We start from the raw sequence: 233,140 nt of genomic DNA on the forward strand, positions 1-233,140 counted from the left end.
TAACAGCTTTGACAGTTCCTGAAATGTGAACTTTCTGGTAGTAGTAGTAGGGATCACTAGGGGCTCACTAGGTTGGCCTCACTGGGCAATGACTCTGCTACTACACTATATCCACAGGGCTTTCCACTTTTGTTTGGACGGTCTCACTAAGATGCCTGAGTGGCCCTGGAGTTATGATCCCCCTGCCTCAGCCTCTCCAGGAACTGGGATCACAGGTCTACACCTCTAGACTCTGGATGTATCCTTGTTAAATTCAAAGGGGAAAACATTTTTTTTAAAATGGGCTTCCAACAATGTACATTCCTCAACTTCTCCCTTGTCTCTGAGATTCGCTATTGAGAAATCACCATTTCAAAATGTAGCAAGGAATGAGGTATCTTGCTTGAGGGAGCCATTATGGAGCTAGCAAGAAACCTGGCACTAGGAAAATTCTCAGGAATCCATAAGAATGACCCCAGCTAAGACCCTAAGCAATAGAGGGGAGTGCCTGAACTGGCCTTCCCCTGTAATCAGATTGATGATTACCTTAATTGTCATCCTAGAACCTTCATCCAGCAACTGATGGAAGCAGATGCAGAGATCCACAGCTAAGCACTGGGCCGAGCTTCCAGAGACCAAGAGCTCACTGACTCTGGACTGGTAGCAGTGGAGGTGGGTGGGATAGGACCAAACTAGGCCCACTGACAGTTATATGGCTGGGGCAGTCTGTGGGGCCACTGGCAATGGGACCAGGATTTATCCCCAGCGCTTGAACTGGCATTTTAGAGCCTATTCTTTTTGGAAGGATACCTTACTCAGCCTAGATATAGAGCGGAGGGCCTTGGTCCTGCCTCAAAGCGATGTGTCAGACTTTGTTTACTCCCCTTGGGAAGCCTTACTCTTTCTGAGGAGTAAATGGGCTGGGACGGTGAGAAAAGTAGGGGAAGCGGGAGAAGGGGAGGGAGTAGGAACCAAGATAAGTGTGTAAAATGAGAAAAGATTCTCTCTCTTTTTTTTAGAAAAAACAATTTTAATAAAAATAAAAATAATTAAAAAAAAAAAAAGATGGACTCACTATGCAGTCCTGCCTGTCTCTGCCTCCTGAGTGCTGCGTTTAAAGGTGTACAGAACAGGCTTGATACCTGTTTCATGGAGCTTTCGGGGACAAAATTTCCAACTCACAATGCATGACAACTAGACAAGCCACACATTGCTTAGTAACGGGGTCACAACCTGAGATGCATCCTCCAGAGATGTTTGTGTGGACTATGCGCAAAACCGGATACCTTCTGCTACACCCCCAGATGCTACAACAGACCGCTGCTCTGTTCACACTCCTGTCACTGTGCTGATCCTGAGAGCAACTGTTAAGACAGTAGCCAGCCATGTGGCTAAGCACGGAAAAGGCACAGGGAGGACACCACAGTGTGAGAACTTCTCAGTCCTGGGCCAGGGAGGGGCTCCATCAGTAAGGTCCTTGCTGTCTAAGCACAGAGACCCAGGCTTGATTCCCCAAATCCACATGAAAAGCTGCACACAGTGGCAATGTGTTTGGAACTTCATAGCTGCGTAGGCAGAAACAGGTGGATCTAAGGGGCTCACCAGCCACCAACTTGGTGAGTTCCAGGCCAGTGAGAGAAGTCTCAAAACAAAACAAAACAAAAAAACAAAAACAAAAACAAAAAAAACCAAGGCTCCAAAGCTACAGAGAAACCCTGTCTCGAAAAACCAAAAAAAAAAAAAAAAAAAACCAGATTACTCCTAAGGAATGACACCCAAGATGCATCTGGTCACACATTTTTAGTCCATTTATAATCTTACAGGACCTTCCCTCGTGACCCATCTTTGACAGAAATATCCATATGCGGTTGTGAAATGGCCATTTCCCACACGTTGAAATGGTTCCTTCCAGAAGGTGCAGGGCCTCCCATAAAGCTCTCACAGGAGCGGGTGGTGACAGTTCACTGGGTAAAGACACTTGCTGCCAAACCTGAGTGTGATCCTCAGGACCCACATGTTACAAGGAGAGGTGCCCCTTGTTTGTCCCGGCCGCCAGGCTAGCTTACGCCTGAAATAACCACACAGAAACTATATTCATTAAAACACTGCTAGCCCCATTAGCTCTAGTTTCTTACTGGCTAATTCTTACATCTTAATTTAACCCATTTCTATTAATCTGTGTATTGCCACGTGACTGTGGCTTACCAGCAAGATTCTAACCGGTGTCCGTCTCAAGCAGAAGATCCATGGCTTCTCCCACTCTGCCCTTCTTCCCAGCATTCAGTTCTGTCTACTCCGCCTACCTAAGTTCTGCCCTATCAGGCCCAAAGTAGTTTCTTTATTCATTAACCAATGAAAGTAACACATGAACAGAAGAAACTCCTACACCACCCACATAGTGACAGTACCCCCACAAGTTGTCCCCTGGCTTCCAAACAGGTGCTGTGGCATGCACTTAGCCAACCAAATAAACACATTTAACTTTTAAAAAGATTATTTTTAAAAACTAAAAGAACCTTTCAGGACTCAGTTAAGTTCAAGAACCAAGAATCCTAAGTCCCTCTTGCCAAGGTGGCATACGCGGAAAGCAATTGCTGGGGAAGACATTCTTTGGTGGAACTGCCAATGAGCTGTGCAGGAAGTTCCAGCAATGCAGCTTGGGGCCATTTACCCACACTGGGGCAGACTCTAAGGTGGTACAGGTGCCTTGGAGCTACTCAGGCATCTGGAAGTAATCCCAATGAAGTCATTACCCCAGCAGCTGTCATTGTCCTTGTGGTCTGTGCCCTATCTAGGATGAATTAATTGCTCATCTCCTCAGGCCACCCAAAAGTGGTACCCAACTGTATAACCACACAATAGCCATCTAGTGGTCCAATGACATCTCTGGATTTAGGGCTGGACAAGTGGCTATGTGGCTCCTACACTCATCATGGAAACTAGCAAGACAGGCAAGTCACAGTGGCGGGCAAGGGAGTTCCAGGTCATGGAGGCAATGGAGGCAATGGAGGCAAAGGAGCAGGAGCATTCTGGGAGAGGTAGTTATGTTCCTAAAGTGTTCAGAAAACTCCTTCGGGGTTGTAGATCGCTCTGTGACTAAGAGCACTCATTGCTCTATGAGAATGGAGTTCAGATCCAGCACCCATGTCAGGCAGCCCACAAATACTGCAACTCCAGCTTCAAGAGATCTGACACCCTCGTCTGGCCCCTGTAGGCATATACATACAAACATGAACAATACAAATATAAAAAACAAATCTTGGGCTGGGTGTGATTGCACACTAATCACAGTACTTGAGAGGGAAATGCAGGTACATCTCTGTGAAGTCAGCCTGGTCCACACAGCATGTTCCAGGCCGGCAAGGGCTAAACATGAGACCTGTGTGACACTCTGTCTCAAATAAACAAATCCTGGCCCCGTCTCATCACTAGCCAGTTAGAGGGTTCTATTGTCCTGACATTCCAACCTCCAGAAGCAAGGAGGAGCAAGGTGAAAACAGCCTCTGAACACTCCAGCATGACTTAGGAAGGGGTTTTCCTGTCCCCTGGTGTATATAAGCTCCACTGTCAGGACTCTGTCCCAGAGAACCTCCAGGTAGCACTGGACTGAGCTGGGACACTCTCCATTGCTATAGAGGAGAGAACATGGGCAGGCAGGAAACGCCCCAAAAGACCCAGTCTCAAAAGGTCCTTGTCATGGAAATGACCCTGTATGTACCAGGTGGCATGTCTGAAGGTTACCAAGTTTTACCCAGCTGGAATCTTATGTGTAGGAGTCAGAGAACCTTGGTCACAAAGAAATATGCCCTCTGAACACAGCACTGGAGATATCCACCCAGGTTTGAGTATGGAGCCCCTTAGTGTGACCAAGTGGACATGGAAGGATGGCTCCTCTAGGAATAAGACAGGATGAGTTCAAAAGGGGAGACTGAACAGGTGCCACCTGTTCTGGTGGACGTCCATCCCAAGACCCCTACCCAACCCCTCTCCAAACTCTCACATCTCAGAAAGCCCGCCAAATGATAATCCCTCTCCCAGAGATGCTCAAGACCACTCCCTCAGGGTATTGAAACCACCCCCCCTCCCCCGAAAACAGACGTGTGGTTTTCTGGTCTTCCTTTCCTGTCTCTTCTCTGGGGGGCTGGAAAATCATCCGGGAGCGTTTTATCCTTAAACCTGGGATTTTCCTAACTCAGTTTGCGTTGGTTTGATTATAGGCAGAGAGGCTTATCGGGTGCAGAAACTCCTGACCACCTTTAGCAGTAACGAAGGTTTGAAAGAGGACAAGGTAGGAGAGAGCTGGAAAGAAGGGAGACTCTTGGACAAGGGCCTGTCAACAGCACAACTGCTCCATTCCCGAGCCAAAACACAGGTCTTGTGTCGTACGTGCTTCAGGGAAATGCCCAAGCTCTGAAGGAGATGCAAGAAAGGAAAAGAAAGCCAGCGTGCTGGACATCACAACTGTAAACATCTGAATTCCAGGGAACATCACTAAGACAGTACAAGGGGGCTGGAGAGATGGCTCAGCAGTTAAGAGCACACCCTGCTCTTCATGCACGTGGGTACCAGATGTCAGATCCACTAAAGCTGGAATTACAAGTGGTTGTGAGCCACTCAATATGGCTGCTGGGGAATGGATTCAGGTCCTTTGAAAGAGCAGCAAGTGCTCTTAATCACTGAGCCATCTCTCCAGTCCCTTAAAAAAAATATTTTAAAGACAGTAAAAAACAGCTCACTGAATAGGAGGAAAGTTTTCTAAGTAATTTATTTGACAGAGAAACTTATCTAGAATGCATAACAAATTCGTAAAACTTCATAATGAAAAGACAGACAACCCAATGGGCGAAGGCTTACGTCTCTTAGGTAGATACACAGCAAACACAAGAAAGATGCTCCATTTTAGCCGTCAGGGATGGCAACTAAAGGCCAAATGAGACACACTTCTTCCTCACTAGGACAGCTAAGTTAGAGGGCAGACAGTGCTGGCAAGAATGTGTAACAACCCAGCCCTCACCTGCTGCCAGCGGGAGTAGAAAACGGTACAGCTCTATTAGAAAACAGTTTGGCGAGTCCTCAAAGGGTTTAATACAATTATCCTATGACCTGGAAAACAGACTCTGAGGTATATGACAGAGAATTAAAAAAAAAAAAACACGTCCACACAAAACTTGCACACAAATTTTATAACAGCTATACTCATAATTGCTTAAAAAAAAAAAGCTGTAACAAACTAGACGGGACACTCACTGCACACCATGAAATCTTACAATGAAAAGCATCAAGTCAGGTACACGTGAGGTACAATAGGAATTTGTGTTTACAAAAGCACTGAAAGAAAACATGTCCGTTGATGTTGAGTTAAATATTTCTAAAGGAGTCTAGATCACTGAAATTTCCCTATTTAAAAAGAACTAAAGTGAAAATAAAAAGCTCGTTGTAACAGTGATTTCAGAAAAAGCTTCTCACACATAAACTAGATGCCCCACACCACGGGCATACCCTTTCACACCTACTTGGATCCCAAAGTGCCTAAACATCTGCCACAAGGTAATGGTTTGCCAATGCTGTTCCTGCATCCAGCCTGGCCTGCACTAGTGTTTCTTCTGAGGCCCCACTTGTTGGATAAGCAGTGTATATGACCTATTTATAGCCAATTAGTGGGTGAGCGGCATGGTTTAAAACATCAGGCTTATGTAATGCTGGGTTCAGGCTGAAACTGGGATGCCAGGTCCTAGGTCAGTAACGTGTCCCTGACTGTGACAGTACACCCGGGAAGACATGTCTCTTTACAACACCACTTGGGACTTAGTGATTGGCAATCAGATTCCATCTATAGTCAAGACTGAGAAAGAAAATGCAGAGGTACACAAAGGAGAAGTCGGGGTGAAACCTGGCAGAGAGCAGAGCAAGAACAAGTGGACTGAAGCCAATGAGGAGAAGGGCAGATAGGGCCAGCACTCTCCGGATCCCAGGGTCAGGCTGCAGACACAGCATCCCCCAGGCCCCTTCTCAGAACTTCCTCCGTGATTTTCAAGACTACTGCTAATTCACAGATATGGAAACTGAGGCCCAGAGAGAGGGCAAAAACAGTTCTCCCTCTCTCTCACGTGTTCTAGAAACCTTGGGCAATTTCAGGGGAAACTTTCAAAGCATGACTCAGGGTCAATTCCATGCCAACCAGAAGCTCCGCCTGAGACTGAGGAGCAGAGCTCGGGCTCCTGGCCCATCCAGTATCAACTGCCTTCTCACTGCATTCTGGTACTTTGGCCTCTATGTCACTGACTAGAAACTGGCCAATCCTTAACCACTGCCAACAGCCTTACAGCTGCCTCTGCTGTGACCTCTGCTAACTGAGCTGCACTCCAGAGTATCCCACACCCTACGGTTCCCACAGAGCAGGCCAGGACTTTCCTGTCCTAACCATCGAGTCGGTGTTGGACAAACAGGGGAACTCCTGGGCCTCACACCAACTGCCAAAAGCCACGCTGTCCAGTTAGGCTGGCCAACGCCTAGCTTGTCCTACTGGGGTAGGACAGCCTGGGTGAAGGCTTTGCCCACTCTTCTCTACCAATCCTAGGGTGTGTGTGTGTGGCCTGACAAGGCTTTCCTCCTGGGAAATGTGACAAACTGACTCAACAAGAGGCATCTCTGACAGGCAGCCTAATCGTCTCTAAAAATGGTCACCCTGATTTAAAATGCCCATTCTACAAGAAAACATTTTACCAGCAAAGGAGTCGGGAAAACCTACATCCCAAAGGTGCCATGACTCTAAGTAGTGCCTAGGCTCACCAAGCTCTCCTGGATGACTCTTAACTTTGGAGCAGGACAGGGACCAAAAACAAAGACAGAGGCATAGAAGGACATGGAGTTACAGAAAAGACAAACAGAATACAGGACGCTGCATGAGTGTCAATAGTGGGCTACCAGAAGATGTTGGGACAAATGAGGCCCCCAGTCCAGTGTCCAGCAGACTCCAGCAGCTCAGATGTCCAGCTCTTCCTTGATGGACACACGCAGATGGCAGATGCGCAGAGGCTCTGGGGGACCATCACCCCGAGAAGACCCCAGGTAGAAGTAGGGCCTCACTTCCCCAAAGTGGGCATGGAAGGTGTACAGGTGGCAGTGGCGCTCAGAGTCATAGAAGGACAGCTCACCCTCCTCACACTCCAGCTCCACACGCAGCCGGCGTGGCATGGCTTGGACAAGAGGGGCTGTGGCTGTGTCTGAAGTCATGCAGTGGTCTCCATCCACACCCTGCGTGCGGCAGAGGTACCAGAAGCCAGAACGGGTGTCATGGTAGCAGCTGTGTGAGTGGCCTTCGCCGCCCACATCAGCCTGCGCCTGCACATGCGTCTGCACCCTCAGCACACCCACCCGCCAGCTCGGCAGGCCACCCACATCCACCTCCCAGGAGTGGGAGCCCTTCGAGAACACTTGAGAGCCCAGCAAGCAGGGCGCTGAGGAGAAGCGCTCTGGATTCTCCACCTGCACGCGGTAGCCATGGTTGATGACACTCGTGAGGTCATCAGCCACTTTGAGCCAGCCCGCAGCTGTATTGGGATCCAAGCTGAAGGGCACTGGAGAGAGAGAGAGAAAGGGAAAGTCAGCAGACTGGACACCCTTTTTCTGCCCCCAATACATGCATGGAACTGTCCTGCGCTGCTCGGGTGGCAGAAGTCAAACTTAACACTTATCTTTTGGGGTGGGGGTAAAGTCCCAAGCCCCAGTATCTCAGGATGTAATCATATTTGGGAATTGGTTAGAGATAGAGACACAGTGAAAGAAATGTTATATGACCAACCAAGGCAGAAGCACGTTTGTCAGTCACAAGCCAATGACACCCAAGCAATGCCAGCAAGTAGCAGAATCTAAGGGCCTTCCCACAGAACTGAGGGCCATGTTTTTGCCCATTTCTTATCAATAAGCTTTTAGCCTCCCAAGCTGTGGGAATAGACTGGTCATTTAAGCCAATTTGTGGTCCTCTGTCATAGCAGCCACAGAAGACTAACCCAGCACATGACTAGGAAGTACGAAGGTTCACATGCTCCCAGGACACCTAAGAGATTCAAGTCACATTCCCCTAGGCCACTGCCATTTCTAGGCGTGAAACCAGGGCACACTGGTCAGAGTGACCTTGGGGGAGGTGACCTAGAGTTGGGTCTTCCATCTTGAATGTTAGAGTTATGAATATAGAAAGGCGTGTTACCCTCTCTGAAGTGCAGCAGAGCAGGGAGGACCAGGGGCCTTGGGCATGCCTGGAAGGGGCTACAAGGGGAAAAGCTGAGAAGCTTGGCTGTCTCTGTAGCATGGGATGGTCTCCATTGGCCTGGAGCACCTCGCTGCATCCTTACCAGATTCAACAGACCCAAGCATCTTCTTCCAGACACGGTACTGCAGGGACTCCAGATACTTGCAGGCATCCATCAGCAAGCCAGGCTGGAGAGGAGCTGGCTCCACGGTGCAAAAGAGTCTGGAAAAGGAAGGCTGGGCATTGGCTGGGGCTGGGCAGGCATGCCTGACTGAGTCTACTACAAACAACAGGACTGCTTCCCTTGCCTCTTACCTAAGCTTTGTGGCCATCTGTCCCAAGACAAACCTGGATTGAGCAAGAAGCCCACCGGGCTGCCACAGCCCTTTAGGATTCAGCAGGAAGGCTCCATCCTGAACAACTGGGAGACATAGTGGGAGGGTCTCAACCTAGCTGCCATCCTCATAGGTAGAAATCACACTTGAGTCACCAGCTCATGAGAGGGCCAAGCTGGAAGGGCCTTAACAGTACTTTAATCCAAAAGAGTCACAGTGCTGACTAGCCTTTGCTGAGCGCCTGCAGAGACTGGGAACTCATTAGAGCTTAGAGCACTCACTCCCATCTTCAGATAGGACATCTCTCTCCCTTAGCCATCCTGGAGAGCCCAATGAGCATCCGCCCACAACAACGCAATGCCAAGGCTGTCGGAGGAAGGAAGCCAGCCAAAAACCAGGCCTGCTGATAACTGAGAAACACGAGTCATGTGCCTGGTTCTGTAAATCCCTGGAGACTAGTGAACCTCTATGTTCCAAAACAACTCTCTGCCTTCATGGCAACCAGCACTGGAATGCTTTAAAGAGCTCCCCTTGGCCGGCCTCTACCCCTCCCTCTGGATCCCACCCAGCTGGGCACGACAGCTGCCTGGCCACTGGAGAGAGTAACCCCGGCTTTCTGTCTGCCCACCCCCTCCCCTCCATCAGGCTTGATAACTTACCGGCGTTTTCGGCCCTTGTGTTTCTGGGGGGGAAAAGACAGAGACAGAGTAAGAAAGTGCAGGGAATTTCTGAAAAAGAGTGGCCAGGCACCCCACTCATGGGCGAGCAGACCTGGTGTCACTCAGATGTCACACACCCGATGTGGATCTCATCTCAGATTCAATGTTGCCCCTTCCAAGTCCCAGGCGCCATGGTGAGGACACAGCAGAGGGAAAACCAGGGCCACACTTAGAGCTGACCCTAAAATTCACCACGAGTTTTAGGAAATGTAGAACAGCAACCCTGAGAAACAACCAAGGTAGAGGAGGACTCCTACTCCCCAAGTTCAAACTTGCTACAGGAGCCATTGTGATGGAAGTGGTGAGTCTAACGGGGACAGGACCACAGTCTAGATAAGGGAAGCTTCGCGCTTAGAGCTTCTGCAGGGGACCCGGCTCAGCTGACAGACTGTCTTTTAGCCAATGGTGAGGGTACAGTGGAAAAGCGGCACAGTAACAGGAGGAGGCCATGCCTCTGCCATGTAGCAGATTAAAAAAACAATTAAAATAAGTCTAAGATTTAAATACAGAGCTAAGACTGAGAAAAGACTTAGACCGGAGCATAGAAGGACCGCTCACAGCCAAACAGTGAAAAGACAACCTGACAGGAACTGCACAGCGGGGCATGGTGGCACACACCTGAGTCCAACCACTCAGGAGGAAGAAGCAGATGGATCTCAAGTCTGAGGCCAGCCTGGTTTACAGGGTGAGTTTCAGAACAGTCAGGACTACATAGAGAAACTCTGCACCTCTCCCTACCCACCCCCACAAAAAAAAAAAAAAAAAAAAAAAAAAAAAGGAAAAGAGAAAAGAAAAAGAGAAAGAAAACTGTATAGAGAAATTAAATAGATATCTTATAGAAGAGCTACCAATGATCCAGAGGCACCTGACATGAATGAAAAGATACCCACTGTCATCAGCCACCTGGAGAATGCCCACCGGAAGCACAGTGAGACGGCACCCCACTCATAAGAAGGCTAGTGGCTAAGAGGTATAGAATCTTGACTCTCGTACTCGGCAGATAGGAGCAGAAAACACGGCTGCTTTGGAAAACTGCCTAGCAGCCCTTTCATGGGCAAAGCAGAATTATCAGATAACCCAGAAATCTGCTCTTGGGTACACAACCAGAAGTAAATACATGTCCACACAAAAACAGCACGTACATGTTTGGAGTCCCACTCTCCATAAAAGCAAAAGAAATAACTTAAATATGGATCAGTGGATGAATAACAAAATTATTTTATGAATTACATTATATTATGAATAGTGTAAAGCACAACATACAAGGGAAATTTATTCATCAGAAGGAAAAGGAAGGAAAAGGGTAACACAGCTTTTGGAAACCAAGTGATGTTTTCTTTCCCAGGAGCATTCTGGGTACAGGACAACCTGTTCAAGACTTCAATGTGAGGCCACTGTCTGAACATGGAAATACTCTTGTCCCTTCTCACACCACTGCAAGACTCTCCAGAGAGACCTCACTATGCCTGAAGCACAGAGACCACCTTGCCCCCGGAACTGATTTATTATAAAGTAGCTTTCAAGCCACAGAAACTTTTCTGCAAGGAAGGACAAAAATCAATAAAAGGATGAAAGAAAATGAAAAAAAAAAAATTGAAACAGGGTTTCTCTGTGTATCTTTAGAGCCTGTCCTGGAACCCCCTCTGTAGATCAGGTTGGTCTTGAATTCACAGAGATCTGCCTGCCTCTGCCTTCCGAGTGCTGGGATTTAAGGTATGCACCACCACCATCCAGCGAAAAGGAAGAACAGAATTCCTTTTCTGTGTCTGTGTGCAGGTTCAGGTCCTCACACACATGTGCCTCAGTTAAGAGCACCTGTCCTGCACAGAGCCTAGGCTTTGCAGCCACCAATTCCCAGGGAGGGAAGGAGGTTGGGGAAGAAGGAGAGAGAGAAAGGGGAGATGAGAGAGAAAATTAGTTACTAAGTTAAAAAATCGGGGCCAACTAAACGGCTCAGCAGGTTATGGTTGCTGTCTGGGACCCACAGTAAAAGGCTGACTACCATAAGCTGCTCTAACTTCCACACAGGCCCTTTGCAATGCATACCCACTGTGGTAGTTTGAATAAAAATGTGCCCCGTAGACTCATTGGTAGTGGCATTATTGGGGGGTGTGGCCTTACTGGGCTTTGAGGTTTCAATAGCTCAAGCCAGACCCAGGGGCTCACTTCCTCTCTTCCCACTGCTTGGTGATCCAGATGTAGAATTCTCAGCTACTTCTCCAGCACCACGTCTGCTGCCACGCTTCCTGCCACGATGACAATGGACTAGACTTCTAAACTGTAAGCCAGCCCCAATTAAATGTTCTCCTTTATAAGAATTGTCATGGTCATGGTGTCTCTTCACAGCTATAGAAACCCTAAGACACCTACCTACAACAAATAAAAATGTAATTATTTTTTTTTAAATTTTAAATTATTGCACAATTTAAAAAGACTATTTCATCTGGGATGGGGAAAGAGAAACGTTAGGAGGAAATGATGGCGGGGGTAGGAGGAGAATTCAAAGCTGAAAAGCCACTGCTCTGGCGCAAGCCACACCAATGAGGTCCTGGCAGCCCCACAGGAAGCCCCTGAGTGGACTGGGGGTCTTTAGCTGCTGGCCCCGCCCCTGCTCCCACCCTCAGATGCGATCCTGAGCATCTCACCATGAGGAAGGTCATGTCATCCTCCTTCATCTCCATCTGCAGGCGCTCAATCTCACGAGCCAGTGCCTCGGTCTGTTCTGCCAGCTGTTTCATCTTCTCCTCAGCCAGCAGGTGCTTCTTTCTGCTCTCTTCCTTCATGGCATCCAAAGTGGCCTGTTCCTCCACCCTCAGGAAATCTCGGAGCTTGTCAAACTCATCCCGGATGCGGCCTTCCAGCCAAGTTGTCTGCACCTGCACCAGAGCAGGAAGAAGCCCACAAGGTCAGGAGTCAGGTTTGGGTTGCCCCTAGCTGGTGACTACTTTCAGCAAAGCAACTCAAAAGGTTCTAGATGTGACATGAGGAACCCCTAAAGATGAAGATCAGGGCACCTCTATAGGTCCAGATGGTTTGGTATAGTTGTGGCAAGTATTTTATTATTGTTGTTGTATATATATATATATATATATATATATATATATATATATATATATATATATATATATATATATTTGTTTTTCAAGACAGGATTTCTCTGTGTAGCAGTCCTGGCTGAGCTGGAACAACTCACTCTGTAGGTAGACCAGGCTGGCCTTGAACTCATAGAGATCTGCCTGCCTCTGCCTCCCAAGTGCTGGGATTAAAGGTGTTCACCACCACCACATAGCTGCAAGTATTTATTTTAATGACACCCACATTCCAAGCCACAACCACAAAAGCAGTGAGGACAAACTATGCAGATCCTCAGAGGAAAAGCAAAGAAATACTTCTCTGTGCAAGAAGAAAATCACCACTTAGCACATGAAACTCCGAAGGCCCACAGAGAGAATATGATTGAGTGTGTAAACATAACTTTCTGGTTTTGAGGCTCACTGCATAGACCAGGAGGCTATCCTTGAACTTACCGACATCCACCTGACTGCCTCCTCAGTGCTGGGACTAAAAATTTCATCTGAGAAACTGCCTGGATGAGATGGCTTTGTGGGCACAGCTGTGGGGGACTCTGGGTTGTTAATAATGTAGGAGGACCGAGGTGATTATGAAAAGTACACTCGCTAAGCAGGTAGTCCTGAAGTCTGTAAGAAAGCTAGCCCTAAGCTGGTCTGTTAGCCAGCAAGCAAACAGCATCCTCCATGGTTCCTGCTGTACTTCTTGGATGTGGCACAAGTTCTTTAGTCAGAGGTAATGTTCTACAGGATAGGCTTGCCCAGATCCTTGCTCTGATGTCCTTTAACGATAGACTGGGACCTACAGACTGGAACAAACTCTTTCCTTCCATAAGCTGTTTGTGGTCATGGTGTTTGTCATGCAACAAAACCCCGAGCTAGAACATGCAGTAAATCAGTAACTATATGAAATTCATATATATAATGCCAGGGTGATTATCAGAAAAATAATTCAAACCACATGCTCTAGCTACATCAGGCTGTCCTCTAATGCAGGGACTCACACTGCGGCTCTGAGATGATAATGACGAAATGAAAATAACAGAAATCCAGTTCACTGAAGATATGGCACGCTAGGAAAATTATGTGCAGCATATACGATCAACACAATCCACCCTCATTTCCTAGAAACAATAAATAACTGGAAAGGGGCTTTAATCCCAGCACTTGGGAGGCAGAGGCAGGCTGATCTCTGTGAGTTCAAGGCCAGCCAGAACTACAAAGCATGACCCTGCCTCAAAAAGACCAATACCTAAACACCTGGAAAAGCCGCAACAAGTCCCACTTTTGGACTGGACTTCCAGTTCAGGTCACCCAGGGCTCTGACATCCTGTGATGGCTGTGCTTGGTTCAGGATGCTCAGGGCCCTAACATCCCGTGATGGCTGTGCTTAGTTGTCAACTTGACTGCAGCTGGAATTATCTGGAATCCAGAAATGGGGGGCACGTTCCGTTTCTCTAGAGAACCCTGACTAATACACGTGATGACAAGTTGATTTCCAAAGACTCAAGTCAGCTTGTTGGTTTGTGAGCCATCATGAAAGGCTTCTCTCCATTGCTGCTTCCATGCATCGTTCTGAATGCTTAAAGAGAAACTACACGAGACTGACTGTTCCTATTTGGTAGGGCGAAGGGACTTCCTGGACACTCAGGGTTGGGCTGGTTCTACTACACAGCCTGCTCCCGCAGTCCCTGTCCTGCCAGCTCGCAACCTGTTTCTAATGGTCTGTCTAGCTCTAGCCTGTCACCTATGTAGTCTTCCTGACTCTCTGGACCCTCCAGTACCTGTGCAACCCAAGGCCAAGGCCTCACTGTGCCTTGCTGTGCATTTACGCCAGCCAAAAGCTTATGCTGAGAACATTCTGATACTAGAAATAATGAACGTGCTTGTAGCATTCCTTACATTCTGACGGGAGCAGATAAAAAGCAAAATAGAAAGGTAAATTGCAGGTTAAGCGTCCAGGGAGACATGCAGTAGAGTAACGAGGTACGGCGATCTTGGGAACTGTGTTCAAGGAGCACCTCCCAGAAGGAATATGCAAAGTGAGACTTTATAGTGTGCAGGCCTGGTCAAACTGGGACCAGTAAAGGAACAGACGGCCACCAGGTGGGCAAATATAGGGCAAGAAAGTCTTGAAGCTACTAGAATCAGGGCAAGGGGCCACCAGTGGGCAGTGTGAGCACAAGCAATGCCACGGCTGACATGGTTTACCAAATGCTCGCTCAGGTGCCTGGACACTGACTGCAGGGGAGTTGAGGCAGGTGGGAAGGCCAGGTGAGTTACAGCTGTGGGGTGGGGAGTTTGACAGCCACAGATCATTCTGGAAGGAGAACTGGAAGGTATCGTATGCTCTCTAAGGAGCCCTAGGTCACCACTGGTTTGACCATGAGCTGGGGATGTGTGACACCACAGGTCACGATGCAGATGATGAAGGTGTCTTCTGAATGCATTCCTGTGGCTGCTGGCCTGACCATGCCCTTCTTCAGTGTCAGAGGGGCCCCACTGGCACCCAAGGGCATGGCCAAAGCCAGGGACTCATCTTCCTGCCCCTCTCACTTCTCCCAAACTTCCCACCTGCCCCAGCACTTACCTCATTGTGTTTGGCGATGGCCTCATAGGTACGCCTCAGGGACCAAAAGGCCTTGGCTTTCTCTCGAAGCACGTGCTCCATGTTCTTACACTTGGCCTAATGTGGGGAACACAGAGAGACAAGGTAGCACTACAAGTCAGGCCGGGGAACTAACACAGCTGGAAATCACACTGTGGAGTCCAACCATAAGCCAAGGAAACCAGTCTGCTCCAAATGCTGGAAGCAAGCTGGAAGCAAGCTGGAAGCTGGGTACAGCCCTAACTCTGAAATGCATGTTTCCTTGATCCTCTAACCCAGCAATGGAGATGACACCTGATACAGGTGGGAAGCAAGGTTCAGGGGTTCCGGAGCTTAACCTCGGCCCAGTTGGTCACAGTACAGTAAACATGAGCTTATGGCTGCTCCTAGAATCCCAGAGCTATTGGGATACCGTCAAGATGGCTTGGCGACTGGCTCATTCTGGAATTCCCCAGACTGGACTTGTCGACAGCCATTCTGAACAGGGCAGACAATATAAATGGTTCCAGTCACTTCTCAAGAGGCAAAACATTCCAATGAGATCTCACCTAAATATGCCTCCATACCCACCTTCTCCTTTAATGGTGCTGGGACCGCAGGAAATACCTTCAGCAGCAAACTTAAGCACTTTTCTCTTAGTTTCATTTTCTGAGACAAGGTCTTACGCCAGAGCACACGTGGGCTCACTATGTAGCCAAGCGATGAAATCATACAAGTGATCACACCCAAATAGTTCTTTGTACTTAAAAAGTGTTTAGGGCTGGAGAGATGGCTAAGCGCATTGGCTGCTCTTCCAGAGACCCAGAGTTCAATTCCCAGCAACCACATGGTGACTCACAACCACCTATAATGAGATCTGGTGCCTTCTTCTGGCGTGTAGGTGTACATGCAGGCAAAATACTATATATAATAAATCTTTTAAAAATTTAAATAAAAACCTTAGTATTTTTCTTTTGGTGGTTCAGACGTATTACGTGGCATGTGAGTGACCGACCACATGCTCTTGAAGGCTGGAGGGGATGCAAGGTAGGTGTCCCACTCAACCACTCCCCACTATAATCTATCATTTCTCTTCAGCTCATGTTTGGGTGGCCGTGTTTGTGAGACTTTATGGGTGTCGTTCCTGACAAACCCTGTAGGGCCCAGGTCTACCTCTGTTTCTGGGGTGCATTTTGAGGACAGTTTCTGGTCAGCTAACTAAGCATCCTGTTTGTTCCTGTGGTCCCTCTGCCCAGCCTGGTGATTAGCAGTAGGGCATTGTTGACTCCAACATTGGTATGGTAATTTCCCACCTGCCTGGGCGGAAATCCTTGTGCAGCAGTGAGGTATGGTAATTTCCCACCTGCCTGAGTGGAAATCCTTGTGCAGCAGCGAGGTATATAAGGATTTCCCCAAAATTAAATAAACGGCATTCGGCTGACCTCCTTTCGAATGACCCAGGTCTCTTTTTTTTTCACTCTCCAGGCCCTTGCCCGACTCTCGTACAGTACAGTGGTGCGCGAACTGTACCGAGGGGGTAACACAGAATCGGGTATTACAAAACCCAGGAGACAGTCTCACAGCAAACTCCCTGACCATCTATCTGGCTCTTCCTCAATGTCCCAAGCCTTGGCCCCCCATAATCTTGAGATATCTGTGAGCCACCAATGTAGGTACTGGGAATGAGAATCCAGATACTATGCAAGGGCAGCCAGTGAACTGGAGTTAGAGACTGCATCTGCCCAGCAGCAGTAATAAAAAAAAAAAAAAAAAAACCAACGCACACGCCCTTTATTATATCTGAATGGATCTGCTTGGCAGCAGTAACAAAAACACCAACACACATGGCCTTCATTACTTCTACAGAGCTGTGGGCCACAAACTTAACAGAACAACCAGAGGGAAGAATTCTCCCTTTTGCTCAGTTTCTGAAGTGTCGGTTCAGTCAATCACGGGGGTGGAGGGGTGGGGGAGGAGAGGAGCAGAGGTGGCTAAGAAGCAGAGAAAGGGATACAAGATATAGCCCCAAGGACACCCCCAGACAAACTGCCTTCCTCCACGTAGGCCCCACCTCCTAACTTACCACCTACCAATGAGGCCACTCACTGACCGGGTCAGGGTCTCACTCTCGGAGCACCTTCAGACCCTCAAGGAATTGGGCTTTACTGTCACTGTCAAGATTAACCATCACACAGCGTCAGGGTTTCTGTGGACATCAAACTTTGTCGATACCTAAGGGATCTAGCACAGAGTAAGTCAGTTCTCAAAGATTAGTGCCGCTGGATATCAGCACTAATGCTACTCTGGGGATGCCAGAGGGTACCCCAGGAGGGCTGTGCTTACTCTAGCAGCCCCCACTCTTACCTTGGGGTGGGTCTTCCTATGCTGCTTGCTCCCTCAACCCACACCCATATCCAACCACACAGAACCATACTCATCTACCAACTGCCTCGCCCGCTCCTCTGAAATGTCAACTTCCAGAAGCAGTGTTCTAGTTTGCTTTTTGTTGCCATGACGACCAAAAAAAAAAGTTTATTCTGGTTTATACTTCCGTGTTACACTTCATCACCAGAAGATGTCAGGGCAGGAAATCAAGCATGAACTAATAGAGAAATTGTGGAAATCAGGGAGGTATGCTGCTCTCTCAGTCACTCTCGGGCTCGTGTTGTTCAGTTAGTTTTCTTATACCACCCAGGATCACAGTGTACCACACCAATCACCACCTAGACAGTCTTTCAGTTGGCTGATCCCTTGGGGGCAATCCCTCAATTGAAATTCCCTCAGATGGCCCTAGGCTGTGTCAAGCTGCAATGAACTAGGGCAGAGAGGCTGCCTAAACTGCCCTCAGTATGTTTATTTTACAAACGAATAAATGAATGGGCCATAGAGCATCTGAGCATGCAGCGGGCCCTCTCCTGAATCTTTCAGACTAGCCCACTCCCAGCTCTTAGACTCGTGCTGAGCACCCACTGGAGGGCACCACACCACCATTCTGAAGGGTAACACTTGGGTCTTCTGGCTTCACCTGGAGTCAATGCTTTCTCTCTTCTAGAACCTTCCACATGCTGTAGCATCTGCTTACAAATAGCTCCCATGGCCTCCTTCACCTGGTTATAGCCTCTACATCCTTCAGATATTTGTGATTACCTCCCTGAGAGTAGGAATTATGAACTTTGATCTCCTCAGTGTCTCTGAGACCTCCCAGAACAAGAACAAAAGCTGTCTCCAAGCCTATGTGTTGGGAGCAGTGAACCCCCAGATTCTGAATTTCTTGTAAACAGCTTGTTTTCCCCTGATCTGAGTGCCTACAGCTTCTCTGAGCACCAGACCCTCAGGAGTTCCTGATGGCAGGAGAATGGTTTCTGGTGCTTTTGGCTGGGGCGTGGCTATCCCTATATAAGCTGCCCCTGGACACAATAAAGGGGGCATTCTTGGGGTATTTTGGTATCAAGGATGACCTGGGTCTCTGTCTCTCTCTCTGTCTGTGTGTTTCAATCTCCAGCCCCTTGCCCGGTTCACGAACTGTATGGTGGTGCATAGAGCAGAGACAGGCGTAGTGTGCAATACCTATGTTCCCTGCCCCCTAGTTCACTGGTCTTCAGTTGAGGCTTGGTCCCCCACCCCCATTCTGGAGACACCACCCATGCTAATCTGTACATCTGCCAGCCTTGGGGAATTCAAATCAGGACCCAAACCTACGGACTGCCCACTTAGGCTATGCCAAATAGGGATCTAGCATTTCTGCAGGTGGAAGTGGGAACAAGAATGGACGACCGCAGAGCAAATGCGACGACTGGAGCAACATGCGTGATGGCATTTCACCTGCCCCCTCCACTCTGTACGGAACTGCAACCATGCTGATTCTCACAGAGTGTGGGAAGGATGTCGGAAAATCAGACATGGGCTCTTGCGGTGCCTCTGCTTCTCTACGCTGGGCTTCCTAGCAGTTAGCCTCAGCCCTCCCAACTGTGGGTCTGACCCATGTTATTAGTAGCTGATGAAACAAATTTAGCTGTTTGAGTCCATCAGTAGCTTTAAAAAATATAAAAGTTACAAGACACTGCCAGAGTAAAATGCACATTTCAGACCCCCCCCCCTTCTTTTTTCGAGACAGGGTTTCTCTGTAGTTTTGGAGCCTGTACTAGCTCTTGTAGAACAGGCTGGTCTCGAACTCACAGAGATCCACCTGCCTCTGCCTCCCAAATGCTGGGATTAAAGGCCCTTTTTAAAAGTCAGTTGATAAGCCAGTATGAGTGCTTTGGAAAGCAATGGAGCATTTCTAAGAGATTAGGCCAAAGGTTTTTGAAAATGTTTGACTTTGTTTACTTTAAAAAAAAAAAAAAACTTTTTTTCTGTTTTGGAACAAAGATTTCTCTCTGGGCCTTGAGTCACAGGCCTGTAATCTCAGCCACTTAGAAGGCTGAGGCTAGCAGAGAGCAAGTTCAAGGCCAGCCTGGCTAATTTAAGAGCTTGGCTCAAAATCAGAACCAGGCTGAGGATGCAGCTGTGTGGTAGAGTACTTGCCCGGAATGTATGAAGCCTGGGCTTGAACACTGAAGCACTGACACCCACCCTTCCCCACATTAGTTTTGCTGTGTCAGCTGCTCTTGGTTTAATTATAGCCACTGGGACTCCTGAAATGCAGCAGGCCAGCGCCACAGGCCTGTCCTAAGGCTCTGAAACCCGGGGGCGGGGTGGGGAAAAGGGGGCACGCTAGTCTCGGGAAATCTCAAGGCCTCAGAATCCGAGCTAGGGCCTGACCTCCTTCTAAACTGAACGTGACAAGCCCGAAAGTCTGAGGGCGGTGCCACTGCGGCACTGTTCAGAGGGGCCTGGACGGCGGACACGAAGGTGGTTGGGCCTGGGGGAGGGAGAGGGGCAGTCCCGGGGTCCCCAAGAGTGGGTGGCGCGTTGCTCACCCGAAAGTCCTGTGCAGTGTCCTTGATGGGCTGCACGCGATGCTCCTGGTGCCGGACGTCAGCCTGGCAAGCGCAGCACAGCAGCTCCTTGTCCTCCAGACAGAAGAGAGTAAGAGGAGCGCGGTGCGCGCGGCAGAGGCGCGGGGATCGGCGACCTGGCCAGCGCGCTCCCTCGGCCTCCTCCCGCAGTAGGGTCTCCACCAGGTTGTTGAGCGTGTGGTTGGTGCGCAGCTCCCCGGGAGCCGCTCGTTCCTTGCATACCGGGCACGAGGGAGTCGTCTGCACCTCCCAGCAGCCGCTCACACACCGGCGGCAAAAGTTATGGCCGCAGCGCAGCGTCACCGCATCGCGGAACGGGTCGTAGCATACAGCACACAGAAGCTCCTCTTTAAAGGAGAGCGAAGGTCCCGGGGACACAGAGGGGCCCGGCTCCATCGCAAGAGCAGCAGCCGCCGTGGTCACCACCAACGCCGCCTTCTGGACCAGCCTGTGGGCGTGGTCCCAGCTCGACAAGCGGAGAGCGATCGCGACTCCAACCTATGGCGAATGCGCGTTAAGGGAGCTGGCCCGCCCACTTCCGGTCTGTGCGGGGTCTCCCGGAAGAGGTGTGGCTCCTGGTCCCTTGTCCTCGCTCCCACCCGGGCCATCCACGTAGGTACACGGCTAAGGATCTTGGTTCCCAACCGCAGTGCGAGACCTACGTTGTGAAATGGAAACAAAGTAAAGCCGAGGGCCGCCATCCTTACTTAATTCCCAAAGTCTCAGACTCCCAAGATAGGTGGAAGTGAACGTTCGTGTTTTACCTCCTTAGGTCCTCGAACCCGGGTCCAAAGCAATGACTGGGTCTTGTAGCACTGAGAATGGTTTCTCAAAACCATCACATAGGTCGTTCACTGACTTTGGTCCGACTTAACGCAGTCTCGGGGTAGCCCTAAGACCTGACAAGTTGCGATTTTTGGCTTGTGGTTGGATAAATGAGTTCGGTTTGTAAAATTGTGGTCTCCGTGAAAAGGGCGCGTGAGAGGAATAAATACAGGAGCATGCTCCTGGCTTCCAACCTCCATTAAAGGTAGGATGAGAAAATCGTGGTGAACACGCTTGCAGTCTCAGTACTTGAGAAGCCTGAAGCAGGAGGATCAGGAGCCCGAGGCCAGTCTGGGTTACACAGGGGCTTTTTTTTAAAATCCACGCTGGATTCTTGCCAAGAATGACTGCTGAATGTTCCCTAACTGCCGGTTCCTGCGTCGCTGTGATTATTTGGTAGCCTTCCGCTATGGAATATCTTTCGCGGGGTGGGCCGCCATGAAAGGTGACTGCTGTGTGTAAACTGAGTCTCCGCACGTCTTGAGAACAGAGACCCACTGACTTTTTCTGACAGTCTTTTAAAGTGCGTTTCTAAACATTTTGAATAGCTGTGAGACATAGAAACGACGTAATTCCAGATGAAGGTCTCAAGGTTTCTCTCCTGTGGCGCATGCGTGTCACACAGGAAACGGGCCCGGTGAGGAACACTGATAGTGTTGTCTCTGCTAGTGATTATGGTTCTAGGGTCAGTGGCATGCAGGTAGGGTGAAATGTCAGATCGTTTACAGCCCCAACTCATATCTTTCCACATTCTGCAATAGTCCTAACCTCTTGGGATCGACACCATCAATTCGTACTGTCTTCTGAGGGTGTATGGTGTGAACCCATAATGTTCTGTAGTCAGTCACCCAGGAGGTAATTTCAGTTTGTTCCTGTCCTGTCCTGTTTCAGGGCTGGGCTGGAACCCGGGGACTTAGGCAAATGCACTTCACCAGGGCCTACATTCTCCAGTGCATGATTTACAAAAACAAGATCTCACTTTCTATGGAATTTGTAATCCTCCCACCTTAACCTCTTGAATGCTAAGACTATTTTGTTTCCCAGGGATGGACTGACATCCTTCCTTCCTTCCTTTCATCCCTAAAGACAGATTTTTATTTTCTTACGGCCTATGATGGATTTATAGATAAATGTAATGGAAATATTTTTTTCATCTTAATAATAACTTCAAACATTTTAAAAAAAACCTTTTATTTTATTTTACGGTATTGGTGTTTTGCTTTCTGTATATCTGTGCAGCACCTGTGTACCTTGAGCCCAGAAGAGGGCATCAGATCCCCTGGAACTAGCGTTACAGATGGTTGTGAGCTGTCCTGCAGGTGCTGGGAATCAAACTCAGGCCATCTGGAAGAAAAGCCAGTGTTCTTAACCAGTAAGCAATCTCCTCAGCCCCCAAAACATTAGCTGGGAACCAAAGGTAGTGGCCTCTCATTAGCCTAGGTGAGACTTTAACCCACAACCCCTGGTTTAGGAAACCAGTGCCTGAACCATTAGGCCCCTGGGGCAGAACCTCATTATCTTCCATCATGTTCTCTCACCTATGAGTGCCAGCTGTGTGGACTGTTTGTACTGCTCTGTGAATTTGTTCTCACCTAATTTTCTTAGTTTTGTGGTCTGTTCCCCACTCTGATTCTGAGGAGATCCACAAAACAGAGAATAGAGAGTTAAAACCTGGAACTCAGGATGTAGGCCTGAATTTGCTGTAGACAGGCTGGCCTGAACTAACAAATACCCACCAGTCTCTACCTCCCAAGAGCTGGGATTAAAAGCATGCCCCTCTACATCAAGCTAACACAGGTGACTCACTACAACACAGCACATTAGTGAGCATGAAGCCCATGAGGTGTGCAGTCCTTTGGAAACTACAAAGTGCCTGGTCTGAGCTGTGCAGTGAGCTGGGGTGCAGACTGGAGCACACTTTCCTGCTTCCCTGCCTTCCTTTTTCTCCACTATATTAAGAAAGACTGAAGTACTGCCAGGCAGTGGTGACACATGCCTTTAATCCCAGCACCCAGGAGGCAGAGGCAGAGGCAGGCAGAGGTCTGTGAGTTAGAGGCCAGCCTGGCCCACAGAGTGAGTTCCAGGATAGGTTCCAAAGCTACACAGAGAGATTCTGTCTCAAACAAAAACAAAAAGAACAAAAAAAAAAAAGAAAAAAGAAATATGGAACTGATTGTTTCAAGTTCCTACCAGGCCAAATACTCTGGAATTGTTTTATTTTTTGCATAATTTCAGGAAGAGACTCATTCGTATTTATCGAGAGATCAAGAAAAATAAGTCTTGCTAACTATTAGCCAATCTGGCACCAATTCTGACCATTGCTTTTGTTAGATAGGGTGCTATCCAGAGGCACTGAATGGCAAGTCCTCCATTCTAGCTAAGCTACAGACGTAGTTCCCTGTTTCTGTCTTCTCCCAGCACACACACAAAGCCAGGCTCTGCAGATTTCCAAACTCCTTTGCATCATGTAAAGCATATATATTTTTAAAAATGCTGTACTAGATCAACAATTACTAGGAGCTGAGACAAGAGCCAGTATTTGGGTCTGTTTCCTGTTCCTATTGCTAGAACCACAGACAAGATGGTTTCCAGAGAACAGAGGTTCTGGAGTCCGGGAAGTCCAAGAGTGGGGTGCCAGCCTTCCTGCTGTGTCACTATTAGAGAACATTGCACAGCCAGACAGGCAGCTGTGCCAGCTCAGATCTCTCTTCCCTTTATAAAGCCACTGGTGCTGATAAGGGAGCTTGTGCTGGTTAATTGTGGTCAACTTGACACAAGCTGGAGTCATTTGGAAAGAGGGAACCTGAATAGAGAAAGTATCTCCCTGTGATTGTCCTGTGGGCAAGTCTGTGGGGGCATTTTCTTAATTAATAATTGATGTGGGAGGGTCTAGTTCACTGTGGGCTGTGCCACCTAGGATAGACAGGTGGTCAAGGATTGTATAAGAAAACATTTTGAGCAAGCCATGAGGAGCAAACTGGTAAGCAGTGCTCCCCCATGGTGTCTGCTTCAGTTCCTGCCTGGAGTTTTCCTGCCTTGGCTTCCCTCAACAGAGAGTGACCCAGGATATGTAAGCCAAATGAATACTTTCCTCACCAAGCTGCTTTTGGTCATTTTGTTTATTACAGGAATAGAAAATAAACAAGGACGGGTTCCACCCTCATGACCTCATCCTAAGAACCTCCTAAAAAGCCTCTTTTCAAATAGCAACATGAATGTAGGGATTGACTTCCCAAGGCATGAACTTCTGCTGAAACCCTAGCAAGAAGGAATGCAGCGAACAAGAAATAAAGGCAAGGACTGCTCTACTGCATAAAAACAGCAGGACTTAACTATGCACTGTTTACAAGAAATCCCCTTTACAAACAGCCCTTTAAGTAGCACAAGTAAGAGAGAAAAGGCTAGTGCTAATTGCTGCTGTGGTTCTGTCCCTATCAGGACAGAGAGTATTACCGCAGAAGAAGGTGAGTTCAGCAGGAGAGTCGCTGATAGCATCTTCAGAGACAGGCAGCCAGGGCTGCAGATCCAGAAGAGCTTGCTCATTAGTTGCCAGGCAACCTGTATGGCATGCACAGTGACCTGAAGCTCTCAGTGAAGACTCCATGGCTTAGACCTCTAAAGTCTAGAGTCTGGAAAAGAAGATGAAGGGTACTTAGTTGTTCTGGGTAATGCAGGGATGTTGCCCCTAGCAAATAATGTGCGCTGCAAGTGACCAGGGATGTGTCAAGGGTAGCAAGCCATCTGCCTCTGGGTCGGGACCCCAGACATCTTTGATTCAGCCTGTTATGTGTACCACTTATGATCTTTTAAACTATAGACACATGTAAGGCCCCGAGATTAGCTATTAACTAGGCCTCATACTATCTTTCTGGTCTCCCCTGGGACTTCAGAGAGTGGTTGTACCAGTGCCATTCTTCTTGCCCAGAGAGAAATCAATAATGAGAAAGGGCCCAAGAACATGCCAAGAAACCCTTTCTTAAAACCCTCCAGCAGACTTCTTCAAAGTTTATCGGTCCATGGGGCATGGTAGTATCACACCTTTAATCTTAGCAGGAGGCAGAGATAGGCAGATCTCTGTGAGTTCGAGGCTAGCCAGGTCTGTATAACGGGACCTGGTTTCAAAAACAAACAAAAAAACACTTACTGGTCTATCATGGAACTGAGCCAATCAGAACTGCCTCGAGCCACACGGTAGGGAATTGTCATCCAGATACATTTCAGCCTGTTTTTTTCTACCAAAGAGGGGCAGTTCACCACTGGGCAGTTAAGTATAGATTCGGGACAACTGTCACCACTTACAAACTTAGAGATTTCACATGAAAATTTAGATTCCTATCTCTGTCTTTTGCATTAAAAATTGTGATGGTAGTATAATGTACACAGTGGAAAGTGCATTGATGGTTCTTGAGGGTACACCTGGACAGTGTTTAGCATTTTTCGTTGCTATGCAAGCACTGTGCAGAGCCCATTACCCACAGAGCTTTTCATCCACACATTAACCAAGTCCCTGCATTCTGCTCCCTGAAAACCACCTCTGTACTTTTGTCTCTGTGTACTCGGCCACTCCAGATACCTTTTGCCAGTGGATGGATGCACACTGGGTTTGTCTTTTTTGTGGCTAGCCCTTTTATAGCTAGCATGAAACATCACACACACACACACACACACACACACACAGATGGTGTTGACAAAGTGGGGCACCAGGAAGAGGAGCCCCAAGGACACCAAGTTTATCCCTGCATATAACATTCCTTGCATGTATGAACTGCATTCTGTTTATTCTCAATCTCTCTCTCTCTCTCTCTCCTCACTCTCTCTCTCTCTCTCTCTCTCTCTCTCTCTCTCTCTCTCTCTCTCTCTCTCTCTCTCTCCCTCTCTCTCTCTCTCTCTTTCATTTTTGAGACAGGGTTTCTGTAGCTTTGAAGCCTATCCTGGAACTCACTCTGTAGACCAGGATGGCCTTGCATCCATCCACCTGTCTCTGCCTCCTGAGTGCTGGGATTAGGAATGTGCACCACCACCTGCTCAGCCTGTTTATCCTCTTGTCCATCACTGGAAGCTATGCTGCCCCTACTTCCTGGCTGCTCCTATTAATGAATGCTACCGTAACTATGAATGTAGAGACCCCTTCGAGATACTTCTGCATTCCTTTGAGGATATGCTATATACATTGCCCCTTATATTTCTGAGTGGTCACCATGCTGGCATGGTGTCTCTTCCCAGCAATAAAAACCCAGACTAAGACAAGGACCTACAATAACCTTGACCTTGATGAGGAGCTGCGTGGGCAGACAAGCATGCACAGTGCAAAGTGCACATGTGTGTTCAGAACCAAGGTTGCAATGAAGCCATGTGATGGAACACACACGAGTCTACTAGAAACATGCCTGATTCTTCACATGTTTAAGCTGCGGTTTGGGTCACATTATTACTGCCACATTTTTCATGACCCCCGTATTTTATTAAACAACATTATGTGGAGTCATGACACACAGTTTAAGAAGCTGAGAACTACACATCCCAATGGCTTCAAATCCCACGCCGGAGTTTATCGCCCGTTCAGCGCTGCCGTAAGCTCCAGTCCCAATGTGTTAGGTCAGGGGTGGAAATGATGAAACTGAGAAAAAGATGAATAAGGAAAGTGTCAGGAAGACTAAAGGCTCTTGACCGTGCCCTTGTGGAGTCTGCTATCTAAAGGGGACACAGGGATGCCAGAAACGTATGCATGAGGGTAAGGGCTAAAGGGAGAACAGAGAGGGCTGTTTAGTGAGAACCACCGCCACCTGCTTCCAGCTGGGGGTGACGGCACCAACTGCTCTGTTCTGAAGACCAGAGAGACGTCCAGAGGACATCTGTGGGCAAGAAACTGCATCTGTGCCATCCTTGAAAGACAATGATCAGAATAACAAAGGACAGAGACTGTTCTGAAAAGAGGAAGAGCATCCGAAATCACAAGAGCTCAAAAGCACAGAGGAGCAAAAAGCTGCAGAGAAAACCATCCCAGGTCCCTAGCATAGGTACCACCTAAGCTAGACGGCACTGGGGAACAGGGTTGGCAATCCCAGTCACAGGACCCACCCTGCAGTTCTCACAGCTTTCAGTCCACTGGGGGATTTGTCTTGAGTGTGACACTCACGACAGGCTAGCATTACACCGGAAATCCCTTCGGTCACACTCCCTACCTCTGAGAGCAAAGCCGGGGCCATCTTGAAGGGGAGTCTTTTGTTGAAGACTGCATGTGTGAAAATGAGGAACAGTCACGAGTCGTCGACCCTGGGGATACCTGTGTCTGAGTGATCAGTGGCTGTGTGAAACAGCTGTGGGTGGGGGAGAGCCCGACATGGGCTGAGAAGTCCCGGTGGCAGGTAACTGCCAGCTGGGACGGGCACGGCGACTGGTGGCTCTGTAGTGAGAAGCCACAGTACCTGAAGACGGTGATAGAGACAGACAGATGTAACTCGTGGTCAGTAGGTAGCTCAGCCTCTAAGTCGCCTCTCTTCTGGGTTTGCTGTAGAACTCAGGATGCCAAAGCACTGGTCCACAGGCAAACCTGATTGCTGCATCCTCCTCCCTCCTGTGAGATGTTTAGCGTGGATCCTGCTCAACAGGTGCTAAGCCTGGGCCTCCAGTGCAGGTCTGGCTGCTGTGTGCTTCTTCCACTCCCCATCAAACTCCAGGACCCTTCCTGGATTGTCTGTTAGCCGCCTCAGTGGGATACAAACTGGGGACTCCGGAGCAAGATGGAGTTTGCAGAATCCACAAAACTCAGCTTGTCCAGGAACACTTTCTGATACGTGTCTATACAAACATATAACTGGTGTAGCATGTTTTTCTGTTCATGTGCTGCTTTCATTGGTTAAATGAATAAAGAAACTGCTTTGGGCCTGATAGGGCAGAACTTAGGTAGATGGAGAAGACAGAACTGAATGCTGGGAAGAAGGGCAGAGTGGGAGACACCATGGATCTTCTGCCTGAGATGGACGCTGGTTAGAAACTTGCCGGTAAGCCACAGTCATGTGGTGATACACAGATTAATAGAAATGGGCTAAATTAAGATGTAAGAATTAGCCAATAAGAGGCTAGAAATAATGGGCCAAGCAGTAATTTAATTAATACAATTTCTGTGTGGTTATTTTAGGTGTAAGCTAGCCGGGCGGCCGGGACAAACAAAAGACCTCTCCTTGCAACATATAACTCTCACCTCAAATGGAAGAAAAGTTAGTTTCTTTTGGAGCCAAATATAAGTGGCCACAGCCCAGGAACACAGATACAAATTGGTTCGAATTTATCATAGAAACAGTTTTATGAAGTTTTCATAGCCACAGAACAATAAAAAGTCATAACACTTTTCAAATTTGTTGGTGACAGCATCAGGTATATGGGTTAAAACACAGCTTGGAATTCCCAACTATCAGCCTCATGCACTACCTGACTGCTTGGCCTTTTGCTTGGTGGGCGCTAGCAGGCAGTTAAGTGAAAATATTTAACCCCTCCACAGTGGCTAAAGCGCTACCAGTCAACTAACTGTGCAGGAAGGAGGCTCAGTGTAAGGTGTCTTTCTCTCTAGGAACTTCATGTATGCCTAGAAGGGAAGCTCCTAACCTGAAGCGACAGGCAGATCCTTGGCAAGGGGCTTTGGTGTGAGCTAGGCTCAGCACCACCCTGGACAGCAGAAAAGACATGAGACCCCAATTGAGCTAACTATCCCTTCCACCCCACAGACACCAGTTTCAAAGGACTCAAAAGGAAGACATTCTAATGCTCTGTTACTGTTTTAAAAAATTCTTTCTTTTCCTCATTTTTTCTCTTTACTGAGTAGACATTTAGAATCTTTTATTTTTAACATTTGATGTTAGTTTACCTCCTTGTGTTGACCTATTTTTGTTTGCATAATTTTATTATTGTGAATTCACTTATTGTTATGGTTTGTGGCGGCCTGGGTGATGTTGGCAGGTCCCACTGCAGGTGGGAGAGACCGCAGTGGGTGGGAGACAGACAGGTCATGCAGAGAGGGCTTGGTTGGGTGTAGTTTTATTTAGTGGGTATGAGAGGGTATGGCAGGTTAAGGGGTAGAAATAAAGACAGAGGGAGGGGGGGGGGAAGGGAGAGATTGGAAGTAGGCAGAGCTTGTCTCTTACAGGGACAGGGTACCCAGGTGACAGAACAGGCCAACATAATTATAATTATAACACTTATTTCTTGTGCTTTTCACTCCCTCTTGTTAACTTGATTCTTCTTACTCCCTGCTCTTGGCCTCTTACTTTCCTATTTCTTTCTTATTTTTACGGTTACCTTCATTTTTATTTTATCTGTCTGTCTGTCTGTCTGTCTGTCTGTCTGTCTGTCTGTCTATCATCTATTTTGTTTTTCAAGATAGGGTTTCTCTCGGTAGCCTTAGTTGTCCTGCAACTTGCTCTAGTCCAGGTTGGCCTCAAATTCAGAGATCTGCGTGCCTCTGCCTCCTTAGTGCTGGGATTAAAGGCGTGTGCCACCATCATCTGACTTAGATTATTTTGCCACTTTATTTTCTAATGTTATTGGTGATGCAGCAGTTGGTACCAATCAATTTCAATCATATTTCTCTACCTGGGTGGGGCTGACGTTATTGCTTTTACAGTATTGTTTTCTCCCCTATAAGTGTCTAAGTGGTCTGGCAGATTGAGTCCTCAGTGGAAGATTGCTTACTAAAAAGACCTTCAAAAGAAAACAAGCCAGGAGGTGGTGGTGAATGCCTCTAATCCCACACACAAGAGACAGACACAGGCAGACGTGGGTTAGTCTAATCTACAAAGCAAGTTCCAGGACAGTTAGGACTGGAAACCCTGTCTTGAAAAGTCAAAAATAAAAAACCAAAAAAAGAGGAAAAAGAAGAAAAGAAAGAAAGAAAGAAAGAAAGAAAGAAAGAAAGAAAGAAAGAAAGAAAGAAAACCCCCAAATACACCAAACCCCAAACTGGAAGAGATTCATTCCAACTGATGCACAAATCATAACACAAAACATAAATAGCATGTAAATTAATGCAATAAACTCTGTCAAAAAAAATCACAGATCCTTAGTGACCGTGTCTAAAGATACTGAGATAATTTTAAAATGTGAAAAGGATTCCAATGTCTGATTATAAGAGACTGGAAAGGTGGCTCAGACCTGCCTATAACTCTAGCTGCAGGGGACCTGATGCCCTCCAGAAACATTGCTCTCACTTGTACATATACCTACACGCAGGCACATACAGATACATATAACTTTCTAAAAAAATTAAAGCTTTTTAAAAAGTCTAATTATAAAACAATCGACGCTTTCAAAGAAGATACAGACGAAAAGAGAACAAAGTAAACTTGTCAGTTCGGGTCTTGGATAAGAAAGTCAACAACACGGATAAAACCAAAACACTTGAAACATGTTGGAAATTTAAAAACTTCAATAAATCAAATTTAAACTGAACTGGAAATCATCAGCATACAAGATCAAATTTAAAGGAAAGCTTCTCAGGGATTGAAGACACAGTCAAGAACGTATTATTATCAAGTATCAGCAAGGAAAAAATGCAAGCATGAACTCAAGAACTCTGGGACATGATCAAATGTGCAACACCATAGGGATTGAAGGAGTCGTAAACTGAAAGCATAGAATATTTGTTTCATAGAAGTTTACATTGAAGTCTAGGGAGACAGATGGACATCCAGGCAAAAGAGGCATTTAGGACCCCAAAGACACATGACTGAAAAGGAAGTCCCCCCCACACACTGTGGATAAGATGCTGACCCTAAAGAGCAAAGAAACAATATCACAAGCTGCTAGAGAAGATTGAAAAGGCAAGTTCATCAAAATATCTAACCTCTTGACAGAAACCTATGGAATGATCTATTCCAAGACCTAAAAGTAAACAACTGTCAACAAAAACATTATATGCGGAAAGGTGAGCTTTAAAAATTGATCTCCCAAGCTAAGCATAAAGTGAAGTAGTTTGTAACCACAGAGCCAACTTTTCAGAAGACAGTTGGAGGATTCCTACTCTCAGAGGAAAAAGAAAGAATTGTGAACACAAGAGCTCACCAAGGAGTAAGCTCTGTGGGAGGAAGAGATAAGCAAATGAGAACTAGGAAAGAATCAACCATTCAGCAAACTGGCAAGGACCTAAAGGAGTAGTGGAGAGGAAAAAAAGAAGAAGAAACAATATTTGAACCAACTAAGAAAACTGTCGATAAAATTATAGGAATATGAAAAATCCCTCTTACTAATAATCCTAATATAAATGTCTTAACTCTTCAATCAAAGGATGCAGACTAGCTGAGTGTGCGAAAACCAAGATCCAACCATTTGCTATCTGCAAGAAACACACCTGACTGTCAGAGACAAAAACAGAATAGAAAACTATATACCAAGTGAGTAGAAGCCAAAACCAAGCAGGAGTGGATATATTCATATTCCACATAGTTTATTTTAAATTAAAATTAGACATATGAAGAAGGTTGCTCCATCTTAACAAACAGAACAGTCCATCAAGAAAATATAAACTAAGGTATACTTAATTTCATAAACACTACTAACCATAAAATAACATGTTGGTCCATATGCAATAACAGTGGATGGTTTCAATTGCCCACTCTTATCAAGTGATAGGTCTTCCAAACAAAAGATCTTAACAAAGAAACTTCAGAGTTACTCTGTTTTGTAGGTCAAGTCGCCTTCACAGACTTCTCTGGAAAATTCCATGTAATACACATTCCCCTCAGTATTCCATGGAGTTTCCCTTCATATAGATCACATTTTTATGCCATAAAACCAGTTAATAAGAAAAAAAATCTGATCATAAAGGCATATAAAGAAAATCAGGGGCCAGGAGAGATGGCTCAGTGGTTAAGAACACTGGCTGGTCTTCCAGAGGTCCTGAGTTCAATTCCCAGCACCCACATGGTGTTCACAACCACCAATAATAGGATCTGATTCCCTCTTCTGGCCTGCAGACATACATGCAGAGCACTCATACAAAAAAATATAAATAAATAAATTAATAAAGAAAATCGATATAAAAACTACAGGAACTGTGTAAAGGCGTGAAGCATGAATGATGCCTTCTTGGGGTGGCTCATTGAAGGAATCAGAGAGAAAGTTAAACAGCTCCCAGAATCAAATGAAACAAGACCGTTTGAACGGAAATTTTTCAGTGCAGCAAAGGCAGTTCCAAGGTGAGAGTTTATAGCTCTGAGAGTATAAACTTAAAAGAAAATCTGAGAGTCTAGGGAGATTGCTCAGCAGTTAAGAGCACATACCTACTCTGGCAGAGAATCCAAGTTCGGTTCCCATCACCTATGGCAGGTAGCTTGCAACCCACCTGAAACTCCAACTCTAGGGGAATCCTTCTCCTCTAGCTTCCTGGGAAGTCTGTACTCATGTACACAAACCACATATACATAACTAAAAATAATAAAAATTAATCTTAAAAACTGTAAGGAATACAAGTAAACAATAATTAATAACAACAAGCTGAACTCCAAATTAGTAGATGAAAAGAATGATAAAGACAGACAGAAAATTAATGAAATGGTATTAAAAGAATAATGCAAAAGCCAGGTGGTGGTGGTGCATGCCTTTAATCCGAGTACTCGGAGGCAGGCAGATCTCTGTGAGTTCAAGGCCAGTCTGGTCTACAAAGTGAATTCCAGGACAGCCATATCTATTATACAGAGAAATCCTGTCTCAAAAGCAAACAAACAAACAAAAAGAATAAGACAAAGTATGAACGAAGCAAAGAGTTGTTTCTTTGAAGAGATAATATCAGTGAAACCTTAGCAAACCCAACAAAATTAGTAAAATTAGGCATGGCAAGGGGGCATTATTGGAGACAATATTGAAAATCTAGATGATCATGATAGCACACTTTGAAAAACTATTCCAGAAAAGTAGAAAATAGAGAAGAAATGGGTAAATTTGTAGACACATGATGTCTACCGAAATTAAATGAGGAGCCTATTAAACAATATACTATATATATTATATAACTCTATGTAATATATATAGCTATAGCAAGTAATAACATTGAGGCACTAAGAAAAGAATCTCTTGTATTAGTTACTTTTATTGACACTATGACTAAATACCTGCGAAGAAGCAACTTGGTGAGCATTTAGTTTGTGTTATAATTTGGGGGACATTAATGCATGTCAGAGAAGCCCAGTTGGTTGGGGTGTGAGGTGACTATGAATGCAGCCAGTTGGGACTCAGAGAGAGATGAACGCTGGTTCTCAACAGGCTTTCTCCTTTTCCCCTTTGTATTTAGTCTGGGCCCCAAGGATGGTGCCACCCACGTTTAGGGTAGGTTTTCCTTACTCGGTGTTTCAGTTACTGATCTATTGCTATGAAGAGATCCCCATAACCAAGGTAATTTATGGAAAAAACATTTAATTTGGAGCTTTGCTTATAGATTCAGAGGGTTAGATCATGATCATCATGGCAGCAGGCAGACAGGCAGGACACTGGAGCAGTAGCTGGGAGCTATATTCTGATCTGTAGACCACAGTGGGGTGGGATGGGATGGGGGAGGGGGAGGCAAGAATTAGGCCTAGACCACTCTCAGTGACACACATCCCCCAACAAGGCCACAACCCCTAATCCTTCCCAAACAGTTCCACTAACTGGCAACTAAGCATTCAAATATACAAACCTTTGGGGGTGAATCTCATTCAAACCACCACACCCAGTGAAACCTCTCTGGAATGCTGTCACAAGCATGCCAATAGGTGCATCCAATCCAGTCATGTTAACACGGAAGATGAACCATCACAGCTCTCAGTGAAGAAAAGCCATAAGCCAGGGCTGGTCACTTACACTTGTTTCAGCATGGGGAGGGCTGAGGCAGGGGGATGACCTTTAAAAAAAGACTGATTTATTTAATTATGTATGCAGTATTCTACCTGCATATATCTCTCAGGCCAGAAGAGGGCATCATATCTCATTATAGATGGTAGTGAGCCACTGTAAGTTTGCTGGGAATTGAACTCCAGGACCTCTGGAAGAACAACCAGTGCTCTTAACCTCTGAGCTATCTCTCCAGCCCCCATGGGGTATCACTTTGAGTCCAAGGCCTTGGCTATATAGTAAGGTCCAGGTTAGCCAGGGCTTTAGAATGAGGCATGTAAAAAAAAAAAAAAAGAAAAAAGAAAAGAAAAGAAAAGAAAAGAAAAAGAAAGAAAAAAAGAAAAAAAAGGAGGGAGAGGAAAAGGAGTTATTGTTCTTGGGGGAGGAGAAGCAGGAAGAAAAGGAAAGAAAAGAAAGGCCAGGCAGACTCACTGTTCAAATTCTACCAGACCTTTAATGAAGAAACAACACAATGTCCTTCAAACTATTGCGTAAGACAGAAGGGGAAAGAATTCTGCCAAACTCAGTGCATAAATGCAGAGTTACCCTGATAGCAAAACTGAAAACCCATGCAAACCGAGGGCAAGAAAATGACAGACCAGGTGCCTTCCTGAAGAACACAGATGCAAACGTTCTCAATAGGATGTTTGCAAACTGAATTCAACAACACATGAAAGATCATGCAGAATGATCGAGTTGGTTTCATTCCATAGCTTCAAGGATGGTTTGATATATGCAAATCAAATAAATGGAACACAGCACATCAATAGACTCAGCGGCAAAAGTCATCGGATTCAGAAAAGCCTTTCAACCCTCCTTTCACGATAAACGTCTTCCAGAAATAATTAAAGGAACACGCTTTAACATACTTCAATTCAGTGAAAGCTACATATGATAAACATACAATCAGTATTATACCAAATTGAAAAATTTTAAAGATTTCCTCTACTATCAGGAATGAAACAAGGTATCGTCTCCCCACACTTATTAACACAGAACACAGTGCTTGAATTGCTTATTTAGAGCAATAAGGCAAGAAAAAGAAATACAGAGGATACAAATAGGAAAGGGAAAGTTATTCCTATTTGCAAATGTTCTGATCCTAAAGTTGTAAGGCTCTAAAGAAAACTTAGATCTAGCTGGGCATGCCTAGCTAAAGTGCATGCCTTTAATCCCAGCACTCAGGAGGCAGAGGCAGGTAGACCTCTGTGAGTCAAGGCCAGCCTGGTCTATAGAGTGAATTCCAGGACAGGCTCCAAAGCTACACAGAGAAACCCTGTCTCAAAAAAAAAAAAAAAAAAAAAAAAACCAAAGCAAACAAACAGACAAAAACAAACAAATAAATAAAACCCAAAACAAAACCAAACAAACTTAGACCTGAGAAGTGCTTCCAGCAAAATAGGAAGAGACAAAATTAGCATACAAAATGCAGTAGCATTTTAAAATACCAATAACAAATTCATCCAGAAAACAATTAGAAAGAACTCATTTATGACAGTTTCAAAATTAAATATCTAAGAGCCAAGTGTAGTGACTTTACTGCCTTTAATTTCAGCAGTGGGGAAGCAGGGGCATATGAACCTGTGAGTTAGAGGCCAGACTGGTCTACATAAGGAGTTTCAGGAAGTCAGGGTTACATAGAGAGACCCTGTGTCAAAAACAAGACAAACAAAAACCTATGAATAAACTTAACCAAGGAAGTGAAAGTCTCTACAATAAAAACTTTAAGACACTGATGAAAGAAACTAGAGAAGGCACTTGGTGGTGCAAAGACTTCTCAAGCTCATGACAGACAGAAATAGTGTGAAAATGGTTACAGTACCCAAAGCTATGCACAGATTAACTGCAATTCCCATCCACATCTCAATGACATTCCTTACAGAACTAGAATAAAGTCACCCTGAAATTCATATGGGAGCACAAAACATTCTGAAGAGCAATAAAAATCTTTAGGGGGGGGGGAAGCAGCGCTGAAGTTATCAAAATACCCGCTCTTTAATGGTTTTACAGTCAGAGCAATAAAAGCCACATAGTACTAGCCCGAAACAGATGCATGGACCAATGGGAAAGAACAGAGCACCTGATTTTTGACAAAGTTGTCAAAAGCATACACTAAAGACAAGCCTCTTAAATGGTGCTGGGAAACTTGAATTCCCACATGTAGAATGAAGCTAGATCCTATCTATGCCCCCCACCCTCCAAAAGACCTGGAACTTTGAAAGTTCTAGGGAAAACCACAGGTAAAGCACTTTGAGACATGATCACAGCAAGGACCCTAAGAACACAGGAAAAAAAAAACCCAAGAACTGACACATGGGAAAACATGACATGAAGAGGCTTCAGCACAGCAAAGGACACAGTCACTGGAGTGAAGCAACACCTACAGTGTGTGTGTGTGTGTGTGTGTGTATGTATGCATGCACGCATGCCAACTACACACCAGACAGAAGATTAGTATCCTGCATATATAAAGAGCTGCAAAATTAAAGCACTACAAAACTAAGCTGTCTGATCAATAAATGGACATGAGAGAAGTAGTTCTCAGAAGAAAAATATATAAAACAGCCACCAATTACTGGAAAAGGTGTTCAACATCCTTACCTATCAGGGAGATGCCAACTAAAACTGCCTTCAGATTCCACCTCACCCCAGTCAGAATGGCTACCAACAAAGGGAAAAGGGGTAGCAAATGCTGGGGAGTGGGTGCCAGAGTGACACAGTACTCATGTCAGGGCTAGCTGGTTAACTTGGCCACTGCAGATAAAGCATGGAGATTCCACCAAACACTACAGGAGATCCTCTCTGTCAGGCAGCCACATCTCTTGAGCAAATACCTGAAAGAATGCGAGTGAGACACCACAGAGACACTTGTTTGGCTGGGCTCTATTCACAGTAGCTAAGGTGTAAAGTCCATCTGGATGTCCATCAACAGATGTGTGAGTAAATACAATGTGGTACACACACACACACACACATGAGCACACACAAATGCACACATGAATGCACACACACACAAATGCACATGTACAGACACACAAACGCGCACACACACAAACCCACACCATCTCTCACAAATGCACACGTACACGTGTGCACATAAATGCACACAAACACACACGCACCGCAGAGTTTTATTCAGCCACAAAGAATAACAAAACATGTTATTTTTTTTTCTGGAAAATAAATGAAATTTGACACCACCATGATAAGCAAAATCAGCCAGATGCAGAAAAACATGAAATGTCTTCTTTTATATGCAGAACCTAGATTTAAAAAAAAAATTTATGAACTGAGCCTAGTGGTGCTGGCCTGTTATTCTTCCTGCTTGGTCAGAGCAAGTAGTAAGACTGTCTAGAGCTTCCGTTCTCAACCTATGGGTCCCTACCCCTGCGGAGTTAAACCACCCTTTCACAGGGATCTCAGACCATTGGAAAACACAAATACTTACATTACAATTCATAACAGTAGAAAAATTGAAGTAGCAATGAAACTAATTTTATGGTTGGGATCACCACAACGTGAGGAGCTATAGTAAGTTGGGGTCGCAGCATGAGGAAGGTTGAGAACTGCTCCTCCAGAGGGAGGGTGAACACCAGCACAGCAGTCAATGAAGAACACAGTAACAGCAAAGTACCTGATTTGCATGTATGAAATGCTATAATGAAAGATGTATTTTTAAATAATATATTTAATTTTATTTTATGTGCATTCGTGTAAGGCTATCAGATCCCCTAGAACCTGAGTTACAGACGGTTGTGAGGTGCCATGTGGGTTCTGGAGAGCATCCAGTGCTCTTACCCGCTGAACTATCTCTCCAGCTCCAAAACATGTATTTTTCAGAATGAAAAAAAAAAAAAAACTGCTCAGAGAATATGCCAGCACAGAACACAGCCTGTGAGCACAGAAACTGAGAGGGGCAGGGTGGAGATACAGCTGTAGTTCATGTGTGTGCCCACTAAGGGGCAGCACACACAAACTCAGCTTTTCTCCAACAGCCAGCCTCTCTGCCCTTCCCTCAGGTAGATCTTCCCTCCACACCGCAAGACTGTGTCACCCACCCGTTCCCAAACGTAAGACTTCAAAAAGCCACCTCCTGTTGACACCCTAAGCCACCCTGCCACTAACACCCTCAGAGAGTTTCTTTGCCACGTGGTCATTTACCCCAGACACTGTTCCCATGTCTTCACTGCTCCCCCACTTTACCCCTCTGCTTGTCCTTTCTCTCCAAGCTCTAGCTGAAGAATCCCACCTGGCCCCCTCTGACACCTCACCGCCATCAGCACCACCTCCATGCCTGCATGTGAGCACAGGGATGATTGACAGATAAAGGGGTTCAGGATGATGGAGAGGGTCCAGCTAGCCCAGCAGATGGTAGAAGGGTCTATTGTGCTTTCACGGTTGAAGGTGGGGTGACTCCAGCTTCAAATTGGGGTTTCTAGTCGACATGGCTTATACAACTAAAATCTACATTTTGTTACATCTTAAGAAACACGAACTTTAGTTGATTATATTATTATTGTTGGTGGCGGTGGCGGCGGTGGTGGTGGTGGTGGCTTTTCAAGACAGGGTTTCTCAGTGTAGCCCTGGCTGTCCTGGAATTCACTCTGTAGACCAGGCTGCCCTCGATCTCAGAGATCTGCATGCCTCTGCCTCCTGAGTGCTGAATTTATTAATTCAATTAATTCTGTTTTCTCTCGAGAAACCGTCACCACCACTCTGGCAGGTGAGCGTTGATAGCTCTTAGTGTCCCCCATTTGCTGAATTTAGAGGTGGGGTGGGGTGAGGGAGTGTCGTGGAGATAGTGGCTTAGGTAACCTTGCAGCTGATGTCACACAGTCTCAGGATTGCTACTGTCAGAGACCGACTAGACCCCGAACCCTACAAGGCACAGGATAAAGATGTCCGCAGGGGGTCATTTGCTATTCCACTCACTCCTGAGGAAATGAGAGTCTTTCCAGGGTTAGGGAAGGAATGTCCCAAAGTGTCTTTGATCTGCCTCAAGTCCCGCTACCTTAATGGCTGAGTAAAGAGGTGACCAGCCTCTTCAGAGCAGCAGTGTTACTGGTGTAGGAAGAGAGCCCCAGAAGACAACTGTGGGGTTTCTCTCTCGTTTTCTGGTCTTGTTTTGTTTGTTTGAGACATAATCTCTTGCAGCCTAGCCTCACCTTGAACTCACCCCATAGCCAAGAACAACCTAGAACTTCTTGTCCTCCTGAGTGGAGAGATTAAGCCTCCAGATGGTTGGACTTAAGATAGTCACCACTACACTTAGTCTTAGGCCCGTTGGTTCTGGGGCTGGAACCCACTTCGATGTGTGGGGACACTGGGCTACAGCTGCTGAGAACCTGAGCCAGGTCTAATGACCAAAGGCTGCAGAGAGGAGTAGGTGGAAGAAGCCAGGGGAGGTAGGAGCTGGGGTGAGGGGAGTGGTCAACCAATTGCTAGAAGCTGGATAAACCTGAGGACCCCTCGTGGGGCCCTAAGGCAATGGCCCTGGTCCCCGGGTCAGTTGGGTAGCTCCGGGAATTGCAGGCGGCGTCTATTTCAGAGTTTATGGTAAGAGGCTGGAGCCTGCACACACACACAGACAGCACACCCCACCCTTTAAGGAAGTAGGGAGGAGAGCAGCAGGGGTGTGGTTAACGACCGAGAGGAGGAGGGGGGAAAACAACCTGTCAGCCTCTTACTCAGCCTCAGCGGGCCGAGCCGCGAGTCCTACCTGTGGCGGTCGCACTCACCTGGCCCAGCCCGGAGCCCTGGCCGGAGTCCGCGCCTCGCCCGCGGTGAGTCCTGTACGTCGCTACATAGCGCCGGGGTCGGGGACCCGTCAATCGTTCGACTTAGGTGGAAAGCTGGAGGGGGGGGGGGCTACAGTTCCGGTCCTTCGGGAAACCTGGACGCGGCTGGGAATTCCTGGAAAGGGGGCCAAAGACCCAGAAAGTCGGAGCCGCTGAGCAGGTGCTCACGCTGAGCTTACCGCCCCGAGCTGGGGGAGAAGGGATCTATTTTTGGACTTCTTCTGAGACTAAAGGGTGTTTCCCCCGTTTTGTCCTGTTAGCTTATTCAGACAGGGGAGGCTGGGGCCACGGTTTGAAGAAGGCTTATGCTTCTAAAGGTTGGGTTTGGGAGCCCCAGATCCAACCCGGGGCTTCAGAATCCAACTTCAGCTCCAGCGCAGCCCTCTGCCCAGACACTGCGCGCTTTTCTCCCCAGTGCCCTTCGGAACCCTGTGGCCACATTCCCACCCCTATCCCCAACCTCTGGGACGTTTTTCCTGGGTTATCCAGAGGGACCATGTCAACGTGTGTGTGTGTGTGTGTGTGTGTGTGTGTGTGTGTGTGTGTGTGTCAAAGTTCCAAAGTTCACACTGGCCGCAAGGGCTCATTTTGAAGCTGCTTTCCCCATGCTACTCAAGGGTTAAGTTCTGGGCTGCTGTTCCTGCTGCCAGGCTGTGCGTGGGCAAAGCTTTGGGTGGGTGAACAGTGAGCATATGGGTGATGTTCTGAGGCCCACCAAGCCCTGCCACCTGCCCTCACCCTCAGCCATATGACACCAGCATCTTCCATCATCCCCAAACTGGAAGCAAGATTTAACTGGGCTCTTTGAAGGAACCAAGCCTGGATCTGGAGGGCAGAGAGGTGGCATTAACAAGAGGGAGAAGAACCTTATGGAGGCTCTGGAGCCAGACAGGAGCCCGCTGAGACAATGCGCATGGCTTAGAAAGGGTAGGGGTGCCAGGCAGCCCCTGTGTGCTCAGGTTGACAAGCCCTTGCCTTTCACAACTGCTGTGTGTGTGTGTGGGGGGGGGGCAGCGGTGCAAGAGGGATGCAGAGAAGGAAAAAAAAAAGTGACTCACGGCACTTGGGAGGAAGGCAGGAGTCGCATTCATAAGAAAGACCTAACTTTGGCAGGACAGTCTGCCTACCTTCACTCACTTACGAGCTTCCCACCCGCATCCAGGTGCAGCTGTCAGGTGAGGGGAGACTTGGAGCAGCCTGTCATGGCTCCAGTTGGCTAGGACAGAGGCAGGAGAGGCGGGGCTGCAGTGGGAAGAGGCAGAGTTCCACCAATACAGAGCCAGAGGGTGGGCAGGGCTGGTCAGGGACAGATTCTGAATCTTTGGGGCAGAACCCACTGTGAGAACTGAAGATCAATAGGGATTAACGAAGCAAGGGGCAGAAAGGAAGCCAGAGCCCGAGAAGTACAAACCCAAGGCTAAGGGCAGCAAGAGACAACGGGAAACTGAAAGCAGCCAAGTAGCTGAGCGTGTTGGGAGCCTAGAGTGCAAGGGGGAGGGGGAACTGCAACCGTAAGTAGAGGATGCTCTCCCTCCCTCCCCCAAGTCCTGGGAAGGCGTACTCAGGCTGCCATGGCAACTCCTCTGGGAGCAAAGCTTGGAACCTGGAGCTGCTTGAAACTTCCCAGCGTGCTTCCCTCCGAGACGGAGGTGCCAGATTTAGCAAATGAAAACAAGGGGCATTCAAATTTGAATTTTAAATGAGCAAATTTGTTGAAGATTTTGTTCTCGGTGTTAAGTACGTTTCATACAGTATTTGGGAGATACCTAACACTCAGACATTACTCACAGTTTATCTCAAACTTAATTGGACGTCCTGAGTCTGTCTGGGAAGTGGAGGTTGGTGCTCTACCGAGCAGTCTAGGCTGAGAACTAACTCAGTGCTCAGAGAAAAGGCTCAGGGCATGTTTCTTTTGTGACAAATCATGATAGACCCAGTTGGAGGCTCCTTCCGTGATTGGTCATGATATTACTATTGAGAAAAGAAAATCAGCACCTTGCTCCGTTTATTCATCTGCAGAGCTAAATGTGTGTGTGTGTGTGTGTGTGTGTGTGTGTAAACTGTGAAAGCAGTAGGTTACTTGGCAGTACCTTAGAAAGAAATTGGACCAATGGTTCTAGGAACAGACCTGGGTCAAGCTGCTGGATTCTCCCGGCTTCAGCGCCTGCCTGTCTGGGATTTAGGGTAGGATCCTTGATACAATGTGGAAATCTGCACTTGAATGCTCTGCAAAAGTACTACATATTAATTTTAAATAACGCATTCACAGACAGTGACCAAAACAGCACCCACAAACGGCTTGGGGGTGTGTCTATTTCTGTTTGCGTTTATAGAATGCCTAGAGGTCTCAGGGAAAATGTGTGGTAGGGTTGGTTCCTGCTTCTAGTGGAAAAAGTTAGCCTCTGGACAGGGGCGGAGATGAGGAGTGGAGGGTGGACACAAAGTTATTTCCTCCGGGTTCCTTGCCCATTCACTAGCTGGTTCCAAAGACAGATGAGACCAACAGCACTCCTTCTGGAGACTGGCAGGTGGGAAGAGAAGAGCTGTTCAAGAGAAATCTGAATGGATGAAAGGAGGAGCTGTGAGAAACGCCCAGCGCAGCCCCACGCCCACAAATGCACCATAAAATCAGATCTTCGTTATTCTTCAGTTTATAATAGGTTCCTTATTAGAAAGCTCAAGCTGGGGCTAGAAGAAGGAAGGGCGCCCTGTGAAATGGGTCCCTACTTCAGTGAGAACATTCCTAAGGAGTTAGAGACCTCCCAAAAGGAAAGAGTTGGGGAGAGTTGAGAATTTGGAGAGAGAGAGAGAGAGAGAGAGAGAGAGAGAGAGAGAGAGAGAGAGAGAGAGAGAGAGAGAGGAGAGAAAGAGAATGGAAAGTATGTTTCCCTTGTGGACTGATCAGTTATAAATGGTCCTCCTCTCCAGTGGTGAATCTCTCTGTCCCCCAGTCCAGCCCATTTTGTCCCCAGTCCCTCAGTGTGCCACTTGAGACAGAGATAATTAGAGATATTCTGTAGTATGCTGTGCAGAAAAGTCCTGCAGAAAAGGCAAGCATGGCTCTGACTTAGCTTAGTTCCCTGAATCTAGCTATTCAAGCCGTTCAGGCTTTCAAGGGAAATTAGCATTTCACACACAGAGAATATGGATACTGATATGGGGTGCAGACCACACAGATCTATCAGAAGTCATTGTCTCCCCGTAATTCTAACGAGGATGGATATAATTCATCCTATAGTTGGTGAGTCCAACTCGGAGGTGTTCAGAGCTCTTGTGTGCAACATGCCAGCCTCACCCGTGCTCCAGGGATCGAAATCCCCCTCACAGACCCTGGAGAGAAGTCTGGCACTTTGCTCTGTGCAGAGGTGACAATAGTTCCAGGTGGCCAAATACTGCTAGGGCTAGCACAGCTGCTAGAGAGGAGAGGGGGAAGGGGCAGAGGCTCCTCTGGGGTGGATCCTGTTTAGTGGAGTCCTCAGTCTCTAGTTTTCTCATGGCCCAGGATCTACTCAACTCAGACTACCTGACCTCCCAGGGGAATGGGAGCATAAAGCCAAGAGTCAATGAGAACAGAGAGGGTACAGGTGAGATGGTTTGGTAGCTCAAGCAAGGTTTAAAAAATATATAGTTATGTGATTCTCATATATTCCATGCCAGTCCCAAAGCAAAGGAAGAAGAGCAGGCCCTGGTAACCCTAACAGGCAATTTCTATCAAGCAGTTGAATGGCCAGGAGTTCAGACTTATAATGACTCTAACTGGACCTTCTCTGGGACCTCGGGAAAGTCATTCTGCTGTGGCTTCCTATCTGTAAGATGGGGGTAATAGCAGGCCTTTTGAGAGTGAGGTGAGGTGCTCTATGTTAGCCAGGACACAGACAAAATAGAAATGGTAGTGGCTATCACCCATAGCAGGGTAGGAGAGCCCCTACTTCCACCTCTGTGCTGGGTTGCCCTGTGAGTGCCAGAGCGCTGGTAGTCTGGTGGAGGAGTCAGGCCTTCAGAGCACTAGGGATATAGACATGCACCAAGAAGTATGGGCTATTGTTTCAATATTAGCATCCCATGGGAGCTGCTCATGTACCAACTTAATAACCTCTGTTGTGCATAAAACATAATAGACATAGTAGATACTCAGAATTGCAAATTCTCCCATGTCTTGATACTTATGAGCTGCCCCGAGCCTATGGGATAGCACTTGTTTTTATTATTTTGCTTGACTGTGTAGTATACATGTTTGCAGCCAGGGGTGGGGGGACAGTGGGTGCTGTGCAAACACAGGTGTGTCCATGGTTTAGGCCAGAGGTCAGCCTCAGGCATCCTTCCCCTGAATGCCATCTTGATTTTTCCAGAGGGGTCTGTCTTCATTTCTTTTCCTATTGCTGTGAACCAATACTCTGACAAAAGCAGCTTAGAGGAGAAAGTCCAGTCAGTCATGCAGGGTCATCAAGGCAGCAGGAGCTTGAAGCAGTTGGTCACTTCAACTGAGGATGATTAGATCCACAATCCATAAATGGTGCCACCCACAGTGGGTGTGTCTTCACGCCTCAATTAATGCAACCAATCAAAACACTCCTCCACAGGTGATCCCAGATTCCAGATTCTGTCAAGCTGGCAATGAATACTAGCTCCCACAGGGTCTCACCCTTAGCTTGCTGATTCTGCTTGGTCAGTGGCTGGCCAGCAAGCCCCAGGGATATGCCTGCTTAAGCACCTTCTCAGCTGAGCCATCTCTCCTGCCTGCTTTTATTTTGTTTAAGGTTTTTGGAATAGCTACGCAGCCCAGCTTGGCTTCAAACCTTGCTCTCCCGTCCCCAACTTTCCCAGTGCTGAGATCTCAGAAATGTACTGCCATGCCCAGAAATTTCTTTCTTCTTCTTCTTCTTCTTCTTCTTCTTCTTCTTCTTCTTCTTCTTCTTCTTCTTCTTCTTCTTCTTCTCCTTCTTCTTCTTTTTTTCTTCTGGTGCTGGGGAGGGAATTCGGGGTCTCACAAATGGCAGGCAGCCACCTTCTACCAGCGTTGCACCTCAGCTTTTCTTCTTTCCTGTTCCTGAGATCACGAACAGCCTTCTGACACAGAAGAACGTTCCCCCAAGTGCCAACTCAGAGGTGCCAGAGGCAAAAACTCAACAGTTCTTACTGTAGCTACTCCACTCCCAATCCAGCGTGCTCTGAGTACATCCAGGCTGAATTAGCTCTTGGGCCAGGAAAGATGATGTCCACCGATACCATCAGGCTCTGGAGCCCGAAGGCCCATTTAATCAGCCAGGCAAGCAGCACATGGTGGCTATTCTTTCTAGGCCTTCTCATTTAGCTGCAAAACTCTGAACTGTGTGAGGGGGTGGTGGGGGAAGGGACAGTCTTTTGAGTCACTCTGCTGTTTCTCAAGGTATAATTGTTACTCACGATGACAGTTTGATTAGGAGAGCAGACTCCAGGCTGCACATTTTGATGCATGTCTACCTAGATGCAATGGGCAGACTGATACAGCGTGGAGGTTGGTTTTTGAGACACAGACCCTTCAGATAGACTTCGTAGGTCTTACTGGTGGGCACCTCTCTGCGCTCTGGGTCTCTCCAGGTTTTCCTTTTGCCCAGTGCTAATGCGGCCAGGACTCTTACAAATTCTCTATCAAAGTGATTAAGGCCAAGAGAACCAGGGCCAAGCCCCAGGAAGGTCGGGTACCACCATAGCTCACTTGATATTTTCTCCCTCCCCACTCCCCTGACGTCTTAGCTACAGTTCACTAACACCCCCCCCCCCCCACACACACACACACTTGCCCTCTCTTTCCTTTTGTGCTCTAAAATCCACCCACAAAAATCTGAGAAGGCCACTCCGAAAAGACAGGGGTCCCACAGGAAACCACCCAGTCCAGACTGACACATGGGTGGTCTTAACTCTTGTCTCAGAAAGTAGTCAAAGTGGTTTGCTTCTCTCACGAATGCTGAGGGTAGCTTTCCCTTTGCCTGTGTGTCTGAGATCACACACACACACACACACACACACACACACACACACACACACACACACACACACACACATCCTACACCTCCCTACCCCCAAATCCCCTGACCTCCCGGCCCTGGCGGGTCCGTCTCTCTTTTACCCATGGGGCTCAGCGGTTCCTTTCAGGGCAGCTGGGAGTTTGAATCTGACCCCTCGGCCAGTTTCCTTTCTGCAGCTGAGGTCCTGGCGACTTGAAGCAGGCACATTGTGTCCTGATTTCTAAAGTAGCTTTGCCCTCTTTCTACCGGCTCCGGCACCCAAGACTCTTTGTTCCTCAGCGGCAGCCTGCGGCGAGGGCGCATTCCCAGTCAGTCTTCTCAGGTCACCTCCACACCTTTCTACTCAGGGAATTGTCCCTCCCCGCAGGCTCCCCCAGCAGCTCAACATCCGGCGCAGGCCTTTCTACTCACCGCACAGGTGCTGACTGGCTTCTGACTTTCAGTGCCATCAGCTGAGGTAGTTGTGAGAGGGTGTAAACCCTGATTCTCAATTCTATCTTAGGGTAGCCGAGCCTCTGCCTAGTCAGCTCTTCAGTGAACCAAAGACCTGGTCTCGGGAGCCTGAGCCCCTGGAGTCTTCCATGACTGGCTGTACAGTTTTGAGAGTCTTTCTCCACTGTTTTTCTTATTTGAGAAAGAAGTGGTATCATGTGTGTGACAGAATTCTTGGGAGAAATGCTTGACGCCTGTCACCATGTCCCTTAAAATATCACAGGCACCACGCCAGGGAAGAAAGATGATTTGGGGTCAGAAAGATTGTGGATCTGAGTCTTAACTCGTTTCCTATCTGCACGGGCTTTACTGAGCCTCGGTTTCTCCGTTTGAATTCCGTCCCCACATTTGTTGAATGTTTCTCTGCTCCTCAGCCCTCTGCACATTGGGGTATCCGTCCTGCTCCTCCAATCCGAAGACTCCTATCTACCTCAGCAAATTCACAGTCTGTCAGGGCAGAGGCCACCACGTGGGGAGACATGTCTGTAAGAGAAGATGGGAACTTTGGGCGCTGTGGAAAAGGCATGGCGTGCATAAGACTAGAGGAGAGGGTCGTTACTTCTGGCTGGGACGTGCCATAGAGCTTCCCAGGAAGGTGGTTATTGGGAAACGCTCTGAAGGGCAGACAAGGATTCATCTGTGGGAACTTGGCATCTCGGCTGTGTCCAAAGAAAAGCGTAAATAGAAGCCTGGAGGTGGGTGGAAAGGTGGGGTTTGGGTGAGTCACTCCGGGTGGAGCCAAGGGTAGCACACAAAAAAAAAAACCAACAAGAGTCAATACAGGTAATGAGTGAGATAAGGCCTGGCCGTGGAAGCTGCAGACTGTGGACGTGGTTGAGAGAATTTAGGGGACTTTATTGGGAAGGCTGCAGCTGGGAGCTGTTGGGTAAAGGGGATGTGATCAGATTGGGAAGCCGGCTACAGAGTAGATGGCCTGAGCTTGCACAAGGAGTAGACTTTTAACAGTCCAGACCTTAAGAGTCAGAACAAAACTATGGGGTGCAGGGTGGTCTCAGGGGGTGGGAGGGGCATCCAGGAGAGTATCCAGGCATCGATTTTCTCCGTGCTACAGTTGGTTCTTTGGTGAATCTGAAAGCAGCAATGAAGGCTTCTGGGAGCCTTTGCGTGCGTAGGCTGTATAGGCTACTCTTTTTGATCCTTTTTTGGGTTTGTTTCTGTTGCTGATAGAATCTCTCTCTCTCTCTCTCTCTCTCTCTCTCTCTCTCTCTCTCTCTCTCTCTCCTAACAGTAGTCTGTGATCCCCTTTGGAAACCTGGGCTCCCCCCATCATAGCCTCCAGGTTTCTTGGCTGCCGTAATCTGCAGAGTTTATTTTTAGGGTCAATTCTTCCAAGGCAGAGAAGTGATTTTCCTTGCTAGGTCCTTCATACATCCACAGATTCCGTAGTCATGAGACTTCATGCCCCCATCTCTCCTTCCCTGCACTCTCATGCCTGTCTGAACCTGGCTACACAGACTAGCTCTTCCTCATTCCTAGCCCTAGGAGCCGTAACCACTGGTTGTGACACAGAAGACATTATCAAGCCTCTTGAATTCTTCAAGGCCAGGGTGCTTTCATTCAAGGCAAAGATTTCCCAAAGCCTAAAGAAGAGTCATGGGTCAAGAGGAGGAGCCCCCAAATTCCTTTACAAATCCACTCTTGAGTCTCCCAAATGCTCTAGACTGTGCCTTATTGACCATCTTCTTCATCTTTGCTCTGAGCTTGTCTGGGCCCGAATGAGGAAAGCCATAAAATGGGAATTGATGTTGCCTTAGTGAAGAATTAAAAGTACACAAGAGAGATCCACAAGACAGGGGTTGGCAGGGATCCCAGGGAACAGCAGAGATAGATCATCGGTGTACATACAGTCGCTTGGACTTCACCCTCACAGTGGGTATAAGCCTATCTCTTGTGCTCGTGGACTCTGAGCTTCTGGCTCCTGTGGTCCTTAGAGGTGAGGACACCTTGTATACATTAACTGTTTATTTGCAGTGTAATCTGTCATCCCTTAGTGGGGACTTGACTATATAGAAAGGTGCTGTTCTGTACTTTTGAGCTGAACACTCAGCCCCTAAGCTATGTCTACACCTAGAGATGCCTGAAGGATTGGAGAGCCTTGCCCTGGGTTGGAGAGCTTGGGTCAGTGGTATGCATAGTTGGAGGCTATTCACACAAACTCCCAGAAAGGTGTGTAATTTTCACCTCTGAATTCACACATATGCTTAGAGAAAGACCGTTCATGGTTTTACTTGATTCTTCAAGGAACATTGCACTAAAAAGATTAAGACACTGGCTTAGTGGGCAAGAGTACTTGCTGTACAAGCAAGTGGATCTGAGTTGGAGCCTCTGGTACCCACAGAAAAAGCTGGCCATGGCTGAAGGTGCTTGTATGTAACTACAGTTCTGTGGTTGGGGTAGAGAGAGGTGATCATAGAGTTTGATGGCTAGCCAATCTAGTGGAAATGGAACCGTCTGGTTCAGTGAGATCCTGTATGAAAAAGTAAGATAGAGAGCAATTGAGGAGGACCTGTGAGGCCTTCGTCCAGCCTCCCCATGGACCCCATACATAGATATGCAAGCACCGCACACACAGACCATGTACCATACGTGAACACACATGCAGCCACCAAATAATTTTTAATTAAGATCAAGACATATTCTTACTAGGTATTATTGTCAGTTTTACAGAATTCTCATAAACGTGACCTCATGGTTGAGCTCTTGTTTAATTAAATGGGAGGCCCCAGGGAGCACACAGTACACTGTTCCAAGAGGCACTGCTGCATTCCAAGGACACAACACGGCACTAATATATGAATATATGGTGGGCATTCATGCACGGGCTGTGTGCACATATGCACCTGAGAAATTTATGATCCCAGTGAAGAAGACCTTTTTAGTGAAGCTAGTTTGAATATATCAGATTTTAGGATGATAGTTATTATATTATTTTAGTGACACATTTTATATCACATAGTATATGAAATATAACTAACTTAAAAATGCAGCTTTCCCCCAACTCTTTCATCGATCCAATCAGTAGGGCCTCCTTTCATCAGCTGTGGCCTGTAATGGTCACCATCCCACTGGCTAGGGGAGGTAGCTACTCTTTATTACATCACAATTTTTTTTACAATAATGACTTTTTGAGCTATATCTTAAATATCAAAAATGTACCCTTTTATTTTATCTTTAAAAATTATTTTATGTATCTGTTTTTTTAAGATTTATTTTAATTTTATGTACACTGGTGCCTCACCTGCATGTGTGTCTATTTAAGGGTATCAATTCCCTGGAACTGGAGTTACAGACAGCTGTGAACTGACATGTGGGTGCTAGGAATTGAATCTGGGTCCTCTGGAAGATCAGCCAGTGCTCTTAACTGCTGAGCCATCTCTCCAGCCCCGCTGGTGCACTTTTAAACCTGTAGTTCACAATGGGTTTCTAAAATTTTATATTCACGCATCTGTGTAGACGCCGCCACTGCCAATCACAGATGTTTTTGTTATTCTAGAAGGAAACCCTGGACCATGAGCCGTCATTTTCCAACATTTCCCTGGCATTGCTAGTATGCTTTCTACTTGTGTGGACTTTGTCTTCCAGACAGAATGCAAGTGGAGTCATAGCCTCTGTGATTTGCTTCCTTCTTCTAGCAAAATGTTCTGAAGGTCTGTGCCTGTTTTCATATCTCTAGCTCTTTGTTCTGTTTTCACTGATGTGTAACCTTCTATTGTATGGATATATCACATTAAATACCACATTAAAACGGTGTTTGAGAACTCCATACATAGGTCCACTGTAGTTACATCATTTCTGTCCATACCTCTAACCTCTCCTACTCCTCCGGAGTACCCCCAAACCCCTTCTATAGTGTGTGTCCATACACACACACACACACACACACACACACACACAGTCCAGTTAGTGTTTCTTCTATTTACATGTGTGTAGAGCTGATCTCAGGGCTTGAGTATCAATCAGGTCTAGCAGCTATTGACTGACTTTAGTTCTTTAGTTAGGAGTGGAGTCTTGTGACCTCCTCCCCCTTTATGTTGGTATGTTAACTGGTGCAGTCTTGTGCGGACAGTCATATTGTGTCTATGAGACACTATCTCACAGCAATCCTCCTGGTTCTCCGGCTCTTGCAGTGCCTTTGGCCCCTCTTCCATAATGCTCCCTGAGTCGTGGGTATAGATTCTGTCTTATGGACGTCCCATTTGGGTCTGAGCACTCCACTGTCATTTTTTCTCTGCACTCTGCCCAGCTGTGGTTCTCTGTAAAGTCCTCAAACGAAACTGGAAAAAGAAGCTCCATTAACAAAGGGGCGAGAGCTGCATTATCTACGAATATAAGGAGAAGCATTTAAAAGGCAGTTGAATACTATATCAGTCTGGTAAAGTGGTATTAGCAGGCTCTCATCTGCGGTCTATGACCTCTCAAGCCATGGACTCTTAATTCTGTTTACATCACCAGGTCTGAGTTCCTGCCCATTGAGTGGGACTTACTGCCAACCAGACGGCTGTTGTCTAACCCCAAGACAGTAGTACTACAACTACACAGTTGGATCGTGTCGGGCTACATATTATTGCAACAGTCAGTGAACCCCCGAATCCTAGATTGCTTTGGTTGTCAGTTGTTTTCTTGATCTTAGCTATGAACTATCAAAGTAGTTTTAATTTGAGTCTCCATAATTGCTAAGGATGTTGAATATTTTAAAAGATATTTTAGAGTTATTTTTAATTTCTTCTCTTGAGAACTCTCTGTTCAAATACGTGGTGGTTTGTTTAAGAGCCCCTCCCCCATAGGCTCATATTTGAACGCTCAGTCATCAGAGAATGACACCATTTGAAAGGATTAGAAGGATTGGGAGCTAAGGTCTTGTTGGAGGAAGTGTGATACTGGAAGTATCAAAAGCCCACACCAGACTCAGTTTCTCTCTCTCTCTCTCTCTCTCTCTCTCTCTCTCTCTCTCTCTCTCTCTCTCTCTCTCTCCCTCCCTCCCTCCTTCCCTCCCTCCCTCCCTCCTTCCCTCCCTCCCTCCCTCCTTCCCTCCCTCCCTTCCTCCCTCTTGCCTGTGGGTTAGGGAGTAAGCTCTCAGCCACTGTTCCAGCATCTGCCTGCTTCCATGCTCCCCACCATGATGGTGATGGAGTCACCCTCTGAAACTGTAAACCAGACCTCAATTAAATGCTTTATAAACTGCCTTGGTCATAGTTTTGTCATAGCAAAAGAACAGCAATTAAAACAGTTTGTCTATGTTCTTGTCTGTACTTGTTACTGTTTGTAATTTTGACTTTAACCATCTTGGTGGGGATGGAGTATCTTATTGCTAATTTCAATTTGATTTCTTTGATGACTAATGATATTGTGTACCTTTTCACATCCTGTGGACACGCAAGATGTTTCCTTTAAAGAAATAGCTATTTAAATCCTCTGAAAGGCACATCTAGGAGTCTACAGTGTAACCATCCAATTCATTGCTCTTTGAAGGACTTCCTAAAGCACTGAGTTTCTGAAACCGTGCCTATAATAAAAAATTACTGTTCAATCATTGATTGGAAAAGAAAGCAGTTCTGTTAAGTGACCTTTATAAGCATGCCCAGCTAGCAAAGCCACGCAGGTGGCTTCAGACTCATCTCTTTCCCAGTTGACTTTTACTTGAAATATGATAATTTGGAGAGACATTCATGACTTGAAAGATACGGAAAGGGTTGGATATTAAATTTTTCTTTTCTGATTTGGTTTGGGGGAGGAGAAATCTCACTTAGAGTCATGCAGATGTGATATTGAAAATGGATCAGTGAACGGCAGGATGTGTGGATGATGGAGAGAGGATGGTGGGTGGAGGAAAAACAGGTAGATGGATGGATGATGGATGAGTGGATGGATGATGGATGGATGGATGGATGGATGATGGATGGATGGATGGATGGATGGATGATGGACGTCTAGGTGGAGGGGTGGATGAATGATGCGTGGCTAGATGGATGGGAAGAAGGACGGTGTATCAGTGGATTAATGAATGAATAAACCAGAGAAGGAATGCAACCTAGTGACCCAGTCAATCAAGCAGCCAGAGCGGTCTTTCCAACTTCACTTCGCATCGTCTCCTCCCACTCAGAAAAGTGGCGCTGCTTTCAGTTTACACTCCACAGAGCTATATAAAAACAGGTTTTGATTACAAATTTGAAATGGGATACTATATTTCCTGTTGCTTGGGATATCTTTTCCACATTCTCTGAAAAGAGGAAGTAGTCTTGCTTGCTTGGTCCGTAGATGTGACTGAGACACTCCGGATTCTATGTCACCACCCAGGCCCTTCAGGGACAGGACACGGAACAGGGGCTTCCTATCCTTCATCAATGTTCAGGACCCTGTCCCTGCCCTCCCTATCAGTGTGAAGACTTGCGGGTCACTGTCACTCTCAAGGACCTCTCCCTTCTCTGGTGTCCAGTTGGGACAGGCTACCCAGAGACCACAAGCCCGATGACTCATCACCAGCTTCCACAGACAGAAAACACACATGGGTTAGTGACCGAAGCCCTGGTGTCTGGTCCCAGTGTAGGCCAAGGAAAGAGGAAACGTGTCAGACAAGAGGGTAAGAAAGGAAGCTGTGGCCAGTTACATGAAGAAGTGGCAGACGTGTCCCAAAAACTGCAGAGGTGACTTTGAAAGCCTCAGACCCTGGAGAGGGAAAGGTAGCAGGTACTCTGTGGCTAGACCTTCATGGTAACAACATGAAGGGTGGGTGCCTGGAAGATTCACTCAAGTCGTTGTACAGTGGCGACTGGGTTCTGAGAGCAAGATTTAGTAGAGAGCTTTATGAATGGGGCTAGGGTTTCTTTTCTCTTCTCCCCTCCTGCCCTCCTGTTCCTTCCCCTCCTCTATCTTTTATTTCCCCTTTTTCTTTCCCATCCTCTGCTCTTCCCTTCCCATCCTTTCCCTTTTCTCAAGACACAGTGTCATACAGCTCAGGCTGACTCTCACTCCCTCTGAAGCCAAGAATGACCATGCACTTCTGATCTTCCAGCCTCTACCTCCTGATTGCTGGGATCACAGCCATAAGCCACAACACCCAGCTTATGTAACATTAGGGATCAGTTCCAGACCAAGGCTTACATGCTAAGCACTCTACCAACTGAGCCCAAGTCCCAATCCTGACTCCTTCCTGCGTTGATGGTGATCAGTGGCTTTAGGATAAGGGGTCACATATGTACCACTCAGAAAAGGCTCCAGATCCATCCCATAGGCTCTTAGTAGTCACTGTGTGTGTATGTGGGTGACTGTGTTTACTGTGTGCGGGGGTGGGGGTGGGGGTGGGGGATGGGTGATGTACTTATTGTGGCCAGGAGCTGTGAGAACACTGTGGATATAGAGGTGAACAGGAAACTACCCTCCAGACAAGGACAGCTTCAATGCACACCACATAAGTTGTCAGAGACTGGTACAAATGTCACTGGGTCTCTAAGGCCAGAGTACCAATGCTACTAAGGGGAGGCTACAAAAACTTCACAGGTGACGTAGCTCAAGGATAGGGTTTCAAGAGTGGTTGGGATCAAGCCAACAGATCGGTGAGATACTTCCCACGCAGAAGACACGGAAGACACGGAAGACTGGCTGGTATGGGGAAATGAACAGCTCAAGGAATCAAAATTTAGCACAACTGTGGTATGAGCAATGCAAACAGGGTGCATGCAGAGCGGTCCTCTATCATGGCAGCTTGGCATTCGGCATTTTTCTCATGCAACCAGAAGTCACTGAAAGTGTAGGAGCAGGATGTTCAGCCACATGGATTTTCAGGCTGGGAACAGACTCAGCATTTTGTTTTGGAGAGAAGGATTCTGATCCCAGGCCAGAACTCTAGTGCCAAGCTCAGAAAGGCTCTAGCTGCAAGATTTGCAGACAGGTATTCTGGGTGTGGTCGAGGGCTATGAGCCAGGCTGTGGCACCGCTGATGTACATCAGGGCACTGTGGAAGCCCCCCAGGGACACAGACCTCAGTGCCTGCTGTCTTTGGGCATCTACCATGTCACAGCTATCCATACTGCTGGCTGCCAGGGAAGCTGGTGTCGTGGAGTGGTCCCCCAAGGGCTGTTCTACAGGAGCCCATTTCCTGCTTTCTTTCTCAGTGCTGGTATAGGCTGTGGGAGATTGGGGCAGAGGCAACAGAGGACTTGGCCAGGCGAGCAAGAACTAACCTGTCTCTAGCGGAGGTGCAGAGGATGAAGACGGGTTATTCACCAGGAATGGGGAACTCACGAAGAGCATTGCCTATGTGAAATGCATGGGTGGGCAGACAGATGTGTGCGTTTGCCCTACAGTTGGAACAGGATCCCCAGAGTGTCTGGGGGTACGCAGAATGAGAGGACTCTGGCATAGGGAATGGTCTGGGTACCGACAGACGCTCATGTCCCTCCTTCTCCCAGAGGCCTCTCCCAGAGCACGTGGCTGCTCCACTCCGCTTTGCCTGGCCCATGTTTTCTAGAGACAAAATTATTTTTCACAAGTACACGCTTTGCTAAATGAAGCGGTGGGAAGGCCGAGGTCTTGTTTTGTGTCCTCTGTCTCCCAATCCTAATCCAGCAAATGTCAGGATTTGTAGTTCTTAGTCAGTGGGGTGGGGGAGCATTTGGTCAGACACAGGGGGGCTTTAGAAGCTCTGCAGGGAAGATCAAGTACAGAGATGATCTATGACCCCTCTGGGAATGATGGGCAGCAGAGGGACTCGGATTAAAACAAGACACACGGAACCTCGATGGCTGCTGTTATAGGTCAGCCCACAGAAGGCTCCCCGGCCCAGGGTTATGACTGCTCCAGTGGAGAATATAAGCCCAAGGAAAGATTGTGTGAGGACGCAGGGAAGCTGGTGGCTGCGATGGTCACCTCACTGGCTACATAGCGACCTTAGAGCCTCCAGCATAGCATGGAGTCATGCTTCCTAAGGTCTCACTCCAAATTTCTCAGACTCACTGAGGCTTGGATTCCTGGCCCCAGAGCCATGGCTTTTACACTTGTCCTGGATGCAGCTTGAGTACCACACTTCTGGCAGCTTTGCAGGTCGAACAGGAACAGCGTTTTGAAAGATTCTGGAGTGAGGGGCTGCAGAACAGTCCCCCATACAGTCCATTTAGGGGTTGTGCTTCTTCGGGGTGTATCTTAGAAACCCCTTACCCGAAACTTGGTGAACATTCCTGCATCTGTCCACCCAGGCAACAGTTGCTTCCTTTTTCTTGGTTTTGCTTTGGTTTGTTCTCAGTGCTTCCTCTACCCAAAATGGTTCCTACGAACCCTGCTTGAAACAACAACACCATGCTATCAAGATGACCCGCTATCGGCTCAGGGTACTCTGACTTCAAGGCTAGTTTGGCCAGCTTTGCCCTTGATCCACAACACTGTCTTTCTCTGGACCATGATGCCTGACTCCCCACCTGTCTCCCCAAAGCATCCATCTCTGCTGTTCGTTGCGCAGGCCTCTCCTCTGCTTTACAGTCTCCTTCATTGCATGTACATCTTCCTCAATGAGCTCATGAATCCAGAGGAAGCCTTGGTGCCTGTGTCCTGCTTGATGAGTTACAAGGAACCTGTGGCTGGTGTCTGCTGTAGTACTGGAAGGGACAAGAAAGAAACTAAGACCAATCTGAGTCATCCCCACAATCTCGAGCAGCCCATGATGAGATCTATCTACAAAGGCCTGGGCAATGGGGGAAAGGGGACAGCTGCTGGACCCACTGGAAGCTGAGCTGACTTGGAACTAGAGTCAGTGGGTTCCTCAGCCTTTAAAATAGTTAGATTTACCAATCTCACCCAGGGAATTGCCACTCCCACGGCTATATCAGGAATGTTTTTTTTTCAGGCCAAAAAAAAAAAAGTGCTGCCTTTGGCAACTAAACCTGTGTCAGGAATTTTATCTCTGATCAATCCCTCTTGGTTAATTTTTAATTTGGGGGGGGGCTGATCTATTCCAGATTTTTCTTTCTATGGTGTTGAGCCTCCCCTCATGCTCTGCAGCTCTCCCCCCATTTTGGGGGGGGCTTCCTATTGGAGCTCCCTCCTCCAACACTGTCTGAGTCTTGTTCTTTGCCTTGGTCCACGCTAACAAAACCCCTGGTGTCTCTTAGGATTGTGCTACCTCCATGACCACTGGATAAATCTCAGAAGCTCAGAAGGTTCCAGACTTGTCTCTGTGAAGTTCTTCCCTTCGCTGCTTATTTATATCTGTCTGGTGACGACAGTGTCCCTCCAGACACTCCAGAATCTACCTTACCAGTACCCAGCTAAACTTCTTGCCTCACACCACTGGTGACTACTCTTCAGTCTTCTATAAGTCATTCACAATTACCATGCACACTCATTTCCAGAAAATGCTTGGAGAAAGAAGCCCCCCTCCCCCACAAGCCCAGGTCTTTGCTCTGTTCCTTTTCAAGACAGTGGTGGGCATGCCCACCCATTTCCCTGCCCCGGACACCATGATCCTGAGGGACCCAAGGTTTTGTTAGCAAGGGCCAAGACTCAGACAGGACTGGGGGAAAGAGCTCCAGTAGGGAGTTGCTGGGGAGCTGCAGGGTTGAAGCTGATGTTCTCCAATGTCCCCCACCCTAGGGGGAGCCTTGGTCTGCACACAGGCAATTCTCCATTTTTGGAGACACAGGTCACAAGAATGAACACTGAGGCCTCCCTTTCTACGTGTGCTCTCTCTGCTTCCCGCTACAAACAAATCCTCCAGCTCAGTCTTCCAACACACTGCACTATGCCCAACACTGACAGCCAGTGTTCTCCTTGCTAGGCCATCGCAAAGATTTAAAGAAGATAGATCTGTATTATTTAATGCACTCTGCATGGTGCATCGTATGTCGTAGATAATCGGTCTGTTTAGTTCTTCTGTGTATCAGGGAAACATTTATAGAAGACACAAGTGTGTGGAGCTGAAGGGACAGCTGAGCCCCATCCCTGGGCAATCAATCTGGCTGCACTCAGCCCAAATCCCAGCTCTGCAACTCAGGGCCTCAGCATGGTCTCTGGCAATTTGAGACTTACTTTACCTCCCCCTCCTCCTCCTTCTTCTCCTCTTCCTCTTTCTCCTTCTCCTTTTCCTACTTCCTCTTCCTCCTCCTCCTTCTTCTTCAAGATTTATTCATTTATTATGTATACAGTGTTCTGCCTGCAGGCCAGAAGAGGGCATCAGATCTTATTACAGATGGTTGTGAGCCTCCATGTGCTTGCTGGGAATCAAACTCAGGACCTCTGAAACCTCTGAAACCTCCGAGCCATCTCTCCAGCTCTTTCCTGTGCTTCTTACCATCTCTACATGGTTGCTTCTTCTTGGTTACATCACTTCATGACACATCAGAGAACTTGGTCCCTCAAGGACCTCAAGATGTCACAGACTACAGGAAACAATGAGGATTTTGCATTTTGCGTGGACACATGGAGGGAGAAAGGAAAGGGAAGGTTACAGGATGTAGTAGTCACCACCTCTCTGCTCTCCTCCCCTCCTCCTTCTTCTGGTTCCTTGCCCAGGTTCTCTGAGCCTCATCTTCTAACTGCAGTCACCAAATGAGACAGTTTCCATCCTGTCAGTTTTCTTCCTGGAAGGACTTCTGTTTCCATCCCCTTTTCATAATTGACACGTGTCTAAATAAAGATATCAGAGTTTTGAGACAGAGCAGCCAGTGTTGAAATCTTGGTGAGCTCGAAGCAAGCATTGGCTCAACAGAGGGAAGCCATACGCCCAGGGCAGAGCTGGTATGGTTGTACTCAAGCAGAGCAGGACTCATTAGGTCCCACATTAAGCAAAACAATCCCTGTCCCCAAAAGCAAACTGAGCCAGGGGTGGAGTGCGGGTGGGTTTTGTGGCTTGTGAAGAGGTGGATATTTGAGTTTCATTGGCTGCAAGCCTGGCATTCTGATGATGGCACTAGGTGACTTGTCTGTCTAGGATTGCTCAACTGACTTTCTCATCAACCGAAGAGACAGGTGAAGACAGTTAGTTTCTGTTATGGACAGGTGATTCCTGGCCTGGAAAAGGAAGGAAACCTTCAACAGATCTGAAACTTTTCAGGGAGAGGTGAGGCAGGGAGGCGCTTACATGATGCCCTGCCACAGAGAAGGCCAAGAAGCCAAGGCCCTGACAGTCACTTGAGGAATGCAGGAAGCAGGACATGCCACAGGTTACAAGAGACACCGTGGTCTCCAAAGTCTTATTCGTGTCTTGTTCCTTGACCAGGGAGCTGGGTTTTCATCCCAAATGGTCTTCATTGCCTCTTCCTCCTTCTCCTCCTGTTGGTAGCCTCATCAGCTTGCTACCACCCATCCTCAGGAAGACCTCCTAGACCTCCTCTCGCCTGGGTCAGATAAGTGTCCTGGGCCAACTCAAGAGGCCACACTGCCTGTGTTAGGGCTGTCCCCATGGAGCAAGGATTTTAGGTGAGAATAGGGTGGACTGGCCTCAACTCTTGAGTGCAAACTCTGTCTTTACAGAGAACAATTTCCTCAACCTCAGCAACTGTTGGGATTGTCTCTTCCCAATGACACTGTCCATTATTGGATATCTCTTGTTGCTGGAGGGTTCGTCCCCATTCTGTGCTGAATTCTCAGACACCTGGCATAGAACTGCCATGAAGCATACAGTGGCTCTTAGTGACAGGGGACCTCCCCTCCCAAAGGTTTTCTAATCTAAGTGTAACACAGTCACTTCCTTTCCTCCTTTCATAAAGGGAGTCTTCAAACGCATGGCCTCTCTTACTCTCTGTGTTGGAGAAATGATTCTGTCATTGCCTTGAAAGTCATGGCCAGCCGGAAACAAAACACTGTATGTGTGACATCACCTTCCTCCCCGAAGACAGGGCCTTTACTTGCCTGGAACTCACTCTGTAGACCAGGCTGGCCTTGAACTCAGAGATCTGCCTCCCAAGCTCCGGTAGGCACCATACACAGAATCTTTTGCCAAGGCCACCCCAACAAAGCAAAACCAGCAGAGCCCGCTTCCCACTTCACCTTCCACGTCTTCCTCAGCATGCAGCACTCCAGCATGCACAGCTCCTAGAACTTGTGCACCATCTCAGTGCCGTCGCCTAGTAACAATATGCTTAGCAACCAGTAAAGGAAGTGTGATCACACCTCCCAGCATTGTACATGGTGCACTGCAGACAATACAAACAGCTCCTGATTTCTCTCTGCGCGGCTACAGGAAGGTAACTTTCAGAGATGGCTAGCATTCCGCTCTTGAGATAGTGTTCATCATCCAGGGGCCTAAATTGGCTGCTGTTTGGCTTTTTACTTGGCATTGGGTAATATCTTTGTGGGGGCGGCTGGGTAGGTGGTTCTTGAAGGGCCGGATCTCTCTGCTTGCACTTGTTCTCAGGATGCCTGTGATGCAGGCAGGGCAGCTTGCAGAATCCTCTCTGCTCCCACGCAGCCCTCCCTGCACCAAGCCTGCATCACCTGCCCCCAACCACTGTGCTCCCCACATCCTCTTTGATTTGGAGGTTATTCTCCACACCTACTTGTCAGCCATTGCTCTCCCTGTGTTTAGGGTTTCTTTCAGAAATTCCTGTGCTGTTAAACACAGTCTCACTTCCCCATGATCTGAGATGTTCTCTCTCTCTCTCTCTCTCTCTCTCTCTCTCTCTCTCTCTCTCTCTCTCTCTCTCTCCCTCTCTCTCTCTCCTTCCATTTATATGTCTCCCAACCTTCAACCTCAAAACCAGATATCACACAAGATAGGCACAGGTGTGAAAGCTATTTGTACAGGCTCAGACTCTGGCTGGCCGTATTGTTTCCTAATACATGACCCTCAGGAGCCCCAGTGAACTCATAACAGTCCAGTTTTTAATCAGGACACCAAGAGACTATCTCTTTGCTCCAGCATCTGGTTGGAGTCTCAGGGCTCAGGGTCTTGCAGTAGCCACAGAGCCTAACTAGGCTGTACTGCGTGGTACCTGGGAGAGCAGGTTCAGCTCTCGACAGCTCTGCATTCCTTTCCTTTGCTTTGGAAACGGACCCTCCAGTGCAGGACTCATCCTGTTCACAGAAAAGCTGCTTGCAATGCTCAAAGACGATAAATGCACCGATGTCCTTTTTACATGCCAAGCCTCTTTGCAGATTTTTAAGAGAAGGATTTTCGTGGACAAATCTGGTCCTGTGTTTGCTGTGAGATGGAAGGAGATTCTGAGATATCTAAGGCTGCAACAGAGACAAGACAGTCACCCAGTCTCAATAGACCTCGTCTGGATCATCAAATTCTTCCAAGATGCTTTATCTCAAAGCTGTAAGAATAAATTACAGCAGCACTTACATCCTTTATTCCCTGGGGCCCCGTGATTCAGGTGGCCAGGTGACACCTAGTTCAAACTTTAATCTAAGGACGTTTCATAGGCCTCTCTTCATTCTGGCTTGGGAACAAAATAAACAAATGAGTCAGAGCATGGCCACGGTCTCGTAGAGGTGCTGAGGGAGCAGCCCCTGAGGTAAGCATTTGGGGTTTGTGTCACCGGTCCTTCCATGGCAATTTTGTGTTGAGTAGTAGCTGAGTGAAAGGTGATTTTGCAAATGGAGGCTTCTGGGAGCAAGAGGCGTTAAAGCACACTGACTGCATAGGTGTTTAGAGTAGGCCGGATAGAATTTGGGTGGTATTGAATCTTGAAGCTTGGGAGTCTGGCCAACAATGCACAGACATTCCAGAGGCCTGAGCACTTTCCCCCAACACTTACCTTAGGCAATTGGAAGATTTTTACCACAGAAGATCCCAGCAGGTAAGGGGGGAAATGCAGCAAGCATGCAAGGCTCTGTCTTTCACTGAATGGTACTTTTCGAAACCCTAAGACAGAGACCTGCATCTTCACGGAGGGACTTTGCCAGCCCTCACCTCTTGGTCCTGTAATCCCATCAGAGAAGTAAGCAGGGCTTCTTACTAAAATTCCTGCTCTTTGGTAAACAAACAGAAAACCAAAAACCTCTTAGTCCCTAGAGGTTAGATACAGCACAGAGGTCCCCCATTGACCATGTTAGAGCTAGCTCTTAGCACATATAGGTATTTGGTGAGGAACTGTAGGGAAGCAGATTTAGCAACCCTCTGCCCAGATAGCTAAAATAGTAAGTCATAACCAAAGGCAAAGTTAAGTCAGGAGAGACCCTAGTAACTGCCCAATCTACCAACCATTCACAGCTTAGGAAATAGTCTCAAGATGTAGGTGGAGGTTAATTGCGATTATTATTTTTTAAACTTTTTTTTTAACACTGAAAATAAAAACACCCCAGCAATACAACAGGAAAACATTTGGTCAAGGCTCTGCTATCACATGGAGACAGAATCTGCCTAGATCCCCCAAATCTGTTGACTACCACACCTCTTCTTATCCCAGTGAGACTCCAGGCAAGGTTGGAAATGGATCATCCTTTACAATCCCAGCATAGTCTTTGCCACTTCAGACATTAAATTGCCAACACTTCAAGAGCCACGGGATCATTTCAGACACATTATCTTCTGAATAAAACATAGGCAGAGCCTATGGGGAAAATGTTAATCATAAAATATCAGTAGTAAGCCGATCTCTCAAAACACACCTGCTGCAATGGGGTTAAAAACCACCCGCCCAGGACTGATGTGAAAGTAGAGCCTGTGTTTGGTTTCTGTAAGCCACATCCCACGTAGCAGGCAGGGAAACAGTGCTAATGGGGTGGGTAAAAGCAATTTGAATGCCATCCCCCGCACAGGCTCCTGTCTACAGCTTTTGTTCCCAGTGTCTCTTCAATAAACATGACTCAGTCTGATATTCGGGTTCCACTTCCTCTGGGCATGGAGCTAACTCTGTGGAGCCTATCCTGGGTGACTCAGGGCCCCCTGGGCAGGGCTGCCTGCCTCTTCTTTGGCCAGCCAGCCTAGCTCCCTTCTGCCACAGGATCTCTGCACTTCTTGGCTTCTCCAGTTTTCTATATGTTCCCTGAAGAACTAGGGTGGCCTCTTTCCCTACCCCATTGTGGATAGATCTTGGTGAGAAGCCAAAGTGCTTTTTACACCCACCCACTCCTCTGCATGAGGCATGGAAGGCCAAGTGAGGGTCACAATGGATTCCTATGAGAAACAAAAACAAATACTGAAGGGCTGGAGAAGATGGCTCAGCAGTTAAAAGCACTGACTGCTCTTCCAGAGGACCCAGGTTTGATTTCTAGTGCTTACACACACAGCAACTCAGAATCATCTGAAACTTCAGTTTCAGAGGATCTAATGTCTTTTTCTGGACTCCATAGATACCAGACAGTGGTGCACATATAAGCATGCAGGCATAAAACTCATACACATAAAATAGTAATAGTAATAATAATAATAATAATAGCCCAGGAGGTGGTTCCCCTTGCCTTTAACCCCAGCACTCGGGAGGCAGAGGCAGGCAGATCTCTGTGAGTTCAAGGCCAGCCTGGTCTACAGAGTTAGTTCCGGGACAGCTAGGGCTGTTACACAGAGAAACCCTGTCTTGAAAAACAAAACAAAACAAAACAAACAAACAAACAAAAAAGATAAAACAATATAAAGAACCCCCCCAAAACCAAGAGAAGCCTTCTAGTCTCTCTCTTCTCTTCTAAATGCCCAACAAGCCAAGCAAGTACTTCATTTGGGGGAGTCGTGGGATAGTGAGAGGTCCCACACGTATGAACCTGTGTTTTGCCATGAGTCAACCAGAGATTGGGGGAGACAGATCCGTGAGCAAAGCGATTGCCTTGCGAACATGAGGACCTGAGTTCAATTCTAAGTATCTATGTAAAGAAATCTGGGCTTGGTGGTGTGTACTTGCAATCTAAGCCCTGGGGAGATGGAGATGGGTGAATCCTTGGAGTTCTCAAGTTTCAAGCTACTGAGAAATCCTGTCTAAAAACAAATAAACAAAACAAAAAACAGGCAGATGGGGCCTAGGGAACAATACCTAAACTTATCCTCTCACTTCCACATACATGCGCGCGCGCACACACACACACACACACACACACACACACACACACACCAGCCATAACAGCAGCTTTTCTCTATCTGGCTGCACAATTTACTAAACCCACATGGGATGGCTATTGTAACAAGAACAGTAGTATTCTCTGCAAGAATAATTAAAGGCGATGAATGCAGAAGTGTGGGGTCTTCTCCCCAGGCCAGCTGAGGGCATAGTCACCCCCAGGATGGATGTAGAAGTGTGGGGGCTTCTCTCCAGGCCAGCTGAGGGCATAGTCACCCCCAGGATGGATGTAGAAGTGTGGGGGCTTCTCCCTAGGCCAGCTGAGGGTATAGTCACCCCCAAGATGGATGTAGAAGTATGGGGGCTTCTCCCTAGGCCAGCTGAGGGTATAGTCACCCCCAGGATGTAGAGAAGTGGAGAAACACATGTTCACAAGACTGCCTGCTAGCCTGGCCTCAGAATTAAAGAAGCTATAACTAAAAATATTTATTTAGCCAATTAAACATGTTTGCTATGTTATTTAAAAGGATTTATTTAGCATTTACTATGAGGGAGCACTGGAAATTGATAGAACAAGTGTTTCTTTGGTAGGGCCTATGATAGGTTGAATAAGATGCCTCCCATAGTCTTGGGCATTGGAACGTTTGTTTCCTAGTTGGTGATGCTGTTTGGGAGGTTTAGAAGGTGTGGTCTTAGTGAAGAAAGATGTCACTAGAGATGGGCTTTGAGAATTTAAAGACACAAGCCACTTCTAGCTTGAGGTCTCCACTTCGTGCTTGGGGTTCAAGATGTGAGCCCTCAGTTTCCTGCTCTTAATACCATGCCTTCACTTTGCATCGCGGACTCTATCCCTATGGAACTGTAAGCCCAAATAAACTCTTCTCTAAGTTGAGTACAGGGCTATTAGTGTTGGAGGCTGTGTGTCATGCGAGACTTTAGATCAAGGCAATTTGACAGAAGGGAGTGACTGTGGCAAACTGTGCCGAGCTCTTGACTTTGAGGGGAGGTACACCCTCTGTATGAGAACAGCCCTATTTTCCAGGGCATCTCAAGGGCAGTACTTGTAGCCTGACAGTCCTGGACATCACTTTCATTTAATTTTCTGTAGTGAAGAGCACAGGGGCTCTCTGTTCCATCCCACCTGGCTAGCTTAACTCCTGAAATAACCACACAGAAATTGTATTAATTAAATTACTGCTTGGCCCATAAGCTCTAGCCTCTTATTGGCTAACTCTCACATCTTGATTTAACCCATTTCTAGTAATCTGTACATCACCACGAGGCCTTGGCTTACTGAGAAAGATTCTAACCTACGGCCATCTCAGGCCGGAGATTCATGGTGTCTGCCACTCTGCCCTTCTTCCCAGAATTCTGTTCTGTCTTCCCCGCCTACCTGAGATCCACCCTATCAACTAGGCCAAGGCAGTTTCTTTAGTAACCAATGAAAAGTAAGTAACACAAATACAGAAGGACCTCCTACAATTTGCTCTCATGAGGTAGGAAGAGCTTGGCTTCCTAATCATTCCCTCACAGACTGGCCTGTGTGTATGGGCACACAGATCCCCAGCACTTTTATCCTCACATGTGCTCCCTCTCACGTGTTCATATATCCTTTGTGGGTACCTTGATCTTCTTGATCTCCTGAGTAATAGCAGATCAGTACTTGACCAGTTACAACACATTCTCAGGGTGGTACGAAGAGGTTCTGTGAAAAGGCAGGGTTTCCCACAGTTGAACTGCTGGGTGAACTTCTCAGCTGTGTGATTCACTGCTCAGCTGCTGGAAGGTGTTTATCCAGGGAGCGCAAGTGTGATCATTCTTTCTGGTCTCTTAGACCTGGCTGTGGGTGGTTGTGATTGTTAATGTTGATGCTCAGCTTGATTGAACTGAGAGTCACCTAGGAGATTAGTAAAGCATACCTCTGGGGATGTCTCTGAGCACATTTTCAAAAACATTACATCATGATGACTCTGACCTAACCAAAGGTTCAAATCCAATGATGGATTCAAAAATTTGAATAGAAATTGGTAAGACTATAAAAAGCAGGACCTCATTGGAGGCAGTGGATTGCTAGACATTTGCTTTTGAGGCAATATTGTGACCCCGACTTCTTCTGCTTCTTCCCTTCTGCTTCCTGGATACTATGGAGTGGGACACTTTCCTTCACTATGCCTTTTCTTCCAGAAGTTTCTTTTTTCCTTGCCATGGTTGTAAAAGTAATGGAACGAGATGGCCACAGACTCATTGCTCTGAGGCCATGAGCCAAAATAAGTCCTCCTTCTATGAACTGCTTCCTTGGGTATTTTTGAAATGTTGACCAAAAACGGCTAAAAGCAATGGAAAATAACGTAGCAAGAAAAGGCCTACTATGGACGAAGAAAGACTAAAGGCACTGCATGGCCACTTATTGTCAGATTACCTCTTAGTTACAGCTTTACAGACAACAGAAACCCAAAAAGCGGTTTTCTGGTCCCTGTACTCAAGGTGTAGAGAAGACCCAAGAAAAGGCTGCGTTAAAAGAAGATAAGAACAAGGGCCTCAAACATGGCCACACATACCTCTGTGTCTGCCCTTCTGCCTGTCTCTCATCCTGGGGCTCTTGAAAACATTGGCTTTATTCTTTCAAAACAATGTCTGCTGTGGCGACAACCCTGCCACACATATAAGACAATTCCTTTCCTTAAGCTCAAGTTTCAAAAGCGTTAGGTTTGGCTGGGATCAGGTGCCCACTTCTGAATGATCCCCATAGTCTGGAGGCGGGAGGAGGATGTTGGTTCCATTTAGTCTGGAGGCGGGAGGAGGAGGTTGGTTCCATTTAGTTAATATGTTCCATCCTGGGGGCAGAGTGGGATAAGGAAGCTGAAGAGATGGTCTCCCACAACGGGCAGCCTCCACTTCAGGTATGAAGGGTGTGCAAGAAGGGGAATTCCCACTAAGAAAGTGAGAGACATCCTCCCACCCTCTGAAGGGGTAGGAAGAAGCATGGCAGGTGAGCCCCTTGCAATAGTTTGCAAGCCCTGGTGGGTTGGGTAGTGGTTTAAGATTAGTAGCTACACATCTCTGTGACCGTGGCAAGGACTATCAAATGTGGGAAGTTATAGTATTGAAAGTGCCTGGAAATCGGTCATGTTATGAAATTGCTGACGACTAAAACCTTGCAGAAAGAACCAGGTAGAAGGTCGAGAGGTAGCCACCAGCAAGTCTTTCGTACAGGGCTCTGCAGCCCAGCACCCTTCTGGGCTGTCTCCCAGCAGCTGCTCTAGGAAAAAGGCAGGAGAGTTTGCCTTCCCAGCTGCAGAGGCCTGCTGCCGTGTTGTCCAGAGCAACGAGTGCCTTTGCTCATTGTTCTCTCTTCCTGGGCTTGAACCCAGGGGTCAGCATAAGTGAGGAGCCTGTCACAGAACCAATCCTGGTTTTCAAAGATGATATTTATATCACACAACTTATGTCCGAAATTGAAGAGCCACCTACCTTGTCCTCCAGCCTTTGTGTAGACGATGTTTTTAGATGGCTATTTTTGGGGGTCTGCCTTTTGACTCTCCCAACTGTGCTTTGTTCTTGTTCAAAGAGTCTTCACGCTTTAACCCTCTTCTGGTTGGTATAGGATAATGGCTTCCCAAAGATCTCCACACCTTAGACTCAGAATTTCGGGGGGAGTTTTATACACAGCAAAGGAAGCGGAGCAAGAGGGGCTAAGTTGAGGATTTTAAGGAGATGAGCGTTCTGGACAGGATATGTGGGTTTCCTTACAAAGGGAAATCAGGACTGATGGTTCCAGGAAGAGAAGGCAATGTCATGGAGAGATAGAGATGAAAAGACAGCAGCAGGGATGGGGTCAGGGGACCGTGCACAGAAGTATGCTGAGTCTCTAAAATCTTGAAAAGGAAAACATTCTTCCCCAGTCTGGCTAACATCTTTGTTTTAGGACTTCCAACTCCAAGGTCTATAAGATAAACACCTGCTGTTCTAAGTTACTGAATTTCATGGTAATATCTTATAGCATCAGTAGGAAACATCTGTCCGTCTTTCTGGAACACAAGTTGGCAGTATGGATCAGGAAATATAAAAGAATTCTAATGCCTTCTCACTGAGTCATTCAATTTGTATATCACTTATATATCAAGCTGTTTGTGTTATTGTGTGTGACACAAAATGTTGGGACTACCAACCTGGGGGCTGTGGGCGTTCTTCCTTACTGCAGCACAGTTTGAGACTATGTTCCTTAGGCTGATGGCCCGTCCCCTGGAGGATGTTTCTCTGAGCAGTGTGTTGTCATGGCACGTGGGGATGCATAATTGTATTAGAAAGTGGCTATGATGGCAGGACACATCTACTGATTCAGCAGAGGCTTACTGATCATGCCATATACCAGGCCAGAGGTGGGGATCAGAGTTAAGGATTTTTGTGGGATTATAGGAAGGTACACATGGTTGATTACAGGTATGGTAAGATTTCTTAGAAATATTGACCTTCCACTTGAATTTTGGAGGCGCAATAGGAGCAGAGGGTAGCTGCTGAGCTAAGTTAAAGAAGGCATTCCTTTCCCCATCTGCACACGAGTCAATAGCAGATGCAGTCCCTACTTGCCTCCTGATAACTCAAGGTTCCGGACCCTGGAGCAAATCAACCACCCCTGAATTACAGCTAATAGAGGGAAAAAAATAGACAAACCAAATATCCTCCAGTGGGTCACTGGTATATCCATACAAAGAAATACTACCTGGTCATAAAAACGTTTGAATCGTGAATGTACATCATAACTGAGGTGAATCTCAGCAGCATTGTAGGGAGTATAAAAAAGGTCAGTTTCCTCAGCCAGGCAGTTGTGGCGCGCGCCTTTAATCCCAGCACTCGGGAGGCAGAGGCAGGCGGATCTCTGTGAGTTCGAGGCCAGACTGGTCTACAAGAGCTAGTTCCAGGACAGGCCCCAAAGCTACAGAGAAACGCTGTCTCGAAAAAAAACAAAAAAACAAACAAACAAAAAAGGTCAGTTTCAAAAGTTGCATGCTGGATGGGTCCATTGATACAAATTTCTTTAAAAGACAATTCCAGCCAGGCCTTGGATGCCGAGACAGTGGGATGATCCAGCACAGAAGGTCAGCCTAGTATGCATAGAACCTAGCCAGCTTTAACAGTCATATTTACCCAGACTAGAGTCATCTAAGAAGAGAATCTCAACTGAAGTATTGCCAAGATGAGACTGGCTATGGGCAGACATGTCTGTAGGGGATTGTCTTAATTACTAATTGAAGCTGGAGGGCCTGGGCCCCTGGGGGTAGCCATTCCCTGGACAGGTGGTCCTCACTTGTAGAAGACCACTAGCTAAACGTGAGCCTGTGCAAACCACCAAGCACCATCCTCCATGGCTCCTGCTGTCTTTCCACAGTCGTGCAGTGAACTCCCTGGTTCAGGATGACGCTGTGTGGAATAAAGGAGAGGCCTGGCTCCGGGTTCCTGCCTCGAGTTCCTGAACTGTAACCTAGAAGCATAAATCCAATAAATCCTTCCCTAAGCTGCTTTTGGTCAGGATGTTTATCTCTCGTAGCAACAGAGGTGATACTAGGACATACGGTAAGACCCCGTCTCAAGAACCGAACCTAACAGGAAAACCTTGCGCAGATGCAAAACAAGTTTAAGGCTCTAGAGATGAAGAGGTTCATCATGTGATTGTGACTTTAAAAGGGCCACCTCCCACAGGGAAGTCCATTCACACTTGGTAGAAGAGTTGTCATTGTGAGAATGTACATGTAAGATGATAAACACAGGACCACACACATATGTGTAAATGAGCAAATTTGAATTGCACATGGTGAAAACAGGGGCTGGGGAGACGGCTCAGCCGAGAAAGTGCCTGCCACCTAAGTATGAGGACCCGAGTTTGAGTCCTCAGAATCCACGTAAGAAGCCAGGCACAGCACCATACACAGGCAGTGACAGGAGGATCCTTGGGTCTGGCTGGCCAGCCAGTCGAGGTGAATCAGTGAGCTTCAAGTTCAATAGGAGCCCTGCCTAAAAAAATAAATGGAGAGCAAAAGAGACAGACGGCTTACATCCATTTCCAACCTCAACACACTCCTCATGCACACGCATGTGCGTGCGCGCGCACACACACACACACACACACACACACACACACACACGCAGTGGAAATGGAGTAAAGACTAGTTTAGTCCCGGTATTACACCAGTGCCAGTTTTCCGGCTTTGCTAATGTACAGGGAGATGTCATAGGGAAAGAGGAAAGATTGGTCATGAGTAACAGGACTCTGCTAACTGTCCATCTTCCTGTGATCTGTAACCATTTCAAAAGAAAAAGAGAAAAGAAAAGCTACAGGCTAAAAATTTCTCCAACGCTTCTTTTGCTCCTAAAAATATTTTTAAACCCCGACTGTATACAGGTCCGTTTGAGTACCTCGTGGTCCTTCTGTGGCTTCCAGATGTTTGCTCGTGGCCACATGGGACAGGGAGGTGATACTAGCATCTGGCAGCAGAGGGGAGTGGAAGCTCACTTCCCCTGACTTCACAGTGTGTTGGACTACCTCATGCCCGCCCACCCCAACACCTACACCTGGGGTATCATTCTCGACTAAGGGAACAAGGAGATTGGATGTGCTTTGAGACATTGTTGATGCTGCCATGTGGTGTGAATCTAGCTTTCTGCCTTACAAACTCTTGACCAGTGAAGGAACACAGCTAGGAAACAGGCTAGAGAGAGACTCACTGGAGGGGACATCTGGGCAAGGAGATGGATGGCTAAGATTGAACAGGCGTTTGGTGTAGACAGAGTTTTATGTATTGAACGAGGAATCCCAGGTGAGATTACATCAGCTGTTCTGAATTATGACTGCAACACTCTAGCGTCATGTGACTTCCGAAAAGCTACTCAGTGTCTTTGGGGCTTGGTTTCCTTTCTGTATGTTAGTAGCGCTCATAGCAACCAGGCTGAGTAATTTCTTTCGATATTTGCTGCTTGTTCTGTATTTCAACTCTATGTCTGTGTGTGTATACGTTTATGATCATAACTTCTCAATCGGATTTCCTGCTTTAACATCACAGTTCCTCCGCACAGCCTCCGAGGAGCCCAAGAGATGGTTCCGCTAGGGTTTATAATGGTGCTTTCAACAGCACACGTCCCTTTGTCTCTGTTAGTTCAGGGCATCCTTTCTCTCAGGACACTTGAGTTCCACCAAGGTGGCTCAGGGATCAGGGTGCAGCTCGAGGTAGAGGGTTTAGCTGGCTGATCGCGGCACAGTTCTATGGTGCTCAGGCCAAATGAAGCTGTGGAGGGGAAAAATAGAAATTCTTTTAATATTTCTGCTAGTGTTTTCTTTGTATTTTTTGCATGTGTATGTGCATGTGTGCATGCATGCTCAATTGTGAACCTAGAGGGGTTTGAACTCTGGCCCTTAAATGTGAGTTTAAGAGTTTTCAAGCCTGAGCCATATTCTTGACCCACATTTTAATATATTTAGTGCATATTTATTTATTTATTTATTTATTGAATGTATGAGTGCTTTGCCTGTATATATGTATGTACACCAAATGCATACATGATGCTACAAAGTTTAGAAGAGGGAATCTGATCCCCTGGAACTGGAGTTACAGATGGTAGCAAACCAGCATGCCAGTGCTGGGAACTGAACCCAGGTCCTCTGGAAGAGCAACTAGTGCTCTTAACCTCAGAGCCATCTGCCCCGGCCTGATTTAGCATATTCCTATTATGTCATTGTATATGGATGTTAGTCATACTTGGTTCTTGCTTTCTTCACACCATGATCTTTCATTGAATCCATTGTGTCTGCTGGAGCTCTAATGTCTCAATGGTCTCTGTAACTTTGACCATGTATTTGAATTAAGCTCGGCATTTGTTAGCATGACAGTTTGTTCCTCAAAGCAGAAGGTGTCTATGACAAGCTGTCCCTAAACCATCATCAACTAGAGTTTCAGTGAGACGTTCCTTCACATATCTTTACGCCCCTACTTAGCCATTAGGACTATTGTCTTGAGCCTCATGTACGTCCTGTACGTCCCTCTCTGTGTAAATAGTTACAGATACACTGTTATTGTGCAGTTTGAAAGATTGACTCCTGGCCTTGCACAATTGGTGAAAACTCTACTGTTGAGTCCCTCAGCTCCTCTTCTTCCTTCTCTTCTTTTTTTTGAGACAGGGTCTCACTGTGTAGCCCTGACTGTGCTGGAACTCACTGTTTTAGACCAGACTGGCCTTGAGCTCACAGAGATCCAACTGCCTCTGCCTCCCAAGTATTGGGATTAAAGATGTGAGCCCAGGACCAGCATCCTAGTTGGCTGTTTATATCTCAAGGTTGGCTCTTGCCCGTGTGGATTATAATTGCAAACCAAGCCCAGGTATAGTTTTTGTTGCGTATGTGTTTTGATTGTGGAATCACCTTATGGTGTTTTGAGCCTCCCCCCCCCCCCCGCCCTGACATTTCTTTATACTTTAGTTATTTGGATTAGAATTTCTTCTGCAAGGCTTTGGGCTTCCAGTTTTCTTTCTTTTCATAGTTGGGTCCTAGCCAGAGGTCAGGTTTCCCTACTTCAGTGGGCTAGTGAGCAGTGTTGTTGGGCTGGATCTCCAGGCTAACACAGCTCTCTAGTCTCGGAATCTAAAGTCAGATGACGTCACTCTGTTTCAACACTGGTCACCGGTCCTGCTCCATGTAGCTTCACCTGTTTCCCTGTGACCGCGGCAGCCTTAGTGCTCACTCACTGCTCTGAATTTGAGTCCTTTGGTTCCTGATAGCTGGGAGTTTCCACTTTCTACTTGGGCGTGATGGAGACTTCTGGTTTCGTTTTACCCAGCATTTCGCGCTGTTGGGGAAAGGAGCATGACCTATGTACACATCAAGTCCCTTCCCTAGAGCCACCGAAAATCCCACGCGCCTACTTTTGTGTGTGAGCAAATGCTCACTTTTGTTAACTCAGGCAGCAGTTGCCAGTGAATCCACTCCATCAGGGGCTTCCTATCCTCCCAGCTCTTCATACACAGCAGGGCACTCACACCAGTATCTATCCCTCTAGGGCAGCTGTCCTCAACCTTCCTAGTGCTGTGACCCTTTAATGCAGTTCCTCATGTTGTGGTGACCCCCAACCACAAAATAATTTCATTGCTGCTTCATAACTGTAATTTCACTACGATTATGAATGGCAGTGTACATATCTGATACGCAGGGCATCTGATATGTGATCCTCCAAGATTGAGAACTGCTCCTCTAAGGACTACACATGAATTCACCGGCAAGGCTATGAAGGAAGGCAATGGATGTTCTCAGGAAAGCCCAGCTCTGTCAGAGGCCTATAGGACCCAACTCAACGTCTCTCCATTAGGCAGCAGGACCTGAGGTGGCGAAAGGCAGGAATTCCCTAGCACAATGCTCCAAACTGCCCTCAACTCTCCAGTGACGCCCTATATACTGAGAGGGGGGTGGGGAGGAGGAGGAAGAGAGGAGAGGAGAAAGATGGGGAAGAGAATAGAAGAAGAGAAAGAAGAAAGGGAGGAGGAGGAGTCTCCACACAACACTGCTCCTGATGTATTTGGATGAACGAAATGAAGTGTGAGGAACTAAAAGTACCTTTCTCCTGCCCTTTGGTCTAGATTTGGGGATTTTTTTCCCCCTCCCACCAGGATGGCAGCCAGGAAGAAGGGCTTTCAGTTATTCTCTAAACAAAATATATTAGACCTAGCCAGGTTGGGTGGCCCACATCTGTAATCCCAGCACTCAGAGGCTGGGGTCAGACAATGAGGAGTTCAAGATCGTCTTCAGCTACATAATGTAGCTGAGTTGGAAGCCAGCCTGCGCTCCATAAGATTCTGCCTCTCACAAAACTAAAAACAACAATAAAGATCCCATTGGTTCAGTGATAGAGATCCTAGAACTGGGCGGAGACATAGCTCTAGCTCTCCTTCTGATGTGTGTGCACGTGCATGTGCACACGTGTGCCCACGTTCACACACACATACACACACACACACACGCACACAGTCATCTATAATCTTGGTCATCTAAACACCCCCCTTTGGAACTTTTCTCATCCTTAAATCTATTTCGCCATTGCCTCAGCTCAGTATGTGAAGAGCATGCAATCTTCATGCTCTGAAGGGACAGCCAGGGTTTCTGCAGTGATGGGATTGGACAACTGGAGTTTCACTTGAGACTTCTTTTTGTTGATGTACATGGCTGCTAAATACCCAGCAGGCTGGTATGAATACAGGTCTCACCTTCATCCTCTGATGACTCTGAGAACCTATTTGTCACTCTGAAGGCAGGGCTAAGTTGAAGTCAGAGCCTCTGTCTGCACCTCCTGAGTCTACCTCTTCCCCCTGAGCTAACCTGCTCCTTCTCCACTTCCTGGATGTGACTCACAGGTAGCTCCTGTCAGCGGAGCAGGTGTGTGTCATTTCCTCGCTCTGAGAAGACCCAATGTTGTACTGTTTCCCACCCTCCACTAGTCTTACCCTTATAGGGCTTGGATGGTTGCCACAGACATCCTTCCAGGGATGCATAAACTATTGGCGGGCGGGCTTTTTCGTCCTCACTGGGAAGTTTGGGGGAAGCGGGAGCCAAGGTCAGGCCGCTCATCTTTTCCCCTCACTCTGCCATGCCCATCCCTCTTCCCTTTAGCAAACCAACCCCCTACTTATACCAGTCTCCTCGAACCAGTTCCCACCCTCATCAGGCTCCCAGTGTCCCCCTTACAGTAGCCTGGCCTTCACCTGAGAAGGGAGCCCAATCCCCCCATCATTACTGACTTCCTGTCGACAGACCTTCCCAGGATGAGAAGGTGTTGATGTTCTCCCCAGGAGAGGTCCAGAACCACTTGGTGAAAGGGAAATTGAGCTAGTGCTGCCCTGTCACTGTTCTGGGACATTGTCTTTTAAAAGTCTTTGTGACAAAGACAACTGTATGGCCAGAGTAGGCTGAGAATGCCCCCATGAAACCGGCTCCCCAGTGGGTCAGGTTCCTGTTCTGCTCAGGTGGAAAACTGGAAAAAGCCTGACTTCACTAGTCAAGCGAGGCCTCCTTAGGGCAAGGTGTAGGGGAGGGCCAGTTCACCCTGTCAGGCCATGGCACTCCTGTGGTCTTGGGTCTGGTGCTGAAGGAGCCTCCTGAGTCAACCGCAAAGGCTCTTGGGTGTTGTAGTTGAAGGAAAAGGCCCTGCAGACACCATATTGTGAGATTCCCTTGAAGGAATTGACCCATTTAGGTAGAGGGCAGCTGAAGGAGCCATAAACTGTTCTTCAACCACGAAAGGAGCCAATAGGTGGCGGTGAAATGGGTTTTGCTCCACATGCATCCCTTAAGGCAAACATAAGAAATGATAGAAAATTTATTTGGGGTGTCTCTTTTCCCTTTCCTTCCTCTCTTCTCTTCTCTTCTCTTCTCTTCTCTTCTCTTCTCTTCTCTTCTCTTCTCTTCTCTTCTCTTCTTTCCTTTCTCCCCCTCTTTACTCCCTCCCTCCCTCCCTCCCTTCTCTCTCTCTCTCTCTCTCTCTCTCTCTCTCTCTCTCTCTCTCTCTCCTCCTTTCTTTGCGGGGTGCTTATTTGTGTTTGTTTTTTTTAAGATTTTATTTATTTATTAATGTATACAACATTCTGCCTCCATGTATGCCTGCAAGCCAGAAGAGGGCACCAGATCTCATTACAGATGGTTGTGAGCCACCATGTGGTTGCTGGGAATTGAACTCAGGTCCTCTGGAAGAACAGTCAATGCTCTTAACCACTGAGCTATCTCTCCAGCCCTTTATTTGTGTTTGTATGTATGAATGTGAACATGTATGCACAAGTGTGTGGGGACCAGATAGAGGAAGCCTTCTTCAATTGCTCTCCTCCTTATCCTTTGAGACAGCATCTCTCACGAACCCAGGGCTTACCAACTCAGCTAGCTGGACGGGCCAGTGAGCTCAGGGGATCCTCCCATTGCCTTCTCATACCACTGACATTACAGGCACATGGTGCCAAGTCCAGTTTTTACATGGGTGCTGGAGGGCTGGACTCAGGTCCTTGAAAAGCAGGTACTGTACCCCCTGAGTCGACTCTTTAGATCTGCACTTGAGCTTTCTGAGGAAGCTTTTCTCATTCTTCGAGCAATGGGACAGACAACAAAGATGTAGAGGTAAGGAGTGTCTTATCTCTAAAAGAGTTCAAACAGAGGGTGAGCTGGGCTGGGCTGGGTCGTTGTTCCAGTGACCTGCACAGCTCTTTTCTGAGAGCCTCTGTGACTTGGATTGGAGTCGATCCTGGTCTCTTTCATCTCTGCTTGCTTCTGTAGCCAATCCCCTCTCTGCCTATCATAGACCTTCTCCTTTGAGTGATATAGACCCTGTTATATCCCTGGGCCTGCATCTGGTAGGGGGGAATGTGATGCCTTGGCTGAAGCCCCAGAAGTGTCTGCCCTGGACTGAGTGGATTCAGGTACTCCATGTCGTGTGTGTGTGTGTGTGTGTGTGTGTGTGTGTGTGTGTATTCTCATGGGTCATTTCACCACCCCCAGATCTGTGGGTTACAATTGCTCTCTCTAGAGCTACAGAAGAGGAAGTGAGGAAACAGTTAGGTCCCTGCAGGGCGGATTAGAGATCCTGGCGATTTGCCTCCAGCATGCTTGTGCATGTAGAGCATCCATTGATTGCATGTCTGCATTCTTCCAAAAGGGCTCTGGGCCTTCATACATTCTCCGCCCCACATACATCCAACTTGGCTTTGCATTCTCACTACAAACCTGCAACATCTGTATCATGTTTGTGCCATGGGGGAGGAAGTTGAGAACCAGGACAGTTGGCAGTGCCCTTGTGACATAGCCAAGAAGGGGTAGTGAGAGCTTGCTCCAAGGTCTTTCTGTCCATGCTGTGAGATGCCACCAAAAGATAAAACAAGATGCAGAGGATGGTCTCAGGAATAGATAGAGTCATGCAGTATGACACTCCTGGGTGAATGATGACCTACTCCTTGTATCCCAGGTCCGATGCTAAATACAACTTCAGAAAAGGGGTGTTCTGTTTTTTCTTAGCTTGCAAAAAGCCTGCAGGCTAGGGCTGAGGAGATCATTCTACTAGTAAAGTCCTACTGTGCAAACATGAGAACCTAGCCGGGCGGCGGTGGTGCATGCCTTTAATCCCAGCACTCGGGAGGCAGAGGCAGGCGGATCTCTGTGAGTTCGAGACCAGCCTGATCTACAAGAGCCAGTTCCAGGACAGGCTCCAAAGCTACAGAGAAACTCTGTCTCAAAAAACCAAACCAAACCAAACCAAAACAAAACATAAGAACCTGGATTTGGTCCCCAGAACCCAAATAAAAGAGCAGGGCTTGGTCAGTGTGCTTGCATTCCCAGCACTGGGGAGATGGAGACAGATGGATCCCCATGGTTTGCTGTCCAGCCAGCCCAGCCTACTTGGAGCGCTGCAGGCCAATGAGACACTCTATCTCCAAAACCAAATAAATGTGGATGGCTCCTGAGAATCAACACTTAAGGTTGACCTCTGGCCTCCACGCACGTGTTCAACACACGTGTAAGCACACTCACAACACCTAGGCACACACAAGAGCTTGTAGCCAGAAAAGGGGACATAACAGGTTTATAGTAAACAAAAAGCACCACAAAAGTAGAGAGAGCTCATTTTATTGGGGGCATAAAAAAAAGTTGCACGGCCAAAATGGCAACTGGGGTGGCTGTGCGCAAAAGGGATTTGTGTCGACAGAGATGCAGGGTATGAGCTGGTGAGATTGCACTCTGTGCTAGAGGGGTCAAGCAGAGAGTTATCATGAACTCTCCGGCTGTTGCAAAACAAGCCTTAGTGACTTTCTCTTTCTCTACTCTCCCACGATGGTCCCACGCCCAGGCAGATTCCAGCCCAGACTCGATGAAGGGCTTCACGATTCCTCCCATTGGCTGGTGTAGACAGCATCAGCTCTCCCTCCAGTTGGCTCTGGATCCTATGGATTCCGCCTTGGGATAACTCTCTTCGCCCACACCTTCTTTATCTTTAGTATTACCCGTACCCTGGGTAAAATTATTCTCACTAACATCAGTGAACAGGCTACCAAATAGTTGCCCTCAGGGTCTGTTCCTACAAATCTAACTATCCCCTGGCTAGCTCTGGGCACAGCCACCTTTGTAAACCTTGGGGCTTCCTTTGCACCTTGTCACAAACCCCAGACTTTTTCCTGTTGCTTCACTTCTCAGCTACCTCCTCCTCTCCACAAACCTTAAAGCCCCAGCCCAAGCCCCACCCTTCCCGTGAGACAAGATTAACTCTGCTGCTTGCATTGCTCATGTATCATGTTTGCACCTCTCTTGCATAAAGCACGCTGTGCCCTGTGGCATTATTTAGTGTGCATGTTCCTCTCTCTAAGTTCCTGATTCCTCCCCGGACTGTAATGTTTGTATCTTCTCTCTTGTTCTCCTACTGCGTGGGAACTTGGCTGTCTGTTAAGTTTATGGCAACCGCAATCCTAGCAGTAAACAGCTGAGAAAAGACTGGAGACAGGGAGACCCATAACATGTAGTTTAACCTTGATATCTTTTCTGTAGGATTTTATCCTTCCTTCCTTCCTTCCTTCCTTCCTTCCTTCCTTCCTTCCTTCCTTTCTCCCTCCCTCTTTCCCTCCCTCCCTCTCTCTTTTTTTTTCAGAATAACAACGACCTATCCAAGCCCTGCTCCTTTCCTAACAACATAAATTGGTCATATATTTTGCCTGGGTGAGGATGTGGAATAGCAGATAAGAAAAGAAAATCCAACTCTGCCATTTCTTAGGTCTGAGGTACTGAGTTACTTTAATCTCCCAGTGCCCCACTTTCTCCATATGCACCATGGCAGAAGAATAATAGTAGCAGGGTCTTCATTTTGTTTTGAGAGTTAAAAAGTAACATGTATGGCTGAAACATTAAAAGTATCTAGTAGATGCTCATTATCCAACTCCTGCAAGTTCTCCCTTCTAGAAGTCAAAATGTACACATCCAGGAAGGCTCCAGATAACCCTGATAATGAAGACTTTTTTTTCAGAACTTGTTAGTAATTTACCTTCCGGCCACATCTGAGGTCCTCAGCGGATGGAGATAGGAGATAACAAGGGACATCACACTAGCAGTTCCAAGGCAGAATCCAGACACTAAGGATCATGGGACCATCCACACTGAGACCTGAGAGGACTTTAGTCTGTCCTGGCTTGGCTGTCTTCTTCCCCAGTCATGCCACGATCCACCTCAGCTTCATGTTAAATGGGTCAGAAACTCCACTTCCTGTGATTGACAGGAAGCCAGAAACCCAAAGAAATGAACCATGGGTCTTTGTTCTTGAGTAGCACAGGTCACAGCCTAGAAGATGTCAGGGCTTCCATCCTAGGCCAGACACAAGAACTAGTTCAATTTTCTGAGAACAGACCCAAGGCTCAGCACCTCTACCTCCTTAGTGTCTTTGTCCCCCAGGAGGAGGGTAAGGCTTAACTGTCCAGGTCCTGAGTTTTGAGTTGACCCAGTTTGTCTCCTATGTACACAGCAGAATCTGAGCATGCTGGTCTTGCTGTGATGGCCCTGACTTTGCCTAACTAATTTGATGAGGTCTTTCCAATAGCCAGATCTTTGCTCCAAATTCTACCTGTCCCGCATGGCCTTGGGAGCACCAAGAGATGGTCAGACTCCCTGGGGCAGACCACACCCTCTTCCCTGCAACCTTGGAAGGAGGTAGGAGGCGCAGCTACATTGGATAGGAGGAGGAAATGGCAGCCAATGTCCAGAAGTGTCCCCTTCTCTGGTGTTTCTGCCCCTCGCAAAGGGCAGTTCTGAGCTGGGATCCTGCAGAAGCCTCCTCTCTCATTAGAGGCGTTTTTCAGCATGTCTATTTTGGAGCTACAGCTGGGTGCTTCTCAGAATAAATAGAGCTGTGATATGGGCTAAAAGAAGAAAGAAATCCTACTGTCTTTTTAGATTCCCGCACTCCCCAGTGCTTTCCAATCTTCCATTCTCCAAAGCCTTTCCCTGAGACCCCTACCTCTACCGACACCTCTTGCCTCGGGACTCTCGTATAAGCACAGGCAATGCTGTGTATCCTGTTCTGGTCAAGCTCTGTGCTGGGCGCAGGGGTCCTACAAGTTTCAAACTGCACAGATTTAATGTTGAGAGATAATGTCAAGAGTTCATATGAAGGTTGACTATCCCTTATCTAAAATGTTTGGAACCAGAAAGGCCTTAGAATTTCGCAATATTTTGGACTTGGGAATATTTACACAATGAGATATCGTGAAGGCAGGCCCTATGTCAAGTCTAAACATTATTTATGTCTCATGCACAACTCATACACATAGCCTCCAGGTGGTTTCATACCATATTGTAGGGTGCCTGAGTTCCAGAGGAGTCAGAAGTGGAATTTCCTATCTGTGTGTCATTTGTCTGAAGACATGACACACAGCATCTCTATCCATAGAGCATTGCAGGCTTTGGCTTTTCAGACTGGGGATACTCGGCATGTGTTAAGGACTTTCGCAACAAAGGGTACAAGTGCTGGTCTAGCTTCTTCCTGATGACATGAATGTCACAGCTAAGCTGACATCCCTGGGGATTGTTGTGTTCTGGCTCTCGGGTCTTCTAACCATCAGAGTTTCTCTGCCCTTACATTGTGTTTATCCCCAAACCACGTTGTATTGAAACCCCTGGGAAGGTATCTAGTGCTGGAGGGAACAGAAGGATAAATCTGATTTGTTCGAACAAAGCAGATTATGTCATCCAGTAAGGGATTGAGATGGCCCCCACAGTAAGGCACCTAGAAGACATGATCACTGAAGGACAAATAGGCAGAATGGTGTGTGGCCTCATTTGAGGCCAAGCCATCAGGGACCCCCTTGTGTGCCTCCCACTCATGTGGTAAGTGGGTTTGATGGTGCCCGGGAATCATGTAAGCCTCTGGATCAACTTTGACTGCAAGCCCTTGCTTCCTCTTCTCTGGCTGAGATGTGCAGACTTGCACTCAACCCTGATGAGCCTCTGGGTCAGCTTTACTGTAAGCCCTTGCTTCCTCCTTTTCTCTCTCCTACTGAGACGTGCACCAATGCAACCACCCCTTGCCCCTTCGCTGCTGCCTGACCTTGCAACTCAGCCCATAGGGTCCTTAGGAGATGGGTAGAGTGCAATCAGGTGATAATCCCGAGAGATGGAGACACCACCTCAAAGCCTTCCTGCCCAAGGCCGGGAGCAGTCGTCCTCACCTGCTCTGTGATCTCACATCTCATCCTGGGGGTCAGAACCACATAGCTCTTCTGCTGCCTGGAAGCATCTCTGAGAGGTGTTAGGGTGATGAGATGCCTGTGCTGAGTCTCCTCTCTTGGCTTGGTCACAGTCATGAAGACGGACCCATCCTTGGTTATGGTCCCAAATTAGTCAATAGAAGCCTCTGTGGGCAGCGGAGTAGCACAGCTGTCAGTATGGAGGAAGGCAGGGATTACTGAGCTCTGAATGGCATTATTGGTTCTCCCCACTTGTTGAAAGATTATAGGTGTGAATGCCAAGATCACACCTGGGAGGCAGGCCTGACATATTGCGGGCATATTGCGAGGGTTGGGAGGGTGGGTTTTGAACTCAGCTGGACTTGGGAGTATATCTCATTTCTCCTGTCTTAGCCCTGTGACTTTGGACTGGTTCTTTAGTGTCTCTTAAAGTCCATTTCTCTATAAGGGAGTGTGAACTCTATCAAAAAAAAATCTCATCTTTTTATTGTTTTTATTGTGCTATACATTTTTTCTCTGCTCTCCTTCCTTCCTCCCCTTTTCCCTTCTACCCTGACTCATGACCCCTGTGCTCCCAATTTACTCAGGAGATCTTGTCCTTTTCTCCTTCCTATTTAAATCCATGTATGTCTCTCTTAGGGTCTTTTTTGATGTCTAGGTTCTTTGAGGTTGTGGATTGTAGGCTATTTATTCTTTTCTTATGTCTAAAATCCACTTATGAATGAGTACATATTATATTTGTCTTTCTGGGTCTGAGTTACCTTACTCAGTATGGTTTTTTTTTTTTCTAGATGCATCCATTTGCCTGCAAATTTCAAGTTGTCATTATTTTTTTTACTGCTGAGTAACACTCCATTGTGTAAATGTACCACACATTTTCTTTATCCATTCTTTGATCAAGGGGCATCTAGGTTGTTTCCAGGTTCTGGCTTTTATGAACAATGCTGCTATGAACATAGCTGAGCACATGTCCTTGTGGTATGATTGAGCTTCCTTTGGGTATATACCCAAAAGTGGTATTGCTGGATCTTGAGACGGACGACATGCAAATTTGTGAAATTCTCATTCCTTAATTCAACACAACATTTAGTGAGCTTCCTCTGTACCAAGCTTGCGAAAGTCTGGTAAGATACCCTGTTCTGAGGTTGCCTGTGCATTCTGCTAAGATCAGAGATGGGATGTTGTATGGTTTCTACAAGAAAGTTTGCTTGTGTTGCTTAACACCACAGAAAATACTTGACGGTGGTGGCTGCTACAGTCAGCATTAGAAACACAACACGAATGAACTATGGCTTTAGAAAACATGCTTTCATCCGGCAAATCATTCCACTCCTCTTTCAAAGCTGTAGCTGCATTTCGGTTTTGTGGGGATGATATTAGTTGGGGTTTCCTGGGGGAAGAGACCGACAGGAGGTGTTGAAAGAGATTTATTATGAAGAGTTGGATCACACAATTACAGAGGCTGCTACAACCCCAGCTCTGTAGCCAGTATGCTGGATACCCAGGAGGGCTGGTGGGTAAACTCCAGTCTGAAAATGCCAGACTTAAAACTGAGGGAGAACCCTCACTTTAGCTTGGCTTGAAAGACAGGAAAATCCAGAGTTGCATTTTGGTTGGGTGATTTCCTCGGGGAGAATGCTCTTTTACTCTGGAAAGACTTGCTCTTTTGTTCCCTTCGGGTCTTTAGCTTCTTTCACGAGCCCACCTACTTTGAAGAGAGCTATCTTTTTTATGCACTTTGCTATTCAAATGCCAATGCCATCAAGAATGTACTGATAGATCCACTTAGATTAACTAGATGGCTGATACTTCATGGTTGATTTGCTCAAGGGGAAAAGAAAAAAAAAGACCATCTTGAGGAACAGTGGTCAGGGAAGTAGTAGCTGAGACTGTAGGACAGCTGGAGACCTCTGGGCAAAGCTGGACAGTAATCGGGTCCTGAAGGAGAGGAGACCCCACCCATGGTTCAGACAAAAGCTCTTCACTTCTGATTTAGAACTTGGTCTAATACAAACGGCAATCCTTTTTTTCTTTTTCTTGTCTTTCTGTGATTGGTTTAGTTAGTTTAATATGATTATTTACAATTGTATCTGTTTCCTGCAAATGATATAACTTCATTCTTTTTTGTTTTGTTTTGTTTTCATTGAGCTATATGTTTCTCCGCTTCCCTCCCTTCCCCCTCTCCCCACCCCTTCTACCCAGAAGTGACCCAAGAGCCCAGCTTTACTCCCACTTTGTAAAAAGGGGTCCTGAACCCAATGAATTGAGCCACTTTTATCAAAGTCCCATGGTTGGTCTAGGTGTGCAGTTCATTTGCTCGAGTGCTTACCCAGTAAAAGAAGGTCTGACTTCAATCGCCAGCACCATGTAAACAGGACATTGTGGTCCATACCTGTAATTCCAGAACCTGAGAGCCTGAGACAACTCACTTCAAGATGTGAGAATCTCAACTATAGGCCCTAAATGGTATCTGACAGGATTCTTTGCCTTCCCATTGATGGAGGATAGGGTTTTTGTTAATACATTTCAGATATTTTTAATCTGTTCCTCAGGATATTAGGTCTCACACAGAGGTGGGGTCTGACTCTTTGTGGGGCTCTAAAGCTAGCCAAAGAGATTTGTCATCAACTCTGCCACTGAAACATTCTGAAGGCTCCCCAGTGGTTGATGTTCTAATCAGCTTTTGCAGACGCGGCTGCTTTTCAGGAATTCTCATTCAGAAGTCCAAGGCCATCCTTTGCTACACAATATATTAGAGGCTAGCCTGGTCTACGTAAGACCCTGTCTTAAAAACAAATGAGCAAGCAAACAAACAAAACCAAAACAAAATTGAAAATGTGGTTACTTGTGAGCAGAACTAGAACTCAAGGCTTTCCCCATATTCCTTGCAGTTGGGTAAAGCTGGAGGGAGCAAACCCCCTGCCTCTGTCTGTAAGAACCTTGAACATTAAAAGCATGAGCTCAGAAATGCTCCCAGCAGCGGCAGCACAGACTGTTCTCTGGGACAGCAGGACGGTGGCAGCCTTAGCGGGATCCCTGCCAGGCCTCCCAGTTCTAAGCTTAGCCAAGAACCTAAGATGTCAGAGCCAGGATGCAGGTTGGAATGAGGAAAGGGAACCAACTGGCGAGTGACTGCTGTCCCTTCTCTGGCATCGGCTCTACTGACTGTCACCCAGTCATGCTCAAATAGCCAAGTCATTTGTTCCTATTAAAGATCCTGTAATGAGGCCAGCAAGAGTGGGGAGGTCTCAGAAACAGAGACCAGATCAAGACCTCTAGAGAGAAAGAATTCAGAGATGAAGCAAAGGAAGGAAACCGGAGAGGGTTCATTATAGACAGAAATATAAAGCTCAAATGGGAGGTGGGCTTCCCCAGAGAGCTGTAAACTCCAGGTTTCTGGACAGAGTCTGATATGAAAACTTTAATGGAAGAAGGGCTATTCATAGGAGGGAAGAAATATTCATGAGGAGGTGGTAGGCATGTGTAAAGGCAAAGGTAGGGAATTCCAAGAAAGGGTTGGGGATGTTCCCTGAATAGAGAGAGTCTCTTCCCACTTTGTGTCCTTCTATGGGAGTTTTTGGATGTGTCATGACATCAGGTGCATGATGGGAGCAGTGGATTCTGCAAGATGAAACAGCCAGTCCATGACCATTCCAGCTGGCTTTGGGTGGTCTTGTGTCTTTATTGTTTGAGAGGTCACATGATGTCCTGTGTGAAACAATGCTGAGGTCCTGCCAACCTCTAAGTACTTTGAATTGATCTTTTTTCCCCTGGTCTCTCTGTCTCTCTCTTTCTCCACACGTGCACGCGCGCGCGCGCCTGCATGCGCGCACGCACACAGACACACACATACATGTTTATAACATGCTTCAAAACCCTTTGCTCCGATTGGAAGGTGAAGGGTAGGTCACCTAGTGTTTTTAATGATGTTTCCCAAGGATCACACATGTTCTAGAGGGCAGCAGATTATATGATCTCTGAGACCCCTTCTAGTGCTGAATTCTATCGTGTTCTGACTTAGTCAGGTCTGGTCCAAGTGGGTAAACTGTCATCACTGCTCCGCAGAGTCTGAGAAGGGCAGGGGCAGATAACAAAATGAACGTTTGAAGTCATTAGGTGTTCAAGAGTGGAGGGCTGAAAGCCAGGACCCATGCAGGTATCTCATCTCCTGGAGCTGTGCTCTTTCTTCTGCCCCACAGGCTCTTCCCTCAGCAGGCCCTCCTTCCTCCTCACACCACGTGATCTAAAGTCATCCTTTCCTTACCTGGCACACAGCTATGCAACGAGACACTTGACAAGTGATGGCAATGTTGACAGCTAAGAACAGAACCCGAGAGTGGGAGGGGCGTCTGCTCAGCTAGTGCTGTGGAGGGGAAGGGATTTGGGGTTACCACCTTAGCTGAAGGATGAGCATGGAACAGAGTTCAGAATGTGATCAATATCTTATGGGAGCCAATGAATGAGCTGTGAGGCCACGGGGAAAGTTGTATGGCAACCAGAGTCCAGTGTGCTCCAAAATTCTAAGTACCCAAGACCCAAACCAGAGAGCAGTGACCTGCTGGCCGGGTTCACACCCAGCAAATGTGGGCTGGACCACTGACTTGGCCTTCCTGGGGTAGCTTTCAAAGTTCCTGGTTATCATACCTGGCTCTGATAGACCTTGCTCATTTTGAGAACTACAGAGTCTTGGAGATGGGAGGTAAATGTATGTGAATAGGAGGTGACCTTGGTATGGAAAGCTTTACGAATAGCCCAGACCTTCCCTGCAATGCTGTGCTAGAGCCATAGACCACTGACTGCAAAGCCAGAGTGAGGCTCATGGCTGGACTTCTGGAGGGAGAGCTAGAATCTGAAGGCAGATGTAGAAAAACTTCAACATGTAAGGAAGAACCATTGATACTAAAAATGGTCCAGCAGTGGACTGGGTGGGTTGTAGGTTTTCTTAACAACATAGAGACCTTATCAAGAAAATGTTTGTGGAATTGCTCCAGGGAAGGATCTGTTGTCATGACCGTGACCAATACTCCATATCAGAGACATCTGCTTGATACTTTCAGAGAAAGAGATCAGGGCTGAGACAAATGAAGAAATGGGGAGTGTATTTCACTACAGAGATAGCATGTGTTCCAGGGGTGCATGGGGCCTGCCTCCCAAGAAAGCAGAATACCCTGGGATTGTGAAGAAATCTTATAGGCAGCTTTAATGGCAGGAGGATTGCTAATGGATAATAAATGAAATATAAATATTAGTCTAGCTATTCTTCACAACAGTTTTGCGTTCGGTTTTGTTTTCTAATAACTGGCATCTCAGCCTGGGTCTTTGGAAGTTGTTTAATGTCTTTGTCCTCGGATTTACTGTCTTCTGAAAACTAACGGAGGAAGTGAAAATCCAGCTGGGATTCTCCACAGCAATCCTTCCCTGACCGTGGAGTTTGCCCAGTTGGTTGTTTCCCCCCTAACTGACGTCCCCGGTATCTGTCATCCTTTTCTGGAATAGGACCCATGACGGCATGCCCTCCTGTAAAAGGTCTTCCCGCCCCTCTGTCTTTTTCTCTCCTCTCACTTTCTACCCCCTCTGCTGTCACATTTCCCTTCCCATAAAGGACTCTCCCAGGGGCCATGATTTTAACTCCCAGGGTTCATTTGGGAAAGCCTCTGGCCTCGACAAGGGAACTTACCCTTGGATTTCATCAAGTTGGAACCACCTCACTGGGGATTCTTGAACCTCTGCAAATGGCTTAGAAAGGAGTGGTGCCTTCAGTTCTTTGAGGAACTTGACTTTAACTACTGTGAAATTCATGCCTGAGAGGTTGTTGGGAAATCATTCTTCTTAGCTAATCTTCTGGGGTTTTATATGAAACATGAGCAAGGGCCAGAGATGCGTCGTCCTACATAAGTGATCTTGGTCACTTTCTGGATGTCAACTGCAGTTGCAGTGTGTGTGCCTGCGTGTGTGTGTGTGTGTGTGTGTGTGTGTGTGTGTGTGTGTGCATGTGTGTGTGTGTGCACTAGCAAGCTCTCAGCCATCAAGGGAGAACTAGAACACAGTCCCTTTAGAGACCCTGAGCTCCTGGCTAGGGTCAGAACCTCACACTAGCTCCCACGTGTCACCCCTCCTCCTATATACACACCTTGTGTGCCAGAGGAGGTGGCCCACACCAGTCCCCTGAGCCCTCTGCTATGTTCTCGTCCTTTCCTGCCTCATGTCTGCGGTGAGCTGTAGAGAAGTGAGTTGCTTTTCTTTTTCTAACTTCCTGTACTCTTCAGAAACCTTAATGAAGAAGAGCTGAAGGCCCCTGTAGGCTAACACAGCCTGCTGTGGGAAGCTGGAGTCACGGTTTTTACAGGTAAAACCCAGGATTGTGACTTTTTCCCCTAACATGGCTGAACAGGGAATGCGAAGACTTGAGAGGGGGCTGGAAGTAGGGTGCCAGACCTTCATTATTTTCCTGTTTGGGTCAGTGTGTCTCAAGAGGTGGCCAAGGCAATCCCAGAGAAGTATCCACTGCTGAAACAATCCAACACAGAACAGGAAAACCGCTGTTCCAAATAACTGAGTTCATTCCTCTGTTTCTACTGTTTACACCCTCGTTGTAAACATGGAAATGTATTTGTACCACAGCTATGCATAACTTTGAGACCTTGTATTAGTTTAACTGAGTATGCCTATATTGTTGCTTGCTGGTTCCTTTTTAGATGGAGAAGAGTTGAGTCGGAATGAGGCTCTGTGTGCTGGTGGGAGGGAGGCACAATCATCATCATCGGTTTTTGTACCATTTTATCGTTTACTGTTTGGAGCATCTAAGGAAAAAAAGGGGGGGAAAGCAGGGCAGAGAAAGGAGCGAGGAGAGACCAGCCGGAATAAAAGAGAGAGAAGCAGGAGAGGCGGGGGGAGGAGGGAGGAAGGGCGGGAGAGGGAAAGAGAGAGGGAAGGACGGGAAGGAAGGAAGGGAGGGTAGGGAGGAGGAGGAGGGAGTGATGCGTAGAGGGGAAACGAGAGATGGACGGAAGGGACGGGAGGGATTTAGGGGGGCGTTTCCGGTGCGTATGTAGTGTTGGATTGCGTGAGGTAGGATTAATGCCTTCCTCATCCTTCTTTCCTTCCTTCCTTCCATCCTTCCTTCCTTCCTTCCCTCCTTCCTTCTTTCTATTTTCAGATAAATTACTGATCTCTCTCTCCACAACCATTCACAGGGTCTTGCTGCTCAAACTGTGGCCCCCAAGGGACTGGGAAGTAGATTCTTTTTGCCCTCCCCTGGCTACCTGGATCCCCACCTGGATGGTCCTAAGCCTGGCTCTAGGACCATATGACCATTTTCTTTCATGGCTCCTTTGCTACCTTCCATGCTGTGAAGGTTTCCAGTTGGACTTTCATGGCCTTTGACTTGAGTTTCTAAGCAGGAATGAGAATTCTGGCAGCGTTAGAGCAGAAGCCAGGAAGCTGCTCTAGAAGAGTTCTCGCAGGAAGGGGAAGGATGGGCTGCATCTGCACACGGGCCCTCCCTGCTTTGAATTCTCATAGCTGGAGTTTTAGAAGGCCAAATTTCCCCCAAATTTTCTGAGCTCTGAATAACTGAAACTACCTGTTTCTTTTCTTAGTACCCATTTCCCAATAGAAGGCTTGAGTAACAGGACACTAAAATAGAAAGCTACAAGGGCACTGGGAAATGAGGCCCTGAGATACCCAGGGAGGTCAGCGTTTATGAGTTGTAACCCACTGGGACTGCCACAGCTCAGCTGTAATCAATACCACACTGGCAAGGGGAGGTCTATGGCCTGGGAACTGGGGGTTCTGGGACCCCACTGATTGGCACACCATTTAGTCTCCTAAATTCAATTCTCACCAGGGAGACAAGGGCCATAACTGTGGCTCCTTACCCTTCCTGGGAAGGTGTTAGAATCACCTAGGGTGTCAAGGACTAGGAAACAGGTAGATGCTGGACCGAGGGGACAAAGTTTCATTAGTACAGAGTGAATAAATTCCAGAGATCTCACAAGCTGTGACTAGTCTTGCATCTTATACTTGATAGCTGCTGGGTGTGTATTTCACCTGCCACCCCTCACGCCTAAATGGTAACCATGTAAAAAAATGAATATGTCAGTTAGTTCAGCCATAATAAAAAAATAAGCAAAATGAATCAAAGCTGTGCACTGTGGCACATGCCTTCAGTTCCAGCTAGTCAAGGCGTAGACAGGGAGGAGGACCACTTATACCTAAGAGTTTGAGGTCTGCTGAGACACCTGTCTTAAAGACAGCAACTCTGTCTTAAAGCAATTGTCTTTGACAATCCCTAGACTATTACTGAAAAATACAGGGGGCTGCGCCCCACTGCCACAGGTCTTCTCTAAGGAGTGCAGGGTGAAGGCATGAGAGAGGTGTCCTCGTGGTACCTGTGTGCACAGGGACAGGGTGAAGAACAAGGACCCAGACATTAGTGGAGGGTACGGTACTGATCTAATGGGAACCGAGCTCACCATTAGAATACAGAGCCCCAGAAGACACTACCCAGAGTCTGGGAGTGGATCCTCCTCACTGAAAAATCAGACTCTGGCTCATTGCCATCTTTGCAGGATCTGGTGGCAAAGAAACAGGGTCCAGGCCCAGTCCAACTGCGCTGAAATCCTGGCCGTTTCTCCATCTGCATGAGATCCTTGGATAGTTAATTGTTCAGCTCCATGCATGAGATTGGTGGTGGTAGTGTGTGTGTGTGTGTGTGTGTGTGTGTGTGTGTGTGTGCGCGCGCGCGCGCGCGCGCATGCACATGTTGGGGGTGTTCCAGGGGAAGGTGGTAACAGTACTATAGGATTTTATTAGGATATAATGGGCCAGTCTTCTGGATGCACTGCTTGCCTGTGGGGGAGTACACTGAGAAGATTCTGTTAGCCATGGTGTTTTCAAAAATAACTCTTTCGGGAAGCACAGAGGCGTGGAAGGAGGGGATGGGTGTGTGCTCAACATCTCAGGGCTGGAGGGAAGAGAAGGCACAGGAGAGCAAAGCACTCCTGAGGCCTGACCAGACACTGATCTTCCAGGACAGTGTTTAGAGTTCAGTATGACATTCCATGGTTCCGGGTCTCTCTTACCAGGCTGCATCCATTGCCTGTCTACACTGTTTACCCCAAGCTTCAGTCTGGCTCAAATCCAGAGATGCTGTTTGCTGCCTAGCTGGGCTCTGTGCTAAGGAGACTGGCCTCTCTGTGCGGTCTGTGTGGAGAGTGCAGGAAGTCAGACTGTAAGGAAAGGGGCTCGAGGTAGAGGCACAGCTTTATGCATGTGGGACAGACGGTACATAGCTTTAAATACATCAATCCAATATAGCAGCCAGAGAGCTTAAAATCGTGTAGCGGCAAGGGCTTCTAAATGTGGGTGTGTTTATATGTAGTTACAAATCAGTATGCAAATTCCATTCTCTGTGGCTTAACATTTTTATATACATCCTTCCATGTACTACTACTCTTGTATTTTTAACATGCTTCATCTCTATGGTATTGATACTGCCGAGATTTCCTTCTGAGCCTTTTGTTCTGATTCTCACCATGTCCCTGTGGTAAGGAGCAAGCAACGAACATCCTCGTACAAACGGATCCACTTCCCTCACCTTAAACCCAGGGGCTGTCCTGGTTAGCTTTGTCAACCAGACACAACCTAGAATGATCTGGGAAGCAGCCCTCATTTGAGGACTAGCCTCGATTGGATTGGCCTGGGACTTGTCTGTGTGTGTGTGTGTGGGGGGGGGTTGTTTTAATGGTTAATTGATGTAGGAGGGGCCAGCACACTGTGGGCAGCACCATTCCCTAGGCAGGTGGTCCTAAGCGTTATAAGAAAGCTAGCTGGGTATGAGCCTACCTACCAGCCAGCAAGCAGCATCCCCCAGGGTGCCTGCCACACTTCTCAGGCAGTGAAGTTAGTTCCTTGGTTGGAGGTAATGCTGTGTGGAGCAGCAAGCTCCGCCTTCAAATGCCTGCCTTAACTTTCCACAATGACGGGCCGTGACCTGGAAAGTGTAAGGCGAATAGACCCCTCTGCCCCTGAAGTCAGTGTTTTGGTCAGTATTCTTATCACAGATACAGAAATGAAACTAGAACATGGGGTATGTTGCCCAAACCAGGTAAACAGGTGTGAGTTGTTTAAGTATTCAAAAAGCTTTTTCACCAGAAAGACAGTTCTGGGTAACTCTCCAACCCAACAACACGAGTTCCTTCCTCCCTCCCTCCCTCCCTCCCTCCCTTCCTCCCTCCCTCCCTCCTTCCCTCTCCTCCTTAGTTCCTTCCTCTCTGTAGCAGCAGGCAGCTTGTTTGACCTGGCCACTTAGCCCCAAAATAATCACACAGAAACTGTATTAATTAAATCACTGCTTGGCCCATTAACTCTAGCTTCTTATTGGCTAACTCTTACATATTAATTTAACCCATTTCTATTCATCTGTGTATCGCCATGTGGCTGTGACTTACCGGCTAAAGTTTCAGTGGCATGTCTGACTCTGGCGAGGCTCCATGGCTTCTGTCTGACTCCACCTCCTTTCTCCCAGCATTCCGTTTAGTTTTCCCCACCTACCTCTGTTCCCCTATAGCTCTGCTATAGGCCCAAAGTAGTTCCTTTATTAACCAATGATATTCACAGCATACAGAGGGGAATTCCACATCCCCCCCTTTTCTCCCCCCCCCCCCCATCACTTTTTTTTCCTACAGGTCTCGTGTCTCCTTTTGAGGAGCTTGTAGTTGGTTTCTTAATGTTATTTCCATTCGTGTTTTTAACCACAAGGGTTCTCTATCTATTTTTAATTTCCTAGGTCTTTTCGCACACAGATGCCATCCTGTTTGCTTGATGGGCATCTAGATTGCTGTTTTTATTCCACTCACATTGGAACGAAGGCTGATTGCTGTAGCGTACAGATGGGGACATCATGCTGTTTGATGGTCTTGGTGTCTGTTTATTTGATTCAGAGCTTTGGTGGAGACAGGCAGGTGGGAGCTTGTTCAAGAGGATGTTTTTGTTGTTTTTAAGGTGGTAAGGGATGGGGAGGGCAGTATCCGTGCTGAAAGTCTTGTGTTTATACTTTCCATTCTTATTTTTTTTCTTTAAGTACTTGGATTCTCTTTTTATTACCATGTTTTGTTCATTAAATCCTCACATAAGACTCCTTAAGTAAAATTCTTTGTGTTCCTCTTATTGCACACCTCACTCTGCTGGAAGCCTGCGCTCCTTTCAGGGATACATAATTAGCAAGAGATGAACTTATGGGGAGGATTTTTTTAAGCAACATTCTAGGAGTCATGTCAGAAAAGCAATGTGCAACTGAGCTACTCTTTGACACACAGACCCAGTTCAGAGGCGCGGACCCTAGAGTGGCGTCTAGGCTGTGTACGGACTATGTGTGCTGGGTTCAGAAGGGAAAATGAGTTCTCATCTAGCTTCTGCCTCGTAAGAAAGGGGACTCTAAGGTGGCTGGCCTCAATCAGTTTTCCTTATCCTCAAAGTGACAGAGACATCTGCCTTGGGAGACCTTCGCAAAAACAGTGAGATTGCAGACATCAGAAAAGGGAACCGTGTGCAGCCTAGGAGGCACCTCATCTAAGTATCTATCAACCAAAGAGGGAAAATATTTGAAAAAAATATGCCATTTGTTCTGAATATTTAGTTTCATTTTCTAACGTAATAGGATAAAATAAGCATTGTGTATTGATTGAGTGTATTAATTGCCTTGTATTAAGTATAGTCACCTAGAGAGGATTCAACATCTACAGGGAGATACGTATAGGTTAAGTACAGGGGTGCCATGCCATTTATAGGAGGGGTAAGAACATCCTTAGATATTGACATCTGCAATGTCTTAGAATGAGTTCCTTGAGGACCTTGAGGAATGCCTGCATGCAAAGATAAATATCCTCCCCTTCCCTCCTCCCGCCACTGTTTTAAATCTTGGCTGAAGGATTGGTTCATCTTTTACATGCAGTCCTATAACCACTTGAAATCGACACTACATCTTCGTGACTCTTCTCTCCTGAGCCTCAGGGATCTAGACCTTTGTCCCCTGTTTCAGAGGCCCTCTCACTCTAGAACACAGCCTTGTGGCCCTGAGTGGATAAGAACCCAGCTATAGCCACATAGGTACAAAGCCCGGGTACAGTGCGGGGACTTTTAGAGGTTTTCTACTTTAGTGCAACTGTGCACTAACTTCTGATAGACACATTACTGGGACGGCCAGTGATTTACCCCACAGTGAGTTTTAGCTTGCATTTCTAATCCACGGAGCTGCTAAGGCCAGTCTTCCCTATGCCACGAGGGGAAGACTTTACTTATTTAACTGTTTATGCAGGTTATTTCTATGTAGCCTAGGCTAGCCTCAACTTGATAATCCTCTTGCATCTGTTCTTGAGTTTATTATAGCTGTGTGCTACTATGCCCAGCTTAATTAATTAATTTATTTTTTAATCAGTAAGAAGGGTTTATCCTATTTCACAGGTTAAACTTGCCTTGTCCTGCAAGTCTGTGGGGAATTTGAGAGTCCTTTTGTGTGTGTGCTTGTGAGTGTACAGGTGTGTGTGTGCATGTGTGTGCGTGCTCACACACCTGTGTACACACCTAGGAAGGTGGGGTCTGAGATGGAAACTTGTCCACCTCAGGTGTGTTGTTTTCTGAGTATTGTCTACCTTGTGTTTTGAGACAGAATCTCTCATTGGTTGGAACTCACCAACTAGGCCAGAATATCTGGTTTGTCTATCTCTACCTTCTTAGCAATGGGATCACAGACCAAACACAGCTGGATTGTGCTTTGTTGTTGTTGTTGTTGTTTCTAACACAGGCTCTGGGCATCAAACTCTGATCCTCATGCACGCAAGGCAAGTACTGTATTGACTGATTTACCCTGCTCCTCCACCCCGCAAGAATCCTTTTTGGTGTGTCATTAAATTCATCTCTCTCAATCTCAACTCGATGCTTCTCCTTTGATAGCCATAAGCTCTCTATGTGGAGTTACAGCTAGAACAATAGTCTACCCCCACCAGATTCTTGTGGGCATTTGGTCAACAAGAGCACACACACACACACACACACACACACACACACACACATACACACACACACACACACACACCATTATCATCTGGCCTTCTCATTAACCTCTCAAGAAGATGGGGTGAGAACTCACTCAGTCAAATGCCCAAATAAAGCCCTGGTTGCTTACAGCTCCAGGCTTTTCTACCCAAGAACTTATTTATTTATTTATTTATTTATTTATTTATTTATTTATTCCACCTGTTTGAAAGTGGAGCAGTCAGGGAAGAGTTAAGTCTGGGCCAGAAGACGACAGAGAGTGTGGTTTCTGAACCGCCTTCCAGTGCAGAGAGCAGCAAGCTCCTCTGAGGGTCTGTGGCTTGGCCCCGTGTTTCCATGCACCTGGCATTTGTCTCTCCTGCAGTGCTGCGCAGAGAAACCACTGTGTGATCGAGGCTGGGTGTCAAAGGTCAGAGGTGGGCTGGCAGCCAGGAACCCTGAAAACTGTCTTCCTCGCCCCAACTCTTATACTCTGCAGACAGGGGAAGGTTGGACTGTACTCTCATGAGCCAGCGGCACCGATTTCTCCCCAGTTCTGCTTTCAAAGGGATCATACCAGTAGTTGAGATTGGCCATGAAGGAAATGGTCACACCAGAGAAATTGGCACATGCTGTGAAACAAAGCATCCCCGTGCCCAGCCAGCACCTCAGCGCTCAGCCAGGCTTTACCCTAACTGCTCCTGTTGCCTCTGAGGTCATTCTATGAGGGAAGGAGCCCACACCCCCCGGCCCACAGAGGAGGCTCTCTGCTGGACCCTGGACTAGACACAAACCACACCCAAACACCTGTTTTCCCAGAGAGATCCTTTATTAGGTGGGGAAGAGAAGTTCAAGTGGCTGCTTTCTGACTCAGCAGAAAACAGCAGCAGATGACTTTGCAGGGTCATTCCCCTCCCCCCCCACCCCCGAGGGTTTCTCTGTAGCTTTTGGAGCCTGTCCTGGAACTAGCTCGTGTAGACCAGTCTTGGCTCGAACTCACAGAGATCTGCCTGCCTCTGCCTCCCGAGTGCTGGGATTAAAGGCATGAGCCGCCACCACCCGGCCGCAGATGTAATTTTTAAGAGGAAAAGAAGGGTGGGGGTCTGTGTGAGAACGGGCTAGGGTGTGGTGGTAAAGGAGCTGGGGGGTGAGGGAGAAGGGGAAGGGGGAAGGGGCATTTTCCCCGGGGGACAAAGGACTGCCTCTGGGTAGAGAGGAGACGGACATGAACTTATGAAAATGGCAATTTATGAAGGTAAAGGGGGAAACCCTGTGTTAGAATGAGGTGTTTAATTTTAAGTGGGCATGTTAATTAGGTGAGCCAAAGGGGGCTTCTGATTGCTGGACCTTGATAGTCAGCCTCAGGAGGAAGAAGAGGCTAAATACTGGAATAGACCTTAGTGACTAGCTTTAGGAATGTAATCTAATGCTTTTTAGCATGGGAGGGGAAAAGGAGGAAGGGCAAGGCCTGCCACAACCTAATGCCCTAGTGGGCTACTGTCCCTTCAGTGAGTGACCCTACTACCAGGCATGTGCTTATTAAAAATAAAGCCCTCCCCCACCATATGAAGTTCAAATTCTTTAATAACATGTTGTCATCTCCTGGGCTTGTTTCTCAGTGACCCTTCTTCCACTCTTATCCCCAGTCCAGTGCGTCATTTTGTTTCCTTATCTTCTGGGTCATACTTTCCAGACTCCCAAAGTCCAGTGGGCAGGTCCTGCTCAGGCTTTGTGCAGCAGAACACTTAGGGATGCTTTGGGGTCCGTATCATGCTGTGACAGGCATGTGTGTGCGTGTGTCTATATATGTGTGTGTATCTGTATCTCTCTGTGTGGGTCTGTGTGTGTATGTCTGTGTGTATGTCTCTGTGTGTGTCTGTGTGTATGTGTATCTGTGTGTATACATCTGTGTCTGTGTGTCTAAGTATGTGTCTATATCTCTGTGTGTGTGTCTGTGTGTGTATCTGTGTGTAAGTCTGTGTCTGTCTGTGTGTATACGTCTGTGTCTGTGTGTGTCTGTGTGTCTATGTGTGTGTGTCTGTATCTCTGTGTGTGCGTCTTTGTGTGTGTATGTCTGTGTCTGTGTGTATCACACATGCTAAATTTTCTCTTTTCTTTTCTGCTTGTCTCCATATTATCAAGTCCTAGTAAGGCTCCAGAGATACAGAAAAGTGGAGAGAAGGAGGGGGAAGAGGGAGAGGAGAGGAGGGAAGAAGAGGAAAGAAAAGATGGTTAAAAAAAAGAAGAGTCGAAGGAGGGAAGGAGAGTAGGAAGGAGGAATGCCAGCCAAATAAGTAGATTGTGATTCTCAAAATTCATTATCCTTATAGCTATTATTATTGTGGTGTTTGTATGTTTCTGAGCATGTGTGTGCAGCTGCATGTGTTCATGTGGGAACACCCATGTAGAAGCCAGAGGCCAACCTCAACCTCAGATGCCATTCTACGGGGCCCTTGGTTTTTCTGAGGAAGGGTCTCTCACTGAACCTGGAGCTTGCTGACCAGGTTAGGCTGTGAGCCCCAGGGTCTTCCTATTTCTGCCTTCCCGGTGCTGGGATTTTAACTGTGTGTCCGGTATTGTATGTGGGTGTCCGGGATTGAGCTCAGATCCTCATGCTTGTGCCGCAAGCACCAATTGGGCTCGCTCCAGTCCCTGCATGGCACAGCTCGTGCTTTTCCCGCCTCTCTCTGGGTGCTGCAATCACGGCTGTGAGCGCTAGGGATTGTGGGAAGCAGCGGAACCCAGAGGTCAAACGGGAAGGAGATGAACCTGGTCAGCAACAAGAACCAAGCATTGAGCTAATGGGGAGACCAGAGGTTCCCTTATCAGGAAAGTAAGGTGCTGTCTCCACTGCTCTCCCTGCCCTCCAGAGAGCCAGCCCAAGCCAGCTGACCTGTAGGGGGGGCAGGTGCTGGTAATAGAAGACTCCAAGTGGGTAATGGGTGTGGGGGTGGGGAGTTGAAAATGTGGTAGAGCCTCAAATGCTTTTTGAATTGCCCTGAATTATAGCTGCTAGTAATCACAGCTTTCTTGGTTCATTCCCTGAAAAGAAGGGAAGAGATTAACCAAATGACAGACCAGGGGTCCTGGGGCTGTAGAACGCTGGCCCCGCAGGAACCCGGGGTCTGAAAGGACCAAAGTTAGTGTGTACAGCATGGAGCCCATCGGGCCCAGCCGTGCCCAGGAGCTCAAGAATGGCTCCCCAAGACTGCGAGGTCACTGCAATTAGTTAAAGTGCCTGTGCCCAGCAGGCCCCAAGATAGGAAAGGCCTGCCTTCCCCATTTTGTTGATGTGGAAACGGCCAGGGGAAGTGACTCAGAGACAGAGTGGAAACAAAGTGTCTCTCGTGACATTCTGACTTCTGCTGGTCTGAGTGGCTGGCGCTTGGACTGTCTCCCGTGGGGTTTCCTTCCATGGAACATGCTTCTTCTGTGTTCTCAGGTCAGGCAGGGGAACTTGTGTGGGCAGAGCCGGAACTGGGGGTTGGGGAGGCTTTCCAGGTAGGCAGATGGGCAGAAGAAGGCAAAGATGGTTATGAAGGCAGTCTTTGCGCTGCAGAAACTGAGAGAGCTGTGGAGGCCACATCATTTACCACTGATCTGAGTTTTGAAAACCTGGCCTTGCTCCTTGCTGTTAAACTAGGTTTCCAGTTCTTTCTTTGGCTAATTCCCAGGGAGAGAAGGAAAGGGAGGGAGGGAGGAAGGGAGGGAGGGAGGGAGGGAGAGAGAGAGAGAGAGAGAGAGAGAGAGAGAGAGAGAGAGAGAGAGAGAGAGAGAGATACAGACAGACAGAGAGAATACGTGCCAAGGACTGTATTGCAATGCTCTGATTCTTCTGTAGATAGAAAACATTAACTTCATGTCCCAGTAGAGGAAACAGGGGAGCTAGAAACATCACCTGGTTCAGATAGTATAACTGTAAGCTGCAGAGATCTCAGACCAAAATTACCAAAACATTACTGCTGGCTTTTCATAAATGAATGACCACTATAAATTACAGAGGAGAATGTGTAATGTGAGAATTAGAGGCTATTTTAAAAATTGATTACATTACACACCGGGAGTGGTAGCCGATTCCTGTGACCCCTAAACTCAGAATGCTAAGCAGGAGACTGTGCAGGTTTAAGGCTAGACTGGGCCATGTATAAGTTCCAGGACATGTCTCAAACAAACAAAGAAACAAACAAAAACATGGTGATACATACCCCTACTCCCGGCTCTCTTAGAGAGGTGGGGCGAGGAGGATCAAGAGTCTGAGGTTGGAAGCTCTGTGATGGAGTTGGGGTCCCCAGCATCCTTGAGAAAAACTGAGCAAGGCTGTATGGGTCTGTGATCACAGCATTGCAGGGGCAGAGACAAGTGTCCCAAGAGCTCACTAGACAGCTAACCTGTTTGACAATGTCCACCAGGCAGAGAGCTTTCCTTCCCTGTGATGTGTGTCCCTGGATCCCTAAACCTTCCCTGGGCTGGGAACACAGAGCTTGGTACTATGGCTAAGTCATCTAAAAGGAATTTAAATCCCACTTCAGTCCCGCCTCCTCTGGGCAGGTAGCTGGCTTGCCATTTGGGAAGAACATAATTGAGTTTCTTCCAGAAGATTATCAGGAACTTGGAGACTGAATAGCCCCTGGAGTACCCTTTGAAAGTTTGGACCACAAAGTCCTTATGGCCAATCAAAATGTTTCCTGTTTTAATCTGGGCCCATTTCCTTGTGTTTGTTTTTCTTTGCCTGTGGTCTGGGCAGTTCTGGGGCCTGGGAGGTGTGCTGAAGCTTAGGGCGGCTCAGAGCCAGGATTTCACTGGTGCCATGGTACAGACATGCCTTAGACAGCACTTGGAGGGCCGGGGACAGACCAGGACACAGGGTGGAGTGGTCACCAGGGCTGGGAGAGCCAAGAGGTCTGGAGAAAGGGGTGGGACTTTGGTCCAGAAGCTGAGGGTCAGAGGACTTTGCCATCATTGAAAGCCAGAAACAGGCTAAGGCTACAGACGAGAAATTGGAGCCATCAGGAGGCTCAGCAAGTTTCATCGCCCGCAAAGGGAGCCTCTGGTGGGATGGTCTCATCTTGTGCTGACTTGGAATTCAGTGATACACACTGGTAGCTTGAAATCAGCCATGGTGGGAATAGTTACACCATGGGGGGCGGGTAGATGGAAGATGAAAACTTTCTCCTGTAGAAAGCTACAGTGGGAATGAACTAAATACAGAAATGCAGTAGTCACACAAGAGTTTGGAATGTCCCTATTATCGGCAAGGGACGGCGACGGGGCAGCTTCGTTTTGTGTCCAGTTGCTAACAATGAACTTTCGCCACTTCTCTTCCTTCATCTTCTTGGGTCTTTTAGGAGGGACACAGGGTATTATTGTCTCCATGTTGGAGCTGGAGAAAAGTTAAGCTGTTTCAGAGGATCTTGGAAATTGGGGCAGGGACACAGGCAGAGCGAGCAGGAGAAACTGGAGAATCAAGGGTGAATCTCAGACCATGAGGACTGGCTTCCCTAAATTATACCTTCCAGTCACTCTGCTTCAGAAGAGTAATTCATTGGGTGATTCATTGCAGTTTGCTGTCTGCTGAGGGGAGTCCTGGCTACAGTCGTGTGTTAAGAGAGATATGGGCACCACCTTGTGGGTTGGGGGTCTTTTGACTCAAATCCTATGTTTTCCTTCTCGGTTCTTCTAGGACCAGTAGAAACAATGTCTCACAGGGGGCTCAGGATTGTTTCTGGGTTGACAAATGCTGGTTGGCACATTTGTGTTTATAGAGTGTCTGTCACCCTTGTAGTAGTACTGCCTCTGTGAGTGTGTGTGTGCACATGTGTGTGTATGTGTGTGATGTTAGGGACTGAATCCAGATCCTTGAACATGCTGGACAAGAACTCCAGCCCTCAAGTTCACTTCTTAACAGGCCTGAATTCTTGACCACCATTTTAAACCTTCTCAGATATATTTCCCCACCTGTCAAATGAGCATCTTTGTTCCTGCCCATCTGTCAGGATTGGTAGGGAAAGTGTGTGTGTGTGTGTGTGTGTGTGTGTGTGTGTGTGAAGATTTTTCTAGAATCCATAGCCATTCTGGCAGTCCCTACTGCAAATGTATTTTCTCAGGGACAAAATGCAGAACTGAGAGACCCACAGGAGCCTAAAGGTAAAAGCAGATTGTGGGTGACCAGAATGACTTTGCTAAAATATTTCTGTCAGAGCTCTGTGGGCCACAAGCCTGCTGGGCCAGGGGAAGCTGCTAAAGATCAGATAGCCACATCCTCTGGGCTTACAGGCAATGTATGACTTGTCAGCTGGTGTGGGTACTGGTCGGTAAGAGGTAAACTATTCATATTTGGTCATGGTCAGGATGGGGGACAAGATGTTCACTGAGCTAGACACTGTTTGGTCAAGTTGGGAGATGGGTGTGGTTCTCAGGTTCATCATGCTGCGGTTTCCCATTGGTATACATATATATATATGATTTTTAAGAGTAGTTTTAGGCTTACAGCTAAATTGCAGGAAGTGTAGAGATTCCCATAATGCCGCCCATTGCCACATGCACAGCTTCTTCCATTACCAGCATCTCACACCAAGGTGGGATGGTCGTTCCGGCCGGTGAAGATCTGCTGGTGCCGCTGCGGCCTTCTCTGCAGTTTAAGTTTCAGTGGGGTATCTAGGGCGGCCCTTCTGAAGCTGTGGCCCTTTGGATGAGGATGCTAGTTAGATTGAAAAGACACCCCGTGGGATACCAAAGACTCGGACATGCCCTGCTCTCTTCATGATGAGTACATGGGGTTGTCTGTTGTGTGCCAGGTTTCCTGTTGGTCTCGCGAGGATCCAGCCGCTGGCCTTCACTGTTAGCACTAGGATTTCTGTTTCTATTGGCTCATGCTCCTCTAACGAAACAGGCTGGCTTCCAAACAAAAAGCATTTGGGGGCTAAAATGCAAGGTTGAGGTGCCGGCATGGTCAGGTTTGGGTGAGGCCCTCTTCCTGGGTACACATGGTTGACCTCTTGCTGTGGCAAAAAGAGGGTGATAAAGCTCCCTCGGGTTCCTTTTGAGAGAACCCTAATCCTACTCACTGGGGCTCGACAGCCCAACATTCCTACCTCCTCATAGCAGCGTCTTGGGGGTTAGAATTTGAGCATATGAACATAAAAGTTGTTGCAAGCATTCAGTGCCCTGCAGGGAAGGTCAGGTCCCTGGGGTCAAGTGTCATAGGTCACTCCACTTCCCCGCTCAGATGCTTGTCTTAGAATCTTCCTTGTGACAAATTCCTTGAACAAATTATAACGTACAAATAGATGTCTGTCAGACCTAACAGATCCTGAAGCCGGCAGGCCCATGCTACTTGCTGAATTCTATGCAGTTACTTCTTTGTGTTCCCAACTAGGACTATGCTGTTTAGGGACAAAGCATGTTCCTCTTCTCAGTCCTAAAGCAGCGTTGCCACCATCCCTTCTGGATCCCCTCAGGCCTTCCCTCTTTGGTATTCTCACTCACCTCCAGCCGCCAGCTCTGCATCATTGCCGAAAGGCTTTCTGACCTCTCCCTTGTGCAGAACTGACTGGAAATGCCGGGGACACTGAGCCTAAGAAGTGGGAATAGATGCTCCCAGATACCCCTCTTTCCGAGTGAGATATGTTCCATCCGGGACCCTCCAGTTCCGAGCAGGTTGAAACTGGGCTTCCTCAAAGGCACCCTCAGTGCCCAGCTCTCTCTTTGTCTGTCCTCCCTTCCGAGTTATGCGCTCATACTCCCAGGGGTGCTTCCTGCAGAAACCCCTCAACTAACTTCTGGATTCCTTCTAGATCAAGGAGAGTTCAGATGGATTGTTACTGCAGAGCAGGGTCCAGAATGCATAGATAAAAAGGGGTGTGCAAATATAGATCGACTTCTAGAACATAGACACAAGTTCTCCTCTCTGTCAGTATTGTCCCAAGCTGTAGCTGCCCTTGTGAGTGCTGAGCCTTCTGCTCCCCGTTTCTGCCTGCCCTGACCTAAGAGGCATGTCTTGTTTCTTCCCACATCCTATGACACCTCCTTTGTCCCTTCCTAAATGAATCTCCTTTTTTGTTGTTGTTGTGTGTGTGAATGTTATATGTACACTCTTGTGGGGGTCTGTACACATCTACATGTCGGGTGTGTGTGTGAGTGTGTATGTGTGTGTGTGTGTGCTCGCGCGCGCAAGTAGAGGTCAGAGGTAAACTTTGAATGTCTTCCTCATTCACTCTCCATCTTATTCCTGGAGACAAGATCTTCTGTTCGAGAGCTCATGGTTCAACTAGAATGGCCAGCAAGCTCCAGGGCCCTGCCTGCTTCTCTCCCTCTGCCCCCAGTGCTGGGGTTATGGGAGCACACCACCAGGCCTGGCTTTTATGAGGGTGCTGGGACTCTTAACTCAGACGCTCGTATTTGTGCAGCAACCATTTGATTGACTGAGCCACTTTCCCAACCTCTTATTTTGTTTTAAAGGTGTATTTCCTTAGGGTTAATGACTGCTCAACTCTTTCTTGGTATCATGCTCAATATAAATAAATAAATATAAATAAATAAATAAATAAATAACCATAGGCCATGTTTTGCTTCTAATACACTTGATTCTGTATTTGTAATACTGCCAGCTCTATCGTGCGTCCCCTACCCCCACCCCGCCCCATTCCTGGTCTACGGTGTTCCCCCTAAAACCACACTCATGTGAGAAGGCACACCTTTTGTCTCTATGTCTCAGTACTAGGGCCTAGCTCATTCAGGAACAAGCTGGATGGTTTTTGTTTTGAGACAAGGCTCTGTAGCCCAGGCTGGCCTCACATTTATGGCAATCTCTCTTCCTCGGCTTCCCAAGTGCTGAAATGACAGGTGGGAGCCATTGTGCCCAACTTCAGAGTGATTGTTTTAGAAAAATTTTGGAAATTAAGAACACCAAGTCCTCATCACAGACACACTCAATGCCAGCACTGGGGACAGAGCTTGGAAGTATGCAGGGGACCCCTGGATGAGCCTCAGCAAATGTCGCCAATGCAGTTACAACTTTCCTCCTTTGCTTTAAAATCTTACTGATGTCACTTTGTTTGTGTGTGTGTGTTTGTGTGTGTGTGTGTGTAGTCACGCCCATGTGCATATGCAGGCTCACATGTCACAGTACGACTGCTTTCTGAAGTAAGTTCTCTCATGCCGCCTTGTGGGATTGAGGATGGAGCATGTGGCATGGCTTCTGATCAGCAGAGTAAGTCCTTGATAGTTCCGTGGCCTGCAGAGGGTAGGGTAAGCGCAGCAGAGATTTGGGGTGAATTACTGTTTAGAAGGATTCTTACAGTTGACAAGGATTCATAGTTTACTTCTGTGTCAAGCCAAGCTGTTGTCAGTACTGGCTGCATCATGCTAGCCCCATCTGTCATGCAAAACAACTTTCCACACTAAATAGTGGGGAGTGGGGGCTTCCCCCCTTGCTGGACCTTCCTGTGATGAGTTCCTATGAGATCCAAGCATCCTACATGAAAATCCTGGCTTGTATTAAGGTTGTTGGCAGACCAGGCAGCTAATGGCCTGGTCGTGATCTGGGCACTCTGCTGTCTTCTTTGTTCAGTCTCTTGGGACCACCTAGTCCCAAGTTCTGTTTCTTCTCAGATTTTCCTCCCCGTTCCTGTTCCCCTCCTCCCATTCGTCAGTGTCTCCCTCCCTATCTTTTCTGCTGTGCTGTGTCATGCTGCAGCCGCCTTCTCTGACAGCTGCCGCATGTGCTAAGTGTAGGCCTCTTGCCTGGCAGCCAGTGTCAGAGGAGAACAGGGCGGGAGACAGGTCCCCTAGAAGACAGAGCCTCGAGTCTGGGTTTTATACCTGGATATTTGGCAACTGACTCCTCCACCCCACAGCCTACCCAGTTGAGGCAGCTGGGGGCCTTTTCAGGGAATTTTCGGGACCAAGAGAACAGGCTGTTGCCTCAGTCACGGAGCTTAGGGGTGTGCCAGCCTGGGAGACGAGGCCTGTGGCTTTCAGGAGTTCACTCTGGCGCTGTCTCTGTTGTCTCTGCAGGACTGCAATGTGCCGGCCCTAGCTGCTGCCTGAGAGGATGTCCGGGGTGTCTGAGCCCCTGAGTCGAGTAAAAGTGGGCACTTTACGCCGGCCCGAGGGCCCCCCGGAGCCCATGGTGGTGGTCCCAGTGGATGTGGAGAAGGAAGACGTGCGCATCCTCAAGGTCTGTTTCTACAGCAACAGCTTCAATCCAGGGAAGAACTTCAAGCTGGTCAAATGTACAGTGCAGACGGAGATCCAGGTAAGTGTGGAGGATGCGCTTTCCTGAGCTGGTCTGGCCCTCCTACATCCCGGGCAGGGAAGCAGCCCTTCTTGAGCCCAGCAGGCTCTTCCAGCACTCTCTCGGCAGGGGCAGGTTGGCATCAGGAGAGATGTTTTCAGCTTGCTGTGCCAGCCTCCTCCAGCTGTACACCCTCCACTTTTCTAGGCAGGATCACAATGTACTGGTTTTAACCTGCATTTATTGAACACTTAACTGTACGAGTCCAGGTTGTCGGCCTCTCAACATACGTGATATGGAATTCTCCCATGAGTGGACACAATGAGAACACACTGATCCTCTTCCAGAACAGTCCTTCATCATAATGAGAAGGGAGGAGAAATTGGTCCTTGGAAGATTCCCTCAGAGGGCTCACAATTTGAAACAAAGGAACTTGGGAACTTTGGGGAGGTCTCCCTGGGTCCAAGGGAACTAAATTGGCTCTGTGTCATCAGCTCTTCTAAAGTCTCACAAGTCAGTCTCCATGAACTTCACTCATGGCTCCTTTCAATAGTGCTGTGGCGGTCCTGGCTGCTGGGGTCACTGTGCTGTCTCTCACAGAGCATGCCACACTTCACACACCAGAGTGGAATGTATTGATGAGCATTCCATCCCTTCCAGTGAGCACCCTTGCTGGGGTTCTGTGGACTCCTGTGTCCTGTGGCTGATCTGAGTTTCTGATGAGAAAGTGTGAGCTCGTATGATAGGAAGCCCTGCCCACCATACAGGAGGGACTTTTCCTCCCTCCTTGGCTGACACTAGAGTCTCACTTGGGGGTACCATTTCTGTACATAGCTGTTGCCAGCCACTGCTAGCTCAACTCATCTATTTATCATCCAAAAGTTAATATGATTTCCAAGGGGAGGAAATGGTGGATGATGGCAAGAAGGCTGTCTCAGTGAATAAGCAGGCTTCACATGCAGCATGAGATATGCTTAGAGATGGCCAAAGGAAAGGTGGCCACAGAAATGGGAGTGTAGAACACTCACCCGGGCAATCTGGAGGTGGGCTGGAGCTAGGGAATAGCATAGAGTTGCTGTTGGTTTGGTTCTAGGCAGGGTCTCACTGCATAGCCCAGGCTGGCTTCACACTCACTCTGTAGCCCAGACTATTCTTGAATTCATGATCCCTGTACCTCAGCCTCTCAAATGCTAGTATTACACATGTACAGGATCCCACACATAGTTTTGAAGCAGGGAAGTTCTTCCTGGGGGTTGTGTGACGGCTTTTCAGGTACTTATTTATTGATTTTTATTGATTTTTATTGAGCTTTACATTTTTCTCTGCTTCCCTTCCTGCCTCCCAGCTTCCCCTTCAACCCTCTCCCAAGGTCCCCATGCTCCCAATTTACTCAGGAGATCTTGTCTTTTTCTACTTTCTACTTCCCATGTAGATTAGATCTATGTAAGTCTCTCTTAGTGTCCTCATTGTTGTCTAAATTCTCTGGGATTGTGGTTTGTAGGCTGGTTTTCTTTGCTTTATGTTTAAAAACCACCTATGAGTGAGTACATGTGATGATTGTCTTTCTGTGTCTGGGTTACCTCACTCAAAATAATGTTTTCTATCTCCATCCATTTTCCAGCAAAATTCAAGCTGTCATTATTTTTTTTCTGCTGTGTAGTTCTCCATTGTGTACATTTTCCTTATCCATTCTTTGGTTTAGGAACATTTAGGTTGTTTCCAAGTTCTGGCTATGACAAACAAAGATGCTATGAACGGAGTTGAGCACATGTCCTTGTGGCACAATTGAGCATCCTTTGGATATATACCCAATAGTGGTATTACTGGGTCTTGAGGAAGGCTGTTTCCTCATTTTCTGAGAAATCGCCACACTGACATCCAAAGGGGTTGTACCAGCTTGCATTCCCCCCAGCAATGCAGAAGTGTTCCCTTTTCCCCACAACCTCTCCAGCATAAGTTGTAATCAGTGTTTTTGATCTGGGCCATTCTTACAGGTGTGAGATGGAATCTCAGAGTTGTTTTGATTTGCATTTCTCTGATGACTAAGGAGGTTGAACGTTTCCTTAAGATAAGCTCTGCAGGTATTTAAGGGCAGAGTGTACAGCAGGCCTATGGGAAGGGCAGTAGACCCAAGCACAAGAACAGCTAAGTATCTGGAGGGACACAGGGACAGTGGGGGATAACTCTCTTCTGGGAACTTATATCCAAGCCTTTTGACTTTTTCTGCTCACAATGCTTTCTATGGGCAAACATCACCTTCTAATGTCATTTTGTCATTACAATCTGTGACTTTAAAGCCCCTTGAACTTCAGTCAAGTGAAGCTTCATTTGGGTTGCTTGTGTGGGCTTGGACCTGAGTACGTAATGAATCTGTGTGCAGATTCTCCTAATGGGAGCCTGCCCAGCTATTGCTCCGCTGGAAGGACTAGAGATGATAGCTGAGGAGTACCTAACACATAGTAGGTCCCAGAACCGGAACTGTTGGTCATATGATAGGTGAGGAATATCTAGCACATAGTAGGTCCCTGGACCCAGAACTGTTGGTTGTCTGATAGGTGAGGAGTACCTAGCACATAGTAGGTCCCAGAACCAGAACTGTTGGTTATATGATAGGTAAGGAGTATCTAACACATAGTAGGTCCCTGGACCCAGAACTGTTGGTTATATGATAGGTAAGGAGTACCTAGCACATAGTAGGTCTCTGGACCCAGAACTGTTGGTTATATGATAGATGAGAAGTATCTAGCACATAGTAGGTCCCTGGAAGCAGGGCTGTTGGTTGTATGATAGGTGAGTAGTACCTAGCACATAGTAGGTCCCTGAACCCAGAACTGTTGGTCTATGATATGTGAGAAGTATCTAGCACATAGTAGGTCCCTGGAAGCAGGACTGTTGATTGTCTGTCCTGTCATTGCCCTGCACAGCTATCTCTGAGAGCTGCTAATTTCCAAGAGGGGGGAGAAACATCTGTTTTTTATTTATCTACTCATATGTCTTATTTTCAAATTGAGACAATGACTACATTTGTACTTTAAGACAGCACACAGTGTTCTGCAAGGAGTATGCCCCAGGGTTGGGGGTGTGGCATAAGAGATTACTTACCTGGCATAAGAGATACTGGTTTCTATCTCTAGTACTACAAAATGAAGGAAGAGAGGGAAGGAAGGAGGGAAGGAGGGGAGAGAGAAGGAGGGAGGGAAGAAAGACAAAAGGGGATAGAAGCAAAGGGCATCTAAAAGCAGGTGGGCTTAGCCGGGCGGCGGTGGCGCACGCCTTTAATCCCAGCACTCGGGAGGCAGAGGCAGGCGGATCTCTGTGAGTTAGAGACCAGCCTGGTCTACAAGAGCTAGTTCCAGGACAGGCTCCAAAGCTACAGAGAAACCCTGTCTCGAAAAACAAAAAAAACAAAAAAAAAACAAAACAAAAAAACAAAAACAAACAAACAAAAAAAAGCAGGTGGGCTTGGAGAAGAGATTTATGCTCAAAGATGCTTGGGAAATGCTTGGTTAAACAGTGTCCATGACTGGATTGTGGCTCTGTGGTAGGGCACTTTCCTATAACGGGGAGACCCTAGGTTCTATCCTGAGAGCATATCCACCCCGAGCCCTACCCTGCACATTACAAGAACTTTCTTCTACAGCAAGACTTCTCAGAACCCTCAGTGGGCTGTTTTGCCTGATGAATTACTAAGACAGGGCTACAATGTGGCATTTTTCATTCGCCTAAAGAAATCCTCCTTTTGAATGTAGGGCCTGTTAATTTTGTGGCAAGCCTAAGGCATGTTTCCCCCACACCGTGACCCCTAAACTCTGTACCAGAGCAGAAGAGACTGAGAGAGGAAGAGTGTGGGAGATGGGCTGTGGGGGTGGGGAGCTATCGTGGGAGGCAAATGTGGGCTTGGACGAACAGAGTGTTCTTAGGAACAGATAAGTCAATAGATATGTGGCCAGCAGGAAGGTGAAGTCAACAGAAACTGATCACTAATTAAATGTGGGGAGGGAGTGAAAGGGAGGAGACAAAGATGGACTCAAACTCTGGCTTGGGCAGCAGAATGGGTGTTGGCATCATGCGCTGGGATGAGAGAGGAAGCACATCCTGAGATTTCAGCCTCGTGTGCTGTGTTTGGAATCCTTTGGAAACACCCCTATGGAGGAGGCGGGCCTGCAGCTCATAAATACAGCACCTAGACAAGAGGGTCTGGGTACCTCCAGGCACTGGGTGGCATTCCAGAATACCTGGCCATCTATGAAGAAGGAGCCAAGCAGGAGAAGGGTGTCAGAAGCCAGATTTCAAAGAGCTGAGGGAAAAAGGGTAGCAAAGAAAAGAGAAATCAACAGAGGCAGGGGAGCCCAGGACAGGAATGGTTGGCAGTGTGGGATGATACTAAAGAAAGTCTTCAGATAAAGCCAATAATAGACTCACTGTCTTCAGGACTGCGTATCATTGATGACAGTTTTTCTTCTGGGCAGTTTCAGCACAGGAGGCCTTGGGCACACGGAGAGAGAATTAGCCAATATAGCAGAGCAGTTCTGAACATGAAAGGAAGGGAAGAGGGAAGACAGTAACACCGTTACCAGCAAAGGGGTATCATACAGTCTTAAACTGAGAAGGTACATGGCAGGTTTGAGGCCCTGAGTGCCCCTAAATGGACAGTTAAACCCATGTTAATAACTTTATTTTAACCCCACCTCGTGGGGAACATTGATATAATGTATGATGTGAAATTACTTTTTAAAAGGATGAGGTAGGTTACAGGGTGGAGATGGGAGGGAGGCAAGTGGGGCTGTAGGCAGAGGTCTGTGGAGAGATGGTAACGGCATCACCGTGGATATGATAATACTGATGTTGGTAGGAATGATGGCAATGGTGATGGTGATGATGGTTACGATGGGGTATTAATATTGGCGATGGTGGCAGTAGTGATGATGGGGCTGATGATGGTAGTAGGATTGGTGATGATGCGGTGGTGATCCTGGTAACGGTGGTGGTGGTGGCGATAGTCAGAATGGTGTTAGCAGTGATCGTGGTGATAGTGGTACCAATAGTAGTGATAGCAGTGACTGTGATGGTGACGATGGCGATGATGATGGTGGTGACATCGGTAGCGGTGATGAATGCGGTAATAGAAGCTAGCGTTTTTTTGATTGATAGAAGCTAACCCCCACATCAATGTTATCTCACTGACTTCTCAAAAGGCCCCTCTGAAGCACACATACTGTTATTATCGTGACTTTCTATTTAAGGCAACGCGGCGCAGAGGAGTTAAGTAAATTGTTAGCTAAGTGGTGGGTTTTTGTTTTCAAACCCAGATAATCCACCTCCAGAGTGTACACTCTTAACCAGTTCAGTCTACAGAAAGAACGGACTGCAACTCGGAGAACAGAGGGGTTGGAAGGGAGAGGCTCCGGCGATGGATCAGAAACGCTAGAACACGGAGGAAGCATGAAGGGCTGCAGCCAGCCTCAGGTAGACAGGACTCCATTCCCTGAGATGAACGCTGCAGGAAACGGGCTGGGGAGTGGGGCATCCTCCACCCAGTTTTGTCTCTTTGAGTGTAGTTGAGGGACCTTCCTAGTTTCAATTGGCAACAGTGAAAATGCCATTAGTAGCTGATTCTGGAAAGAGATTCTTGGTAAAGAATTTGGACTGGTCAGGTCGTAGTTGGTAACTGAATGGAACCCTGACTGTGGATCAGACCACACAGAAAAGCATCCTGAATATTCTGTCTTCCATCCCACAAATATTGTTGGGTGCCTCCAGTGCCTGGCACCTGCACATGGGATACTGGCACTCTCCAAACCCCCTGGGGTGGGGGAGAATTCCCTGTTCTTGTAGGGCTTCCTGAGCACAGCTATGATATTGACTCATGCCCATGAATGAATCTTTAAAACACAATGCAAAAGTGGTTGGATAGATAGAAACAGAACCTGGGCAAGCATGCAATGCAGAGGACTGCCTTGGTCCAGGTACCAAGGACCAATTTTTCTCAGTGCCAATTTGAGTACATAGTCCCCAGGGTGTGTGGGGATGGGGCCCAGGCCCAGCATCCTTGCCTTGGATTCTCCTGAAGTTACTGGTCTCTTCCTCCCCTGATTTCTAGCCCTATGCTCTCCTCTCCCATGATGTGGTCTTGACTTCAGAGAATTTTTCTGTTTCACTCTATGTCTCGTCACCATCCTCCCAGTTCTCAAAATGCTGCCAGCCCTTTCCGACTTGCCAAGCACATCTCCCTCTGTAAGAACAGTGCCGCAGCTCCAACCCTCTCTCTTAGCTGTGTGTGATGATGGAGCAGACGCAGCAGAGACTTGCTCCGCACAATGCAAGTTGGTGTTGGGGTTCCACAGCATCCTTACTGCCGCAGACTGCAAATTTAAAGATTTTTTTTTTAAAATTTTTATTTATATTTTACATACATTGGCGTTTTGCCTGCACCTTTGTGAGAGGGAGTCGGATCCCCTGGAACTAGAGTCACAGCTGTGAGCTGCCATTTGGGTGCTGGGAATTGAACCCCGGTCCTGTGGGAGAATAGTCAGTGCTCTTACCTACTGGGCCATCTCCAGCCCCAGCGATTTCAAGTTTTTAATCTAGATTCTCATCTTCCTTCTGTATAAATGTGAATGCCTCACCACCTTCTCTCTGTGTGGAAACAAAGCTATGGCAAAGCAGGCATGGCAGTACTCTTCTATGACCCCAGCTCTCCAGAGGCGGAGGCAGGAGGATGGTGAGTTCCAGGCCAGCCTGGGCTGCACAGTGAGACCCTATCTTTAGAACAGAACAAGTCTGAAAATAATCGCCGGCCTTGGCGCCTAAGTCTTCGCAGAGAGCGGGTAGCTGCTACTGAGACCTTCAGTGCTTGGATGAAGTGTGTTCTATCCTTCCCCAAAGGGAATCCCCACTTCCCTTTGCTTTGATAATCACAGAAAATTGTGTTCATTGGGAGCTGACTCTCTGTGGCAGGTGGAGGCCATGGAGGCTTATGTCATTATATTTCCCTTTAACGTGATAATTTGCTAGTCTGGAAAAGAGATTAAGACAACACCTTGCGCAGGGCGGTGGTGGCGCACGCCTTTAATCCCAGCACTCAGGAGGCAGAGGCAGGCGGATCTCTGACTTCGAGGCCAGCCTGGTCTACAAGAGCTAGTTCCAGGACAGGCTCTAGAAACTACAGGGAAACCCTGTCTCGAAAAAAACAAACAAACAAACAAAAAAGACAACACCTTGCAAACGAGTAACAAGGATGTCAGCTGCTGGGAACATTTTTTTCTCTCTTCCCTCTCGTACTCCTTGCCTTTCTTTCTTCTCTTACCCCATTCCCAACTCATTTGCAGGTGGTGTGACCATAGGTCCTGGGTTGTATCTCAGTGTGTATGCACAGTTCAGGATTGATAAGCAGTGTCCTGCTAATGCCAATCCAGCCATGAACTGGAGGATACATTTTATGATCATCCAGGTCTAAGTGTCATATTCCTCTCTGATCAGCAGCACACTGAAGGGCTAGCTCAACTTGTCTTCTCCTTCTGGCTGACGCTTGCTGATCCATTCTGTGCCCAGCTCTGCCCATCCTTTGATCTTCTTCTCGTGTGGGAATGCACTAAGGAAAGTTAGGCTTGTGCCTGGGATACCATGTATCTCAAGAATCGCCAGAGCCCATATGTTGATAAAATGTATCTCAAAAGTTACAAGAGCCCGGCACCATCTCCATCCTAGATCTGTTTTTCAGCCCCTCCCAGGTACAAATAAGTGGTCAAGATTTATTCCTACCAGGTTTAGCATCTGATAACTGTAATCTCAGCATTTGGAAAGCTGAGGCAGGAGGATTGTTGTGAATTTGATACCAGCCTGAGCTACTTAATAAGTTTTGGCCTACCAGGGCTACAAAGCTAAACTCTGTCTTAAAGTGGGACAGGGCTGGAGAGATGGCGCAGTAGTTAGAGCGCTTCTTCTTGCAGAGGACCAGGTTCTATTCCCAGAACCCACATGGCACCTCACAGGTCTGCAACACAACTTGTAAGGGATCTGACTTCCTCTTCTGCCTCTGTGGGCACCAGCCACTCCTGAAGTACACATCCATGCATTCAAGACAAGCACTCAGACCACATAAAATAAATACATCTTTTAAAAAAAATTAAAAAGGAGAGAAGGAAAGAATTCATCTCAGTTTTGTCTTGAACTGGAACTTTCTGGACCCTTCCCCACCCTGTCCAGATGTATCCTTTCCACCCACAGTGAGCTCTCCAGGTGGCAGGGGCTCTTTGGGTGCTTCTTGCCTGGCAGGTAAGGAGGGCAGAGTCAGTTCCCCAAAGCAGCCTGCTCTGCACCCACTTCCGCTCACTACCATCACCTGTGAACCCCCACAAGCCTCCCAGAATCCCCAGAAAGAGGAGATTCAGGTATTGTGACACAGGGTCCTGCTCTATACTTATGACGACACTTATCCCAGGAGCTTCATGTTTAGACCTGTTATCTAACTAAACACAGGGTGTTATGGGTGAATGTTTACACATCCCTTGATGCATATCTTTAAGATCTAATCCCTAATATGATCGATATGAAGACAAGGACCTTTAGGAAATGCTAGCACTGAATGTTGGTGTGTGTCTCCAAAATACCTATGCTGAAACCTAATGCTTAATCTGACAACATGGAACGGAGAGGTCTCTGGGAAGGTGGTTAAATCATCAATGGCATTAGAAGTGCTTAAGAAGCAGCTGAGGGCCGAGTGACCTGGTTCAGCAGTGAAGGTTGCATAGTGATCTTGCTGAAGATTAAAATTTGGTTCCTAGCACCCATATCAGGTGACTCACAACTGCCTATACTCCAGTCCCAGGGTATCTGACAACCTCTTCTGGCCTCCTCGGGCACTACACATAATTAAAAATAAAACTTTAGACATCATATTGAAAAAGATATTGAAGAGACTACTCTGCTGTGTGAAGATGGAGCACAGATCCCATCTTGACTGAGGTTCTTGTTGCCTAAGCGTTCCTTTCTTCCCTTCTTCAGAGGCTACGAGGGCAATGCCTTAAGGTTGGAGGCATGACAGGAAGAAGGGAGAAGCTAATCCTAGGAGAAGGCTTGGCTCACATCAGGTTGGCTCCCCACATAAGAGCAGCCCATGAAGCATGCAGGAAAGAGCCAGTCAGGAAACCACAGAACAGTATCACACTGTGACATAAAAAGAGGCACATTCATACACACTTCCTCTTTCTCTGTACCCCTTCTCATTTCCTGTGTGTGTTACCAGCCCCTAGTACATGCGGGCACTCACTGCAGTGAGGACAAAGAAGATGGGAGGCCTGCTGGGTAGAGACCAGCTAGAGCTCATCTGTGTGCATAGACTCATGCCGTCTGCAAATGAGGAGTCAGGTGTCTGTGCGGTTGTTCTATTTTTGATCTGATGGTTTCATGGTTGGATGCCCTCCTTAGAGCTCTTATCACCTTGGAATGAATGCTTTTGGAGTGTTAAGTTATGCAAACTTGAGTATTTTGCTCTGCAGTGACTCTTTGAAAATTAGCTGTTGTACAGACCAAGGACCTGGAACTTACATAGTTGTTGTCTTTGTCTCCTAACCCTGCCTTAACAGATTACTAGAAACCAATGATTAAAATGACAGACATTGTTCTCTCATGGCTCTAAGGCTGGAAGTCCCAAGGGCAGGTTCAGAGCTTCACGTCCTCTTCTCTTCCAGTGTCTGATGACTCTTGGTATGGTAGCATCTCCCCCATTCCACCTCTCTATGCATACTGCCCTCTCTTTCATAGCTCTTATAAAGAAACCCTTGATTAAGAGACACGCAGAGAGTCCAGAACGACTTGCTTAACTTAATTATATCTATATAGACCCCTCTTTTCAAATGCAGTCTAAGTTTGAGAAAATGGGCATGTCTTCCTGGAATGTTCAATGCCCTATTAGCCATCTGTTTGGATCACTGGTGTTCCATTCAGACATGTGCAGCGAAGGCACACAGATGTTCAGAGATTAATATAAGCATGTTTCCTATACATGTGATCTTGATACTAAGCTTGTGGTGCTGAGTTGAGTGGTACCCAGATTTTCAATGTGATTTACAGTCTTCCATAATGTTCTCCTGCTCACCTGCCTACTCTCCATCTTCACGGGGTGTCCAGATCTTAGGCAGATCCTCAAAGCTCATCGCCATCTCTTGACTCTCTTCTTCTAGAAACTAGTTAGAATTCTACTGTGTCATTGTCACAGTGACTAGGACACGAAACTTGGATTTCAGTGGGGATGTGGCCATCGGTATTAAACAGCCACACATAGCAAACAATCGCTTGCCCTGTTCTAGTTGGGGTTACTATTGCTATGGTGAAACACCACGAGCAAAAGCAAGTTGAGAAGGAAAGGTTTATTTGGCTAATACTTTCGTTCACATCATACATAGTCCATCACCAAAGGAAGTCAGGACAGGAACTCACACAGGGCGGAAACCTGGAGGCAGGAGCAGATGCAGAGGCTGTGGAGGGGTGCTGCTTACTGGTTTGCTCCTCATAGCTTGCTCAGTCTGCTTTCTTATCGAATTCAGGACCACTAGCCCAGGGATGGCCCCACCCTTCGTGGTCTGGGCTCTCCCACATCAGTCACTAGTCTAAGCATGCTCTACAGGCTTGCTTACAGTCCAGTTTTAGGGAAGATATTCTCTGAATTTAAGCTCCTTCCTTTCCAATGACTCTAGCTTGTGTCAAGTTGACATAGAACCAGCCAGCACGTACCCCGAATGTCAGCTGTTGACACTCACTGATACAGATCATCAAGCCCTATAGCAAAAGTGAATACTCTAGGTACATCCTCCATAGCAAATAGCTCTCTTCACCCCTTAATTCTGAAGCATTTTATATGACCCATCACCCAGGCCAACTTCACAGTGAATTATAAAATCATAACTTTAAAAGATACCTTAGTAGGGGGAACATTTTTTTTGTAAAAAAAAAAAATATATTAACCTGCCTGGTACTTTCCTGTCTGTCTTTTCTTATTCTTTCTTCCTCCTGAAGCTCATCTCAGCGTTAAGAGCTCTTCCTTGTGACATATTAACAAATCAGAAGTTGAATAGACTGGGTCTATATTTAACAGAGTATTTTTATTTTTGAAGACAACCCTTATGTTCTAAGTCAATTAAAGAAAAGATAAGTCTCTTGTTACTGCCTCAGCCTTTTTTTTTTTCTTTTTTCTTTTTTTGGTTTTTCGAGACAGGGTTTCTCTGCAGCTTTTTTGGAGCCTGTCCTGGAACTAGCTCTTGTAGACCAGGCTGGCCTCGAACTCACAGAGATCCGCCTGCCTCTACCTCCCGAGTGCTGGGATTAAAGGCGTGCGCCACCACCTTCCGGCTCTGCCTCAGCCTTTTAACTCTTTTTCTTGGCGTTCTACCTTCCATCCCCATGTAGAGCATAAGAGGAAAGGATGACACTGCAGTGTTGAGCTTGAGTCTTAGGCCCTAAAACTCTCCCAGGACTTTGCTCCCAGCAGAATGAAGTCATTTTCCTGCGCACTCTTTCTTCCAGAGGGCAGGTGTGGCCAGATCAACTCTGGGTGTGGCCTGATCATCCTGGGGCTGATTTTATTATCCATCATCTTCCCTCTGTCTGTGCTAACATCCACACCTGCTCATGCTATTTTATCATTGCTTATTGTCCCATTATGGTAATTACTATTCACTGGGTGCCTAATGTATCCTAAGCATCGTCTGAGATCTTTATGTACCTGGAATCGACATAAGGCAGGTCACATGTCAGAAATATTAGTCTGCCATCTAAAAAGAGCTGGAAATAGATTTAAATCTGCACTTTTGTCTCTGGAGGGTTGTCACTAGAAGGTTGTTTTTGAGACAGGACATATCTCTTGGAATCCTCAACCAATCCCCAGTTAGAACTCAAAGATGGTCTATGTTCATCTGATCCAAGGTAAGCCAGTTGTTCCAGTTCTAATTTGTCAGCATCTTTATTAGATTCTGAGGAGTCTTCTCATGAAATACCACACTTAGGGTGGCTGTGGAGTGCAGAAAGATGTTATCTCATAGTTCTGAGGTCTCGAAAGCCAACATCAAGGTGTTGGTAGGGCTATGCCCCCTCCGTAGTTGGTGAAGGAATCCTTCCTTGTCTCTTCCCCAGGCCTGGTGATCTGCCCTTGGTGTTCTTGGGCTTACAGATCCTTTACTCAAATCTTGTTTCTTCAAGGCCTGTCATTTGCATTCTTGTGTGCATGTCTCTCTTAGTGACTTAATGTCCCCCTTTATAAGAATGCCGGTCAGATGGGAGTGGGATTACCAAATGAACTCATTTTAATTTGACTAGTCTCCAAAGATTCTATTTCCCAACAAGGTTGTGCCTCCAGCATGCCTTTCTGGAAAAACAAAATTCAATTCATAACAATATACTGCTGGATATACATTTGAAGTTCTTTGGAGTCCATAGAGGAACCAAAAGCCCTGCCAATCCAGGGGAGTAAGGAATAACTTCCCAGAGACCCTCATCATGCTTCCTAGCAATCCAGGGGAGGAACCCAAAATTCTCTCAGCTCTGGGGAATCAGGGGCATGCAGGATAGAGGTCTGCATGGAATGATATGGAGAAGGACTCTCCTCAAGCATGTCAGGGAGGGAAGAACATGGAAATGAACCAAAGGAGCAGATGGGACCAGGCTATCTTGGTGGAGGATGGTGGGGACCAGGCTATCTTGGTGGAGGATGATGGGGATCAAGTTATCTTGGTGTAGGAGGGTGGGGACCAAGCTATCTTGGTGGTGGGTGGTGGGAGAGTCCCAGCTATCACATTGGGTTTTGTTGTTGCTATTTAAAATAACCTGGCCAAAAATATGAAAAAGCTTAAACTTTAGGAAAATTTGGATATTTATTAAACTAATTGACGTTGAGGACATAACGAAAACAGAGAGGTCGCTGAGATGGTTCTGGGAAGAAGAGGGAGGGGGGGTGTCTGATACTTGGATGATCTTTGTGGGATTGTTTAGTAGTGGGAGGATTACATCATTCTGCAATCTCAAACTTGGGGGAATGGGGGGGATGAGTCAGTAGGCCAAATGCTTGCCACACAGTCACGAGGACTGGAGTTCAGATTCCTAGCACCTACATAAAAACTGGTAGTTATGATAGCCCACCTGTGATTCCTGAGCTTTAGAGGCAGAAACACAGCATCCCAGAGCAAGCAGGCTAGATAGACTAGTAAGGTCTGAGAGTTCAGGGTTCAAGCGAGAGACCTTGCCTCAACATGTGAGGTGGAGAGGGATTGTGGAAAACGCCTGGCATCAACCTCTGATTCCACATATATGTACACCCATGGGGGCATGCATACACGCATGCATGCCACACATAAACCCACGAGCACTAGAAAGCAGATATACACAACCTGTGCTAGTTATGATGTCACTGATGATGTCATCTTATGGGACCTTTCTCCTGAATGTGATCTGTCACCAGAGGAAAAGTCCTCATGTGATGCCTGACTGTAAACCCTCTGGGGGTGTGGGGACAAACTATCCAGACACATTCCTCCTTTGTTTCTGACCTGCAAGTGGCAAAGTCAGAGAACAGAGAAGGAGGGGATGGCCATCTGGAGTCTTCACACTATTTAATAATTTGAATAAAGCAACATGAACCAAGAAGGAAAGAAAACTCTAGGAATACGGATGTGTGCAAGGAAGTACCAGAAGTCTCTTAGAATCTAGGCTGCAATCAAAGGCAGCTAGAAAGCCTGCCCTTCAGCACCTGGAAGTCCTCATATGGGAAGAAGGCAAAGTCTTCCTGGAGCAAAAGGAATCCTGGACTTCTTTCTCTAAAAGCCAGCACTTGTTCAAAACTCAGGTTCCATATGGCAACTGAGTTGAGTAGGGAAACATCATGTACTGTCATTTTTAAGGGATGCTTTATTGATAGAAAAGGAAATATTGACTCACTAAAGGCAGCTGATGAACTGGGGGCCTGGGACCACCACTGCTGCTCCTGCTGTTTGTATGTGTGAGAGAGCACAGGGGAGGTAGGGCCTGTGGTGGCGCAGGGCACATGAGCTCCCTAGCCAGAAGCTTTTTCATCCTCCGGCCTGTGCGCATATGCTTCTCTACGGCTGAGGGTTGTGTGCTCTCTGGAGCCATTGCACCATAGCTCTTCATAGTGTACACGTGGCAGATGGCGGCTGGGGCTCTGAATGCAGAACTGTGTGCAGCTCGATAGGCAAGGGTAGAGGAACACAAGGGGACAGTGTGGCCTGGGGAGTTTGTCATCCTGTTGGATGATCTGTCCTGTCAGAACTAGACTCACAGCCTAGTTTTTGTTTGTTTGTTTTGTGTGTATGCATATGTATATGTATGTATATTTGTATATATATATATAAATGTATGTATTGCATATATACATACATATATACATATATATGTGTGTGTGTGTATATATATATATATATATATACACACACACACACACACAATCTTACTTTTTGTGATAATTGCATCAATTCCTTGTTCCCTTTCCTCCTCCTAAATCCTCCCATGGACCCCACTTTGCTCTCTTTAAAATTCATGACCTCTTTTTTTAATTGTTATTGTTGTTGGTGATGGTGTGTGTGTGTGTGTGTGTGTGTGTTACTAAATATATAAATACATACTTACTAAGTGCATATAGTGTTACTTGTGTATATGTTCTCAGGACTGACTATTCTATAGTGGATAACCAGTTGGTGTGCTCTTCCTGCTGCTCCTAGCATTCCTTAGTGGCCTGTAGTTTCTTATCTAGAATTGAGGCTATGTGAGATTCCCCCTTTTATTTTATCATGTCTGTTGGTGTCATCTTTGCTCAGGTCGTGTTTATGCAGCCATGTCCATGAGACTCCATGAATGTAACCTCTGACATTCCCAGGAGACACAGTCTCAGCAAATCCCTGTTCCTCTGGCTCTCACAATCTTTTCGGCCCTTCTTCCACAATGGTCCCTGAGACCTGGGTACAGGATTTGTGTTGGAAATGTATCAGTTGGGACTGGGCACCACAGCACTTCATTTTATTGGTTGTAGTTTCTGTAATGGCCTCCATTTGTTGCAAAGAGGATTTCCTTGATAACGGGCAAAAGCTACCCTTACCTGTGGGTATAAGGATACATATAGTGTATAGTGTAGTTAGGGCTTATACTAGTTAGTAAAGTGTTGATTACAGAGTCTCCTCCAAGATCCATGACTTTACTAGCCTCAGGTAGCTGACTAGGTTTCTAGTATCAGCTGTGATTTTTCTCTTATTGTGCTGACTTTAATTAAGTCCAATCAGAGAGCTGTTGGTTTCCACCAAGGATTTTGTGCACCCTCAAGGTTAGAGAGTCATGCTGGTTATTACTGTGGTTCACAGGCACCAGCTGAGTAAGATTATTGGTTGTTTTCCTGCTTTGAAAGTTTGCACTCTGCCTTCTGGTACCATAAAAGCTAGTCCTCAGGAAGAAGGCTTTCAGTTCGGATCCAGCTCGGGTCCTCTGAGCCCTGTTTCCGAAGAGCATGGTCACACCCTAGTTTGTGTGATACCATGTTGATGCTCTTTCTATGCAGTTATGAGCATCAAATTAATTTCCCCAGGCTGTGTCTGAAGGATGGACATGGTTTGCAGTGAAGTCCTCACACGGTGTGTTTCCACAGTTACACAGCTAACAGACTTCACAGGCTAAGGGCCCGCTTCACCAGAAACCCCCTACCTCAGCTCTTGAGCCACCCACACTTTTACTACAAATTGGTGTGTTCCCACTTCCTCTTCAAGTTCAATAATTTACTAGAACAACAAGTCAAAGAACTGGGAAAAGGGCCATGCTTAAAACTGTAGCTTTATCCTAAAGGGTACACATTAACCCCAGTCAATGAAGAAGCACACAGAACTTCTGAGAGACCCCCCAAACAGGAAGCCTCTGTGAACTCAGGATCCATCAACTGCTAGGCATACCAATGTGCACGACCAGCTCTCCCAGGTGAGTGTCCTGGATCAGCGACATATTAGGGCTTCCGACAGAAGGCATGGTTGATGACGGGTGGGCTCTTTGGCCACATTGTTCAATTTGGTCTTCCTTTCTCCTCCCTCCTTCAAGATCAAACTAACTCTCAGAATCAAAGACACAATTTCCAAGAACATGGTTGGTCTTCACATTCTGAAAAGCCAGTACATGGTTGGCCAGTGCCCCAACCCCACCCCACCCACCCACCTCTGAAACTATGTTAGAACCCAGCATGAATAACAAAGTCAATCCTATCACCTGGAACCAAAGACCAACCAAATCCTCTATAATTCAACCTCAGTAATCAGGCTGGTCACATGGGTGGAGCGTGGGAATGCTATTCAATGAGGCTGTCTGTCCCCAGCAGCATCCACATCTACCCTCAGGAAGGAATGTCTCAATCTTGCCTCATGTGGGCACTTCAGGATGACCGTGTGTAGTTGTTAGGAATGCCCAACATCCTTCAGACATTTTTTTTTTCTGGTCCTAAGTGATGTTTCAGACTTACCGTGTGCTGCGTGTTTTCCTCCCAGCCCTGGTACCACCTGTTTCTACACCCTGGGCCCTTTCCCTGAAGGATGGTGCTTGGGAACTAAACTTTGGGTTTGGTTTGAAATGCGACTTGGCATTCATTGCTCATTAAGCCTTTTAGGAAAGACAATTCAAACCACAACATTCCCCGCCTCTTACCCACACAGGCCACCATTTCCAAATAATCCCTGATTGTGTGGTCCTCCCTAGCTTTCCCCTCCCCACAGTTTGAATACTTTCCCTAGAAGTTCCCATTATTTTCGATACATGTCTCCCTTTGCTCAGCTCCCCTGGAAGTGACTGATCCCACCATCACTGAGTTATCTCTGTCCCTGGACTGCCTGATAGGGCCCAGCTCCCAGTTTCAGGCTTAACCCTTAGCCCCTACCAACACTTATAAGAGAAAGAAAGGGGTAAAGGGAAGGAGGGGGTAAAAAGATAGAAGGATAAAACAAAATTTTGTTTTTATAATCTAGTTTAAACCAGACCCTGTAAGAGATTACTGCATTAAAATAATGCCTTTTTTTTTTTAAAAAAAAAAAGTGTTAACCTTGAACCAAACACTGTCCAAAGAGTTTTAGCTCATTGTAATAAAACCACTTCACTCTGGCCCTAGTACTTCCTCCTTGTTCTAGATGCAAACATCTGAATCTGGAGATGTGCGTAGACAAAATTCCCAGAGAAGTAATGTACAAATGAAGGGAAAGAGGCGGAGAGAACCTACTGTTTAAACCTGTCTTTATTATTCACTCTCAGTCCCTAAGCCTCCTCTCCACCCCCCGGCAGTTTCTTATACAGCCCAAGATCCTTGGCCCAGTAATTCTACTCTTGTGGAATAATTGAAAGCAAATACCAGTGTATCATTTATACACAGAAACTTGCAAACTTTCACAACAGTTTAAAAAAAATACAGAAATTCCTTAGGTTTCTAGAAACAGAGGACTAACTGAACATATTGTTGATATAAAATAAACTGTTTGTTGATACCTTAGACCATCACTCATCTCCAAAAAGGAACAATGAAGCTGGGGACATAGGTCACTGATAGAACTCTTGCCTGCCATGTACAAGGCCCTAGGTAACAAAATAAAAGAGAAGAAACGTTGGCAGAGTGTGATCATACATACATACATACATACATATCTGTAATCCTAGCACTTAGGGGCTGAGGCAGGCAGATTTCTAGGTCAATATCATTCTGGGCTATATAATACATTGTCTCAAAAAATAAATAAGCAAAAATTAAAAGAAACTGCATACTGATATATCCACAGTGTGGGCGAATCTTAGACATTATGCTAAGTGAAAGAAGTTAGACAGAAAAAATACCAAACATCAAATAATTCCATTTATATGAAATTGTAGGGTAGGCAAAACTCACTGAAACTAGGAGAGAGGATGGTGGCTGATGTGGGAGTGGGAGTTAGCCGTTAAGGGCTGACCCAGACAGAGAGCTGTCTAAAGATGTGGAGACGTGTATCTTAATTAGTGTGTGGGTCATGTGAGTGTATTTATATGTCAGTATTGTATGGCTAAAATGTATAGATTTTAAGATTATATGTGTGTTTATATATTATATTTGTGTGTGTGTGTGTGTGTGTGTGTGTGTGTGTACATACATATTTCCTTAAAGAAGAACTGTGGAGAAAGAACAGTTGTGGATCATGCTTGGGGAGTGAGTCACAACATCTGGTCTTTGCTGAAGCTGGGCTGGTGCTCAGGAGGGCTCTTATAACTCCTGCACTTTGCACATCTTAGAGACTTTTCAGTTTCACATTTCTTAGGGTTCCTAGCTATTACAAAATGAGGTGCTAGCTTAATATTGGTAATGGGGGTGGGGCTTCTGGATTCCAGTGCCAGAGAAGGGAACTTCAGGTGGAACTCAGTGGCCATATGAGGTGTTCTGGGTAAAACATCAAGGTGACCACGTGGGCGGAGATGAGCGGGAGGCCAGGAAGAGAAGCTGGTGGAGATGACGACAGCCGCCCGCGTCACAGCTTTGCCCTGATGTGCTCATCCATGGCTCTCTGAAGCCATGGGAGATGTGATTTCAGAGCTGATGTTCAGTTGCTGGCCCGTGCTCTGCTCCCCTGCGCCCCAACCCCATGCATCTCAGAGACCGGTAGCGAGTTTCTCTGATAGACATTATCTTAGTAGGAAAGGAGTTTTGTGGTTGAGGGTCTTCTAGTTCACAGTCCATGGAGTTCAAAAGAATTGGAAGGAGGCAGCTGGACCGAGACTCCAGGGTGTCCAAGTTGTTGCATAAATTGGACATTCTTTGAAACTAACATTACTTAAATATTAGTCTTGACATTTTCAGAGAAAAAGAAACACACTTTCTTCTAATTCCAATAAAGGAATTAATTGAGCTTTGCTTACTAAATTGGGCAACTTCTTGGGAGGCATGTTTTAAAAAAAACATACAGTCTAAACAATGAAGTCTCCCTCCTCTCTCTTGACAGACTGCAGCCTCCAGGCTGGGATAGGCTGGTGTAGGCCAGAGTAGGCTGGTGTAGGTTGGTGTAGGCTGGGGTAGGCTGGGGTAGATTTGGGTAGGTTGATGTAGGCTGAGGTGGGCTGGGGTAGGCTGTTGTAGGCTTCTGTAAGATGGGATGAGATGGGTAGGCTGTGTAGGCTGAGATAGGCTAGGGTAGTTTGTGGTAGGCTGGGGTAGACTAGGGTATGCTGTGTAATCATGCATTTCAGACTCAAGGCTCACATGGGTCAGTGCCTGTGAGGTTTTAAATCTGTGCCCAGGGAACTCTGCCCTGCCAGGAATAGGTTCAACTCATTCATTGGATGTGGACCCATGTGAGAGATGTGGGCACCAACCACTAAGTGGGCTAGTCAGGGCCTTACTGATGGGCTTCCAGGCAGCCCTGCAATGGATCTTCATGCTCTCTATCTGGGCCAGAAAGTGGTGGCACTGAATTGTGAGGTATGGAATCTTCTGGAACTGTGGGTACAAGAACAAAAAGAGTCCTCCCCAAAAGAAAACATAACAAGAAGGCTAGTGCCTTTCTGTCAGCTTTCCTGAGATCGTGCTTTTGTGTGGGCAATGTGCCACTCAGCTCCTTAAAGTCGTTCTCCTTCTCTCTCCTCTAGCTCTGCCATGCCCTGAGTCAGCTTGGCAAAGCAGAACACTCAGGTTCAAAGGTCCAGGGCTCACAATACCAGCTTAGCTCCAGCACCGGGTTTCTTTGCCAGCTATAATGCAGTGGTGACATGCGCTTCCTTATGTCACGTGGACTCAGTGAAGTCATATGTGGGAAAGACCTAGCCATGCCTGGCCCTGTACTGCATCCTGCTGGCTAGACTGGAAACCGTCCAGAAGGGGCTGGTCACGGGGCACATGCTCAGCTGGCGTTAATTGTTTTGATCTGTGCTCTCAGCCTCTGCATCTTCTTCTGCTATCTCCACCCACTTCTTTCTATGTCTGTCTCACTTTGCCAAATTGTTCATTCATCGGCTAGAACACAGTGTGTACCAAGGCTTGCGCTAACTGCTAGAGAACCTGAAATGGAAAATACCTGCGACAGATTGCCACACGGGGTTAGAGGATGTGCATGGGGAGCCTGTGAGGGCCCAGCGGGAGGTACCCCGACTCTTAGCCCTCTTGTCTCCTCCCTAGGAGATCATCACCTCCATTCTGTTGAGTGGGCGAATAGGGCCCAACATCCAGCTGGCTGAATGCTATGGGCTGAGGCTGAAGCACATGAAATCGGATGAGATCCACTGGCTGCACCCACAGATGACGGTGGGCGAGGTGCAGGACAAGTATGAATGTCTACACGTGGAAGCTGAGTGGAGGTAGGAATGGCGCCCTCCCTTAGAGCATTCCCAAAGCTCAAAATCTCCTAGAAAATTGGAGTGGCTTCCTAGTCTTAGTTGTCCTGATGCGAGTGTTCACAAGATCTAACCTGGATTCATAGCGAATCCCCATCCTGGGACAGTACCTAAGCACAGTCCCAGACCAGATGCTGTTGGTGCTATGGTGAAGAGGAGCAGAGGGAGGGAAGGGAGAAGAGCCCAGGTCAAGGGCTGGCTTTTGAGCTAAGTAGGCTAGTATCCATTGGGGAGAAGAGATAGCATTCAGTGCTAGCTAGCTACGAGCCCCAGGGCCTGCTGGCCACCTCCCTGGCATGCTTCTCTCCCCAGTCAAAAGCAGGAAAAGAAGAAACTGCTCCAGATCCATGGGCAGAAGCCTCGTGGATGCCCTTGCATGCTGAGGGGTAGAGTAGTTTTGGCCCCTCTTGGAAGTCTGGCTCTCCTGTGTCTACCAGAGTCTGTGTTGTTACAGGTATGACCTTCAGATCCGCTACTTGCCAGAAGACTTCATGGAGAGCCTGAAAGAAGACAGGACCACACTGCTGTACTTTTACCAACAGGTGAAAAGCACCCCGGTGTCCCAGAACACTTTAAATGCTGAGCGCATCCATTCTCTGCAGGGGAGGTGGCAAGATAAAACCCAGCCCTGTTGAAGGCTTCCTCCCGAGGCTGTTTCTTATGCCCCCAGCTCCTCTTGAGCTTCTGTGTGACCAGGTACCTGGCTAGTGAAGCAGGAAAAAGCAGGTTGGTGCATGAAGTGTGCCTTCCAGCCCACTGGTATTTTTTTTTTTTTTTTTTTTTTTTTTTGCCAGCAGCCACCCTGGTATTCCCAGGGGCTTCATTTGCATGAGTTTGTTTTCTCCTCTTTAAGTCTAGAATAATAATAATAATAATAATAATAATAATAATACAACATCTGCTTTAGAGAGCTGTCGTGAGGACCAAGTGATGTCCACGGCAGGATGCTGGTGAATTGGCCTGAGGAAGAACCAGTCACGCCTTGTAGTTCTTACCAATTCTCATGGTGTAAATGCTCTTGTCGTGGCCTCTTTCGAGCTATCACGTGGCGCCTGCCAGCTCACAGAAATTTCTCAAGTGTGCTAGCTGGCTCTCTTGAGCTGTCTGAGCCTCCTTCACACACGTGGGACTACACAAGGGCCCAACAGAGCACCTGCACAGAGGATGCTCCAAGCAGCGGGGATGGAGCAGGCACCACCAGCTGCTTTCTGCTCTTAGCCTGCACCTCCCTTCTTGTTGGCCAGACATCAAGCCAGGCTTTTCTTGAGCTCTGAGTGACATCTATAACCACTTAACAACATAGGCTTAGATAAGTTATCAACTCCTCCCCCAAATCTTCCTCCCTCTCTCCCTCCCTTCCTTCCTTCACTTATCTCTCTTGCTTACTATGCACCTTTCTTCTCTTTTATTTATTTATTTTTTCTTACAATACTAAATGCTTTAGGACACCACACCTGCTAGGCAACTGTTCTTTTACTAAGCTGAATCCTCAGCCATACCCCACCACCACCACCACCACATCATCTCCTTTTTATTTTATTTGGTTTTTGAGACAGGGTCTGTCTATGTAACCTGACTGTCCTGGAGCTCCCTGTGTAGACCAAGCTGGCCTGGAACTCATAGAGTCATCTGCCTCTGTCTCCCAAGTACTGGGATTAAAAACACATGCCACCGTGCTGGTTCTCATTAAGTTGATCGAGCTGGCCTTGACAAGCTTCCATAGCCCAAAGAGACCTTGAGCTTGCATTCCTCCTGCTTCAGCATCCAGAGTGTTTGAGATTACGGGCCTGAACCACTAGGCCTGGCTTCAGTTTTATTGTCTCCAAAATGGCAGTGGGATATGGGGAAGGAGACACTAGTCCATGGTAGCAAACTGTCTTAGTTGCTTTTTCATTGCTGTAAGGAGGCACCATGACCAAGGCAATTTATAGAAGAGTTTAGCAGTCTTACAGTTTCAGAAGGTGAGGCCAAGACCGTTATGGTGTGGAACATGACATCAGGCAGGCAGACATGGTACTGGGGCAGTAGCTGATACTTGGAACCTTAGCAGAGAGGGGGATGGTCTGGGCTTTTGAAACATCAAAACCTGCCTCCAGTGATACCTCCCCCTCTACCACCCCCCCACTAGACTGCACCTCCAAACCCATCCCAAACAGGTCCTCCAACTGGAGACCAAGTCTTCAAATTTATAAGCCTGGGGGGGGGGGCGGGGCATTCCCATTCAAACCACCAACATATACATGAGAGACAGCCCAGGAGGCATCCGTATGTTTACCTCCCCGGGGCTTGTGCTCTGGGAAGGAACACTGAGGGCCTGAGTCTGACCCGTGGCCTTTCTCCCATCAGCTCCGGAATGACTACATGCAACGCTATGCCAGCAAGGTCAGCGAAGGCATGGCTCTGCAGCTCGGCTGTCTGGAGCTCAGGTAGGTAACTGCGAGCCCTCTTCAGGGAGAGCACAGTGCCAGCTTTGGACTCCTTGGCCTATCCCTCCTCTAGGAAGTGAAAGTGGGTGTATGAGAAACAGGAAGAGGAGACGAGGCTAACATTCTGAAGGCCTCACCATCTGGCCTTCACGGTAGACATGGGAGAAGGGCAACTTCTGCTTGGTCTGGTCCCCTCCCCTGTCTTGGCCTGACCCTGCCCTTACCTCTGAGCTGCCTGTCTCTCCCACCTGCCCATCACTGCTGCTATCGCTCAGTGATTCAGATGTGCTTCTGGGACGGTAGCCTGGGTCTAGAACACCTCCCAAAGGTGGGGATCTCAGTTTGGGCTGCCTATTGTTGCATCTCAAGCTCCAAGAGATAGGTACTCAGTCTGAACATTATGCCAACGTGCCATCTACCCATGACTTCTAGTTCACAGTGTATGGAGGTGGCATGTCTACATGGTTAATTATAATCAGAGGCAGAACGAACATGCCCCAAACAGTCTTCTACCAGGAGACATTGACGAGGAAGAAGAAACTTGAACTGTTCCCAGAAGGAAGTGAAAGATAATAGGTGGGGTTAGGGTGGGGGGACTGGGGCATTTCCAGACCCAGGGATCCATGGACGCAAAAGCTTTGGGTGGAGAACCACAAGGTATGAGCTAGTGGAAGCAATGGCTATTATGATGGCAGGCTGATGATGTCATTAGAATGACATCATTAGCATGAGCCAGAGGGACAATCTAAGAAGCCAGACTTTACTCTTAGCTGTTGGGTCCCATTGCTATTTGAGGCAGAAGAGGATCCCATGGCTAAGCCTGCGCTTTTAGCCTGTTCTTGACCAAGGCCACAATGCCTTCAGTTTGACCACTCATCTGTCACTCTATCTCCCTCCCCTGCTCTGCACCCCCATCTGTGTAATAGTGGCTTCAGCATCTGACGGCATGCCCATTGTGGTTACCTGGGAGGTAGATACACTAGGGGCCCGCCCTTGGCCCTGTGGTTTACAAGACCTGTGTGGGACCTTTGGAGGTGGTTTAGATGTAGTTAGCCTCATTGGAATTGCCAGAAGACTTCCAGGACTGTTGCCAGGAAAACCCTGACCAAGTGTTACTTCCAGTTGTCCCAATTCTGGGGGAATTCTGCCCCTACCCTTGACTTCTAAGTTAACTGAAGATAGAATTCAGCTGTCACTTCTGTGGGACTGGGGCCTTGGAGAGAGGGTGATGGGCTCTGGGGAGAGACTGTGAAAACAGAAGGTGAAGGTTCCTCATTGATTTGAGCAGCTAAGATCATTGGCCTCTTAGGGACTTCTCATAGCCTTACAATTAGTGGCAGCTGGTACCAACAAGCAAGGACCCATCAGCATCACCATAAGCGTCTGTCATCTTAGGTGCTCATAGCTGGCCCACCAGGGATGTCATGAAGTTTGTTACATGTGCCCCTGTTTATCTTCTGGGTCTGCCGAAGTCCTGGAGCCTGCACGGCATACTACAGGATTCCTCTTGGAAATGAGACAATTTGGAAAAGCAGTTCTATTGAACTTTGTCTTCATGGGGCCCGTGCTAGATTGTGGTTCACTTTGAGATTCCAGTAAGCCCCCGTTCAGATCTGCTGGCAAATTACTTCATATTCTCACTCTCTCCAACCATCTCCAAACTGGTATTGGTTATAGCCCAAATGACAAGCATGGCACTCAAGGGCTAGACAACCAGAGAGGTATCTGAGTTGGCCTCTGAAGACAGGCCCATCGAGAGTGCACGGTGTTCTGGAGTCTGTTCCCTCGTCACCTTAGGGTTATCCCCAAACCTTTGTTACATGACCCAACCCCCTGCCATGTGTGCCCTAAGCCTCATAGAGAGTCAGGCTCTGACTCAGGGCTAGGGATGTGATGTTCCAGAGTGGGTGTGGAAAGCATCTATGTAAACCTGGTAGACTCTGGGCCCAGTGATTGTCAGATGGAAAGGTAGAATACAGGGTTTCCATGGTGATGTGGCGAGTGGGTCTTTACAATCAGATTACCACCGTTTCTCACTAAGAGAAGGGCACAGTTTTGAAAATCAGACAATAAGACAGAACCTTATAGAAGTGTGGTTCTTTGCTGAAAATCATGAATAGTAGTGCCTTATTCTACTAAGATCAAGGGTTGCATAAGCTGCCTACAGATAAATGACATCACCAGGAAAAAAGAACATATCCTTTCCTGGCTTAAAGACATATGATATGAGCATAGGGCAGGAGACTGGTGACACCAGACCTCAGGGGACTGGGTTCCTGTTGAAAAGAATTGGGTTGATTGGGAAGAACAAGACTTTGAAGTTAGGTACCTAGACAGTTTTCATTTCGTGCTTCTCTTAACAAGTTACTTAATCCCTCTGTGCCTTGATTTCTTCATCTTTAAAGCAAGAATGATGTTAGCAATAGCGCCTTGGAGAGCTGTTGTTGGGAAGCCTGAGGTAGTTAATAGATTCAGAGCCCTTAGAACAAAGACAGGGACAGATGTTCATTCATTGACCGTATATGGGGTCTGGGATCTGGAAAGTCCTGAAGAGAGGGAGAGGGACCAGGAGGAGGTCACAGGCCCTGACATGTACCCGAAGGGTGAGCACAATGGGAGAAAACTATGAGGGGGAGCAAGCAGCCTACCTCCATCTCTGTGCCAAGTGGGCAGCTAGAGCCTTTTCTTGTTACTCTTAATTGCCTTGTGGTCCAGGATCTCATGTATGCCAGGCCAGCGCTCTAGCACCGCAGCAGACCCCTCAGCCCCAGTTCACTCACCTCTGTTGTTATTTAGAGGAGTCTAGGTTCACAGCAAAAGTGAGCAGAAGGCACAGGGCTTTCTCATGGATCGTGAGCCCTGAACATAACACAACTTTCCCTATCACAAGTATTCCTCAAGAGCGGCATGATTCCTATGGTCGGCGACCACCCACAGATGCCCCAGGGTCACCCAAAGCCCACAGCTCACATCACGCTTCACCTCGGTGTCGCACATCCTGTGAGTGTGGACAAGGGCATGTGCCCGCTACTGAAATGACAGGCAGGAGTTTGACTGCTCTGAACATCATGCTTGCCTCTCCCTCCCTGGCCACCCCTCATCTCTTTATTGCCACATGACTGAAATGAGAGCTAATTGACATTTATTTATTTTTTTATAGATGCCCAATGCATCACATTGTGTAAATATCCTACTACAAATAAAAATATGAAGTTCATGGGCCATCCGCTAGAAATTGGTCAGAAAGAACAAGTGACTTATCTTCTTTGACCCGAGGCTACCAGGAATACTTATACTTGTGCCGGGTACCTCCCACACCCAGCGTAACAACAGAATTTTTCTGAACCAAAGAATCATGGTGCATGTGTCACCCAGGATTTTTTTAGGTAGTGACTGACATGTTAAGATTAGGATTAGAGAAAGAATACTCACCTTGCTTTGATTCAGGAAGAATCTGACCTTGTGGTTAACCTATAAATGTTGATAGCAAGTTAACATTTTTTTAGTGCCAAGTGGATTTTGCATGTCTTTATTTTCTTTAGTCCTGGGAAATGAGGGTGGATCTGTCATAAATCTGCACATAGACTACTGCCATCTAGTGTTTGCTTCTCAGAATTGCAGGCTCATCCTGGGGAGAATCAGCCAGCACTAGAGGCACTCCAAGCAGCTTTTTATTCAGTAATTAATGTTCCTCGACAGCCACCCAAACAGAAGGATCTCAGCAGAGAGTCCCTGGGGAAAGCAGGGTCTCTGCCCTCCAGGACCTCTGAATGATGCATGATGGCTCCACACATTGGAAACACTGTTTGGACTGAAGCACAGTCAAGTTAGATACTTCTGTCTATGGTGATTCATAGACCAGTTTACAGGACTGTTAGGATGGAAGGAGTGAGCCGTGAAAACTCAAGGCAGGAGACTGGGGCTATCTGAGCCTCCTTTTCCTAATTCAGTACTGTCCTATTCGCCACGTTCCGAAACGTTCTAAAAATTCTTCTGGTTTTGGGTTTCTTTCCAGAATGTACTTACCCTTTTGCTTAGCAAAATGTTATCACGTTTCATTTTGACACAGTAGCTCAGGTCACCTTCAGGCTCACTAAGTATCTGAGGACAACCTTAAATTCCTGATCCTTGTCCCTCTACTTCCAGAGTGCTGGGATAACAGGGGTATAGTGCACCACACCCAGTTCAAAACTCCTTAAGAACACTGTGTAAGTATTTTGTGTACATAACTCTTTTATCACAAATCTCAAATCCCATTCATTCTTCCCTCAAGGGCTGGTCCCCCAAGTGACCTTAAGGGACCACCTATACTTGTTCTGGGAGGACAGTCTCTTCAGAGGGTTCATCCCTCTATCTGGCATACTCTTTCATTCCCCTCTTCAGCCTGAGAAAGGCTCCATTTCTAAGTTGTGGTTTTGATTGACACAGGGATCATAGGCATTCATCAACATATATGATTTTTTATGGTCAGAATGCCTCAAATCCTCTCCTGTTGCATTTGAAACATTAAATCGTTATTAGCTTCAGTCACCCCACTGTGCAGCAGGACACAGAGCATATTTCTCTAATCACACTTTAACATTACAAGGTAGTCAGGGATGGGGAGGTAAATGCTTCCATATTTGGGTGACTTCTTTAAACTGCGTGAGTTGGTGCTACCTGCCTAGCTTTATCTGCAGAGGGAATCTTAAAGCAGGTCTAGGAAGCATCTGTTTAAGGAAATGATCACCCTCACTCCATGATGAGTCAGCCCACGAGTCTCTCCATCTTGAAGCCTTTTCTAGCCACCTCCCTTGGCTCATGCATTGTCCCTCAAGTTAGACAGTGACATCCGTCAGACCCTTGACTTGAGGTTGGCTCTTTCTTCACTGGCAAGGAAAAGCTTCAATGACTTGGTGTCTTAGTTTTTTGTATCCTTTGCAATCTCAAATCCCATCCCTAGTGGCATACCTCATCCAACTAAGCCACAGCTCCTAATCCTTCCCAAACAGTTCTATCAACTGGAGACCATTCAAACATATGAGCCCATGGGGACCACTCTCATTCAAAACACCACACTCCTCTCCCCGGCCCCTATAGGCTTGTGTGCATTTAATCTAACTTCAAAAGTCCCCATAATCTATCACAGTCTCAACACAGTTTTAAAAGTCCAGAGTCTTCGGAGACTCAAGGCAATCTCTTAACTGTAACCACATATAAAATAAAAAAAGCAAATCATATACTTCTGACATATAAGGGAACTGAATCTACCTTACCATTCCAAAAGGAAGGAAAGGGGGCACAGGGAGAAAATACTGGAGCAAAGCAACACCGAAAACTAGAAGGGGAAATCCCAAATCCCATTGCTCCGAGTCTAATGTCAGAGGGCTCAGATGGCTTTACCCCTCTGGATGTGCTGACTACAACATGCTCTCTTGGGTTGCTTCCACTCCCTGTATGTCGCTCTCTCCCTGAGAGAGTCTCAGAGCTCTCCAATCTCCTACGTGTTGGGATCTCCAGAGCAATCCAGGCTTCACTTTCATAACTTCATGCAGTGGCCTCCATGCAGGAACTCCCAGGCGGCACACCTGACCTCAGTGGCTTTCCTTAACCATGAAGGGAGATTCCATGGCCCGTTTACACATGTATCCTTCATGACTCTGGATCCAGGACAATGTGGGCAGCACTTCCAGCTTTGATTTCCCATGTGGATAGAGCCCTGGCTCCTTGAATCACATTTACAAAAGATTTTCTTTGTTGTTGCTTTTTAGTAGCAGAAAAGTTCCCCGACCTTTTCTTTTTATGAGTTGGAAGCTGAACAGTGCGGGGTCTTGCTCGAGAGCATCCTCTCTTTATTTTGGTTCATGTCAGGCCTCTCCTTATCTCTTTTAGGACAAGCCTTGACTCCAATATTAAATTTCCTAGTCCTTTTTTTCTCTTTAAACTATATGTGTGTATTTCTTTTTGTCAGGCTTGCTCCTTTTCATTGTAGACCAGCATGCAAGTGCTTACTAATAGCCATGTGACAGAGTCAATATTAGGCTATCATGGAATCTCCTCTACCAAGAAGACTAATCCAATAATTTTCAATTTAACCTCAGGTCAATTTAACCCTAGGTCAAGGGAAGAAAGCGGTCTCATTTTTTTTGGTCAAGCTATCACAAGAGTGGTCTCTAGCTGCATCCCCAATATTGTTCTCCTCTGACACCTCTTGTGCTGGTGGTCCTCCATAGGACAATGCTCTCAGCACTATGTATTGTCTTCCAAGCTCCTACTAGGATGGCCTGGGAAGTTTTACTTAAAGCATTAAACTGCTTTCCTAGTTCAAACTCCTAAATTCTTCCACATTCCTTAAAAAAAAAAAAGCATAGTTGGACCTGTCATAACAATATCCCACTCCTGGTACCAACTTAGTTTGACTTAGTTATTTTTTTTTTTTTTTTTTTTTTTTTTTTGGTTTTTCGAGACAGGGTTTCCCTGTAGTTTCTAGAGCCTGTCGCACGACTTAGTTATTTTTTTAATTGCTTCTGTAATGAAACACCATGCTCAAGGCAACTTATAAAAGAAAGCATTTGATTTGGGTTTACAGTTTCAGAGGGCTTATAGCTAAGTCCATGATGGCAGAATGAAGGAACAGCTGAGAACTCACATCTTGATCCACAATCACAAGGCAGAGGGAACACTGGGAATGTTGAGAGTCTTTGGAAACCTCAAAACCTGCCCCCAGTGACGCACCTCCTCCAACAAAACCACACCTCCCAATCCTCCCCAAACAGTTCCACCAACTGGGGGCTAAGTATTCAAACATATGGGCCTATGGGTATCTCGGATAGAACTAAAATCCTCTTTGTTGGTTCCTTGACAGTCAATATCTGTACTGTTAGAACACAGCTCTGTGATGCAAGTCAGTGTGTGCATTATCTAGGGCACATGTTGTAGCTCACTTAGTCCTCTGGGGAGTGTGAACAACCACACAATCTAGAACAGTCCTGGGAGGGCTTGCTCTGGGGTTTTCTAGGAATGTGATAGGAAGCAGGTGGCACTAGCTTGGGAAACTTTTAAAGCTTCCATGATTGACCTCAGAGAACTTAACCACAGGGACACTTCGGTGGAGGGTGGAGTCACCCTGGACAGGCCCGTTATATCTCATAGTTGAAGCTCCTCCTGCTACCCAGCCATCCTGTGATTTCTGAGCCTTCAGATCTGCCCTACATAGGTGCACCCCCTTTCCAGGCACTGCTCTATCTAAACCCTAAGAGAGAAGTGGGGGAGGGGATGGGCCATGGTTCTTCATTTCCTAAGTGCTCATTTAGGGACACTTAGGTCTGGGTGATTTCTTGTCACCATGAGGTCTCCATGTGTGTAAACTGTAGCACACATCTCTAGATGCTGCCAGCACCACGTGGAGCAATCAAAAGCACCTCCAGATATAGACAAGTGTTTCAGGCTGGGGGAGGGAGGGGATAGTGTCAAGTTGCCCCCATTGAGGGCACTTAGGCCCAGGCAAGGAATTTGTTTGGTAAATTAAGCATATACAACACAACTACAGGTTTCAGTTTAATTTAGTTGTTTAGTTTAGTTTAGTTTTAAGGCAGGGACTCACTCTGTACCCCAGCCTTACCTGGAACACACTGTATGGTTCAGGTTAGCCTCAGACTTTCAATCCTCCTGCTACATGCTAAGATTCCAGGTATCACCTTATTTCTTTGTTTCATTTCCTGGCTTCCATTCATTTGATATGGTTTAAGACTTTCTACCGGGCTGGAGAGATGGCTCAGCGGTTAAGAGCATTGTCTGCTCTTCCAAAGGTCCTGAGTTCAATTCCCAGCAACCACATGGTGGCTCACAACCATCTGTAATGAGGTCTGGTGCCCTCTTCTGGCCTGCAGGCACACACAGAGACAGAACATTGTATACATAATAAATAAATAAATATTAAAAAAGACTTTCTACCTCTTCTCTCAGCTTGGAAGAAGGTAGGGTGGAGGTTTATTCCACTGTTGTTAACTAGAATTCAGTGGTATTCCCCAGGCAATCATGACTTGTCCTGGCCACACCACACTCAGTCAAATGCACCCCTTCTTGATTGAATAAGAAAAATAAGAGTTTTAATTTTCTGCTCTACTCCATTCCACCCTGTGCATTTTAAACATGGCTGGTGTGAGGCTCCTGCCACACTGAGCCTCTCTCACCATGGGCTCGTTCCCCTCACTCTTTTTCACTCTCTGTCACTTTTATTCTTCTGTGTCAAACCGTGAAAACAAATGCATGTAATGGCCCTGTGTGTGTGTGTGTGTGTGTGTGTGTGTGTGTGTGTGTGTATTTGTGTGTGTGTGTGTAAGGTGGAAGGGAACTGTAAATGACCACTCGGTGAAGTTCCTAGAAAAGCATTCCCTTCATATATCTGACATCAAAGAAAGGGGTGGATCTTAGTGTTCATCACCCCAGAGGATCACTAAGGGGAAAGAATAGGGCAATCCTTGAAGTCCATATGTAATGGTGGGCAGAGTTCCTCTGAAGAGCATGACCTTGGGAGGTTTACATAGCCCCTGGTCTTATGATACCCACTACCTTAACTTTTTCCATGTGAACAAATAATGCTAATTTACTATGGAATGCTAAGAACATACAGGAAAGGAAAAGAAAAGTTCCCTAAAAGTAACTGAAATTCACTTAACCAGGGATGGCCTCATCAAGAGGCAATTCTTATTCAGATTTTTCCAATGCATTTGGTTTCCTAAAATTACTATTAATATTCATCAAGAGGTAACCATTTCTATGGCTTTACAGTGTGTTTGAGAGTATATTCCAAGTTACTGAGTCTTAAAACCTGTTAAGGATCGAGCAACCCATGTTGGACATTGGGGGTGGGGTGCGTTTCTCCTATGATTCATGGTGTAGTGTTCTTTCTTTACCCAGGGTATGGGAATACGTGGGGTCCTGAGTTTTTACAGAGCCTTGTTTATGTTTGCCAAGAAACACTGTAGGATCTGGAGAGACGTCTCAGGAGTTGGGAGTGCTTACTGTTCTATCAAAGAACTGAAATTCAGCCCTTTGCACCCATACCGAGTCCCCCACGAAGACCTGGAACTCTAGCTTAAAGGACTCTGCCACCTTATTCTGGCCTTCCCAGGCAGCAGAGGGCATGCATGCATGCATGTGCCAGCACACACAGAGACACAGACCCTAAATAGTCTAGATAAATAAAGTGGAAGCTAAGCTAGAGCATGTCTATGTCCCAATGAGCTGGGGCCGCTGTTTCGTGTTCCCGCATACCTGTCTGCTCGCAGTGTTAGTGCAGAAGGACGGCCAGGTACCTGTGACCATCTGCGCTAAAGGGACCCTGAGGAACTGTAATGGAAGATCAAGAGTAGGACAGTGTCTACAATAGCTGATGATTGGTTACTAGTCACAGTGACCTTGACGGTGTAGGAAGTTCGGTGTACTTGGGGGCACTGTCTATTCCACCTCATGTTAAAACCACAATTGCTACAAATAAGCTATTATTGTAATTTAGACTATTATATTCCACATTATTGTTTATAGTGTAGTCCTCGTTACCTCATATAGTCATAATACATAGTATATATAGTCATATAGCATGTATTATTATATAGATGCATGACTTAAAGATGGGAAATATTTTATATTACCTAGCAATAGAATTATTTTTTTTCTTGTGAATTCTAAACTTTTATATGTACTACAGTTAATTATCTGGATGGAAATGCAAACACACACACCCACGTTGGGAGATGATGTCCCTGGACTGAAAGCTGCTGTTGATTATTGCTTTTAGACATTTCATATGTACACATGTGTGTGTGTGGTGGGGATAAGAGGTCAACTTATTGGAGCCAGTTCTCTCCTTCTATCCCGTGTGTCCTCAGGCTTGGTGGCGAGTGCCATTGCCCTCAGAGCCCAAGGCTTGTTTGTTTCTACTGATAGAGCTATTTTCTCTCTTGGTTGTACAACTGTGAAACTCAAGCCCCAAAGCAAAGGCTAGAGTCTCCCAGGAATGAAATTCACTGGCTTCCTCTTTCCTGACAATTTCATAAATATCTGGTTTTATTGCTCTTTGAATCTGCCCCCCACTCTCACCCCCGTGGTCCTGATATCTGGTAGAGAAAGTTGCTTACGGGCCAAAACGTGGGCACTGGATGCCCTACTCTGAGGGCTTCCCCCTCCAGCTACCTGCCTCCAGGCTATCTCTGTCTCTCCCCAGGAGATTCTTCAAGGACATGCCTCACAATGCATTGGACAAGAAGTCCAACTTTGAACTCCTGGAGTAAGTTCGATGTTGGGCATGGCCTCTCCCACCCCTCCCCCAGTTTCCTGCTGTCCTGTCCACCTGTCCATCTCCCCAGCCCAGGGCCCTAGGGCTCAGTTCCCTGGACTCCAAGCCTTCTTGCCTCCGTTTGGTTGGCCAGATGTCTAGTGTGTCTGTCGAACGCAGCTTCTGTTTTTCCTTCTTTCAGAAAAGAAGTGGGTTTGGACCTGTTTTTCCCGAAGCAGATGCAGGAAAACTTAAAGGTGAGGGAAGCAGAGGGCAAGGAGCCTGGTGAGCCCTGATCAGTGTGTGTTCTGGGATAAGAGCCATAGTGACGGGAGAAGAGAACCTATGGCCTTAGGCTACCAGACATAAGACAGCTGATGTGTGCGTGGTAGGCTCTCCAGGAATCAGGATGAGATACACCTGGCTCAAGACTGCCTCGGAGGCTTGATTCATTTTATGACCTGGGTCATAAGATTCCATGTCTCCTGCCTTCCATCCCAGGGTGAGGGTGAACTTTTGTAGAGACAGTTGTGGGCTTTAGGGAACACATCTGGGGCTTCTGTCACGGTGGGGACCCTGCAAGCCTTGCTGCAGCAACGGGCAGCCTCTCCCTAAGTCCTAAGGCAGGAACCTGAACTGACTCAGCACTGCCCAACCCCTTCCCAGCCGAAGCAGTTCCGGAAGATGATCCAGCAGACCTTCCAGCAGTATGCCTCACTCCGGGAGGAAGAATGCGTCATGAAGTTCTTCAATACCCTGGCAGGCTTTGCCAACATCGACCAAGAGACCTATCGCTGCGAGCTCATTGTAATGGCCTTTTCTTCTTAACCTCACGCTTCCTGACCTCCAAGCCTCTGGGATAGGACTCCAGGGGGCCAATGTGGGGGGAGAGAGGAAAGTGGGCGGGGAGAGAAAAGTGATGGGAAGAGGCGAACTGTATGATGGGGTTTACGATGGAGGGACCGGAGAGATGGTGGTATTGAGTCTACCTTAATATGACTTTCTTAAAGTTTATGAAAATGGGTGGGTGGTACAGGAAACAGACCCCTTTTTCCTATTATTCCAGCAAGGATGGAACATTACCGTGGACCTGGTCATAGGCCCTAGAGGCATCCGTCAGCTGACAAGTCAAGATACAAAGGTAGAGAGGGCCCAAGAGCAAGTCTCACCTAGCTCCAGCCCAGAGATCTTTTCCTCTTCCGTGCCCGCTCTCCACCCCTCATCCTTCCTCATCCCCATCTTGACGCTTGGTCAGATCCTGGGGTTGAATGGCCCTGGGTTTCTCCCTCCTCTTTCACAGCCTACGTGCCTGGCTGAGTTCAAGCAGATCAAGTCCATCAGGTGTCTCCCATTGGAAGAGGGCCAGGCAGTCTTGCAACTGGGCATCGAGGGCGCCCCCCAGGTGAGCTTCTCCGGGGGACCTGGAGGTTCTGCGGGTGAAATTTATTCAATCTGGCCTCTCCGAGTCCAACAGGGACTAAGGGTTCTCTGTTGAAGGGTCTCTGTACCTTTGCCTGGCAAGATAAAGGCACCTACTACCAAGCCCAATAATTTAAGTTCAATCCCCTGGTCCTGGCCCATATAGTTAGTGGAAGGAGAGAAATGACTTCTGTGGCTTTTCCTCTGACCTCCATGTTCACACAGTGACAACATGGCAGCCTCTCTTCTCCACCCCCTAATAAAGAAGTCAGTATAATCCAAACTAAAACTCCACCCAGCATGCAAACAAGGTTCTATGATAATGACACGATTTAAGGAAATAAGAAACTTATGTCTTTATCGGGAAAGAAGTAGAAAAAGCTTTAGGTTTAGGCGAGTGAAAATAAGGAACACAGCAGAAGCCGAACATTTAGCAAATAAGCAATGGTTTAGACATCAAGACCCAAGGGACCTGGGGCTTTTTTGTAGGTAGAAATACGGGAGAGACCTCAGACCACCAAACACTTGTCCCTCTCCATTCACCAGCCTGTGCTGAGCCCCTAATCCTACCCACTTCTTAGTTTCTGCCCATACAAACTGAGCACCCCCAAACACAAGGCATTGTGCTGCCTGCTCAGAGATCAGATGAAGCTGGACCCAGAACTAGCCTTGCAGTTAAGAGCCCTGGGTAGCCAGCAGGAGGGATGGCCAGTGTGCCCCCTGGTGGCTATCTCTAACAACACACACACACACACACACACACACACACACACACACACCAGTACTCCGGAAAGATGTGGGCGGAATCCCACTGAGGTAGGGTCAGGTCCTGTCACCTCTTCTTCCTCCTTGTGGAATGGGCTGTAAGCGGAGGCTCTGCTTTCTCACCGGTGGCTGGCCTCTTCTCCACAGTCCCTGTCCATCAAAACCTCGTCCGTGGCAGAGGCTGAAAACATGGCTGACCTCATAGACGGCTACTGCAGGCTGCAGGGAGAACACAAAGGCTCTCTTATTATGAACACCAAGAAAGGTAGGTTTCTCTCTGGACATAGAATAGCCCAGCAGAAGGCTGCGGAGGGAAGGGCAGGCGTTGGCCCTTAAGTGGAAGCAAAGATTTTGGGAGTGTCGGGAGGTGCTACCGACCGAGTCAGTTCTCGGTGGTCAGCAGCCGGAAGTAACTTCTGGAGGTGCTGTGTCTGTCGTGGCTGGCATATCGGAGCCTTGGCTAGCTTATGACTGTTCCGTTCTGTGTGACCCTGATTGGGGACCGCTCAGGAAATGGGCAAGGCTGGAGCATGTGATACTGGCAGGAGGAAGTTTAGGAGGAGGGTTCTAGTTCCTGCCCAAGTTGTTTCCACTACGGTGCTGACGGACAGCCCTGGAAGCAGCACCCCATCCGCCATCCATTCAGGCCCATACGTCCCTGGTTCCCAGCCACCCTTCCTCTATTTTTCTCCTAGATGGTGAGAAAAGAAACAGCCTGCCTCAGATCCCCATGCTGTGAGTATGAGAGAGTTGCCAGGGTAGAGACCTAAGCTCAGACCCTAGGTTAGGGCTGAAAGAGCATGGTGAAGCCCCCACCTCCCTTGTTTCTGAGAGAATGCTGGAGTCTCTGCACTCCAGTGTGGTGTGTCTTCCTTCCCCATACACAAGCGTGGGGCTAGTCCCTGTTCCACCTGGCGCTGTCTTGAGATGTCAGCTTCTGTCTTTCCTTCCACTCTTGCCCTTTGGAGTCCTGGGCTATACTTCCAACTCACTGACAACCAGGTTGGCTGCTTTTCAAGATCCAGCCAGTGCCGGGTGGGTGGACAGAGGCAGAGTGAGGCTGCCTAAGGGGAATGTTGCAGGGCTCTGAGGTCAACCACTCCTGCCCTTTGACCTTCTCCTACAGAAACCTGGAGGCTCGGCGGTCCCAACTCTCAGAGAGTTGTAGCATAGGTAAGCATGCTCTTTGTAACCTCGGCCTCTGCCCCTTCCTCATGCTTCCTCATCGCCTCTGCTTCCTCTCCTGATGTTACCAAGCCTTCTTTGCAAGTCACAGGGAACCACCTTCCCAATCATTTCTCAATGATGGCTCAAAATACCATCAATGGCTGGCCTCGAACTTAGAGAGCCACCTGCCTCTACCTCCCGAGTGTTGGTATGAAAGGCATGAGCTACCACTGCCTAGCAGAACAGTTCATACCAAAGTACTGTGTTGATCTTGGTCAGCTCTCATGGTATAAACATAATACAATAGAGTGAATGACTCAAAACCAGTTATTTATTTCTCTCAGCTCTGGAGGGCTGGAAGGTCTGGTCTCTGTGTAGATTCTGTCTGGTGGGGGCTCTCTTCTGTGTGTGCCTCCTTACTGTGTGGTCACGTGGTAGAGAGAGCAAACTCTAGCGTGTCTTCTTCTTCTAAGAGCACTAATTTGTAATAGGAATCCCCTCCTCATAACGTCACCTAACTCTCTTCACTTCCCAGAGACCCACACCAGCCATCGTACCATAGGATAGGGCTGCAGCATATGGATTTGGGAGAGGTGAAAACATCAAGTTAATAATAAGGTCCAAGGGGTACTGCATTATTGAAACTGGCAAAAATGAGAGAGTGGGCATGGCTTCTAACTGAGGTGTCGTCCTTGACTCCTGGTACAGGAACCTGGCCTCTCCTGCATGGTCCGCCTTCACTCACTGCTTTGTCTGTCCTGGCTTCCAAGTAGGAGTCATGGCTTAGTTCCTGGCTGTGCTCAGTAAGGGCACTGGGCCCATGGGCCGGGCCCCTTTCTGTCGTTACAGAATCAGATATCTATGCAGAGATTCCCGATGAGACGCTGCGAAGGCCAGGAGGTAGGTTCAAGGTTCTTAAAGAGAGTAGTTACCCTACCACCACTGTGACCATAGTTGGGACCCCGAGGTGACATCACAAGGACTTCTGGGATGAACCCTCATTCTCATCTGCATGTGCTCTGACAGAGAGGACCCGAGGGACCCTTGGTTTGAAAGCTGAGATTCTCTGCAGATCGGCCTAACGTGGACCTGTGTAGCTCAGTGAGGGCCTTAAAAATGTGGGCCCAGGGACCAGGGACCAGGAACCAGGGTGATACATATCCCTGGATCTGAGACAATGGGACAATTTGGATGTCATTTTCCAGTCAAGCCCTTGGATCTTTGCTGTTGCACACTCAGGTTCTCTCTGGGGAGGCTAGCTAGACTCAGGATTCTGGGATCCCCCACCCCCATTTTCTCCCTCTGTGCAGGTCCACAGTATGGTGTTGCCCGTGAAGATGTGGTTCTTAATCGTATTCTTGGTGAAGGCTTCTTTGGGGAGGTCTATGCAGGGGTCTACACGAATCACGTGAGTCCCGGGCTCTTTCCTGGCATCCCTCTTCTGTCTGTCTGAAGGGTGAGAGAGGTTAAAGGTGACTGACACACAGTGGGTCCTCTTTCACAGCTGACTAATACACAGTGGGTCCTCATTCACAGCTGACTAATACACAGTGGGTCCTCATTCACAGCTGACACACAGTGAGTCCTCTTTCACAGATGACGCACAGTGGGTCCTCATTCACAGCTGACACACAGTAGGTCCTTATTCACAGCTGACTAATACACAGTGGTCCTCATCCACATGGCCCAGGACTGTATCTGGAGCACCCAGGGAGTGAAGAGTCATTCTCAAGATTGGAGAGCAGCATTCTAGGGGTGGAAACAGTGGGCTCTGAGGTTGGCAGGAGAATGCAGAAGGGGAAGTAGGGTCAGATGCAGTTAGAGCAGGGCCTGCGTGGCTCCAGCAGGACTTGGTGTCCAGGTCGCTCAAGCCTGGGTGAGCCTTGCCTATGTGGTTATACTTCGGCAGGCTGGAGAAGGCAGGGCCCAAGGAGAGCAGTGTGGTTGAAATCCAACAGTGAGGACAGAGAAGGAGGCCCTGGTTTCTTCTGAAGGAGCCCCTGTGTGTTCTGTCGTATGCTGGCCTTGGGCAGATCACGTGACTGTGTATCCTCATCTGTACACAGGAACTGAGCTTTCTGCTCTCTGAAGCCCTTTCTAGCTCTAACACAGAATGATCCAGAAGGAAGGGAAAAAGGAGGAGAACTTGGCTAGAGATACAAAAATGGGGTGTGAGATAGACAAGGGTGAGGTGCCATGGAAGGGCTACACCATCTGCCTTCCCTAGGGTGGTGCCACATTGGTCATGCTGAGGATAGGGAAATGACACTCCCTCTAAACATGGCAGAGTCCTTGGACATATGCTCCTATTGCAGAAAGGAGAAAAAATTAATGTGGCCGTCAAGACCTGCAAGAAAGACTGCACCCAGGACAACAAGGAGAAGTTCATGAGTGAGGCAGGTAGGCGTCCCCTGGGGAGGGCCCCTGAGATGCTCCAGCCCTCCAGGGATGAGGGGCCCGGGAGGCTGGGAAGGAGAGGGTGTGAGCAGTAACAGGAACCCACCTCCCCTCCTGATCGTAAGAGAATTCTTGGCCCATATTCTGCAGCAGGGGTAGGAAACTGCCTTTCTCTCATATGGCAGGGACGGGTATGTAGCTCGATGGTAGAGCACTTGCCTGGCATGCATGAGGCCTGGTTTGATCCTCAGCTCTGAGGAAGGAAAACCAAACACTTTCTGTATGACCTTTGACCTGCTCCACCTCCCCTTGCCCCATGCAGTGATCATGAAGAAGCTTGACCACCCTCACATCGTGAAGCTCATGGGCATCATTGAAGAGGAGCCCACGTGGATCATCATGGAACTGTATCCTTATGGGGAGGTGAGCTCAGAGGGTGGAGGAGGAACCCCATGTGACAACCAGGCTTCAGTCAAGCAGGGCAGGGGAGACATTGTCACAGCTTCCTGCCTTCCATATTTAGCTGCTAGGTAGAGGAAATTGCCAAAACGTATTGCCACCTTTGACTTTGCCCCCTAATGGAAAGGAGGGGTCAGTGGCTCCTGGCAGCCCGGAGCCTTGGTGCCATGCTGGGGTAGAATGGGTGGTTCTGATGACGGGTCTCTTTTCCTGCAGCTGGGCCACTACCTGGAGCGAAATAAGAACTCCCTGAAGGTACCCACTCTGGTCCTGTACTCCCTACAAGTGTGCAAAGCCATGGCCTATCTGGAGAGCATCAACTGTGTACACAGGTAGGGACCGCGAGAGACAGCGTGGCCTGTGCCGGGCAACCGAGCATACTCAGCACTAAACACATGGGTCTTAGTGCTTCATGGAACACTTCCTCACCTATCCTAGGGTACTGAGATGAAATCCAAAGTCGGAGGTCCCACCTGAGCTTTGTGCCCTCTTGCTCAGAGCTCCTTCCTCTCCTCTCCTTCACCCACTGGGTGACACATGGCTTAGGAGGAAGGAAGGGGGCTGGAGAAATGTCTGGAACATCAGAGAGTCTGTCACTCTCCACCCTCATTCTACAATACCCCCGCCCCCTCCACCCCCCAGCCGCTTGAACTATGACTGTAGTTGGCTCCTCCCCACTCACCACCTGTCTTTGTTCTTGTTCCCTTGATACCATGAGACCCCAAGGAGACTCAACACCCCAAGGTGTTTGCTATGCCACTGTCAAGGCCTGTGTGATTTTGAGTCTGATTCTGTGTCAGGCCATGTAGGAGATCCAAACAAACATTCCCTCGTGCGTTCAGTGAGTCCCATGGAGCATCCACTCGGTACCAGCCTGTGTTCTAGAGCATAGGAGAAAGCCATGGTCAAGAGAAACAAGAATGCTTGCCTTTGGAAAACTCACATTCCAGAGCATGAGAGTCAAATGTGAGATGCACATGGCCCCGGGGCTGAGGCTGTGTGCTCATAGGGTCATTTCCTTTAAGCTGGGTGTTTTAAAAACCATCTTTTCTGTAGCAGAAGCAGCAGGAAGTGGCATGGCCTGTGAGAAGCAAGTGGGGCCTTTGGGGTCGGTGGTGACACTTAAGGTGGCCCGTGTCAACAGGCACTTTTCAAGGAGAGCCAGATACCTGGGAGTTTCAGGAGTCATGTTTCTCTTCCTGTCTGAAACCTGCTGGGATGTTCCTTCCAGCTGATGCCTGGTTCTCCTCACTTGTACCAGGGTCCCAAGGCAGTGCCTCATGCCAATCTTCAATCCTTCTTTCAGGGACATTGCTGTCCGGAACATCTTGGTGGCCTCCCCTGAGTGTGTGAAGCTGGGGGACTTTGGGCTCTCCCGGTACATCGAGGATGAGGACTATTACAAAGGTGAGCGCTTCCCAGGTTCCAGGACAGTTCGTAGAATTCAGAATCCCAGAGCCAGGAAGCCTGAGGTTCAGGAAGCCTAGGTGAGTGGTCTTGGGAGAGCAGGAATACAATTACAGATCTTTCATCCTTAAATAATCCCTGCAAACCCCTTTGTCCACACAAAGCCTCTGTGACTCGCCTCCCCATCAAATGGATGTCCCCGGAGTCCATCAACTTCCGCCGCTTCACCACCGCCAGTGACGTCTGGATGTTCGGTGAGTGGTGATTCAGGGGGACCCAGAGAAGTGATGGTTCTCCTGTCTGTGACCTGGGCAGGAGGACAGCACAGGGAACAAAGGTCCCAGGGGCACCGAGAAGTCCCAAGGGTAGAGTGTCAGTGGAGAGCAGAAGAAACAGGACTGAGGCCTGGTTGGGACAAACTGGGCTTATCTCCCTTGTGGCAAGCAAGTACTACACCTGCCATGCCTAAGGACTATGTGGGAAAGGCTTCGAGGGATATTCAAAGAAAACCGGCCAGTTACTTTTGATGAAGATGTCCGAGGAGAAAGAGGGTCCCGGCTGGGTCTGATGGACAGGGTGCACTGTATATGATCCACTGGCCCTGCCGCTGTTTGTGGGACACTCATTGTCCCTCCCATCTTCCCCCTGAGGAAATTAAGACTCAGCTGAGTCAGGGGTGTGCCCAAGATCACACAGGCAACATGTGTCTGTACTAAGTTTATAACTTCACTGTGAGACAGTTCTGACAATCCAGATATGCCCTCCTCTGGATCCCCAGAACCTTAGTACTACAAGTATAGGCTATCGATGGGAAAGGTTCTTGGGGGTATACCATGAACCCCCAAGTATAGGTTATCCATGTCTGGGGTGGATCGTTGCTGTGGACAAGCCCTCAGAGGAGAATGCTTCTCCTCCAGCGGGGACCAATCGCAGTGGCTGCAGTTATCCCTGGGGAGAGCAAGCTGACCCCTCCCCTGAGCTGTCCCCCTCTGCTCTCAGCTGTGTGTATGTGGGAGATCCTCAGCTTTGGAAAGCAGCCTTTCTTCTGGCTTGAAAACAAGGATGTCATCGGGGTGCTGGAGAAAGGGGACAGGCTGCCCAAGCCCGACCTCTGTCCACCTGTCCTTTACACGCTCATGACCCGCTGCTGGGACTATGACCCCAGTGACCGGCCCCGCTTCACGGAGCTCGTGTGCAGTCTCAGGTGAGCGTATGGTGTGGAGCTATGGGTGGAGGCTGAGGCCTTCTGCCCTTCAACGTTAGATGGGGCTGTAGTCTCTAGCCCTGTGCAGTGGGTGTCCTTGTTCCCCCTTGTCAGACAGGAGAGTTCAGGTTAAAACTGGTGACTTGACCCCCCTAGTGGTGACAGGTAAAATGGAACTTAGACTAGACTGCCCTCCTGATCACCGCTGGGTAGGTGCCCTCTCTTTTAATAGAAGTGCGGTAGGTCCCAGAAAGTGTTGGAGGAGAGAAAGTTGAGACTAAGTTCACTGCCCCATGCAAGCTCAGAGATGAGGGCAACGTGGGGAAGCCTTGCTCACTCAGATCCCTCATGGAGCAGATTGCTCGTGACCATGACCTTTCTTGCTTTCCTCTCCAGTTATGAGAGAGAGGGATACGTTTGACCTGTTATTAAGACTGTGCCCAGGAGTTGCCTGCCTGTTTTGTTTGGGCATCAACGGCCTAAGGCTTGGATCCTTCTCAGTACCCCGCGACTGTTTCTCCAGTGCCAGGGGGCCACTAATCAGGGGATGTTATCTATCTTGGGGGTTCAGGATTCCCCTCTTCTTAGAGGGTCAGGGGAATGACCTCATCTCATTCCCCTGCAACTCATGAGTGGCCCAACTTTTTTTTAGTTTCCTTTAGGGTGGGGATCAGCACACTTCCGTTAAGGACCCAGATAGTAAATATTTGGGACTTTGCAGTCTGTGAAAGTCTCTGCTGCAAACACTTGTCTCTACCATTGCAGTCAGAAGCACTGCTAGAGGAAGAAGCTGGCTGTCTTTGATAAAATTACATCTGCATGCGCCCAAACTTGGCAATATTTTTACATGTGATAAATTTTTTTTTTTTAAAAAAAAAATTCAATCATGAAAAAACATGGCAGCCAGTCTTAATTTGAAACCATGCCAAAGTAGGTAAGGAGGTCAGGCTTAGCTTGTGGCCATCATTTGCTGACCTCTGTCTTAGGGAAGCTTGATTAATGATCTTAGATAATGTAGCAAATGCTGTGTGTGCTTATTTGTGTGTACATGAGTGGGTGTGTGCTGGGGATCAAGCCTGGTGTTTGGCGAATGTTATACACGTGTTCTACCACTGAACTACACTCCCAGCTCTAGGGATTTTATCTGAGGGTAAGAAAATAAGCTATAGGCAAGACAAGACAGCACGTGTTTATAATCCCAACACTTGAAAGGTACAGACAGTAGGGTCATGAGTTCAAGAGCATTCTCAGCACAAATATTTTTTTTTAAAGTCTTCTGGGAGGCCGAAGGGAGAGACTAAGAATGCCCAGGTGAGAATGAGCCTGCATTTGTTTATGCCACATAGTCTCTAGCACGATCTGTGAAACCGTAATCTTAGAACGCCTATCTGCTCCATCCTTCCTCCATGACACCCCTGAATAGTTCTGCACCAGCTGTGGTCCTTCCCAAGGAAGACTTAGAAAGCCAGAAGGTTCTGGGATACAAAGTAATTAATTGAAAGATATAATCTGAAAAGACAGAAGCTCTGGGGTGGGAAAAGGTGGGGTCTTGCGAGCCACAGAGAGTCTTGGTCATTGCCTGTCTCTGGGTAGACACTCACTCCCACTCCTGGAAGAGACTTGGAGCCTAGAAGAATTCAGATGCCTCCTTCAGGCACAGCATGGCGGGCCTTCCTCCAGATTCAGAAAGGGTCCAATCAGCACTCCCCAGTCTTGTGTCAAGCTTTGAGAACCTTGCACAAAATATTAATGAACTTTCAGAATCTTTTGATGGATAAAATACATAGTAGGCTATGGACACAGTATGTGTGTGTGTGTGTGTGTGTGTGTGTGTGTAAATTTGAAAGCACATGCCACATGGTATACACTTGACGATATGTAATACTTAGTGTTCCTTTGAGCACATGGACTTGAAGATCATGCAGTGATTCTAAGGGCCTCTGGGATGAGAAGCACTTTACTAGGAGAGAAAGGCAAGACCTCATTATAGCTGAGAGGACAATGCAGCCCCAGAGTGTGCTACAGAGGGAGACGGGGAGCATCTAATACCATGGCGAATCCGGACCCAGGTCATAAATTCAGATGGGACGTTGGAAATGTCCACAGAGCTTGGGTCCAATAGCTGAGGCAGGAAGGCTGGAAGTGGGGAAGGTCGCTCTGTGGCCAGCTTCTACCACCCGTTTGGCTGGCTCTGTAAGGATTTCTATCCATTGTTCATTCGCATGATCCTCTCAAACCTTGGTGCAAGGGTAAACTCAAGATCCATATCCTAATCTATGTCAGAAAGGTCTCCCAAGTCTCTCAGTGGGGAACATGTAGGTGGAAGCGGGATCTGGTGGCTCTCATTCAAGCCTCTGCTGGCTTCAGTGTGTCCCATTTGACCCTGTTTCTCTCTATCTGCCCGGACTCCTTGACAGTGACATTTATCAGATGGAGAAGGACATTGCCATAGAGCAGGAAAGAAATGCTCGTTATAGACCCCCCAAAATATTGGAGCCCACTGCCTTTCAAGAACCCCCACCCAAGGTAAGTCAAGCCTGGGTCTCGTTAGTCCTGCAGCCACAGCAGAGCCAGGTCCCTTTGTGGCCCAAGTGCCCTTTCCTAGCACAAGGAGCTGGCTTTTCCACTCTCCTCTTTCAGCTCTGGACCCAACCACCAACCATCCACAGGTGTCCCAGCAAGAGAAATCTGGGTACGGCACACAGCCCATGGGGAAGCTGAATCAAGAACTGTCCTTTAGAGCTCCCTGTGGAAGCCTGTGTGCTTCTGGGGATGGCAGATCAAGAGCCCATTATAACAAGGAAGGGGAATGTCCTAAGCTCCTGAGATGTAGGCTCTATGTCCATGCCTGTAGTGATAGCCTGGGACTCATGATACAGGATCCTACCAGCCACCATCAGATGCTTGGATTTCCAGAAACCAATCCTGTATTAGCTCAAGCTGACAAAACAGAATGCCACAGGCAGAATGATTTGAACAACACACATCCATCCCTCCCAGTATCAGGAACTTGGAAATCCACAGCCTTAGTTTCTGGGGAGGGTCTGTGGTTGCTGTTTTCCTCATCACTGTGGTGAGGTATCCAATGAAAATAGTCTAAAGAAGGAAGGGATTATTTGGACTTTACGTTTGAGATTAGAGTCCATCATAGTAGGGAAGGCATGGCAGTCTGAGGTCACATGACAGTTGCTGTCAGGCAGCAAAGAGGTGAATGCTGCTTCTGAGGTAACTTTGCCTTTTTATGTGGTCCAAGATCCCAGCCCACAGAATGATGTCCCTATGTCTAGAGTGAATCTTCTCTCAGTTAATTTAATATAGAAACCTCCCTAGAAGACATACCCAGAGTCTTGTCTTTTTGGGGATTCTAGACCTGTCAAATTGGTCATCAGTATTAATGGTCACGGTGTCCCTTCCTAGCTCTCAGATGGTCTTCTTTCCATATCTTCACTTGTCAGGGAAGATGAGAGAAAATGAGGACTCTCTTAGTCTCTAGTACACTAATCCCATCATGGGTTGACCTCACCCAAACCTACTCCTCCCTCAAAGACAGCGCCTTATAACACTGTCACATTGGGAGGTAAGATGCCGGTACACAAACAGGCGCAGTTGGGAATGGGCACAAAGGATGAGTCTATAGCAACACCCAGTCTGGTTCAAGGCCCTTTTTCATAGTCTCTCCTGAATGTGCTGTCCTCTTTCCTGCCTACCACTAGCCATGTAACTAACGCTCAATGTATGGCTGCAAAGTGAACCCAAGGGTGGTTCTCTTTCTCATCTTTCCATGGTAAACAAAGAGAGCTGCCTCTGACCTGATGGTTGCTTTGGTGTATCCTTTTGGCTGATGGTAAGAGTCAGACTAACATCACCCTGTGTTCTCTTTCTAGCCTAGCCGGCCCAAGTATAGACCTCCTCCGCAGACCAACCTGCTTGCTCCTAAGCTGCAGTTCCAGGTAAATGTGTAACTAGACGGTGGGGAGGTTTGTACCCCACCCTCCTCAAGGTCCTTCCTGAAATCCCATGCCTACACCTTTGGGGTGCAGCAGCAAACACCTGCTTAGGGGATGGAGATACCTGGGTTGGCTCTTTCTTGGTAGCCACGAGAGAATTTCAACTTATATCAAAAGAACAGAAATTCAGTTCTTCCAGACGTTCTGCCTGCAGCCCAGTCCAGCCATCTGCAGTGTCTGCTGCTTCCTGTGCCTTCCTGCAGCTGCCTTCCTGTGTCCCTGGCTTCCCTGACCTCTTACCCTGAACAGAGCCTTCTGAGAAGGAATTCCAGGGTGCCCGGGATGGATGACATCCCGTAAACTTGAGTGTCTCCCAAGATTCTATGCAGAGGCTCTGGACAGGACCTAGGTGGCCAGTGAAAAGAGAGCAGGGACCCATCTAAGCTGTCTGCCTCCATCCATTGCCAGCCTTGAATCTACCCAAGGCTGTAGCGTGTGACTCATGTATCCCTGCCCTGTGTCACTTTCTTGCATCTGGGTGAGATATGGCACAGCCTCCTGCCTTTCCTGTCCCTACCTTCCCTAGCACAGAGTTGTGGCTTCAAAACAGAGCATCCCAAGGAACAAGTATCAATGTTAGCTCGGCTGATGCTTCACACAGGAGGAGGGAGCCCTCAACCATGTTTTCCTTGTCGGGGAGATGGCCCTGGGTTAAAAACAAGCCCAACCGAGAATGGATATGTCTTATAGGAGGTGACAACATGCCTTAAATGTGAGCTGGTTACCATCTGGTTTAGAGGGTAAAGGCACTGCTGCCAAACCTGATGACCTGAGTTTGGTCCCCAGAATCAACATGGTGGAAGGAGAACTCCAATGTCCATAATTGTTCTCTGACCTCCACAATCATTATATGGTACACATGTGATTGCACACATGCATGCACACACACATGTGTGCACACACACACACACACACAAGTTTTAAGAAAACATTTAAAGCAACTATTGTTAGACTGGAGAGGTGGCTTTATGGTGAAAGCACTTGCTGAAGAAGGCATGAGGGTTGGAGTCTGAAGCCTCTGAGGTCACATAAATGTAAGGTGAATATGGTGGCTCTTTGTAATTCCAGTCTTAGAAGGCAGAGATGTAGAATTCCCAGAGCAAACTGGAGGGTTTTGAGACAAGCTCTGGGTTTGACCAAGAGACCATGCCTCAGTGAATAAGGTGGAATAGTGATTAAGGATGACTCCTGACATGAATCCAGGGCCTCCATGCATAATTCAAATATATATGCACATGCATATGCAAATAATATACAAATGCACATAATTCAAACACAATAAGTTTTTAACCAAAATAATTATACCCTAGACACAAAAAGAAAGGACATATTTACACACACACACACACACACACACACACACACACACTTCTGGGTTTTGACCCTGTGGGTTCAACCAACCGATAATGGAAAATGTAAAAAAAAGAAAAGAACAAAGCCCATATCTGCATGAAATAGGTACAGCTTTTTCTTGTCATTGTCCCCTAAACACTATAGTCTGCCATTCACATAGCCTTTCTGTAGTATTAAATATCATAAGTAATCTAGAGTGCTCTACAACACATTGGAGGACAGCTGTAGATACACAAATATAACACCATTATATGTAAGGGATTCCATATCTATGGTACATCCTGGAACCACACATCCCTAGACACTGAGGGCCAACCACGTGTGTGTGTGCACGTGCGCACACGTGCGCATTCATTTGTCTGCAGACTTATCATAACCTATGTCACAACTATGAAATAAAGCCTTTGCAAAGGGTCCTGAGGCCCCACCCCTGATTTCAGAAGCTGAGTTGGCTGTGAGCATCCTCCCGTGTGAAGCACATTGTGCAGGAGGAGTGTCTGGCAGAGGAGAGGCCACATTGCTCTGCCACACCTCTTCACCAGGGCCAGGAGAATAGCACATCCCACCCTTTATCTGCTGCAGTAGAGCAAGTCTTCATTCCCATGGTTCACGTTCGTCCTTTTTTTGTGCTCCTGTTCGTAGCAGCTAATTGTCTACCCTCTTGCCTTGTTCCTGTGCCTTGTGCTTCTTTGCTTCTCATGAATAGGTCCCTGAGGGTCTGTGTGCCAGCTCTCCTACACTTACCAGCCCTATGGAGTACCCATCTCCTGTTAACTCGCTGCACACCCCACCTCTCCACCGGCACAATGTCTTCAAGCGCCACAGCATGCGGGTAAGAAGGACTCTGCATGCTGGGTGTCGGCCTCGCCAAGGAGGCTGCTGGAGGGAGGTGGCTTGGGAAGCGCTCTGTGTTTCCATGTGCCAGGCAGACTCCTGAGGGCTTCTGTGGCCCTCTTCCCTTTGCAAACACATCAGAGGGACAGGACCTGCTCTTGTCCATACTGGTGCTGCGGCCAATGATGGCAGACTGTCTCTCTTTCCTGAGTCCCAGGAATCAGGTATTTCAGGCAGTGGGCAGAGCACAGCAGGGCTTGGGGCTGCTGTGGAATAAAGGATCCTGGAGGTTGCACCCTGGGCTGCATTCCTGACTGATTGCTTTGGTTGCGAAATCTATCTCTGGAGGGAAGACTTCCTCATGGTGGCTTTCCCTGCTGCTTCTGTGAATGGTACTTCTGGGTGTGAAGGGTAGAGGCTGGTGTGGGTACAGGCTCACCAGTCAGCTCCCTGCAGCCTCTGCCTCTTCAGTGGCTGCTGAGGTCCTGAAGGCTTCATGGACCAGATGGTCCAGTCTTCTGTGCAGAGCATCTTTGCCTGCGAGCGGATGTCCACCCCCACCAGCCATCTCCCTTGTGGGTCAGTTGCTGTGAGCGCCTGATATATTTTACTAAGTTATGAAACAGACTGAAACACCATTTTAGCTTTTGCTCTATATGCATGTACATTTCCGATTCAAGATACATAACTCTAAAGCTTTGTGTGGAAAAAAATGTACGTTTATTACAATACCTTTGAGAAACATAGGCGATTATGTTGATATGCTTCTGGGCTGTTATTCTTAATTTAGTGAAATTGAAATGGGCATAATTTAGAATTCCAGGCAGTAAGATCTGTTATGAAATCAAAGTTCTCCAAACTCACTCTATTTTTCTCTCTTACATTAATTTAACCAATTTTTGACTTCATATGTGCTTAACCATAATTAACCCGCAGTTTTAAGCATGTGCTGTAATTTAGGCAATGTTCACCGCACCCACCTCCACCCTGGACCCTTTATTCATAGTTAATTAAGTTTCAGAGAGCTTTGTTTAAAATGGCATTCTTTTGGAAAGAGGCTATTTAGTGCCTGCAAGGGGCAGCACCGCCTTTGTCTGAACTGTGATTCACTGCCAGGATTTTGTTCAGTTCCATAAAGACAGCCTCTGCAGGCCTTTTGTGCAGGGGATTAGAAGTGGTTGTCATACGGGAACTCTGCCTGAAAGAGCATAATGAAAATTTCTTTAACTAAGTTAAAGAAAAGAAGTTAAAAGTATAAACGCCATTTTATGGTATAGATGAGAATGTATCTTTCTAGTGGCTTGCTGACAAGAGATGACAGGTTTCCCATGGATCTCCCAAAAGCATCTAACAAAGATTCGGAGATGGAAAAAAATGATTTCCTCTATAGCATGGCTCATCTGGGAGTCTGTGGGGCCTCACACGGGGTTGACAGTAGCCATTTCCTTCCCTGAGGATATTGCAATTCAATAATGAAGTTCAGAAGGGTGCACCAACGTGCTGTCCTGGGTGCTGAAGGAAGAACCGGGAGGCTTTGCCTTCCAGGCCCAGGTGCAAACTCACCTGTATGGCTCCTGGGGAAGCTTTGGACAGGGAAAAACTGGACCCCAGGGGATGAATAAAGAAACAGCAAAACTGTGCTAAAAAGCTATTGGGTGGGGGAGCACTGTTTTGCTAGAACAAGGAAGGTTTTATGTGGAGGTGTAAATGAGGCAGGAAGGATGAGGCATAAGCAAATTACAGAGAAGAACTCGTGAACACTATTCTGTAGCCCAAGTTCCTGATTCCTTCCAAGAAGTGTAGGTGTGTGTCGCCTAGGAAGAGTACCCAGAATGCATTTCGACCAAACTGCAGCGTAAAGAGTTTCGAGGTTGCTATTATTAGAATTATTGAAGCTGGGGAGATGGCTCTGTGGATAAGGCACTTGCCATGCAAGCCGAGGACCACAGTTTGGAGCCTTAAATTCACCTAAATTCTGGGTGACTGTGGTGGTCCACCTGTCATTCTGGCTCTAAGAACACAGAGCATCCCAGGAACTAGGTGGCTTGGTAGACTAGCCCATCTCAGTGAGCTCTCGGTTCAGCTGAGAGAGAGAGAGAGAGAGAGAGAGAGAGAGAGAGAGAGAGAGAGAGGGAGGGAGGGAGGGAGGGAGGGAGGGAGGGAGGGAGGGAGGGAGGGAGAGAGAGAGAGAGAGGTACCATGACTCAAGGATATGAAGAACAACAGAGGAAGGTGAGCATCTCCACCTCCAGCCTCCACACACGTGTGCTCCTGTAACACATGCCTAGCATGCATACAGACATGTGTGCACATATTTACACAGATTAAGGATAAAGCAAACAGGTTCTCCATTTACCCTATATTATGTCATTATAAGGCATCAGAACAAGTTTTTCGGCATGTGTTTGCTAAAACCTTTGCCAAGGTCAAGTCCGGAGCGTACAGCACATATACCCAATGGGAATCTCTTAAGACCTATAAGATTACATGTAGACTTGGACTCCAGTAACTCACCCTATCATCATTTAATCTCATTCAGTCTATGTATCTAACCCTGTATTTAGAACTTTCAACACTTAAACCCCGCTATTTATTAAAAACCCGAGGTAGCTATAGACCATAACAGTCACCCACATTGAATTTAGCTGGAGACATTTTGAACTTTAAAATGTTTACTTTTACCAGGCAGTGGTGGTGCATGTCTTTGATCCCAGCACTCAGGAGGCAGAGGCAGATGGATCTCTGTGAGTTTGAGGTCAGCCTGGTCTATAGAGTGGAGTTCCAGGACAGCCGGGGATACACAGAGAAATCGTGTCTCAAAAACAAAACAAAAAGTGTTTGCCTTCATTTGAGTCTGTTTTCTTTTCCTATAACAAAATACCTGAGGCTGGAATGTCACACAGAAAAGAGGTTTATTTAGCTCAGTTTTGGAGCGCTGTGAACATGGGTAGGCACCCACAGGGCTCCACCCAGGGCTTCCTGGCCACATTACATCGTGGTAGATGGCACTGTGTTAGGGACATAAATTCGGTGTTCTGTCTATTACTTATTTAACCCTGTGAGAACAGGAACATAGCAGTTTTTAAAAGTTCTGTTCTCCCAACGCCCAGCTCTATGCCTGCCACATAGCTGCTTGACAGACAGCTGCCGAGTGGATTGATGAGTTGATCCTCAGCTTTCCTAATGTTGTAACCATTTAATACAGTTTAATAGGGTCATGTTGTAGTGACCCCCCAACCATAAAATGTTTCATTGCTACTTCTTAACTGTAATTTTTCTACTGTTATGAAACATAAAGTAAGTATGTTATCAATGGTCTTAGGTGACCCCTGTGAAAGGCTAATTTGATTCCATCCCCCCACCCTGAGGGGTCAAGACCCACAGGTTGAGAACTGCAGCCTTAGATGGCTGTTGTAAGAAATCAACACCCGTCACTGAATCTGTCTGAGTGATGGGCAGCATACCCCAGTGTGGCTGTTTGAAAGATGGACTGTAACAATCAGGCCTGTTTTACGGGACTTAGTTGAGAACGCTTCAGAGGCCTAGTAGACGTGTGGCTTGTTTAAGTATATATGATTTTTTTTTTTTAGTATTTTCTTTAAGTGACCTATAAACTGGCCACTTCAAAGGGAAGGGGCTGTGTTGATTCACCATAATAGAATACCCGAGACTGAGTGATTTATGTAGAACAGAAGCTTATTATCTCCAGTTTTGGGGACTGGGAAGTTCAAGATCAAGGACAACATCTAGTGAGGGCCTTTCTGCTGTTTTCTAACAAGGCAGAAGACAGCACATGGTAAAAGAAAGGGAGAGTATGCAGAATGAAGCAGAGAGGCAAACTCCCCTTCTGTCAGGAGCCCCTCCTGAGGTAACTAGTTCATTCATGTGTTAATAGCATTAACTTGTTCAAGAAGTCAGCACCTCCACGATCTTTAAGTCACCCCACCTCTCTGCAATGTTGCACTGGAATTCAAGGGGGCCACATTCAAGCCGTGGCAGGAACCTCTGGTGTTCATGTCACAAAAGATCCCTGTCACTGGTACGGGGTTTTGCAATGCAGAGGACACACACAGCCTTCTTCCTCCAGTAGACACAAGAGGCCAAGGTGCTCATTCACAGTAGATAAAATACAAAATAGTTCAGAAGGACGGAGAAAATAATTATGCAAATGCACCCTGAAAAGGTTGAGGGAAAATAGGAAACATCAACACCCACATAGGGTGGTAAGACCAAGAGTCAGTCCAAAGCCCCACAGGTGAGCAAAGATGGGGTTAGGACTAGAGAGGAGGAAGAAGCGGTCATCTTTGTCTGTGGAGTCATGCTTCTGGAGGCTCCATCATCTACCTTCTCTCTTAGCTCATTCTTTTAACCTCTGATCATACCATTCAAGCTGTTACCTTACCCAAGAGTGCATGGCTGATGGGCACAAACAGTCCTGTACGCCTGGAGCTCATGGTGGCCCCACTGTAGGTAGAAGCTTCCAGGCCTGCCATCACAGTGCTTAGGGGGAAACAAATTCCAAATGGTTTTGGAGCTGGCTTTGTTTTTCTGCGTCTATTAAATGTCAGTAGCCACCACAAATGCCAGCCAAGAAAAGGGGTGGATGGTTGAAAATAACATGAGCAGATCATGTGACAGTTTGAACCCACTGCTCTGGGATCTGGCATCCTGTTGCAGCCAGGCGTGTGGATGAGGCTGAGACCAGAGCAAAACTCTCAGCGTTCGCATCCATGGTTGTGGGGTAAGGGCTAGACAAGAGAAGAGCAGCAGGCAATGCCAAGGCTTGGCTACCCCGAGGCTCTTCAGCAGATCCTCCCTGGTCCAGGCCCAAGGACGGGGCTCATTGCAGCTTTTGTCCTCACAGGAGGAGGACTTCATCCGGCCCAGTAGCCGAGAAGAGGCCCAGCAGCTTTGGGAGGCAGAGAAGGTCAAGATGCGGCAGGTTCTAGACCGCCAGCAGAAGCAGATGGTGGAAGATTCCCAGTGGCTGAGGCGGGAGGAGAGATGCTTGGTGAGTGACTCCCCTCTTTTCCTACCCAGGCTGAGGGATGCTCCCCAAGCGTTCTCCATACTTTCTACTCTGGAACCTAAGTCCTCTGCTTTGGTCTTCTCTGCAGGACCCTATGGTTTATATGAATGACAAATCCCCATTGGTAAGTTACCAGGAAAGGCTTCTCAAAGCTGCAGCCTGCAAAAGCCTTATCCACCCAGGACCCCTTTTCCAGACCCCTGGGTCTGCCTATCTCTGCCTCTTAGGTTGACCCCATGCCTCTCTTCACCTGAAAGTCAATGGGACTCATATTGTTAGTGCAGTCTTGGGCCTCTAGAAAGGTTACTTGGGGTCAGGAGCTCTCTGGTCCTCCCGTTCACGGCTGTAATGGCTAAACTGGAAGGGGGATGTGATGATGGAGATAAGATGTTCCCTGTGCGCAGTAGTGACTCCCCTCTCTCTTCCTTTCCTTACAGACCCCCGAGAAGGAGGCTGGCTACAGTGAGTGCTTCCTTGGGGGGCAGTTTCCACCTGGGGTGTGTTGGGGGGTCTGGCCTTGGCCTTGCTCACTGTCCTGCAAAGAGTAGTCTTGGATTTTTTTTTTGTTTTGTTTTGTTTTTTTGAGACAGGGTTTCTCTGTAGCTTTGGAGCCTGTCCTGGAACTAGCTCTTGTAGACCAGGCTGGTCTTGAACTCACAGAGATCCGCCTGCCTCTGCCTCCCGAGTGCTGGGATTAAAGGCGTGCGCCACCACCGCCCGGCTTTAGTCTTGGATTTTTAAGAAGAAAAAGTCACCATTTACCTTGTTTTATTTTGAATGTGTGGAGTCACTTGGATTTGGGAAGGAGCCTCCCCTTCAGGTCTTCCCAGGCCCTCACTCTCTATCCACCTCTGCCCTTTCTACGCTTCCATAGTTGGCAGCTCCTTTGGTCCCCCTTTCCTTTCGCCTCCCATCTTCATTTCTTAACTGAGCCTGGAATGCCCTCCCCATTTCTGTTTTCCATTCACCCTATGGGGAGCCCTTTGTTAGGTCTAGACTTACCTTTCCAGACCCTGGTCTTCTCCAGGCCAGAGGGGTGGAAGATTCAGAGTCACTAAGACCTCTCCAGAAGCTTCTACTGAAGGCAAGGAGGGGCAAAGTGGCACTGTTGCTGCTGCTTCTGCTGCTAATAGTCACAAAGAACTTAGCACAGCCCCAAGTCACTCACAAATGTTAACCCACTTCGTATTCTACCAACACTATGGGGCTGGTGCAGCCTTTCTTCCTGTCACAGATGAATCAGAGGCTTGCGACCATGAAGCCACCTGTTTAATAGCACCCAACTACTTACTAATTAACTCAGCTTGGATTTGAGACCAGACGTTCTGGGTTCAAAGGTCCTTTCTGAGCCAACGAGCTCCTTCTCCAGATGAAAATTAAGACTGGGGGATGTAAGCAACTGCCTTGGATGAATGAGCCCCCGTGTGGTGGTTAGATCAGAAGCAAGATTACTGGCTTGCATCTTGGCTCCCTGTCACAACAGCTCCCCCAGGTTGTATGTGCCATTGCTCATCAGAGTAGAGTCAACAGTACGACACACCATCACACAGTCTTAAATCAACCCCCTGTCCTGAGCTGCCTCTGCGCCGGGGTGGACTGCACAGGTTGCCACCTGCAGACTGTGGGCTTCTTGCCCATCTTAGAGGGAGCACATCAAGCCTTGGAGTCTCCCACACTCGCTGCATTCATTATCCCCTGCCTTGACTTTTTCTTTCTTTGCCATAGACAGATCTTGTCCCTGGCTCCTGGGAAGTCAGGAAGGCCCGGGATGCTGTTTCCTTGGTCATCTTCCTGGAATGTGGGTTTTGTACTCTTGGGATCTCCTGGTGGTAGAGCAGGGCAGTTGGCTTGATTATAAGAAAGTAGAAAAAGAAAAACCAGGTACTGAGAGACCTTCACCTACTCCCTGTCCTTCCTATTGTAGTGGAGTTCACAGGGCCCCCACAGAAGCCACCACGGCTCGGTGCACAGGTACGTATTGGGGTTACAACAACCAAAAACCATGGACCTGAGATGCTCAGAGGCCCTTGGAGATAATCCAGTCCAGTATCATTGTTTCAGAGATAAGTCCCAGAGAGCAGATGCATCTTGCCCAAGGCCTCATAGCTAATTCATGATAAAATGGGAAAGGAACCAGTTTTTTTAGCTCCTGGTCTCTTCCCTGACCAGGGAAAAGGTCTCATTGGTCTAGTCTGCTCTCAGGAGTATCAGGGCCTCTTCTCTTCCTGAGCTCTCCCCCAGATTCCGGCGTCGTCCACTGAAAAAATCATCTGAGAAATGTTAAGACAGTGTGGACCCAAAGACAAGACGATGTTTAGATCGAGCTGGTGTGACTTTATGTTTTATTAACACACCAACATTTTGTTTGGCTCCCCCCAATTGAAGAACGATGATCCCAGAGGCAGAAGGGAGGGGCTCTACCCCTGGGACAGAGTGCTGTTCAAAGCAGGGGTCTTTACACGGGTTGATATCTGTGCATTCCCAGGAATGAATTGTAGTGATAGGGGGCCCTTCTGACTCCCCATGGGCCGCTGGCCATCTACCCCTCCCTTTCAGTCAATTCAGCCCACAGCCAACCTGGACAGGACCGACGATGCCGTGTACCACAATGTCATGACACTGGTGGAGGCCGTGCTGGACCTCAAGAACAGGCTCAGCCAACTGCCCCCTGAGGACTATGTACTGGTGGTCAAGGTGACTGACAGGGTGGGGGCGGGTCAGGGAGATAGGGCTGCCCACCCCTGCCCTGGAAGGAAAACTCCCATGCCCCACCCATTGGCCAGTCCCACAGACCCCAGAGGAACAAGGGAACCCCTAGGGAGTCCAGTCCCAGGCAGTCTCAGAGGACAAATTCCCGAGTCCAGTCCGGGGGGTGAGAGGGAGAAGCTTTTTCAAAAAACAAGTGAACAGTTGCCCGGCTCTTGCTCTTTTAGAATGTGGGACTGAACCTGCGGAAACTCATCGGTAGTGTGGACGATCTCTTGCCCTCTTTGCCGTCATCGTCTAGAACAGAGGTGAGTGTCCTGGTTCCCAGCCATGCCTCCTGTGCCTCCTCCTGTCCCTGGCTGTAATTCCTTCCAGAGGCTTACTGAGGGCCCCTGGGAAGCCTCATTTCTCCCAACAGTTGCCTCTGTGGAGCGTTAGAGTGGTTAGCACCAGTGAAGTGAACCTGCTCTGGGACCTAGCGAGAACCCCTATATAGGTCTCAAATAGTCTCTGTGGGTAGATGCATGGAGGAGCACTCCTTCCTCTCTCCTCCGCCACCACCCCTTACCTAGCAACCCTCTGCAGTTAGCTTAAGGCAGATATGCCATAGATAGCAAATTACTGCTAAAGTCAAGGGCAAGTTCTGGCTCTCTGACGGAAGGATGCTTGTGGCAGGCAGAGTAATGTCCCCAAAATGCAGAGTATCTGACATGGCAAAAGGAACTTTACTGAGCTGGTAAGATTAAGGGTTCTCAGAAGGAGAGGCTATGATGGAGTATCCGGGGGGAGGGGGTCAGAGTCGAGGGAATGGGAGGGCAGCAGCTGAAGTCAGAGGGATGCCTGTGTTGGAAAGGGGCCACGGCTAAAGGCTAAAGAAGCCATAACCTCGGAGCCGCAAAAAGGAAGGAAGTCTCTCCTGGACTCTCTAACAGGAGCGTAGCTCTGTTGATGACCCGCCACGGGACCCATGTCAGGATTCTGACCTCCAGGACTGTTTGAGAGTGAACACGCAAAGTTTTCACAGCTGTCTTCCTGTAGCCATGGGAACCGGATCAGTTCCTTGTCTAGACAAATGCAGTGCATAGGTGCCTTGACTTCTAGTAGTCATCTCTGTGGCCCCATCCTATTGTGTGATCTCTACTGCCTGTGGTTGCCCAAGGCAAACCAGAACAAGGGCAGGGCTGGCTGTCCTCTGGGTGGCAACAGTGACCTACGAAGGAGTCCCAGCAGGGCAGGAGCTACCAGAGGACCGAGATGGCTCCGCAGAACCTGGACAGCTCACTGGGTGAATTTCCCAGTGCAGGTCTGCTGGGAGGGTTTACTCATTCATTTCATGAGAGAGATAGCTTTAGTGCTGTGTATTCGTCGCGCTAAGCACAAGCAATGCAATGGTTAAGTAAATAAACATGGGATCTGGTCTCTCACCTTGACAACAGACAGTCAAAGCATAGTGTGTCAGTTACTCTTCTCATTGCCGTGGCAAAATACTCCAGGACAATGCCCAGAGAAAGAAAAGGTTTATCTGGCTCATCGTGGTAGAGAAGGTACGGTGGGCACAGTGTGAGGTGGCTGCTCACATCACAGCTAATTCGGGAAGGCAGGATGGTAAACGCTGGTGCTCAACTCACTTTCTCCAGTTTATTTATTTCTAGACCTCATCCCGTGGTATGGCGCCACCACATGGGGGAGGGGTCCTTCCCTATCTGGGGTGGCTCTTACTTCTATCTAGAAACTCCCTCACCAATGCGCCCTGTGGTTTACTTCCATGGTCACTCTAAATGCCATCAGTTTGATAATGAAGATGATCCATCAAAGTAGGTGAATGTGTTTGACCTCTGCCCAGCGTGCAGGGATTGCCACCGTAATGGAGGGCACTCCCCTGTTCAGTCAGGCATGGCTGGCGCATGGTTGGCTCAGATCTGGGGCATCTGCTGCATTGATCTTTCTAGACCAACTCTAGCCTATGCAGAGAGGTGAATTCAGCCCAGGTTGGTGAGTAACTGGCTCCCAGGAAGCTTCTGAAGCCTTTAGCCTTTCCAACTCATCTGTCATTCAACCTGTCCTGTCTGTTTGCCTGTCAGATCGAAGGGACCCAGAAACTGCTCAACAAAGACCTGGCGGAGCTCATCAACAAGATGAGGTTGGCTCAGCAGAACGCTGTGACATCCCTGAGTGAGGACTGTAAGCGCCAGATGCTCACAGCTTCCCACACCCTGGCTGTGGATGCCAAGAACCTGCTGGATGCCGTGGACCAAGCCAAGGTTCTGGCCAACCTGGCCCATCCACCCGCGGAGTGATCGAGGGAGGGGCCGCCTGCCTGCACCTTCTGCCCCAACCTGTCATGGCGTACCTTCCCTGCATTGCCTTTGGTCCTCTAGGGAAGGCTGAGAAGAGTCCTCCCCTCACCACTTTGCACGAGTCCCCCTTCCCCCACCCACCCTAGACTGTGCTATGCCGGCTGCACCTGGACAGAGAAGACTCTGGGCACAGACACAGGGTGGGGTGACATAGTTCATAGGGGTACTACTGCCAGACACTCCCTCCTACCCCAGCCTGGGTGCTGGCGTACCACTGGGGTCACAATTGTACCCCTACCAGCCATGATGGCTTTCTGCATGGACATTTGAGAGCCAGTATTCCTCTTCCTCTTTATCCCTCAGGGGACCCCTGATGCAGAGGGGACAAAGAGGGGCTTTATTGTGGAGAGGCTGGTGAAATGAGGGCTGGGCCTGGCTCTCTTGTACAGTGTACATTGGAATTTATTTAATGTGAGTTTGGCCTGGACAGACAGTCACGGACGGGCCTTAGTCCAGGAACAAACCATTCTGGCCGCAGGGCTGTGTGTTTTTATCAAACCCAGCGCCTCAGGGAAGAAGCAGAGAGTCGGAGGTCAGAACGGGACTTTGAGCCCTTCCTGCTTTCCTCTTCTCCCTCTTTTCTTCTCCCCTCTTTTCTTACTCCTCTTTTTCTCTCATCCCTTTTCACACATCTGCTCCTTTCCTTCCTCGTACATTGGTGGAGAGCATTCATTTACCTCCCTTCTTTTTGATCTGTGGTTGAATTAAAATCATTGCCATTTGCTTTGTGGTTAGCTTGACTGTGTCGTTTATTGCATCTGCTCTTTGTAGGAGGAAGCTGACCTGGAACCACAGCCCATGTGAAGTGGGTGGTGGCCTCCTGCCCTTTGCTCCACGTAGGCTGTCGTGGCACCTCATCCAAAAGGAAGCTTTCCAGGAAGGCACCGTGTAGTTCCCTCTGTGGGACGCTTCTCCCCTGAGACTGTCCCCAAGCCACCTAGACTCTGGAGGGGACTCGATGATGCCAGCGACAGCTGAGGTGGCAGGAAGGCATGACAGTTTTGAGAGCAGCCATCTCAGCTTTATTTCAGCATTCCACTCGCGTGCAAGGACGGGAGACGTGGACAAGCGTGCAACAAGCACCTCCCGCCAGGAAATCACATCCGAGGGCTTAAAACAGGTGGAGGGGAGGCCGCAGGCTGCCTTCACTGGAGCAAGGAGGAGCCAAGAACTGAATTAGTGACTGATTAGGGGCTCATGGGAACTGAGAGCAGGGTGTTCCAGTGAGGCCTTTGGTGAGCAGGTTTCCCTTGGGTCTGTCAAAGCGCAGTGTGTGGGGTTCAGAAGGAGAACACCCTGAGACAGAGACACCAGAAGCTTTCCCCACTCTGCTTCCTGCCTTGGTCTCTGTATCTATTAGCAATCAGGGATGCCATTGCTGTAAGCTTCTGAGGGTCTGACTCCTCAGGGACTGGACAGTGTTCTGAGAGGCCCTATCCCCTGGGCTCCTATGCAGTGGAGGGCCTTGTAATATTCCAAGTGCAAGAATAAATTGCACAGAACAATTCAGAGCAGGCTAGCCACCCGAAGGGACTGTGGAACAGTTGCTTGGGGAGGAAACGTCCCTGAACATTGGATGTTATCCAGTGGTTTAGGGGCCCAGAGCAACCAGGCTCGTTTCCACTACTCAGAACTAATGGTCCAGGTGCTGAGTTCTGTCACCCAGCGTGGGGCTGGGCTGGAGAGAAAACAGAAGCAGAGGTTCTGCCCCAAAGGAACATGTAATCTAAAGAGCTTGAAGCAAACCTTCAGTTTCTAGGCAAGGCATGCTGACAGAGCAGGGAATTGGAGACCAGGGCCTTTGGGTGACAAGAGGGGTACCCCCAGTGGAGACTGCCTTCTTAGTGTGTCCACTGATGATTTGAAGGTGACCCTGATCCCTGTCAGCAATTACTAGACCTCTTTGTGGCACAGAATCGTGAGACACGATGCTGAGGGCATCCTGGGGGCTCAAAGGTGCTTTCAGATGAATCACAGCCCAGCCACTTCCACCCAGCTACATGCCATTCCTCTGCTGCAAGCATCCACCATGACATCTAGACCAGTGGTTCTCGACCTTCCCAGTGCTGCGATCCTTAATACAGTAAACTCCTTATGTTGTGGTGACCCCCCATCATAAAATCATTTTATTGCTACTTCATAACTATAATTTTGTTACTGTTAGGAATCATAATACAAATACCTGCTATGTGGGATATCTGATATGCGAAAGGGGTCAAGACCTTCAGGCTGAGGACTTTTGTGCCTTACTACTTCTGGAAATAGCCTTGTCCTGCTGATATTTGCCTCACAAAGCACACGGAGACAGGTTCAGAGAAGACCCCGAACTTCTTCCTAGGCCTGGATTAAAGATACCCAACCTGCCTTCCCAGACTCTCCACCCGACTTGTCCTCCCTGACACTCTGAATCCAAAGTGCTGTTCAGAGCTCTCCTGCACCAGGCACTCCCTTTGTCCCCATGTGCCCACCCTTGGGGCGGTGTTCTAGTTCCCTTTGCCCTGGTCTGACCTCTCTGTCCCTTCGTTTGATCCTTTGGTCATATATGGCTCCTGCTGCTCTTTCAGAAATATCTTATTCTTCCTTGTGTCACCACCACATTGTCAGCCTCTGCAGAGCAAATGTCTTCATCGTTTCTGGGTTCCCCAGCATCCCTAAACAGGTGTCATGTGGAGTGGTCTCAGCACTTGGCACAACAATATCATTGTGCGCTGTTCCAAAGAGGGTGTAAAGTCTAGACTAGTTTGGGGGGGGCCTCAGAGAAACTCTGCAGAAAGATAGTATTGACCCAAAAGAACATTCTAGAGATGGCTCCAGTTAGAGAAGGCCAGAAGTCATCTTGGAGCCAACACAAGGGACTTGAGATCAAATCATCCCAGCCAAGAATGGAGGGAGGAAGAGCCCGATGGTCCCCAGGAAGCAGACAATAATGAACAGCCAGAGGAATATCCGGTCTACCACCATGGCCACGTACTTCCAATCTTCCTTTACCTGAAATTAGAATCGGGCTTACAGTAACAAAAGCCAGGCTTTGGGAAGAAGATGTGTCCCTCCCATGTCCACCCTATGGAGGCAGCAGTCACCAGCTCTACTAAAGGCTTGAGAAGTTGAGGTCATAGAGATGGGTGGAGGGAGAAACAGGCTTAGCTCAGGGCTGACACATCCCTGGGCGTCCCAATCTGTCCTTCCCTATGTCCATGTATTCCCAGGTATAGCAGTCCAGGGGACACAAGGAGGGGCTAGGGCCACCAAGAGGGCATGGACCCTCCAAATCAGAAGAATTTAAATGTAACTCACAGTAGTTACGTAGCTGCCAAATCCCATGCTACCTTTCCACCCACCTGCAGGGGACAGAAAGAGGCAGTTTGTGGCCCAGGGCAGGCCAGCATGGAAGAGCTGGGGTTCTGGGGCTCCTCCACTCATAGGCCAAGCCAGAGGATCTAAATTCTTAGGCATTTACAAATGAACGATTAATGTTCTCATCTACTCAATAAGGTCACCCCATCGTAAGTTCAGGTCTTTCATCCCTCGCTTGGTTGGTAAGGGCATACATAAGCAGGTTCTGAACACTGAGTACTGTAGGCAGCATCGGGGAGGGGAGTCACCCTGGCTCAGCTGAGACCCTGCAGGGCTTGTGAGTGAACAGGCTAAGGTCACAAACTGCTCAGAGCCCAGATGAAGGAGACCTTCTATGGCGGGAGAGTGTGGAGGCCAGCAATGCACAGAGTTAATGCATTTGTACTTGGTTTCTGTCTCTGGCTCCCTGCCCCATTCCCACCCCCTCCTCCTGAGAAAGGCTGATCAGCAAAAGTCAAAGCAGAGGGGCACCAGCAGCTGAGCTGGGCAGTCTCTGATCACTCTCTCCCAGTTAGGTTGGGCAGAGGGCAATGCGCCCTGTGGTATTCTGCCATCTGCCAGGAAGTGACCAGCTAACCTCCGGCTAGAGTGCGTCTGTCTCGTGATTGTCTAGACTCCTCAGACAATGACTGAGGAAGACAGGTGCTTTACAGGAAGGAAGGGGTTATCGAAACTGACGCCCTGGGATGGGACCGTTCCCTACTAAGCTGGCAGAATCGCCCATGGGGGGTGGGGAATCGCTCCCTCAACCCAACTCACCGAAGAGTCGGCATCCTCAGACCTCAGGTGGTCAGCAATGTAGTGTACACCTTCTAGTGCTTTCTGTATCTGAGGGGACAGCACGATCTCACGATCCTGAGAGGGAGCCTTGGCCTCGGGCTCCTGGGCCCTCAGATGCAGGCTGCCATGGTCATAGAGGACACCCATTGAAGCGTCTGGGAAGCCTGCACACGTACAAATATTTTCATCTTCCTCCTCTTCCTCTGTCTCCTCCCTTCCTTCGGCATCCATGTTGGTCTCTAGCCAGTGATAAGCAGGGTTGAACTTCAGACCGGGAGAGTCGTGGAACTCCGTAGGTGGCAGGGGTCGGTTCATCATCAGCCACTGGGGCACCCGGCCTAGCAGGGCGCCCCTCACCCAGCGGGGCATGTTGTGGGTGCTGGGGGAACGGTGGTGTACATTGAGCACAAAGACCGTGATGATGATGGAGAGGGTGACGAAGATCATGGTGAAGAGCAGGTACTCGCCGATGAGCGGGATGACCAGCGAGGTGGACGGGATGATCTCCGTGATGAGCAGCAGGAAGACGGTGAGCGAGAGCAGCACCGAGATGCACAGGGTGATCTTCTCCCCACACTCAGAGGGCAGGTAGAAGACCAGCACGGTGAGGCAGGAGATGAGCAGGCAAGGGATGATGAGGTTGATGGTGTAAAACAGGGGCAGCCGGCGGATTACGAAGTAGTAGGTGACGTCAGGGTAGATCTCGGCGCAGCAGTCGTACTTCTTGCTGTTGTAGGTTCCCGTGGCGTTGATAATGGCCCACTCGCCACTCTCCCAGTAGTCCTTCAGGTCCACCGTCTGCTCCATCTGCTCCAAGTCGATCTTGGCCTTATCATACGTCCAGGAGCCAAACTTCATCTTGCAGTTCTGCTGGTCAAAGGGGAAGAAGGTCACGTCGATGCTGCAGGAGCTCTTGTAGATGGCGGGGGGCACCCAGTGCACCGTGCCCGTGAAGAAGAGTTGGGCCTTGGTCATGTGCGTCACCGCAAACTCCCCGTCTGCACTAAGGAGAGGAGACAAGCTTGGGTCCTGCATACCTACCTCCCCCCAGGAAACTGGCAGCAGGGTGATAGGGTAAACAAAGTCAGCCATTGACTGGCTAAGCAGAGCTATTCGTGTAGTGTGGGCATCTCTGCTGCAGACAGATGTGTCCTGAGTCGTCTTTGCAAATACCGTTGTTTTAATTGCAGAAACAAAAATTTTAAAGAACTAAACAAGAATCGTCATTGCCATTTTGGCATTGTATATCTGACTGTCATAAAGACTGCACTTCCAGCCGGGCGGTGGTGGCGCACGCCTTTAATCCCAGCACTCAGGAGGCAGAGGCAGGCGGATCTCTGTGAGTTCGAGACCAGCCTGGTCTACAAGAGCTAGTTCCAGGACAGGCTCTAAAGCTGCAGAGAAACCCTGTCTCAAAAAAAAAAAAAAAAAAAAAAAAAAAAAAAAAAAAAAGACTGCACTTCCATTTTACATGTTTTGAATCATGGCACATTTGTAGTCTGATCCCCTATTTTTATCCATTTAGCATGTTGAAGTTCTTCTGGGTTTTGTTGTTGTTTTATGAGATAGTCTCACTACGAAATATAGACTGGTCCACAGTTTGCTGGCTAAATTTAAACTTGTGATCCTCTGGCCTCGGTATCCTAAGTTCTGGGGTTACAGGTGTGCCCCACCATACCTGACTAGGGGGATGACCTTTTAGGGTTTTCCCTCACTGGCCAATGGAAAGTCAGCTCAAGAAGGGGAGGGCCCTGGCTTTGGCACCAAGTTCTTCTGCTCCCTCCCAGAGGAGACCTAATGTTTTGGCTAGTGGGGAAACTCCTTGCAGACTGTACATTCTGCAGAATATTTGAGGGCAGTTTCAGCTACCAGGATCTGTGCCTGCGGATATAAAATGTGACCCCTGACCTTGGGGAACTACCTGGAAATGGCAAGAATTCATATGACATCACCATACAAAAGGGCATTTGGAACACTCCTGAGACCGGGAAGGACTTCCGTCTGGGCTGAACAGGGTTGCCGTGAAAGCAGTCATTTAAAAGGCTTTGGCTTGTCAAGGGCAGTAGGATTTAGCTGGGAGACGAGACACGGTGTAAAAGCAGAAGGGCTCACAGGAAGAGACTGACAGGCAGGACTTCAGTCTGAGTCCCCCTGGGTGGGAACGTATTCTAGTCTTTAAACTCCATCCCTAATTCCTATATTAAACCCAAACCTGTAGTGATGATTTTGGTCATTTCACATAACTACCACTAGATGGCAACAGGCTCCCATTTGGGGCGGGAGACCATGTGATTTCATTGACCTTTTGCCTATTAACCGGGAGGCGTGTATGTGGGGCACACACTAAATGCCTACAGCAGTTGGACTAGACTTTGTTCTAGCAGAAGACCTTCTTGTTGCCATCAGGAATCAGTGACCAACATCTTCTTGGCAATCTTAAAACCCAGTCGCGCCCACCGCTCGGACTTTGCACCTGATCTCTGTCTCTCAGAAGCAGAAACTGGAAGGATCCTAGGTTCCAGCTCAGGGCACAGAGATGGGGTGTGGGGGCTGGGGTGGCATGACTCTGCAGCAACAGCAAACAGCAGCTACTTGAGGGTTGACTGCCAGCAGGAGGCGGGGGTAGGGGGGTGGTGATGTGATTGACTATGCTATCCAAAATTATGTGACCTCTCCCTGTCCCCACCGAGAACCTTCCATGCCTATTTGTATTTCAAGAAAGTAGCGGTGTGTCCCAAAGACCTGCTTTAGACGTGTATTAGCATGAGAAACTGCCGCTGTTTAAGTGTGAACGTCTGGGCTTCTCAGTGAAACCCTACTTAAACGGAAAGGAAAGAACAAGTTTTAGTTTCTTTTATGAGAAACGTGTGTGCGTGTGTGTGTGCGCGCACATGTATGTGTGTGAGACTGTGTTTACATGCATGCATATGCATGTATGTATGAGTGTGTGTGTGGTGTATGTACACATGTGTTGGGGGTGCTGGTGCACATGTGTACATGTATGTGGAGTATGCACACAAATTGAGGGTGCTGATGCATAATTGAGTGTATATGGGCCTATCAAGTGCCTTTCTTTGATCTTGCTCCATCCTGTGTGTGTGTGTGTGTGTGTGTGTGTGTGTGTGGTTTTTCAAGTGAGGGTTTCTTTGTATGACCCTAGTGCTGTCCTGGAACTCACTCTGTAGACCAGGCTGGCCTTGAACTCAGAGAGGTTTACCTGCCTCTGCCTCCTGAGTGCTGGGATTAAAGGCATTATTTCTTGAAATAGGATCTCAAGATTCTTAGACTTCCCATTTTGGCTAAACTGACTGGCCATGAGCTTCTAGGATCCATTTGTCTCCCTGCCCCCCTCTCTCTGTCTCTTTGTCTCTGTCTCTGTCTCTGTCTCTCTCTCTCTCTCTCTCTCTCTCACACACACACACACACACACACACTCACACACACATTTCCAGCTTTTTTTTTTCTTTTTTTGGTTTTTCGAGACAGGGTTTCTCTGCGGCTTTTTTAGAGGCTGTCCTGGAACTAGCTCTTGTAGACCAGGCTGGCCTCGAACTCACAGAGATCCGCCTGCCTCTGCCTCCTGAGTGCTGGGATTAAAGGCGTGCGCCACCACCGCCTGGCTACATTTCCAGCTTTTTATGTGGCTGATGAGGGTTCAAATTCAGGTCTTCCTTGCTTTCACAGCCAGGGCTCCGACACCTGAAGCCATCTCTCCATCCCTGAGATATATTTTAATTAACAAACGGCCTCTTACTTGTTGTAGAGGACGATGTCTGGGATCCAAATCATCTCTGAAGGGACCCGGAGGGAGGTGACGTTGCCAAACTCAGCTGGGTCCCAGCGCAGCTTGTAGTCGCTCCACTCCTGCTCAGGGGAGGGGTAGCATCAGGGCTCTGCTGCATGGGGAGCCTCAAGATGATCTAAACTGAGCTGTGGGACTCAGAGGTCCCCAAGTCCCTCCCCTAGCCCCACAGAATTAGAAGAGGCCATGATGCCAGGAAAACCAGGCGTGGGAACCAGGCAAGCCATCTCCGATAACCAGCCTGTTTTGTTCTGACTTTGGTAGCCAAAATCCTAGGATGGCAATGCCAGCACGCTTGGCACTCTAGCCCTGCGTCTGGTTCTTGTTCTGACACTCCCCACCTCTTACATCTGTTAAGCAGCACTCATTTTCAACGCAGGGCCTGCCAGAATTAGACAGTGAAGCAAGGAGCCTACCTGGGACCTTCAAACTATGATCCAGAGACCTCCCTATTCCTGGATTCTCAGCAGGAAGAGAATGCTCTAGGTCCCAACAATGCTTGCAGCAGTCCAAGTGGGCTTTAAAACCAGATTTGTTTTGTTTTGTTGTTGTTTGTTTTGTTTTGTTTATTGGTGTTTTAAGGAACCAAGCTCACCTCCAACTTGCTACCATGGTAAAATGACCTTGAACTTCTACTCCTCAACCTCCACCTCCCAAGCACTAGGACTGCATGCATGAGCCACCACATCCAACTTATGTAGTTGCTGGGGAATTAAACCCAGGGCTTCCCAGGCAAGCATGGTACCAAACTAAGCTATGCCCTTTGGTTCCCAAAACAGAACTCTCATTCTCTGTTTAGTCCATCTTTCAGGATTTCAGGTTCATACAACATTTGGGGACACTGGCATCAAATGGGGCATCCGAATGTCACAGGTATTATGGTAGATGAGTCACCCACTTTGCTGTGGGATAATGCTCTTGTACACTGTAAACATTTGTCACTCATATTGGTTTAATAAAATGCTGATTGGCCAATAGCTAGGTAGGAAGTATAGGATTCTCCCAGACAAGGAGAATTCTGGGAAAAGGTAAGGCAGAAGAGAGTCAGTCCCTAGCCAGACACAGAGTAAGCAAGTTAAGAATGCCTTACTGAGGCCGGGCGGTGGTGGCGCACGCCTTTAATCCCAGCACTCGGGAGGCAGAGGCAGGGGGATCTCTGAGTTCGAGGCCAGCCTGGTCTACAAGAGCTAGCTCCAGGACAGGCTCTAGAAACTACAGGGAAACCCTGTCTCGAAAAACCAAAAAAAAAAAAAAAATGCCTTACTGAGAAAAGGTACTAAGCCACATGGCTAAACATAGACAAGAATTATGAATGAATTTAAGTCATAAGAGCTAGTTAATAATAAGCCTGAGCAATAGACCAAACAGTTTATAGTTATTATAAGCCTCTGTGTGTTTATTTGGGACTGAATGGCTATAGTAATGGACAGGACAAAAACGTCTGTCTACAACAGATAGGGAAACTGAGGCTCCCAGAAGATTAGTAACTTCTCCAGCATCTCAGGCTAGTCCCAGGCAACCACAGAAGGCCTGGCTCTACCACAGTGCACTTGCCTCTCCTCCTATACCAGCCCTGGTATACAGGTGAGCAAGACAATAGTGATGACCTAGTTTCTGGACCTGCCCCCTTCCATGACACGACTATAGGCCTTTCCAATCTTCTTCCTCACCTGGTTCCCACTGGTTCATCTGCAGAGATGAGGTACAGAACCTCCAATGACTCTAGGGTCAACAGTGTCAGAAGCGATTGGCTCAGAGCAACTTCTGACCCCAAGCATCTAATTTAGAAATAGCTCTCACACACCAGACACCACCCGGGACCCAAGAGTTGGGGGTTGTGTACAAGACACCCACAGCGAGCAAGAGATCTATTTGAATGACTCAGAGATGTCACCATCTTGGTCCTTGTGGTTTTCTGCATGCTCAACTCTGAGACAGGACCAGTCAGGTACCCAAGGGGCCAGAGTATGAAGCTGGGGGCAGGGACTAGCTTCCCTTTACCATGTTCATCTGCTATCCACTTGAAGGCCTTGGGGTTAGCTGGACAGACAGGAGGGGTAAGGTAGACTTCCAGCTCTAATCAGGCCTTAGTTCCTGAGTCTGCCCAACAGTGGCCCATTCCAGAACTCCACAGACTTTTCAGCTCTCCTTCCATGGAGAGATGGTATCTTTACTTCCTCCTGACTCCAGATCATTTACTGACTGGGCCTATAGAATAGCATAAGGTTGAGGCTGGACCATTTTAGGGCCATAAATGGCTATCAGCTTCTACTTTCTGTCTCTTGAGGAGACCTTCGCTATGGGAATCTTGAACCACCAAGTGAAAATCCATCAGTTCTCCCTCCAGAGACACCAGGGAAGGAACCTGAGGGTGTGCACGAAAGAGCTATTAACCCAGCCTTTCAGAATCTTTAAGAACCTTCCAAACACCCCTGTAAGGGACAGACATGTAAGGGAAGCCATTTTTGACAGCATTTTTGACAGCCATTTTTAACCCCAACTGGCCCAGATGACACTGGTACCTTGGTTACCATTCAAAGCAAAGAAAGCTATCTCAGCACCAGGTCACAAATACATGTGTTATGGTAAATGGGTCATTGCTTTATGTCTGTGAGCTCTGGGGTCATTTGTTAGGCAGCACAGCCTCTGAGACACACATAGAAGGAGATGGGTCTTGGAGCTGGGCACATCTGGATACCCCCTCGCTCTGTGAGGTAGCTGGTAATAATTCAGTAAGCTGTCCTGTGAACTGTCCTGCAGGACCTAGGACTATGAAATGCTTGCTTCTAGAAAAGGATCTCTTGGTGCTATGGGTGACAAGGACAGTGGACTAAGAGCATGGCCATACAAAATCAGCCCCTGAGGAAAGCATCCTGCATTACGCCTTAAGTTTGACTATTGATCATGACCCATGAATTCAGCATTTTGTTGCTCCTTGATCCCTCAATAGTGAGGTCCTAGAAGGGGCTGGGAACTGGGGACATTCCTGTCAGCTCCTACAAGGGAAGGCTTACCTGCTTTAGCCAGACATTGGTGGTCATCATTTGATTCTTCTCGTCCTAGGGTAGCAGAGACAGAGACAGTTGGGGCGACTGACAAACTGGCCCAGAAAACAGAATATATAAGAGGCACTTTGGGGGCCCACTCACAGGACACCCAAGCCCAGACACCTCTCATGGCTCAGTCACCAGCACTCAGATTCCTCAGGATCACCTGGGACACGAGGGAGGACTTTGGACATGTGTTTTAGAAACTTTCTTCTGGCAGCCCATTCTCTTAGGGACTCCAAGGCTTGGGAAGGAAGGCACCATGTTAACCCGGCTAGGTAGCTGCAGGCTGTAGCTATGGTGGCTTTGAGGGTTGGTGGGAGGACTGAGCTGAATTTAGGGAGGACCATGAGAAAAGTCAAGTGGGCTGGGGGGCTGATCAAGGGAACACAGAGTGAATGGGCAGACCCACCACATCTATAAGCTGGGCAATGGATAGTCCAAAGCGCACGATGACCACATCAGAGGTATTGGGTACTGGCCGTGCCCAGCGATTGTAGCCTCCAAACAGGTATTTGAAGAGGCGGTCCTCAGCCTGGGTGCGTGAGCCTCGCTGGGTCAACACTGTGGAATAAGAATAGGAGAGAGAAAGAGTCTACATGAGACTGAGGAGCTGAATCCGTGGCTTTCTTTCCAACGTCTATCAAAGCCGAGACACTCAACATTGTATATCCTCAAATGGGGATGCAAACAGGAAGTACATCTCAAACACCATTGGTGATTCCATAGATGAGTGTGTATTAGTAGTTAATACAGCCCCAAGGACACCATACAAGCAGCAGGCACTTGCAGGGCCTTCCTGATTGCAAGTGAGGAGTCAGGGAGTGAGGGCTCCTGCAGCCAAGTAAGAAAGCTCAGACCTAGAAATCAGTCTTAGCCAGAACCAAAGAGCCTCAAGGGGGCTGAGGGGTGGCTGAGAGGGGCTTCAGCTACTGATGTGAGTCTGGCTGATGGTGAGACTTTTATCCTTGCTATCCACTCTTCCAACAAGCTACGGATGCCCATGAGAACATCTCCCATGCAGGGTACCAGCCTGAGCTCTTAAATCACTGGCTCTGACCAGTCGTCTGCTGAAATTTATCATGCCCTTTCCGCTGTGTTTTTGCATAATAGCTTCCTCATTCTGGGACTCTGCTGCCTGAGCAGGCAGTGAACCACCTTACACAGAAAAAAAAAAAAAAAAAAAAAAAAAAAAAAAAAAAAAAAAAAAAAAAAAAAACCGGCACAGCCAGCAGCCACTGGGATAGAAAGTACGGCACAGCCACCATGTGTCTCCACATACCTGCCCCAGCCTATGTGCTGGGTGCAAGCTTCCTTCATCCCCGTAGTAATCTTCAATGTTCCATGATGCTGTTTGCATTTGTAGACAAGAATATTGAAAGGCTTGGGGGCATTCAAGATGACAAAGCTGCTCAAAGCTTTCTTTGTTATCATGAAGATAACACCCCCTTATCTTCTTCGCCCTGTGGTCCTGGCCACCCAGGCAGTGACCTTGAGTGTCCCAGGTAGCCCTGAAGATGAAGTGACTCGCCCTTCAGGAAAGTCTACCGTGTGGTCTGTGAGTGAACAAGGGTAAGATGAAGTCCTAGTGATAGTGGTGGTACCCACTCACCTGCTGGCATCAGAAGGAGACCCCAGAGACAAAGATGTATCCAGGACTGGAGAGCAGGATGGGAGGGGCTCATGGCTTTGGAGGGTCCTGGTCTCCCTTGGACCAGTAGGCGCTGGCTTCGGTGAGGCCCCTGCCTCTCCTCTGCAACTGAATAAGAGAAGGGGAGGACTCTTAGGTTAAGTGATGTAGCATGTAGTGTCTTTGTCTTTCAAACTCCAGGAAGGTTTGAAAGCTGAGGGCATGGCTGTCAACAGGCCTGCTTGGAGTGCGGGGCTTCTTGGCTGCTCTGCCTCATGGAGGAACAGCTTTCTCCTCTTCTCCAGAGTCACTCAATCGCTGACAAGCTGAGACATGACTGACCTTCACAGAGGAAGGGACCACATTCCTTCCAGAGTGGCCTCCACTCCTCATCTATGAAGTGGGGGTAATCATACTGGAAAGGGCGGTCCGCGGAAGACTGCGGCTCCTAGGAACAATGACCCAAAGTTGCAGGCAAACAAATGCTCGTGAACGAGGGACAGTTGAGCAAAGGGTGGCATAGCTAAACAGCGAAATACAGGGCAGCCATGAGAAGAAATCAAGTACTAACATGGCGTTTGTGATTGATGAGACGGACTTCAAAAACATGGGAGGTGAAGGAAGTCAGCCAGATATTGAGGGAGTTTGTTGATGGGCAAATTCCAGGCCAGGCGGATCTGGAAACATGATGCGGAGGAGTGAGTTCCGAAGGGAATGAGAATGAATCCTGATGATCAACGGGCTGTCTTCAGGGGTGGAGTATGGATATGGAGAAGGTTCTGGAATGACGTAATGGTGATGGTTGCACAATTCTGTGAACACAATAAAATTGACCAACTCTTGTGCTTTACATGATGAATTATATTTAAAAAAAACTGTTATTTAAAAATGTTCTTGGTTAGGAAGATGTGGCTATCCTCTGTTGGCTCTGGGATGGTGAACCTGGAGCTGATGCAGGAAGATCCTGGATCTGGGGAAGACAGGTACTCATGATGACTAAAAATGTCTCACATAGGAGAGTTGGAGGGAAGCAGAATCCTAAGCTAATGAATTATTTTGCATGGTACAGAGCTCAATCACACAACCACAATGGCACTAAGTATTATGGCCTTCAAAAGTTTACATATTTAGGGCTTGAGAAGATGGTTAAATTGGTAAAGCGCTTGCTTTGCAAGCACAAGGACCTGAGTTCGAGCCCCAGTGCCTATCTTAAAATGATGGGTTGTAGGGGCATGCACTTGTAATCCCAGCACAGGGGAGGTAGAGACAGGTGACCTCTGGGACTTGCTGGTCACAGTCAAACCTAGTCAGTAAGCCCTGGTCCCAGTGAGAGACCTTATCTCAAAAATAAAATAAAGTAAAAGGTGACAATGTCTGAAGTATGTCTGAGGCCAACCTTTGGTCACTAAACATGTGTGCATACATGTGCACCCACATACATGTGCACCCCCCACACACAAAGTTTATATATGCAAATGTTCACTTGGGGTACTGTTTGTATATGGCCTGGAGATAGCACTTGGGCCCTTAGCACAGACATGGGATTTCCTGTTGACAGTGATGAGAATGTACTAGAATATTCTGGAATGTTTTAGAATGGTGACAGGTGCACAGCATTTTTAAAAGCCTGAATGCCATGAACAGTAAATTTCCTATTGTGTGTACTTAACCATGGCTTTAAAAGGCATGAATAAGAGGTTGATTATTCAAAGAAACACAGAAGGGGCCATACCCACGCAGGAATCAGAACGGTTACCAAGGGAGCTGAGAAGCTACTATTCTCTGGTCCTCATCCTCTGGTCTATCCTGTCTCGTCCCAAACAACCAGAGAGTCTAGCAGTACAGCAAGCTGCAGTCTCCCCTGTATACTGTCGTCCCTCTGCATGGCTGCCTGAACACGAGCAGAACAAGGATGACCACAATAGACACGCTAACATGGATGGGGAAAGCCATGAAGTCTCCTCCCTACACAAACATCTACAGACAGCTAAGGAACGTTCTGAGAAGGAGAAATAGTCTCCCCGGGAAGAGCACGCCAGTTAGTTATCTGATACCAAATGGTCAGCCCTGAAAACATACATATAAGTAGCATTATACAGATTAAGCAGGTTGTATTAATGTGTATAGGAATGTATATAATACATATCAACTCTGGACCCCGTCCAGAGTCCGCAAACATGACTTTGCTTCCTGGCCATGTCACTAGCACCAGGGCAAATCAGCTTAGCTGTAGGATAGCTGGAACCTCCCAGAACAGGTACATAGTCCATGGGGTCATAGGTGTCCATATGTGAACTCCAAAACACTGAAGAGGAGGGCCAGGCGCTGGGCTGCTGCTGTGAGGGTCAATGCACTGTGACCCAGTGGCAATACAAAGTGTCTGTGCCAAGTAAGGGAAGAGTGAGCGGGGCGGGGGGGGGGGGGGGGGGGGGGAGCGCCAACATGATGCAATTTCTGGGAAGTATTTGCTATTATAATTGACAGCTCCAGTATGTGTTTAGGGGGGAAGGTCTGCCTGCATTGATTTTCACAAAATTGAGATTTTCAGCTCCTGACCCACAGGTCTGTCCCACACCACATCCAATCTCTTTACCCAGTCAGATCCTGCAATCTAGCCCTTACCTCATCAAGGAAATTTCTCTTTGCAACATGTAGAGATCATCAGGTTCCAGCAGATACAATAGATACATTTGTGACTATCTATCTCCTGGGCCTAAGGCTCGAGACCATTGTGAATGGGGGTGGGAAGATTGTAACAGCTAGGAAAACAGGGGTTTGTCTTGAGACTGTGTCTCATAGTAATGTCAGAAGCTACACTCACGAAGTCTCGCGAGCATGGCTGCCTGAACACGAGCAGAACAAGGATGACCACAATAGACACGCTAACATGGATGGGGAAAGCCATGAAGTCTCCTCCCTACACAAACATCTACAGACAGCTAAGGAACGTTCTGAGATGGAGAAATAGTCTCCCCGGGAAGAGCACGCCAGTTAGTTATCTGATACCAAATGGTCAGCCCTGAAAACATACATATAAGTAGCATTATACAGATTAAGCAGGTTGTATTAATGTATATAGGAATGTATATAATACATATCAACAATTTTTTAAAAGAGGCCATGAATTTGGAAAAGAATGAGGGGCGGAGGTGTTTGGGAAGGGTTTGGAGTGAGGAAAGAGAAAGTAGAAATGATGTGATTACATCATGATCTTGAAAAAAAATTAAAAATTTGACAGTTTCATTTACCCTCTGTTCCCTTGGGAGAATACCGTCCTGGTCATCGGTTAATTTTATGCCAGTGTTATGTTGCACACAGCATGACCACACACAGGCTCTCTCTTAGAGGAGCCTGGTTTTGTCCTGAGCCCTCTCCAAGTGTTCCAGGCAGCAGGCAGAAAAGGCAAGCGATTTCCAAAAGATATCAACTCTGGAAAACTCTTTCAGAACAACGCCCCCTACAGGAAGCCACCCTCACACATGGCACCATCCTCAACCACCTCTGGAGTGGAGCCTAGAGCAGGACCTGCTTCCCCAGCCCCAGCTCCTTCACCTCCAGGGAAAAGGATCTGGGCCAGCGTGTTTATCTTTTTGTCTTTGTCCCATGGGCCTGGAGTCACCTGGTGTCTTCTGCGTGTCAGGATTAGAGGCATTTATAATGTTTTTTTGACACTTTTCTACATTTTCCAAGTTTTCTACCCTCATCACAATATTGAAAGTTCTTTCTAGTATGGAACACTACCCGTCATGTGTTGTCTGTATCCCTCCTCCAGCCTCATGGATGTGGCCTCGCTCAAAATTCACATAGACCTTAGACTCCAGTCTGTCATCTGGATGGATATAAGCCATCAGAGTGAATCGTGTGATAGGAGGAATAACCCGTGTCCCCAAGAGACACAAGAAAGAAAATATTATCTGTGCAGACAGAGAATGACTATATAGCCTTAAAAAGGGATGATCCCGAGCTTTGCTGTGTCAGGGCTGAATCCTGAGTACAGTATGCTAGTTTAGATAAGATGGACCCAAGGAGACAAACACTGAGTAACCCCACTTCTAGGAGGAGACACCTGGAGACGTCAGATTCCCAGAGACAGAACCTAGAGTGGGGGAGGAGGGAGGAGCTAGTCTTTACGGTCTGGAGCATCAGTGGTTCTGGAGACAGGTGATGGCAGGACACCTTGTTGCTGTCGATAGGCTGAGGGCATGGTACACTGTGTTACCTATATTTTTATCACAATAGCAAAAGTCCATCTGGGTCCATCTGTAATCTCACTAGATTTAAGACATCTGAACTCTCATGCCCCCAAAACTGGGGCAAAGGTGGCAGAGGCTCCAAGAAGAGCAGAATTCTGCTGTGAACTCCCTCCTTGGGATGAGGATTCAGAAGCCCTGTTTCCAGTTTGCATCTGGAAATGAAGTCCAAGTTCTCAGCTCACTCTGGATCCCCTGTAAAACGTGCCTGAGGAGAACGGAGGCCAAGAGAGCTGATGGGGAAGACCAAAGCTTGCCACTGGGGCTAAGGAATGTGGCCAGGGGAAATACCTACTGCTACAACCTGGTTACTTAACTTGTGTGTCATTTGCGTATGTGTGCATTTTATTGTATGTGTTTATTCGTGTGCATGCATGTGTGTATATTCATGTGGAGGTGCGAGTTTAACACCGGATGTTTCCTCATAATCAATCTCCACTTTATTTATTGAAGCGAGGCCTCTCTCTGAACCTGTGGTTTGCCAATTCCAGTTAGTCTAGCTACCTAGCTTGCCCTCGGGGTTCGCAGGTCTCTGCAGCTAAAGTGCTGGGGTTATAAGCAGCCTCTACACCTGCCTGGCTTTTAGCTGGATTCTGAACTCCAGTCTGCACATTTGCGTGGCAAGCTCTGCATCCATCAGGCCATCTCCCCAGCTCTCTAATTACCTCTTCTTTATTCATTTCTTTCCCTTACCTCTCACTTTGCCAAGGCCAGCAACACGCACACTGAGTAGTAGGGACAGAGAACAAAGTCGTTTGGAAGACAGAGAGGGACGACAAGAAAGAATAGCTCTAGATAACTTACCAGTCACGCACGCCCTGGTGTGCGGCTTGATGTATTTGATTGTTCCCCTTGTTGGTTCCAAAGACATCTAGGGACACCCCTAGTTCCTCAGGCTTGGGGAGCTCTTCCTTACATCCGATTCTGTGCAAACACCTCAGAAAGACATTAGCTGGGTTAGGCTGCAGGACCTGGAGTATATGGCTTGTCCCTTTCCTCTCATTCTCTCTCTCTACCGTGGGGGGACTTCAGGGTCACCAGGCCTTCAATGCACCCCGCTTCCACTGTCATAGCCAGCCAAGGGTTCCAAAGAACAGTTATAAAACTCAGTTCCTGGACACAAAGAGATGACTCAGTGGCTGAGACCTGGGTTCAGTTTCCAGCACCCACCTACATCGGGCAGCTTACAATGGGCTGTGACCCTAGTTCCAGGGGTCTGATGCCCCCTTCTGGCTTCCACGGGAATCAGGCATGCACATGGTGCATAGACATAGACGTCCGAAAAACAGTTATACATGTAAAATGATAAATAATAAAAGATTAAAAACCTCAGTCCCTTATATTCAGCACCCAATGGGCATAAAAACACACTGTTTTGTTCTTGTGTTGGGAAACAGGCTGGGTAAGTGCTGGAAAGGACCATTCCAGGGTCTCCCTTTATGCTAACTCCTAGAAGGTCTTCCTGAGAACAATTTCCCCTGATGTCCCTCGGGTTCACAAAATGCTGTGGTGCCCTTGGCCTCATGCGGACTCACATCACCCCAGGAAGGTGTGGAGGAAGAGTACTAATGTCTCCTGTGTGTAATTAAAAGGCTGCTGCTCAGAGAAGTCGACAGATTTAATGCGAGTTCACAGAGCTCAAAAACGATAAAACTGGGAACAAACTCAATCTCTCTGCTTCTAAGTCATATAGTGATGTCATCAACCCCAGGGGTGACTATGTAAGAGCTCAACCAGTACTTGACTGTGTGCTAGAAACACTGACGCTATGACCACCGTTGCCAAGCCCCATCAAGACTGGAGTCTGTGAGAGACGAGGTGTTCATTCTGAAGCTGGGTTCACCTGGATCCAAAGTGTATGCAGGTCCCTGGCTCTTTCAAATGATACCAAGGCTGCAAATTCCGAGGATGAGGTCTGAGTGTATCACACAGAATAAAGATCTGCTCCCTCCTATTACTGAGGCCAGGGGTGCAGCCGTGCTGAAGTTGTACCATTTAGAGACCCAGAGAGGGATGTCTGTTAGGGGCCGTCTGGAGCAATGAGCAAATGGGACGCAGTTGGCTCCAGAGGATGTGCTTGAGCTGCCTCCGAGCTCCACCTTTTATAATTAGCCCACTGTGATCATTTCATTAATTTGTCACCGGAAACCAAAAGGAGAAATTGTTCCAGGTAAGCAGCAGTAATTAGAGTTACCTTCCACCCCTAGTTACAGAGATATTTAAAGCCAAAAGCTCTGGACCGTGAGTCCCAGCATGGCTGGATTAGCAGTTCTGGGATACGGATGACAGCGGAGTGATGTCGCTGTGTAAGTCTGGGAAAATGATGCCCATGCAAATGGAAACACAAACAAAAATTATTGCGAGCGTAAAGGGCTCAGGCGTGAACATCCCCATAGGGGTGATGCTTACCAGGGTCTGGTACACCCTCCACTGCCCTGAGGCTCTTTGCAGCCTTGCTTATCTACCTAGGTTTGATTCTATCGAAGCCAGTGCAACTTGGACCCTCTTCCCTGCCTGCCTTCCTACTGTGGCCGCTTTTAGCTGCTCATTCATCAGAACACAGTCTACCCTTTCCAGAAGTGCTGCCTCTTCCCCCAGACACGCTTAGCTCCCCCTCCCGAGTGCCATCCAGAAACCCCTCATGCAACACCACACAGGCAGTCCCAGTTCTCCACCGAGACCCCCAGGTTAGAGGAAATGTTGCCGAGTGTTCATTTTCCCAAATAACACTTCGCTATCGTGTTCCTGAGATGAAGAGCACACTATTTGCTTCCATGCTTCTCTGCTTGGTGACCTGCTCATCACAGGAGCTTAACAGGAGCGCTCAAGGTCAGGTGGAATCTTGAAGGTCATGCACCTTCATCAGTGGATGCAGTACCCTGTCAACTAACTCCAGCCTCGATCCGCAGAAGCTGTGAGGACTTGCTACCTTTCAGATCAGTAAATTCCCCCCACCCAGCCAGGGTCTGTGAGTCTGATTTACATGAGTGTGTAGAATATTGGCCGAGTGAATAAACAAAGTAACAAGAGAATGGACACAGAAGTAGACGCCACAAGACAGAAGTTGCCATAGCCACTCCAATGCTCTGCTTTTGCAATGCTCTGAAGGGGTCCAGCAAGGTCAACCAGGAGGCTGAACTCTGCCCATTTCCTAAGTGCTCACAAGTTGCTAACTTCCTTCTGAGCTCAAACCTACCGTCTCCCCAGCATGCTCAGCACCTCTCGTCTAAGTCTCAGGAATAACTTGCTTACTTACCTGTGGTCATAGAAGAAAACAGGCCACTCAGGGCATGCAGGAAAGCAGCTGGCTGGGAGACCTCTGGCTAGCTGACGAGGGTCTCTGGGAAGCAGAGTGACGGGTGCAGAATGGAGCTCAGCTGGCTCAGCTGATGGTTGCACAGGTACAGAACCCGGAGGGTTTAGAAGGCACTGTTGGGATGAGGGATGAGGGGCCACTCAACAGAGTGGTCAGTTTTCCTGGGGCTGTGAAGCCCCAGAAGACAGAGAAGGCTTCACGTGGGTGCCACTGAAGAGGGGATCTTGGAGAACCACCAGCTCTGGGGCTTCCTCAGGTGAAGTCCAAGCCTGGCCCTGGGAGAGACTGCTGGCAAAGCAAGCAAGCAGACTCCTCTCATACTGTGTTTCTCTCTCTCCCTCCCTCTCTCTCTCTCTCTCTCTCTCTCTCTCTCTCTCTCTCTCTTTCTCTCCCCATCCATCTCTCTCCCCATCCATCTCTCCCTCCCTCTCTCCTCCCCCTTCTCCCCATCTCTCTTCCCCTCCTTCCATCCCTCTCTCCCTCCCTTTCTCTCCTGCCCTCCTCTCTCTCTCTCTCTCTCTCTCTCTCTCTCTCTCTCTTTCCATCTCTTTCCTCCCTTCCTCCCTCCCTCCCTCCCTCGCTCTCTCTCCTCCCCCTTCTCCCCATCTCTCTCTCCATCCTTCCATCTCTCTCTCTCTCTCTCTCTCTCTCTCTCTCTCACACACACACACACACACACACACACACACACACACACACTGGAAGGAGGAGGAGTCTATGTCTATGACTTTCCACTTTGTGTCCAGTACAGACAGATGCGGCTCTGGCTTCTGTTCAGACAATTACTCTGATGTCTTGCTCCTGGCTCTGAAGGACCCTAGACTCGAGGGCTGTCACCTGAAGTGTCTTTGGAACCCTGGACACACCTCAGACTAGGTCCTCTAAAACTGTGGGTCGATCTGTCATAACAATGCACAGTCGTCAGCAAAATATGAGTGAGCCACGGAGCACCCAGCTGAGAGTTTCCTCCGCCCTGCAGTTGCTGCAAGCTATCTGCCCCACTCCAGTCACTGTCTGAGGATGCCAGCGACAGACACTGCCTGGTTTGGCTTCAGGCATGCCTTCTCACCCTCCTTACCAGCCACCTCGACTTATGTCTTCTAGACACGTCAGGTTGTCAACTCTATAACCGGACCTCTGATGCCTTTACAGTTTGTAGGTTATCACCACCAGGGCTGTGCCCCTGGCTGCCCGTGATCTCCATGGCATCCCCATGCATTAAATAGCTCCAGACTTTCTCGAACCTTCGTTTCTCCTTCCTCACTGTCCCCTCCTTTCAGCCCCTCCCGTTCCAGCAACTCTAAGCTCTCTCTCCCCCATTGAACAGCTCATTCTGTCAGCTCTCTGACTTTGCTGGGCATGAGCTGCCCAGTTGGGCTTCCAGTTCTTCTCAGACATGACTTTGTGACCTCAGGCAAGTCTCAAAAGGTGATTGTGCCTCAGTTTCCTCCCAAGTCAAAGGAGGGTGTGAATGATGGTGGCTCACCACAGGCTTTCTCTGAGGAGGACACGAATATAAGCACTGTGAATTGCTTCCAAGATTGAGAGTATCTGTGATGTTTGTACAGACACAGGCATTGGCACACATTATATTTATTGGTGAGCATTTATTTGATTGCTAAAACCATGAAGGATATTCTCATTAACCATGATTAAAAATGTTACTGCAACATCATGGCAGATGCAAAAAGAAGCTAGTTGCATGCATTCATCTTCTGGAAACTGAAAGATAGGAAGAAGAGAGGGAAGAAAGAAGCAGAGATGGAGGGAAGGAGGAAGAGGAAGGAGGAAGAGATGGAAGGGGGAAGGAAGGAGGAGGGAGGAGAAAGCATGGAGGGAAAGAAAGCATCAGATTTTATCTGTCAAGATTATTGGCTCTAATCAATAGAAACAACCATCTTTTAAATAAAAAAGAAGAAGCCAGTGGGCAGTTTGCAGCAGCACTTACAAAGCTGGAGGGCCTGCTTGGAGGCCAGGTGGGAGAGAGCCTGGGAGGCATCAGCTCCATCTCAGTCCAGAGCAGCTTCGTTGCTTGTGTGCTGGGTCCCTGCTACAGTGCCAGGCATCCAAACTCAAAGCATCGCTGGTACTGCTGTCTCAGCTGTCCTTGGAAATCAGCCGCTGCTGCTGCCACCACTGCTGTGGCTGCCTGCACAATCAATCCTCCCTTCTCCCTCCCTCCTCACACAAAGGTCAGGATAAGTGCATCCAATTAACTGTGCGCCCGTGAACTGGGTGTGAGGAAGGCTGATAAGGCAGGAATCTGCGTTGGAGGTACTTGGAAAGAAGGTGAGCTGTGTATCTTCATCTGGTGGGAGGGTTCCTAAAATATGGAAAAGGAGTAAAGTTCTGGGAAGGCCCTTCACCCCCGTGAGAGATTTCCCTCTGTGTGGAGATACACATAGTTTTCCACAGCAACACAGTGAAAACCACTCTACCCTGCTTTTTCGAAAGACTCACATTCAGAATTTGTTTGAACCAAGCCTGGTCAGATACAGACGTGGGAACGACCACCATCAAGACAGTTTACATTCACAGATTCCTGCACACGAGAGGCACAGTGGGCCACATGGATCAGCACTGGAGGGTGCCAGAATAGGCAGGAGAAAGCCTGTGCCCTCAAACACCTCCCACCTTGTTCTAGATAGGTTTAGGTTCTGAGGGGTAGTTGTTTGCTTTCTGTTTTTGTTTAATGAGACAATATCTCACTATGTAGCCCTGCGTGACCTAGAACCCACAGAGATCTGTCTGCCTTCCCTCTGCTTCTGGAGTGTTGGGGTTAAAAGTGAGGGCCCGGTTTCCTGGATGGCTTTAACTGTTATTTATCTTCATGCAAACTAAAATGATCTGGGAAGAGAGTCTCACTTGTGAGATTGGCTTCATGTGTGTGTGTGTGAGTGTCTGTCTGTCGGTCGGTCTGTCTGTCTGTGTTGGGGGAATGTCTTGATTGTTCATTGCTGTAGGAGGGTCCACTCCCCTGTAGGTGGTACCATATCCCAGGCAGGTGGTGGAAATAAACTGTATTTTTAAAAAAGCTAACAGTGTAAGCCTGCCCCAGCCAGCAGGCAACATTGGCTATGTGTCTGCAGTCTGTCTATGGCTGTGAAGTCCAGACGTAATGGAAGAAAATATTGAACTCCAACAAACAACCCTCAGACAAACAAAGTGCTCATTGTACATTTTAGGAGGGCAGTGGACTAGGCAGTAGCCACAATGGCATCCATGACACAGGGCAACATGCTACAGGATCTCCACTCAGGAGACGCACTACTTAATTAGGGTGAGTTTTGATACAGTTTCTTGAAAGCCATTTATGCCCTATGAAGGAGAACAGCCAGGCTAGGTGGTGTACAAACCTGGAAAGTCAGTGTGAGCTGCTGTGCAGGTAATTGACAGTTGTATAACTTCAGCCATGCAGACCAAGGCCATGTAGACCAGAGCTATACAGACCAGGGTCATCAGACTAGAGCCATGCAGATCAGAGCCATGCAGACCAGGGCCATGCAGATCATAGTCATCAGACCAGAGTTACGTAAATCAGAGCCATGCAGACCAGATTCATGTGGACCAGAGCCATGCAGACCAGAGCCATGCAGACCAGGGCCATGCAGACCAGGGCCATGCAGACCAGGGCCATGCAGATCAGAGCCATGCAGACCAGGGCCATGCAGACCAGGGCCATGCAGACCAGGGCCATGCAGACCAGGGCCATGCAGATCAGAGCCATGCAGACCAGGGCCATGCAGACCAGAGCCATGTAGACCAGAGCCATGCAGACCAGGACCATGCAGACCAGGGCCATGCAGACCAGAGCCATGCAGACCAGAGCTGTGTAGACCAGATCCATGCAGACCAGGGCCATGCAGACCAGGGCCACGCAGATCAAAGGCATATAGACCAGGGCCATTAGTCCTGGCTCATCAGTCCAGAGCCAACTTTCCCAATTCAAATAAGAACAGTCTTGAAAAAATAAACTCACAGCATTCCAAAGCTAAAAGTGTTTATGTAAAAGCAGGGCCTTGTTTGTGTAAATTCCCCCAATGAGTATTGGTTTCTTCTTCCAGTTTGTTATTAATGATCTTCTCTCCATAGAACTTTCATTCCCTCAGGGTCCTATACTGTCCTAGATGGGTCATAACCCCAGTGACCACAGGGACACGGACTAGGCTTTACTCACTACTTTGAGTGGGAAGGAACTCATCCCAAGGTCTTCCATTAGCTGACTGAGGACTATAAAATTTCACATACTGCGAAATCTCCTAGTAATCAGACTTCTGTTACTGCAATGAAATACCCGAAGAAAGCAACATCTAAGAAAGAAAGGTCAATCTTGATTCACAACCAGCCCCTGGTTGGTTGGTTGGTTGGCTTTGTTGCTCTGGAGCCTGTAGTGTAGAAAACTGCTCACCTCATGGAGTCTGAGAGGCAAAGAGAAAAGCAGGAGGGTCCATAGTCCAATAGCCCTAAATGGGTACACCCCAGCCACCTAATTCCCTTCTTTTGAAAAGTCTCTACTTTTCAAAAATTTTCACCCCTTCTCAGTCGCCCCCACCCCCACCAGGCTGAGGACCATGGTTTTACAGTGTGGACCTTGAAGGAACGCTTATGCAGAACATAGCATTCCCTTAGTTTAAACCTCAACACCCTAAGTCAAAAGCACTTCTCACAGCCCCAGTGGAGACCGGGATACCTCTCAGCCTTTGGAGAGAAAGCCCCTCCGGGCTCTTTCTGTGTCAGCAGGGAGGGAAGCCGACTTTACAAACAGAAAGTTAGTCTTCCATCACCTGTACGACTTACTGCTATTGTCTCTCCAAAGAAACCACCCACACCGTGTCTGGTCACGTGTGCACATGTGCACAGGCCACAGCACTCATGCAGGGATCAGAGGACAACTTTCAGGAGTTTCTTTCACCATGGGATCCCAGATATTGAACTCAGGAAGTCCGGCTTAGCGGCAAGCCCCTTTATCAGCTGCACCAGCCCCATACATAATGTAGATGTTCAAACATACAGACTAACCCCCAAAGCTTTAGAAAACCCGTCCATTGTTCCCTAAATACCAGCTAAACCTTCCTGGTCTGAGAGCATAGGAATCTATGCACATACACACTCACCAGATTGTGGGCAGAAGCAAGAAAGTCCTGTAGATATTGCGGGGGGGGGGGGGGAGTGCTATTGTGTGCTGCCTCTTTAGAACTTGCCTGCTGGGGCGTGAGACGATCTGATGGCTGCCTAGGTCTGGAGGCAGGAAGGAACGGTGAGTCGGGAGACAGCTATGGATTTTTCAGCCAGGGCTACTAGAAGCAGCTTTCAGCGTCAAGCTCCATTCTTCACAGCAATTTCCCTAGAACTGGCGTCTCATTTCTCCTCAGCCAGAGCTGGGGACTCAACTAATGCAACAAGGGAGCAAATCATGGGCTCGAAATGCAGTTGAAATGCAAGCTTGGACTTCAGCCATCTGGATGTGTCCTTTTACTGTGTGTCTCGAAATGGTTCCCTTTCGATGTTAAAACTTCAAAAGGTGGGGGCAGAACCTTTGCAGTTTCTGGCATAGTTACAGGGTGGGGGTTACGAAACCAATAAGGAGAGAGCTGATAGGAATGTCTGTGTGCCCCCCACCCCCGAGGGTGCCAGCTCTTACACATTGGAAGGTCTAGCCTTGGACTTGAGCAAAGGTTATGTAGCAAGAAAATGAGGAAGTTGGCACTGTGGACGTCTGTGGGTTGATGAGCCCTGGGAGGTGGTGGAGTGTCAGTCTCTTCCATGAAACAACAAGGAAAGAAGAGGCACTGACTGAGAGCAAGAGGGTCCTGGGGACTGGGAAGAGAAGGGAGCTTCCATGGGCTTCTGGGAGATCAGAGGGAGCCACATTAGAGAAAAGTAATAGCTGATTGGTCAGCTGGAAGTGGTAGAATCTGATGATGTGATATTAATGTCTGTGTCTTGGGGGTCTGGAGCAAGGGTAAGGATCCAGACACTCACCTGCTTATATCCCCTCCCCACTCCCTGGGGGCACACAGGGAACCTCAGTGGAAGCAGGTTCCTTGGGTAAGAGCCACAAGACTGGCAATAACAGAAATTGAGGAGCGGGAGGGACAGGAGGGGAAGGAGAGGGGAAAGGTCAAGGGCATGGTGGATTTTCCTAATGACAGTCCTGAAGTTCCAGAAGGCACAGTGAGACCCAGAAGATACCATAGAAAGATGTGTGTGTGTGTGTGTGTGTGTGTGTGTGTGTGTGTGTGAGAGAGAGAGAGAGAGAGAGAGAGAGAGAGAGAGAGAGAGAGAGAGAAAGTATTGTTGTGGTGGTGGGGGTTGGTCAAGAGTAAGACCTGTCTTTGTTGGCCATGACAGAATATCCATGTGGGCCCATGGAAGCTTGGAGAATTGACCTCAGAAACCACGCAAGAGTAATAGGCACAGCTCAGGTCGGCTTACAGGACCAGTCCCATGACAACGCTGCACTGCAATTGACTGCTGAATCCATGGGGCCTGCACCATCCCTGCCTGCATGGTAGCGGATAAACCTTCTTCCCCTTGAGACCCTTCTCCCATGTCCTCCTTTGGCTCACCAGTCCCGTGTGAAGCTGGGCTGATGTGCCTGAGCAAGCGAGCATAGCTCACGGGCCCAGTGTGGTACACAGTCTCTTTCCTGCTGCCTGCGGATGGAGATATAGAACTCTCAATTCCTTCTCCAGCACCATGTCTGCCTGTGTGCTGCCATGCTCCCCAGCAAGATGATAATAGACTAAACCTCTGAACTGTAAGCCAGCCCCAGTGAAGTGTTTTCCTTTATAAGAGTTGCACTGGTCACGGTGTCTCGTCACAGCAATAGAAACCCTAACAAGACAGCTCTCTACAATTGTTAGGAATATAGTAGTTGACACCGGGTGTCATTTATGAAATGTCACTATTGTACCAGTCACTTTTTTTTAATTTTTATTTTCTGTTAGCTTCTAAAGCATACATGAACATTACAAGTAGCAGAAATGAGGATCAGCAGTCAAAAAGAAATCTCATTTTTTTATCCTTTGGAGAAACCTAGCTACTCATTTGCCTGTGCCTTTGGTGGCTTAAAACAGAAGGGGCACACTGACATGGGGTGGCCCATGAGAGTCCAGGGGAATGTAACTGAGCTCATTAATCTAGGGATAAAATTGAGTTATGACTTAACACAAGAGTGTCAGAACACACTGAAGAGCCAAGCTGGTCACAAGAAAGAAACAAAAGGCAGGCGTGACAGCCAGGAGCTTTCTTTTATCAGTCACGTGTTCTCTAGAGGGACAAACCGAATCCCTCGAGGAGCCTGGAGAGCTGGAGAGGAGACTTCAGTCCCGATGGCCGACTTGAGACGCTGGTTCCATTATGGTGAAAGAGTTTGAAGCCCCAGCAACAGGGAAGACGAGCTTCCGCTCAACAATGAAGGCCAACAGTCAAAACAGTGACCTTTGCCCTTCCGTGTCTTTTTATCTGGGCCACCCACATTTGGTAGCCCTCCCCTCAACGATTATGACAAGACAATCCCTCCAGACACACCCCGTGTCCAACCTGATGTAGACAGCTCTTCACTGCAACACTCCACCAGCTGATTCTAACTTCTGCCAAGTTGACAGCTGAACCCAACCATCACACTAACCAAGGGTGATTCCTGTTTGGAGGTGGAATTCCATATTTCATTTTTCTTAATATTTTTCTTTTTAAGAGATGGTTTGTGAAGTCCATTTTTTTGTAGACTTTTCTTCGTTTTGTAACTTTCATAAACACATTTATGGATTCAGTAACACTCTACCAGTCAGAATGCAGATGTACACAACGGAAATCACTGTACCTCTTTCAAAGAGATGACATGACGTATTAAATATGAGTAACAGGCAGATGTATTAAATATGGGGGATGGGGCAAACATATTAAGTATGAGGAATGGGGTGGACCAATAAAATCTCTGAAAGGATCTGTTTCCAGGCAGCCAAACCTTTAAGAAGGAAACACCACCATGGGTCTCTGCCCCAGTCGGCTGACCAGCCCTGGAACAAAGTTTCAGAGCACTTGGCTCAGTCGGAAGCCAGGTGTCAGCAAGCAACTCCAAGGTCTCCGGATTGAGCAGCTGAACCAAGGGTTATGTTACTTAGTAAGACAGGGACCTCCTGTTTGCGAGCCAGCTTTCCACTGCCGCAGTAAGCACCCAAGGTACTTAGTTTTGGAAAGGGAAAAGGTCTAGTCTGGCTCACAGATTTGGAGGTGTCATTCTGTGATTGGTTGGCTCCATTGCCCATAGCAACAGCACATAACAAAACCAGTCTACTCAGGAAGAAGATGCAAGGGAGAGGAAAGGTGAGGGGTTAGAGTCCCAATACACCCTTGAAGGACGCACTTCTAGTGACCAGAAGACCTCCCTTGGGTCTTCAGCTCTTCAAGGGTCTGTTACCTCCTAATAATGCCATGGGTTGAGAACCAAGGCTTTGGAGGAGGCTTAACCAGATCATAGGTTCCTGGAAGGAGCAGTTGTTGAAAGTAGAACAAAGCAGAGTTCTGCCTTAGTCAGGAGGAGCATCACACGGTCAAGCAAAGGTGGGCACTAAGAAGGTAGCTGTGCACAGCTGGAACCCAAAGGAAAGTCTGTCAATCAGAGGTTCATAGCTAAGAGTTTGTGCAATCTGATTCATTGGCTTAAAGAAAAAAAGTCAACTTTATTTTTGAGACCACTGTATTAACCAGAGTCCTGTATTATATTCTTTTCATTGTTACTTGTTTTTTTTTTAATTTTTGTTTTGGTGTGTGTCTGTCTGACTGTCTGCATATGTTTCTCTATGACTGTCTGCCTGTATCTCTCTCTGTGTGTGTTTGTGTGTGTGCGTGCGGTTCTCTGGAGAAAAAGAACTTAAAAGATCCTGATTTATTAGAATGGCTTACAGTTTGGTTAAGCCAACAATGGCTGCCTATTAATGTAAGGTCCAAGATTCCAGTAGTTGTTCAGACCACAAGGATGGGTGTCCCAGCTGGTCTTCAGCATATGCTGGAGTCCTGAAGAAGTAAGCTCTAATGCCAACAAAGGAATTAGTAGCATGAGTGAGAGCAAGTAAGCAAAGAGAGCAAGCTTCCTTCTTCCACGTCCTTATATAGACTGCCAGCAGAAGGCATGGTCCAGATTCAAAAGATGGATTTTCCCACCTCAAAATATCTAGATTAAAAGTCTTCTTACTTCAAATAATTTAACTAAGAAAAATCCCTCATAGGTATGCCCAAAAAATTATTTGAAGTAAGAAGACTTTTAATCTAGATATTTTGAGGTGGAAAAAATCCATCTTTTGAATCTACATTTTTATCCACTTTCTGCTTCCTAAGTGTGAATCTCAGAAAATACGAACTGTCCCAGGCGAGACCGGAGGCAAAAGGAAGAAGTGCCAGAAAGGACCACAAAATCAACCCACAATAAGCCTGTTTCCTACCTGGCAGCCTCAAGAGCAAAGGAAGACTTCAATTCCCCATTGCAGTAAGGGAGACAGTTTTTCACAACAGTCATGGACTAAACGATGGATTTGTTAATTGAATTCCTTAAAGGGTGAGGTTTCTGGTTTCCCTCTTAACTAGGGACAACACTGGGCCAAGGGCCAGGAAGTTTCCAGAAACCTCCCAGAGGCCCAGCTCACTTTTATGTTATTTCAAATACAATGTACAAAGGGGAACCACACTCGATTTATTTCTTCTAAGCCACAAGAAAGTACTCTGGGTTGGCACGCTATGACTGGAGAGCTGTATTGTTTTCTAGGAACACTGCTTGGAGAAGTAGGCAGACGGAAAGGGTTTGCAAAGACGTGTGCGGCATTTGGAGAAGAGATGTCAATCCAAACAGAATACTGAAGGAGAGAATGTTTACAATGTCCCCCTCTGCCTTCCTCCCTCTCTATCCTATCAAGAGCTACCCTCTCTCCCCCATACCAAGCCTATCTAAGAAAGGTCAAAGCCTGAGAATCGGGGGGACCGGGATTGGTAGTTAAGCTGGGAGTCTTACAAACAGGCGGGCCCCTAGGCAGGAGGTAGTGGCTCAGACTCGACACTTGGGTGGAACTTCTAGCCGGACGCTCCAGTCTGGACCGGGTGAGTAGGCAGGGCTCGGTCGGTAGTGGGCGTGGTATGGCGTGGTGGGGCGTGGCGGGGGCTGTGCTGAGCCTGGCAGACTCTGATCTTAGGTCCCCAAACCACTCTCTCCAGTGAAGGCCACAGCCTTCTAGCTCCGAGTTTGTGTCTGCTTAGCCCTGCAGCCCAGGCCACCATGGCTCTGCGTGTGGCAGCGTTCGACCTTGACGGAGTGCTGGCCCTTCCCTCTCTCGCCGGCGCCCTCCGACGCACCGAGGAGGCCCTGGCGCTACCCAGGTAAGGGAACCCGCGCTAGGTCTGTGTCACAAGTAGGCAGTCCCCAGCGGCCTGGTGTCCTGCCCACGCATCCAGCTCAGGTTTCAAATTGCTTTCCTGGTGAGCCTGGGCAAGATCAAAATCATTGTCTGGTACTAAATATCAGTGTGCACGAGTTGATCCATAGCCCTTCTAAATGCTAAGTAATTAAGTTTTGTTAAAAACCTCAAAATTGCCCTTTGCAAAAGGAGGCGGATACTAAACTATTTGCTACGGGGTTAATTCTGTTGAACTGGGTCTTTAAAATGCTCGCTGAGACTTACAAGAAAATTCTGTCCAAAGGCCAGCATTACAGAAGAGCCAGTGCAAGCAGCAATTTAGAGAAATGGCCCCCAGCCCGAGGAAGTGAGAGGGGGGGGGGGGGGGGGGGTAGTCTCTGACACCAAAAGTAATGGCTCGTTTTCAGATGGCAGAGGGAGAAAACAGGGGCCTGTAGAAAAACAAATGTCTGGAGAAAATATATCAAAATATCCAGACAAGCGGCTGGAGGGTAGGCTGCAGTTAAGAATATTTGATTTCCCCGCAACCGTGTCAGATGGCACCAGGTGATCTGACGCCCCCTTCTGGCCTCCTAGGGCTCCTGTACTCACAGATGCAGACACAAACACACATAATATAAAAAGTAATAAAAATAAATATTTTAAAGATCCAGACGTTACTAATTGTACGTGAGCTCATGAATGATTTTCCCTCTACATTTCTCTTTCCATTCACAAGCATTTTATATACAGAAAGGGGGAACGCATATTTATTTTTTAAAAGTTAAAAAGGAGCTGGGCTGTGGTGGCGCACGCCTTTAATCCCAGTACTTTGGAGGCAGAGGCAGGTGGGTCTCTGTGAGTTTGAGGCCAGCCTGGTCTACAAAGCTAGTTCTAGGACAGACTCCAAAGCTACAGAGAAACCCTGTCTCGAAAAACAAAACAAAACAAAGCAAAACAGAAAAAAGTTAAAAAGGACGAAAGGTCATTCCAGTAGGACTCAAAGGAAAGAAGAAAGGGGTAATTCCAAATTACCCCTGAGTGGCAGGTTGTGATCTGGAAATCTGCCTCATTTAATGATTCTAGAATTTTTTTTTTTTTTTTGGTTTTTCGAGACAGGGTTTCCCTGTAGTTTCTAGAGCCTGTCCTGGAACTAGCTCTTGTAGACCAGGCTGGCCTCGAACTCACAGAGATCCGCCTGCCTCTGCCTCCCAAGTGCTGGGATTAAAGGTGTGCGCCACCACCGCCCGGCTGATTCTAGAATTTTTATGACAGCAAGAGGGCTTATCTTTTATACTATATAAATCATGTAAGCCAACCCAAAGGAGGCTCAATGTCTAGAACAGCAGTTCTCAACCTGTGGCTCACGACCATTGGAAAACACATATCTCTGATAGTCTTAGGAACTGAGACACCACTCCGTGGCAACCTTCCAGGTATGAAGTAGCAACAAAAATAATTTTATGGTTGGGGGATCACCACCGAATGAAGAGCTGTATTAAAGGGTTTCAGCATTAGGAAGGTTGAGAAGCAGGCACCTTCTCAGATGCAGAGACTGAGGTGTGGCGGGGAGATTCCCTTGGTGGCTCTGAGAGTAGTATTCTTTCGCTCAGTGCAGGTTCCTCCCTCTCTGCCTCCCTTGGCTGCTCTTCTAGAAATTCATCTGTCCAGGCCGAATAAATAAAATGCACCAACAGCTGAGAGGCAAAAATAAACAAGAGACTACAAAGTCCACCATCAGGTGGCCACACTGCATGCAGTGAAGTAGAATTTGACAGAGAATAATATTTGAAAATGAAAAGCCATCCACCTCTAAGCTGCGCTTGCCCAATAGGAGTTATGAGAAAGGAATGGTTAGTTTGCTTCCAAGAAGTTTGTGTGTAGGTGTGGGTGTCCACATTTTTATGTGAGGGGATGGATGGATGCTTTGTGTGGAGGGGTGCACCGGTGTGCGCTTGCTTAACCTGTCTTTCTAGTCCACCATCCTAAGAGACATTGCCTTTTCTTAGGAATCTTGAGTGAAGATTAAATTAGCTTCTATGGAAAGTGGATGGGCAGCTGTGTTTTTGATACATGCCCTTATTTACAGAAGTTCTCCATGTCTGCAGTGATGCACTGAGCAATACCATTGGATGGCACGCTCACACAGTTCCTTTGTGACCATGGTTAGGGTTGTTCTCGGGTGGCATAGAATAGCACAAAACTAGCCGCACGCGGGAGGTCAGAGTGCAAGTGTTGCGTTTGTTTACCCATCAGATGTGTGAGCTAATCTGGTAGAAAACGAAGAAAAAGCGTCTTCCACGCACTGGGTATTTTCAGCATGCTTGCCAGCAGATGTAACAACTCCTCCCGCACAGGCCACCAAAGCTCATGCTGACAGCCGTGCCCTGAGAAGTACCAAGTTCTCAGAAATTTTATTGTGTCTCTTAATTGTGTTTTGTTTATGTTGTATATTGTGGGTGTTTTGTCTGTGTGTATACCTCTGTACTATGTGCGTGCCTGGTGCCCGTGGGGGCCAGAAGAGGGTGTCAGAACCTTTTGAACGGGAGCCCCAGATGGAACTGAACCACCATGTGGGAGCTGAGACGCTAACCAGGTTCTCTGGACGAGCAGCTGATGCTCTCCAGCCCCTCTTGCATCTCTTGATTCACCAGTTTCGTTTTCTGTCATGGTCTTTTACTATTCACTGCCTTGATGAGGCATTCTGCTTGTTTGTTTGTTAGTTTTTGTTTTTCGAGACAGGGTTTCTCTGCAACTTTTGAGCCCATCCCAGAACTCGCTCTGTAGACCAGGCTGTTCTGAAGTTACAGAGATCCACCTGCCTATGCCTTCTGAGTGCTGGGATTAAAGGCGTGCGCCACCACCGCAATCTTAAAATACAGTGCTCAGGGGCCGGCGAGATGACTGAGCTGACAGAGGTGCTCGCCACCAAGCACGACAACCTGAATTCCATCCCCAGGACCTACGTGGTGGAGGGAGAGAACTGACTCCCTTGGGTTGCCCTCTGACCCATATATGTGCCCTGTGGCATGTTGTGTGCAAGTGCACACACATATGCATAAAGAAATGTAATAAAAAGTTGTGCTCATGTTTTCCAATGGTAAGAATAGTCTTGTTTTGTCAAATTGCTTCTACTTCAAAATAAGCCCTGCTTGCTCTTGCTGTATAAATGTAGCAATGTCCTCTTGCAGTCACACCATTCCTATGTGTTCTTCTTTAGTCAATCCCCGATTTTCAGGCAGAAATAAGTCATTTTAGTTCCTTCTTCTTGGTCATATAATACAGCTATCTGCTTACCTGTCACTGTGAGTCTCCTAAGGATGGGATTGTTATTTCCCTGTCTTTTACATCACAGGTAACACACAGCCTTGCACAACTTAGGTGTCTAATAAAAGCTTGTGGCACCTAACTGCACTCTGATTCTTAAAACTTCAGCGCAGCTGCTAAAGGGTCTGGGGACTCTCACTGAGGAGCGGCCGTGCTATGTCACAGGCGTGAGGTGGCATTTGCATTGCTTTGTCTTTACTATGCATTATCGAATAACATGTTGAAAACATGTAAATTTGATGTCAATTGTACCTTAATAAGATTGTTCAGAAAATACTGATGTCAAAAGCACAACAGAAACCATTGCTATTATGAGGAAGCTGGACAAGGCCACAGATCTCAGGTACACGTCTTTTATGGATAGAGGGTTAATCTGCTTTTAAAAAAAATACTCCACTATAATCAAAAACAAAATTCCCAAGTAGGAGATAATCGTTCTCATACTTGGGGATGGTAAATGTCTGCAAAGGGTTTGGCAGTTGCAACTGATAATAGGCGAGGTATATCCATTATTCAGGGCTGCCAACAGTACAGACTGGCTGGGTTAGTAGGAGAGTGTTCTGGAAGGGTAGAAGGCCAAGACCAAGGTTTCAGAAAAGTTGATCTTCTAGTTGTTTCTCTTTTGCTGTGATAAACACCATGGCAACCAGCAACTTGGGGGAGGAAAGGGCTTGTTTGGCTTATAGGTCATCACCTAGGAAAGCCAGAACAAGAACTCAAAGCGGGAGCTTGGAGACAGGAACTGGCGCACAAACAATGGAGGAATGGTGCTTACTGGCTTGCTATTCTTGACTTTCTCAGCTGCTGTTCTTATTCAGCCCAGGGATGGTCTTCCCACAGTGGGCTGGCCTCTCACACATCAATCAATAATCAAGAAAATGCTCCACAGATCTGGCAACAGGTCAGTCTGATGGAGACAACTCCTTGACTGAAATGTTCTCTACCCAGATGTGTCTAGATCTGTGCCAGTTTTGCAAAAACGAATTATGACAGTGTAGTCCTACCCCATGTCAGTGTTGACACACAAGCATATCCCTTTAAGTAATACCCATTTTGTGGCTCATACCCAAGATCTCTGTGTTAATGTTACAATATAAAATGTAGTCTGACTTTTAAAAGTCCCATAGTCTTTAAATTTTTCAACACTTAAAAGTTCAAGATCTTTTTTTCAACTGGATTGTTATTCTTTTTTATTATTTATTTATTTATTTTTATTATTAAAAATTTCCACCTCCTCCCCACCTCCCATTTCCCTCCCCCTCCCTTAACTCTCCTCCCCTTCCCTTGCCAGTCCAAGGAACAGTCAGGGTTCCCTACCCTGTGGGAAGTCCAAGGTCCAACCCATTCCATCTGGGTCCAGGAAGGTGCGCATCTAAACAGACTAGGCTCCCCAAAAGCCAGTACATGCGGTAGGATCAAAACCCAGTGTCATTGTTCTTGGCTTCTCAGTCACCCTTCATTGTCCGCCACGTTCAGAGAGTCCGGTTTGATCCCATGTTTTTTCAGTCCAGGTCGCGCTGGCCTTGGTGAGCTCCCATTAAAAATCAAGAGATTCTTAACTGTGAGCTCCTATAAAGTTAAAAACAAGTTACATGCTTTCTTGTTCCAAGAGAGAAGAACCAGAGTACAGTATAATCAGATCAAAGAAAATATCAACTCCAGCAGTGTAAACAGTTCAGTCTCTGACATCTGGGACTCGCTCATGATCTCCTGGGCTCCTGTGGCTTTAAACACTCTTCTTCCCCAGTGCTGCCAGATGCAGCACACACAGTTTGTCTCATAGGCTCAGGCTGGCGCCACTGCACACCCATCACTGTCCTAGGTAGGTGTAGCATGGTCCAGGTACTTCTAATATGCTAGCGCCTGTACTACAATGGAGGCTGGTCTCCCTGCTGACCCTGCCACACAGTACTGAGGCTCAGTTGTTTTCCATGGCCCCTTTAATCCTGCAGCTTTCATGTCATCAAAACTAATACCATCTGGGAGACTCTTACGGATTGCCAAGCTTAGTTGCCAGTATGAGATGCAGCCTTGCCCTTCCCTGCCCCCAGTAAAAGCTTCTGAGTACTGACCCTGATGAAATACCTCCCAGAAGATTTAACCTCAGTGATTCTGGTCTCCTGTTAATCACATCTGATTCTTCAGCCCCAACTGACCGGAAACCACAGATTCTTAATCCAGAATGTCATTCTATATTTGTGACAGTTGGTTCCCTCCAACAAACCTGTCCTTGACTTGAAGCTAGCACCATTGTGCTCTGTGTGTGTCTATGTCTAAATAACCTCTTTTTATTAGAATACCAATTGTGTTAAATTAGGACCTCATTAACTTCATTATCACTTTAAAGATTCCATCTCCAAATATAGCCCCATTGTGAAGTACTGGAAGGTAAAACTTCAGCATGGGAATTTTGAAGGTGAGCTACTTCAGACCTTAACACAGGAAATATTTTTAGAAATGAGAGATTAAGATAAAATGGGAACTATATGTACATAATAAATTTAAGGAAAAAAATTGTTCCTTTTGAAAAATGCGAGCTAAGGATGGCTTCCTGTGGAAAAACTTGACCTTGGCTTACATCTTCCTGTCTTTCTGACAAGAGTTTGTCTTTGAATGTGAATGGTGGCTGGTGATGGTTATATTCCTTGTGTCTTCCAGAGGCTTCCTGATAGACGCCTTCCAGAAGGAATACCCAGAGGGACCCAGTGAGCAACTCATGAGAGGGAAGATCACTTTCTCCCAGGTGAGGGCACACTGTGTGGACCCCTTGGGAGGTTCTATGCTTTATTGAGTTTCCACCCTGGCCTTCAACTCACCATGGGCAAGATCATGTTTTCTTAAGTCACCTCCCCACAACCCCCTATAACTTGCAAAACAGCAAGACACTGGACAGTGTGTTTCGGACTGCATTGTAGTCTGCCTGGGCCAACCTGAGGAACTGTGACAGGAAACTTGGCAACAAGAGTAGCTATTTCAAGACAGAGCCACTGAACCATTAACTCAATAACTATAGAGCAGGAGACTTTGGAGTCAGAAACTGGGTTTAAATCTATAGGCCCTACTTACATATCAAGACCACAGCAAGTTACTTAACTTCTCGAAACCTCCATTGCATTATCAGTAAGATGCATGATGATACCACCCATGCCCAAGGGGTTGTGAAACCTGAGAATGCTTGACACAGTGTGTTTCACTCAGTCCGTGCTCAGTAAAGGAGCTGGTCCTGGTGCCAAATCCTCAATTACCTTATGATAAGATAGAGTCTCAATTTGTGTGCCTATAAACAATCTGTTTATAAACCCACAGGTTTTTTAAATCGCCTTTTTGGGAAAACTATATTACTATGGACAATTGTTATCCGATCAGAGAATTTGGGGACCACTTCGTTAAAAAGAACGATCATAAGAGACAGAGGACCAGGGTGTTTGCCGCAAGATAGTGTCTTCCATGTATGACAGGGAAGCTGCAGCCATGAAATCTCAATATAACTGCCTAAACAAGACCAGCGCAATGCGGTCATCAGTTGATATGCCAACATGGATGAGGAAAATCTCACAAGACCGCATGAAGACTACAGACAGACAATTAATGGCTGCTGAACAAGGGAGAATCAGTTTTCTCCAGTGAGGAGACCCCTGATAGATCATCCGATCCCTGTGGTCAGTCCTATACACACGCATATACATATATACATATACATATATATATATATGAACACACATGCACGCACACACGTGTGTGCGCTATGCTAAATTAGAGGGAAGAGAAGAAACACAGGAAGAGTTGGAGGAATGGGGGGAGGGGTGGAAATGTTGTGAGTATGGTTTCCCTGAGATGAAATTAATTGAATTTAAAAAGGACACAGCATTATGAAAACCCCATGATGAAATCCAGTACTTTGTGTGCCTACTTTCAAATTAATAAAAACAGAGAAAGAACAAGAGAGAGAGAGAGAGATAGAGAGAGAGAGAGAGAGAGAGAGAGAGAGAGAGAGAGAAAGGGCTCACACTATGTGGTATTGCTGAGAATCTTGCAGTCACTTTATCATACATGCACTGACATGCACACGCACACACCACAACAAACAGTGAAGAACAGGTGTGCCAATGCCATGGGGAACAACTATCTCTGAAGCTTTATCCAATACAAACACCTTCAGCGGCATTGTTCAGAATAAGGAGGGGAATGCTGGTATCTTCAGTGACATGGGATGGTTTGGGGTCAATTTCCAGCGAGCAGTATGACATGCACCTACTTCAGAATTCCTGAACTGTTTATACTCTTTTAGAAACTCACAGGGCTAGAAGTCTGAGAAGTTGAATTATACCTGGACAAAGATGCCTAAAGCTTGAATTGTCCTTTTGAAATTATCTTTGGTCGGGCTGTGGTGGCGCACGCCTTTAATCCCAGCACTCGGGAGGCAGAGGCAGGTGGATCTCTGTGAGTTTGAGGCCAGCCTGGTCTACAAGAGCTAGTTCCAGGACAGGCTCCAAAGCTACAGAGAAACCCTGTCTTAAAAAACCAAAAAAAAAATTATCTTTGGAAATTGTTCTACTTTGCTTTCTACTATCGGGATAAACACCTTGACCAAAAGCAACTCAGGGAGGAAAGGGTTTATTTGGCTTACAGGTCACAGTCCTTCACTGAGGAAAGTCAGGGGAGAAACTCAAACATAGGTAGGAACCTGGAGGTAGAAACAGAAGCAGAGACCATGAAGGGCTGCTACTTACTGGCTTATTCTCCAGGCTTACACCAGCTACCTCTTCTGTAGCACCTAGGGCCACCCACCCAGAGGTGGCACTGGCTGAAGTGGGCAGGACCCATCAATCATTAATCCAAAATATGCCCCACAGATTTGCACACAGGACAGCCTGATGGAGGGATTTTCTTACTGAGGTTCCTCCCCTCTTCCCAGATGACCTAGTTTGTCTCAAATTGACCAAAAAACAAACAAACAAACAAACAAAACAAAACAATGCGGAAGTGAGCTTGGACTCTTCACACCATTTATGTGCAGGATGAAAGCAGAAGGGTGCACACAATGTAGCTCTGGCCAAGATTTCCAAACTGAACACACTCATACTTTAGCACCAGGTCAAAACACATGGGGAGCATAGTGGGGCCTTCTCTCTATGTTCCTATGGACACGACCTTTCCACAAGCAACTGCTGCCTTGTTGTTCCTAACCTAAATCATTCTTGCCTGTGTTAGCATCTGGACAAGGGGAATTTTGCTGTTTGGCATATTCTGCTTGGCTTTGTGTATGTGGTGTTCATAGATGCTATTGCAGGCATTAGCAATAGTTTATTTTTCAGCTATTGGGGGGTCACTGGGGGCCCACTGTATGGACGTGCCCTACGCTGTGAATTCTGAGATTGCTGGGCTTCTGGGTAGCTTTTAGTTTGAGAGTCTCATGAATAGTGTTGCAGTGGGGTATTATACTGTGATTCATTCTGCAGTGAGATTAATCAGGCTGTGTTGTAGCTTAGGCTGCTATTATAAAGATACTGCAGGAGACTGGGTGACTCAAATTATCAGGTGTTCATTTCTAATTTTTCTAGAGGCTAGAGAACCCAAGGTGCCTGGGAAGGTGCTCTTTCTGGATTCCAGTAAGCCTTCTTCCTCCTGTATACTAGTAGGAGAAAAAGCAAGCTCCCCTATCTTTTTAGGGTTCCATGCATGGCAACTCTACTCTCATGACTCAATCATCTCTCAAAGCCCAGACCTCCAGATAATATACACTGAAGGTTAAGACTTCAACACACTCATTTTTAGTGGGATAAAGACATTTAGTCTGTCATAAGCTGCCATAGTAAAATGCCTCCGACTGAGTAGCTGAAACAAACTGAAAATTCTAGATTAGAGTTACAAAGGGATTGGTTTCTTGTGGGGTTTCTTTTTGCAGACAGCCAGTTTCTCACTGTATCAATGCATGGTTTTCCCTCTTTGGATTAGCTTTATGTTGCTAGAATAAAATACCAGAGGCAATTAACTTACAAAGGGAAAATATTTATTTATCTCACAGATAAGAGTCCAGTCCAAAACTAGACAGCTCATAGTGTTGGGCATCTGGTATAGGCTGCACAGCTTATGGATCAGTTAGGAGAGAGAGGGTGGGCAGTTGCTAGGGTGGGCAGTTGCCATCCAACCATCCCTAGCATATGTTCCCAATCACATAAGGACCTCTCACCCCCATATCTCCCAAAGGCGCCAATAATGCAGCCCTTTGGATCAAACTTGGAGTGTAGTACCCCTATTAAATGATAGCATCACGACCTCCTCTGATCCCTTTCTCTAAGGATGTATACCTTATTGAGTTAGAATTCATCCTAATGATCTCATTTTACCTAAACCTCATCTTTAAAGCCCTTGTCCCCAAAAGTCATATTCTAAGATTCAAGGACTTCAATGTTCCAGTGAGAGGACATTGTTTGTTCAGACCATATCAGTAGTCATGAGTGTAGTTTCTCTTTGAAGGCTGGCTGTTATCTTAATGTCTGTGACCTGTGGCAGGCTTTCTCTTGGGTCACCAACCAGCTCCCAAATTATCACATGGAGACGCATTATTAGTCATGAATGCTTGACCTAGCCTAGGCTTGTTTCTGGCTAGTTCTTTTAACTTAAATCAACCCGTGTCTCTTTATCTACCTTTCGCCTCAGGTCTTTGCTTTATGTCTTACTTTCCTTTTTTCTCCAGTGTCTGGCTGGTTGGCAGATGTCTGGTTTCTGGCCCCAGGCGGCTTTCTCCCTCATTCTCTTCTTCTTCTTCTTCTTCTTCTTCTTCTTCTTCTTCTTCTTCTTCTTCTTCTTCCTCTTCCTCTTCCTCTTCCTCTTCCTCTTCTTCTCTTTCCTTCTTGAAACTAGATTTCTCCTCCTACTTATTCTCTCTGACACAGATTTCTCTCTTGTATAGCTGTTGGCCATTCAGCTTTTTATTAAGGCCCCTTAGACAGGCATGGTGAAGCAGCATGTCTTTTCATAATTAAACAACTGCAGCATAAACAAATGTAACACATCTTTTTATCATTGAACAAATGCAGCATAAACAAATATAACACGCCTTTGCCTACTTAACATATATTTCACAACATTCTCCAATTCATATGTTAAGCTTCTGACCACTAACAGGAAAGTAACTAAGTCAGGAGAGTACAACCCTTCAGGAAGAGATTGGAAAAGGGACCCTAGAGGATTACTTAGGTCCTTCTCTGTTGAGCAAAGTGAGCAGGCAGCACCATCTATGAAACAGACACCAGTCTGTCTGCATCTTGACTTTGACCGTCACAGACTTCAGAATTGGGGGGAAGGAATTTCGCCTGCTTCTGAGCTCCCCAGCTTCTGTTATTCTAGTGCAGCTCACCTTTGTCCTTTCTCTCGGGGAGCTTGCTCCCAGGATTGGAATGCACACATTTGAACTTCGTGGTGCTGCCGAGACTTCTCCAAGGCTGCAACCACTGGCCCTGCTACCTCCCACATCTGTTTGCTTTACAGTGGGCACCACTCATGGAAGAGAGCTGCAGGAAGCGCTCCAGCGCCTCTGGAACCAGCCTACCTGAGGATTTCTCCATAAGTCAAATATTCAATCAAGCCATGGCAGCAAGAAGCATCAACCGCCCCATGCTCCAGGCAGCTATTGCTCTCAGAAAGAAAGGTGAGAGACTCTGTGCTGCCCATTCCATGCGTGGCCTGACTACACCAGAGCCCTGGGAAAGCTGAGGTTAGAACACAGCTAAGTACGTCTCAAGGTCACAGATCTGACACACCCTTAAAGCAAGCCTCCAGAACCAGCTTTACTACATGAGAAAACTCTTGCTAACTAGCTTACTGTTAGGATCCCTGGGAAATGATATAATTTTATATAATAAAGCAATGATCAGTTACTGCTTTATGAACAAAATTCTATCCTTTCATTGCTACTAATTAGTATCAATAATTATCCAAATGACCAAACTTCTGCCACAGATTTTAACATGAGGCTTTTAAGCAACTCTGATTTTTCCAGTCTTTGAGGGTCAGAGTAGTGCTGTGAACTGGTGTGAGTCGGGATGATGTCATGCAGTCTAAGATACGAAGTCACATCCATGCATGGGCAGGCATTTTATTGTAGTGCCTGCCTCTTCTTCGAGAGCATCAATGAAACTGTCTCATCAGACTCATGTCATTGACTCAGTCCATCTGTGCTGCTGTAACAAAAGACCTGGGGTTAGAGAGTTTACAAAGGAGCACAAGATGGAGAGGACTGTATCTGTGAGGGTCTTCATGCTGTGGCTCATCAGACTGGGAAAGGGAAGGGCAGAACAGAGTGTGAATGCCCGAAAGACAAGATATTCGCCTGCAGCTCCTGTTATTTTACAACAAGCACTGGTTTCCGTCATGAAGGCGGAGCTCTTGTGACCCAGCTATTTTGTTAGACCTCTGCCCACTAGCTCTATGACAGTAGGAATTGAGTTTGCGACTTTTAGGAGACACAGTCAAGCCGTAGCCCAGCCCACATCCATGGCTCTTTGCTCGCCATAGGCTCATCTGTCTCGTTTCCATTACCTTCTGTGTCTTGCTCGGCTGTGTAGATAGAGCCAGGAGATGATGCCATCTCTGTCTTTGTTTCTTCTGTTTTGACATGGGAATTCAGTTCGCCATGCTCGGGGCAGGTGTTTTTGTTTTTGTAGATGGCACAAGGTCTTTGCGCTCATGGATAAGCACTAAAGGAACCAAGAGTATTAAACACACAAGGTTGCCTCTTCACAGAAAGATGGATACCTCTTTTCCGCCCAGAAAGCTGGGAATGAATGTAGTTAATAGCCCGGTGGCCTGTGCCATCTGTAGGGTCAGGCCACACTTGAATCACCCAAACTTATGCTTATCTCAGCCACGTGGACTTTGTCAAGAGCTTCAATGTAAATGTGTCTTAAACTTGGTTGTACACACATTGGGTTAATTATCATCCAGAAGCTTTTTCCAAAATTGTGCTCAAATATGGCAAAAGTAAAACTGCCTGGGGTCAGACTCTAGAAGTTTGAACCAACATGGGCTGCTGAGTCGTGTTGAACTGAATTTCCTTCTTGGTTCATGTTACCCTACGCACCCCGGTGGTTGCAGTTTTTAAACACAAGCAGAGTTTTCAGTATAGAGTCTTAGTATAGACTCCGTAGGAGTGCCCAGCTTCACTGTGGGCTCTGAGCAGCATGTATCATGTCCAGTTGTCAGTATGAGATAGGAACATCTTCCCTGCCGGCCACAGAAGTGGAGAGGACCCCACATGTTGATGAAACTTAAGACACCCTTATAAAATGAGGTGATAGTGTCAGGGAGTGGAGAGTGATCTTCAGAAAGCTCCGGTCTTCGCTTGCTCTTAGGACTGTACAGGAGGTAGGTGCTCGTGGGGAAGGACGATTCTTTTTCAACTTCTCTCACGAAATCTCTGTATGCAGAGACTGACGTTTGTGAGCAGGAGCCCGCGGTAGGGACTTCCCAATTCTCAGGGACCCCTTTGAGGCATCGAGAATATCGCCCCCTATAGCTGATCCCCTCCCTGGCAACTCCCCACCTCAGGATTCACAACCTGCATCGTCACCAACAACTGGCTGGACGACAGTGACAAGCGAGGCAGCTTGGCCCAGATGACTTGTGATCTGAGCCAGCACTTCGACTTCCTGATTGAGTCCTGTCAGGTTGGCCTGATGAAGCCCGAGCCTCAGATCTACAAGTTTGTACTGGAAACCCTGAAGGCCCAACCCAATGAGGTGAGTAGACACTCCCTTTTCAGGGGAAAGGGTGTCACAGAGATCTTGCAACAAGGGACTGATGGAGTTGACAGACTGGGGTGCACTTGAGGCCTGGCAGCCTGGTCTTAGGCCCATTCTTCTTGTGTCAGGAGGGATGCTTTTGACCATAGCTCAGTCTAGAACATACCATTGATGTGGCTCTTTGTGCAGTGGCAATGCCGTCAGATAATGTTAGAGCAGCTTTCCACGTTTACTAATGAAGAAACAGAGGCCCCCAGAGACTTGGCCAAGAACACAAAGCTAGTGATTACGAGTGGGTCTCCTTCTGCCATAATCTCCCTGTCCAAGCATCCTGGCCTACTTGAATCCTTCTGTTTATTAAGGGTCCTAAGAGTGACTCTGCTGAAATGCTGTATTATGCTCACCTCCTCTCATCTTAAAGGCTGACTGGAATAAGGTCCCTCTCCTTCCTCCTGCTGGACCCACCTCACCACGAGATGCTCAAAACAAACCTAGAGCCCCATCCCTGAGGAGATTGGCCTTCATCTCCTCAGCATAAAGCTGTCCCTGGAGCCATTCACAGGTGTTTCCTTCTGATGTTCTGCTCACACGAGATGCTTCCTCTGGCTGATGCTCATACTGTTTGGGTCCAGGTTGTTTTCCTAGATGACTTTGGGAGCAATCTGAAGCCAGCCCGAGAAATGGGGATGGTCACCATCCTGGTCCGTGACACAGACACTGCTCTGAGAGAACTGGAGAAGGTCACAGGGACACAGGTAACTTTAGGTCTGAGCAGGGTCTGGCTTCCTGCCGTTCTTCTGTAGTGTTTGGGGAGAAGACAGCAAGGAGACCGAGGTGCTGCTCTCTCACTTCTCTGTGAGGGATTTGGGGGCAAAAGGAGTCCATTGCCCATGGTTCAGGCAGTCCACACCCCTGACCAACGTCCACCCATTTCTTCCTGTGCAGCCAGTGAGCAAGAGTTTAAACTGTCCTTTGGCAAGTCAGGAAACTAAGACAAGAGAAAGGCACCTAAGGGCTAAAGATGGCTCAGCTGACAAAGTGTCTGCCATGCAAGGCCGAGGACTGAATGTGATCTCTAGCACTCACATGGAATCTGGGCATGCGTGAAATCCCAGCACTGGGGACGTGGGGACAGGCCAACCCTTGGAGCCCTGACCAGAGTCAAGTCAATCAATACACTCATATTCAGAGATGCTGGGATTTAGAAGTTTATCATATGAGCCTCAGGGGAAGACACAACTCAACTTATAAGACATCGGCTTACATCTTTAATAAATAGATTTCTTTAATAAAATAAATTTAATTGATAAGTAAAATGTAGAGTAAACAACTGCATGACCTCAAGTATCTTGCCCAAGCTTGGCTTGTTCCTTCTATGCCTAGAAGTCTTACGAACAGAGTGGAAACTGAGACAGACTTGGTTCGAAGCATCCATATGCTCCTCTCCCTCACCTAGTTTGTCTCCTACTCCCAGTGAGCTAGACTCCCATCCTAAAAATTAGGAAGGTGGACCACACCCTTCCTTTCTTCCCGTAGGTGTGGGGAGGTGTGCTGTACGGTCCCGAGAATGATCTGCTATATAACCATACTTTGGGTTTTGAATGAGTGAGCTTACTGAGTATGTAGCAAGCCAAAGGGAAACAATAAATAGCCAAAGACAGACAGACAGACAAATATCAAAACATCACCAAACCAGGTACTCGGACATCTAGCAGAAATCATCTGGGAAGTCCCTTTAAGGCAACCAATGGAAGTTTCTGATAGAGTCCCAGGCAGAGCAGAGCGTCCCCAGTGGTGAGGCTCCAGAGAGAAAGAACGAACAGCAGGAAGGTGACATCATCAAATCAGGGGCTCATTAACATGCATCAGAAACCATCTTGGGAAGACGAGGAAGTGAGCTGGAGTTCTCAGCTGAGCTTCCTCTCTCTCTCTGCAGCAGGTGCCTTTACATCACGGTGTAAACAGTAGTGACCCTGCGTTGGAAGTGGTGCACCTTCTCACTAATTAAGTTTTCACTCTTGGGCTGTCTTCCTTCCCTTGGGCTCTTCTCTTCCCTCCCTGCCACAGAATTAGGGTAGGGCTGCAGCCCAACCCCAGAAAAGAAGCTTTGGAGGACATTTTGAGATAAACATGCTTGTGTCTGAAATGGGGGCGGGCAGCTCCAGTCCAGGAGCCAGCTTCTCAGTGACCTCAAACAATAGTTGACGATTTCCCACTGCACTGTACATCACAGGAAGCTACAAGGGAGGGTCAGAATCATCTCCCTGTCTCCAATACTTCCAAGTTGTGGTAAAATACCTTAACATAAAGCTTACTATCGTGGTCATTTTAAAGCGAGCTGTTCGGAGGCATTAGGTACATTCTGAACGGCGTGGAGCCCGGTCCGTCTGCTTCCAGACTCTTCCATTTTAAAAAAAGCCCAAACTGTGTTCCATTAAATAAACACTCACACGGTCCCCAATCTACACTCCGCTTTCTGTTTCTATGAGTCAGATTTCCAGGTGCCTCCGATACGTAGAATCACACAGTATGACTTCTCATTTTTAGCTTGTTTCTCCTTTGGTGTAATGTCATTAAGATTCGTCTATAGTGTAGCATAACCCGGGTGGGACTCACTTTCTGAGCTGTTCTCTCTGACAAGGGGGACTAGATTCCAGAGTTTAAGGCCCCCACATTAGAGGACGGCTTTCTTAGGTGGGCCCATCTGCACTTGAAATGGCAGGTGTAGCTTGTGCAGTCGGGGCTCAGTCAGGAGGAGACGGACTGGCCCATGTGCTCAGTAGCTCACCCTCTGCTATTGATGCTTTGGGAACTGACACCAGTAAGGTAAAGAAGGGAGTATTCTGGAACTTTCCTCCGTACATAGATGTTATCCAAAGACAGGTCCAGGGTCTCTTGTGGACAAGGACAAGGCCCAAGACACAGGCTGTTACGGGATGAGCTCTCGGAAATTCATATACTGAAATGGCAATGGCCAGTATCTCAGAATGTGATTAGATTTCAACACAGAGCCTTAGAAGAGGTGATTAAGGCAACAGAAGACCAGAAGGGAGAAGAGCAACCTAATATGATATGGCCCTTTCATGTAAGAAGTAGAAACTAGGGCTGGAGAGATGGCTCAGTGGTTAAGAGCACTACCTGCTCTTCCAAAGGTCCTGAGTTCAATTCCCAGCAACCACATTGTGGCTCACAACCATCTGTAATGAGAGCTGGTGCCCTCTTCTGGTGTGCAAGAATACATGCAGGCAGAACACTCTATAAATAATTAATAAATAACATTTAAAAAAAAAAAAGAAGTAGAAACTAAGCCACTGTCCCACAGAGTGACACATGAGGCTACAGAGGGAGACAGCTATCTATAAACACTGAGTCAGGTCTCAGGAGAAACTAACTGGCCCTGTTAACACCTTTCATCTAAAACTTCTCTCCCCCCAAACTGAGGAGATAGCAGTCTGTTGTTGAAAATGCCCAGTCTGTGGAACTCTACGGTGGGAACTTGAACAGTTGAAGACAGGCACAGAGTTGGACTGCAGCTGACTAAAGAGAGACCCCCTTCTGACAGAGCATCACAGAGAGGCAGTAGTTATGCCTGGCCTGAGCCTGGGCTATCTGAGGATTTCTGTGAAGCATGGACTGAAACCATAAAGATTTATAAGTCTGTTCATTTGGGAGCCCCAGGGCCTTTGTGGAACACAGCCAGTCATTAGAGGGCCTACTGTCCTCCACTGGGGGCTTTCAAAATCACACACGATGCCCAGTTGAAAGATGGGAGATGAGGTACTATAGAGAGTCATATGTGGGTTTTCTTGGCTTAACCAGGGGGCTATGTACTCCTATCAGCATTCCACTGGCCGGAACTCACTCACAAGACTCCATAGACTGAGACAACTCATGGAGTCCAGCCGTGCCCAAACTGGAGGGGATTGGTTCATGAGGACCACCAGGACGCATTCAGGAGGGGTGGCAGAGGTGATGTCTGGGGTCTTACACTGTGCCCATCATATTTTCAGTTTCCTGAGGCCCCTCTGCCAGTCCCCTGCAATCCAAATGAGGTCAGCCATGGGTATGTAACCGTGAAGGTAAGTCAGCCACGTTCTCTCTGACCACAGCACGTAAAATGCTATGTGGAATAGCAAGGGCCGTGTATGCGGAATAGCAAGGGCCATGTGTGCAAAGCGGAATAGCAAGGTCCATGTGTGCAGAATAGCAAGGGCCATTGAGTTGTCAGTGCACAGATAGGAAAACAGAAGAGAACAAAGCATGGTGAGTGGCCGGAGCCCTTGTTGCAGCATTCATGTCTTCTGATGGGCCAGGACTCTGCCCTGTGCCCACATCACTATTGCCAGGGGGGAGGCATGTCTAGAAAATGCCAGCATGTGCCAGGGAGAAGGGATCATGCAGATGTTAAAAGCCTTCAGGGTCATCTTGCCAATAGAGTCACCCTAAAGGACTGTACAAACAATTCCTATTTAAGAAGCAAACCTCTGGGGAGGGGAGGTGGCTCAGTGAGTAGAGCACTTACTGTGTAATCCTGAGTTCCATGTAAAATACAGATCTAGTCATGACGGTGTGTTTGCCATCACAATCACTAGGAAGCAGAAACAAACATCCCTGGGGCTTGGTGACCAACAAAGATAACCTGTTTTGTGAGGTTCTGTCTCAAACAAATTAAAATTAAGCAAATAAGGTAGACAGCTCTAGAAAATGTGTCTTAGTTACTATTCTGTTGCTGTGGTAAAATACCATGACCAAGGCAACTTATAGCAGGCAGAGATTATTTGGGCTTACAGTTCCAGAGGGTTAGAGTTTTTGATAGTTGAACAAAGGTAGGGCAGCAAGTGGCTGGAGCAGCAGCTGAGAGCTCACAGCTTGATCCACAAGCAGGAGATGGAGAGAGCATGCTGGGAATAACCCAAACCTTCTGAAACCCCAAAGCTCACCCTCTCTAACACACCTCCTCCAACAAGGCCACACCTCCTAATCCTTCCCAAGCAGTTCCACCTACTGGAGACCAAAATTAAAAACATGGGCCTCCAGGGGTTCTTGCCATTCAGACCACCCCAGAATTGATACTCACAGTTGACCTCTGGGTGTCAGACATGCATACATGCACATGTTTTCTCGCATACATGCCCATACACACACACACACACCACACCACACACACACACACACACACACACACACACGAAGCAAATAGTTTCTCATAAAATAAACATAGTATTCTATACATTGCCAAAGAGGAAGCTAAACTGTTTTGATTCTGTTTGCTCCCAACTGCATAATCTTTTCACATCGTAGAGAAAACTGTCAGGCGTGTCACCCACATTGGTCACTCATAGTCCCCAGCCATTGTTACCTAGCCTTTGGGTCTCAAGCGGAGGTGTCTGGGTCAGGCAAGGTCTGGCTGTCCCTTGCAATGGCTTCTGGAATACCCGCTACATAAGTGAGCCCAGTTCTTCCTACCCCACCATCAAGATTACTATCACTCCCGACTCTCTTTCACAGCCTGGGAGCCGTCTGCATTTCGTGGAGATGGGCTCTGGCCCCGCCGTGTGCCTCTGCCATGGGTTTCCTGAGAGCTGGTTTTCTTGGAGGTACCAGGTAAGGGAAACTGTGGAAGGTGCTCCCCAGTCAGGGTGAGGAGAGAAAGAGAGATGCTGTGTGTGGGCTAGCGTGGGAGGTTGTGGAAGAATCATCTCCAAATTGGGACCTCAACGCTGGGTATAGGAAGTACCTTGGGGCCGTACTGATCCTCAGGCTACTTCCTGAGGACATTCTTCACCTCTTGCTGGGAAATCTTAGTAAGGAACATAGAAATTTGCAAAGGCTTGGTCAGAAAAGATATTCTGCCCAGTGTGGCTTTGATGCAGTGTACAACCCCACCACTGTCCATGGCAATTTTATGAGATGGGCTTCTTCTAGCTCCATGGGAAGGAGACTAACAGGCGCCACATGGCACTTTGGGTGGATCCACTCACAAAAGAGAGGGAGGAAGGGATGCAAACAAGGAGACCAGCGAAGGACTGCCATGCCCTTGGACTGTTTTGTTTTTCAGATCCCCGCTCTGGCCCAAGCGGGCTTCCGGGTTCTGGCTTTAGATATGAAAGGCTATGGCGACTCATCATCCCCTCCAGGTGAGCTGACAATCCTATAGACTTCCCGTGTGGTCATGCTTCTCTGTTTGGCATCTCTAGCGCCCCTGAGCTCTCCAGCCCCCCTGAGCTAGCCCTGTCCAGGTTGAGCACATCTGTGAGGTCCTGATCCTCTCCTGCAGTGTTCTGACTCTTTGGGCTTGGATCACAGCTGCTCTGTACACTCTGAGGGACCCAGGAGGTCCACAGGCTCCGGCCAGAAGCAGCCCTCTGCCGGTCATCAGGGATGTGGAACGTACCATCTATTTCTAGAAAGGTTTTCCTCTGTCTAGCTGAAAGACCAGATTCAGCTCCTTAGTGTTTCTTCCCCTCTGCCTGGCCACACCCATTCTCTCTGTGAAGGTGGCTGTTGATACCTCGTGTCAGTGGGCTCACAGGATAGCTACCCTTTCATGACTGGCTGATCTCAGCTAGTATGGTGCCTTCAGTGTTTATTGGATTGCAGCACCTCCTCTCTTTCAGGCTGAATGCTCTCACAGAGTACAAACCACCATCTGCCTGTGACCAAGGAACACTGGGTTGCCCCCATCTTTTGGCTCCTTTGAATAACACTGCTCTGGACATGGGCGTGTGCACGACACCTGCACACCCCTGCCTTCCTTTCTTTAGAACTGCTGGATTCTGCAGCACTTGTAGGTCAGATCTGAGCCCTACAGCTACAGAACCCAAGAGTAAACCTTACATAGCCTCTCAACCCTGAGGCCATTTGTAGGTTTCTGAGCGTTTTTTTTCCTGGTAGGAAGAGTTCTTCGTTCTTATCAGGATCAAGTGAGTCTTCAGAGCCCAGGTGCGGAGGCAGGGGCATGATGCAGCCAGGCATGAACACAGCTCCTCCAAAGGACAGTGATGCTGTTAACAGCTGGGCTCCCTAAACTGCTTCCCACACCCTCTAACTCCAGTGATCACATCTGGCATGGCGGGCTCCCGTGACTGAAGCCTGCTGACCTAGGCTGGGGCTTTGGCCACTCACAGGACCACCCTCCAGGTCCTGTGACATGTTGTCCTGGAGTGCGTGGTGGGTTATCCCCTAAGCGTGGCAATGTCGGCTCAGTGACCCTTGCCTCCTGAATGACAGAAACTGGACTGTAGACTCAAGGGCGGCTTTCATCTGTAGAGCCCAGGGAAATCCGCTTTTCAGTTTCGGTGATGAACATACTTGCTTTTAGCTTAGCTCAGGACAGTCTGCCAGGAATGACACTACAACATCACATTCTTAGTAGAACTTATGAAAAGTGAGGGATTAAGACTTTTATTGAATGATTCTGTTATTTTTCTGACATTTCCGCCATTTGGATTTTTTTTTTTAAATGTCTTTTTCTTTATGCTCACTGGAATCACTATGATTGGTTTTAAAAAGAGCCATTCACTCCCCAGAGCAGTCTTCAAGGTCATTGTGGCCCTTATCAAAAGTTCAATGGCTTCTTTTCCCCCAAGACAGGGATTTGCTGTGTAACTCGGTTGGCCTTAAATTCACTCCCTGGCTCCGCCTCCCAAGTGCTCCACGGCATACTTTTAGACAGAAATAAAGAGATTCTACAGTTCATGCAGAACAACACAAATCCACAACAAAATGAATGCACTTTGAGAAAAAGCAAAAAGATGTAGGGATTTGATATCAAATGTTGTGATTTCAAATACTATTCCAAGTTCACAGAAGTTAAGTGGTGTGATACCAGAATGGAGACAGAGGTCCAGACAAGTAGAGCAGACTAAAGAGCTCAGAAGTAAATACACACACACACACACACACACACACACACACACACACACAAACACACACACTGTTAACTGGTCTTTGACAAGTGTGCCAGGAACACATTGCAAGGAGGACCTAGGTCTTCAATAGAGACAGTAAGGAACACCCAACAAAATCAAATTGGGCTTTTCTCTTTTGTGATGTTCAACACCCAACTCAAAATAGACTTAAAAAGTAAACAGAATCAATATATTGGGAGGGTTTTGGCTTTTGGTTTGTTTGTTTTGATAAAAGGAACTTTTGTTTATAAATTTAAAAATCACATTATATATCTCTGTGGTGTGTGTGTGTGTGTGTGTTTTAAGACAGTCTTGCCGAGCAGTGGTGATGCACACCTTTAATCCAAGCACTCAGGAGGCAGAGGCAGGCAGATCTCTGTGAGTTCGAGGCCAGCCTGGTCTACAAGAGCTAGTTCCAGGAGAGGCACCAAAGCTGTTTTGAAAAAAAAAAAAAAAAAGACAGTCTCATTAAATAGACCAGAAAAGCCTTAAATTCACAGATCTGCCTGTCTCTATCTCCTTAATACTGGGGATTATAGGTATCTACAAACATGCCTAGCATTTATTTATTTGTTTGTTTATTCATTCATTCATTTCTAATTACAGAGATAGAGGAATATGCCATGGAAGTGCTATGTAAGGTAAGAAGCCTCTTCAGTAGCATCTACAATGCTATTTCCATCCTGAGTTTCTCCCTGGCCTAAGCTGGAAATTTGGGTGTCCATTTAAACCATAAGAAAGCACAATAGACAGCCTTTAGGTATTGACTGTCTCTGAACATGAAGGTGCTAGTTCTAAATGTTGGCCAACATGCATGAAGCGTAAAGTGTGATTCCCAGATAAAACTGGACAGCCTAAGGTTGCTGCCCAAGGCTGACAACCAGTAGATCCAGATTTGAAACCTTCCACTCTCCATCCGATTCTGAGTCTTCAGTCAGCAGCTCTGCATGGAAACTGTGACTTCTCTGCCACAAAGCTCAAAGAAAAGCCCAGCTTCTAGGTTGGACTGTTCTCCGTCCTGTTTCCCAGCTGTGATTCTCCTCCTATTCCCGATCTTGCTCAGGTCTCCCCACCAAATTCCCAGTCACTCACTTGAGGAGCTTCTCGCTCCCCACCACCATCCACTCACCTTATTTCTCCTGGAATCTGGTCTCAGCGGGTGCATTGGGGTGCTTCACAGAACCGCGTTCCTGCATGGGGTCCTGAGACCAAAACAAACGAGGGGAAGAGAACAGTTCTGTCCTTCTGTCTTTGAAGTATCACTAGTACATCCACTACTAGGAACTAGCCCAGGAGACCCGATGATGAGAAAACCCAGACTCTGCTATTCAAAGCAACCCCATCCGTTAGTACCTAAAGCGGGAACAGCCCAAACACCATCTGCTAATGAGTAAACAGGTTCTGTGCCACGATCCATGCCCCGGAAGTTGCATGAAGAGCCATGGAGCAGTGGAGCATATCCCCACATGAGTGAGTCTGGAAGCTACCACGTCAAGCAGAAGCCAGTTACAAAGGCCACGTACCAATTAACTCCATCTGTATGGAGTGCTCAGAACAGGCAATCCAGAGGGAGCTCAGCCTAGTGGCTGCCAAGACTCGGGGGAACGAGAAAAGAGAGTGATGCCTGATGGGTTAAGCCTAAAGGGAAGTTTAAAATATTGATGGCAATGAAAACTTTCTAATACTGTATGGTGGTGACGGTTTCCCAAGTCTGATTATACTAAACCCACTGAAGTGTGGTCTTTGGAGGGGCTAATTAAATGGTATGTGACTTATATTTGTAATGCTCTTTTTTTTAAAAAGTCGCCACAATAAATTAAACATAAAATTGTATTTAAAAAGATGACACTGGCTTCAAATACAAGGTTAGAAAAATAATGGAGTTAAGACCATAACCATCACTTGTCTTCAAGTGCCCAGAAAACTGTCTCATCATAACTCCCCAAATATTTTGCAAAATAATTTCCCTCAGCTACAACTCCTAAATCTAGGTGGCAGTTCATCACATAACTTCTAGTTTTTCTGAAGCTGGACTCTCCTCTTATTTAATTTTTAATTGACAAGTAATGTGTTTTGTCATGCATAACAAAACGTTTAATATCCTCTGCAGAACGGTCACATCTAGGTAACTGACAGAGGCGTGACCTCAAACAGATGCATAACGAGGTGTTTTGATGTTTAATATCCACTATGCAATGATCACAGCCAGGTACCTGACAGAGGCGTGACCTCATGCCTTCATCATTTATGCTGACAGCACATGACATTCACCCGACATTTTCCAAGAATATGTCACCACTAATTATAGTCACTTTGCTATGGAGCAGGGCTCTTGAAGCCCATCTCTCCCTCTCAGATTGTAATTATTTATCCCTTGATCAATCCTATGCTCATCCGTCTCGTGTCCACTGTTTCTGCCTCTGCTAGCCATCCTTCAACGCTGCTTCGTAGATAACTGCCCTAGACCTCGTAAGAATGAGCCCACACGCTACCTGCCTCTCTCCACTGGCTCGTCTCATTTAGCACCACGTCCTCCATGTTGCTATAAATAACTTGATTCCACCCTTTTGTGTCTGACTCGTACCCCTTTGTGTATGGGCCCCTAATTTTCTGCATTTTTCACTAACCGGTGGACACTTAGGTTGATGCCATCTTTGGGCTTCCATGAATATGCTGCACTAAACATGAGTGTTTTTTATTTCAGATTGGGAGTCTTTGTTCTGCCCATAATCCTCCTGCATGTTTATAGTCTTGAGATTCCAAATTGAGAATTCTGGATGCAACATAGCAATAATATTTTTTAAAGTTCGGTGGTGTTTGGAGATGTGTCTACACCCAACTGACCCTTATATTGGGGGGGCTTTTGGTGTGGGATTTAACCATTGTAGGTCATGCTCTCAGGTGTAAGATGCAGTGGCTGACTGGGGCTGTATGTCTGCCAAGATTCCTTAAGATCCAAGAATGATTCTCAGCTCATGGAGTCTGGAGAGGACATTGCACTCACTGTAACCCTCTCTGATGGGCTAGAATGTGGAAAGGTGTTTCCTGTAGTTCATCTGGGTGTGTCGCCCATGCTGTTGCGATCTCTTGGAGCCTCTGAGTTCCTAGAAGTAAGGGCAGAGTATGAAGTGGTGTTTATAGAACCCATGGCTTCTATCAGAGACTGAAAGAGGTCTCGGGAGACAGAGGGAAAGCTGCGGTTCAGGAAAGGGCTGGGGGGCTCTCATGACAGTGACAGCCCATCACTTTAAAATGGTATTTTCCCGAGGCTTGTCCTGACAGTGTGTGGCTTGTGGCAGTCTGTTTCTGTCCATCCTGCCCATCTGATGCCGAGTCTGTGTGTTCTGTTTTTAGGAGATGGTGTCCTTCCTGGATAAGCTGGTGAGTCTTTCCTTCAAGCTGATCTCTCTGGAGCATTCTGTGTGGATCTCGGTAATGAGAGGAGAGCTGGATGCCTTTGAGGGTTGGCTGTTGACCATGAGCAGAGAGGACCAGGGCCTGGGAGACTTGGGCTTCGGGCAGCGGGGAGAAGGGGTGGTTCCAAAATTAAAGATAGCCAAGGATGTTGGTGGAGTGGGTGTTTTGCTATTCATTCAAGAATGTGAAGGGAGATGCCTTTGTTGGCTTCCATCCAGGGAAAGGAACCTTGAGTATCAGGGAAAGGTGTGGGAAAATAACCTATAAGCTAGTTCTTCACAGTTCATTAAAACTCAAATCTCTTCCGACAATCTCAGATCAAATTCAGTCACAGGAATGAAAGTGGCCATGGCAACCGTGTAGCACGTGTCTATTCCCGAGACCGCTCTGCCACGCCCTCTGCCTCATGGCATTGGGCTGGAAGGGAATGTAAAGATCATAGGGCAGACTGGGAAGAAGGAATATTCTAGGCTAATGGCAATGGAGAGAGAGAACAGAGAGCCCCAGACAGTGGGGCCTAGCTTTTTAACTGGATATAAGATGGAGAGAAAGCCGGGCAACTGACTTCTGGTTCAGCAGTAGACACTGCGCGGGTAACAGGGGAGGACGATGGCTGTCTACACTCCATGGTATTGGGTCAGGAAGTGCTGTCTGTGTCTTATGTTTGGGCATATGTGTGTGCGTGTGTGCAAGAGGGGGAGAAGGAGAGAAAGAGAGAGAGAGAAGAAACTTGTGGCTAGGGATCCTGTCTTCTGAGGAAATTCAAGCCTAGTCATTTGTGGAGACTGAGGAGGGTGTGTGTGAGAGAGAGAGGTGGAGTTAAGAAGGGCACATGCCTCAGAGGAGTTTCTGGGGGTTCCTGGTGAAATCACTAGGCTGTCAAGAAGGGGGCCTTTGCATCTCACAAATCCACCCTCATTGTGTCTCTTCTTGTTTCTCTAGGGGATCCCTCAAGCAGTCTTCATTGGCCATGACTGGGCTGGTGTGCTGGTGTGGAACATGGCTCTCTTCTACCCTGAGAGAGTGAGGTAAGCGGCATAAGGATTGGCAAAGCTGGCTGGACTTAGAGTCCTGCGTGAACTGCTACAGGCGCCTCGGCTCTGCACAACAGTGTCTTGTGGGAGCACAGGGCTGGCTCTGAGTGGATAGAGGAGTGATAAGGGGCGATCATGTCCCAGCATTAGACCGAAGGAGAGCGTTCACCCTGGACCAAGAGTGAGAAAATGTGCCCTTTAAGTGGGTGTTGTGGTGCATGGCCTATGATCCCAGCAGTTAAGAGGCTGAAGCAGGAGGATTGTGAGTTTGAGGTCACCCTGGGCTACAGAGAGTATAACAATGAGAGAGGCTTTCAAATCTGTCCTGAAGTGACCATGTGACAGTTCATGCCACCTCCTAGCCCTTGGTCCCTTCAACTACAGAACTACAAGCAGAACTCTCCTCCCCCATCCCTACTCCTTCCTTCCCCCTCTCTCTCCTGTTTCACTTAAACTGAGAATGAGAGTTTGATTCTTGTCTTAGTTAGAGTTTCCATTACTGTGAAGAGACACCATGGCCAAGGCAACTCTTCTAAAGGAAAACATTTAATTGGGGTTGGCTTACAGTTCAAAGGTTTAGTACGTTGTCATCAGGGCTGTACGCATGGCAGTAGACATGGTGCTGGAGAGGAGCTGAGAGTTCTCTGTCTGGATCCACAGGTAGCAGGAAGAAAAAGTGAGCCATTAGGCCTGGCTTGAGCCTCTGAAACTTCAAAGCCAGCCTCAATGACACACTTCCTCCAACAAGTCCACGCCTACTCCAACAAGGCCACACCTCCAATAGAGCCTCTCCCCAAGCCTACATTTAAACTACCACAATTTTTTAAACAATCAGGTTCACCAAAAAGTTGCTGTATGAGCACATTACATGCTGTTGAAAACAAACCAAGGGAATACAGCCATGAGCAGGACGTGTAGCTTAAGGAAGGTCATATGTGCTATTTTTCTCAATTTAGTCTCTTCCCAGCAGACATTTAGAAACATTTTACTGGCAGAAAGGAGGTTTCTCCTGAATAGCATCAGACCTGAGACATCCCAGCATGCCCTGATCACCAGGTCCCCCCTTGTTCTGTCTTGGGCACTCTAAACTTTTAGTTCTGTAGTGATTGCTTCCAATTGCTCCCAGAAAGGGGTGTGTGTGTCCCCATATGTGTCTGTGTGCCTAAGGCAGGTGAGTTAAAATAAAAGCTACAGCTGAGTAGGAAAACCCTACTAGGTTAAGAATGAAAACGCCTGTGTTCTAATCCCGTTCTCCCACTCGTGGCCAGGGCGAGACCTGCGCACGTCATTTCCCACTTCACCTTCAGTTTTGGCCTGAAATGTCTTTCCTGAGCCGTGTCCGTCTCATCAGGCTCTTGGTTTTGATGTTGCTTATTCCTGCAGAGCCGTGGCCAGTCTGAACACTCCGTTAATGCCACCAAATCCTGAGGTGTCACCTATGGAATTTATCAAATCTATCCCAGTTTTCAATTATCAACTGTACTTCCAAGAACCAGTAAGTGTGAGACACCAAAGTTATTGTTCCTCTCCTCTCCTCTCCTCTCCTCTCCTCTCCTCTCCTCTCCTCTCCTCTCTTCTCCTCCCCTCCCCTCCCCGCCCTTCCCCTCCCCTCCCCTCCCCTCTTCTCTCCTCTTTTTCTTCTCTCCTCTTTCTCTTCTCCCTCTCCCCTGCCCCTCTCTCTTTCAGATTAGCTCTGCCCCTTAAATATTCTGAGGCATTAATCAGAAATGTAGAAATGACATTGTGAACAGACTCAGGCCTCCTGACCACAGATTCAGTAGGTCCTTTGTGAGTAGGTGAACATGTTTCTGTGTCTGTCTGGGTAGCGACTGGCTGAGGAGCAGGGGATCATGCCAGGCCGGCTTCTGCAAGGAGTGCAGCAGGAACCGGGTGCTCTCTCAAAGTTGCTGCCCTCAGGCTCCTGCTGGGGACCTTATACTCTGCTCACTGACAACTGAGACTCGTGAAATGTGACCAACAGTCAAAGAGCCCCACAGCAGGACCTCGAGAATACTGGAAGAGAGTGGGGTTTGGGGGTAAGAGCACAAGTCCCACAAAGATGCCTTTCAAAGACAGCCCTGGACGGTGGTGATCCTTATGATGGGGTCTGACACCACCTTTGACAGAGACTCTCTGAGAACATTGTGAGTCACCTGGGCAGAAATCACAAGAGTCCATTCACAACGCACTCTAACCACTGAGCAACACAGCCCAGCACCAGCTGAGCTGGATTGTGGGAAGACTGAGGAACTAAGCAGGCACTTTGTTTGCCATATCTATGGTTTTAGCAAGTCTGGAGTTCCCCCCGGAAGCCACTCCTCCTTCAGGACCTTCTCAGGAAGCCCTGCTTCCCTCCACCACCACCAAACATCTCTGCCCCCTTGATCCCACGTTGCTGTGTGTGTGCTCCTGGCTCACCTTGCTCTTGCAGCATCTGTGGATGCCCGGGGTTCCGTAGAGCTGAACCAATGCTATCAGAAAGGAGGATTCTACAGCCACAGGCAAAAGGCCACGTGTGACCACGACCCTGACCCTTGGACGCTTGGAGAGGTCTACTCATTTGTTTCTGCACATTGTGCCCCTTGAGGTGGGCTGACCCTGGATCTGTGCCCATGCAAGGAAGAAGTGGAGACACTGATCATCACCCCCACCCCCATGCTGAACTTGCAGTTGGAGATTTCTGATGGAAGCCATGCTAGCTTGTTAATTACAAGCCCACTCGTTTGTAAGATTCGATTACAGTGGAGAATCAATGGACGCCTTCTGCGAGGTGATGGATGCCAGGCAAGAAAAAGCAAAGGGAGGCTGTAGATCGGCAGTGATGGATGACAGCCTGCCCTGCCTGTGAGTCGACCTCGGGCAGGATTCTTTTTTATTGAGTGCTGACCTCACCCCAGAAGCAGCTGCTGTTGATGAGCACAGGGGCGCACTTCAGTGTGGGGTGGGGGGGGCTGCAGAGGACTCCACAGAGCTCTGACCTGGGGCTTAGGAGAGTAAACAGATGCCAAGAGGTGGTCAGACTCAGAGAGCTCACATGGGTAAATAGCTCCACCCAATCACATGAGAGTCCATCCTGAGGACAGCGAGGGGGTGTAAAGGGCTTGTGCTCCTGGGCATGTGCCAGCTGTTATCTGATTCAAGCCATCAAAGGGGAAGGCTGCGTTTCACAACGGCAGGTGTCCTGACTGTTCCTTCTGTGCTCCCGAGCCTAGCATTAAAGCATGGCCTTTAGAACCTAATGCACAGGGCTCAAGCCCCAGTACTGACTCATGACCTTAGCTCTCCGAGGCCTGGGTTGGTCTGTCATGCCACATGGGGGTTCGTGAGGATGGAAAGGGCATCTGCCTGTTTCTTATCGTGCTGACAAGACACATGGGCTTGGCAGCATCTGGTGATTATTTTACACAAGGTAATTATTACCATCAGTCAACATTATCATTGTTCTTAAAGTGACTGAACGGCACCAAAATTGCTGAGTTTTTATTTTTGTTTTCAGTATTATCAGGAGATTCAAACCAGTATGGCCAGCTGCAGCCTGAGGAGTCAGGACTTAGGGACCTTAGAATTTCTCGCCTGGTCAGAATGAAACAGAGTTGAGATTTATCAAAAAGAGACATTCCGAGGGCAGCTGAATGGCTATACATAGTCACAGGTGTAATTTACAACCGGCTCAATATTAAGCGGACTTTGAAAAGTAAGTTTCAAGCCAGGTGTAATTGCTCATGCCTTTCATCCCAGCACTCGGGAGGCAGAGACAGACAGATCTCTGTGAGTTCGAGACCAGCCTGGTCTACAAAGTGAGTTCCAGGACATTCAGGACGACACAGAGAAACCCTGTCTCAAAAAAATATATATATAAGTTTCAAATGCTTTTGTGAAAATGAGTGGTTACTCCTTCCTCTTATCTTTAAGAAGTCCCTTCTGTCAGTGACACTGTGAGGTGGTTTGTGTCGGGCATAGTTCCTGCTTGTGAACGACAGAGACATGGACAAGCTTAAGCTGGAAGGCTGCATTGAGGCCCTAGGTAGTCAGGGTCCTTTAGCTGGCCTGGCACTCTCCTTTGGGCTGTCGCTGAGGAGGGGCATCTTCACTGTGGGTTTTGGAGACTGGTGTTTTTGTGTATGTCTCTGAGAGAAGGGGCATCTTCACTGTGGGTTTTGGAGATTGGTGTTTTTGTGTTTGTCTCTGAGAGAAGGGGCATCTTCACTGTGGGTTTTAGATGATGTTGTTGTTTTTGTTTTCTTGGGTGACATTCTTGACTCTCAGCCAAAGAGAAATAGAAACCAGGGTCTTGAGTGAGGGTCTATTTTCTCTTTTCTGCCCCTTCATTTTCTGTCTCATCCTGTCTCAGGCTGTCCCCAACACCCTTGCTCCATTCTTATTTTTCCTTCCTACTGAAGAAGCAAGGTGTCAATAGGTGTCCAGAAAAGGCTCTGTGGATGGAAAGGAGGGCAGGTAGGAGTGGAAACTATATAAGGAAAGAATACGAAGGGGATGTTGACTCCGGCTGGGTTTTCAAAAATTGACTTTTTTGTCCTGTCCCTGTGTGTCTGATGGGAAGGTCACCTCCTTTATCATGTGACAGTTGTGGTAGAGGAAAGTCTTTAGCCGTAGGAATGCCCTTGGTATTGGTCCTGTTTGTGCTATATTTATTCCTGGGCAGCTGTAGGAACTGTATGACATCATCAGCTGTGGTCAGTGTTGGCCAGTGCTGGGCTATGTATGCCTCTGTGACCCAGTGCGACCTTTTGCTCCTGTTCTGCATCAAGTCTAGACTTCATGTTGGACTGAAGCTTATGGGTGCATGGTGGATGCCTGATGGCACGTGACATCCTCTGCACTGAGCAGGCACCATCGTTAGTGCCTGGGGTGCGGCACTGGGGATGTTGGTAAAATGAAGTCTGGTTGTGTGGAGCTGCTGGGGACCTGCATCCTCAGCATTGACCCTAGAAGGGATGTTCCCAATACCAAACCTGGAGCAACAAAGCCGGGGATCAAGTCTCCACTGAATTATGGAGGATTTAGCAAAAGTTGCAGTCTCTTGCCCAGAAAGTGTCATGCATACACCCAATTCTGTGGCAATTCCAAGATGTTCTAGAACTTCTTCTGAAAGATACCCTAAGTATGCCTGGCTGTTTTATTAGAAGCCCCTCTTTCTCATCTCATTGGCCCAGGACTTGCATATCTAGACCCGACAGACTAGGCAACATGCTCCAAGGACCCACCTGCTACCACCTTGTGATAACCGGGGTTCCAAATGTGTGTTGCTGCATTCTGCTTCTTTGTATGGGTTTTAAACATCACACTCGGGTCTTGCAAGACAAGTATTTATCAACTAAACTGACCCTTTAGCCCTTTGGTGAGAGAGACATTTTGCATTATGGTATTCATTCTCTAGTCCAGCAAGTCTGTGCACCCAGCTTTTCATCAAGCCGGAATACCCTTCATCCGTCTGCACAGCCAAGTCCTTCTCATCCCCAGGCTTGCTCCAGAGTTCTTCCTTCCACAGAAACAAGCTGGTGTCTTTTGGGTGATTGGGATGAACTATCACTTCCTTTACCGCCCTCGCTGCTACTTTATTCTCAGTGTGTTTGCCACCTGCCAGACTCCCCAAGAACCCTTTGCCACATCGTGGAATTAGACAGAGGTCACAAGATAAATTAGTGAACATGGACATTCCCAAGAAACATCAGGTGTACTATTTCTGACATGTGACTGTATCTGTAGCGACCAACCTCTCATCCACATTACAGGAACATCTCTGCTTTGCCATAAATAAGCTCATAATTATGGCTGTTATATTTTAAAGGATGATACAGAGGGAAAGTAAGTAGAGGAGATATTGGGAGGTGTGGACCTCTGTGCTCCCTTATACCTATTTATTCTTCATTCCTACAGCCTGGCATCCAGACCACATGGTGTCTGAGAGCCTGTTGTAGCCTATAATAGATAGGCAATTATCTGTAATAACACTCTCTCAAGACAGAAGAACCTGGCAATTTGTTACCACCAAGGACGTGTGCCCCAGCTCCTAACAAAGGAAATTTGCTGCCCTGTCCTTAGGGAGACAGCCCTGATAGCATTCCAAAGGTCTGTGATGATTAGGACCCAATTGAAGATGATGGCTAAAGTTACTACAGTCTAGTTGAGAACCGTGAAAGGAAGCTGTGGACAGAGAGACATCTCACCGTGTCTGCCTGTCTGCCACCTTAAATCTGGGTCATCCTCCTTGATTACTGCAAACCATACCTGATAGCAGGAATCCTGGCATTATAAAAACAGCATTATCCTCAAACCCACCTCCCTGGAAGCATCCATTAACATCTTATATGCTATCTATTTTTTTTTTCTAACACACATTTCACAATAAAATAAATTGCAAGGATTATAATTCAAACAAAACGAGGGATGGATGGGACAAAAGCCAGGGCCTCGCGGCCTTTGGTCACATGGGAGAGCACTACAGTTTCCAGGGCTTCTTGACGTGATCTTTAACTTTGCTTTCTTGACTGTTTTAGGGAGTGGCCGAGGCTGAACTGGAAAAGAACATGAGTCGGACTTTCAAAACCTTCTTCCGAGCAAGTGATGAGTTGGTAAGAGGTGGGAGATGGGGCACATGTATGTGTATGTGTGTGTTTGCGTATGTGTGCATGTGTATGCGTGCATGTATGTTTGTGTGTGTGTATATGTGCATGTGTATGCATGCATGTGAGTATGTTTGTGTGTGTGCATTCGTGCTTGTGTACACGCACATGTGTTTATGTTTGTGCATGTGTGTGCATTCGTGTGTGTGTGTGTGTGTGTTATAATTTTGGTTTATGACCTCCACTTTAGTGACATTTAACCTGTACTAGCCTGCTTGTTTGGACTTTGGACCCACTCTCTTGGGTGGTTCATCGTTATTTCTGTCCTACATTCTGGTGGCAGTACCAACCAGGCTCACTTCTTTGTTTGCCTCACACCACAGGAGTTCCCTGCTCCCACGACAGTGTGAAATCCAGTGCACATGCCTGTGAAGGCAGGCCTCTGATGACGGAATTGGAGGGGCACCTTTCAGTTTGCTCTTAGTCCCGTGATGAATCAAATACATTTTCCATCTGCCTGTCATGGGTAGACTTTTTCGTTTTACCTTTTCACGGATGCTTCTGCACACTACGGAGCCTTCCCTAGGTTGCCAGATTTCCCCGATGGCAGGGCAGGGAGCCACTTGCTCTAATTCCTGGCTTTCTGTAAGTCTGAGTTCTCATCTCCTGTTCACACTGGCTAACAAGCCCAAGCCATTACTCAGATCTGCAAGTGTCCGCAGCAGCTGGAGATGGGAACTTCAGCTGGCTTCTCTGACCCTGAGAGGCCCCTTTGCTGCTCTTCAGGATTAGCATGTGTGTTATAGGATAGCCCCACTTGCTGTTTCACTTTCTATGATTTCAGTTATTCCTGGTTACCCATGATCCAACAATATCAAAAGGGGAAATTCTGCAGATAGTGTCTAAGGTGTAAATTGTCCACCACAATGAGAAGTATAACGAAACCCCCATCATCCTACCGGTGTGAATCTGCTCTCTATTGACACGGGGGGAGGGGGGTCTCATTACAGCATTGCTGTAAGCAATTATTCTACTCTAGCATTGGCTACCATTTCTGGTTATCTCATGGTAGTGCCTCATTAACGAATCAGACATTATCACAGGTATTGATTATAGAATATGCACAGAGTACAGCATCCAGTGTCCTGTGCTATCCTTGGTTTCCAACGCCTGTATATTTTAGCACATACCCCCACATGGAAGGGTTCTCCCATGGTCCTTGTGCACTGAAGGTCCTGTCATGGGGGTCTGAGCTGTCACCTTGTCTTTGCCTCATTCACAACATCCTCCCGAACTTTTCTTCCCACAGGGTATGCTTGCTGTGCATAAAGCCACTGAAATGGGTAAGAGGTATACCAGGGAGGGGAGGGGAGGGGAGGGGAGGGGTAGCAGCTCCCCATCAGCAGAATGTTCATGGATGTCTGTCCCTTCTGCTCCTGAAGAAGCCCTAAGCTTGCCTTACTGTTCTGAGCTTTGACTTGCCCAACAGAAATCCTGTAACAATTAATGATACTACCCTAGTCTACCTTACAGGGAGCTGAGTGTCAAAGTCCTAAGATGCTTTGGGGAGTGTATCTGGGGCAATCCACCCCTTTCTGGTAAGGACCCCATCCCAGGATGGATTGGTGGCCGCTGTAGAGTCACCAGTGTGCATAAGGCAGGCTGCACTAGACCCACATAAATCTCCACTGCCCTTCCACCCTGAGGTTCTTTTCTGGTCACTCTTGTTCCCACTCAGGAGGACCACCTTGGTCACCCTGCTGGGTGGGATTTAACTGAAATCAGGTCTGAACTCACTCCTGAGCCCCACCATCCAGGACCGGCCCCACAAATGCTTGCTTCCCTCCTAGCATGGCCTCCTAGCCATTATTCATCTGCTTTTTAATAACAACGATCACCGATACTCCGAGTGTTTGACCTATGACCTCTCATATGACGCCTCGATTACAAATAGGCTGAACTGGGGTCCGACCCTAGAGGTCTTCTCCTCTGAGGATATCTGCCTCCTTGCCTCCCTTCTTTTCTTTCCGGTGCCTTGAAAGTTTGTTGATTCCATGCTCCGAGTACCCGGCTGAGGAGACCTGGGCTGAGGTGCTGCCCATGGAGAGCTCAGGGTGGTGCAGGGAGGCAGATCAGCAGTAAAGAAGTGAGATATGCAGGTGGGGGCGGGATGCTCAAATGGGGCTAGGACCCAGCAGGACAGGAGCACTATCTTGGTTTCTTAAGACGTTTGACCTTGAAGCCTGGGGTGATTGCACCCTTTACTTCAAGGACTGTACAATGGAAATGATGTGTTTGTTCCTGAGGAGCCTTTAAGGGCACTGCCAGAACACTGCATGCCTCTTAAGATGATATGAAATTCTGTATTGAGAACCCCACAGGAGGGTTCCTTGTGTTGGTGTTCCTCTTGGCCAAGAGGAAGTCAATGAAGAGAGGGCAGATGGACAGACATAAAGACATACAATCCCTTTATTCCAAGTTCAGATGGGGCGGCCTGAGCTGGCAACACCAGCTATAGAACCATTCAGCCCACAGCGGGAGAGGACAGGGGTGTCTTTTTGCAGGGGGACTCCTTGTGAACACCCCAGAAAATCCCAGCCTCAGCAAGATTACTACTGAGGAGGAAATTGAGTTTTATGTCCAGCAGTTCAAGAAGACTGGCTTCAGGTAAAAAGAAGGGAACCCTAGACAGGGAGATGGGGTGCTCAGCTGTTGTGGGATGGGGGCAGTTACTCTCACCACAGCCTCTGTGAGCACCACAGTGACCTGTCTGTGTCTGAATGCCCTCAGTGCCAGGAAGGAGGCTCACTACCTATGCTGGACAGCTTCCTTTGGCAGGGGCGGGTAACTAGCTTGTTCTTTCTTGTGTTTATGGGTCCCCCCAAGAAGGCAGAGGTTTTTTTGTATTGATTTGCATTCACAGATTATAGTGAGGAGCAGCGGGCTGCGTTCCTGCCGCCCCGGCTTTCTGCCGCCTGGCTAGCTTATGCCTCAAAATAACAACACACAAACTGTATTCATTTAAACACTACCTGGCCCATTAGTTCCAGTCTCTTACTCACATCTTGATTAACTCATATCTAATAATCTGTGTAACACCACAAAGTGGTGCCTTACCGGGAAGATTCTAGCATACATCCATCTTGGGCCGGAGCTTCATCGCGTCTGACCCAGAGAGCAGAGGCATGGCGATTTATTAACTTCCCTTCCCAGCATTCTGTTCTGTCTACTCCTCCCACCTAAGGGCTGGCCAATCAAATGGGCCAGGCAGTTTCTTTATTAACCAATGAAATCAACTCAAACAGAAGACCCTCCCACATCAACAATCCTCCAAGGATCAGAACAGCTCTGAATTCTGTCTTCTGAGAAGCAAAACCATGCAGACCCAAATGTGCACACAGTTTGGTGTCTTTGCACCATCTCTTATTCACCATGTTCCTTCTCACTGAGTTTCCTGGGGCAGGAGAGTGGCTTCTGGGTGCGGATGGGGATAAGCTGTAGGGTCGGCTTCTGTTTGCCCCCAAAGCCCCTCAGAGGCACCAGCCTAGTGGCACTGAGTTCCTGCACTTGGCCTCGCTGAGGAAGCAGCAGGTGTAGATAGGAATCGTGTGTCTGGGGACCCCCACTCATGCCCTGAGGCACTCACCCTCCCTGGCATAGTGTGTCTGGGTAGCATGGGTCAGTTGGGTCACTGTGGGCCAACAGTGGTCAGTTCCTGGAAGCTCACCTTCTTTACTGTCTGACCCTCTCCACAGAGGTCCTCTGAACTGGTATCGGAACATAGAAAGAAACTGGAAGTGGGGCTGTAAGGGAATGGGACGGAAGGTGAGCACTGCGGCCTCCTCCTCCTCCTATGTACACACACAGACACCCCTGACACACACACACACACACACACACACACAGAGAGACACCACACACACACACAGAGACACCACACACACACACACACATACCCCTGACACACACACCAGACTTACAGATACACCTCAAACGAAGACACTACACACACACATACACACCAGACACACACACCAAACATATACACTTTGCACACAGACACCAGACATGCATATACCAGGCTTACATACACACCAAAATCTCAAACAAAAACACCACATACACACACACATATACACCAGACATGCACATCTTGCACACAGACACCAAATTCACACACACACACACACACACACACTCTTTCACCAGACACACGCATGCATGCACACACATACACACACCAGAATATATACCTTGACACCAAATAGTCGCATATATGTACTGGATACACATATGTATACACATGCATGCACACACACAAGTCATACACACATATGTATGTAGACATATACACACCAAACATATACACTTCGCACACAGACCCCACCACACACACAGAGAGACACTACACCACACACCAGGTTTACATGCACACCAACACCTCAAACAAAGTACACAGGAGGGACTCATTTTTGTCCCTTCTGGTAGCACACAGAAAACTGTCATGTCTGTCCCACTCACACTCTTGAATCTTGGCTTCTCCTTAAAAGGGGGGAGGAGTGGGATTTCCTTTTATGTGTCTGAGTGTTTTGCCTGCATGTCTCTATGTGCAGCAAAAGTACACAGTGCCCTCGAGGGCAAGAGGATGACTGATCAGCTATAGAACTGGAGTTACAGATAGTTGCCAGCTGCCATGTGGGCACTGGGAACCAAAATCAGGTCCTTAGACTAGAGCATGGATCCTCTGGAAGAGCAGCAAGCGCTCTTAACCACTGGTCCATCTCTTTAGCTCTTGGCATATTTTTTTTAAATCCAAAGGAGTCTTGTCCTCCATTAGAGGATCTCTAGATTCCTTCCTGGTGCCATTAAATTGGTTCTGTGAGCTGAGATACAAGGTCAGCTCCCTACCCACTTTTCACTCACACACACACACACACACACACACACACACACAGAGAGAGAGAGAGAGAGAGAGAGAGAGAGAGAGAGAGAGAGAGAGAGAGAGAGACCACTGCATTGCTAGATCCAAATTCTGATGACCCCTCCTATAAAAGTTTGGTGGAAGCAGAGCCAGGGCAGGACAAAGGTCTTCTCATGGGGTGGAGGTAAGGGCTATTAGTGGCAGATGCCCAAGGCATCCTTCCCTAGGCACAGGTGGCATCAGGGTGGCTGAGTGCCTGCTTCCCTTACTACCTGTTTCCCCCTAGATCCTGGTCCCAGCCCTGATGGTCACGGCCGAGAAGGACATCGTACTCCGTCCCCAGATGTCCAAGAACATGGAAAACTGGGTGAGAGAATGGCCCCACACAGTGGGCATCAGTGGCCACGGAAGAGAGCACAGCTGCCCAGAAGAGAGGCAGCAGAGGAGGACATCCCCGAAAGGCTGGATGGGGACCAGCTAAAGCTCTGCCCTGACCCAGCTTCACTGCTGACATCCCCATCCCCTCCCATGACACTCCCTTTCCCAACACTGATAAGCTGCCATTCCTCAGTCCTGTCCTAAATGACACAAGGGTCCTCCAAGGATGGTCTACGGACATCATAGAGGAAGGGGTCCCCACCAGGATGGCCTCTGCTGTGCGTCACACTGACTCCAAACTGGCCCAGTTAGCATTCTGCCGCTGATCGTCCTGCATGGGGTGGGGGTTCTCTTTCAGATCCCTAATCTGAAAAGGGGTCACATCGACGACTGTGGTCACTGGACACAGATAGAGAAGTAAGGAGACTGGGTCCCTGGGTGAGGGAGCGTGATTCCCTGGTCACCTGACCAATGAGCTCCGCAGGCTTAAGTCTGCCCAGCTCAGGTCTGCTGGGTCGTTTCAGTCACGCTACCTTGGTGCGGGCAGTGGGTTCAGACAGGTCGACGTACCTTTGTTTCCCTTCTAGACCTGCTGAGTTGAACGAGATTCTCATCAAGTGGCTGGAGACTGAAGTCAAGAATCCGCCAGTGACCTCCAAGATTTAGCCAGGAGCATCCTCTGCTAGGGACACAGTTTCCGACATGGCCTTATTCAGAATTAGGAGCGTCGTTCTTTTACCAGCCAGTGATTTTCTTTAAATAAAAGTGATCAGATCCATCTTAGATCCAAGGAGAAAGTGTGTGTGGCTAATTCTCTGAGGATGAGAGCACCATCAAGGAAGAGATCACACCCTGTCAGGAAGTTGGGCCCCCCCATCCCCCATTGGTAGCTTTGCAGTCAAATCCAACCCTGCTCATTTTGAAGCAGCCTATTCGGGACCTTCAATAAAGCTAAGACCTTGGTCTTCTGGTTCTCTGTGTTCTTGAGAATCCAGGCAACTGCTTGGAGAGGGTATTGGGGACCTGCGAGTGCCAGCCTCCGTGTCCCTTCAGGGTCGAGAAGAAGACTCACAGCAAGCGCAGGACTTAAATCTGAGGGTGACATGAACTCTCCACGATGTACCTCTCTGCGTCAGTTTCTTTATTCTTCGCCTGCTGTTCTCTTTCTGTAAAGTTTCCAGTTTATATACAGATGCTAAACAAAGGCAGTTCTCTGAGCGTGGGTGTCCCTTTATCTCTGAAGGTCCCAATGTGATCAATACGAAAGACTCCTTTCCTGACTGCGTGTCCTGCCAAATGGAAGGTAGCTGCAGGGAGGTGGCCGCTAACGTATCTCAGGGAACAAAGCGGAGAACCAAGGTTATTGACTGTGTGACTGAATTTCCCACTTGGAGGTCCCACTGACTGGACGGGGGTGACCCAATATACCAGTACATGGGAAAGAGTCATGCCCACTTACCCATGCTCTGCTGAATCGCGCCAAAGGAGAGTGCTTGTGGCTTCACAAGAGATGCACTGTCAATAAGAATCAGTCAATATGCAAAAGGTGGTAGGCATTCTTTCTGCTGGGTCAGCCTTCTGCCTTATCAGCTGAAATCTCACTGCAGGATACTGCTTTCCAATGAGCAGAAGCCTTGCATGGGCCTCCAAGGTGCTGAGTAACCTCATCCAGTTCCATCCAGGGAGCCTTCCTGAGGGACGCCGTGGGTGGCCCATAATCTTAGTTTCTATGCAGTGTATACTCAGGTACTCACTGGGGCAGACTGTATTTGAAGCTCTGCCAGGCTTGAGCTGAGCCAGTTTTGTGCCCCCCCCCCAACCCGACACAGACACCTCCTTGTCACATCTAGGGAAACTCCAGGTCTCACTGATCTTGTCCTTTGCAGTTGTCTGTCTTCTGTCCTGCTTTGGGACAAGAGTCTCTTAGCAGCGACCTCCTAACCATCGGTCCACACCACTCGTTGGATCCTCAGAGCTTCCCCCAGGATAAAGTCCATGCTCTGAGACCCACCTAGCCTGGCCCCATCACCCCATGATTCCTATTAATAGCTGCCCTCCAGTTTTTCTCGCCTTGAATCTTGCATTCATATGAGACAGGGTCGCTTGACCCTCTGCCCGAGCTGCATGCTCTTGTATGGAGTCTTCCAGCTGTCTCCTTCTTGACCAAGGCCCAGTTTCAGTGGTGTGTTGTCTCCCCTTGCTGCCTGCCCCACCTGGGTTCTCTCTCTCTCTCTCTCTCTCTCTCTCTCTCTCTCTCTCTCTCTCTCTCTCTCTCTCTCTCTCTCTCTCTCTCTCTCTCTCTCTCTCTCTCTCTCTGCAAGTCCTCATTCTGTTAACCTGTCCAGAGGAACTTGAGCAGCTGGGGACCTCAACCTTTGGTTCCAGTAGCTGAGCTTTTTGTATTAGATTCTGCTTCCTAAATCTGAATCCAGACCAGCTGGCTGGCATAGACATCTGATCTGCTGCTTCCTTGCTGTGGTCTTAAGAACTGGTTCCTGTGTCTCAGTTCCCTCAGTTTTAAAGAGAACATCAGTAGCTAGCATCAGATGGTGGTGGTGGTCAGTATCTATATAGCTATGTGTATAAGTATACAATGTAGTATATGAAACATATACATGCATAACTCTAGACTGGGAGCTGCATGGAGAAACAGCTTAAGTCATGTGTTTGCAACCACTCTTGTTTATACTAAGACTTGGAGGGCTTTAGATCCTAGCAACACCAGGGTCACTTCCACCCTTTTAGACCTTATAACCGAAGGGCTTGTTTACCAGACAAACATGCGATCTGATGGAATGCCTATGTAAGCCAGAAAACAGTATTTTTCTAGCTAGCTAAATGCAAGCTCATAGGAGCATCAGCAGGCAACCCATTGGCTTGAATTCAAATTGTCAGCAATTCCATAAATCAACAAAATGCCTCGTACTTCCTAGAGCCCGATGAACTGGGCCCATAGCACTGCAGCAACAACAACCAAAAGTTTTGCAAGGTTGAAGGTCATAAATGATGCTGTATGGGCAAAGGTCTTTAGGTTATGTAAGAAAATAACATTGTGTCCATATGGTCGGCTCTGGGGAACTTTGGGCAGCAGTTAAACTGATATAGCTTTGGCAGCCAAAGGGTGAACAGGGGTGAAGAGTTGTTCCGGTGCCATTTTTAAGTAGATTTGCTTTGAGTCTCTCCAAAATCATTTCACTATAAATAATAGTCTTATTTCATTCCTACTGAGGGTGCAGCCAGTATAGTCCTGTCTCCTTAAAGAAGCACCCTTTTAAAAGAGGCAGCTCCACAGCCATAGTGGGGAGGAGGTATGACATCCGTGAGATGAGATGACTCACAAAGTCCAGGACTTCCAAGAAAAGTACCCACCACAAAACGGGTCTGTTAGAGGCTATTTGTGTTGTTGTTATTGTTGTTGTTTTATTTTTTTATTTTATTTTATTTTTTTTTTTTGGTTTTTCGAGACAGGGCTTCCCTGTAGTTTCTAGAGCCTGTCCCGGAACTAGCTCTTGTAGACCAGGCTGGCCTCGAACTCAGAGATCCGCCTGCCTCTGCCTCCCGAGTGCTGGGATTAAAGGTGTGTGCCACCACCGCCCGGCTGTTGTTGTTTGTCTTGTTTTTGTTTGTTTGGTTTTGAGACATGGATTCTCTGTGTAACTTTGGAGCCTCTTCTGGAAACCAGGCTGGCCTCAAACTCACAGAGCTCTGCCTACCTCAGCCTCCCCAGTGCTGGGATTAAAGGTGTGTGCCACCTCTGCCGGCTTTATTTCTGTTTTTCTTCAAGTGTGATGAAGCCATGATTTTAGGCCTTG

The 233,140-nt window shown here is 47.6% G+C and overlaps 4 protein-coding genes across 10 annotated transcripts; 2 read left to right on the top strand and 2 right to left on the bottom strand.

The window, feature by feature from the left end:
- Positions 1-4,719: 4,719 nt before the first annotated feature.
- On the bottom strand, positions 4,720-20,332 carry Trim35 (tripartite motif containing 35). Its single transcript, XM_038310016.2, has 6 exons — positions 19,856-20,332; positions 14,940-15,035; positions 11,927-12,157; positions 9,222-9,244; positions 8,331-8,449; positions 4,720-7,556 (listed from the first exon to the last, which is right to left on the bottom strand). The coding sequence occupies exons 1-6, from the start codon at positions 20,288-20,290 to the stop codon at positions 6,961-6,963; spliced, it is 1,500 nt and encodes a 499-aa protein (XP_038165944.1). The 5' UTR covers positions 20,291-20,332; the 3' UTR covers positions 4,720-6,960.
- An 18,883-nt stretch (positions 20,333-39,215) lies between these two features.
- On the top strand, positions 39,216-162,184 carry Ptk2b (protein tyrosine kinase 2 beta). Of its 6 annotated transcripts, none has more exons than XM_038309555.1 (31): positions 39,216-39,357; positions 103,085-103,325; positions 123,451-123,629; positions 124,120-124,207; positions 126,012-126,091; positions 136,296-136,358; positions 136,549-136,603; positions 137,013-137,153; positions 137,413-137,487; positions 137,647-137,748; positions 138,678-138,795; positions 139,226-139,265; positions 139,657-139,703; positions 140,547-140,597; positions 141,008-141,105; positions 142,013-142,097; positions 142,417-142,517; positions 142,770-142,885; positions 143,860-143,960; positions 144,125-144,214; positions 144,960-145,164; positions 147,582-147,690; positions 149,049-149,114; positions 151,231-151,356; positions 156,223-156,369; positions 156,476-156,511; positions 156,825-156,849; positions 158,312-158,358; positions 158,944-159,081; positions 159,321-159,401; positions 161,175-162,184. In XM_038309555.1, the coding sequence occupies exons 2-31, from the start codon at positions 103,122-103,124 to the stop codon at positions 161,388-161,390; spliced, it is 3,030 nt and encodes a 1,009-aa protein (XP_038165483.1). In that variant the 5' UTR covers positions 39,216-39,357; positions 103,085-103,121; the 3' UTR covers positions 161,391-162,184. The 6 variants fall into 6 exon arrangements, with proteins under 6 accessions (XP_038165483.1, XP_038165489.1, XP_038165484.1 ...); XM_038309556.1 differs by having other exon boundaries at positions 39,217-39,366; XM_038309559.1 differs by lacking the exon at positions 39,216-39,357 and adding an exon at positions 86,318-86,384.
- A 19-nt stretch (positions 162,185-162,203) lies between these two features.
- Chrna2 (cholinergic receptor nicotinic alpha 2 subunit) lies at positions 162,204-183,753 on the bottom strand. Of its 2 annotated transcripts, XM_038309563.1 has the most exons (10): positions 183,578-183,753; positions 181,570-181,742; positions 179,118-179,249; positions 174,635-174,875; positions 174,046-174,511; positions 172,846-172,997; positions 172,401-172,445; positions 169,339-169,448; positions 165,564-166,587; positions 162,204-164,438 (listed from the first exon to the last, which is right to left on the bottom strand). In XM_038309563.1, exons 5-10 carry the CDS (start codon positions 174,116-174,118, stop codon positions 164,313-164,315), a joined length of 1,530 nt encoding a protein of 509 aa, XP_038165491.1. In that variant the 5' UTR covers positions 174,119-174,511; positions 174,635-174,875; positions 179,118-179,249; positions 181,570-181,742; positions 183,578-183,753; the 3' UTR covers positions 162,204-164,312. The 2 variants fall into 2 exon arrangements, with proteins under 2 accessions (XP_038165491.1, XP_038165490.1); XM_038309562.1 differs by lacking the exons at positions 172,401-172,445; positions 172,846-172,997; positions 174,046-174,511; ... (2 more) ...; positions 181,570-181,742; positions 183,578-183,753 and having other exon boundaries at positions 165,564-166,451; positions 169,339-169,447.
- Positions 183,754-191,792: 8,039 nt separating this feature from the next.
- Positions 191,793-230,290, top strand: Ephx2 (epoxide hydrolase 2). Its single transcript, XM_038310297.2, has 19 exons — positions 191,793-191,997; positions 198,000-198,084; positions 202,833-202,992; positions 204,891-205,081; positions 205,717-205,839; positions 209,095-209,163; positions 210,593-210,688; positions 211,143-211,221; positions 213,601-213,635; positions 216,349-216,375; positions 217,354-217,439; positions 218,829-218,940; positions 223,964-224,038; positions 225,339-225,372; positions 226,594-226,696; positions 227,785-227,854; positions 229,237-229,317; positions 229,687-229,745; positions 229,916-230,290. Exons 1-19 carry the CDS (start codon positions 191,897-191,899, stop codon positions 229,992-229,994), a joined length of 1,665 nt encoding a protein of 554 aa, XP_038166225.1. The 5' UTR covers positions 191,793-191,896; the 3' UTR covers positions 229,995-230,290.
- The last annotated feature ends 2,850 nt before the right edge of the window (positions 230,291-233,140 follow it).

This window comes from Arvicola amphibius, chromosome 13, assembly GCF_903992535.2.
Source record: "Arvicola amphibius chromosome 13, mArvAmp1.2, whole genome shotgun sequence".
NCBI lineage: Eukaryota > Metazoa > Chordata > Mammalia > Rodentia > Cricetidae > Arvicola > Arvicola amphibius.

What these genes read in the sequence shown, in the direction of transcription:
- Trim35 (XM_038310016.2), bottom strand. Translation starts at nt 20,290, where the DNA reads ATGGAGCCGGGCCCCTCTGTGTCCCCGGGACCTTCGCTCTCCTTTAAA. An exon ending in CACAAGGGCCGAAAACGCCG is followed by an intron (nt 8,450 to 9,221) that starts GTAAGTTATCAA and finishes TTCCTTTTCCAG; the next exon opens with ACTCTTTTGCACCGTGGAGC. An exon ending in GCTTGGGTCTGTTGAATCTG is followed by an intron (nt 7,557 to 8,330) that starts GTAAGGATGCAG and finishes CTCTCTCTCCAG; the next exon opens with TGCCCTTCAGCTTGGATCCC.
- Ptk2b (XM_038309555.1), top strand. Translation starts at nt 103,122, where the DNA reads ATGTCCGGGGTGTCTGAGCCCCTGAGTCGAGTAAAAGTGGGCACTTTA. An exon ending in TCCAACTTTGAACTCCTGGA is followed by an intron (nt 136,359 to 136,548) that starts GTAAGTTCGATG and finishes TCCTTCTTTCAG; the next exon opens with AAAAGAAGTGGGTTTGGACC. An exon ending in CTGCCTCAGATCCCCATGCT is followed by an intron (nt 139,266 to 139,656) that starts GTGAGTATGAGA and finishes CTTCTCCTACAG; the next exon opens with AAACCTGGAGGCTCGGCGGT.
- Chrna2 (XM_038309563.1), bottom strand. Translation starts at nt 174,118, where the DNA reads ATGAGCCCCTCCCATCCTGCTCTCCAGTCCTGGATACATCTTTGTCTC. An exon ending in TCTCCTTCTGATGCCAGCAG is followed by an intron (nt 172,998 to 174,045) that starts GTGAGTGGGTAC and finishes CTTATTCCACAG; the next exon opens with TGTTGACCCAGCGAGGCTCA. An exon ending in CTGAGGATGCCGACTCTTCG is followed by an intron (nt 164,439 to 165,563) that starts GTGAGTTGGGTT and finishes TTCTAATTTCAG; the next exon opens with GTAAAGGAAGATTGGAAGTA.
- Ephx2 (XM_038310297.2), top strand. Translation starts at nt 191,897, where the DNA reads ATGGCTCTGCGTGTGGCAGCGTTCGACCTTGACGGAGTGCTGGCCCTT. An exon ending in AACTGTACTTCCAAGAACCA is followed by an intron (nt 218,941 to 223,963) that starts GTAAGTGTGAGA and finishes TGACTGTTTTAG; the next exon opens with GGAGTGGCCGAGGCTGAACT. An exon ending in GCATAAAGCCACTGAAATGG is followed by an intron (nt 225,373 to 226,593) that starts GTAAGAGGTATA and finishes GTCTTTTTGCAG; the next exon opens with GGGGACTCCTTGTGAACACC.